At 35.3% G+C, this 233,333-nt stretch overlaps 2 protein-coding genes across 4 annotated transcripts; both read left to right on the top strand.

Annotated features, from left to right (window-relative positions):
- The first annotated feature begins 11,537 nt into the window (after positions 1-11,537).
- LOC123534258 (uncharacterized) lies at positions 11,538-51,680 on the top strand. 2 transcript variants are annotated; one of them, XM_053519967.1, is made up of 5 exons: positions 11,538-11,639; positions 30,024-30,077; positions 39,641-39,946; positions 42,826-42,858; positions 51,157-51,680. In XM_053519967.1, exons 2-4 carry the CDS (start codon positions 30,050-30,052, stop codon positions 42,837-42,839), a joined length of 348 nt encoding a protein of 115 aa, XP_053375942.1. In that variant the 5' UTR covers positions 11,538-11,639; positions 30,024-30,049; the 3' UTR covers positions 42,840-42,858; positions 51,157-51,680. The 2 variants fall into 2 exon arrangements, with proteins under 2 accessions (XP_053375942.1, XP_053375943.1); XM_053519968.1 differs by lacking the exon at positions 11,538-11,639 and adding an exon at positions 12,203-12,283.
- A 20,994-nt stretch (positions 51,681-72,674) lies between these two features.
- Positions 72,675-207,000, top strand: LOC123534174 (uncharacterized). 2 transcript variants are annotated; one of them, XM_053519965.1, is made up of 21 exons: positions 72,675-72,855; positions 111,824-112,372; positions 124,089-124,247; positions 124,647-124,724; positions 131,824-131,946; positions 132,325-132,378; positions 136,211-136,250; positions 146,131-146,299; positions 147,999-148,150; positions 150,201-150,317; positions 155,487-155,581; positions 159,934-160,004; positions 161,478-161,639; positions 171,947-172,149; positions 173,073-173,179; positions 177,293-177,412; positions 189,286-189,376; positions 194,148-194,282; positions 194,544-194,673; positions 199,554-200,284; positions 205,741-207,000. In XM_053519965.1, exons 2-21 carry the CDS (start codon positions 111,842-111,844, stop codon positions 205,881-205,883), a joined length of 3,411 nt encoding a protein of 1,136 aa, XP_053375940.1. In that variant the 5' UTR covers positions 72,675-72,855; positions 111,824-111,841; the 3' UTR covers positions 205,884-207,000. The 2 variants fall into 2 exon arrangements, with proteins under 2 accessions (XP_053375940.1, XP_053375941.1); XM_053519966.1 differs by lacking the exon at positions 161,478-161,639.
- Positions 207,001-233,333: the final 26,333 nt, after the last annotated feature.

Genomic DNA, 233,333 nt, shown 5'->3' with positions numbered 1-233,333 from the left:
ATAACTCTGTTAATGCACGCCCGATCACGGCCGGGCATACTGAAATGTATTCAAAATGTGCCACTGTGTACTGACGGATATGATGCGTAATTTATCCTTTCTCACTTGCCCCTCATCGATGTGGGTTCGAGCCTCACTCGGGGCGTTGAATTCTTCATGTGAGGAAGCCATCCAGCTGGCTTACGGAAGGTCGGTGGTTCTACCCAGGTGCCCGCTCGTGATGAAATCATGCACGGAGGGGCACCTGGGGTCTTCCTCCGCCAGTAAAGCTGGAAGTCGCCATATGACATATCATGTGTCGGTGCGACGTTAAATCCAACAAATAATAATAAATAAATAATAATTTATCCTTTCAATTTGCTATCTATTAAGGTATTTCTATATTATTTGGCACAGATGTTCCCCATAATGAGACAATTTGTTATGCGCAATACCCATACCCCTAGCTCAAAGATCAAGGTTACACATAAAGGTCAAAAGTAAATATTGATCTTTTTCTGTCCATTTTGTAAACTATTTTTAATATTTATAAGCTGTGTCATATAGACCCAATTGATGAATTTGTTGGTGTAATTTCTTAGAAGATTTTCCTTTTAATACGATGATTTCTTACAATTTTGCTTATACTATGTCACAAATTTAAAATGAAGTGTTATCGAAATAGAAATTTAATTTCTTTAATGTATAGATGTTATAAGTAATCAAAATTGTAATTTATATATGCAAATTCTGATCCAAAATATTTGTTATAACATATTGTGTATATACTGCAAAATTGTTGATACACCGGTGACAAATATCAGTTCTGTCATTATTTCATTCTGTTAAAAATTAGTTACCTTCCAATAAGGGACTTTGTATGGCAGGGCAATATTTGATTCACTTGTTTTATCTGTTTTATATACAAAAGTTAAAGCCTTATGACACTAAAACTGTGTGTCTCGTACTGGAATGTGTTTAGATTCAACCATGGAAATTATATATTGTTTCGGCCATGTTATTGACTATAAGATTGAATATATCTCATTGCACCATGTGTTTAACATTTTTGTGATTTGTCTGTGCAGTTTATATGCCTGAAAATTTGCCTAGTAAAGTTCAGTATGTATAAAGCTGTTCACAATATATTTTGTTTTCATATTTTCCAAATTTATCCAAAAGATATATATATAGTGATCTTGTGAATGAATGTTGCATTACTCCGGTAGATAGCAGGACTGTACTGAAGTAATATAGTAGATGTCAAATTGAAAGTCGATTTAAATGGTTCTAGGGGCCCCAGGGTCATCTGGTTAAGGTCGCTGACTTTGAATCACTTGCCCCTCACTAATGTGGGTTCTAGCCTCACTCGGCGTTGAATTGTGCAGAGGAAGCCAAGCCATCAAGCTTGCTTACGGAAGACCGGTGGTTCAATCAAGGTGCCCGCCCGTGATGAAATAATGCACGATGAGGCACCAGGGGTCTTCCACTGATATCAAAGCTGGAAAGTCGCCATATGATCTATGCTTGTGTCGGTGCGACGCTAAACCCACGCAACAAATTATGTCCCCCACTGGGGGAGACATTGTTTTTGCCCTGTCCGTCCTTCCGTCCGTCACACTTCATTTCCGGTCAATAACTGGAGAACCATTTGACCTACAACCTTCAAACTTCATAGGATAGCAGGGCTTATGGAGTAGACGGTCCCTATTGTTTTTGGGGTCACTTCATCAAAGGTCAAGGTCACAGTGGCCCGAACATGGAAAACTATTTCCGATCAATAACTTGAGAACTACTTGACCCAGAATGTTGAAACTTCATAGGATGATCAGTCATGCAGAGTTTCTGACCCCTATTGTTGTTTTTTTTTGGTCACTCTGTTAAAGGTGAAGGCCACAGGGGCCTAAACATGTAAAACCATATCCCACCAATAACTTAGAACCACGTGACCCAGATAGTTAAAACTTCTTAGGATAATTGGACACGCAGATGACCCCTATTTTGGGGTCACTCGTTTAAGGTCAAGGTCACAGGGCCTGAACATGGAAATCCATTTCCGGTCAATTGGATGAGAAACATTTGACCTAGAAACTTCAAATTTAATAGGGTGATAGGACTTACAGAGTAGATAATCCCGAATGGTTTTGGAACCACTCCTTCAAAGGTCAGTGTCACAGGGGCCTGAACATGGAAAACTCTTTCCAATCAATAACTTGAGAACCACTTGACCCAGAATGTTCAAACTTCATTCGATGATTGGACATGCAGAGTAGATGACCCCTATTGACTTTGGTGTCACTGTTAAAGGACAACGTCAGACCTGAACGTTGAAAACCATTTCCGATCAATAACTTGAGAACCATTTGACCCAGAATGTTGAAACTTCATAGGTCACAGCGGACAGGACATTGAAATCCATTTTTAGTCAATAACTTGAGAACCATTTGACCTAGAAACTTCAAACTTCATAGCGTGATAGGACTTACAGAGTAGATGACCCCTATTGTTTTTGAGATCACTCCATTGAATGTCAAAGCCACAGAGGGCTGAACGTAGAAACCATTTTCTAACCAATAACTTGAGAACAACTTGACCCAGAATGTTGAAACTTATAAAAATGATTGGACATGCTGAGTAGATCACCACTACTGATTTTGGGGTCACTCTGTTAAAGGTCAAGGTCACAGGGGCCAGAACATGAAAAACCTTTTGCCAATTCATAACTTGAGAACCAGTATGCTCAAAATGTTGAAAGTTAGTGGAATGTTCGGATATGCCAAGTAGATGATCCCTATTACAGCCAACCATCAGTGTCTCTTTGACCTTCGCTCCTGTCCCTATTGACTTATTGCGTAAACGACTATGCACGTGGGGAGACACGCGCTTTTCTACAGTAGTCTATACAGTATACTTCGGTCTTCAAAAGGAATCCCTACAGCGTAAACAATGCTTTTTTGTTACTTCATTTTAAAGACAGAGATCCAATAGGGAAAGCCACTTTCCAAGAAATCATGGGTATAATGCACGTTTTTTTGTTGTTTTTCTTTTTTCGTCTGGTTGGCAGACCGACCAACGTCATCTCATAATTCGTCTTATATCCTTAGGACGGCCAGGGAATTTTTATACCATATCGTAAGGCATACGTATATTTTTGACAACATAAAAAATGACGTCAGATGATCTTCAGCTTTTGCCGGAAGTAAAGAAAATGAAAGTACGCAGGCTAAACTTGAAAAACGAATGTCGCATTTGCATTCTTCAATAGCCGGGGTTCACGCGCTGGGATCATCCCGTCTAAATGTTTGTTGTTTTCTTTGCTAATGAGGAGTCAATTTTCAGCACTTTTTAACGATTTGAAAATAGCTGAGCTTTAGCATATGTCAGCCCACCCGCTTCTCCGTGACTATTTGATAAACGAAATTGTGTCTGAAATCATTAGTCCTCCACCTCTGATTCATGTGGGGAAGTTGCCAGTTACTTGCGGAGAACAGGTTTGTACTGGTACAGAATCCATGAACACTGGTTAGGTTAACTGCCCGCCGTTACATGACTGAAATACTGTTGAAAAACGGTGTTAAACCCAAAACAAACAAACAAATTTAACACATGTCAGATTTTCATCTTTGAAAAGATATTTGCACTCTAAATAAAGGCAAATCCCACAGAAGCACGTAACAGAGCAAGGGTATATGGAGATTTTTGAAACTTTGTCAAATCTTTCAAAAGGTCCTTAGATGTCGGATTATTCCGCATTTGAGATATGCAGACCTAGATTCTACGGAAGCATGAAAGGGCCATCAGACGCTAATGCGTTTAATTTTATGCTAAATGATGTAATACTGTGTTTTATCAGTGAGATATAATCCATATCACTCACTGTAAATGATGATCTACTTGTACATCGTGTATGAAGTTTAAATTATTTGCTTAAAACAGGATAAAAATTGTAGTCGCACTTTGTTCTTTATAGTATAAAAATTTCTCGATTCAAATTATTTTACTTAATGAAAATTTCATAACGTTATGCAGCAAAATGAAATAAAATGGAACTTTATCACATTAAATAATCAATTAGAGATAGTAAATGCTTTGAATGATCATTTCATAAAAATTGCAAATATTGTTTCTAAAGTACCTCTAAACCATCAGGTTTTAAAGCCGTTGGAAACTATGTTAAATAACAAATTAAAAGATTCTCAATTTACTATTGATTATATTACGCCATTTGAAGTGAAAAAGATAATCGATTCTCTGAACAGTAACAAAGCTACCGGCTCAGATGGTATTGGTCCCAGGATTATCAAACTTTGCTCCGATACTGTAACTCTTGCAATAGCTAACATCATAAATAACATTAAGTATGGGGTTTTCCCAGACAAACTTAAAGAAGCTGAAGTATTTCCAATTTTTAAATCTGGTCCTAAGGAGGAAATGAACAATTACGGACCCATATTCATATTATCGGCCATTTCCAAGGTAGTTGAAAGACATATTGCTACTCAGCTGCATAATTTCTTCAATAGAATGGACATACTACACACCACCCAGTCTGGCTTCAGAAAAATGCATTCTTGCCAAACGGCCCTTACTGTTTTAATTGATAAATGGGCTAAAGACATTCATTGACTCAGGAAAAATAGTCGGTAGTGTGTTCCTAGACCTCCGTAAGGCTTTTGACCTAGTGGATTATAACATTCTCCTATACAAAATGAAACAGTATCATTTTAGTGAAGTTTCATTGAGCTGGTTTGAGTCGTACCTGAAGAATCGAACACAATATGTCCAAATGAATGATATTAAATCTTCTTTATCGTATATAAAAACTGGCGTTCATCAAGGATCTATACTTGGCCCCTTGCTCTTTTTGATATATATAAACGATCTTCCATTGATTGTTGAAAACTCAAACACTGACATGTATGCCGATGATTCTACAATGCATGTAAGCGACCATAACGTATCTGATATCGAAAGAAAATTGCAAATTGATATTATCAAAGTTAATAATTGGTGCACGTCTAACAATATGGCTCTCCATCCAAATAAGACAACCAGTATGTTAATTGGTACCAACAAGAAATTAAATAAAGTAAGAAACATAAATCTAACTATAAATGACAACTGTATTCAAAATGTATCATGTCAAATATTGTTAGGTGTTTATATTGATAAAAATTTAAATTGGGATCAACATGTAAAAAAGGTGTGTGAAAACGTGCACTCTAAACTGTATCTTTTTTACAGAATATCTAAAAGCTGACATGAAGAATATGTTTTATAACTCGTACATTTTACCGATTTTTGACTATGCATCCACTATATGGGGAAACTGCTCTAAAGAAAATATAGAAAAAAATCTTTAAAATTCAAAAGAGGGCAGCTCGACATATATTGAAAGTACCCTTCCAGACATCATCCAGTACTCTCTTTTGTGAACTTTAATGGTTAACTTTTCCAAACAGGATTAAATACAATATTGGTGTTTTGGTTTGTAAAGCATTAAATAAACTTGCACTATCTTATATTTGTGACACTGTTGGAATTTGTGACAATACATACTATAGCCTTCGTTCTAATACGAAATTTGATCTACAGCACCTTCGACCTAAAACAAACTTTCTTAAACGTTCGTTTTCTTTTATGGGTGTAGAAATTTGGAAAGATATACCTCACTCAATAAGAACTGCTAGCTCAGTAAATTCATTTAAATATTTACTTAGAAACTTTCTTTTAATCAATACAGTGTAGAGTTATGTTATGTGACTGTTAACATGTGTTTTTCTTCTTTTCAAGTCTGCTCTATGGAATGACTGTGACATTTGTATGAGTAAATGGTTTTGTGTTTGTTAGAGGACCTCATTGAAAATAAGATCTGTATGCTATGTATGAAACTTAATGAGTCTAAATAAAGAATTTATTATTATTATTATTATTATTATGTTGTGTGCGTCTTTCTAACGTCACAACACGCCTGACTTCATGTCTGTTTACGCGCGTCTGTTTCCCGCGCTGAGATTAAAATTTGTTGCAAAATGCAAAATACATCTTAAACGTAATTAAGCATAAAATAAAAAGAAAATTTGTTTGTTTTTCGTGAATAAGGAATATATCTCACCTCGAAGAAAGAATATGATGTGATGGCGTTGGTCGTACTGTCAATTTACTTTTGAAGTAAAACAATATCTTGGGAAAAGCTATCGTATAATTTGTTTCCGCACTAAACAAGTAATATGAATTACTCCCTAAGTTTCCATTTCAATCCATTAATCAGTTCGCGTACTTATGGTTCAGATGTGACAAATAAAATGCTGGCGCTGTGATGCATTTAGACATGTACTAAGGAACTTTAAGAAAGATAGAACTTGATAAGGACCAATGAGACATGGACGTTTTTGAAAGACAGTTGCAAATGGGGCTGGACAAATTCAGGAAATCTAACCAATCCCTTTAATATTGAAATCTGTTTAAGGGAAAACATTCAACACATATAAGAAAATTGCATACTTACACAATAAACGTAACAGGAAATCATTACTCTAGTTTGATTAAAATTGGAAAAATCAATACAGATCACTTGTTGATACGGGTACTGGGGTTTTCTTAGTGCTTCGCCGAGTTTATTACATAGTAAATGTTGAAACTAAGTTACACAAGCAGTCAAAATAAACCATCGAGTTTTGAACGAAGACCGTTAAGAACTAGGGGTCAGTGTTATCCATAGATGACGAGATTGTTACAGACAGATCTAGAAGGTGTTCTCCTGCTAATGATCCTGGATTGGCGAAGATTAAACTGTGATAGACCTCTTATTGAAATTCGGCTTTAGTGAGCTCGGATTAAGATGATTTACCACAACACGTAGATCATCGATGTTTATATTTTCTGCACATGACATTATGATTACTTTGATCTTACTATAATTCCAATCTGTCATCCTAAAAGTGAAGGAGAAGGTGAAGATTGTTTAGGAAGAAAATGCCCAAACTATTGTCCACAAGGTAAGAAACAGCTGTAAATAACTTATACATGATAGAAACGTTGTGGTTTCTTCCAGTAATGAGAAAATATCAACTGATCTTTCGCTATTCCTTACCACACATACGTATACAAACTCTTGAATTGCCCGGAAGTAAACACAATATTGGAAGAAATTACAATGACAACAACACGGACGAAGTGACTATCCAGCTTATAAATAGTGACAGAAGAAAGTTCTAGACCACGCATATTTAATTTGCTTTGATTATGTTTTGACAAGTTCATTATGTTATTTGTTAATTGATGTTGATTAAAATTACTGAAACTGAGTAACTTTTTAAAAAGTTTTTTGGCGCATGTAACATAATGACTTTTAGAGGTTTTTAATGCGAGTATTTACTTCTGTGTTTTTCCTTTAATTGATCCAATTAATTAGTTTATTAAACACGTATCTTATTTCAGCCAAATTCACATGCCTAAATGGGCTCATATGGACTGTATCCGGGCAAATGTACCATATGGGACTTAAATTGTAAGTTATTTCCACATCGAACCCATATGGGACTCGTGTACAATGTGTCAGCGATACGATATGATATGCCAATGTGTTTGTTCATTGTATGTGTCAATCATGTCGCTACTTATTTTGTATTTATTACAAATGTTATAATGATGTGATAATGAAAGTTTTCAGTCGTTGTAAGGATTTCGTCTACACCTAATACTTTCAAATAATTTCTTTGTTTACTTTTCAAGCGGTGTGCGTCATAACTCCGAAAAAGGAACAAATTCAGTATTGTCTGTTGCTTTAGTTAATACAGATATTTTTCAGGAAACAAATATTGCCGATACAGTGTGATGTTATGACTGTAAACATGTTTTCTTGCAGTACTGTAAATTGCTTTGCGACTTTCGTAAACAAGACAGTGTTAGCAACTGACAATTTTATTAGATATCGGCTTTTCCCTTGCTCCTGTAGTATTTTTCATAATTATAACCCGCAAACGAAGTTTAAAGGACGGGGTACATGTATGCAGTCTGTCTTTCCGGTCTGTTTGTATGCGTGTCCTGATAAATTTGGTCCTGCAACTACTTGACACATAGGCAATATGTAGGTAATGCACGTCCTCTTCTTTGTCTTTAAATTCCTTTAAAGTTAATGTTACACTTGGCTCAAATTTATACCATCATGAGACAATGTGTCGTGCACAAGAAACAGTTCCCCAGCTTCAAGGTCAAGGTCACACTTGGGAGGTCAACTATCAAAAGTAGGGTTGTTTCATTGTTCGTGTCCGGTCTATAACGTCTTAATGCATGAAGGAATTCTGAAATAACTTGTTAAAATATTAACTACCATTAGTCGATGTGTAGCCCATAAGACACAGTTGCCCGTCTTATCAAAAATAGTACGAATAAAATTGGGCATAGGTCAAAATTGTGATATTTGTTTTCTTGGAATATGGACACATTATTTAGAAAGCACGCTACCTGCCCATAGGCCTACATATAAAATCTTTCAGAACACATGAAACTGGTAATATGTTTTGTTACTGGTATCAGAGTGTTCAGACAAAATGTTCGTCTATGCGTGTGAAGTTTAAGAGAGGTAGGGGAAATAGTTTTCAAAAAGCCTTGAGTGCATGGATCAGATCGGTAGGTCAAACGTCATTTCAAAAAGAGCAAATTAACTTGATATTGACTTGAAACTGTGCATAAAAGTTGATTGCCATCAGACAACGTACAAAGTTCATTCAAAAATTTATTCAAAGTATCGGCAATAAACTTGGAAATCAATTGCGTCCCATCAAACACACACATGCACACACATACACAAGCTCATACATTAAACCCCTACCCTACCCAACCCCTCCAACTTACCCCAAAGCCCATACAAAATGGAAAATAAATCATAATTTCACTTTTAGTATTTTTCGCCTTAGTATATATCATTACAACCACCATCCCCATGCGCATCTCCACCTACAACGTTCACACTAATAAATTATACTTCCTCCTCCACTAATTTAGGGCTTTGGATTTATATTGGAATGCTTTGTGAAGCTCTCGTTTGGTTTCTTTGCTTCTGTTATAAACAAAATATATAACATTGAACTACATGTATTTAGATATAAACTGTGTGTATTAAAATTCAGAGTGAACAAATTTTACTCAGAATCATGCGCCATGCTAATTGCCAAATGACAAAAATTTAATGCTAAATACCAAATACTTAATTGTTAAAATGCTGCATACCAAATCTATATGACATATACTAAATATGCTAAATGAAAATAAAAATACTAAACGTCAAACAGCTAGTGATAAATGCTAATCCTCAAATTCTTAATGCCGAAACATTTTTTCTCTAAACTGTTTAGAAAATTTTTTTTAGTAGAAATAAAGTAATGTAACAAAATCCAAAGACTATTTAAAGGATGAATTCATACAATGATAATTTAAGCTCTTGATCTGTATAAAAAAGACATATTAAGCGTTTTTCATTTCAGTAACACTAAATTGCGGGCTACGGGTTGCTATAATAATGGAAAAAATGTTCCATTGTAGTAACCCGTAGCCCGCAACCAGCAAAATATACGGACTTACATGCTTATTATTTTTCTATTAACCCGAGCTAAACGGTATCCAATACTGAAATATCAGTGGACAAAAAAAATCTAACACTAAATATAATATACATAATCACAAAATCAGTTACATGTAGATAATTGTTAAATTGTTTATAAAACAAGTTTGAATATCTTATATTTATCTGATTTGCATTTACATCAATTTAATACCTAAAGCAATACGAAAAAGATAATTTTGAATGATAACTGATAATGATAAATGATAAATTTATACATAACTTATACGATGATAACTATTATATTGACTTACCAGCACTTGGTACAGTCCTCACTTTTATTCTGCATGCAGCTTCTCTCTTACTCACGCACTAAATAATTTCATAAACATCAACACGTGGTATTGCGTGAGAATGTTATTTGGGAAAGGAATGCTAAATTGCTCTTCTTTATTCTAAACTAAATGCAGTTGAAATAATTCATGTAATAAAACAATAAACTTGTAAATTGATTTTGGTATTTAGAATGGGACATGTACATAATATATGTGGATAGCCACTTCTGGCGCTCAACGGACGATATATTTCACTTTTGCACCTACTGTTTTGCATTTAACAATTGGCAATTAGCTTAGCGCACCGGCCGTCCATAGACTATTTAAGGTAGAAGAGTACACTTGGATTCGAACATTTTCGGCACGGCCAAGCTTACACGAAGCGAATCGTAATATTGCACTTCCCTAATGTACAGAATCAGGATGGCCAGTTCATAATTTGTGATCATGTTTTGTGCTATTAATTAATGATAAAAACAGGACTCTCATACAAGAATATAGAAAGTTATCAAAACGAAAGTTGTACCCAACGCATAAAAATGCACTTTTTGTAGAACCTGCAATATGATCCCCTGGAAGGAATAATGTCCATTTTTGCACGTATCAGTTTAATAGGCCATACCGAACTACAGGATATGAATGGAATATAGGCCTAACCGAAAATGTACCTCTTCAATGATTTTTGAATTTCCCTCATCATCGATTCATACAAAGCTGGAAGCACTTAGTTTAACAACTGACAACATTTGAAGTCCGGCGGCTTGGATCAGAATTTTACATGTATTAGCTGTTAAAATTTCTAAAGAGTTAACGATAAATATCTCCCACTGTAATTTACGAACATCCAAAATCACTAAGTTATCAATATTACAAATATTTACGGGGCCAAAGTCGAAGTGTACCCTGCTACCTTCAGTCGTGTTTGGATTTGTCATATTAAGGTATTGGACCCCTCATAGTAATGTTTAAAAATGGCATTTGCTTAGTATATTCTTAAAGTTGACCATGTTTGACAATGTGTTGCAAATTTTAAATAACTTTTACCGTGCCGTTTTTTGTAAATTTTGTATAATTTATGGTATTTCCTCATGCTCAAGAAGAGACAAAATTCAGTGTGATGGCCACTATCTAAAACGTTTGCAGAGAATTCATTACAGCATTAATTTTAATAAAAGAAACATCAAAGTATTGTTAAACAATTATAAAACACAAAATAAAACTGTAAAAATCATTTTTTTCTAGGGTGCCTCAAGTAAACAGATTTAATGAGACAGAGTTCTAACTCCAACATTGAAAAATTAAAGTCGAATCCTGTGGGTCTGTTTTCAATTTTGCTCACTTCATTCAAAAATAACCTTGGGGCAATAGTAAAACCAACCTGCATTTCTTCCACATTATGTAATCTAAAGAATGAAGGCAAAATAGAGGACTTTTACCGCACGTAACTCAGTATTTTAAAAGATGTCAAACTCTACCCCTCCTGATTCAGAGGTAAATTCACATTGAACAGCAAAAATCTCTTATAAAACAAAAAATTTCCACTTTTATACAATACATTTATAAATAGTCTTGAAAGAAGTAAAAACTTACTAGAAAAAAAAAACATGGGGAAAAAAATTTGGTCCCAGTGGGGTTTGAACCTACGCCCCCTGAAAATTGCAGTCAAAGTAGGTTTTTTAGTAGGAATTGAATACTCTTCAAACAGGAGATACTCTATTACGGGTCCAATTCCTTAATTAAAATTTGTGATCAATTTAAATTGAGTGAGTATACTTTATTGTTAATTTGGAAAAGCCACGCTGTTATGTCTACATGTATTTACAAATTCTCGTGTAACTTTAGTTGTTCTACCAAATCAAAGTTGTATAGTATTTTGATATAATGGTTCAGTTTTTATATGTACATGTATTTGAAAACGAAAGTAGGATTTTAGCCTTAATTAAGATTTGCTTCCTTAGGCTTTGTTTCAAAATAACACACGCAGTTCCAGTATCTCTCGCTCATTACCAAAATGACTGACACTAATTTAAGCTGCCCATGTTAATGTACCAATCCTACTTTCATTTTCCTTTTTATGTTAACCTCAAAACTTTGGGTCATATTAGTAATATTGAGCGGTTCTTTGGTGTTTTTTGTTGCTTGTTAAATTTCAGTCATAAAAACCATATTTTTTTACCATTATGTGTGTTGGCAAGTGACAAAGTAACTGGTTTTCATACAAAATTATATAATATATATCTGCTTATTTCATCGGCTATAAAAGTCATGTACTAGAATATGATACGGAATGCAAGGTCATTCTGTACATAGAGCGTGACGTCACATATTCCGTCTGACCTCTATACTAGGAACTGATAACTAGCCGATTTTGGATAATTGTACACTAAAATACAGTCCCGCGGATGTGGTGAAATTTTCAGAATTATATTTTGCATGTTTTTACAAGAAATACGAGTACTTGTGATTACTTAAACTTTTTAAACCGTTATCGTTCCCCGACTCGTGTCATAGAATTATTTTTTTACACAAAGGAAAATCTACTTTCACTTTCCTATACTATAGTATTGACACGCAATAATTATGCCATATTAAATATGGATCGGAAGACTAAGAAATCATAAGATCAATGTCCTAAATGTTTGAAAGATGCAAAAATAGAGTGCTCAAGTCATGTCACCAAGAAGGAATACTGTGTGGCCTGATATACCAGCTGGCACCCCACGTTAATGTACATGTATATCATCTTCAGTTCAAAGTGTTAATAAACACATTCTTTCTGTATGTTTACATATTGCAATTCTTTGTTAAAGGTCTGGTAGTCTAGTCCTTCCCTTGGTGCACCACTGACAGTTAGACCAAAGAGAAAGTAATTTCTCTGCTACTTCTAACTGGAAATGCCAAAAAGTACCTGTTGTTTGTATGAATCAAAGAACAGGTGCTAGACACATAGAGTTTTTTTTATTAACTAACAGACCTACTAAACATGAGTAACATAATATTATAACTGGTACACACATAAAACATTTTATCAGGTCAGTTAGAGGTAAAAAAAGCAATACAGTCATAACTTAAATGAAAATAATAACTAGAATATTAAACAGTCAATAAAAGATGTTTAAAATGTTTCTAGATTCTGTTCAATGTTTTAATTTTATTGTATTGCACAGAAGAATTCTATTTCCCAGGTTAATTGCAAAATATTTGGCTCATTCTCCTCTCAAAAAGTACAAAATGTATGTTTAATCTCCAATATTTGATAAAAAATTCTCTCCATCTTTTTTACATTTTCCAACCAAAGCTTTTAGTAAATATTATGCCAACCATGCCATTTAAAACACAAAGCAATATGTTTTAAGTCCCTTTCTTCTGAAATGGAATTTCTTCATGATTTATTTTGATAAAAAAATAACAAACTCACTTAGTTTCAAAATATTCCATTTCACAATTATTTCACTACAATTTTTTGACAGATCATGCAGCAGATTGAGAAGTATAAAAGGATTATGTACTATAACCTTTACAAATATGTAATATACTGATGTCATCTTGGTAATCATTCATCTAAAGCAGATTATTGAGTTTGATTACTCTTAAAATTACAAAAGAAATGTTTGTACAAAAAGAACAAACATGTTCCAGTTTGTATTGCCTGTTGACCTGCAGTATAAAAACATAGGACATGACTGTTTCTGCATTGAAAAAAAAATCTAATTGTAACATAAGCATATACATACTGTTTCATATATTTAAACTGTAACATTTTATCAAAGTTTATAGGATACTGTGCTCAACGACAAAATTTAATATATTAATAAATAATCAAAGCTTTAATCTCATAATTTCTCCAGGGTAAAATGCTCGAAACACTTTCTAAATGTGCTGTGTTATGAAAAATATTATAAAATCAAAAGTACATGTAGAATTGAAGTTTTATGTGTTAAAATTTGGAAGTGTAAATTGACATAACTGGAGGTTATATGGGAGACAAGTGCCAGGTCAGGATTCGAATCTGAGACCTCCCCATGACATTGTACTTCCATGTCTGGGGTGTTCTAACCAACTGAGCTACCTGTCACTGACTGTCCTCACTGAGAAATAAGAAATTATGAGATTTCTTTTTAAATTTCGAAGCAAGCTGGGAAATATTTATGGAATATGATTTTTACTATTCTGATATCATATAAACTCATGTTGAATTATTAAACTGTTTATTCAAATTTGGATAGAAAAAATATCAATTAACAAAACAAGAAAATAATACCTATGGTATATTACTACCATAACTTTAACTTATAAACATCTCTATAAGACTAATGCTAGTCTAAATAATGAGACTTTTACATTCTGATATTTCACATTGTCAACCTCAGAGGGGGATATCAACCAGTGAAAAAAATGTAACGATATTCAACTCTTGAGTACAATCATTTGGACTACTCTGACACTGAAATGTTTTAGCTAGTAACAGCTAGCAACATGTCTAATTGTATTATTTAAAGAAAATAAAACTCGAGTACAATAGAGAACTATATTATACCAAACAGACCTGTCTATAAATCAGTGTGCATCTGGTATTCAACCATTTCTGACTACACTGTACATTTGACCTTACCAGACTACATTATACATGTATGTACATTGAGCTGGTACTTTGGAAATTAATCCTAAATCAAATTTAAAAAAATGTCTGACTGATATTATTTCAATTTATTGTTATACTGAAAATTGGTGTATTCAATACACTTGTACATTCGTCTAGTGAAATGATGTACATGTACAGTACAGGAAAATACCTGCAGAATTTTGCAGGTAAACAAGCTAAACGATATCGTTTTTCGTGTATAAATCGATTTGTACAACTGCAGGTAACTTACATTCATCATTTCAAATGATATTAGAATGGATACACTAGAATTAATCATACTCTGGAAACAACAATGGTGAATATTCAACTAAAATGCAAAGCACACTTTCACTTCCTTGTTTACGACAGTTCTAAATAGTTCTTACTCATAATGCCCCGAGCGAAAGCACACAGGTCAGTGCGACAGTATGAAAGCGCTACCGTAGTGTACACAATGAATGCAAGGATTTTTAGCTTTAAGCGGAAGGGGTTTCTTGACAATATTCAAACGAACAATTTCTACGCGCGGCAATAGCAAAATAGAAATTATGTTTCATTGAAAATCAAATCAATGTTTGGTATTTTCAAACAGTACACTGTGTCATTTGGATTAGATGATGATGATGTTGATCATGGTGTGCGTATGTGTGTGCGTGTGTTAAAGAGAGGTTGCGTTAGGGCGTTCAGGAGCCTGACAGCTCGCCCGCTTAGCGCATCTCTACCGATCTTGAGGTCGTGCGTTTGATCTCCGGGTGGTGATTTGTTGCCCTGGTCATGTTACTAGAAATAGTAACATGATATGGCAATCATGCACCTATGGGTGCCAGATCACCACCCAGGGAGCAAGATCACCATCAAGGGTACCATAATTATTTTTACCAGTTGAAAATAAGAAAAGGTACTTTCTTTCGTAAAAGAAATGGAGTGGCCCTGAAAAGGTAGCATCTCTACTCGGTGGTGCTATCAGCGGGGGCCTTTTGGATATAGGGGTGAACCTTAACAATCCTGACGAAGCGTCGGCCCATGTATCTCTCCTCCATTCTCTGCCCGTCTCCACTGTTCTGTCTCTTAAGGACCGGATGATCCTTAACGCCTCATTCGTTCTCCGTTGGGTCTCCCTCCATCTCTCTTTTTTCTCCTAAGCGTATTGAGAATGTTGTTTTGAAGAACAGCAGCTCATGCTTCGAGTTGTTGCAGCTCTTCAATTTGCTCGGCAATGGACTCTATTGTGAACGAATAATGGAACTGAGGTCAACGTACTTGCTTATATGGGGATCACGTGGACCGGATAGAGAATCAATATATTAGCCAATGAGATTTAATCTTACACGAAGGACCAACATCTACATGGCTAAGTTGAAAGAGATCAGGACTACTGGTCTTTTTGAGAGATGAGTTTATGGCACCTTTACTACTACCTCTAGTTAGGGAAAAATAACAAAACAAGAATATTGTGTGTACGCATTTTTTTTATTGAACAAGTAACTGCATTAACAAAGAACATCAAGGCTACAAATAATCATGGTCTAACACATACAATATAAACAAAGCTAAAGCAAGTTTATCAGACTGATCTGCTGTACAACACTGCCAATGTTTAGGTTTAGCTAGTGGTCTAGCTTTTGCATACAAGTGTCCATAGAATTGTTTAAACCAAGTTCCAACATCTTTAACGAGATTTGATAGTCAAAATAGCCTCTAAATCATATCCTCTGGCTAAAGCTTCCAGAACAAACATGCAGTAAACACCACACATGGCACTGCTTCCACTTTGAAGTCGTGTGTTGTTCCTACTCCAGCTTCTGCTGTTGTTGTCCAAGAAGGGTCGATTACCTTCCTCTAAGGGTGGTAATCCATAAGAGTCAAAGTAGATGGCTGTATTTTCTCTGAAGTAAATAACCACCCAATGTTCTCCAGGTTGATCTGAGTCATGTGTGTTCACTATGTAACCTTCAACATGACCGGGTTTCTGCTCAGGTAGATGATTCTTGGGACACACTTCTCCATTGAGTGTTCTCAATATAAACGATTTATCCAAGATGTATTGAAGTTCATGGGTATTCATGATTCCAGGCGTCTTTCACTCGATCTGCCCATATACTCCTCCAGCTTTCCCGTGGATCTGAATGATGACGGGCTAACTTCTGCCTTATATCTACCCACATATGCAGGGCTTGTACTTTCTTACTGCCATGCTTATCCATGAGCTCTAGTTTTGGATACCATTTTTTCCATGGCATTGTAGAGATTCAATTGATTAAAAGCTTTTTCAATGTACAACTCAACCCACTCGTCCGTAGATGTGAACAAACACAGTTGATGCTGTAATTGACTGGGATGATCCGCTTGACATCCATAGCAGTTCTTATGTACTTCATCAAAGATGAGTGTTTGAAGTTCTTCCACAACACAATCCTTTAAGGTGTCTCGCATATTCTTCAGTTTTCTTTTAAATATCGGTTCGTGATATTTCACTTTTTCAGCATCTTCTCTGAGTTTTCTGGCAAAGGCATGACCATCCATGTTTAATAATCCGTCACGACTTCTCACAATCCGTTGATTTCAATTTGATTGTCGAATTCTGCGTACACTATCACGTTCGCGACGGTAGGAAGTTGTTGTGCAAACTGATGATCTATTCTCAGGTTCTCCGTTTTTATAGGGTGAAGCTGACCGTCTTCGCAACCTTGATCTGCGGTGAGATCAAGTTCCAAGAGAGTGTACCCACATTTATATTCTGTCAGAGTCAATCCAATCGACCGGTTAAGTCCAAGAGCTCCTGTTGCCTGGTAGAGTGACATGTAGGATCGCGTACATTCTCCATTTTCAAAATCTGGTTTGAAGGCTTTGTTGTGAATGGTTTTCCCGTCGATACTGACTAGTTTAGACAAATGGAAATGTCTGAAATCAAACGGATTGGTGCGGTGGTCTCCATTCATATCTGCATTTCTCACCATACCAATGATGTGTCGTTTTGGAAGCTGTCCAAGAAACAAGTGATCATGCATTTTACATCTCTGTCCATCGGGGATCGTAAATGTTTTTACTACAGTGCGTCGTATCGGGATCTTTATGATATGCTATCTAATGGCCTGATTCAAATCGTTGGCCACCACAGGAAGTAATTCAACCGTTTTCACGTTGAATCCCACTTGCTGTATATCAACTTTTCATTCGTCAGTTCCTGAGACAGAAGTCGTTCGAGGCTCTGTTTAACTTGAGGCGTATTTCAATTCCATTGGGGAGGAATTTCTCTTGTAGGAATAAATCCTGATGTAGTCTTCCAATGACTTCACAGGGTTTGCTTTCGACAATAAGAGCTCTGTTCGTACATTATCCTGCATATGAGTAGCTGTATCTTTATCCCAGAGTTCAAGAGCTCGCAGTTGTATGTCTTTACATTCTTTTTTGTAGGGCAGGAGATTTTCAATGTAAGCTCTGTACGGACAGGTTGCTCGAAATCAGTTTATTGTTCAATACAAATCAATGCTACTGAACATACTGTGGAAAAAATTATTGACCACAGAAGTTTCAGTGGCAGCCTCTAGATCTGCATTCTCATTCATCAGATGTTCGACATTCTCATTCATCAGATGTTCGACATGGTACCCGAGACGAACCTCTGATTTATTTCTCGTATTTTCTTGGTGGGCATGCAATACCGGTCGCTAAAACCGGAAGTAAAATAAGCCAATCAAATTTCTCCTTACAAAAACAGCTGATTGACCCGGATTGACCCGCCATATTGGAAAACCCCGATACGGATGAACAAAAATAGCTTTAAAAAATGAATAATGACGTCAGAAAAAGACTGTGGTATGTGTAAAGCTGCAATAAATGTGAAATCCTCTAACCGGAAGTATAAAAAATTATTTCAGGAAACAAAAACATTCCTAATTAACTGTGGATATACGAACGTTGAGTATGTATGCTCCCGGTGCTTTTATCGCCCGACTCGCAAAACCAAGGCAAATTTCGAGACAGAACTGTCCCATTTTATTATTAAAAAACGGGAAACTCCATCGAAGAATAAGACTTCAGAAATAACTGTTTCATCCAGAACACCTAGTAAACCACGATTACTTTGTAAACGCAAAATTCTGTCGACCCCTCCCAGAAAGCTGAAAAAGTTTAAACCCGATACATGCAGGACAGAAGAGCGTGTTGTTGGCTTGGACGTTGGCTTGGACGTTCATGTAGAAAATAAATCGACAGCAAAGAAGCAAGAATGGTTGAAAAGGGGAGGACGTCTGCCCTTCACTTCAAAGATTTATCATGATGTTTTGGAGTAATTTCACCCACATGCAATTCCATCAACTCTCTGAGTTTGAGAGACAACACAGCTGCCTTGTTTGACATCATGTTTACGAATGATGCTTTTTCAGTTGTGTCACTAGTATTTACCAATGTCGATTGGCATGGTGATCTTATAACATAGTCAGAATGTTGACATTTATCAGCTCCATCCATCATTTTGGGTTCCGTCGTGATGTTACAGGAACAATACGAATTGGTTCCAAACTGAGTTCACACCACTCAAGTTCAGTGTCAGAATGATATTTACTCATGTTTTTCTCGGAGCATGTACACCCATGTAGAGAAATTCATATCCAAATATATCCTTATTTTTGTTATGTCCTTCTACTTTACGTAGAAACACCCTCTCGCTTTCAGAAAATCGCATAAAGCACACTCTTTATCTACCAAATAATTCTCGTTAGGCAAATTGGTCAACATGTAAGTATACGAATCACCAGTGTGGATGATGGAGAAGTCTACATTCAAATTCGACCTGTTTCTTATAAAGTTTGTGGATTATTCTACCCAAGTGTCTGCCGAAAAGCCAAGATGTATTTTACTGTACTGTGCTTCATACATCCATACTTTGTGATGTACTGGACATACTTCCTTGCGTTCAGCAGCGAAGGAATTCATCATATTCTCGAATACTCCCGGGCTATTGCCAGAATGATTGAGTCTGTTTTTGTCTTTAAATATAACATAACTTCTTCTGTTTGATAAATTTATTCAACACACATTATGTATGACTTGTTGGTTACAAGCTGAAGTCAGTTCTGATTCATATAAAAATTGTCCAACGTTTTTCCTGTGAAAAATTACCGCCCCTTCTCCAGTCGTCTATATGTAAACGGACTCTTTCACTATTAGTAACGAAAACTTTCCAGACTGTGCCGTTAATAGCTTCCAGGATAATGTTTGCTTCTCCTTGTTCTACTGCTTTTGTTACAATAGTTTTAAAACGTTAAAATGTGTCAAGTTCGTTCAACCATGCACGTATCTGACGGTTTGACCCAGACCTTTCTTCTTCTCTCAGTCCACTTTCCCAATCGACTATCTGTAATGGGAATGCTGTGTATTTTGATACGGTATATTTTGATACGGTATGGCTGAAAAGGATTCCCTGTTTTGGACAGCCTGTAACATACTGTTGAAATTGACGTTTTGGGTGGTGTTGTAATCCAGGGTAATGCCTTTGACCTTGCACACTGTGTGGCGTTCCCCATTGACAATGTTCTCATAACCGTAGTTTTTTAGGACACAGGGCAACATAATTGACAATTCTTCCATTTGGTACTTAATCAGTTCACCTTCCCAATCGACTATCTGTAATGGGAATGCTGTGTCTTTTGATACGGTATGGCTGAAAAGGATTCCCTGTTTTGGACAGCCTGTAACATACTGTTGAAATTGACGTTTTGGGTGGTATTGTAATCCAGGGTAATGCCTTTGACCTTGCACACTGTGTGGCGTTCCCCATTGACAATGTTCTCATAACCGTAGTTTTTAGGACACAGGGCAACATAATTGACAATTCTTCCATTTGGTACTTAATGAGTCCACTTTCCCAATCGACTATCTGTAATGGGAATGCTGTATTTATCAGGGTCGGAAATGTACATACAACTGTCTGTGTCGAAGTACAAGACACGATCCCCTAAACATTCTAACCTGAGTACAGTTCTAACCTAGCATAGGCAGTGACAAAAGCTGCAACCATCACATTGGCTGCAGCATGGGGTTCTGACATATCCGTGTAATCGGAATAATTGGTCAGAGAAAATTCGTCATGTACAAAGAAGTCAAAGTACTGGACTTTTATGTTAAGGTCAGCCATGATCTCATATAACCTGGCTGGCTTGTCAATATATTCCGATTTGGGCAAGACATTGTTTTGGGCATTCTTTCGCTCAGAGACAATTGAGCATTGTTTTGGCCACGGCCCTTTTGTCGGGATTATTCTCCACCTTTTCAAGGATGACACCTTCAGCCTCAAAATAGTCACTGTTGAACTTATCTTTATCTGCCTGAGTTTTGACACAGTTGGGATAACCACTGGCCTCCTGTATCCTTTTCAAGTACTTATTGATGTATTCCTTATAGACAGTGTCGCTCCATTCCTTGAAATGCCAGATTTGATGCACTTCAAGGACTAAGTAATCTAGATCTAAAGCCTTATTCAATTTCACTGAAGTCCAAACCCCAACCAAGACCCTTTCCTCCTCTGAATGAGCATAGGTCTGAAGGTCTTTCTCTGCACATGTACGGCACAAAGTGTACACAATTTTCTTGTTGCAATGCAATGGTAAGACGGGATACTCTTTGTATTTGTTCACATAGGGATATAGTGAACAAATATCAGAATACTTGATCTCTTGATTGGTACATTCATCTACTTCATGCTATATGGTGACTGCATTGGTACGTCCACCAAACAGAGCATCGGATCTATCCCCATATGGAACCGATCAATCAAACGCTTGTACTCAGGGTTTTCCTTGTAACTTTGGTCAGACTTACATTCCCAAATGTATGCAATGTGGTACCCTTGTTTTTGCAAAGCTTCAAATTTTGAAAAGGTATCTACATACAATGTATACATGGTCTTTAACGAGTAAAGATTCTTGACCTCACGCTTTGGATAGCATGTTTCACACCCATGAGTCCAGCACCCCAGAAACGCATACACATGGTCTCTGCATTGTACCCAACAGCAGAATAAGGACGTATACTGACTTCTCCATTGCTCAGTGCATCACGAATGGGGTTTTCTGTGATAGTTGGCTCGGCCTGTAATCATCGCCTTTCATGGAATAACGGATCTTGTTTGGATATCCTGCATCTGAAATGATATCCAGACTCTTTTCTGGCAATACATTTTTGCGATGGGCACAATAAAAGACTTGAGCCAAAGTAACACATTCGGTAAAAGGACTGATGCCGTCACTGGCCATTAACTGATGTTGAAATTCACCACAACCCCTCCTCAAAAGATTTACATCTGATCCGCAATGCTTTTTCATCTTCTTTTGAAAAGCAAAGATGAAACGTGTGTTGACCTTTTCCTGATGCCATTCTAAAAAGGTTTCAGGGCTTCGAGTTCCATGCCGTCAGGATGATAGTACTCCAAGTCTAGTCTAAGTAAAATCCCATATAGGTCTGGAATTCAGCTTTATTTGCCCTGTGTGGAAAATAGCCTTTAGCCATTTCGGTTAGACCAAACGTTTTGAGACAACGGCATATTGAGAATGCTGAAGGAATGAATCATTCTGAGTCCATGATATTTCAAGAAAATGAGTTTGCTTCCATTCATGATGACCTCGGGTTTGGTTGTGGTATAACTGACAATATACCACAATTTAAACTGACCATCATACCCTTGAAAATTGTGAGCTATGACCATGTCCTTTGTGGGCGGGATTAAATGAATAAGTACAAAATTCGGCCACGGTAGTATCACCCCAAACAGCATTTCCCTGTGTTCAGGTATCGTGTCGCAGTGATCGCACGGTTCCGTTATGTCTTTACGGATACATTCATTACAAAAGCGCTGAACACAACAAAAAATTTGTATGTGCTCGTATGTATTGAACCGACTCTCAAAATAAAAAGAAGATGTAATCTGAAGGACCTTCAGATTCAGGCGAAACATATTTTGGTATATGACATTTATGGTTTGGTTCAACAATTTCCTTACAATATCTACATTTCTTAGACCCTGAACAAACATGACTTTTCTTTGAACCTACAACAATACTGTGGCATGTTTGACATTGCCATACAGATTCACAAATACTTTTCTTTTTGTGACCTGTGATTTGCTTATGCTTTTGATAACATTCAACACTTTTAAAGGTAATCCTACAGTCACTTCAAATCACCTGTCTGCCAGGTTCACAAAGTTCCGTTGACAAATGTTTTCACACTTGTGCTGTTCTATATTGTTATAGCCAATGTCACAGTAATAACTATGTCCATAGAATCCCTTGATCGAAGTGATGGCGTCATAACGGCCTCCGTTGTGGTATACGTGTATCACTTTACTCCCTTTCCTCATGGTTAGTTGGGTAAACAAACGTTCAACTTTACCATGTTGGGTGGGAACCTTGATAGTGCAGTCTGGGTAAAGCTTGGTCTGGATTTTCTGGTACTCCTCTATTCCTCACGGCTGATCGTATCCGATTTCAACACTATCCAATAACGTTTGAGCCTCCTTCTTTTGTAAAGTTTTCTTGGATTGTCACATCAAATGCCATCGTTTTTACCATTCCTCGGTATTTGATTTTTTTTGCATGACATATACCTACATCAATGGATCGTGCCAAGCACATGCTGTAATTAGGATTGTCAATGTGTATGATACTTTGTTTGAGGTTTGTCATGTTATCTCTACTGACATGCGATCCATCATGCATATTTCTTCTGGCTTTGTCGGATCCTTTGAGCATGGAAATATGAGTAATTTCTACATGCAGTTGACCATCATGAATCTTGAAATCTTCATTGCTTTGCGTGACATATTTTTTCTATTTCTTGAAGCAAAGTTTCCCTTGCCACTGCTGACGCATTATCAAATGGGACGTGTATTCCAAGTTTCAAACCGGGATGGTCAATAGAGACAGGAACTTTATCTCTTGGCTTAGTCTGACACTCCTCTTTCATCTGGTCTACCATAGCATTGAATAGTTCTTAGGTAAAGTGATACGGCTTGTCATAGGGTTTGAATGTGACATCGTACAGTTAACTTTGCGTCTTGAATTTACTTGATCTTCGCTCCATTGTGGGTGTAATGTTAAAGTAGTTACTTGCCAGGTCGTGTCGTTTCTCATCATGTTGATCTTGCCTTGCTTGTATAAGCCTTTCTTCTAAACCCTCACGCCGGTCTTTTCTACTAGCTAATATTTGTTTCTTTTTAGTAAATGATAAACGATGCTTCCTTAGTTCTTCTTCATCATCTTCACTGCTTCTCGAAGTATCCGAGTAAGGTACTAATTTACACTGTGCTGCCATATTTGCCTAGGCAGAAATGATACAAATCCCTTGATGAATGTCCTTTTATACTGACAGAAATCAAGTCGGCATGATAACCTTGAAAAGGCCTATAAATACGGCGACCGCCAGCACATCGACATCAGTTGATCTCTGAAATCTGAAGAGACAAGATGGAAAAACTTATACACCTGTAGAGAAAGAAGATGGGGCTTATACCATGTACTTTCAACAACCAAGGGACATGTTGTTGGAGAATTTAAAGAAGCATATCAGGGCTATGAACTGGTTGATCTACAACAATGGAAAGGACGTTTGTTATAATTGCAAGGAGAAAGAACATTTTGCTAGTCAATGTCCCACAAAGAATATGATGTGCTTCAACTGTAAAGAAGGACATTTTGCTAACAAATGTCCTAACGAAAACAGCATGATGAAGAATGTGAGATGTTACAACTGTAACGAATAAGGGCATTTTGCTAATAAATGTCCTACTCGACATGCAGACGATAGCAAGGACACACCAGCGACTTCAGCCCGTAGACCATTATTTCCACCTGTCGGAGGATTCACTAACAGCATACAACCAGAACGCATGTACGAATGGTCAGATATTGCAGAGCCAAAGAAAAACGGCGTAAATTTGGTCTTTGGCTCTGTATCCTCTGTTGATCCGCGACAAGGTTTTGTTCCACAGAAGCCAACTGAAGGCATACAAGGTATTAAGAAAACAAAAACACCAAGAGCATATGGTTCGTTTGATCTGATCATACTAACAGTTACTGTACTCAGGAGAATACGGTAGAGAATCAGGATGCCCCACCACAAACCGAGGAACAGAAGGCTAAGAAGGATGCTAAGTAGCGTTTAATACCAAAACGAAAAGCTGATGGTAAGAAGAGCCAGGGAGTACCCAAGCAGAAACAGCCAAAGTTATATATCAGTGACATTGACATTTAACATATTTGTATGTGTTTTTTCTTTACAGTTTTATTTTTAATAAAATAGTTCAGAAAAAAGATAAGTGTTTGTTATTTTCAAATTGACAATATACAAGGTATTTGCTACTCTTAAATAGTTGGTTGGTTAAAAGGACCCTTTTTAAAAGTCAACATTGATAAAACTCAGACAAGTCTGGGTATAAATTATTAAGTTTGACGGGTTGAGTCTGAAACTCAGTCAAGTCCGGGTACAGGTTGTTGAGTTTAACTCTTGCGAAGAAGGCTTTCAGGCCTGCCTGTCTCTGTCACCTCTCCATCTTTTCGTACAACCAGTCAGGGGTCCGATCCTTCTTGATCCTTCTTGATAAATCGACGTGTCAAACTAAGAAGTTTTCGTAGGCCCATAATGAATGGTATACCATATACCTTGCCGTAGTAATGAGATACTCATTCCAAACCTGTCGTAGGCCCTCTCAATATATGCCAGTCTGTCCCCAAACTCCATCCTATAGGTTACTGCCAGAAAGTGCAGGTTACTGTCAGAAAGTGCAATGAAGCCTATGGAGCATTGCGCTATATAAATATAAGACACACGAACCTACTAGAGAGCACTATAAATGACGTCTCTGTACGACTAAATGTAACGTAAAAACAGCTTATTTGTGTTTCTTGACTCTACGTTTTTTCTTGACTGCTCATTGATTAGTCGTCCGATTTTAATGAATAGACCTTTGTTAGAAAGGTCTAGAACTAGGCTATACAATGCTAATATGTAATGATGGAAATGTTCACTACGAAAAATGACTGTAGGAGAAAATATAAAAAAGCACGAGGGTCTAAGCTTATTTCAACACTAACTCTTGATCAACCAATAAAAACATGTGTTACATTTGCATCATGGCTCTATGCAGGGTATATAAAGGCAGTGCGTCCTACGTCCACGTCACTTTTTGAAAGATGGAGGATATCTTACCTTTTAACAAATCTGTACTTGAAGAAGTCATGGAGGCAACAGATATCATTGAACCGTATACACAAACAGTACCACAGATGAATACCTTTATACCGAACAATCAACCGTGTATACATCGGTACCTCAAAACACCATGCAAAACGGGGTAGATTCATATTATACCTCACCACAGGCGAATTTCACACAACAGTATCAGCAGTTTCAACAAAGGCCATAGCAACAAGCTCAGCAACAACCATAGCAGCAACAGGTACATATGGCGTACCTCAGTAAAGTTGGAACATCCATACTTGGAGAGATCAAGACTGTCAATATTAATCTTGTCAAACTCAATTCTACTATCCAGGAGAGTCGGAGACATCGGACGGAATGTGATATGAAATTCAAAACAGGCCAACTTACGGTACCTATCAACAACGACAATAACGACTCAGCAGGAAAAAAGTAAGAGTTAGGAACAGGATGTCAGTACACAGACGAACAAAACACCTATATCGAACGACAATGATCAGGATGACAAGAGTCAAACAAACGAGTTGCACACATGAAATCTGTAAACAACTACAAGAAGGCCAAGAAGTAAACACACCTCACAAAACACAACAGCCCTTTGCAGGGCCACTCCATTTCTCATTTCTTTTACGAAAGAAAGTACCTTTTCTTATTGTCTGCTGGTAAAATATATGCCACCGTCCTGGATGGTAATCTGGCATTCTGGACGGTGATCTGGCACCCTAAATGGTGATATGGTAATTGGATGGTGATATGGTATCCTAGTTGGTGATATAGCATCCTGGATGGTGATCTGGCAGCCTGGATGGTAATCTGGCAGCCTGGATGGTGATCTGGCACCAATAGGTGCCAGATTGCCATATCATGTTACTATTTTTAGTAACATGACCAGGGTGCCAGATCACCACCCTATACTACTTCCGTGACGATTTAATAAAAGACATTGCATCTGAAATCGTTCGTCCTCCTCCTCTGAATCATGCGGGGAAGTTGCCATTTACTTGCGGAGAACAGGTTTGTACTGGTACAGAATCCAGGAACACCGGTTAGGTTAACTACCCGCCGTTACATAACTGAAAAACTGTTGACAAACGGCGTTAAGCCCAAAACAAACAAATCAGGAGCCTGACTGCATGCATATTTGCCTGTCTGTCTGTCTGTTGTTTTATTGGGTGTGTTTCTTTGATATTAAGAAGCTGAAATTGTTCTGACAAACCTCAATAAATATTTACATCACACAATCAAAGATAAAAATTTTCGCAGTTAAAAAAGTAAACAGTAGCCTATTTCATTTCAGCAAGAATTTACGTCTTTAACAATTGGCATGTTTTTTCCTGTCTTTGTTTGGTCCCTAGGTTTATATTGTTGGTGAATAAATTAAACTTTTGCATAAATGCGTTCTATTATCGCGTGCTCTCTTTGTAGTAAAAACACTAAATTATAAGGAAAAATATGCAACTACTTCTTTCTAAAAATATTGACAGTTAGAGTCGCTAAATGTGGCTTAACGAAAAAGCAGATAATTGACTACCGAGTTTTAAAAGAAAAAATGACTGAAACCATTTTATTACTATTCTTTATTTACTTTTCTCGTCATCAAGGAAGAACTTAGATTTGTAGACAGGTTGCCAGACGGATATTCTGGTCACATTTCGAGTAACAATTTTCTTAAGTTGGCTAAGTGAATTCACTTGTTTAATTTTTCCTTCAAATCATAGAGTAAGACCGGTCAGTTTCAACCTGAGGTGCTACAAATGTATTTGTTCACGTTATGTCTGACTACGATATCAGGGGTCCTGAGATCAATCCCCCGCTTTTGAAACTAAAACTATTATTTAACATTGCGATAAGAGTCCCGTGCATGGGCAGGGAAGCTTTTAGAATTAGAGTGTCATCTGTATCTTGCACTTTCCTCAATACGGGTTTAAATAAGCTTACGAACGAACCTTGTTTTCTTAAATTGATACAGTCTGATGCAGTACGCCTTCTGCAATATACAAAAAATTGCCATCTTTTGCTGTGATTTATTTCGACCCATCAAATATATACAGCTGGAAAATTACAATATTTATGTAGCAATGAAATACAGTAAACTTGGTTGAAATGAGCTCGTTTGGGTCACAAAAATGTTCACTATAACCGAGATACTCTTTATCCATATGAGATGTAACGAGAATTTTTTCTCACATTGCTGTATGTTAAAGATAAAGGCCGTCAAAAAAGATTGTAATTATTCAAAATATATATGACTTGATCATACAATGAACATTCATACTGAAGAGTGTAACAAATGACTTTACGGACTAAGTTTGTTATAAACGAGTGAAATGTAATGTTTAGACATTGATATATATTCTTTATAATCGGCATTTCTCTATAATTATATGCCTTTGTTTACATAAAATATAAAAGATATTATAAAATATACAAAATTCGGGCCAGAAAAATGAGTTCCTTATAAGCGAGATTTCTTTATAACCGATTTTGCTATAAGTGAGTTTTACAGTAATAAGCTTTTGACTGAAAAGGAAGAACACATAGCTTGCTTCGTTGTTATGCGATGTTGTCAGAGCAAGGATTCGCACTGTGTACTGTTCGATACGATGTCTGATTGTCAAAAAAAAAAAACCGACAAATATATGAAAATGTGTTGAGACTATTTTCAAAGTTAGTGAATTTCGCTAACTTAAGGCAAGCAAAGTTTGAATGGGAAAATAGCAGATTATATCTTTTCTCGGCCAGACAAAGAAAGTAGTTGTAAACATAGCCTATGAGAGTAGACCTATGTATGCTTTTCGATAATTATGGCTGACAATATTCTTCAAGAAAATGTAGGTTACAAACATTTAAAATGGGTCCTGATGTGTGCTGCGGTCATTGGAATTAGATCAGTTTTATATAGAATAAAGAACAACAACTATTTAGTGTGTTATAACCTATAAGATGACATTGGTAAAAATTGAAACCTGGCCAGATGATGGTGGAAATGGGCTACTTTGATTAGAATTTGATAGAAAATGACAAATTTATTGCAATTTCGTTGAAAATGAGGATAAAACCAAAAAATATCACATTTTCACTGTTTTGAGTGTATTTTTTTTTTCAAAAAACTGCATATTTATAGCCTACTGATTGCTATTTCTGGCCATCAGAGGTATAATTGAACATATTTAACAGTTTAAGTGTGTAATTTGCATGCAGATCAGAGCAGAAAATGTCAAAACAGGGCAAAACAAGGCTGCATTTAGGGTAACTGCTTCAAAATTATGTCACGACAGCTGTTTTTGACAAATTTTGACGCTTTGTCTTATGGTACTGAAAATGCCGTAAAAACTTGGAAACTGTTGATATTAAGCTAAAACCTTGTATTTTTTCATGCATTTGGGTTTCTTGTACATTTCAAATGAAACTGGCACAGTGTCAGAGAAAAAAGTTTTTCTTATAAGATGACATTGGTAAAAATTGAAACCTGGCCAGATGATGGTGGAAATTGGCTACTTTGATTAGAATTTGATAGAAAATGACAAATTTATTGCAATTTCGATGAAAATGAGGATAAAACCAAACAATATCATATTTTCACTGTTTTGAGTGTATTTTTTTCAAAAACCGCATATGTATAGCCTACTGATTGCTATTTCTGGCCATCAGAGGTATAAGTGAACATATTTAACAGTTTAAATGTGTAATTTGCATGCAGATCAGAGCAGAAAATGTCAAAACAGGGCAAAACAAGGCTGCATTTAGGGTAACTGCTTCAAAATGATGTCGCGACAGCTATTTTTCAGGGATTAAATTGCAACTTGTAAACTTACTTTTAGTCAAACACGCGTAATAATACAATGTAGTCGCATATTTCTCATTATTAGTTAGGCTGAAAAATATATTTTAATGAAAAGGCGGGTGAAAATATTTCATACGTCTCGGACTTTACAACTTCGGGGTTTATTATTTTTTAGATGCAACCGGAACATCACATTTGAAACGTTCACCACTGCGCGTGCTCACATATATTTTCTTATTTGCAACGTTTTCCCAAAGTCAGAAAAAAACAGTTTTATGCAAGAATGGAAAACTGTTGTTTTTATTTTTATTTTTCAAGTGGGTCTTGTCGCTTGAATGCGTGATTCACAACACTTTGCACTGCAACATATCATTTTTGTTTTTAATATCCGACATTTACATGTGGTTTTAGTATCCAGGAAAATTGTAAGAAATTAAGTCTATTACAAAGAAGCTACCGGTTTTTAATCATAGGTACAACCTACGCCAAATAGTTATTTTGAAGACTCTACTTATTTGTTTTCAGGACCAGCTGGCTTCATTTTTGACTATATGACAATGGCATCATACCATCCACAAGGTATTGTTTTATAAATATATATAATTTTAAATGGATTTAAGTTTGTATATGTATGCTGAAAAAAATATAGAAAGGAATTAAAGTTAACAATTTCCGAAATATTTACAACGCAATAAGCATAAAGAAATACCAGAAAAGGAGGATACTCTTTGATTTGATGCTTACATTCAAAGCAATATTGTTCATCTTCAGGTATGAAATAATGGGTAATTTTATATTTGGATTGGTAAATTTTTTATGGCAAACTACTCAATTCCAATGTTTCTCCTTAACTACTATTAAAATTAATATTTACAGAAGGATGATCCTAGAAGGGGACAGACATCTTTAGCAATTCCATAGGTCAAAGTCATTGTGTCAGATATTGTAAGCTTTATTTCAAGCTTCTAATTATTGCTCTGTCCTCGAAACTGATGCACTTAAACCCATCAAACCTCATATAAGGACTTGATTTGCTAAGTGGTAGACACAGTTTGGTTTAGAGTCGGGTAACCTTAAAGTCAAGGTGACTGGGGTCAAAATTTTTCGTAGTGTTTGTTTAAATTTTACGGTACACAACTTCTATAAAACTTAACAAACATATTTTCAAAAATATTGTTTCTAAGTATCCTTCATACAATGGTCCGTGGGCCAAGGCCAGAAAATTCGAAAGTCGTAACCCTGAAATTAGGCCAAGGTTAAGCTATACCATGATGTTATACTATCATTCAGGAAACTTTCAAGGGTGGATGTCGGTCTGAGCAACTGGTCAGTAAAATTAAATGATTTTAAAAACGTTGGTATTGGTAATGAATACAATTTAGCACTGTATAGGGATGATGCTGATTTAGATGGTGAAAAAGAAAATGCGATATTTTTTCTAATAAATCTTATCTTTTAATGCCTGAAATAATAATTTGTTTCGATTGTTAAATAATGCTACGCTATGTAGTATATACCTGATAAAATGTAAAACGTAGGGGCTGGTGTACCCCACCAACCTCAATAGTCCATAAACTTACGCGAGAAAACTTAAGAACTTCCAATCTAACCTTTAGCATCGTATCTGCCGTACGAGTAATGATAAAAAGTATTTTGTAATTAATATTTAAAGTAACGTATGTTTCAATCCATTTTAGGATGTAGCTTAATGATATTACTACGGAATAAAGCACTTAACCATAAGGAGTTTTTATAAATATGTCATAAAGACATCAATGCACCACTGGCGTCTTCTAAACAAATAGTGCAGACTCTATAAGTATGTACATGTTCTTTTATGCATGTATGATGAACTTATTCTGATACTGATACCAAAATGTGACCTGTCGCAACCTCTCACAACAAGTTTTAGAGTACTAGCATTTAGGAGTGACCTGTCGCTTTTATTTTTAGCTTTGGATTTTCCAGACTGCTCCATTTATTAAACAAGGGTCTGAAAGATATTTGACTTATTCAAAACTACAAATTTCAAATTATGAATACATCGAAATTGCCTCGGTAGTTCAGTTGGTAGACTTGAGGAATCTTGCTAGTCATTTAACTTTTGCGATTAGGAGGCTGTGGGTTCGCATCCCACACAGGGTGATTTGTTTTATGATTGACTTTGTTTTATTAGCTCATCTGTCACATAGTGACAAGATGAGCTTTTGTGATCTACCTTCGTCCACCGTCTGTCGTCGTCCGTCCGTGCGTGCGTCAACAATTTCTTGTCTGAACGATATTGGTTTCATTTATGATTTTATTTTAATCAAACTTGCACACAACTTGTATCACCATAAGATCTTGGTTCCTTTGTTGAACTGGCTAGATCCCATTATGGGTTCCAGACTTATGGCCTGTGAAAGGGCCAAAATTAGCTATTTTGACCTTGTCTGCACAATAGCAGCTTCATTTATGGTTTGATTTTTTTACCAAACTTGCACACAACTTGTGTCACCATAAGAGCTTGGTTCCTTTTTTGAACTGGCCAGATTCCGTTATGGGTTCCAGAGTGATAGCCCCTGAAAGGGCCAAAATTAGCTATTTTGACCTTGTCTGCATGATAGCAGCTTCATTTATGATTTGATTTTAACGAAACTTGCACAAAATTTGTATCACCATAAGATCTCGTTTCCTTTCTTGAACTGGCCAGATTCCATTATGGGTTCTAGAGTAATGGCCTCTGATAAGGCCAAAATTAGCTATTTGACCTTATCTGCACAATAGCAGCTTCAGTTATGATTTGAATTTAATCAAACTTGCACAAAACTTGTGTTACCATAAAATCCCGGTTCCTTTCTTGAACCGACCAGATCCCATAAAGGGTTCCAAGCCCCGTGTTCACAAAACATTTTTCGGTCTCGGCTGAGTTTGAGTTTAAAATTTGAATATCAATTTTACTAAACTTTCAAGGTTAAATTCCAACTGAGACCATCTTTACCGAATAGTCACTTGAAAATTGTGATTAACTTAAAGTTTAGTTTTGATCATGCCATTTAGGTATAAATGACATAATGTTTCATTTTCAAACTCAGCTGAGACTGAAAACGTTTTGTGAACATGGGGCCTGAGTTATGGCCACTGAAATGGCCAAAATTAGCTATTTTGACCTTGTCTGCACAATAGAAGCTTCATTTATGATTTGTTTTTAACAAAACGTGCATACAACCATAAGATCTCGATTCCTTTTTATATGCCCGAAGGGACGTATTATGTTATCGCCTCGGTGTCCGTCTGTTGGTTAGCGATTTCCCTTCCGCTCTGTAACTCTTGTAATAAAAAGGGATTTATCTCAGTTAGTATTTAAAGGACTCATTTGAAATTTCTTTATTGTCATAAGTGTGACTGAGACAATCAGGGCAGATATCTATGGACTGATTTTATGTCAAATTACCTCCCTTTGTTTCAGATTAAAATGGGTGTATCTCAGTAACCAATAAAGATACTGATTTGAAATGTCATTTATGCCACCAGATGGACTCGGGAAATCAGGATAGATAGCTTCTGACTGAATTTATGACAAATTATCTCCCTTTATTTAATGTAAATGAATATACCTCAGCAGTATATTTAATTGATTAAGAACAGTTATATAAGCAAAACACTAATATCTGAAAGGCAGTATTGAAACAATCTACTACAAATGCGTGTATAACCGAAATTCATTCCGCATTATTCATACACAAGGTTTACTCGAATGAATATAATTTTTGTTTGATATACGGTAGATAGCGACATCCGGTCTTAATCAATCCCGGAAGGAATGTATTAATAGCTGAAATGGATGAACCTTTTCCTAATTTCCGGGTTACGAAATCCAAAAACTAGAAGACTTACAGAAACTGGCCCACAGACAACTAACCGCCTAAACTTCTACCACTAATCTCCCGCCAACATTACACACCTCCCATCCTTCCATTTATTTTTATATTTCTGGCACTAACTTAATATAATATTGTTTCTAAGTACCCCACACATACACACACTCCAAAAATAAGCTGAAGATGTGTGTTCAAGCTTTGAAAGCGCTGCCATGTAAAATTAGAAAGTAATGGAGTTTGTGGTGTTACTTCGATGGCATAGAAAGGCAAATTTTATTTATTTAATGCAAGTAAAATATCAGCCAAAGTGCTTCTTGCATTCATGCTTTTTCAAAAATCGCGAAATGACCAAGTAACACACTATTCCGACGTCCGATGGACAAATACTCCAGATGGAAAAATATCCCGAATGTATGGTGGCATACGATGATAATATAATTTTCATGAACATTTTATGAACTTTCGCGAAAAACAATAGTTTAAGGGGAAAAATGAATAAACTTTCGTGAAATTAGGAGAACGTTATCTGCTTATCGATGTTATAAGTCAAAATAGTGCCCAGTACTGCATAAAGACAACTCTATAGTCCTCTCTACGTAACGAAGTGTGTTATACCCCCCTCAGTCCCCGACTACCACACCTAAGAGTGTCTTTTTATGCCCCCGAAGGGAGGCATATAGTTTTTGAACCGTCTGTCAGTCTGTCGGTCTGTCCGCAATTTTCGTTTCCGGTCCATATCTTTGTCATCCATGGATGGATTTTCAAATAACTTGGCATGAATGTGTACCACAGTAAGACGACGTGTCGCGCGCAAGACCCAGGTCCGTAGCTCAAAGGTCAAGGTCACACTTAGACATTAAAGTTAATTTTTCATGATAGTGCATTCGTGTCCGGTCCATATCTTTGTCATCCATGGATGGATTTTCAAATAACTTGGCATGAATGTGTACCACAGTAAGACGACGTGGGGCATGTGTCATCCTGTGGAGACAGCTCTTGTTAATTATTACATTCAGATGGGTCACTAAATCAACGTATTTTTTTAACTTTCTTATTATTTCTGTTCATTCCGTATCTGTAATCGTGTGCAGTAGTTGGCATTATCGTGATGAAGTATGAGATATAAGACTAGAATTCGGTCTGTATGTTCAAACATCTCCTGTCTTTCATTTGGAGAAAAAAATTAAAACGATCCGAGTCCACATTTTATTTGAGGAGCGCCTTTTAGCGACACATGTATTTGTCCAGGGAAATCGCAGCTTTCCTGTCATTATGGCATTAGATTTAATGGATGTTATAACATTTTTTTTCAAACTCAGGAATATAGCTAAATTCAGTTTTATTTTTTACATGTTGCGTTTTGTAAATTATTTCATTTGGAAAATGCTTAATTAAAGAGATATTCGTAGTAGGGGTAGGGAAAAACAACGAAAAACAATCAATGTATTTCATGGCCGGTTAGCCGATATAACAAATAAAACGGAATGGTCAAAGATCTTGATTTTCATATTTATTCTTCTTTAATCATTTCTGAACAAAAACTAAAAAAAAAGGGGGGTCTTCAAGGCAGATTTTTTTTTGTAAAATTCCATTTTATTTCTGTTGTTTAGCTAGATGTTGCAACGTTGATACGTCATTTTTGGTGTTAACGTCACATAAACGTTTTGTTCATTATGTCATTTTAATATAGATACATACTTTTATATGAGGACAATGAAAGTACACTAAAATGAAATCTTTTTACTAAAATAGATTCACATTATTTACAGTGTTAAGTAATTTACAATCTAAGTATATTTTCTAGAAATATACTTCAACGACAGTTAAACGATTTTATTAAAGACGCTAATTTTGTTTATATTAACATGTAAAATGGCATTAACTAATGATGACTAGCTACGCAGGGCGGATATAGGATTTGGTAGGGAGTGGTTGGGGGGGGGGGGGGGGGGGGGGGGGGGGAGGCGTAAAATATAAAATTTTCTGAGGATTTTTTTGTTGAAGGGTTATAAAGGGCTACTTAACATAGAAATGGTAAAGAGCGTTATAGGAGTTCGTGCAAAATTTGTCGGATTTTTAGTGTGCGAGCGTGGCGAGCGAGAAAAAAATCCAAATAATATATTTTCTCCCAGAACAAAATACAAATTGCGTATGCGAGCGTAGCGAGCGAGAAAAATGCATATTTTTCATTTCTTTCATCCAGAAACAAGAGACAAATTACGTATGCGAGCGTAGCGAGCGAGAAAAATGCATATTTTGCGCTTTTTTCGAGCGAGCAAGAAATAATGCATATTTAAAATTTCTCACCCAGAACAAAAGATAAATTACCTATGCGAGCGTAGCGAGCGAGAAAAATGCATATTTTTCATTTCTTTCATCCAGAAACAAGAGACAAATTACGTATGCGAGCGTAGCGAGCGAGAAAAATGCATATTTTGCGCTTTTTTCCTTCGGAACAAAAGAAAAACTACCTATGTTCCGGCGATTGGTTTTTTTTTTTTTTGGGGGGGGGGGGGGGGGGGGGGGGACGCCGGGGGCGTTCCCTGGATCCGCTAGTGCTATGGGCACCCTTGTCTTTTCTGTCAGGGTTTTAAAATTTCAGGTTGTCTCAAATTCTATTACACTATGTACAAGAATAGAGTGTACATTCGCATGGATTTCTAAATTCTGGCGTCATAATTAGCATTTTGTGAAACCAATATACATCTGCTATTTTTTTTCTCCAATTTTTGAAACACTTCTAAAGCTTAGTTATCACATGTAGCATTCAACTACCATACAGGTTTATCCCAAATGCCTTGGCTGTACTTCACTAATAACGCTGAACCGTCTATAAGCTGGAACTCTCCTACTTCCTCAGTAGATTACCAAACTTTTTGTCTCTGTCTCAGCTTTCTGATACTCAGCCTATATTTGTTATCGTCTATAGTATTCAACTTTCCTTAAGGTAAAACTCATATGCGCTGGACTTATAGCTCGAAACCTTGTTGAAATTCTGCCACTCTTCTTTAGTCTATGAACTTCAAATGTCTTCTTTTTAATTTATCCGCCCTGACAGGACAGTTGCAATAACTTCCTTATCAAGGTACTTGGATAAATTATCAGTTGAATCCTCGATGTGTCTTCTTCTATCGCTGGAAACTGAATAAAATCTCTGTCATCCATCTACCTATTTATACCTTAGCAGATGTGCTATTTATAGAACTTGTTTCTGATTGGTCCAAGTTTATACATAGTATTTTACAACGAGTACTTGCTCTAACAAAGATCTGGCTCCATTTAACTGTTGTATATGACACAGTGTGTGATGCTGGGATCCAGCTATCAACATAATGAACCCAAATCAGTCAGAAATTACCCAAACATATCTCTATAATTAAGCTTATCGCATAGTGCGGCAATTTTCCTTTGATCTTTGCAGTATGTTAAACATGGTAACACACATTAATACTACAAAATCTGTGCTGATATTTTACAAAACTGTTACGATATATATCAACACAGAAATCTCTATAAAGTTTCATTAGAAAAAAAAACTGTTGCGATATATATCAGCACAGTAAAACTGTTCCGATATATATCGCAACACTTTTTCTCTATTGAGGTCCTATCAAGGGAGTATAATTTTTTCCTTTCAAAGAAAAGATGATTTTAGCTCCAATTTACAGTTCACATAGAAAGAATTATCACAAACACCTACATTTATAAAGTAAAAGAATAAATAAACTAGAATATTTCAAAAACTCGATAGTTATCGCCAAATTCAGAAATACATGAAAGATAAATTTATGAAATTCTGAGATTTCTCAATTTGATTTTTTTTTTACAAACAAAACAACAAGTGATACAATATGTTTGGCCAATGAAATGCAAAGATTTAAAACCAGTGCAGAAATCTGTTGGATACTTTTATCTAGGGAAAACATTTTCTAAAACAGAAGTTTTAGTGTTTCAGTCAGCGAGGCGCAGAAAGGGAATCAAAAGAGTAAAAATAATAATAAACAAATTTAAATGAAAATAATATGTAAATTTTAGTGATAAAACTATGCGATAAAACAGTTATAATATGTAATGCTCGTGTGTTACGAGGATATATCAGAGCTAGGGGTACATCTCGGTATTTTTCTCTGCACATATCTGTCTCGGCCTACCGGCCTCGAAGATATGTGCAGAGAAAAATACCCTCGATGTACCCCTAGCTCTGATATATCCTGGTACCACACTCTCACACATACTATAACTATTACATTTTCAAAAATGAAATAATTTACAAAACGTAACATGTAAACAATAACATTGAATATAGCTATATTTTTGGGTTTGCAAAATTGCTCAAACTGTATTTTTAATGCGATTATTACAGAAAAGAGGCGACTTCCCTTGAAAAATACATATGCCGCCATGGGCCGCTCTCAAAGGAAATGTGTACTCGGAACGATTTCATTTTTTTTCTCCAACTGAAGACAGGAGATGTTAGTACATACAGACCTAATACATATCAGTCTTATATCTCATACTTTGAAAATTAGGTTGATTTTTCCATATTTTTCTATTGATACGAACCCAGTTTTTGCAAGTCAAATACGAGGACAGTGCAGAAATTTTGAGATTAACGCGCTTCTTTTGAAAATATTACAGCTGCAAACATGATTTTTCTGGACTTTTAAGAGGTTTCAATAGCCATGTACATTTAAAATTGCAACACAATTGGCTTTGATGTTACAACTGAGTAAAACGCGTTTTACCATACCACACTCGTATACACTGGCTCTTTTCATCGTAAGCCTAGAGACCCCAGGTAGGAAGGAAATTGCGTCGTACATAAAGTTTTTCTCTGAATAATCTCTAAACAAACCAGCTTAATTATTTTCTAATTTCACTTGTTAGCTTTTTCAAAGCTTGCAGACACATCATCAGCGTATATTGTAGATGTGTGGGTACTAAGAAACAATATCAGATAAAGTTAGTGAATTAGATATAAATTACGGGATTGGAGGAGTGTAATGATAGTGGAAAGTTTTCCATTTACATTAAGGTTATTTTTCCATCCGGGTTATTTCTCTAACTTGTCTATCGGGCGTCAGGATAGCCGGCTATCCAGTGTGTTGCAGCTACTACTCAAGTACGGAACAGTATTAACAACTTTGGTTGGTTTCACGACTTTTGTTTGAAAAATAATTCCTTATTGCCAACGCACGTCATTTTATATACTTTACTACAAGGGTCCTCCATGACCAAGTGGTTAAGGTCGCTGACTGTCGGGCATCGCTCGTTGAATTCTTCATGTGAGGAAGCCATCTATCTGGTTAACGGAAGGTCAGTGGCTCTAGTCAGCTGCCCGTCCGCTATAGAATAATACACTTATCATCAAAAACTTGAAAGTCCCCATATGACCTATACTTTTTTCGGTGAGACGTTAAACCCAACAAACAAACAAAAACACTTTACTGCAAAAAGTACACATACAATTGGAAGAACTGCCTATGTGCTCCATAATACTTTTTACTCTCGAAATTATTTTTAATAAAGTTAGCACAAATCGATGTGGATGACGCAATTTTCTGCTAAGTCATTTCAAGATCAAGGACATATGGAGGGATGTAGTTTTCCCTCAAAAGCAATTTCTAGCTTTTCAGGTTTCAAATATTGCTCAATGCAGACCCGGAGCGGTCTTCTGCTCATGTCCAGAAGTGATTATCAATTCGAGTGCATGGCATAATACGTAAATTATTGCATGTCCGCACACATTTAGTGCATAATCTGTATAATATACTGAGTAAAGGTTAGGGTTAGTATTACCATGGTTAAAAATATATACATTAAAGATAAGCCTAATTATCATTCAAATCGCTTGAACCCGGTATATACCGGAGTCTTATTTATCACAGGCGCTCCAGGTCTTCAGTGAGTCACAGTCTTCAGGTTTTACCTCGGACAACAACTTTGCCACCAGTCAGCGGGGTTTAAGAAAATTTGGATTATGATAGATGGCAATGACAGAAGAGACAGAGCGAATGAATCAAAACTGTGCCCACATATCCTGAATTATATAAAATTTATGACCCTTTTGTTTTTTTCTCTTAACCTTTACCTGCAACTATATACCTGAATTAGAGTACTCGAATTACAGAGCGAAAGAACTGTAACTTGCAATCCTCTTTCACCTAAGAAAATATGTGTATCTCTTAGACTGAAAATTAGTTTGCTTTAAACCATATTTCGATCGATCTTAGCAAATTCTCTGCTTTTGTTTTAGAAATATGTAGATGATGTTACTTTCAGATATTCTTGCCAAGGTTCCTGAAGACAGACAACTTACTGTTATCGCCAACAACATCGGAAGCAACTGGGAAATGCTGGCAGCTTACCTTTTTGTAGATGGTTCAACTGTTGTAGTAGACCAGTTAGTAGGAGAACATCAAAGAAGTTCAATGCGTGTATATTATTTACTTCTGAGATGGAGATCTGAAGCTGAAGATGCAACACTACGAGCATTGTTTGGTAAAATGCAGAAATGTGGGCCTTTGAATGTTACTTGGGTCAAAATAGCCAAAGAATTAGGTGTTTCAGTGGAAGACATTTTAGCATGTAAGTTCAATACTATTAACAGAACAAAATATATTAGCAATGTAAAAGGGCAGTTAAGGCTTAAATCATGCCTCAATAACTAAGTGGATCGTGGAGTCGAATCCCACTGGGGTCACAACCATGACTTCTCATATGACACCAGTATTGGTTTTCCAAGGAAGCGGACTCACGAGTGTTTCCAATAAGCTTAAAGGTTTCGTCATAATCGAGCTGGTACAAATTAGTATAATCAAACTTTAATATAAAGAAATAATAAATCATTACAGACTATGACAACCTTTCACTTTGAAATACGCTCGTCTGGGCAAGACATATTATGTGGAGTCCTCAAAAATTGCAGTTCTTATCAAACATGTTGAGTTTGATGTCAGCCAAGTGATATAATCAGATCGTCCGAGTCGATCTCGAACTATGGTTTTTGCAGAAAATTGACAGGGTTGGCTCAATTAATAAGAGTATTTTCCTTTTCAGGTCAACAATCTTTATATGCATGGATAAATAATCAAATATTTTTTCGCAAGCATTAATTTAATAATACTTAGATAATATCTAACCACTAGCCCAAAGGTTATGGTCAACCTAAAAGGTCAAGTAGTATTTTTGTCCTGTCTACAACACATTCAAAAACCTTAGCATAAACATTCACCATGACTAGTCTATATTCGAGTGTAAAATTCAGACTTCTTAGTCGAAAAGTCAAGATCACATTCTGAGGTCAATGATTTTATATAATTAATCTTGTCTGGTATATAGCTTTGACTTGATAGTCAAATCACTTCGCACAAATTTTAAAAACATCTACAATAACAAAGCGATACGCCACATGCAAGACCGATATCTCTAGCTCATACGTGAAGGTTACAATTTTGTTATTAGCTGACTTAACAAAGTGTATAGTGATCTATTCTTCGTCATACAATGTATGACAAAAAATCCGTAACTCTGAAACCAATCTTTTTTAAATTATGCGAAATTTTATACTTAGAATTTCAGGTTAAAATGGGATGCACGTGCGCTCCATTTCAGTAATTACTGATAAGATTTGGTGCAGACTTGAAATAGTTGTTCCAAATTATTATCCACATGATATGACACATGGTGCATAAGTCTTGCAGACATGTTCTATAAATTATGTCCCGTTTATGCTTAGTTAATGTTTTAATACACTTTCGTTCTATTTCTGCTATCATTACATACATGTGAACCCTTTTCCGATATGGCCATCTACACTGGGGTAATTAAACACTATAGTGACAGCTCCAGCTTCCTCAGATGTATCCTATTTTACTATCCAGCATTGAAATAGTCAGGGACGATGTCTACTGTGATAGCTTTTGTTCCCTCCATCCGTCAGGGGCCATGTCTTAGACATCAATGAAACATGAATAAATGGTACCTGCTGTAGGGAAATACGGCTAGGCAAATTTCAGATAGATTGCCTGACAAAGGCAAAAGGTATGGTCCTTAGTACTGATATATAGTACTGACACAGTATTTTACTTCTGTATGATTTTCTGTTCGTCTGCAGTCATACTGAAGAGGTTGATATAATATGGTAGATATGTTGGCTAAGATAGGAAAATGCGACATAAGTTTCATTGAGATTCTTAAGAAACACAAGAGTTATGGCCCTTAGTACTTATATAGTGTTTGTTATACAGGGTATTTCTTTGTAAAAGGCATAGGACGTGTATTGTTATGAGATATGTGTGACCAGTGTTAGTACATGTGTGGCTTTCTTTTGGAATGAGTTATGCCTTCAGGCCATAGTGGACAAGGTCAAAGTAGCTTTTACTGTCAGTTAGGAATATATAAATATGTCTTCCACAAAGACAAAAGCTCAGACGCATTATGCGATTAAAAATATATTCTGTTTGAAATGTGGTACTTCAAAAGAAATTATGAGACATTATCTCTAAACTGAGATCCATTTTGAAAAGAAATCTGCTTATAATAGGCAGATAATACGTTTTTTTTTTTTAAATATTTAACTACATTCTGTTTGGTTGGATATACAAATTCACTGAATGTGTTATTATTATTATAATTGTTGTCGTTGTTGTCCGTAAGTATTAACCTGTCTCTCATGAATATTCCTTATATTTCCGTAAATTAATTCTCAGTGTCCGAAGCTAAATAGAGATATAGCGATATAACTACTGCGTATATATTTCTTTATAATTTTCACAATGTCGCATGTGCAAATAGCTGTGCGGACAAAACGTTTAGTCTTCGATCACGGTATAGTTGGTTTGACTCCTGCGTAGGACCTGTTTTTCAAATTTTATCGGCAAACTTAACAGGTAGAAATATTGCCACACTTATCTGATCAGACTTTATGGTCTATTTCCCGAAAGAAATACACTTGTAGTCAAGTTAACCGTTAGAGAAAATGCTGAATAAAAATCTTTAAAAGTATATAAGATCAAAAGACAAAATACTTGTCACCAGCGTTTTAAGAAAATGAATACTACAAGAGAAAACAAGCAAAATTCGTAAATACATGTATGTTACGTAGATATTATGAGAATAGAAGCAGCATCGATAACAACATTACACTGAATTTAAAACATGATCTGATGCAATTTAGAACTCGTGGTTACGTGCGTGGCAATCAGACAGCTTACCATAATGCCACCATGCCAGTGGTTATTTATTTTGGTTATTTCAGTAATGTAGATATTTTTAGGATACAAATATTGCGTAAAATAACGGAAACCCCCAAAAATGTTGGCGAAGATTAATGAGTGCCAGGTCAATATTTAACGGACAATACAGCTTTTATCACACTCTTTTGTTACTTTACGCAAACGTCGTTAAGCGATGTAGATATTTTATCACATTAAGAATTTATCTAATGATGCCCATTATAATTTTAGGCAAAGAGATGTAGAAAGTTTCGTCCACTACAGGTAAGCTTATCAGATTTTAATTCTGAAAATAAGTTATCGAGCTCCTCTTGCATGTTTTAACTGTTTCCACATAAAAAAGTTCTTATCTGCTGTTACATAACTTCTTTACTATTATAGTTTAAAATACACTCTGATATTAAACTATTGATTTTTTATTTTCACAGTACATTTTTGCATTAATTTCAAATCCATTGGACAAAACCAGACATTGTATAATCACTTTCTTAGCTAAGGATTTAAAACCAAGCTTTCACAGAATATAAAATTATCTCCGTTCTAGTTTCAAAATTGAACACTTACAGAATAAATATTTAAACCAACAGCTAAAGCAAGGTTGGATTTAAAAGTAGCATGTTCGGCAATCATAGGCTGCTACTGTTGATCCACTTAATCCATAACACTCTTTTTCTCACGAATAGCAACGATCATGATCCAGATATAAACTTTAGTTATCCTAAATGTCTCTGTAATTGGTAATATGATCTTTTTAGTTCTTTAAAATATATTTTCAAAAATATCGGTTTTATGGAAAAAGTGTATATTTTCATTGTTAACATTGAGAAAAATCACAATTTCAAAAAATATCCTTTAGAAATTTAACTAAACGTTTGGATGTAGATGTTGCTATTATGCTTGTGCTATAACAATGCATCAACAAATAAACCCAAAACTTAAATTTCATGAGTTGTTTTGTTTGCAAAATAGTTAATTTACATTCGAAATTATTTTTTGATAACAGCTTCAAATTTATAAAGATATTCTGCAAATTTTGAAATTTTCTATTACCATCTTCGGAGTTTATCTCAATGGGAACTGTCAAACATTTAAAGAGAAATCCAGGAAAAACATACTAATTTTACGGAAAATGTGGATCAAAATTGACACTTAACTTATTTTAGAAGATTTTTTGACAGACCCGCTAGAAAATATTATCAGAGCAGTATTGATAAATGCTGAAACGGAGTGAACGAGAGAGAGAGAGAGTAAAAATAAAATGCTATAACTAGGTCTTTTTACTTGGGAGTTATTGTGATCACTCGATGTCTGTTGTCCGTCGTCTGTTCACACTTAGATTGTATATACAATAGAGGCTGCATATTTACTTGAATTTCATGAAATTTGACCGTAATGATTGCCTTGATGAAATGTCAAATTCGAATATTGGTCATCTGGGGTCAACAACTAGGTCACAATCTCAAATCAAAGAAAACCCTTGTGGGTGTAATAGGGCCTGCATTTATATTGGATCTTCATGAAATTTGATCACTCTAGATCATGTTTAAATATAGGTCATCTTGTATCAAAAACAAGGTCACCTGGCCATATCAAAGAAAAACATTGTGTATGCAATAGGGGCTGCATTTTTCACTGAGTATTCGTGGAATTTAATATAAATGTTTGTCTTGATCAAACCTAGGTCAAGTTTGAATATAGACCATCTGGTGTCAAAAACTAGGTCACTTTGCCGAATCAAAGAAGAAAATTTGTGTAAGCAATTAGAGCTGCATTTCTTCATCGAACATTTATGGAATTTGATCAGAATATTTGTCTTGAACAAATCTAGGTAAAGTTTGAATATGGGTCATTTGTAGTCAGGAACTAGGTCATCAGGTCGAATCAAAGAAAAACTGTGTGTGCAATAGAGGCTGTATTTTCACTGGATATTCTTGTAATTTGATTATATTTTTTTTGATGAAATCTAGGTCAAATTCAAATATGGATCATCTGGGGTTACAAACTAGGTCACAAAGTCAAATCAAAGAAAAACCTTTGTGTATGTAATAGGGGCTGCATTTTTCACTGGAATTTGATCAGAACATTTTGTCTTGATCAAGTCACTCGGTCAAATCAAATCACAACTTGGTGTGCGCTTCATTGTTCACTGGATATTCATGAAATTTAATCACGATAATTGCCACAATTAAGTTCGACTTAGAGTCAACTGAGGTAGCATTTTTCATTAGATATTCATGAAATTTGATCATAATGATTGTTTTGATGAAGTCTAGGTCAGGTTCGGTTAATATTAATCTGAGGTCAGAAACAAGGTCTTCCAGTCAATTCAAAGAAAAGATTTGTGTATGCAGTATAGGCTGCATTTTTACTGGGTATTCATTTATTTTGATCAGATTGTTTGCCTTGATAATATCTAGGTCAAGTTCTATTATGGGTCATCTGGAGTTAAGAACTAGGTCACTAGGTAAAATCAAAGACAATCTTGATCAAATTTAGGTCAAGTTTGAATGTCGGTCATCTGGGTTCTTGTGTATGGAAAATTAGAGGCTACATTTTTCACATGATCCTCATGGAATTTGATTAGGATGATTGCCACGATATAATCTAGATCAACTACGAATTTGGGTCATCTGGGGTCAAAATCTAGGTCTCCTAATTAAATCTAAGAAATGCTTTATGTATGGAAATTAGTTTCTTCAGTCACACGTTCAGCAAGATTATGTCAGATTTTCCTCAGGGGAGCGACATCGGTCAATTTGGTCCTCTTGTTTTGAATGTGTATTTACCAAACATTTTCCGATAAGTAAAGGCCCTGGAACCCCGGTAGAACCCGCACTAAGTCAGTCAGTTTGTGTAGGTTTACTATTGATATCTTCTTGTGCTGCAGCATTAAAAAAATCAACTATCAACAGAACATTATGTATAACATCATTTAATGGTATTTTATTTACTGTAAGAACTGCAGTGTGCATATTTAAACAATAACATACTATTATTTCCTTTAAGTCAGATATCGACCCGAGAGAAAAGTGATATTGACCGAGGATAAAGTCTGAGACTTAAACCTTTCTTCGCCATCTAAAAATTCTCATATATCAGTGTGGGGAATCACGTGACCCAAAATGGTACGGAACACGGAAATCAACATGGCGGATTTTTTTACTTTTTTACCAATTTTTAAAGGTAAGTAAAAACTACAGCATCTATTTTACTCTTATTATAGCGCAGTCTATGCGCATTTTAATGCTCTTTCCAGCAATGTATGTGTCTTGTCTACGTTTCTTCTAGTTTCTGAGTTACCTTCGAGGTTTTGACCGAACCGATGATAAATTTCTGTAAAAACGCAATGGTACGATACACGTAATTACTCTTTGCACACAAAAATCTATGTAATTTGCAGTTTTTCGTACTTGTTTCAATTTGTAACTGTTAGATCTTTATCATATAGTAACCATGCACAGTGTTTCTTTATGATTTTTCGTGAATTCTTGCAAAAAATAGACAAACTATTGAAATGGTACGCGACACGTGCTATGATACGCAACACGTACTAACTGTTGGCAGTCTGATACGCAACACGTGCATGTGTCACCAATGGCGATTTAGCTTCAAATTTGCGTCACAATTAATCTATTGTACTATTTCAAACGTGGTTTTCAGTTTTTAAGATCGTTCAGAAGAACTGCAATCTTTATTTATGTTTAAAGAGGTCAGCACGCTAAGACTTTCATGTTTCAAAATTACATAAAATCTATTAATCTTATTTCAAAAATGCGCAGTTGTTTAGTTTTCTAATCTTGTATACTTTTCTTTTACAGACATGGCAAAACCTAAGAAGAAACGGAGTCTGACACTTGGGAAAAAGAAGTGGATAAAGAAGCAAAACAAGAATATCAATATCAAAGTAACTTTCCAATTGCTGCAATGCGCCAGGAAATCACCAGCGAGAAAACAAACAAAAAGACTGCTTACGTCATCTGAATCCCCTCTACAACTTATATCCAGCAAACTGAAGAAAAAAGGCATTAAGGTTACCTGTCGCTTCCAAAAAAACAAACATACAATAACTCTCGATTAAAGTCTTCAAGATCATTTTTGGACCTGTAGAGGAAAACAGTGATATGTAAAGACAATGTAGAGCACTTCTTGAACACTGGATTGCAAGTGTGAAGAACTGCATAATACAGACAACGTAGTCCCCGTTAATGTGACTGATGAAGCAATTAATGAAAATTTATTGTCAGAAGTTTTCTCGGTATTATAAGAGGAAGATGGGCTTGATGAAGTAATGATAAAATTTCTAAAATTGGCTAAAGATAAAAATCCCAGTGAACAGTATAGCATTTTTTTTGTGGATGGAGGTTGTTTGTTGGTTTGGGTGCACTAATACAACACAAATGAGATACTCGAACAAAACTAAGATGTTTGGATACTTGGTTGGAGAATGTTTGGAGAACGGTTTATTCGTTTTATAAGCGGATACAAAAATAGGTTAGAGAACGTATTGGAAATGTCAGATCCAGCTATCTTTGATAAACTTTGCCGTACCAGATTTGCTAGTGTTCATAACATTTAGTAACAAATAACATCATCTAAAATTTAAACTAATTATTGAACTCTAAAAAAATGTTACTATATACCTTTCTGACGCATTTTTAGTTGATAGTTCCGATAGTTTCTTCATGGAAACATTTAACAGAAAACGTTGATTTGTTTTGCAGTATCATTGAAAAAAAATACTACACTACATTTTGTATATGGGGTCTGGTAAACCTATCCCCCTTGGCCAGGCCAACATTATCTGCTACCCCCTGTACAGTATATTTTAACGTTATGGTACATCCCGAGACAGAAAACAATCATACAAAATAAATAGTCTTCATCGGATCACGTTTTAAAAAGTTCACCCGCCATGTTTGCGAACTGGGTGAGCTTTTAATGTATTATGTACGATTGTTTTATGTCTCGGAATGTACAATACTGTATATGGGCGTAGCTAACATGGGGGTCTGGCCAAGGGGGTATGTTTTTCAGACTCCATGTGTCTGTGTGATATTTTGGAGCGAATAAATCGTCTTTGTATATTTGTAATTGTTTTATAATACTCTTCTCGAGATTTTAAGGATTTTGTGTTACTATGTTTATACTTGGCATTTTTTTATGTGACGGTATCACCATTTTGACATTGTTTCTAGTTTCAGTTTTGTATATCCGTATATATACGTACTTGCAATTTGCTCAAGTATTATTTATGTGTGAGTAAAGTGTTATTTAAACAGGAGTTCAAGTTAAATAAGTATTTTATATTTACGTACAAAAGATAAACAATTAATAAATAATTATAATAATTTAAACTGACGTTGTTTTTGGTGGCTATATTGTCCATTGAAACATTATTCCAGATACTTACGAGCGGAAAGAGGCTTTGGAAGAACCAACACAAGATCCTATCTAGTTTTCTTACATAAAGAGGCTGGTATTAGTGGGGCTATAACATAAACCTTCTATCTTTTCAATTTCACTGTGATTAGAAACTTGAATAACAGTTCGGTTATTATTAACTTTTACTTCCTCCAATATCAGAGAGTATATAATATTTACATCCATACAAAGATATACATACAAAATATTTACATACAAAGCAATACAAAGCAATATGCGCAAGCATAAAAAAGTCATGTGTAATATAGATATAACATTGAAAATCAAACATTGTCGTACAGCATTATCCAATGTCAGTTTTTTCAATTGACAAAAAATCTATCAAAGCTCATTTTCATTATCTATACAGAATCCATACAGCAAGCTTCCAACAATAAATTAAAACTTCTTAAAATTTCTTTTTCTAAATGTCATTGAGTCTTTCTATTCCCATTTAGTATGTCAATTTATATCACATAATGTCCTTTTGCATAAAATTTAGCCCCATGATTTTAATCACCCTGTTTTCACATTGTTTACTGAATATATCAAAATTTCCCTACCATTTACTATTAAATCGTCGGTTCTTTTTTCACTCAGTATCTATTTCACTTCCCGTATTTGTTCTCATTTAGTGTAGATTTATATCACATTCCCTTTCATATTAAGTACTCAAATAAGTTTTCTTTACTGCAATTGTATTTATATCATCTTCCTTTAATTTTCGGTACTGATATCGTAACTATTTCTTTTCTCGTTCTCAGTCCAGTTCCATCCTCTTCATCACTAGCATTTTATTTCATTCGTCCTAGCCTTCTCCCACCTTATACCCTTATACACAGAGCTCCTTTCTGAACTGCGTTCCTTGATGTACTAACAGTTCCCTGTTTTCTTTTCACAGGAAGTCTCTTTCTGCTTGCAGTATCGAACATGTGATTTCTTTCACATTTCTTCACACAGTAATTCAGTGTTTAAGAAGTGTTCTACATCGCCTCTGGTATCACTGTTTTCCTCTACATGTCCAAAAAGTGATCTTGAAGACCTTTATCAGGAATTATTGTAAATTGTTTTTTGGAAACGACAGGTGACCAAATTCACTTTATTTTTAATTTGCTGGAGATGAGTTGTACAGAGGGGATTTAGATGGCGTAAGCAGCCTTTTTGTTTGTTTTCTCGCTGGTGATTTCTTGACGGATTGCAGCAATTGGAAAGTTACTTTAATATTGACATTCTTGTTTATCCACTTCTTTTTCCCAAGTGTCAGACCCGGTTTCTTCTTAGGTTTGGCCATGTCTGTAAAAGAAAAGTATACAAGATTAGAAAACTACGCCGTTCTGAAATAAAATAAACATTTTATGTAATTTTGAAACATGAAAGTCTTAGCGTGCTGACCTCTTTAAACATAAATAATGATTGTAGTGCTTCCAAACGATCTTAAAAACTGAAAACCACGTTTGAAATAGTACGTAAATTAATTATGACACGAGTTTGAAGTTAAATCGCCGTTGGTGACACATGCACGTGTTGCGTATCAGACTGCCAACAGTTAGTACGTGTTGCGAATCATAGCAAGTATCGCGTACCATTTCAATAGTTTGTCCATTTTTCGCAAGAATTCGCGAAAAATCATTAACAAACACTGTGCATAGTTACTCTATGATAAAGATCTAACAGTTACAAATTGAAACAAGTACTAAAAACTGCAGATTACATAGATTTTTGTGTGCAAAGAGTAATTACGTGTATCGTACCATTGCGTTTTTAAAGAAAATTATCCTCGCTTCGGTCAAAACCTCGAAGGTAACTCAGAAACTAGAGAGAACGTAAACAAAACACATACATCGCTGGAAAGAGTATTAAAATGCGCATAGACTGCGCTATAAAACGAGCGAAATAGATGCTGTAGTTTTTACTAACCTTTGAAAATCGGTAAAAAAGTCAAAATCCGCCATGTTGATTTCCGTGTTCCGTACCATTTTGGGTCACGTGATTCCCCACACTGTATATACCGATTATGAAATCCAAATATTTGTCGAGTTTGGTAGAATTTGTTCCTTATAATTAAGCGTTATAAAAGTCACTCACTGTTTACACAAACAAAGTCCTTCCTGAGAATTTTCGCACGAGTATGCGTTTTATGCTCCGTCGTAGAGTCAGTATGTGTTTTTGTCACTAATGCTATGACATTCTTTGGACAAATGGAAATGACTGTCAATATAGGTTTAAAGATAATCTGTTTAATTTGCACTAAACACTTAAGATATTTAAAGGGATAAGTAATAGAAAGAGCATTGAAACTCGAGGGTAAATGATTTGTACGAGGGGGCGTAGCCACCGAGTATAAATCGTTTACCCGAGGGTTTTATTGTTCTTTCTGTTTTGTATCATAGCCATCCATATATGGTAGTTCAGTAGGCGTTCCACATGCCATATACAGCAGTTCAGTAATACTTAAAATCCTTGCTTTACAAATGTGTAAAGCTCGGGTAAAATAAACCAATGCGAGTGCAGAAAATCAATAAAATGCACTTCGCTATCTGCTGTTAGAGACACGCCCATACACGCTGGCATACTTTCCTATCCAACAGTGCGGTAACTAGCGTGCGGGTATTTAATACCTGCACACTTTTAGTTACCGCACCCTGCGCTCAGTGCATACAATTTACCTGCACCAAATTTGTTAAGAAAAAACACCGAGCTATGATACAATTAGGTGTTAAAAGAAATCCATGATTTATTTATTCTATATTACTCAGATATTAAAATATCTTTTATATTAATAACAGAAAATGTGACAGCCACATTTCAAATAAAGGCATAATGATTTTATCATTTCTTCCACAATCGATCTATGTATCCCTTTAAAATTCATTTTGTTATACATGCATTACTAACAGTGCTATGTTTTCTTTTATTTCTTGTATTTATGATAATTGTTTAATCATCAGTGTATGTTCTGCTACTTATTTATTTGATTTCGATAAGGAAACGTGTGAAATGTGTTATGCATTTTGCAGTCACGATTTGTGATGATTAGCAAATATCAATGTTTGCTGCATTTCTTTCTATATTATTTTGCTGAATTTTCGTTTCGTTTCTTCATATCACCTTGCAGTAACATCATTGTTTTTGCATTTTTAGGTACTGGTGCAGTAGATGGGAAAGTGTCTTCAAAAGAAAATATACATAAAAAACTCTGGGGCACATCTCGTTTGTTTTTTGTTTCAACAAATTGTAAATAAGTTTATACGTATCTGACAGTTTGCTCAGCATACCTCAGTGTTTTTGATCAATATTTCAATCGTACCTTTTAAGTATTCATCTACATATCTTTTTATATCTTGGGGAACAATTATATGTTCCTTTTGTTACTCTATGAAAATATGTGACAAAATCATTTATCTGCGATATCTTCAATTAATCTGATCAAGCTAATTCGTATTCATGCTCATAATCAATAATTAATGATAAATAATCATGTTCTGTCTTTCTTGTTCTATCAGTATCATGGACCACGGAAATACGGGATGTAACTTTTTGTCTTATTCTAGGTACATTGTAACATTATCTACAACTCATACTCATATTTTATATAATTTTATGCATCATAAGCGTCCAGGCATGTTACATATGATATACGTAAATAAATACGTAAATAAATATGTCCATTTCGTTCTATATTTGGTAATTTTTGCTCTCTCACGTGCATACATGGGGGCCTCTGTGACCGAGTAGTTAATATCGGTGACTTCGACTAACTTTCCGCGAAGCCTTGCTTGGGGTACAGAATTATTTCATGTGAGGAAGGCATTCAGCTGGTTTACGGAAGGTCGGTGGTACATGAATTAATGCACAGTTGACCTGCAATTCTGTCGGTATGACGTTAAATCCAACAAAAAGACAACAGTTTTAAATACATTAAAGTATTTGATATTGAGATCATTAAATGTATCAGCAAATGTTTAACTTTGGCGGCAAGTGATTCTGCCTTTACGACCAGTGCAGACCTGCACATTTGCACTGTTCGCTATCTAGTCTGTATTTGCTCAGTAACAACCCCTTCAAATAATTAAAGGTACTGCCAAAATTGAATGATAGACCAGTCCATTTTAGAGAATTTGCAGGGTAAAGGTTAATTTATCCGTGTAAGGTATCGTTGTGTCTGCAATTTTATATGGTTTCAAGGAATCGCACGAATATCGGGTTAGGTGGATAAATTGTGACGTCGTTTGGATTTATCATGTGATCAACCCCAGCTGGGTATCCATTTCACGTCATCTATATATCCTCTAGTTTCAAGGGTCATGTGAACATCCAAAATTTTCTACGATCTATGGCAATTTTATTATCTTTTCTAGAGACCCTTTCTCTATTTACAACGGCTCGTAGATCTCAACATAGAGACTGAGGTAGTATCCAGATATTTCATATTATATGATATATCTTAGTCTATAATATCAAGTGTGATATGTAGAATTGATGTGGATTATTGTGACATTAACTTTGAATAATGAGATATTTGAATAGACCACTGCTTCCTTGCGATATATGACCTAGCCTGATATCTTTCATTACCTACACTGAGAACCTATAAAAGTGAACAATTCTGAGAACAGTGTAGTTACTCATCAGTGAATGTAAATAGTTCCTGACGTCTGACAGGCTATCCCCGCCACCATGTCAATATTTTGTTTTGAAACAAAGACCCCTATTCTGCTTTCCACGGAAACAAAAACTAGATTGAATTATGGGGACTGTTTATAGACTCCTAAGGCCATACCAAATTGATTAATAGTTCTTCGGAAAATTTTCAAAAAAAAATTGGAGCGAGCGAGCGAATTTTTTTTTTTCTCAATTTTGATTTTTTTCAGAGGCGGGTAGATTTTACATGGAGCGAGCGGGTATTTTTTTTTCGACCCTCAAAGGAGGCATAACCAGTTATGATTATACATGAAGTTAACATTTCTTTAAGAATAACACAAAAGTCAAACATTTACAGTGTGACTAACACAGTAGTAGCTTTTCTATATGTTTTAAAGACTACATGAATGGTTTTGCAAATAAATTCTTGCCAAAACTCACTGAATCAGTTTGTTTTTATTTTGTATTTATAAGTACTAAGGGATGAGTGTCTTATTTTTAATTTTGATTGTTCTACATTAATCTGAAGGCGTGCCCATTTAATGGCAGAGGATGAGAAATATTTAAGACAAAACAGGCACCCAAGTGGAAATAACATATCTCCTGAAACCCAGTTAGATGGCTTCGACACATGAGCAACTTTGTGCCCCTAGTGAAACTCCAAACGGTAGAGGTGGGGGGAAAGTAATAAATCACTTGTAACCAATGAGACCAAACGGAGTTGGGCACACAAATGCTTCGACATTGCTCGAATCCCATTGGAATAATTTCTTAACAGATCAGGCTAGCTTAAGTTTTTGTGGTGGAGGTTCATTTCAGTCAAAAATGATAACAGACGGACAAAAAATGATCCCAATATGGGCACTCTTAAAAGTGTTATTTGTTGTGCTTTGATTGACCAAGAAATTTTGAGTTGGAAAGGTCTGTTTTTTCAGTTTCTTTCTTTCAATCAATTCACAGCCAATTAATATACAAACAGGGAAAATTGGGGTTACAATACAACAGAAATTATCTTTATATCTACACTACTTATTTGAAAAGCTAAACATTTTTTTAAATTAAATATACATGTATGCATTTTGATAGAATATCTGACTGTCATACTAAAGAAGTTACGTTCAAAATGATTTGGGCCCTGAGACAATTAAATTTAATGTGATGGATCAGTCGGGATCTGTGAACGAACTTTTTTTTTAAAGAAAACACTTTGCTTTGGCTCTAGATCTAACATATTGAACTAAACAACTGATAACAAATAGTTTGAAAACTTTATCTGAACAATATTTCTATGTTTAATCCAAATATTTTTAATTGAAACCTCGTGCATGTCTTACAGGTCGGGCTCTGTTCTTTTCACTGTATTCTGTATTGAACAATCGTAGAACGTGCCTACTTCATCACCTACCGGCACATCGAAGGCCAAGTGTGGCATTAGCACAGACACTCCAGATTTAAAACAAATGATGAACAACATCATAATGACTTTTTGAGTTTGAGTCATCAGTTTGCTACATGTATTACGGATCAATATCGCTTTGACGCATTAAAACAGCGATAAAACCTAATTTGCCGTTATAATTCCGGACCACGTAATCAGAAAAAAAAAAATTTTCGGAGATTTTTTTACATACGTGCGGGCGGGTGAACTTTTTTTTCTTTTTCTCGGGAATGAAATCATTGATGCGGTAGTTCCGACGAACCACAAATCAATTTGGTATGGCCTAAAGTGTGAATAATATTTTGGTGGGACGGTAGAGACCTGTATGAATTGTATGCTTTTTTACTGAAAGTAATACAAATCTGGTTGTTATGGAAAGAACAAGTGTGAAATATTTCGGTAATACACGGTGTGATGATTGTCAAACTTCCGGAAACGACCACCTAGCATGCAAGGATACATCGGAACCCATATGGGACCTATGATACGGGCTACCCATATGGGACCCAGATGGGTTTTGCAAACCATTTTGGTATGGGTCCCATATGGTATGTACTATATGGGACCAATATGGTCCCTTATCGGTTCCAAATTTTATAACCCCTTGCGGGACCTTTCGGGGCCCCATATCGTATGCAGTATGGACAGTTTAGGGGCGTTTTAGGATTGTGTGGGTCTTATGTTTAATTGATATTGTCAATAGGTTTCGTAACATTGAAGATGCTCATATAGTTGTTTGCGAATCACTATTGACTGTTTAATTCTCCTGATCTCTTGTACCTCCAAGACACTTCATCCCAGATTCTTTTTAAAGACATCATGTTAAGTGGAAAAAAGTAATATAAGTCTGATCACATGTCCATAAAAGTTATGACTATTAGCAAAATATCATAATATATTTGCAAGCATTTTTCATGTATCTACAATATTAATATTAAAATATCAATATATTAAAAAGACAGAGTAATGATCTGAGTAATTGTTTTGTACAGAACATGAAAAAGTGTTTGTAACTGCCACGAAGTGAAAAGAAATGCCTTTTTAGACTTTGAACATACGTGGGGTGCAACTGTCCAGATTAAGCCCAGTTATAGCCCTTAAGGCCTCACACAGGGACCATATGGGTCGTGAAAACACATGAAAAACAATTTTTCAGTGTATTTATCAAAGTTGTTTCCTACATTTTAAACAAAATCACTTCATTTAGCTATTTAGAATAATTAAAACTCTTACCTGTTAAAGAACTGTCAAAGGTTCTTGGTGAAATGATAAATCCATCAACAACCAAACTATATTGTCATTATGGACGTTATCCTATTCAAAATTGCGCCCAATTCAAATAAACGCGCCAGAATTTACTTATATTTTTTTAAAGTTCCATTTTTTGCTGAAATCAGTGTATGCAGTAACAAATTAGGATATCATTGTCAAATGTTTACAATAGTTTTGGCACTTAAATAAATAAATAATTAATTGTAGACATATACACTGCCTAACAAGAAATTTTGGATTCTGTTCGATATGAGCAAATACTTACAGTATGGGACTCAGTTGTGAACCAACTGGGAAACATTTTTCCTTTGAAACCAAAGAAATGTACAAACATTAGAAGAAAACATTCAAAATCGAATTTCTATACTAATGACAACATTTAAATAAACTTAAAATTAATAAATTTGTATATCACATCGCTGAGATATTGTATATGGGTCCCATATGTGTTCGATGTGGGCAAATGCTTACAGTATGGGTCCAATATCCTTTGCACACCTGGCCAATCCTTACAGCAATAGCCTGAAGCGTATTAAAACGGGTAAAAATTTCGTTGCCGCAAAACCTGGCCAGTCTTTTGACGATTGCTTGTAGCGTTATGAGACGGGTGCCCTTTTTGCAGGTTTAAAACCGGACGCGAGATTTGACGTATTTTCACAGAAAAAGTAAGTTGAACAACGTTGAAATGAACCTAAGTATGTTTTTTTTTCGGTTGTAGCTGTTTTTCAACACTGATTCATTGAATAAACCCCGTTACAGGTTTTGCATTCTGCGAAATATTTAAGCCGCATAAATGTGTAAAAATACGGTTCCTACCGTTACAGTGGTGTCTTAAGATATTGACCGAGTGCGGCTTACAGGGTTTACCCAACAAATGCAAAATGAGCGACAACGGGCTGTGACCCATGTACATACAATACTGTAACAAGCAGTTTATGTTTTTTCAATGTTTACATGCGTTTCAGACTGTCACATGCGTTTGAATAGATATAATCTATTTAACAAAATAAATAATCCTCGATTTGTGGACATAGTTGCTCAACTGAAGCGTATGAAATCGTATATTAAGTTATAATGCGCTATACAGAAAGCTCACGAACGTGTAACATAAAACTTGATTCACGAACAAAAATTTGACTGGCACCAATTCGGTACAATGGCCAGGCAAAGCCCACATTATACAAATACAAATATTTTCACTGCACGTCAACATGCCATAATGGCAGGTCAACATTATAATGATCATTCCGAATAGTCGGTAACAATTCATATATTATATATTTGTATCCCTGGAAGGAAATTCGGAAGTATTATATGCAAACGTATAATTACGGACAAAAATTTGATTTGCACCAATTCGGTACAATGGCCAGACAAAGCCCACATTAGGCAAATACATATATTTTGAAAGCACGCCAACATGACATGCCGGTCAACATTACAATGATCATTAAAAAAACCGGTTACAATTCATAATTAAACAGCAGCTGAGCTGTAACTGAGGCACGGCTACTAAACGCTAGCGCCACCAACAAATTGTGGTGATAAGGAAAAGAGCTATCGACATTTCCGTGATGCAGCTATCGCCCGTTTCTACATGTAAACACGTAAGTACAATTTATATTTTATCTTTTATTTTTATTGATAGAACTTCTTTCAAAAATCGGAGAATGTAGTTCCGTGTAACAACACTTTTACTACAGGTTGGCTGTGATTTCATTAAAATAATATGCAAATTGTGGTGTCAGGAGCTTTTCTCCTGAATCTGACAGTGGCACATTTTCATATCGGCCAGTATTCGAACACCATTCCGATGAATAGACACACTGTAAGAACATACCTGCGCATGCAAATGGTGTAGAAATGATAAATAACTATATACGCACACACCATGAATAATAGAATCTCGGGTTAGAAGAAATATACCAGGATTTTTAAAAGTGGTGGCGCTATAACTCTAGTGGTGGCGCTATACAGTAATGGTGGCGCTGTTACGGCCTTCAATAATACGAACTGCTGACGCATCGGGAACAAAACAAACACCAACATTCTCTAACTGATAATTTTCCTGCAAGGAATTATCTTATTAAAGAAAGAAAAACACGATCATAGTTTATTTACCTTTATTAAACATTCTCTATCCAAGAAAAAAAAAAGGACAAAATACTCACGGACCCTTGGGACTCTTGTAGTCAAAGTAAATATTTTCCTTTGTTTAAAATGTTAATGTAGAATTATTTCTAACCTTTAAATATTCTACTTAAATACAAACGTAAGTTTACTTTAAATTCAGATCAAGAAAAATAGTAGCAATACTTTTATTTCAAACAAAGACTTGTGTCCAGGAAATAATTTGAAGATAGTGTAGAATTTATTTGTTATATTAAGATTCTGAAAGTTACTTCCCTTTGTTTTTATACGTCGTTTGCATGTCATTGTAAACAAAAGACCTTACTTTCACAATTCTTTCTGAAAAGTGAGTACAGTACATTTTCAATTCCAATCGATTAAATATGATTAATCAATAGAGCTTAGATGTACAATCTGAATACATATACATGTAGAATATTTTGCGATAATGTAGAGGTTACTACATGTATTTTGTTGAGTAACGTAATTTGGGTGTAGTGTGGGATAGGTTGATAACATCGATTATCATAGAAATTTCCGTGGCTTGCAGACAGACATTTTCATATATTAAAATTGAATATATCAGCCACTAATCATATACAACAGCGCCACCACTACTGTATAGCGCCACCACTTGAGTGATAGCGCCACCACTTTAAAAATAGTCGTGTTTTAACTTTTTACTGTGTTTTTCATAATTCTTTGATGTATGGGAATACGTGTAATTCATTTCTACACCATTTGCATGCGCAGGTATGTTCTTACAGTGTGTCTAATCATCAGAATAGTGTTCGAATACTGGCCGATATGAAAATATGCCACTGTCAAATTCGGGAGAAAAGCTCCTGGCACCACAATTTGCATAATATTTTAATGAAATTACAGCCAACCTGTAGTAAAAGTGTTGTTACACGGAACTACATTCTCCGATTTTCGAAACAAATTCTATCAATGAAAATATAAGATAAAATATAAATTTTACTCACGTGTTTACAAGTAGAAATGGGCGAAAGCTGCACCACGGAAATGTCGATAGCTCTTTTCCTTATCACCACAATTTAGTGGTGGCGCTAGCGTTTAGTAGCCGTGTGAGGGTATCATAATAATGCAAACATATTTGGTACAATGGTCAGACATAAGCCCATTTGGCATTTGTTTATGATATTTATTCATTTAAATGTATAGATCTACATATTGTGCAACAAGCATAATGCGTCTAATTCTGATTTCGTTTATATATAATTACAGTAAATAAGTACAGGCAAACTGGCCAGTCAACAACAATTGGTCTGTTGCACATTAAGCTTCATAAAGCTATAAGATCAAATTTGCATATGATTAGTTATTAATATCATATTCTTAGAATAATTGTCTTTTATATTGAATACGTATATGTTTATGTGATGTATGATATTTTTAATATGATATTATATTCTTATGATCTTATAACCTGAATAAAATTGAAAAATTGAAAGCTCCAAACGATTTTAAACGGCTAAACGGCAAAAAATGCGATCACATGCCGATAATGTTGTCGTATGCATGTTTAAATATTTTAAAATCATGGCGCATTGAATAATGTAAGTTTCCAAAAATTATATTTATAAAAATGAAAGGCAATCATGGCTGAACACTTTCAATACTTTATCACAAAGAAATAACATTTATAGACACTCGTTAGACTTAAGAACTATTTCAATCACATGCCCCCCTCCCACCCCCACTACCACCACCAACTCGTTTGTTACTTATTAAGGATCCACTTGTCATTTCTAACAAAAAGATCGGAAACAAGATGTTCTAACATATATCGCTCTTGTTTCTCGTTAGTGTAGATATTTCATTGAAGACTATGAAAACAAAGCATTTTGGAATAAGAACTGCAATGAATAGGAAAATGCTGTATCAAAGAAGTCTAAAGAAAACGTTCGTGTTAATCATCATCTTTAATCAGAAACTATACACTGTAACGCACCATTTTCCAATTAATGTTTGTATAGTTTTGAGATGTTGTGTCAAAATATTGACAGACAAGTCTGTTTTTGCATGAAGTAAACATACATTAGCGACAACTTGATCAATACCTTTAAGAAATCTTTATTAATGAGCCGTGCCATGAGAAAACCAACATATTGGGTTTGCGACCAGCATGGATCCAGACCAGCCTGCGCATCCGCGCAGTTTGTTCAGGATCCATGTTGTTCGCTTTTAAAGCCTATTGAAATTGGAGAAACTGTTAGCGAACAGCACGGATCATTTTTAATATTTTAGATTATCAACTTCACCTGTAAAACATCACCAGCTTACTTTGAAAAGTTCTCGACTCACTCAAAATGTCGAGGGTAATCTAACAAACTATCAAAGCTACAATTTTGGGAGATATGCGTTCGGAAACAAATTTTTTATGGTGCATAGCCTGCGCTATGACTGGTAGAAACAGCTTGCGTATACGTATTAGTGTTGAGTATAGGGGTGTACTTATACTTCCTTGCTATTGAGCTAGCTTTTATAGCAACATGGTAGAGTGTACGCCTCAGGTGTGAGAGGTCCCGGGTTTGAGTCCAGGTCAGGGCTGAAGTATTTTCAGTCTGTTACATATAAATGTCGAACGGACATCAACATTTTGCTGAAAGTCGAAAAGGGGCCAGGTTTCGGGGTCGATAGGTCAAAGGTCAAGGTGACAGCTGGCCGTGACGGATATGGGTGCGAAAACATCGCACTGAAGAGACATCCAACTGGCCTACTGAAGTTCGGTCGTTCTACCCAGGTGCTCAACGTGCATGCAATATTGCATGGAAGGGCATCTGTTTTAGCCTTGGAAAGTCGCAACATGACCTATAACTCTTGCAATTATTTCAACATCTTCCGTTTTGCGGTATTCACAGATTTGCCACCTTCTCCATCAACCCCCTTCTGTTTTATCCTATGAAAACTGTCCGTGACTTGAAGAATGGCAAGAAACATAAACTTGTTTTTTAAAAAAAAGTTGATGTAGGATTTTGCTAATGCTATTTGATTTGTAAAAAGCTATACATGTTCAGGTGATATTCTCTTCATATTTCTTTAATAATTATTACTACTCTATATATTTGCAAGACACAGGATTTTTATTACTAAATTTTATTGATAGATATCGACGCGTACTGCGGACCACGGACTACGTACTTACCATAGGGGTTTTCTCAAACTGTATAATTATGAGAAGTTATGCATAAATGAACAGTTGCATATTTAGCATCCGGTTCTAATGCCGTAATACTGTTTTCATTTAAAATATCTGTGAAAAGACAGCTGTAAGATTTATCAATATCCGTTTTATTGTATACGAATTACCAATATATTTTCTTAACAGTGTGGGGGCATTTTTAAAATTTTTCACCCTTTTACCTTTTATATCGCTTTTTGATTAATGTATATTCAAATCTTTCGACTACCGTATTTATGAACAAGAAGCTAGAGGTTCTGTATCGCAAACTTCTTTTTTATTTTAAGTGCTGCAACTTATTTATATGCTTGCTGTCAATTTCATGAGGTTCTAGCTAGTATTCGCAAGCAGTGAAAACGGCTGTTGATTCAACGATCAACCTACCCTTTAAACCAGAATTGGAACCAATGACCTTCTGGTGAGGAGAAAGACACTCTTCCCCTGCGCCGCAAGAGGTTCACCGATCCTTACGGTAGGGGATCACAACAACATTTTTGGTATCAAAAGTGTATATAGTGTATATGGATCATGGGCTTTCGTATTATAGCACGCGCGACGCTGAAATGCTATTGTACGACGCTAAAATTTTGAATATGTACGGTACGATGCGTGACATTGTAATGCATCGCGGTAAAATATGCCGCGCGTGGTATTATTATATTCTTAACCATTTCAAACCCTACAAATTCAGTTTTATACTTCTTCCAGTATTCCCGGTCACCCTACCATGATATACGTGATGGCTACATAATGAATTTTTAAACCAATATAGACCTTGAGTTTTCATTAGTTTAAATCTTTGTTCAAGTTCCCTGAAGACAAGTACTACACATACCCCTTTTTTGCATGTGTTCGACTAAAAAGGCTTTGAAATAATAATAAAAGGCTAGTCTCGACTTCAAAGCTTGTTGTATCAAATGACCAAACAGAATTGCTCAAATGGCGTCATAGGAGTTGACGAATTCAAAAATATAATCTCGTTGACAATTCTATGCATTTACTGGCCATAAAACATTTTTGGAATATGATCGGAATTTTGACTTTGGACGCTTCTCAGGCCCTTTCTTCTCAAAACAATTTTCGGTCTCAGCTGGGTTTTAGACTGAAAAGATGACAGCTAGTTTTGATGGTACTTAAAGATTAGATTCCAGTTGAGACTGACAATCCATACTGAATAGCCACTTGAAAATAGTCATGAATTTAAATCTTAGATTTTAACATGCAATATTGATATCAATGACAATGTTTCATTATCAAACTCAACTGAGACCCAAAATGTTTTGAAAACAGAAGCCCAGGAATTCAGTCTTGGCGTGATCTCAGTAATCAAGATCGAGCCTGTCTTGATCATTTTTCAAAATCTGATATCAGATCATGTTAATATGAAGTGGATATTCTTTCTTTTTAATTTTCAAACATGCTGATACATAACTAATTCAGGATGTTGCCGCTTAGTTATGGTATTATATCGGATCTCGTTTCGACAGGGATGAAAGAAGCATGTATGAGAACTTCCCGTATGTTTTGACAAAGTGTTGAACTAAATCATTTAAGATATTTCATTAAACTTCTCATGATTTTATGTTACAATCTACAGTTATCAAAATTAATGAAAAACAATGACTTTTTCAGTACAGAAGTCTACGAGAACACGGTATTTATACTATGCAACAAAAATTAAACGGACGTTTGTTTTATTCAAAATATATCTTTTTTTTCACAATAATATTTTGTACTGCTTTTTTCTTATGTTGTTGCTAGGAAATACAAGTCTAGGAACCGTAAAGACGGACACAAATTAAACCCAAACTGTTGTTTTTTTTATAGGAATCGCCGTTATCTTCAAATCCACGTTTCAAGTTGACTTTTTTAATGCATGAACATATTAAGATGAAGTATTATCGTTGCACTGGGGGTTCGAAGTCGTTAGCGTCGCGCAGAAGAAATGTCTCCATATCAAAACAAAATGTTAAAGCATACGGATATTTGAAGAACATGCTAAAGGCAAGTATAATGCGACAGAGTACCGGTATTAAGCTGAATCTAGAGGCATCCTACATGTAGACATTTATGTAGCCGACTCGTTTAAATGTGACATGAACTAAAAATAATAGAGTATGACATCTGAAAATTGCGATTACGAGTGTTAAATGTAGCCTGTTTACTATCCATATATTTTCAAACGTATGTATTGTATTAGCAGATAATTATATCACAATACACTAATTGAGAAGGCAAAAGTAACTACACATATAGGTAAAAGAAACATATATACCATAGGTATCTTTTTTCTTGCGAACCTTTAAATATTTTGAGGAAACCCCTACTGTAAGTACGCAGTCCGCTGTCCGCAGTCCGCGTCGAAGTAAGTTGAAAATCTCTATTATCTCTATGATATCTTTCTTTGTTGTTTTTTCGAGGGTCATGGTTATATCCGTATAGCCATTCATGTTATTCTATTAAAATAAAGTTTTTATTAATTAGACCGATTTAGATTCAGACATCTGGAACCAACTTTCCTTCTTACATAAAAATAAACGCCCTTGAACGTACACTGATGACCGGTTCATGTAATGATACCTGGAAACATGATGTAACAGAACGGTTTTCGCAGAAGTACTTTAGATAGTTGTCCTCCTTCCATAACAAAGAGTGTCCTTGAATGAATGTATGAAATGCCTATTTATGTTTTGATACCTATAAACCTGATATACCGATACGAGCTTCCTAGAAGGAGTAAAAATTTTCCTCATTTGACAAAAGACGAACATCCTTGAAGATATTGCCTTACTTTCGTTGTAAGTATAAATAAACTGTTTATCTGTACGTTTTTGTGGTTTACCCGTGTACGACTAACCTGTTATCCAACTAAGACAGCATTTACATGCGTGATCAAATTAATTCGGTGATGATTCACCGAGTGTTTCAACAGCAAGGAGACAGGATTGGAATAGAAGTTTTTATAAACGGACACATGTCTGGTAAAGTGCTTGTTAATCTTATTTCTCAAACCATTTTAAAGGCATACTTCTTCTTTAGTAGCCGATCATTCGTTTTCGCTAATTCATAAAAAATATTTGATTTACAAACATTGTCATATACTCCGCACCTTGGGATCGAACTCGCGAACCAATGATTCATAGTCTTTGGTTTAATATCTATTGTATAGAGACAACTTCATAACTTGCAGTATACAACTATTACAGTGGTTGAATGGTTTTCACATTATTAACCCTTACCATGCTGGACACGATTGATTCTGCTTTTGCGACCAGTATAGATCATTTTCAACCTGTCCACACTTGCAGTCTGATCAAGATCTGCATTGTTCACCATTCAGTCAGTATCGTGTTGGTAAGCACCCCTTTTAACAGTTAATGATATTGTCCAAACTGAAAGATGGACAAGTTCATTATAGAAATTTAGCAGGGTAAACTATTAAAAGAAACAAATGAAATATTTAGGTAACTCTTAAGGTTATATATAATGTAATTTACTTCAATATTCACCTGTTTGGATATTATGAAATGTCGCGTGCGGACTTACCCTTTGCATTTGAGTGCCATGCTATTATTTATAACTTTTCTGTTATTTGTTTCTTCAAATTTTATAATCTATTAAATTAGTCTTTTATATATAAAACGCGGCGAGATATATAATGCAACCAGATACAAATACGGTATATTATTAGTATGTTACAACATTTGTCCTAGGCGTATCTTTATTTGGCTGATATACAAAGATCATGTCGCTAAACATCGAATTTGTCCTATCATACGGTATTTTGTATCAAGTTATTTTTTGCCTCTTTGTCTCAAATCTGTACAAATTTTCAGCAAGTTATGTCTGTCTCAGTTTACAACTCGGTGGGCTTAAAGTAGTCCAAACACGTGGTGAAGTTATTAACTAGATCTAGTACGCAAAATGCGGGGAAGTACCCAAAGTCACAAATTGGGACTAAGTATTTAATGAAACTCATATAGGACGACATTTAAGCTTACATCACATGAAGAGTCGAACTCCTCTCCTGTACATTACTTAAGAGTGGTGCGTACCAGGTAGCACAGTCACTATTTTGTGATATCTTCAAATCACTCTATGATATCTTAAATCTACTTTAATAATAATACGCATCTAAACGACAAAAAATGATTATATTCAGTGCATATAAACAATATCTTTAATCGCAGTATTTTCCAATGCATAATCCCAGAAAACCCTGTACGATACAAAATCGTCAACTGTTTCAGCCTGCGCTTTACCTACTAAGGCATGAGCCACCTTGTATGCAAAACTTACACAACTTTTACCGTGCCATTTTTTTTTTATTTTGTACAATTCATGATATTTCCTCAAACTCAAGTAGAGACAAATTTCAAAGTGATGGCGACTGTCCAAAACGTTTGCAGATAATTCATTTTACCACTGATTTTGATAAAAGAAACATTTCAGGGGCGTACCTGGATGATTTTGAACTGTACGCCAGATAGACGAGTAGCATGAGCCAAACAGCGATGCTGCGAGTATGGGGTAGGTAAGAGAGTCTCGAATGGATTGTGTACGGGTATTCCAGTGTTTGTTGTTATCGTTTTTGAAATTATTGTAATGTTTAAATTTCATGCATGACTTCTACATTCGCATTTTGTCAGGTTTTGATAAATGCGTCTACCCATATTGCGAATGTGTCAGGTTTTATCAAATAGGCATCATTGCCAAATTGTGTCGATGTGACGTAAAACCAACCGTAGAAAACAATAACACGAAAAGAAACAAATGTATCGCTGTTAAATGCATTTGATCAACATAAATTCTGAAGCTTCATTAGCTTCCGTATTATATTTAGCCTTGCCTACAATGAAAATCCATTTGGCATGTGACTTTTTTTCGGCGTATACATGACTGCACTGACATTCTGTGTACATTTTTGTTAGTTACAAGTTGTGGCAAGTGATAGTACCGTCATTTTTTGTCAGAGGATATTTTTTAATGAAATGGATGTATTTAATAAGCTAGTTATACACAGTTTGGAAAAGTTTCCGGCAATTACGAAATTTTCGACAGAGTATCTATGAAGTTTTAATTGCCACAAATTACTTTTTAACGGAAACACTGTTTTGTCGCTGTTAACGCGTGTTTGGTGGAAGTTTCAATGTAGCTATCTACTGTCTCCATCATACCCATCCTTTGTAATAGTACCAGAAGTAAATATATTTCGTATACCTACCTTTTGGCGGGGTAAAAAACACGTGTGTTTCATACCCTCGAAAATTCAAGTAACTGACACGCTTGAACATGCTACTTTTATCTTGAGCTGAAGAACAAAATACCCCATTCAAAAGGTCATATTTTTATTTCATCTATAGATCTAGCATGCCTATTAATAGCGCAAAAATGTTTTAACATACCGCCACCCTGCTTTGGACCGAGCATGAGAAATAAAGACGCGAGCATGGAATTGATAAAATAGATATTATGTTATTATAAAGAATAAAGGCAATTATTTATTTGTTTAACGTAGTCCCTTATATAGGCCGTTGTCTCAAATTACAAATATCGAGACCGTACATTTTAAATCATTGATTGCATTTAGGTAGATTTTTTTACCTAGAGCGGACGGTCACTAAAGTAGTGAGTAGGCCTACATATATAATAGAAAGCACATGTTAGTGCACAAACATGTATTCATACTAAAAACAGAGTGTTATTATCCAAACCTTTAATTAGATTGTTAACAACAATAACCCATAATGAAAATGAGTTAAATGGGTTGCGTGCATCTCTGCCGTCCCAACCTCTATTATCTGCGGCTGAAACAATGATACGCTCTTGACATGACTTGTATTTATTTTACATCACTGCTAACATCATTGCCTGCAAGTTTTGGACAAAGTTTGTTTTAATTTTCCAATAAATAGATCAGACGTCATCAACTGTGAGGAACCCCCAAATGACGTCTGTATGGATGCCGCCATCTTGAAATGGACGTCACTTCATTTTACAACGCAAGTCTATGGAAATACGCATGCAATCTTGATTTTAAGAATCATTTTACAGATTTTCAAAAAAGAAAAAGAACGAAAAGGGTTCCTACATATAATAATCTTCTGGTATTAACGATGCCAATTTTACATACGGTGTAAATAAATTATCGGAAGTCCAAAATTAGGTTGGACAGACTTTAGTAGTAGAGAATAGTGTGGGTCCAAATTTGTTAGGCCGGTTTTGGCTTGTGTATATAAAATTTAAGTTGGAAGAAGTCCGCCGAAATATTCAGAAATTATCTTGGATAAACACAAGGAAGTGTTCCAGGAAGGACTTGGCAAAATTGTTGGAGTTACAGTCAAAATGTATGCAGATAAAATGCCAAGTCAGAATATCATAAATATAGACCGGTCCCGTTGCTCTAAAATAGAGATTGAACGACACTTAAGATACTGCAAAATGAAGGGCCTACCACTCCAGTGCAATTTTCAGAGTGGAGTGCGCCGAATGTGCAAGTAGTTGAAGATGAAGAAAAACAGAATTCCTAGGGATAACAAATTGACAATGAATTGAGCTTGAAAGTTAGAAAATCAGCTAATTCAAATTACAGACCTATGCGATACGTCCAGTGGCAGAAAACAAACCTACCAAATGAGACATATCACAAGTGTATCAACAGCTAGAACTGGACGAAGATTCTGGGAAATTAGTGAATATCAATACACATAAATGTTTATATAATATGTACAATAGGTTACAACATGTAGTTTTAAGCCGTCCAGGAATTTTCCGAACATCATTAGAAAATCTACTGAAAGTAATACCTAATATGATTGTTTGAGTTGACGCCATAGTGTTTACTTGCAAAGTATGCAGGGAACATCTTCAATAGTGTTTACTTGCAAAGTATGCAGGGAACATCTTCAAAGTTTGTCAGTTAAGCCTGAACGTTTGCAAAGTGATTGCGTTTGAATAAAAGTAAATGCATATTTGGTGCAGATAAACTGATGTATTAAGGACACAGAGTGAATAAACATTGTATATCCTAATTGCCAAAATGTGTAAGGACTATGCTAGCTATGCCGCAATCACAGACCAAGAAACAACTATGGAATTATAAATTTCTGCCACATGTTTCTTAAGAATAATTCTAAATAGTTACTATCACTACATGCGCTGCTCGTGAATGGGGCATTGTGAATGTAGATCATATCAAAATACGACATTGTAAGGTCAGCGATTCAAACATACAACCACACCAGATGTCGACTAAGAAACCACTCTGCCGAGGGTGCCAAATAAACTACAACCAGATCAGTAGGATTGCTCTGTTTCATTGGAAGAAACAGGATAAACCTTTGGTATAAAACACAGACTATAAGGAAGTACCTCCACAGGAAATGCCTACGACGCCCGTTTATGACAGATCTATACTAGAAAAGACGCAATATGAAAATTGTATGTTTGTTAAATAGTTGTATTGTCGTGCAAAGGGCATAAATATGAATCTACAGAAATGATAGAAAGTCTGACAAGGCAAAAGTTTCTAAAACCTATGAAATGTTTTTATGTACAAGATTTAAAGACAATTTGAACAAAACTGTAACTTAATATTTGCCAAGTAACAAGATAAAGAGACAGGTCATTGAAGAGAATAACTAAAAGAAGAATTTCAGTCACTGAAATAAAGATAAATGAAGTAGAACAGGGGGAAAGGTATAGTAATATAATATGTTGAAACAGACTGTAAGAATGAGTCTATCTGGAAGTGATATGTCCAGTTGTATTCATATGTTTGCATAATAAAGACGTGAAAATTTTTCCTGAGGGTTTACACACATCCGACATTTCAAGTTAATTTCAATGTCGTATAGTGAGGTCGAATACTATGTAGTGTAAGTATTAGCTACAGTGAGACTGTAAGCAAAGTGCAAGTTTCGGTCATACATGTTCCTACTAGGAAGTTAAAGATCAAGTAAAAATGATGAAGGCCTACACATATTATTAAATATGTTTAGTATATTTACTGTGTTAGTATTGCCCTTGTAAACCTGAAATAATTCAGAGATACATGTCAGGCCGTAGATTTGTCCTCAGAAAATCTATAACAACGTACGTATCATACACAATTATAAAATACAAGTCAATTTGAATTGTATTAATGATTTATTTTATTTGTGTTTTCAGAAGACAACAACACGACCAGAGTCCGAATACAAAGAGATACCTATAGGGAAGATGATAGATTTGTAGATTGTGACACTCTGGAAAAGGTTATGTCGACCTGGGTTCATAGACAGCCGCTGACAGTGTCATTTGAAACCTTTCTGGTATAAAACCAGAAATATTAACGCAATTAAAACCGAAAAGTGTTCATTGTTCCTTAGTTTAGCTGTTGATGTGGTGATGTTTGTGTTGACCACATGGACATAAATCATATGCTGTGTTCCCATCTGTTCAGTAATTTATATCATTCGTTGTATTTTACAATACCAGTAACAGTAATACAAAATAAAAAAAAAAGTTTTGAAAAAGGGACAAATGGCACGTGTGTCTGTCCGTCCGACATAATTCGTATCCGGAGCATACTTTTATAACTATTTAAGGTATTGACTTTAAATAGAATATAGGCAAATGGCAATGAGACGATGTTCAGAGCCCTTGAACCGGCTTTGTATGTCAACGGTCAATGTCACAAATTGAGCTAAAATATCAAAACTGTCTGTCATATTTAGTGTCCAGAGCATAACTTATTTACTATTCAAGGTATTAACTTCAGATTTGAGATGTACATGTAGGTAAGATGATGTGCAGTCTGCATGAGCTAGAGTGTTGGATCAAAGGTCAAGATTACAGCAAGGCCAAATCTGCCAATCATATTTTGTGTCCGGAGCATAACTTCAAAATATTAAAGGTATTGATTGAAACTTGAAATAGAGGCAGGTTGTGATGAGACAAAAAAAAAGTTTCTTGACCTTTAGTATCGTACTACTGCATAAATGTATATTACATCCCCGCCTTTCCCCCAATCCCATCCATTAACCCTCCGCACCCTCTCCCTCTAAAAAAAAAAGAATCGTATAGTTTCATAACCTTTAGTATCTTGTCACCACCATCAATGTCCACAAACACCATTTTCCCCTATCCCTACACCCACAACCCAAAAGTTTATATATATATATACCAATCAAAATTTCAATCTCATCCAACTATGCCATTATATTCTTAATTGATTGAACAACCTCAAATATTTTAAAATTACAGACAAAAAAGTGTCTATACTTTACAAACAAGTCACTTTCATTTTAACGACAAAATATCTTTTGTGATCTCCATTCCTGTTTTCCCATATCAACAGCTATGCAGATTCGTAGTTAATTTGATGCTGAAGGACCTTAAATTTGATCTACCGCTCTACTTTCTGAATAGTTTAGCATCAGCTTGATATATGGACCATGTTCACAAAGATTTCAATACTTATATGTATTTCACCTTCTGACCTTCTTTCTTGTTATTAGTCTTCCGTCACGAGTGGTGGGAATTATAGCAATGGTCTCCGTCCGTCCGTCCTTCCGATCAAGACGATGTGCAGAACACATCAGTCAGCATGTCGATTCAAGGTCAAGGTCACAACTCAAGGTCAAACGTTTGAGCCTTCCATTATGTTTTCGCTCTGTATCTCTTAAACCCCTTAAAGGATTTTCAGGACGCTTGAATCAAATAATCACCTAATCAAGAAGATGTATAGAACTTAAGAGTCAGCTATATCTGCTCAATTTCAAGGTCACAACTTAAGGTCAAAACTTTGGCCCTTCCATTTTTTGTCTGCTCTGTATCTCCTAAACCTATTAAAGGATTTTCATGAAACTTGGGTCAAATGATAACGTGCATAACTTATAAGCCAGCCATGTTGCCTCAAGGTCAAGATCACAACTCAACATCAAAGGTTCGAGCCTTCCTTTTTGTGTCCGCTCTGTATCTCCTAAACCCCTTGAAGGATTTTGATACGAAATAAACGTTATATTCCCCTTATCAAGACGATGTGCAGAATTCAAAATTCACCCATGCCAACTCAAGGTCAAGGACACAACTCAAACGTTTGAGCCTTTCAATTTCCTGCTCCCTCCTTTTTCTTCTTTACCACTTGAAGTATTGTCTTGAAACTTTGGTCAAGTGTTTACCTTATTGAGATAGTTTGCAAAACCTACGAGTTAGCCGTGCAAGCTAAATGTCACTATAAAATATACTAAACAACGTCAATGCTTCCAATCAGTACCATCAACCCTTTCACTATCCGTAACAGCGGTGGGGGATATAGCTGTCTTTCTAACTGCCTTGTTGATGACTATATTACTCAGGTGAGCGATCTAGGGTCATCATGACCCTCTTGTTTTTACCTGCTTCTCTCTCCCCCTTCGACCCCTAGATCTTTGCAGTATTACAGTATTCAGTTCATAGACTTTACGCCACATGACTGCATTTCTTCTCTTCTCCAAACCGTTGATTTCTACTTAACTAAAATACCTCCTCCCCTTCTTCCAACTAAACTTAATCTCTGACTTATGCAAATAATGTCTCAGAATAACTTGTATGTTTGATATTTTGATTATGTTACACATAAGCACAGGTACTGCTTGACTCCCTTTTCATGCTATAATTGATATAATGATTGTTGAATTGCTGTTAATGATAGGATTTGGGTAATTTGTGGCTGATTTGGATTCATATTATGTTGACAACTGGATCGCAGCATCACACATTATGTCATATACAATAGTTAATGGGAACCAGCAATTTGTTAGAGCAGGTTCTTCTTGTATAATACTATATTCGATTTTGGACCAATCAGAAACAAGTTCTATAAATAGCACCAATCAAAGCTCGCGTCTGCTAAGGTATAAACAGGTAGATGGATGAGAGAGAGAGAGAGAGAGAGAGAGAGAGAGATCATTCGGTATCCAGCGATCGAAGAAGACACATCGAGGATTCAACTATTAATTTATCCCAGTACCTTGATAAGGAAGTTATTGCAACTACCCTGTCAGGACGGATAAATTATTAAAAAGAAGACATTTGAAGTACAGAGACTAAAGAAGAGTTGCAAAATTTCAGCAATGTTTCGAGCTATAGGGCCAGCGCATAGGAGTTTTACCTAAAGGGCAGCTTAATACTATAGACGATAGCAAATGTAGGCTGAGCATCGGAAAGCTGAGACAGAGACCCAGAGTTTGGTAATTTACTGAGATAGTAGGAGAGTTCAAGCGTATAGCATTATTAGCGAAGTACATCCAAGGCATCGGGGATATACCTATATGGTAGTTGAATGCTACATGTGATAGCATATAGGCGCTGAGCATCGAGGAGTCGGGGCAATTATACATAGATGCAACTTCAATTTAGAGGACAGAGGCCAAGCATCTATGCGATAGAACTCGTGTGTTGTTGATTCAAAGACATTGTCTGACGGGAACTTCAACAAAAAGACCAGTCAAGTGTAGAGTTTCCAGCCTATAGGAGTTTGAGCTAATTATTATTAACTGAAGATTGTTAGTTTGAAACATTAAGTGATTTGCCTGATACCTGAATTATTTAGCTCCTAACTGAAATCATTTACGAATCATTGATACACGAATTATTTATGCAAGGTAGCCAGAGGAAAATTTTATATACGAGATATTTGGTCTCATCAGCTATACGTTTAAACAAAGGGCATTTTACATCGTTTGTCAGCTAGTCTAAGACATAGACACCTTAGCGAGTTGACCCATTTATAGTTCAAGATACTTCCCTGGGTCATAAAACGCGTATCCTGACATAATGGTAATCTCAAAAAACTAGCAAAATAGGTAGAGCAATTTAATTGTTTAAATCCTTAATCTTTAAGTTACCAACCGCTAAAATTCAACGCTATGTTGGTTACAATGTTAGGTAGATGGCCACTAAATAAAAAGTCAGGTTGCCGAATATACTACATATCTTGCACAATAATGCAGTGGACCATCGCGAAACCCCGCCCCGCCAGGCAATTGAAATGCACACTAGATTAAGGTATATTTTAGTCATGTTGATCATTGGTCATTGTCAGTGGTGATGTGTGTTAGATGTAGGATGTTATTGAGACAATTACAATGCATGGAATAATCGTACAGTGCAAAAGCTGAACAAAGATCAAGTAAGTCACGTTTATGAGGAAGTCTAGAATAGTCAATCAAAGATATATTTTAGCAATTATTTGTGTCTTGATTGGTGAATAACAGAACAGAAAGATTGTTATAGTATAAACGATTGTCAGTACATAGATCATTCGTAGAAATGGTAAATTTAACTCGAAGTTATGGTAATAAAAATAATAAATAACATAATAAGAAATGATTTGATAGAAAACATTAAAGCCATATTTATGGTGTAGACATGAAATTAAATCAAATGCATACTCAAGGATGGATGATACCACAGTATGATTACTATATAGTACTACCTGTTTTTTGGGGGGTTTTTTTGACATTCTTTTGTTTTATGATCTAAGATCGTTCCCAAATCCCAGGTATGCCTAACAAAAACGTTCCTAGAAAAATCAGGTATATCTAACGGTACGTTGCGTAATGAATAGAATTTACGTTACTAAAATACTAGGTATAATATATATATAATAGACATAGGGTGGTTATAAGAAAATTTTCTGTACAATGAATAACCGTAGGAAGGGTGTCTGTACAATGAATAATCGTAGGAAGGGTTAATTAAATTCAAAAACCAAAATTGCCATAAATTTGGAATGGCAGTTACATGATTTTCATGGTATAATCGTAGAAAGGGTAATTCCAGCTCAAAATAGTAATAAAGATCATTTAGTCACGTTCATACGGTGGTATGTTTAGGACATGCATTTATTTTTTTAAGATTAAATTATCTCGTGCGCACAACATCTTATCTCGAGCGCACGACATCTTATCTTGAGCGATCAACATCTTATCTCGTGCGCACGACATCTTATCTTGAGCGATCAACATCTTATCTCGTGCACACGACATACACGGTATCACTTATTTAATTGCTTGCAGGCCAATAAAAACTATTGCCCAATAGTATACACTAATTGAATGACTAGACCGCGGGTAAGTAGTAAAAACTACTGAGGCCCGATATGGTGCACTGCATGTATACCGGTTAATAGTTAAAACTATTGCCCGGGATCGGATTAATGACATGACCAAAAGTTCTGACTATTTACCGGCAAACCATTCAGTAGTGTTACATTACACGACATCAGCAATTAATTTTCAAAGTTTCATTTTATATAGTATTTTTTACCTATTAGCCCAGTGAATATGTGATGAAGTATAGACAGGCATTATAGAAAAAAACTATGGCTCGGTGATATATAAATAATGTAAGAAACAAGCTAACGATTTGTAATAAATGCGTTTTCTACATGTTTCTAGAAATTCTGTGGGAACTTACTGTATAGTCAATAATATATATACATTAAAACTCATATACAACTGGATTTTTAAAGAGCATTCATTTTTTCACAAGAATACCTCCACCTTGGATGTTGATGGTAATGCTGGAGCTGATTATTTCAATGCTGGCTAAATCTGGTTTCAGTTACCCGTAGCCACTATGACTATGGCGCGTGAGTCAGACTGCTCTGTTATCGGTTTCACAGTAACAACAGTAATTACCACTTTACTTGTTGCCATTTCACTGACTTTTAAAAGGGGCATCCCGTGCCAGGTGGTTAAAGTCGCTGAATTTGAATCACTTGCCCCTCACTGGTGTAGATTCGAGCCTCACTCGGGCCGTTGAATTCTTCATGCGAGAAAGCCATCATGTTGCCTTACGTGAAGTCGGTGGAAAAATGCACGGATGGAGCACCTGGGGTATTCCTCCACCATCATAGCTGGAAAGTGGCTATATGACCTATAGTTATGTCAGTGTGACGTTAAACCCAACTTAAAGGCTTTTAAAAAGTAGGAACGCGAGGATGTTTTTAATTCTCTTACTGTACACGTACCGGAAACCAAGGTCTGTGCAGAGCACTTGTTTTGGATGGCTTGCATCAAAGCCAAGGTCACTCTTAGGGATCAAAGTTCATATGACTTTGTTACGTGATTATATTGATCTGCATTGTGGTTCTCTTATATTTATTCGACAGATCATTGTTTGCTTACTTACAATATTTTTTCATTACTTCCTTTTATGTTACTATAAACAGCTAACTTTGGTTTTTTTATTATTTGTCTTAGGGAAAACAGAGAACACTTTTCTTTGGTACAACATGGATTGTACCTCCAATTTTAGGTGTATTTTTACATGTACCTGGTAAGGTTTTTTCTGGACTTTTTGAGGAATTTCTTCTCATTTGTTGTTACTCTCCTTTGGGTTTCAACAGTTAAGTTGTTTAAAATTTGTCCCCTTCCTCCGATATAATTGTGGGCGTATATTGCCGCACTTGGCGGAGATCTTGTCTTTTGCATACCATATACATGTACTTGCAATGATAGAGGAAATAGAATAAATAACTACTTTTTATTGAATAAATTTATGAATTTACGTATTCATTCACTCATTGTTTTCTCCTTTTATTATTTTGATTGATTCGTCCTCAGACAATTGTCGGACATCCACAGGTGCCTTATTACGGCCCTCTACGCGTAATCATGGCGATTACGGTGAAAAGTACAGTATGTAACCGTTATAATTTTGGGGTTACGGAAGCCACTGGGATAAAACCTGCAGAATCCAAGGAACAAGTCTGTCATGTAACTGCATAAATGTGACTTTATTTTATTCAAAACAACAAGAATACAAAGTATAACAGTATTCAGTGAACTAGTATATGAAAAATATGAATGCTAAATGAAAGGTATTTATTTGTCATAAATTACCAATAAACATGGGGCAAACATATAAAATGCTGAATATATTATGAGCAAACAAGAAGTATGATAGTTATAAAATATAGATATCCTGTCTAATAATAAACAATCTATCATTACAATATTCTTTAAAAATGATTAGTAAGAAATTCATTACACTTAAACGAACTACCTTTCTTTTCGTGCAGATTACCCTAATATAACTTCAATTATAAATAAATGAATATTCAAAATACAGTGTCTGGAAAGAAATGACTGAATGTATGTGAATAAGAAATTATAGTCACAAAATACACGTAATACTTTTCTTTATAGCAACTGAACACTTCATTTACCGAATTATGAATAAGAATTATCATTACATTACAACGAATCATTCAAATACCTAACAATACTTAACCGCAATATACAAGATACTAAAGTATATAAAATGATAATAATTTTCTAAATAAATATAACAAAATATCTTACCTGCAGAATCCAAGGAACAAGTCTGTCATGTAACTGCATAAATGTGACTTATCTTTCAGTTCTGGGATTCTGCTTATATAGGCAAGATGCTGATGGGCAGATGTTGTTGTTTTAATAATGTATTTCTAGGTGGCAATAGAAATCTATAGTTGGACAGTGGAAGTTATGTCACCATTAGTACAATTTTGTGTAATCGTATCATTGTTACAAACAGTTTGATAAATTCTATTATCTATTTATAAGAGAAAATGTACAGTGTCAATAAATGTCAGCTAGAACAATCAACAATAGTTAAGTTATCTCTTGTTATTAGAAAAATTAACCTCACTATTGTAACCTGTCCAGGCAACATCTGCTATATTGATATTTATTAGTGTCCACTTATCAACAACAAAAACTGTTACTACAAGTAGTGTGATGACATGAAGAGTAGCGTAAACAGCTACTTATGGGATTACGATGATGTGCTCCTCAGGCCCGAAATAAAGGAAGTTAGCTAAGCTACTACTATCAAAACGTGAAAAAAATGGCAGCAATTGCGAACCTCTACGTGGAAGCATTTTCTGGAAAGTTTATATCCTGAAAGATATGTTCAGTGTCACATCAAGATGTAGTGAAAACCGGTAACGTGTTGAAACTAAAAGAAAACAAAACAAAAAGATAAAAATAAAAATAGAAGCATAATACTAAATTGTGCATGTGCAACCACTGCAAGGATGTATAGAAGTTGTCTTCCTCATAGAAAATACATGTATTATTGATAAAACTTGCAAAGCAACAGGCTTATAAATAAGCTTATATATATATATATACTTTTTTTTTATTTTTATCAAGGGCACATACTTGTATCTCGGATATAACACATGAACAGAATCAGTTTTAAAAAGATTGATAGGAAATACGTTAATTTACAACTAAGAAGTTTATCTATACATTTAAATCGAAACATGACAATAAAGTGACAGTATTTTTACACAGTCATTCATTGTAAAACAAACGCGCTTTTCCAGTTTTAATTACTCTCTACATAGAAAACTATATAATTAACCGGTCAAAACATGTTTCCTCTTTGACCTTTTGTAGAGTCATTTGATCAAACATTGTTTTCACTCAGATACTTGGGCTAGGTGTCCATTAAGTTTTAGATAGACATGCAGCACAATGTGTGATTTAATGCATATATTGCAGGGATGGTAAGAATATTTTACAGTTATGATATTTTCCGTATTCAAAAAACCGTTTTGAATTAACGAAATGTGTTTTCTTCTGTTTTAATTTCACAGAAAGACATGTTAATCTTATGCTGTGAGCCGGTTGCCCCAACCGTAACTCCAAATTGCGATAATAGTATTTATATAAGAGCGGGGAGGTAGGGAGAATCTGAGATTATGACCAGCAATAAGGGGTTTATTAATAAAACCCAGCCCGGCCGGGCACAAACAACGGGCATAACCAATTCCGATTATACGGAAACCACCGGAAACTTACGGACGGAAAGCTAATATAATTACGAATGGTTATACCGTCATCTTAGTCAATGCAAATGTGTAATTTACTTCATCATTACAGAACTACAAGAAAAGTATTTAATATTGATGAAACGTATGTTCAATGAGGTATATCACTTGACATAAGCAAATACCTAAAATAACGAGATAGTTTAGGTGTTTCAATTAAACTCAATGGAGCTCTGCAATCGACATGTCATTTTGTGTAACGGGCAGACATGAAATAGCACATGGCTGGACATTTTCAACAGAACTTGACAGCTAGTTAATGTTACGTCATTATGAACTACTTTCACAACTACTCTGCCAAACTGGCGAGGGGGAAAAGAAAATATAAATAAGAACTGTCCTGTAATTTTCAAGCAGGTGAAAATCGTTGATCTTAATAAATGCCAGTTAAATTAGAAATTTTGGCTATTGGTCTACAAGAGAACGTGACTATAAAGCTATGAATATAAAAATAAACAAATGACTTTAACTTCTAAATATATATGTGACAGAATGTAACTTGATATCGACACGATATCATTAATATCGTAATTATATTAGTTTCTGGTGGTTTCCGTAAAATCGAAATCGAAGCTATTTCCGTGGTTTGGGCCGGGCCGGGTTTTATTAATACAACCGTAACCGCAAAAAGCCTTTTTACCCCTGCTTTCCGAGTAAATACTGACATCTTATTAATGTTTCTACTAGATAAATTAAATGCACCAAATGGAATAAAAAATGAAAACAAACAATTCGGTTATGTCCACGACCTGTCATTCAATTACAAATCGATGAATTTCTTAAAGAAATATTTAAGTTAAATAATAGTCTACATAATGATTGACATTAAGACCATTTTCTCATATTTCTGTAAATATTATGCCAGGATTTGACGAATATGCGTGTAATTGCTTTGTGTGAATTAAAACCTGCGCTAAGTTAAGTGGCAGGGGCCTGTTTCCTATTATGGTCTAATACGATTTTGTTTACTACAACAGGTAGATGTACCGTAAAGGCATTTATATTCAAATGGTTATTAAAAATAATTTTAGAATGAAGGAGCGCGTACGAGTAATTACTGTGTAAAATAAACTAATGATTGAAGCTCCATGTAGATGGCCGGGTCTAAAATCTTACCTGAGATACCGGAACTCAGATAAAATGGAAATAGTCATCCATCCATCCAGAGCTCAAAATGTGGAAATAGTGCATGGTTACAAATATGGTCGCACGCTTTATAAATATACATATGTTTTAGGCCAGATATTTGCAGATAATAAGGTACAGGTCGCACAAGGAGTGTATTCTGGACCATTTTTGTCTCAAAATTTATAGTCATGAAACTGGTGTTTCACTCTTTTTATCATAGAAACAACAGAATCCGTTCGGCAGGCTAAAAATGTCAATTGTTGAAGCGCAACAACAAAATTTATTTCTTTATACGGTACGATAAACAATTGTTGCGCTATAGCATAAAACGGAAAAAAATATATTTAGTCTCTATCTTGGAATACTTATTGGTTTTTAGATTTGTATAAGAATTGAGAAAATACGCTGGAAATATGCTCCGGATATTCGGCGACGTAATGGGTGAAAAATTATTCCGAGAAATATGGAGTGCCCATTTCTAGATGCAATACAAATATTTTGTTACATTCACAAAAGTATATATATTATTTCTATAAGAATGGTACAAATTCCTGTTTATAGAAACTTTTAAACGCAATGGCATACATGAAACTGGTGTCACAAATGACGTCGCAGGCCCTATATGATATTTATTTGGACGTCAGCATTATATTAGAAAAATATTGACGCTTCAGATTTCATTGGAACTCATAATAATTTATAGATAAGTATCAAGTAATAGTATTTTATGGCTCATCCGTCAGTAAATTTATATTAATGCAGTTCAAAAAATCTTAGAAAAGAAGTATTTTAGCTTTAAAATGACCACAGTCATTCAAAATTGGAAAAAAGTCCCATCATTTAAGCTGGATATTTTCCAATTTTAAAAGCTGGAAAAAAAATCAAACTTTTAAAGCTGGAAAAATTTCCAACTTTAAAAGCTGGAAAAAATTCCAACTCCTAAAATTGAAAAAAAAAATCTAATTGGATTTAGATTTTTTTTAAACCATTTTAAACTGACTAAAAACATCGTTATTCGCTATTTATGTTTAAGGGTGTTCATTGATCCTGTTTATATGTGTGTACAATAAATCTGATTTTTCTTTCTGAAATTGTCCATTCGGATTTTTTTCCAGCTTTGTGACAGGAAAGGCCGTACCGGCGACAGTAACCATCAAAACAAATCAACACCCTTTACAATATTTACAAATTTATTTACATAAGATGATTATTAACAATGAATAGATATGAAAAGAAAAAAAAACTGATTATAAGAAAGAAAAAAAAAGAAAGTTCAGTATCTCTAGATACAAAAGTTCTTAAATTCCATTCTAATCTGACGTGACACAGTTCTTTAATTCAATTGTGAACTTTAAGTAGCACAAACAATATATAACAACATATCTTCTAGTCCCTTTAAACCGTGAATACGTTGATTCCGTATTGGCTCCCTATGGTGGTAGGTGACTGCATCCCTGAGCCGACTTCAGAGGATAACAAAAATCAGCGTCTTTGCGGTTTACGGCACAACCATGGGACGTAAGCTCTGCGCTGGGAATATCACATCCAGGCGAGTGAAGACAAGTGAACCTCGGGCATTGTACTTCCGGGTTATGACATCACCAGGTAAAATCGTCTGGCGGAAGAAGCTAAAATATATAACATATGGTAAGCACCATAGCAAAACAAATAAGTCAGGGCATAAAACTGCTCCTTTGGGTACACAATACCTCCGTAGGCTCCCATAAATAATACGTGCTACTTATACAAAACATATGTGCTACTAAGTTCAAACGTCACATGATTAAAATACGTCACTTATTACTTCCATTATTACAAAGATTACTTACTTAAAAGACTAAAGTTAAAGTATGAAAAAGATATGAAAAGTATATGATGAAACATTATAGTAATGGAAATGATAAACTGCAGCCATTATTTACAACTACAAATTAACAAAATTCAATATAAATCAAACGTTATATCATATTTGGCATCCATATAATATCTAATGCCGTACACTACAACGGACATTAATTAGATGTGCTATAGACTGGCACACAATTACAAATTACAATAATATATTACATGGTACTAGACTTGCCATATAGATTTATACATAACAATACAATGCAGTAATGGCGTTCCATAATAACGAAATGTTTGACATAAGTTTTTGAAACAAAGTACTTTATAAATATCATGTTACAAATTTCAGTATAAATTTAACATCTTATATAAATGAAACATTTTAGATTCCTCTTTCGAAATAATTTACAAAAGTCTGAAAAATTTAATAAATCATCCTGACATACCGAAACTAGCTAAAATCATATGCCGAAAAGTAAATGTTACAGAATTCTGTAGAATGAACAAAAATTTACCAAATAAAAATTGTAATGCAAAAATCATACAAAAATCTAACAAATAAATTTCTTACCTCGATCGAGCATAAATTTCTAGCAAGAAAATAATTCAGACATAGATTCGTCTATAAAGTCGTAAGGTGGTGTGCGCAAGGCATATCTAGTTCAGTCTATTTAAAGGATAATGTCCCGCCAAATACTAAATTTCATGGGATTCACGGCTAAGCCGTGGACTCCGACTATTGTCATTTTCACGGGATTCACGATATAGCCGGGGAATCTAACTACTTTGGCGCGAATTTAAATTGACAATTTGAGGCCCATTATAGTGGTTTTGGGGATAAAAACATAAATTACTGAAGTTTATAAAATATCAACTTTCTTATTACTGAACAGAATTTAATGAAATTTACATGGAAATTTAAGTTATGAAAAACAGAAAAACATGAGAGGTATTTCATGCGTGAAATCTGACATTTACCTCAATAACTCAAAAATTTACAAAAAGATGATGCAATACCTGCATTTACAATACATATAAAATAAGGCCCGTATGTCAATTTGTGACAAGCTTTTTAAATGGGATTTTTTTTTATTTACCATAGTATGGATCTCAAACCCAGACAATAAGACAGTAAAACTCAAAAGTAACACAAATATGCCTTTAAATTTGTTATAAAAATTTATAGTTTTCTGCCCGGAAAAAAACTCCAGCCCGCTAAAATATTGGAAAAATGTCCGATTGGATTTTCAAAAATTCCAATCGGACGCCATATATCCGATTGGAAATTGGAAAAATCCAATTGGACAATTTTTTTAATCAACTTTTTTTGTACATAACAAAATAAAAAAATAATGCAAAACTATATCATTTATTGCTCTTTGGCCCTTAAATTACCATCCAAGCTAAAACAAGTTTCTAAGTCACTTAGAAATGGTAATGAAGTTTGCCAAAATCCTAGTTTTGCAAAGATATCCTGGTGGCTGTTAACTGAAGAACAATTTGACCTAGAACCTTCAAATTCATAGGATGGTAGGGCTTATAGAGTAGACGACCCCTATTATTTTATGGGTCACTTCATCAAAGGTCAAGGTCACAGGGGCCTGAACATGGAAAACCATTTCCGATCATAACTTGAAAACCACTTTACCCAGAATGTTGAAACTTAATAGGATGATTGGAATGCAGAGTAGATGGCCCTTACTGATTACTCGATCAAAGGTCAAGGTAACAGGGGCCTGAACATGGAAAACAATTTCCGATCAATAAATCGAGAACCACTTAACTCAAAATGTTGAAACTTCGTAAGATAATTGGACATGCAGAGTAGATTACCCCTGTTGATTATGGGATCACTCTATTTAGTTCAAGGTCACAGTGGCCTGAACATGGAAAACCATTTCTGGTCAGTACCTTGAGAACCACTTGACCAAGACTGTTACAAGTTCATAGGATTATTGGACATGCAGAGTAGATGACCCTATTGATTTTGGGGCCACTCTATTAAAGGTCAAGTCGCGGTGGACAGAAAATTGAAATCCATTTCCGGTCAATAACTTGAGAACCATTTGACCTAGAACCTTCAAACATTATAAATTGATTGGACTTAAAGTGTAGATGATCCTTATTGTTTTTTTGGGTCACTTGAGCTAAGATGAAGGTCACAGGGGCCTGAGCATAGAAAGCACTTTCCAATCAATAACTTGAGAACCACTTGACCAAGAATGTTGAAACTTATTGGATGATTGGAAAAGCGGAGTAGATGACTCTTACTGATTACTCGATCAAAGATCAAGGTCACAGGGGCTTGAACATGGAAAACTGTTTCCAATTCACAACTTGAGAACCATTTGGTTAAGAATGCTGAAACTTAGTCGGATGGTTGGACATGCCAAGTAGATGATCCCTATCGCAGCCAACCATCAGTGTCCTTTTTACTTTCGCTCCTGTCCCCTAAAAACGTCTTACCTATACGGCTGTGCATTGGGAGAGACATACGCTTTCCTACAAAAGCATCTTCTAGTTTGAGTTTTAGTTTTCATAAAAGTGATAGCTGTCCACGAAATAAACAAACTTAATAAAGAGACGTTGCTATTTTTATCTATTTCAAAGAAATGCATTGAGATTATAATCTCTTTTCCATGAAAAGATCCACTGATTTTTTTTGGTACAGTTGTCGGTCTATATATGAAGAGGACAGAATTTTATATAAAATATATTTATCCTTGAAAACTTGATAAAGTACTTTCTAATTTAAGATTTCATCCGGGTGACAATCGTGATACAAACTGAACCCGAATAAATTCATGCTACAGTTTGCACGTAGGCTGCAACCCGATAATTGCAGTAACATTATATTTTGGTAAACAAGAAAGAAAAGAAAGAATCAAGTGTAAAGTATGTTAATTTTGCAAGGTTGAGTAACACTAAAGAATCAATTATATTTAACTTTCCTATTGAAATCAAATATACCAGACAGCCTATATGCATTTCTTATTTAAGTGTTAAAAAACTGTTTTGAAAAATCTATATAATATATAACTTCGGCAACGTACTTAAGATACACACATGTCAAGGGAAAATAATTACAAACACCATACTTTGTTTTTAAAGCGTTCGTATTGAGCGTAACAGCCTAAAAGTCCATAAGCGCATGTTAGTTAAAAATAGTAATCCGATTCAATTCGGTAAATGTTTGAATACAAACCTACGATCATGCATTGAAAGCGGATATTAAGCGTGTGATCCCCGGGTATGGAATATGTGCTCAGTGGACAGGTCATTCGCCACCAGCAATTGTCACTTACATACGGAGAACAAGTCAGTACTTTTTCCAGTTAGGATAACTTACCACCGTTATGAAGCGTTCTAGGGCTCCAAATGATCTTGTTATAATTTTTTATTATATTGCTGATAAAAAATTAGAAAATTACTTGCAAGTTATAACCAACGGATTCATTTTGCATTTAACATTTTATTGCGTATACCGCCGCAGCAAAAATAGAATGATAACAATGTTAATCAATAAATATTACTCGTTACTGTAGAATTGAATTTTAATAAATTAGTACGAAACGCAGTGTCCTTGATATGATGAATATTTTTTCCGGTTGATGAATGAATACAACTGCAATATTTCAGCTCTCCTGAGCATAAAGTGCTATAAATAATCGTAATCCCCATGTGTCCGTTGTCGTGTGTCGTCTTGCGACGTTAACTCTGTTAACACTTTAAAGGTCACAATTTTGTTCCAGTCTTCATGAAACTTGGTCAGAATATATGCCTTAACAATTAAACGAGGCTGAAACGGCCAGGTCTATTTGATCTATATAAAACTTTGGTCAGAACTTTAATTACTATAATTTCAAACCTGGTCATAGGAAATAAAACAATAGATCACTCGGGTACATAAAAATCCTTTTAACACTCTAGGGCCTTTATGCCATATTCAAAACCTGATCTATGTGACACCTGGTCAGAAAAAAATGTTCCTTTATGAAATCTATGTCAAACTTAAACATAAAATAGGCTATCTGAGGTCAAAGACTTGTATTACAATGAGTTTGAAGGTAACGCATCATGAACTGATGTGTTTCACTTTGTATTTTGACGGAATGAAGAAAAATAGGTAAAGATCCACTGATTGTCTTGTTTTTCTATATATTTTCTTGCGGAAAGGATTGCGAAGATTACGCATCATTGTTGTGTTTGTTTCTTATTGTATTTTGACGTGGCAAGGACAATGAAGGGAACACGTCGTGTATCGGTTTGTATTATGCAGGCATTTAACTGTTACCATAACTATTACAGAATCAGAATGAATAGCTCAGGTTATCTAGCCTCGCTGGGCAATTAAGACCTGTCATATCAACTTGTAAATACACTTTGCCACAGAGGCCCACCTGTCACGTGAGCTATCATGAAACAGTTCAATGTTTATCTTCTCTATCCCGCTTCAGTTTTACAGCACTTTGATTTAACATGTAGATCTAACTATAAAGTTGTTAAACGTTATGTATATTTTTTTTTCATTTTAAATTTCACGTATTTATATCAGAATAAAATATTCAGTATCCCGCTTACTGTTTGGTCATCTAAAGGATTAATACAAGCAACACAATTATTGTAAAGGAATAATAAAATTTATGGAGGTATTGTTTTTATATGCGATTCAAATGATTCACAATATCTTTATCGTTTCTTTTCAGGGAAGCTATATTGATAAAAAAGACTTATTGCATAAGGTTGATTATTTTCATGATTATTTCAAAGAAATCCCATGATATGTTTCCATGAATGGAGTTTTCACAGTTGTAGGACTGTATAGACAGAGGACAAATTACTCTAATATCGTAAAAGAGTGCATATTTGCCCTCGGCCAGTGGTTTATACTAAATAACTGTTTATTGCAGTTAATACAATTTAGCCCTAAGTATATCGTGTTTTAGAATTTATGATTTCGTTATATGTGAGTTAACTATTTTATAAGTAAACAGTCCTCTGTAAAAGGAGTAAACGCACAAGACTTAGTGCGTAAACAAAACAACGAACAAAAAGAACAGCTGACTAAATGAATAGAAAAGAAATGCTAATACAATGCCAGTCAAGAAGTTTTGATAAAGTTTATATTTAAAGATTGTTTTTTATTCCGACAAGGGGTAAACCCTGATACTTACTGAAACCGGATAAATTTTGAGAAGCATGTAACTCGATATATAGTAGAGAGAATTTATACGAACTAAATCACCAACACAATATACCAGACCAATTACGGCCACAGCAAGTCCACTAACCCAGTAAGATTAGTTTCGGTGCTGCTTTATATACGAGCCCGAATTGTACTACCCATTCGTACTGGTTCAACATTTGCATATATATACTCAAATCTCTGTTTTCATGTCTCACAAATCAGTAGCGACATTTTAGTCTTTTTAACTGATTTGGACCAGAGAAGCTATATTTTCTGTCTCTGAAAGTTAACTGGATCTCGAGGATACATTGAATATATAGAGATAGTTTGCATTAAGAGATATAAATATATTCAGAATATATATATAGCACTACATTTGATGCAGCAAGTATATGTAGAAGCTGTGCAAACGTTGCATGGATGAATAAACTGTTAAACTCTTTGTTGCTCTTGCCTGTATGCTATTTTAGGACATGTATTAATAACGGCAACTGTTAAAATCCATTGCTTGGACTGATCTGCTTTGATCTATGACTTTGAGCTGCGATTCACGTGGTGGGGGATAAACACTGCCCTGTGACTTTAGAACATGGCGGGGGTCAAGAGTGAAATTTGTTTAGTTAAAATTTCCCAGTAGTGTTTTTGCCATTGACAGTTCCAAGTAGGTGCCACACAAATTTGGCTTGTTTTTAATTTGCTTTTGATACAAAGGCTGTTTCGCAAGAATACATGTTCACTTCCTAGGTTGGTCATTAGATCAACAGTCTAATTTTAGCAGTCGACTGGGCTTCACTTATCACTGGTGTTTAGGGCGAGCGTTCTTAACCGTAAGAGGTGCCATTGACCTAAGTAGTCGGCCGTTTAACAGAAGTCCTAGAATAGACAACTATTCGGCCAATTGATAAGTGATGCGTCGAAAGTTGAAACAAAATGCAATGTACTTGTAGGTCAGCTATGTATTTATGAATATATTTGTGGATCACTTCGCTACAAACCTCTAACACCTAGGTCTGTTGAAACAGACATGATCCCTTGTTTCTTTCGTTGAGTGCGCAGGTTACTGCAGTCATTTGCTTGGATCGTTAAACATTGCGTAGCAAAAGTTGCCCGATCTAAGCCTAGCAACCAAGTCCGTTTTACAAATTTTACAATTAAGGATGAAACCATATAAAATACAAATATTAATTTTACAGACACAATTTTAGTGTTACATGTATGAAAATATATTCTACTGCACTTGAATTGGATTCATGTGTTGTTTGTCTTTTAAGACATCACATCATAACGCTGAAAATTCAATTCGTTGACACCCGCCCGCTTAGCTCAATAGGGAGAGCGCCGATCTATGATTGCGGGGTCATGAGTTCGATCGTCGGGTGGGCTTATGTTCTCCGTGACGATTTGATATAAGACACTGTGTCTGAAATAATTTCGTCCTTTACCTGTGATTCATGTAGGGAAGTTGGTGGTTACTTGTGGAGAAATGTTTGTACTGGTACAGAATCCAGGAACGCAGGTTAGGTTAACTTCCCGCCGTTACAGAACTGAAACTCTGTTGAAAAACGGCGTTAAACCCAAAACAAACAATCGATTCGGTGAGCATTTAGCCTCGGAATTTCTGTAGCTGGACTTGTCTAGCACTTTGTTTCTAGTGCATATGTGCTTATCATGATAGCTTAAGCATCACTGTGTTCTCTATTTGGTTCTATGCATTTTAGCTTGAAACTATCATTTCATACTTCATCACATGATACTTTTATTTCGTAAAATATGCCATGAAATTTTATTATTTTTATGCTCCTAAAACGGCGAGCATATAGTTGCCGCTTGTCCGTCCTTCCGTCCGTCTGTCCGTCCAATACTCACACTTTTGTCCGAAGTATAACTTGAAAAGTATTGATGGCATTTGATTGAAACTTCAAATAAGCATAGAGGCCATTTAGACAAGTGCAATGTTAAGGAACCATAACTGTACTTTACCTAGTTTTTGCATCATCTCCATTTATTATACAAATTAAGGCTTGTCCGGAGCATTACTTGAAAAGTGATAATGACATTTCATTGAAACTTCATACCATGATAGAGGCCATTGACGGAAAGTGCAATGTCAAAGAACAATAACTCTACTTTATCTAGTTTTTGAATTATCTCCCTTTATTAAATTTTCTTCTTTTTTCTATCTCCATTCTTTTTTTGGTTTCTGATACGTTATTCTTCATATTGGGACAAGGACATGCATCGGGGAGCATCATTAGGTTTTACCGATTCCTTGTTTGTAATGATATTACAATAATAAAGTCACAACCTTATCCCATTTCATCAGTATTTGTTATTTATTTCCAATAGTCAGAAACGACAGGTCTCTATTACTGAAATATGGTTAAAATCTAGGTCATTTCCCGTAAAGTTTAAAACAAGATGCCTTAAAGAGTAAGGGGGAGTATGTCGCTTCTTATATTCATGTCCTACTAATAAGATAACATCTAAAGTGATTATAACATCAGGCTGTCTAAAGAAAAGCCAGCAAGGATGAAAAATCACGAAACAGGGCAGTTACTGAAACAGGTTCACTTAGGACAATGGTTCCAATTAGAAAATACAAAATCAGGAAAGTTTTACACGAAGAAGAAAATTGTTCCTTTTTGTATTTTTTTAAAGAAATATCAATCATTAATGCCGCCAGGTCATAACTACTAACATTACTATTGCTGTATACTCTAAAGTTTAAACGGTTTTGTGTCATGCAGTTTTAATCGAAAAAAATGTACATGGATGAATAGCTGAATAACCAAAACTTGTATAAAAAATTGAATTAAATAGTTTGCGTAATCCCCGAATTTTACTATTTTGTCTCTATCGCGTCAACTAGGATTACAAATGTTTTAATATTATAAACATAACAAAACAACATCTTTGCTAACATTTTCTTCTCATTTAGGGTATCTTCTTCTTTTCGTTCGCGTTCATTTAGGGTATATATTGAACTTACATTTCAATTCGCCAGTTGTATTTATTTTGTTGGGTTTTAAGCCTCACCAACACCAAGTTATTTCATTTGGTGACTGTTCTGGCTTTTGTCGATAGAAGAAGACCTAAGACCCTCCAGGCATTGTTTAATGCATAGACGGGCACCTTGGTAGAACCACTTCTTTAAGCCAGCTGGATGGCGCTTTCACATGAAGAATTGTACCAGGTGAGGTTTCGAACACACATCAGTAAGGTTGTAAGCGATTCAAAGTCAGCGAACTTAACCGCTCGGCCAAGGAAGCCGCTGCAATCCGCCAGATAAGGAATTAGAAATTAAATTGGTGTGAGCACAATGCAAATACACAATGTGTGTCATACAAAATTCTTCATTTCATCAAAGTTATATGACAGTAACTACAAACAATATAATAAATATAGCAAGTAGAACACGTACGGAAACTTATATTCTGTTTCACTCAGAATTTTGTCATGAGTTTTAAACTCTTGGGTAGTTTTAGATTTTGAAATTATTAAAAGACATAAGAACGTTCAGTATATGCTCTTTCAAAGTGTTGAAACGAGACTAAATTTACTCTAAATCTATTGATTTATTTACCTGTGTAGACGTTATTAACTATAATTGGTGAAATCCCACAATCAATGAAAAACAATCAATACAGGAGTTCTCAATTTTGCTTTAGATATTTTTAGAGGTCACTTTTTAAATGTTTTTACATGGAAAGGGAGAAACACAAATATATGTTAGTAGTGAATTGATGCATTTAGTTATTATCTCACACTAAGAAAAACTGTGAAGAGTAATTTGACTTTTAGGTACCATCTCGAAGTCCGAAAACTAGAAATGTTGACAGACGGACTGGCTGACGAACGGACGGACGGACAATGGCATAACATGATACGTCCGTTGTTTGTTTGTTTTGTCTGGGTTTTGTCTGAATATTGAGACAATGTGACTGGTGCACGATGGAAGATAAATTATCGCTTGTTCAATATTCTAGGTACCCCTTCACCGAACTGCGCGTTTAAGTTGAGAAATGTACGATTGAAACGGGTTAGTACATTTTCCCGTTCATGACCATGGTTCTTATAGAATACCTAGGGGTAGGGTATAACAAATACGGAGGCATTTTCTTTCTGATCTGGTGCCAGTGGATACATCTTGTGTAAACAAAGCCTCTCAAACTATCCATGCGATGCATAGAACCTTCGATACTCAAATTCTTATTTTGTAATAAAACACTGGTATGTATTTTGCCAGTTTTATTATATTATGCTATCATTTAAGAATATAGAGAAATACTTCTATTAAATCTATAATATTTCAATATTTACTTGGTTGAGCAAACTTAACTTTTAGAATATTTACGAGAGTGTAGCGATTAATACGGCCAAATCCAACAAGTGTGAATATATTTCAAATAAGAAAACGTAAATAAACAAGAAAAGAAAGAAAAATGGGAAAATGTTCTTTTTTCCAACAAGGGCGTAATTATCGTTACGCACAATACGCACGTGCGTATGATATTTTTGCCTATTTCTTATGTCTGACTTTCGCTATTTCAACAAAAATATAGGATCTTTAGCGTTTCTATGATTTCAAAACTTTGTAGACCATCTTTTCAAAACCGAAAGCTACGTGTACGCATAAAGCTTGTGTTTTCGTATAAAACCATCTACAGTATCTTTATTGGTTGGTACCCTGTCCTTTCCACGCGTGTCTGGAAGGATTTTTCAGATTTTACGAATCATAAAAAAAACATGCACTTTTGTAACATGAAAAAAGTTTTACAAGTATAGACCATTTGTCCGAATTTGGAGATGTCTTAAATCAGCGCTTAATTTAAGCGGCTAGTGAAGTAGTGTACTGTTTGTCTTTTGTAAAATAGATACTGGTCATCATTCGTATCTGAATTATATCCAAGACGGAATGGAATTGGTCGTCTACGTTTCGTCATGGAATGAGAATCTTAAACTTTCTTTTTAACTGTACATGAGTTCGAACACGCGTAAACATCCTCGAGAATGAAAAAAAAGACAACAATAGTTTTACATCAGAATTTGTTTTTCGTTTCCTGTGGCGAAAATAAAAAATGAATTGCCGACCATCCGACTCACTCATTGCAGTTCTGGGTGGCAGTCATGATATTTTAAAGAAATAGGAGTGTCAGCATGTTTTATTTCCATCAAATTATCGACGTGTCTTCTATGAAATAAAACAAATAACAGGAAAATTATAACCCAAGTGTTATGTGTTGACGATTACGTTGGTGTATTTACTTTCAGGGTCTTGTTGTTGTTGTTGTTTTGTTCACCTCCTCCGTAGGACTGGTATGAATATGCAGCAATGAATATTGACTAAACAGTTCACTACTATAAAGACTATATACAACTGTATACAGTGCTTGTAATTTCTCGTGAACATTCGCCAACCAATCAAAATATTTCCTAAATCCATCAATTTCTAGTGGTGTAGCAAATACGTAAATATAGTACATAAAAATACCACATGAAAATAGCGTACACCTGGGAACTTGCACAAAATACAGCTTTACAAAACCGTAAGAGTAGATAACTCATTGTGTAACACAGCTTGAATGACTTTATCAATCGATTATACAATAACATATTGCCAGACTTTTCCCTAAAGTAGTAGTACATATTGGAATATAACACTGGCAGAGTTTCGTACTCGAAAAAAAATACAGTAAAAGCAGCTGTAGATAATAATACTATTATATAGTGAAACATTAGCGATTCTCTTTAAAAATCACCTCTGATATGATAACTATGCAGTGTTCCAGTAATAATTTTCGCTGAACTTCCAGCGCAAACTTTTCGGCGCTTATGCGCATGCACAAAAGGTACGTCACAGGATCAGAGGCAAAATAAAATGACAAAAGAGAAATATCCAAAGGTACATAACATATGTAAATACTCTTTAAAGGGGGCCTCCGTGGCCGAGTGGTTAAGGTCGCTGACTTCAAATCACTTGCCCCTCATCGATGTGGGTTCGAGCCTCACTCGGGGCGTTGAATTCTTCATGTGAGGAAGCCATCCAGCTGGCTTACGGAAGGTCGGTGGTTCTACTCAGGTGCCCGCTCGTGATGAAATAATGCACGGAGGGGCACCTGGGGTCTTCCTCCACCATTAAAGCTGGAAAGTCGCCATATGACCTATCACGTGCCGGTGCGACGATAAATCCAACAAAAGAAAAACAAACAAACAAACAAAAAAAAAAAAAAAAAAAAAAAAAACACAAGAAAATAGCGTACACCTGGAAACTTGCACAAAATACAGGCTTACAAAATCACAAAATACATAAATCTACTTCAATATGTACACTTTCATTTCTGCGATCATAAGGGTATGTCACCACATTTTTATGTTACTGGCAGGAATTCAGATATGAGAACCAAGAGCTGAGGAAAATTATGAATAAATTTCAAGACAAATTGGTTTAATTTTTTTTAATTTTCACTTCAGTACACAGAATCTTACATAATTGACACAAGTAATAATAGTACATAAGAATAACAAATTCTTCATGAAGGAAAAAAAAATTTCTTCTTTTGGTAAATTGTTTGGATTACTTAAAATATAACGAAACACATTTTTATATCCTTTTTGATGACGGGACGTATTATGGGAACGCCCTTGGCGGGCGGGAGGGCGGACGGCGTACACAAACTTGTCCGGAGCATTTTTTCTTCATGCATGGAGGGAGTTTGATGTAGCTCGGCACAAATGTACCATTATGAGTCGGAGTGTCATGCGCAAGAACCAGTTCCCTAGGTCTAAGGTCAAGGTCACACTTAGAGGTCAAAGGTCAAATTCAAGAATGACTTTGTCCGGAGCATTTCATCCTTATGCATGGAGGGATTTTGATGTAACTTGGCACAAATGTTCACCATCATCACACGGAGTGTCATACGTAAGAATCAGGTCCCTAGGTCTAAAGTCAAGGTCAAACTTAGAGGTCAAATGCCTGATACAAGAATGACAACTTTGTCCGGAGTATTTCTTCTTCGTGCATGGAGGGATTTTAATGTAACTTGGCACACATGTTCACCATCATAAGACGAAGTGTCATACGCAAGAACCAGTCCCTAGGTCTAAGGTCAAGATCACACTTAGAGGTCGAAGGCCTGCTACAAGAATGACAACTTTGTCCGGAGCATTTCTTCTTCGTGCATGGAGGGATTTAATGTAACTTGGCACAAATGTTCACCATAAGACGGAGCGTCATACGCAAACACCAGTCCCTAGGTCTAAGGTCAATGTCACACTTATGCAACTTTTGCTGAAAACTCACTTACTCTTTGACCTAGGACCTTAAGATTTGATGTTTGTGTAACTAGCATAGAGACCTACCAACTGCTTGGGTTTGGGGTCACTTTGGAGAAGGTCAATATCATAATTATCAAATAAAGTTTTTTCAACTTTTCCTATGCTTTGACCTACGATCTCAAGACCTGTTTTGAAGGTACCTGGACTAGAGACCTACTAAGACTAAAATTCTTAGCTATACATCCACTGACAAATATGCAATTCGGGCAGCGTCCATCGTTTTTAACGATAGCCCTTGTTTTCGTGTTTTAGAAGCTACTGTCGTGATATTTGAATAATATGTGCAGTTCAGTAACAAAAACTTTTCTTCTAACAAGCTCTCGACGGTCGTATTTTGTGACTAAGGCATCCTTGTTTTTAATGGACAACATTTTTTCTTTTTTTGCTGTATAAGAAGCTTATGTCATATACGTCGGAGAGAAACCATAAAAAAACATGGGTGTTCATGCTTTTTTCTACGATATTTTGATATTTCTCAAATGTTGGTTCAGTTTTGCCAGGTGCCATAACCGTACTAGCCATCTGCATTGTGCTTGATTAAGGGAAATTATCCTTTACATATGTTTCTTATGGAACACTGAAACAGGCTTGAACATGAATTAGCTGCAATCATGCCTACACTACCTAAAGCTACATTTACTTCACTTTCCATTCTGTTACTTGTAAAAAGACATCTCTTTCTCATTGCATCTGAGTTTTATCAGACAGAAACTGACCAGTTCGCTTTCTACCGGCTAAAAGATGTTCACAGCCAGTTTGTTTCAATTTTATGCAAAGTGTTAGATACCGTCAGAAAACAATTCAGCCTTCTATTAAACGAAAAACAGAATATATTAACAGACTTGCCGCTGCGAAATAGGTTGCACAGTAAGAACTGCTCGAATGTTCTTTAATAAGGGCAATTAGCCCGTCTTTGGCCAATAGAGTTAAAATTAGAAGTACCTTTAAACAACAGTTTTCTAAAATGTTTATAAAATGTTTATAAATTTGCCTCTTAAATAGAGAATATTAGGTAACTATCTTATAAATTTAAATGTATTAGGTAAGTCAAAGAAAAATCGAGGCTTTAGCTGAGACTTATTTTTTTCATAGACGAATCTAATAAATTAAAATGTACAAAGACAGTAACCTAATGTTCTATTTATCCTACAGTATGGTTTGAAATCATTTTAGCTCACCTGAGCACAAAGTGCTAGGGGTGATCTATTGTGATCGCTCACCGTCCGGCATCTGTCCGTCCACACTTTCCGTTTAAACAATATCTCCTCCTAAACCACCAGGCCAATTGTGATGAAACTTCAGACGGATATTCATTGGATTGTCTTTTTTAAAAATTGTTCAAAGAATTGAATACCATACAGAACTCTGGTTGCCATGGCAATCGAAAGGAAAAACTTTAAAAACCTTCTTGTCCAAAACAACAGATCCTAGAGCTTTGATATTTGGTTTGTAGCATCATCTAGTGGTCCTCTACCAAGATTGTTCAAATTATTCCCTAGGAAGAAATATGCCCCCTCTCCGGGGGTTACATGGTTAGACTTATATAGGGAAAAACTTTGAAAATCTTCTTGTCCAAAATCACATGGCCTAGGGCTTTGATATATGGTATGTAGCATCATCTAGTGGGCCTCTACGAAGTTTGTTCAAATTATATCACTAGGGTTAAATATTGTTTATATAGACTTATATTAGGGAAAAACTTTGAAAATCTTCTTGTCCAAAATCATATGGACTAGGGCTTTGATATTTTGTATGTAGCACTATCCAATGGTCCTACCAAGATTGTTCAAATTATCCCCCTAGGATTAAATATGGCCGTGCCCAGGGGGTCACATGGTTTACATAGACTTGTAATAGGGAAAAAAATGAAAATCTTCTTATCCAAAACCACAGGGCCTAGGGCTTTGATATTTTGTATGTTGCACCATCTAATGGTCGTCTACCAAAAGTGTTCAAATTATACCCCCTAGGAATAAATATCGCCCCGCCCTGGGGGTCACGTGATTTATAAAGACTTATTCATGGAAAACTATGAAAATATTCTTATACAAAACCACAGGGTCTAGGGCTTTGGTATTAGGTATATAATTTTGTGTAGTAGTCCTTTACCAAGATTGTTCAAATTATCTTTCTGGGGTTAAAACTGGCCCCGCCCCGGGGGGCACATGGTTTAAATAGACTTGTATAGGGAAACAACTTTAAAAAAGTCTTGTCTTAAAGCGACTATTATGGTGTGAGATTTTGAAAAATCAAACGTTTCCTATATTCACAACTATGTTGTATATTTGATGTTCTTATAATGTATTTTTCATCGAATTCTGTTAAAAATCGTGGTTTTCCTGATGAATTTAAAATAAAAATTCGTCTATTATTTCTGATAAGAGTTTTCCGGTTTATAAAAACGGAATTCTGTTCAGCGAGCACCTTGCAAACATCACGTGTCAGTGAGAGAAAATAACACCAAACATGATAATCAACAGAGCACACACGTATAGGTATCGCATAGTATTATGGCGTTTTGAAATGTAAAACAAACATAGCAATAACATAAAATGATGTCAGTATTGTCCGTAAGTATTGACCTGACACTCATGAATATTCCGTATATTTCCGTAAATTAATTCTTGGTGTCCGAAGCTAAATAGCGATATAGCGATATAACTATTGTGTGTATATTTCTTTATGATTTAAACAGTGTCACATGTGCAAGTAGCTGTGCGGACAAAACGTTTAGCTGCCAATCTCGGTGTTGTGGGTTTGAGTCTTGCGTGGGACCATTTTTTTTCCAAATTTTATCTACAAACTTAACGGGTAGAAATATTGCCACAATATAATAACTCGTGACCACGACTTATATCAGCCAATTGAAACTATAAACAGATGGATAGACGGACGGACAGATGAATAGATTGGATGGTACCTACGTACGTACCTACTTATTTATTTGTCTGTACTTCCATCCGTCTCTCTATCTTCCATTCCTGTATCACACTTTGCAGTGACGTAGACATTTACAAGGGTGTGAGAATAAGTAACTGGTATGTCGGGGATGGGGAGCGAAAAGACGATGATTAGCGCTGCTTAAACGCAGTGTTCTCGAACCGCGCCCCGACATTCCAGTTGCTAAATCTCACCCCGCGATCTTGCTAATTATCATGTTTCCGCTCCTCGCCTCGCTAAATAGCGAGTTACCGCCTCGAACCTCTGCCATTATAAGTTGTAAATTTCACGTGTTTTCGCTCGGCGGGGTCACCAGGCGAAAATCGGTATTAAACGTTTAAGCAGCGCTAATTATCGTGTTTTTGCCCCGCGCCTCCGACATACCAGTTACTAAATCTCCCTGGCGGGGTTTCTATCTGCTTTCTGGACATTTGATCTTGTTAATTCTCGTGTTTTCTCTCGACGGGGCCGCGGGACGAAAATATAACTTATTAGGGCTAAAACGCGGAATGACAGAATTAACCAATCGAAAAGACTGTGCAAAATAGGAGCGCACAAAAGTGTCTACGTACCAGCAAATGTTAAACAGGAATAAAAGATAGATAGATAGATGGATCGACGGAGGGACGAACTGATGGGCGGATGGATTGACGGACGAATGGATTGGATGGTACCTACCTATCTATCTATTTATTTGTCTTTCTGTCCGTCTATATATCTTCCATTTCTGTCTAACCCGTTGCAGGGACGTAGATACTTTTATGCACGTCCATTTTGTAAGGATGCTAAATTCTGCCAATTTGCGTTTATGTCCAATAAAATCATATAAAAATAATATATATTTCTACCAGGTCGAGCAAAAACACGAGAATTAACAAGTTAAAATGTCGAGAACGCAGACCGAAACCCAGCAAGGGCGATTTAGTAACTGGTATGTCTTGGGCGCGGGGCAAAAGTACGATAATTAGCACTTCTTAACCGTTTAATAACGAGTTTTCGCCTGGTGAACTCGCCGAGCGAAAACACGTGAAATTTGCAAGTTAAGATGATGGGGTTCGGGGTAATAACTCGCTATTTAGTGGGGGCAAGGAGTGGAAACATGATGATAAACAAGATCGCGGAAGCAATTTGGTAACTAGATGTCGGGGCGGAAACACTACGTTTAAGCAGCGCTAATTACCGAGTTTTCGCTCCCCACCCCTGATATACCAACTACTAATTCTCACCCCGTGACCCTGGTAATTATCGTGTTTTCGCTCCGCTTCCCCACTTAATAGGGGTTTTCAGCCTGCATCCCCGCATTTTAACTCGTTAATCTCGTGTTTTCGCTCAAAAGGGTCGCAAGGAGATAATGCAAAATAGCAGAAATCAGCAAAAATACGAAATGGACGCATAAAAATGTCTAGGTCACTGCAAAGGGTAAGACAGGAATGGAAGATAGATAGATAAACGGCCGGAAGTGCTGACAAGTAAATAAGTAGGTAGGTACGTAGGTACCATCCAATCTATTCATCTGTCCGTCCGTCTATCCATCTATCTATAGTTTTGATTGGCTGATATAAGTCGTGGTCACGAGTTATTATACTGTTGCCACAACTTATCAAATTGTGGCCACAATTTACTAACTTGTGGCCACGATTAACTAAGTTGTGGCCACGATTTACTAACTTGTTGCCACAAGTTACTAAATTGTGTCCACGAATTACTAAGTTGTGGCCACAAGTTACTAAGTTGTGGCCACGATTTACTAAGTTGTGACCACAATTTACTAAATTTTGGCCACAATATAAATAAAGTGTTGCGGATGTCACCTCTGTGCCACCGTAATTTAAAGCTGTACAGATTAGTTTTATAAATTTTAAAACAATCTTTCACTTCACTTTAAAAAAAAGCATTGCCCGGTCATAATTTCAGTATCGATTTATTTAAAGATACTACCGATTTTATACGAAAATAAGGGAAACAAAACAATGAATAAGATACCAGAGAAAAACAAACTTACACAAAGTATATAATGCAAAAATAATGTTGGCCGGATGAAAGGTTCGAACCGTCAAAATTATCACTGCATAATGAATATACATCCATCCACTCAACCTACGTACTGCGCTGTAGGTTTTGATTTTTCTCTGTAAATCTTTTATTTTAAACGAGACTGCTACTGATTATTTACATATACATTGTTCAATATTACTAAAAATAAACACGCCATAATACTGCGCGATACTTATACATACGTGTGCGTTCTATTATTTGTGTCGGAAGTAAAATATGCGCATGCGCAGTTTTGGTTTGCTTCCCACGTGATAATACTGTCTAAAAGTATGGTCGCTTCTCGTTCTATATTTATCAATGTTTACAAAAGTATACCGTTGCAACGGTTAATAAATGTGCATGAGAAAAACTGCGAAAACTTTAATGTTCCCGTAATTCTGGAAACTAGAAACTGATCAATCATTAAGTTTCATATAAATATATAAACAGTGGCGGCATTTTGCCTTTCGGTGAACAATTATTTTAAGAATCACAAATCACAATGTGTGGGTTAATCGCTTTAAACCATTTGGCCCACATATTTAGTATGTGGCATGCTCTAGTGGTACTCTACTAAGATTGTTCAAAGTATTACCCTGGGGTCAATAGTTACCACGTGCAGGAGGTCCCTTGTTTTATATTGACATATCCTGGAAAAATCGTTTAAAAATTATTGTCCAGAACTCTAAGGCCCAGACCTGAGATATCTGTTATTTAGTATTGTCGAGTGGTCAACTACCTAGATTGTTCAAACCATGACCCTAGCTCCAAGGTCAAGGTCACACTTAAAGATCAAAGGTTTAACAAGGTCTGTATCGTGTCCGGTCGGGATTTTAAATCAACTTGGCATAAATGTTTACCATAATGAGCCGACGTGTCACGCGCAATACCCAGACCCATACCCCTAGCTCCCAGGTCAAGTAAACACTTAGAAGTGAAATGGTGACAGATTCTGTTTCGTGTCCGGTCCATAACTCTGCCATTGATGAAGGGGTTTTGTAATTACTTGGCAAAAATGTTTCCCATAATGAGACAACGTGTCAAGCGCAAGATCCAGACCACTAGCTCTAAGGTCAAGGCCACACTTAGAGGTTAAAGGATAGCATGGTCTGTTTCTTGTCCGGTCCATAACTCTGCCATTAATGAAGGAATTTTAAAATTACATGGCATAATAATTCCCTATATTGAGATGATGTGTCATGTGCAAGACCCAGACCCCTTAGCTCCAAGGTCAAGGTCACACTTAGAAGTCAAATGTTTTTCTTGTCTGGTCCATAATTCTGCCATTTATCAAGGGATTTGAAAATAATTTGACACAAATGTTAACCATATTGAGAAAGTATGTCATGCTTTTGACTCGGGTCTCTCAGGTAAGGTCAAGGTCACAAAATGATGTGTGATTTTTTGCGCAGACAACTACCATTCTTGGGTACGCTTCGGGGGTATTTGTCACTAATAGTGACAGCTCTTGTTGTTAGATAAAAGAAAGCGATAATTCATGCTTTTGCTACGATTATCTCTTGTGAACAAATTATAAAAAAAGGATAGACTTTGAATTAACAAAAGAAAAATTCATCATGTGGAACGTTGTGTTGGTCTTAGTTCAGATTTGACCGCCTTTTTTCATTCAAATAATACGCGCGGCAAACCTAAGACGCCACAGAGCGGTGCAGTAAAGGAGAAAGGAAAAAGGAAATATTACTACTAATTTATTTCAAAAGTTAGTTTTAAAAAGATCGGAGATTTCTTGATATCAAATGTATTTTTTTCATTGTTATGAAATTTATTGAATTTTCTTCTTATGGGTTATCTATAGTTAGTTTCAATGAAATCAAACAAAACACTTAAGCTAAAGAAGGCCTTATGAGCGGGAATTTCAAAAACAAGTTGCATCCTTGATAACATGTTTAAATAATAGCAAAAACTGATCTCCATCCGATTTACAATTATCAAAAAGGTAAAATGCACTTTTTACGCAAATGGCGTCGAAAAATCACTTTTAGCCTTGCGCTAAATAGTTGTTACGTTGCCGTTTTTACGGCGATTATTTTAGTTTTGGGGCGTCCATTTAATTAAAAAAATTCTTTTAATATAACAAGCCCGTTGAAACCTATACGGTGATGTAATTTTCAAATATGTTCTCCGACTATTCGCCGACGGAAAGCTTACTTTATGCAAAATTCATGCCAAAATCTTACTACAAAATTATTGTTTTCGAGCGGAATGACTAAGTAGTGTCTGGAAACTGTCCGATAGATTTAAAAAAACAAGAGGGTCATGATTACCCTGGATCGCTCACCCGAGTAATATGAGCTACATGTTTCAAATGTCAAACTGATAATTTTTTTAAAAAAATTTGGAAGATTTTCCGATGTACAATCAAGTAACCCCTGGGGCGGGGCCAATTTTACCCCAGGAGTCATGATTTGAACAAAGTCTGTAGAAGTCTACTAGGCAATGTTACATATCAAATAACTAAGATCTAGGCCTTCTGGTTTATTTTTAGCAAATTTATGAAGATTTCCCTATATAAAATCAAGTGAACCCTGAGGTGGGGGCCAATTTTGACCCCGGGGGTCATGATTGAACAAATTTTGTAGAGGTCCACTAGGCAATGCTACATGTCAAATATCTAAGCTCTAGGCCTTCTGGTTTATTTTTAGACAATTTTTGAAGCTTTTCCTATATAAAATCAAGTGAACCCTGGGGTAGGGGTCAATTTTGACCCCGGGGGTCATGATTTTAACAAAGTTTCTAGAGGTCCACTAGGCAATGCTACATGTCAAATATCTAAGCTCTAGGCCTTCTTGTTTATTTTTAGAAAATTTTGAAGATTTTTCTATATACAATCAAGTAACCCCATGGGACGGGGTCAATTTGACCTCGGGGGTCATGAGTAAGTAAGTAAGTAAGTAAGTAAATTTTATTATAGTGACATTGTGTATAACATATATACAAAGTACAAAATCAATGGAAACATTTTACAACACCCGGCCACGTTGGGCCTATAAGTCACTCTAAAAATATAACTTTTTATACAACTTATTCTCGCAATATTCATACAATTAAACATATACGTGATAAAGAATATATTCTGAACATTTTTTGTTGGAAAAAAAAGAAGCACATAGATGTTTTGCACATAAAACTAATAATGCTGCCGACATACGAATGCTCGACAAAGTATACAAAAGCGTGATTAACTGTGATTAAATGTTCACTCTCTGTAAATTCCATAACTAGCGTAACGCGAAATATCACTTGCGAGCATTCAAGTTTGCAGTATTAGTTGAACAAGAGAGATTTTCGTCTACTCATACCATTTACAATAAATTTAGCAACAAGAACATAATGAGTATTTATCAAATATTTCAACTTTTCTTCACAAGACAGTGTTAGAAACATGCTATTACTTTCTAATGCTCTGTTCATCATATTTACTCTGATATCTGTATAAGTAGGACAGTTCAGTAAAAGATGCGTTTCATCTTCTATAGAACCATTGTTACAAAATTGACAAATTCTATCGTTTGGATTAAGACCAATATATCTACCTGTTTCAACTTTTAAGGGTAAAATTCCACAACGAAATTGAGCTAAATGTGACCTTTCAACTTTCGGTAAGTTACTCTGAAGATACTTTTCGGTAATGTACTCAGATTTAAACTGTACATAAGTTCTCAGTTTTGAAACAGTTCGCATCTTTTCAGACCATTCAGACTTATAACTTTCTAACAGACGATCTTCTAATTCTTTAAGATCCACGGTGGTTTGATTTACATAATGATCTAAAAGATTTGCCACATCTAAGACATGTTTGATTTCTGAACACCAAGTATTTCCTGTAGACTGAAAATCATGTTCAAAAACCTTACGAGTAAGCCTAGTACTTCCCATGGTTAGCAGTCTATTCCAAAGTCGGACCATATTGACCCAACGCCTGTGTCTTGAGATAATCCATCCCATATCACCAGTCATGGCTAAAATTGGTGTGAATTTGTGAACGCCCATGAAATAACGAACCGCTCTATTCTGAACCATGTCTATTTGATTAAAACTTTTAAACCCCCAAACTGAGGAACAGTAGTCTAATACAGGCACAATACCTGTATAAAACAGTTTGCTGTAAGTTTTGTAACTAACATCTTTATGATTATGGATATTTGAAATTACACCGCCCAAAGCTCTACTGCCAGCTTGAGCTAAAGTATCAGCAGTATGCGAAAAATCCAAGTGTTCGTGTAAATGTACGCCAAGATATCTATAAACATCCGTATACTCTATAGTTTGGTTACACATATGGAATTCGTAAGCACTGCGTGGTTTACCTTTTTTTCTAAAGTGCATCACATTTGATTTAGCATAATTAACTTTAAGACGCCATTTACAACACCAGTCATACAGAAAATCAAGCATAATTTGCATATCATATTCATTTTCTGACAACAATAGAATGTCGTCAGCATATAACAAGCAACATATCTGAGTGTCATTTATATGTATCCCCTTGTTAAGAGACTTAAGTCCTTCAACAAGATCATTTAAGAAGAAAGAAAAAATCGTAGGCGAACTGCTGTCGCCCTGACGCACGCCCGACAATGTAGGGAACCAGTCTGTCAGCATACCGTTTAGTTTAACAGCTGATTTTGTATCAGTCAAAATGGATTTTACTGAATTGTAAAACTTTCCGTTTATACCATTATTCAACATTTTATATAGTAAAACATCTCTGTTTACAAAGTCAAAAGCTTTTTGAAGATCAATGAAAGTCCCGAACGTATCCTGTTTTTTTGATAATCTGTTTCGTATGACTGAACAAGCTGTGAACACATGATCTTCACACGAGCGTTTTCGCCTAAAACCATTTTGCTCTTCCATCAGTTTATTATTATCTTCCAGATATGATATAAGGCGATTATTCAAGATTGACGAATAGAGTTTACTTACAACCGACAAAAGACTAATACCTCGGTAGTTTAATGGTATTCGTTTATCTTTGTTGCTGTCTTTAGGTAACGGAAAAATCATAGCCTTTCTCCATATGCTAGGAATTAAACCGGTGTCAAAACATAAATTAAATAAGGAATATAGTACATCAATAACTATTGGGAATTTTAATACTTCACTCGGAATTTTATCAAAACCTATACTTTTCCCTTTTTTGGCTTTATCTACCACTCCCTTAACTTCCGCTTTTGTAATAGGTGTATTAAGGAATCTGTTTTCCTCGAACAGGGGATCTAACATACTATCCTCTATAAACGACTTTTCTTGTAAAATACGTTCATAAAAAGTTTCGTCAAAATCGCCTTCACTTCCTGCCGCATTGTACAGGGTCTCAAATTCGTCCGCCCATTTCTTAAAGACCACTTGTTCATCCGAAATAATGTTTCCATCATCATCGTATACCTCCAAAGGAATAGTGGTTTTACGTTTTGGTCCTAGATTTTTTATATGATCCCAGAATACCTTCGGATTTTCAGTACACGACCTGTCTATGTCTATTGCCAGTGACCTTTTATACTGCCTCTCCGCGGTCATGATTTGAACAAATTTTGTAAAAGTCTACTTGGCAATGCTACATGTCAAATATCTAAGATCTAGGCCTTCTGCTTTATTTTTAAAAATTGTTTGAAGATTTTCCTATATAAAATCAAGTGACCCCTGGGGCGGGATCAATTTTGACCCCGGGGGTCATGTTTTGAATAAATTTTGTAGAGGTCTACTAGGCAATGCTACATGTCAAATATCTAAGCTCTAGGCCTTCTGGTTTAATTTTTATTTTTTTTTTGAAGATTTTCCTATAGAAATCTATGTAAAATCAAGTGACCCCTGGGGCGGGGTCAATTTTGATCCCGGCGTCATGATTTGAACAACTTTAGTAGAGGTCTACTAGACAATGCTACATGTCAAATATCTAAGCTCTAGAGTTTCTGGTTTTTGAGAAGAAGATTTTTTTAGATTTTCCTATGTAAAATCAAATGACCCCAGGGGCGGGGTCAATTTTGATCCCGGGATCATGATTTGAACAATTTGGTAGAGGTCTACTAGGCAATGCTTCGCACCAAATATCTAAGCTCTAGGGCTTCTGGTTTTTGAGAAGAAGATTTTTAAAGTTTTTCCTTTCGGTTGCCATGGCAACCAGAGTTCTGCATGGAATTCAATTCTTTGAATAAATTTTAAAGAAAACCATCCAAGGAACATTCCTGTGAAGTTTCATCAAAATTGGCATGTTGGTTTAGGAGGAGATGCTGTTTAAAAGAAAGTGTGGACGGACGGACGACGGACGGACGCCGGACGGTGAGCGATCACAATAGCTCACCGCGAGCACTTTGTGCTCAGGTGAGCTAAAAAGCAAACAAACTAAAATTATCATATAAATTTATTTTACTGTAAAATGAGCGATAAAAATATTGATGTCTCCGACTTCGTTTTCACAGTTTGTCTTAAAATTTTCCCTAGCCCCATTTTCACGCGCAGATTTTGTGCATCAAATTTCACAAAGAACTGTTTGTATTTTCCGGAAAAATAGTTAATCACAAAGGAGTTTACAACAACATAAATTTCAGCCATTTTCCGATTTTTTTCCCGATTTTTATTGTCACACTTGTATACATGAATGCATGTTATTACCCCAGTCAAACATGCGGCGCGGATAGCTACGTCTAGCTACGGACAGAAACGTAGTAATCCGTATCGAAACGTATCGATCGGTGCCTGAGCCGTACCTTAAAGTAGTAACCCGTATCAATCCGTACCAGTCCATACGGCTCGGGTACGTATCGATACGGATTACTACGTTTCTATCCGTAGCTTAACGTAGCTATCCGCGCCGTATGTGTGACTGTGGTATATACCCCAGTCACACATACGGCGCGGAAAGCTACGTCTAGCCACTGATAAAAACGTAGTAATCCGTATCTATTCGTATTGATACGTACCTGAGACGTACCTAAAAGTAGTAATCCGTATCAATTCGTACCAATCCTTACGGCATAGGTACGGATCGATACGGGTAACTACGTTTCTATCCGTAGCTAGACGTAGCTATTTGCGCCGTATGTGTGACTGTGGTATCAAACACAAAAAAAGCGTTATGAAAAAAATACACTTTTTATTAAACAATTTACTGCTCGTTCTCTCCTCCATAGATTTTTTTTTAATTGTTTGAAAATGTTCCTGAAATGTTTTTGAATAAAATAAGATTTTGACTACCGAGTTCATTTTCACGCTACGTTGCTATGAAAACTGGAAAGTTTAAGCACAGTTTAAATGTTACGTCTTTTCCCGCGTTTTTCAACCAAATTCACATTGTCTGTTTGTAGGATTTATCTGCAACTTTATTGAGCGGCTTGTTGCATTATCAATTGGTTTCAATCCGTTTCAACTGTTTCATAAATAGTTAAAAACAATTTTCCCCGGAAACCGGAGATATAAGTTCGAGCCCGACTAGCTGGGAAGTGGGAAAGTTGTCAATATTTTACAGAAAGTGCCTACTGGTTAGAAACTATAAAGAAAGGTTGTGTAAGCAGACCGCCGTGACATAATTGAAGGTTGTTGAGAAACGGCGTAAACCCAACACAATTAATGGCTATCAAATGCATAAGTGCAATAACTTATTTATTTCATGTCCGTACACTTTTAAAAATGAAGGATTTTCATCAAACTAGGTATGTAGCATCATGATAAGGCTTCTCCCAAATTTATTCAAATGGGCACATTTTACCCCATTTAGAGGCCGCTACAGTCAAAATTAGAAATACCTTTAAATTACATCTTTTCATGAACCGTTACAAAGATCTTAATCAAAGTTGGCCTGTCTGTCATTATAAGGTCCTCTTCCAATTTTATTCAAATGGGAACACTTTGTCCCTTTTAGGAGCCACTAGAACTAAAATAAAAATGTATTTAACTTCTCGAGAACCACAAAATGAATCTTCATCGAACTTGTTCTATAGCATTATTATAAGGTCTTCTCCGAAATTTGTTCAAATCGTGGCTCTTGGTCCCTTTTAGGGGCTGCTTGAGCCCAAATTAGAAATACCTTTAAATGACTTCTTCTCATGAACTGCTTGGAGGATTGTCATCAAACTTTGTATGTGACATTATTATAAGCTACTCTCCAAAGTCTATTTAGATGGGTGCATTTGGGTCATTTTAGGGGCCACTAAAACTAAAAAGAGAAATAGCTTTAAACGACTTCCCTTCATGAACCGCTTGATGGATTTTCACAAAACTTGGTATGTAGCATCATGTTGAGGTCCTCTATCAAATTTATACAAATGGGGTGGGGGGGGGGGGGCAGTCTCTATTCCGGGCCACTAGAACAAAAATTAGAAACTCCTTCAAAAGACTTCTCATGAACTGCTTGATGGATCTTCATCAAATTTGATTTGTAGCATTATTATAATGCTCTTTACTAAGAGTTTTCAATTGTGGTCACGTTTATAAGTAAAATACCTTTTAATGACTACTTATCATGAACCACTCAATGGATTTTTATCAAACCTGGTCTGTAGCATTAATATAAGGTCCTCTCATAAATTTGTTCAGTTTGGGGTGGTTAAGAGCCAGATGTTTAAGATCCTCTTCAGGTAAGCGACTTAGGCCCATTAGGCCTATGTTGTACCACAGAAAAGTGGCATTTTGTTTCTGTAAATAAGACGCACTGCATACTTAACACGCCGCGGAGCGATGTCTGTACACTGAAAGTAAATTGTTACAATAGTTAGTTTGAAAATATCGCCGCGGAGCGATGTCTGTACACTGAAAGTAAATTGTTACAATAGTTAGTTTGAAAATATCGGTTATTTTAGTTATATTCGCAAAATAAGTTTGAGGAATTGAAAAAATAAAATGTTATATATTTTTCGTAAAAAAATCTGGACTGGATACATTGAATCGTTCTCGCAGAAAGGTATTTTTTCATTATATTCTGAATTAACTTTTTATCGATTGTCATGAAAATCGGAGTATCTTTTCCATAATATTTTTATCAGCTGGTGTTCTGCTCAACCTCTAGAGGACTAGAGGGCGTGGCCTGCATTTCTGCTACCGTTCGTGAACATGCTTAATCAAACCGAGTCTGCAACATTTTTATTTTTGTCGTTTTAGGGGACCTGTGGGCTTCCACCTTTTTCACCTTTTCCTTTTTTCATGACAAAATAGAATGATTGATACTAATATATATTTAGAAGATTTTTATTTAAGTAATAACTGGAAGTCCGTTAATTGAATTGAATTTCAAAATCTGCAGAATAAATCTTTTACTTTCATTTTTTTTATTGTAAGTCTTATCATTACTGCCCACGAACAGACTCAATCAAACCGAGTCTGCAATTTTTACTGTTTGCCTTGTTCTCGAATAAGTCAACGTATATAATTTTTTAAAGATAATATGCAATTTAGTAAACGTGCGTGAATAAATAAACAAGAGCACAGCAATGCGGAGTAATATACGCCCGAAGGTATGGCCTTTGACCCCTAAGTGCTGAGGATGGGAGCAAATTTAAAGAACTTGACTGTTGAAGTGCAAATGTCAGGAACAACAAAGGAAGAGATTCAAAAAAGAAGTCCTAAAAAGTCCACATAAAAAACTAAATCCACAAAAAGCCCTTACCAGATACAGATATTGAAAAATACACGTAAAACATTGGAGGTACCATCCATGTTGTACCACAGAAAAGTGGTCTCGGATTTTCACTACGGCCAATAATAAAATGTTACAAAATAAGCTATTTATAGTAACATAAAAAGGAAGTAATTTAAGAAAATATTGTAAGTGAACAAAAATGGGATCTGCTAAATAAAACCGAGCGCATCGCAATGCAGAGCAACATACACATATAACAAAGTCATATGACCCCAAAGTGTGACCTTGAATTTGCAGCGAGCCATCCAAAATATGCGCTCTGTACGTTTTCCGATGTTTTGAACATTTGTGCCAAGTTTCTTTGAAATCCTTCAAGCAGTTCAGGAGTTTCAGAGTTTACACGAAACAAAGTCATAATAACTTTGACCCCTAAGTGTGACCTTGACCTTGGAGCAGGGATATCAAGTGTGTTAGGTATGTACCTAAGCATTCCAAGCCAGTGTTAAATGGAATAAAAGTCGCAACGATAACAAGAGGTTAAAAACGTTCTTCACCATCAACCAATCGTTGGTACTCAAATTAAAAGCCATCCAGGAGAAGGCAACCTTAACACTGTCCTAACTGACACATTTCTGAACAGAGTTAAGCCAAAAATATGTTCATCTCCGGGACGTACTTGACATCTCTTATTTCTAAAAGGTACATACCAATTTGCAGATTCACAGCTAAGCAGTTCAAAGATGTAAATACTATGAGGACCATGTTCATAGACAGACCGTCCTCGATAAATGTCAAATATGCCCCCACAATAGTACAATAAGATCACCCGCTCAAGTTATACTAATTATCTCTTGATGAATACTACAACAGGGCGACTAAACATGTACAAATGTAGAAGGAAAGGCTCTTTCAAAAATGTTAATTTATCAGGCAACGCCAAGGAAACCTAAAGCTACAAGTAGTTGAAAACTTCTTGCTGCTAAAGGATCACCTACCAAGTATGCAACAACTATAAACACACCATAACAAGCCAAAAAGTGAAAACATCCGAAAACAATCAGACTGTTCATTAAAAGGAAAAAGGGAGACGCATCGAGTGACTCTCAATAACGGAACAATGATAGTGTCATTCACAGCGATGCGCGGACGAACACAAACACCCAAACGGTCAATTCAAGGCAGTATTAATTGTAAACGGTCTGCATTCATTACCTAAAATAGGCACCAGTCCGCAGGCCCTTATGTAAGGTTTCATAATTACATAACCTCTACACAGGTCAAGGGAAATATTTAAAAAAAAACTTCAGCCAAAGGCCACTGGTCCTGACATCAAACCGGCACAACTCTTGAAGAAATAATCAAGAGAGATTTCTTTGCGACTCACCTCCTTGATTCATTGACCTCCACTGATAAATTGCCACTGAACGTTGTTCCTATATTCATGAAAGGTTTTAAACAAAAGTGCAGCAGCCAACTTTAGACCTGTCTCTCTAAATTCCATTCTCTCTGATGTGACGGAACATATCATTCATTCTTTCTTCATGGGACACATTGAAAAACTACACATCTGTATAGACAACCATTTGAAACACAGACAATAACCACAGTCCAAAACTTGGCAAGAAGACATCTGAAGACAAAAAACAAGCAGATGACGTTCTCTTCGACTTTGTCAATCTCTGTTGAATTATAAGCTAGATATAGTGCATCCAAGGCTACTACTGGTGAAGGATTTCACATCAAATGAGGTCTATGTGACATTAGTGGTTCCAAAAGAAACAGTCATGGGCCATCTCTCATTTTATCGAGTCTAAAATATTGTTTGATTTATATCATTTAATGTCACGTTTGTATCATTTAGCCTCATTTAGAGAAAATATATAATTTGCATTCCCCCAGCCTTCTTGTTTCAATTACTAGAATGCACACAAGAGGTAATAGGTAAGGGTAGATTCACCGGAAGCACAGAGCACCAAAAACACAGCCCAAGAGCCACGCATTTACATAGTAGGCCCACAACAAAAAGAAGCTGTAATAGAAAAATATTTCAGACGGGCTGCTTCAAACATCCAACAAGTACATATTAAATTATGCTAAATATTGATGGAGGGGAAGGAAACGGCAAGGGGCGAAAGATCAGGTCACAAAATGAATTCAAATATATTATGTTCATGTATTTTTCACTGGTATGTACATTCTAAACATTTTCGTTTACTATTGTGACTTCTCAAAAATGGTTGAATGTGGTAAAATAAATAAATTTTTATTATGGCATAGTTTAATTTGTTTCAATATTGAAAATAAATTGGTAAAAAATTTTGCTCAGAACACATGCCAAATTAAAAAAAAAAAGATAAAGAGTCAGATAATTTAAACATATTTGCAAAATAAGAAAAATAAAGTCAGGTTAGCCATAATGAAATGATGATGGTTACTGTGAAAAATGAGAAAATATAGATGATCGGCACAAAGTGGCTTTTTTGGCATTTTCATTCAAGATATAACGTAGGAGAACTTCATCTTTTTCAACGGATTGTTTCATCCATCAAAAGTGCAACTCTTCAGTAAACATTTTGTAATATGACTGTAAAGACAAGCACTAAACTGTTGATATTGTTATTTCGACAGAATGTACCCTAAATTACCCATGGTGTTAAAACTCGGGTATATATTTCACGTGTGTAGATGCTAAAAGTTAATGTTATATAAAGGTCATGTTGAAAACCTAACAAAAATGTGTAGTTTGAATTTCTTGTTCTTATCTAACACCTTTGTTTATGTTTAAGGGACCTCCGAGGCCGAGTGGTTAAGGTATCTGACTTCAAATTACTTGCCCCTCATCGTTGCGGATTCGAGCTCTACTCGGGGCATTAAATTCTTCATGTTTGGAACCCATCCAGCTGGTTTGCGGAAGTTCGGTGGTTCTACCCAGGTGCCCGCTAGTGATGAAATAATGCACGAGGGGGCACCTGGGGTCTTCCTTTGCTATCAAAGCTGGAACGTCTCCATATGACCTATAATTGTGTCGGTGCGATATTAAACCCAACAAAATAGATAAATTGCCTATGCTAAATGAGTTGTAGATACAAATCCAGAATTTTATCTTTTACCGACACTTATTTTTCCTGCCCGGTATATAGGTTTTCAAATGTGGTAAAGCCTAATACATATTGCATATATTACTAGTCTTTTCATACATTGGCAACATCAATGACAGTCTATGGTTTAATTACTGCGTCGATTCACGACCTGCCACAATATAATTACATACGTATAGGAAGTTATTTCTAACGATAACGATGTACATTCAACCTTCTTTCATCCGACACGTTACAAAATTAATAATAAAACATAAAACTGGTTAATTACATTTTCTGTATTTTCCGATGAGTCCGCCTTCGCCGGTTTGTCTAAAACAGACTGAGGATGATCGATGCTCATTTTCCTCCCGTTGAATTCGTATATATAATACTTTATTTCAAATTTAAAGATAATTTATAGATAAAATCACTTAAAGACTACCCTGGATCGGCATTTTGTAAATTGATATATTCAACAGTAACATATAAATATAATTATATTGTTCTGTATGTGATATAAATGAAGTAACATTCAGATATGAAATACAAGTAAAATTTAAAATATGGGACAATTTAAGAACGAACATTGTTCGGAGCAAATCCATATTGTGTTTTGTATTCAGAAGTTCTCGCTTACTTTAGGGCTCATGTATTTGACAAGGGCAGTTTTAAATTGTTAGAGTTATTCTCAGTGTAAAATCTTTAATTATCTATTCAAATAAACACAGATCTGTGCTTACAATGCTTATTGTTCTCAACAAATTCTCCGCACATTCTTATGGAATTTGCATGTTTATATTTGCAATCATGAGTGTTTAAAATATCCTCAATGAAAAGAGCGAGATTGAGTAACCGTTAAATCAATTAAAACCTACCTTCACGCTACTGAAGAAATCACACGTGGAAGAGACATTGCGCGACTTTTATATGGAAAAACCAGTGCATATTTCTCGATACAAACAAAAGCCTTTTTATTGCATACTCATGTATATATATATAAATTTTATGTTGTATATTTCTGGATAAATTGATTTTTACCGGAATGAAACACATTAAAATGACGTCACATACCAAAAGAGCTTAAAACGCTTCAGCATGCTAAGGCATTTTTCTTTGTATTTTCAGTTTTGAGACTTAAACACGATGCAGTATCAACCGAATGCAAAAAATATACAATGGACGAAGGCTGCAATTGGTTTGAAATATTTGCAAAAAGGGTTGGCACCTTTTTGTGACCACATCGTAAAGCAGCAGCATCTGGACATCTTAGATAACGTAAAAAAGAAATTTTTGACGACAGCTGTATGTAACCAGTGCAATCTGAGGACTCTCAAACCAGACCATACAAGACAAAAAAAGAAGAAATGTCCGTTAGGCGACCGTTATTGTAACTGCTGCCGTCGAGCTCGTACATTTTGCCCAAAAGTGGTTTGTGGTGCGATATATGACGAAATTGCAACATATCATACGTCCACCCCTTGCTGGAAATACACCAAAGCTGAGCAGTGGACTTCAGAGCCATGGAGTATAGCTCAATGTTTCTTCAATTTGAAATCCCAAACGTACCTGTCATATTCATCAGCCCGAGACACTGGTATTTCCGAGTTATTGGAATTGATTTTGAGCAACAAGTACTTTCATGAAAACATCACTAGAATGGATTTACTCTCAAAGGTAAATTTTATCAATTTATACACGTCTTTAAAAATTAGAAATCTTATATGAGTAGTGTCGCGTAGTTTTCAACAGTGTAGTGAGAATTCAAACTTCTACATTGTTTTTAAATTAAAAGGCAAACTAATGCTTTTGAGAGGTACTCTGTATATCGTACATGCACCATGAATGTTTTGATAATTTTATATCATAACATTTTTCTAGTAAATATTTTCTTCCGACTGCCCAGTTGTGTTCTTTCCTTATTTGTTTTGTCTTTGTTGTGTTCTTGTTATACTTTGTCTATGTTTTATTGTACTGCTTGCCTTCCGACAGTCGTTGGTGCACAAAGTGCCCGACAATATCCGAAACAGTGTCCAAAGGTGTTTGCCCTAACAATCAAAATCTGGAATAGTTGACATTTCACCTAAATTATGTTGATGTAAACCAGGGTTTTAGAAATATGCAAATCGTTTGGTAAACCATTGAGCTACCAGGGCTACCAAAATTTTTATCTGGCTGCCCGAGCATTAATACCTGTATGGTGCGCCGTTTTACTATTTTATAGACATTTTTTGATATCAAAAAATCATTTCATGATATCAAAAATTCGATTTCTTGATATCAAGAATTCCATTTCTTGATATCAGAAAATTATTTCTTGATAACAAAAAATGTGACTGATGATTATTACTTCATCATGTGCATTTCCCAATATATTCGGTACATATTATAATCTTTCTTGTAGATAAAACAGTTTGTTATGTACATTTACTAGTTTGTCCGTTACATTCCTTAGTTTGTGTTGTGCACTCACCAGTTTGTGCTGTACAATTGATAGTTCCGCCCGCTTAGCTCAGTAGGTAAGAGCGTTGGTCTACGGATCGCTGGGTCGCGAGTACGATCCTCGGGCGGGGCGCATGTTCTCCGTGACAATTTGATAAATGACATTGTGTCTGAAATCATTAGTCCTCCATCTCTGATTTATGTGTGGGAGTTGGCAGTTACTTGCGGAGAACAGGTTAGTACTGGTACAGAATCCAGGAACACTGGTTAGGTTAACTGCCCGCCGTTACATGACTGAAATACTGTTGAAAAACGGCGTTAAACCCAAAACAAACAAACAAACATCGTCATGTGCATTTTCCAATATATTCGGTACAAATTATAATTTGTCTTGTAGATTAACAATTTGTTATGTACATTTACTAGTTTGTCCGGTAAGTTTCTTATTTTGTGTTGTGCATTCACTAGTTTGTACTGTCCAACAGATAGTTCGTCATGTGCTTTTCTTAATATGTTCGGTACTAATCATAATTTGTTGTGTAGATAAAACAATTTGTTATGTACATTAACTAGTTTGTCCGGTACAATTCTTAGTTTGTGTTGTGCATTTACTGGTTTGTGCTGTCCAATTAATAGTTCGTTATGTGCTTTTCCCAATATGTTCGGTACAAATCATAACTTGTCTTGTAGATTAAGCAGTTTGTTATGTTTTTTACAGATATGTATTAATTATCTTTTCAGAAGTTTCCGAAAATAGATAATTACCGAAAAGAACTTATTTAACATAAGTAGTATATTTGTTGTATGTATGAGAATTCACTTGTAAAGACAAAAATTGTAAGGGTACACGTTGTGTAATTTAACATGAAATCGGATATTTTAAGCAATGGCAGCACAAACTGGCCAATGCACAACACAAATCAATAAATGTACCGGACAAACTAGTAAATGTACATAACAAACTGTTTTATCTACATAACAAATTATGATTTGTACCGAACATACTGGGAAAAGCACATAACGAACTATTAATTTGACAGCACAAACTAATGTATGGACATCACAAACTAATAAATGTACCGGACAAACTAGTAACTGTACATAACAAACAGTTTTGTCTACAAGACAAAATATAATTTCTACCAAATATATTGGAAAATGCATACGACGAACTATCAATTGTACAGCACAAACTAGTGAATGCACAACATAAACTAAAAAATGTACCGGACAAACTAGTAAATCTACATAACAAACTGCTTTATTTACAAGAAAGATAATGATTTGTACCGAATATATTGAAAAAAGCACATGGCAAACTGATAACCATTAAGTCAAGACAGTCTAGGCGTTCCATACCCCGCACTGAATGAATAAATAAGGGGTTATCCCTAACTGCATGTCTATTTTTAGAATAGCCAGAATTTTTGATATCAAGAAATACTGGCCATTTTTTTATATCAAGAAATCGAATTCTTGATATCAAAAAATGATTTCTTGACATCCAGAAATCGAATTATTGATATCAAAAATTAGTCCGTATTTTCTTGATATCAAGAATTCGATTTCCTGATATCAAAATATATAACTATATTTTGATATCAAGAAATGACTTTCTGATATCAAGAAATCGAATTCCTGATATCAAGAAATCAATTTTTTGATATAAAAATTCATTTCCTGATATCAAAAATTCGATTTCCTGATATCAAAAAATATAACTAATTTTTTGATATCAAGAAATGACTTTCTGATATCAAGAAATCGAATTCCTGATATCAAGAAATCATTTTTTTTGATATCAAAAATTCGACTTTTTGATATCAAAATATAAACAGCATTTCTTGATATGAAAAAATGAATTCCTGATATCAAACAATTTTTTTTTTATATCAAGAAATGATTTCTTGATATCAGAAATTCGATTTCTTGAAATCAAAAATTCGATTTCTTGATATCAAAAAATAATTCTTGATATCAAAAAATCATTTCTTGATATCAAAAAATGCCTATAAAATAGTGAAACGGTGCCCCATATAAATAAGCATTGGGTTTCATAATTTAGTCATACACATATCGAGGGCTGAGTCCGGGAAACTGTTGTATCTGCATTTTTTTTAAATTTTAGAGGAGATAGAAAAAATCTGTCTATTTTCTTAAATGCTTAATTAGTATTACCATTCTCAGTAAATCATTACAAATTGAAATAAGAAATAATGTATTAGCTTTTAAAATTCATTCAAATAATCCTTTTTTAAGATTAAGCGAAATATGTCAGATACAATAGTTTTACGCTCAAAATAGCTGAATTAAAAAGTTACCGGTCAATTATTGCATCTGCAAAGTTCATTAAGAATTACTTATGAACTTCAAATTGCTTTAAGCATAGAAATATTGGTTTACTTGTAAATAACCAGGAAATAGAGTTAGATACATAGAGAATATTAGGTTACTGTCTTTCTTAACTTAAGTTTATCCACCGAGTTGGAGAAAGGTGTACCCAGCCGAGGCTGGCCCTGTGGTCTAAGGCAAGAAGACTTTTAAAGTTGTTCCCTATATAAGTCTATATAAACCATGTGACCCTCAAGGCGGGGCCATATATGACCCTTGGTGATAATATGGACAATCTTGGTAGAGGACCTCTTGATGATGCTACATACCATATATCAAAGCCCTAGGCCTCCGCACTCATGTCCGGACCTTCTCAAAAGTAAAGGACAGGAAAAAGCAACAAGATAGGCAATTTGTCACATAACAGAATGACACATGGCTGCATCCATCTTCCATATTTATTCTATAAAAATACAAACAAAATTAAGTCCATAGACATTGAAGTGTAAGGCATGATTGGGGTTTGGCAGACCATGTGTTGCGAAAAGGTTTGCAGACACAACATTTTATTTTATAACCAGTATCTTTGAAGTTATTGTATCCGCATCACATTATGTGAATATGTTAATACAGACTGTTATTTTTAGCTCACCTGTCACATAGTGACAGGGTGAGCTTTTGTGATCACCCTTCGTCCGTCGTCCGTCCGTCCGTCCACAATTTCTTGTGAACAAGATAGAGACCACATTTTGCAAGCCATTTTGATCAAACTTGTACAAAACTTGTATTGGCATGATATCTCAGCTCCTTTCGAAAACTGGCCAGATCCCATCATGGGTTCTAGAGTTATTGCCCCTTAAAGGGCCAGAATTTGCTATTTTTGTGCATCAACAATTTCTTGTCTGCAAGATAGTGGTTTCATTTATGATTTTATTTTAACCAAACTTGCACACAACTTGTATCACCATAAGATCTTGGTTCCTTTCTTGAACTGGCCAGATCCCATAATGGGTTTCAGAGTTGTGTCCCCTGAAGGGCCAAAATTAGCTATTTTGACCTTGTCTGCACAATAGCAGCTTCATTTATGACTTGATTTTTACCAAACTTGCACACAACTTGTATCACCGTAAGATCTTGGTTCCTTTATTGAACTGGCCAAATTCCATCATGGGTTCCAGAGTTAAGGCCCCTGAAAGGGCCAAAATTAGCTATTTTGACCTTGTCTGCACAATAGCAGCTTCATTTATGATTTGAATTTAACCAAACTTGCAGACAACTTGTATCACCATTAGATCTTGGTTCCTTTCTTGAACTGGCCAGATCCCATTATGCGTTCCAGAGTTATGGCCCCTGAAAGGGCCAAAATTAGCTATTTTGACCTTGTCTGCACAATAGCAGCTTCATTTATGATTTGAATTTAAATAAACTTGCAGACAACTTGTATCACCATAAGATCTTTGTTCTTTTCTTGAACTGGCCAGATCCCATTATGCGTTCCAGAGTTATGGCCCCTGAAAGGGTCAAAATTAGCTATTTTGACCTTGTCTGCACAATAGCAGCTTCATTTATGATTTGAATTTAAATAAACTTGCAGAAAACTTGTGTCACCGTAAGATCTCGGTTCCTTTCTTGAACTGACCAGGTCCCATCATTGGTTCTAGAGTTATGGCCCCTGAAAGAGGCAAAATTAGCTTTTTTGTCCTTTTCTGCACAATAGCAATTTTTATTTATGATTTGATTTTAATTAAACTTGCACAAAACTTGTGTCACCATAAGATCTTGGTTCCTTTCTTGAACTGACCAGATCCCATAACGGGTTCCAGAGTTACGGTCCCTGAAAGGGCCAAACTTAGCTTTTTTGACCTTGTCTGCACAATAGCAGCTTCATTTATGATTTGATTTTAACCAAACTTGCACACAACCTGTATTACCATAAGATCTCAATTCCTTTTTACGAAGGGACATATTATGTTATCGCCTTGGTGTCCGTCTGTCTGTATGTCTGTTGGTTAGCAATTTCCCTTCCACTGTGTAACTCTTGAACCTCGTGAAGGATTTCAAAGAAACCTGGCACAAATGTTCACCTCATCGAAACGACGTGCAGAGCGCATATTTCGGATGGCTCACTTCAAGGTCAAGGTCACACTTAGGGGTCAAAGGTCATATGACTTTGTTTTGTGTGTATATTGCTCTGCATTTGCGTCAATTGCAGTGCCCTTGTTTTTATTTGGCAGATCCTTCTTTTGTTGACTTACAATATTCTTTTCAATTACTTCCCTTTTATGTTACTATAAATAGCTTATTTAGTAACTTTTTTATTATTGGCCATATGGAAAAACCGAGACCACTTTTCTATGGTACAACATGGATGGTACCTCCAATTGATAGGTGTTTTTTGACATATCTGTACCTTGTAAGAATTTTTTTTTCTTTTTGGTTAAATTCCCCTTGTTGTTCCTGTCCTTCGGACTTAGATATTTTTTCTGAGGACTTAGATTTATTTTTAATTTCTTCCCTTTGTTGTTCCTGTCCTTTGGGCTTCATCAGTCAAAATTTTGCTCCTATCCTCCTCTGATGTAATCCTTCGGGCATTAAACTACTGGCCTGATTTGAAAATAATTTTATTTGAAGTAACTTTAAGAAAATTTCAACTATATTTTCTCATAATTCTTTTGATCTTGATTATTATTTTTTGACCTTCTTGTACTTAAATGCAATGATAACAGGTGAGCGATATAGGGCCATGTTGGCCCTCTTGTTTATCTTATATCTTCACATAAAACCTAAATAAGAATAACAAGTTTTCTCCTTGTTTTGTGTTTTACAGACCATAATGTGACATACATTTTTTTTTTCAAATTGAGACTGTAACTATTGTATGTGCTACAATAGTTTCCCGGTCAACAAAGGTGGTGGTTGCGGATACAATATTTTCACATTATTTATAAAAGAACATGAAATTGTTCAAAAAGTTTTAATAATAATTTTGCAGTAGATGGATGACATTAAAAGGCTTAAGAAAATGCAATAAAACCATTTTGGTCGGAATGTCAGATACAATGATTTCCCAGTCAGCCCTTGATATGTTGTTACAGATTTTGTTACATAAAAGATTAGATTTTGGTACGTAAAAGAGCAATGATTATTACTTATTTTTTCTCCTTAATTTGTTCATGTGAGCTAATAGTTTAGATTAGTTAAATTGTGAGATTTTCTCCCTATAATTACTGCAAAATGACAATATCATAAAAAGAATTGTGAGTCAATTGCTATAAACTGCAAGTCCCTTACAGTATCAATTGCAACTTGTGATTAAATGATTCTTACATCTTTTTAATAGTAGTTTCAATGTTTTTAGATGTGTTTTCTTTAATAAATCTGTTAGAGGTAAAGGTAAATTTTATTTGCCGTCGCTTTGTGAAAACAATGAAGATAGGCTCTGTAGAGCTTTTAAGCGACCCTATTTTAAAAACAGTTAAAAGTGGGTTTAAGTAAACCTAACAACATAAAACAAAAACAGCAAAAAATTGTTTTTTACATAACTGATCCATATACACACTAATATAAGATTACTTTTTAAGGGCACTTTTATTCATGAAATATATGGTTATCCCTATTCGTTATTAACGAGAATATATTTACATTAGTACAGAGCATCCATTGCATTTATGCCTATAATGAATGGTTGTGCCAATGTTAAAAGAAAGATAAATAGACAACAACGCTAAATTATTTAAAGTTGCTGCTGTATTTTGCAGTGTAACAAACTCAAATACAATATTTATTACCAACACAGTTCTGTAAAAGCACAATTATGCTACAAATGTCACAAGAAAGATGTCGACACTGTACGACACACGTCCCTTGAAAATACTTGATTTAATAACTAAAAGGGACATACCCAGAGAAGTTAGATATGAAACCTGAGACGAAATGCGCATGCTTACTTGATAATGATGATGTTTCCCAAGTTTCACTGGATTTGGGAGAAACTGCAGGAGAAGTTTAATACACAAATTACAGATGTAGTTGCCACTTTTCCGAAAAATGGCCATAGCTCCAACATAAATGTTCCGACAATATGTGCATGTCCACATTATGTTTATGATGTATGCTATGCTGTCATTTGGGATGAAAGGAAACAGTAAAAAGATTGAGTACACAATGTTCTTATTTAGCTGAAATTTATGTTCCTTTTGGTGAAGAGTGTATTGTTTGCTCTTGTCTACCTGTCTGTCTGTCACGTTCGTTTGGTAGATCATCTAGGGCCCGATCAATAACTAGAGAATACTTAGTCTCACAATAGTCTATGATGATTTTCTGTGTTCAGTAGATGATCCCTATTATGTTAGGGGCTGTAGGTTTAAACCAAGGTCACAGTGACGTCTAGACAAAATGACCACAAATCACTTGCCCCTTACCGATGTGGGTTCTAGCCTTACTCAGAAGTTACTCAGGGCTTAGGATTCTCCTTCTGGCCCAGAACCGATCTTAACTGATCTATTATGTATACACATTCTTCCTAAATGTTATGCTGATTTCAGCTTCGGACACAATATATTATGTTAAAGAAAATGGACTTTGTTGAAACAAACACCAAAAAACTATAAAATCAGTTCATTTATTATCCGTTTTTAGTTTAATTCTAATAGACATTTGCGAATTAAGTCTACCTGGACTGTTAAAACCTAAGACGATAGATTTTTCAAGGGGACCGTCTCAACATATTTTGATTATAGTATGCGCAGTAGGAAAAAGAGTTTTTAACGGCAATAGGGTTTGGGTTATTATATCATCACTATGCGGTAGGTGATATAAATTCAGGTGAGCCTGTTTTTAGCTCGACTTTTCGAAGAAAGAGTAGAGCTATTGCAATCGCTCCGGTTGGCGTCGGCGTCGGCGTCGGCGTCACCGTTTGTTAAAGTTTTGATAAAGTCAAATATCTCTGTTATTATCAAAGCTATTGACATGAAACTTAAAATGGTTATTTACTATCGAAGTCTTCACCAGGAAAAACAATCCCCATAACTCTGATTTGAATTTTGACAAAATTATGTCCCTTTTTAACTTAGAATTTTCAGTGAAAATCTTTGATAGGGTCAAATATCTCTGTTATTATCAAAGCTGTTGACTTGAAACTTAAAATACTTATTTACTCTCAAAGGCTTCACCAGGAGAAACAATCCCCATAACTCTAATTTGACTTTTGATAGAATTATGCCGCTTTTTAACTTAGAATTTTTGTTTTAAGTTCTTGATAAAATCAAATATCTCTGTTACTACCAAAGCTATAGACTTGAAACTTAAAATAGTTATTTACTATCGAAATCTACACCAGGAAAAACAATCCCCATAACTCTGATTTGGATTTTTACTGCATTATGCCCCCTTTTTACTTAGATTTTTTGTTAAAATTTTTGATAAAGTAAAATATCTCTATTACTATTAAAACTTTTGCCTTGAAACTTAGAATACTTATTTACTATCAAAGTCTACAGGCGGAAAAACAATCCCGATTACTCTGATTTGAATTTTGACAGAGTTATGTCCCGTTTAAACTTTTTATTGGCAAAGTTCTAATTCAGAGTCAAGCACTGAGAAAAGTCGAGCCTGTGTTACGGACAGCTCTTGTTCCGTTTTTCTGTTCATCAGAGAGAAGTTATGCTACACATACCGCCAAAAGTATCAAAGCGAGCCATGCGCTCTGCACGTCAACATAATGTGGTGACCATTTGTGCCATATTTCTTTCAAATCCTTCAAGCAGTTCAAGAGTTACACATTGCACTCGAATAAAAGTTATATGACCTTTGACCCCTAAGTGTGACATTTACCTTGTAGCTAGCCATCAAAAACATGCGTTCTGCACGTCGTCTCGATGTGGTGGACATTGTGCAATTTTTCTTTAAAATCTTTCAAACAGATCAAGAGTTACAGAGCGGACTGGAAACAAAGTCATATGACCCTGACACCTAAGTGTGACCTTGACCTTAAAGCGAGCCACCTGATACAGGTGCTCTGCTCGTCGTCTTGATGTGGGGAACATTTGTCAAGTTTGTTTAAAGTCCTTTAAGGGGTTCACGATTTACAGAGTGGAGTCGACACGAAATTGCTAACAGACCGACGGACAGAGAGACAGACAGACAGACGGCCAGATGAACACCTGTTGTATCCCAAAATACGTCCCCTCGGGCGTATAATAACAACAAAGGAATGTAGACGCATGCTATTACATTTTCTACAGTTTTCACAATGATTTACCTGCTGACCTACAGTTTGATCCCAGCTGTCCCAGTTTAGATTTTTTCATGTCGGTCGACGACGAAGATAGAATACGGATACATTTCGATCAGACTAGCTCATCTTTTCAACATTGACGCTGATGCGCAACTTACAATATTAAAGAACATTTCAGGAAAGTGTTATGACGCTAGATCAAATACGTTTTGCGATATGTATAACAAAACATTTCTCTGGTGAACAGACGGACGGAAAGACAAATCCAGATCTTATCCTGTTCGGTGAGATAATAAGTCGGACCTTACCATCGTTATAGGAATGTTTTCCTACCAAACATAAATTAAAACTATCATGTCGAGACGGTCCCATCGAAAAAACGATCGTCTTAGGTGTTCACAGTCCACGTAGACGTAATTCGCAAATTTTTGTCTAATAAGAAGTTGATGGACCTATGTGGTGTATCTTGAATGGCCCAACTTAGTCTATTGTGAAAGTTAGCCTTGATGAAGAAAGGCAGTCCCCATCCGTGTTTTTATTTTATTTTTTTTATTATGACGTCGACGTCAGAACTAGCTGCTGCTTCGTAAGGGTCAGGGTGTGGAAGTTTCAAGTAACATGTGTGCCACGAACATTTAATTGCGCAAAATTTATGGCAATTGTGTTTGTTTGTTTGTTTTGGGTTTAACGCCGTTTTTCACCAGTATTTCAGTCGTGTAACGGCGGGCAGTTAACCTAACCAGTGTTCCTTGATTCTGTACCAGTACAAACCTGTTCTCCGCAAGTAACTGCCAACTTCCCCACATGAATCAGAGGTGGAGGACTAATGATTTCAGACACAATGTCGTTTATAAAATAGTCACGGAGAACATACGCCGCGCCCGAAGATCGAACTCACGACCTCGTGATCCGTAGACCAACACTCTACCTACTGAGCTAAGCGGGCTGGCAATTGTGTAGTTTTAAGGTATTTTGTTATTATTAACATTATGGTATATAATAACATATATAGTTTTTACACCAGTTCCATCCAAAATTCTACTTTAAGTCCATATTTTATGTTGTATGACTTCTTTTATCCCGGGCTTATAGCGATTGTACTGTCCATCTGTTTATCCGTTTTAACCGTTTTGCATATATGCAACATTACTTAATTCAAACTCACACTCAGCAATACTTTTGACAAAAGCTACAAACTGACCTCTATATAAATGACATTGACACTCTTATGACCTTTACCTTAATAAGAAGTTTTGGTCCTACAGCCTACATTAATTATCAGATTTAGTTATTATTCACACTTAACAAGCCTTGTGGCAAGGCCTACAAACTGACTTATAATCTGACCTATATGACCCAATTTAGTTAATATTCACACTTAATAAACCTTGTGGCAAGGCCCACAAACTGACCTAATATAGATGACTTTGAACTTCATTTGACCATCACCTTCAAGCGTTAAACCTCAAAACCAACATTTTGATTAACCGGATTGTATCGTTTTGCCTACAGTCTACATTAATCACCAAATTTAGTGAATACACTCACACTCATTTTCCTTTTGCCTGCTGGCGGCAAGTGATTCTGCTTTTGCGACCAACGCAGACCATGCAGGCTGATCATGGTCTACACTGTGCGCTATTCAGTCGTTAAATTTTCAGTGAACACCCTTTCGAATGATAAATGGTACTGTCCAAGACGGATGGACTAGTCCAGTTTAGAAATGTGAAGGTTAAACCTTGAGGCAAGACCTACAAACTGACCTATATATAGGTGACCTCGACTTACATATGATCTTCACTTTTAAACTTAAAACCTCAATAGGACATTTTTTTATTATACACCTTAGGGACATGTATTTTTCGTTTTTGTTCTAAACATATTCTATTATCTCAACTTGTAACTTATCTAACAAGCAATAGTTCTAAATGACGTAATTGTGTAACGTAAGTTATTACATTACAGAAATTTCGTGGATCGAACGTTAGAAAGGTTAAATGCACCCGAGACAATTGTGTAATACTTTTGGAATTTTGTTAGATTGTTTAGACTATAGAATTTTCAGCGAATTTCTAAATATATAGCGGTCGGTTTCAGACCAGAAGTTGTAAATATAAGCAAAGTCCATTCCTTAACAAAACTATCAAATGGTATTGCAAAGATTGGTTTCGTATTGATAGAAATAAATAAAACCTATATCTACCAATTTACAGCGTTTTGTTTTGTCCAGCAGGCGCCAGGATAGCCGGTTATCCAGTGTGTTGACTCTAAGTTCTCTAAGTTTCAAAAACTGAAAGCCATTATAGCTTATTTCCAATTTCAGGAAATAAAGCACTCTTTTTCAAATTTTAAAAAATAACGAATGTAGGTGTGTATATTAAACAGGTAACACAGCACAAAATGTCCATATACAACTCCTGTAATATGCAGTTAGACAAGTCAGAAGTAGACATGTACATAGATGATATGATTGCTCTCCTGCAAGATGACAAGAAACTGAAACACCAAACAGATGCTCAGACAGCTGTAAGGAATCTGCAAGCGGTAATACAATATCTGTTTTAACGATTTTTTCCTAGGAGGTCACGTATATATATTAGATTAATAATGCTGAAAGCACAGTGTGTATTGGATGCAATTTCTAAGTGTTAATTTGTCGGACTAAGACCCAAATGTATATAATTATATCTAGTTTTATTATACACACAATTGAAAAACCAACGTACGTGTTTATTAGTATTGGTCTGTCCCGGTGCCGAATATATTGATTAAATATCTGTTTCAGTGTAAATTTCAAATGGTATTTACTTGACTGTAAGTTATGCAAATAATTCATCGACATAGTAATTGTATTACCATAAAATATAACAGTTTCTTGATTACAGAAACCTTCCTCTGATATCAAATATTCATTTTACTTATTTGCATCACATTCCTTATCAGCTCAAGGAGAGCAAAGGCTTAGCTGAGGATAAACTTTCTGAGGATGATTGTAACAAGCGTTCCATCGCACAGCAGCAGGTATGTTTTATAGCATTCAAATCTTGGCCTGTGGCATCGAAGTGATTAGTGATTTAAATAGGTTCGTCAGAGTGACTATAAGACTAAAATATCAGTCAGCAATTTATAGTTCACGTTATTTTATACAATAAAATGAAAAATTGAGAATTCTGATATGAATGAAATTTTGTTTATATTGTCGTGACATTACATATTAATGGCGCCAAACAGGAGACGCGAAAGAGTGCTACCATATTCATCTATTTTGCTTTTATATATTAAATGACATTTCAGAACTATGTTATTCTCAAATTACACACTTTGATTCGATTTTAAGGCGAGCACAATTATTTATTAGACGTCTACGTACTCCAGATTTTATCCCACGGGACGTGTACGCCCTCACCGTGCCTTAAGGAGGTCGGTTACCTTAATATTCGTATGTGCGCATGTCCAACCGGAAGCTAACGTGACGTTTTATAACGACGTTTACAATAAACTAAATGTGTTTGTATATAAATTCTTCTGAAAAAAAGAAACAACCATTAAGCTGCCTCCGATCTGATGTTTGATGGTTTAATAATGCAGAAATAATGAATAAATTGCCACAGAAATGCTTCAAAACATTGTTGCCTCAAAATGACGTCATTAACGTTATGGCGTAACGTGTCAGTTACCGCGCAATATTAATTAGTTTTATTTTAAAAGTACGTAATTCTGTACATTTTCTTTATTTGAACAATTTTTAAACAGCCATTGTTTTGCGTAAATATTTTTGATGAGTCTTTCACTCAATATTTTGCTTCTTTTATGTAGTTATATTGAAATGTTATGCGGAATGTAAGAAAAATGGATGATTGTCACTGATGTTATTGGGATTATAGCTGGGTGGAAGGTTAATCATTACGGTCATTTTCAAATAATAAAGTGGGCAGTTTGATTTGTGATAACTATTTTTATAGTTTCCGTTGAAAATGTGTTACTTATATACTAAAACTAAGCACTAAATTTGTTTTAGTTTTTGTAGAAAATTGTGGTTTCTTGAATTATATTGATGTTACCATGGAAACAAAGCCCGTGACCTATATATCTAAATTTAAAATTCAAAAGCGTTGACACTTGTCTATCAAAGGAACACAGCTTCGGCTTTTTATTTGTATTTCAACAATATCCATGAGAATAAAAGCAGCATGCAGAACGATATTTCCATACAGAATGTCAGACGACGGGTACTGCTGTAAGTATTTTAAGCTGTAAAATTAGTTTAAATAAACATAAATAACACGAACATATTACTTACGTTAGAAATAAGATGTTTTAAAACTCCATTAACAAGAAAAATGCTTTTATTCAATATTGTTTCTAAGAAATTACAATAATAAGCAAGATATATGCTATTCTAAATATATCTGTTGCCATGGTTACTTTAAAAAATAAGAAAAATAGGGTACCACATAAAGTGCTTGGTATTTTGCAAATTATATTACCCAAGTACTCCATGTTGATCATTAACAGAATGGCACCGAACCCCCGTTTTCATACATAGTTGTTACATATTTTTTTAAAAGATGAGAGAAAATGCGTTACTATAGAAACACCAGCCCCGCGACATATACAGTCTACACTTATACTAGACAGCTAACGCGCATACTAGTAGGGTTATCAATTATGCAGACTTCTACGGATATCATTGAAACCAAAATACACTGAAAAGTGTCAAATATCCGTATTTTACTTCTTCTTCCAATATAATATACCTTTGGAGGGTCATGTACGTTAAACCTAGATAAAACTTGCTCTAGAAAGGACAGAGATAAACGGAATTGTGATTGTAGCAGTTAAAACATTAAATTACACGAAATAAAAAAAAACAATGCTGCGGTTCAACCTATTTGAATTACCCTGGTAACCAGGTAACCTATCCCCGTAAATGTGTTATTAAAACACAGCCACGTTAACGTCACGTCCACCTACTATTTGGCACTTTACTTGCACCAATAAATACTGCTTACATTTCGTCCACTTTTTACATATAAGCATGTTAGATTCAAAATAATTTATAGCAGAACCATTTTTCAACATATTTAATTATACTCCGTTTACAATATTTCACTTTTACCACGCCCTCGCGTAATTATTCCACAGGCGTATAACCTCTTCGACGTGTTAAAATGTATTTAAACATGGTTCATATTAAAAACTTATTTTCTATATTTTCACTGGTTTCCTGGAACTATTTGGGTATCATTCGTCTGTGACTTCAGCATCATTTGAACAAAAAATGCTTAGACCCGCCCGCTTAGCTCAATAGGTAAAGAGCGTTGGCCTACGGATCGCGGGGTCGTGAGTTCGATCCTCGGGCGGGGCGTATGTTCTCCGTGACTATTTTATAAACGACATTGTGTCTGAAATCATTAGTCCTCCACCTCTGATTCATGTGGGGAAGTTGGCAGTTACTTGCAGAGAACAGGTGTGTACTGCTAAAGAATCCAGGACCACTGGTTAGGTTAACTGCCCGCCGTTACATGACTGAAATACTGTTAAAAACAAAACGGCGTTAAACTCAAAACAAACAAACAAACAAAAATGCTTATTAATAGAGAAGTAATTTAATATATTTCTCTCTGTCTAGCAAAGTCTAAATATTACACATACTTTTACCGCAACGTGCCTATATAGTACATTTCATCCAGTATGTGCACGGCATTTAACCTCGCAAAGGGACACTGCCACATTCGAGGCTATATACCGATCAAAGAAATTGTTGTTTTTTTTGTTTCTAATAAAATTCAACTACTTCATATATCAATTTTGATACAGTTTTAGATTTCCACTCCGCCAAAGATCTAATTTCTTCAAATAAGCCAATCAAGTGCTTTAAGAAAACAAAAATAAAAGGGTGTTGAATTGAAGAAAGGTACCCTCATATTGCCGCATTGCAGGAAGCGGTGCGCAAAGTAAGCACACTACTTTCGTGTCTAGTAAACAACTCCAAAACATCCGAATATGAAAAATGTCTTATTTTATGCAAGATAAATTCCACTAGTGAAATAATGCCCATTTGTCCCCTGGTTTACGCAGCAAATGCGCTAGAACTGTGAAAGTTAGAATCTATTTATTTGGGACGTTTTTCAACTAAAACACGAAAGCACATTTTTGGCTGAATTCCTACTAGATAGCCTATAAAGGGATCTATTTTTTTATTTTCAGATTTTTTTTTTACATTTTTTTTTATCTCAGAACACCTTCAGTCTGACAATCGGCGCTGTTTTATTTGGAAGTCATATAAAAAGTCGAGAAATTCGCGTTTTGCTGAAGCCACCTCAATATCTCCTCATGTTTTCGCATTTTCGAGTGTTTTACAAGAGTTTAAGACTTAATATATATGCCCAGAAGGTAAAACAAGCATTGTTTAATCTAAAATGCCAAGGATATTAAAGATCTAAATCATACAAATACGAGATTTGATCGGCACCAAATGTGGCAAAATTACAACTTCATGTGCGAAAATTTGGTCCAGAATATAAAAATCTAAAATTTAGTCTCTTTGTTGTGCCCAAATGTCGTTTTACGTGATTAAGAATATTATTATTTTTATATTCCAGTATGTCTGCTTCTACTGTGTTAAAACTACATGATTTGCCTCTTCTGTGGTAGGTTGCATTTCCCTAGAAATATGGTTATTCTTTTCCGAAAATTATTAAAGAGAATATATCCAAGTACTCCAAGTACTAGTATAGAGCATCCACTGCATTTACGAGTATGCCTACTAAAGAAATTGGACATGAAAAACATGACTAAATGCACATGTCTGTTTGATGTTGTCGACATCAAGTTTCGTTCAATTGGGGAGAAACTGCAGATGTTCAAATATTTCGAAGTCTGAAAAAGGGCCACACCTCCAATAACAAAACCGGACATAAACATACCAACAATATGTGCATGTCAAAAGCTATTAATTGTAATTTAAGTTGAATGGAACCCGAAATAATGAGTACACAATGTTCTGATGTAGGATCTAGTGATAATATTTATGATCCCTTTGAAGAAGATGGGGTATATTGTTTTACTCTTTGTCTGCCTGTCTGTCTGTCTCTTAAGGAGGTAGTATACCTTGTTACCAGGGAAACTTCAAATTTAAAGAACTTTAGCAATTTATTGTGTTTCTTGTAATTGAATGTTTGAGCTAGCTACTACAATCTCATTGACAAGTTCGTTTATCTCTGTCTCTTCAAGTACAATTTTTATCCAGGTTTAAGTACATGGACCTCCAAAGGTATTTCATATTGAAAGAAGAAGGAAAATACGGATATTTAACACTTTCCAGTGTATTTTGGTTTCACTTTTATCCGTAGAAGTCTGCGCAGTTGATAATTTGATAATTCTACTAGTTTGCGCATCACCTTTCTAATACAAGCTTAAAATATATATGTCGCGGGGCTCGTGTTCCCATGGTAACGCATCTGGTCTAATTTTCAAGCAACTATGTATGATAACGGGTTTTTTGACGACTTCAATGCCATTCTGTTAATGACTAACATGGGACATTAGGGTAATATTATTAGCAAAATACCAAACACTTTACATGGTACCCTTATATCTGAACCTTTAAAGTAACCTAGTCAACAGAAATGTTCAAAAGGTCTTATATCCTGCTTTTTATCGTAATTTCTAAAAAAGTATTAAATAAAATTATCTTTCTTGTTTAATGTAGCTTAAGATAGTTTTATTTCTAAAAAAAGGTAATATGTTCGTGTTCAATGACTAAAATACTTACAGCAGTATCCCTGACACTTTGAATGGAAAAATCATTGCGTATGCATAAATAGGCCAGTGCCAATGCCTTTGAATTTTATATTTAGATATATAGGTTACGGGTTTCGTTTCCACGGTAATATTGATTTTATTCAAGAAATCACTATTTTCTTCTGAAATTTGAACAATTTTAAAGCATACTTTTAGTATATAAATACCAAATTTTCAGTGGAAACGAAATAAAAACAAGACAAACTACCCATTTTTTATTTTAAAATGGCCGTGATCATAAGTAACCTTTCACCCAACTATATTCCCAATAACATCAGTAACAATCATCCATTTTCTTACATTCCGCATAACATTTCAATATAACTACATTAAAGCTGCAAAACATTGATCATTATTCAGAGCGTAAAAATATTTCGGCAAATAATGGTTGTTTTAAAATAGTTCAAATAAGAAAGAATGCTCAGAATAACGTACTTTCAAGATAAAAGCTATTAATTTTTGCATGGTGACTAACACGTTACGTCATAACGTTGATAACGTCATTTTAAAGCAACAATGTTTTGTAACGTTTGTGCGGTAATTAATTCATTATTTCAGCATTATTAAACCATTAATCATCAGAACAGAGACATATTAATGAAGATTTAAAGAAGAATAAAAATAGAAACACATTCAGTTTGTCGTAAACGTTGTCGTAAATTGTCACGTTAGCTTCTGGTGTGGCACGCGCACATACAGATGTTAAAGTATACTACCTCATTTATCGTTTAGTAAACTATTTGGTTTCCAAAATAACTCGACAATACTTTGAAGGGATCATTGTCTGTGGTCAGTAGATTACCCCTATTGTTTAAGAATTCAGTAGGTTAATGTCAAGGTTACAATGACCTGTGGGCAAAAGGTGTCCGCTCAATAAGTAAAGAACGCTTAGGCAAACAGCCTTCAAACTTCAGAACCTAATAATCCGATCTGGTACAAAACCGAACCTGACTGAGATCTGTGTGTATACACGCTCTTTCTAAGTATGATGCGTTCTGCTTCTGACGTAATGTATTATGTAAAAGAAAACGGAAACAGATTCCTTAATTTTGTTGAAAAACTACAATAAAATCGATGCACTTATTATCCGTTCATAGTTTAGTACAATAATGGCCCGTGTGTATTGTCCTAAAGCCCTTGAGCTATTTTAAAATCAGGTTTTTGTGAAAATGGCACACAGAAACCGTTTGTTGACCTTTTCTTGATATACATAACATTTCATTGACATATTATTTTCATATGTGGCAATAACCCTTGAGCAATTTGAATGGTATTTGTGTAGTTGTAAGGTATATTTGTTACAATTCTTAGTAAAATTGATAATAATATATTTATAATTCCATATGGTTGTATTAATGTATATAGTAAAACAGTCACAATTGGGTAGAACTGTTGCAAACGTTGCAAATATGTACGATATTCTGATGTGTTTCATATTATTTGTTACCATTACAAGCTAATATAAAACGTACATGTGACACATAATGCAGTCATGTTATAAAATATTCTAAAGGAGACAGAATGAAGTTGTACGTATTGTAAAAAATAACGGAAAACCGTTGACGTCATTACGTCATAAACGACGTCATCAAAACAAGTCATAGTTTCATAGCGTTGTCCGTAGAAAAGTGCACATAAGTTTTTAAGCTGTATTATGAGAGTTATGCACCGGTCACAGACATTAGATCAATGCCAAAACAGTATCATGAGAATGAGAGACTTAGCAAGACGCAAGTGCACAGGATAGTTAAATGCTTTGAACAGTCAGGGTCAGTTATTGATAGACGACATTGTAATAACGGCCGACCGAAAGCAGTCAGGCCTTCAGAGAGGACGTCAAATTGAGCACATGTTGTAAAGCTTGACTTTTTCTATAAAGGGACATTAAGCTGAGCATTTTAAGTAAACCTACTGATGTTATGTATCAAATAAAACTTTATTATATATCCTATCGCTTAGTGACTTTTGTTTAAAAGTACATTCCATATTTTGAAAAAATTAAAACAGCGAAATGATAACAGATATTATGAAACACCTGTGTGTTATAAAATAGACAGCATTCGTTTCTACCATGAATTCGCTCGTCATTTTGGATTTTTTTTTCTGGACCTATATTTCTAGCTAAAATTCTGTCAAAATGATTTCCCTTTAAATTCAGAACCTTTAGTAAAAGCTCAAAAAGTTAATAAAAAATCAAAGTATACCGGATTTAAGTTTTAAAGAAAAAACTAAAAGCCACGGCATATTTTCAATTTCAGGAAAGGAAGCGCTATTATTTTTTCAAAATCATAATGTATGTGTGTTTATGAACCAGGTTAGGCAGCAGAAAATGTACATATTAAAGAGGATTGGTACGTTAGATGAATTAGATGAGACAGATGAAAACAAGTATCGAGATGTTGTGACTGATATCTGGCAAGATGCCGAGAAAGCTCAGGTAACGTATGTATAACTTTATATTAAGATATTAAGCTGAAAGCACTGCGTGTAGTTGATTAAATTCATAAAGATAATTTGCCGAATAAAGCATGATGAAAGAAAAATCATCAAAGTACAAAAAGTATATTAAACTGTATATAATGTATATATAACACTTTGATTACATAAACAATCAAGATATCAACGTACATTATTGCTTCGGTGTCAAAATATTGATTAAATATGCATTTCGGTGCTAATAAATAGCGGTATTAAGTGCTCTCTGTCTTACCCATTTGCTAAATGCCGTTCATCTACATAGTAGATATTTGTATTTCATCAACAAATATAAATGTATTTTTTATTTCCATAAAATATAACTATTCATTGTTTTTAGAATCGTCCCTTTAACACATGGAAGGGGAAAAGGAAGCGGAAGAAGAAGGATCAGGTATATTTTATAGTATTCCATTCATGGCGCTCGGCATCGAAATAATTAGTAATTTGAACATTTCCCACGAGTAACTAAAGGATTAAATTTAAAGATATTGTCTTAAATCATATTTTATTACATACTTTTAATAGAAGGGAATATATAAATATGAAAACCATCTAGTTTATATTGACGCAAGTCAAATATCATTTAGTGCCAAATAGGCGACGCGAAAGAGTGCTTCCATATTTCATCTACTATTTTACATATATAACGGAAATATGCCTCACTAAATTGACACGCTTTAAATCGAATATTAGACAGGCAAAAATTATCATTAGACGTTTTCGTACTCGTAAATTATTCTGCGGTGCATGTATCCGTTCGGTGGGCTTTAACTGGATTATTATAACATGGTTACGTTAATGTCCACCTACCATTTGGCACCTAACATGCTCTAATAAGTAAAGATGCCTCATTTCTTCTACTTTGGTCACATAAAAGTTAAATTAGATTCAAAATGATTTATAGCAGAAACAGGTTTTAATATATATATAAACACTCCGAATCGGTTATACTCCGCGCAAAATAATTCACATAGGGGATGTACTCATGAAATTATTCCGCAGGCGTATAACCTTTCTGTCGTGTTTAAATATACTAGGGGCCTCCGTGGCCGAGTGGTTAAGGTCGCTGACTTAATATCACTTGCCCTCATCAATGTGGGTTCGAGCCTCACTCGGGGCGTTGAATTCTTCATATGAGGAAGCCATTCAGCTGGCTTACGGAAGGTCGGTGGTTCTACACAGGTACCCGCTCATGATGAAATAATGCATGAAGGGGCACCTGGGGTCTTCCTCCACCATCAAAGCTGGAAAGTCGCCATATGACCTATAATTGTGTCGGTGCGACGTTAAACCCAACAAAATAAATAAATTATTTAAATATACTACTATGTAACGATACATTATTTCTTAAATATATACAGCATAGCAAGTTTTTTTATCACGAAAACAGCATTGTATTGTCATCGAAAGGTATGAAATATGACTTTTCTTCATGTCACCAGATGGAAATTAGAATGTTTCTAGTAAATATGAAATATAATGCAATGTTTACTATTTATTTATTAAAACTGATTTTCTTTATCTATTTTAACTGCATTTTCTATATTTCACTTGTCAACTGCCACGAAAATATGTATGGCCCGCCCGCTTAGCTCAGTAGGTAGAGCGTCGGTCTACGGATCGCGGGGTCGTGAGTTCGATCCTCGGGCGGGGCGTATGTTCTCCGTGACTATTTGATAAACGACATTGTGTCTGAAATCATTAGTCCTCCACCTCTGATTCATGTGGGGAAGTTGGCAGTTACTTGCGGAGAACAGGTTTGTACTGGTACAGAATCCAGGAACACTGGTTAGGTTAACTGCCCGCCGTTACATGACTGAAATACTGTTGAAAAACGGCGTTAAACCCAAAAACAAAACAAAAAAAACGAAAATATTTAAGTATCTTTTGGCAGTGATTCCGGTATCATTAACACACAAATGTGCATATATGGTACATTTTATCCGGTATGTGAACGTGTGCATGGCATTTAACCTTTGCAAAGGGACACTACTCAAAAACCCGTTTCCCTTTCGATTCCTTGTATGTTCTATATAAACTGTACTATGCTAACAGTGATGTTTCACATAACCAGGCTCATTTAAGTTTACAAATTCTCACATTATTTTGTAGAATTACATAAAACTGACACAAAATGTACACAGGAGTAGGTGTCTTATGTCTTCTTAGCGAGATTTTGTCTGTCCAGTTGCTTTTTGTTAAATCTTATTAAAATTACACTGCTGTAACTTTTAAATTGAGTTTCACGAAATACTACATCTTCTTTTGTCTGTTTCTACCAAAATGTCCAAAATAAATCCACAATGAAATTTAAGCAAAACACTGAGTTCTATAACCTGTCCTCTATTGCGCGACTCAACCACATGGCTCCCATGCTGGTTTCTTAAATGTTTTTAGTTTTAATCAAGTAAAGCTTTTATTGAAAATGTCGAGTATAATTTGTCCTAGTGATCGATGGATTTAAAGTAGTTCCCTCTGACTGGGTTGTTTCCCTTAAAAAATTACTGTAGATTTATGGTAAAAAAATCAAGATTTCAACCTCAAAGAATTGGCATTTGCTTTGGTTTTTGATTTGGACAATACAGTGAGATAAAGCTTGCATATTATCCCATAGAACATTTGTGAACACCCTTCAGCTTTTGTGTTTGTCGACTGGCCGTTTTCATGATGAATCATGTTGCTTTATAAATTCATATAGAGTGCATTTGATCCAGTTTAACGTCTTTTCAACAATTGTCAGTTAGTAAATAAATGGCGATGTAAACTTGTAGTAGTGAGCACAACCAACGACTTTATAGTGTGGTTCATTTGGATATCATGCCATAGATACGTGAAATGATATCCCATCTGGACAAATTATATAGACACCGGGCTGATCAGTCCTGTCGTCCTTATAGGCATTTGCGAATTAAGATGAAGTGAACTGTGGACACACAGGACGGTCGATATTTCAAGGCGACTATCTCGATATCATTTATTTTTATCCGGTGTAGCAGGCGAGACATGCATAATGGTGATAAAGTCTTGCTTGTTATGTCACCACTTTGTGGTTGGGATATATATTTGACTTTGTCTGTCCGTCCATTTATCTTTCCATCAGAAAAATATTGTATTATCCATGTCGCCAGAAGCAACTAACTTACTGTTAATTTACTGATTTGTATTTTTTTTCAACATTACAAGTTAAGCAAAGTTGTAAATGTGAGCAAGTGTGATCGTCCTGTCCGTCTTTCGTCGTCCGACGTAAACAATTTAGCTTTGAACATTCCAGAAATTAATATTTGGACCGAATCGTATTCCGACTTAGTCAGAATGGTTGTCTTAACAAAATCTCGGGCGATTTTGAAACTGGTCAAAAGTAGGCCACTAGATAGTTAACAGTGGTTTCGTTGATCCCAGATGACGCAATATTGAAATTGATCTAGATTTTCACGAAGACGAATATTTTGACTAACTTTCACATAGATCAAACAGAAAAAGCCCCTGTAGTGCTAATAAGGTTTTTGTATGATTAAATAATCGATCTAGTAATTGACCCAAATATATATATAAAATGTATTATTGCTGAACAATACGGATAATATAGCGGGAAAAAGATTGGAGGAAATGCCTTTTTTGATATTACATAGTTTAATTTAGTAAAATTACAAGTTAAAATTCTCAACCGGTTTCACCATAAATATGGATCTATATATATATTAATATCGATCTATATAGAGAGATCTAGGTCACCTGTTCAAATCAAAGTAAAAACTTGTGTATGCAATATTGGCTGCTTTTATACTGGATATTCGTGGAAATCGATCAGATTGTTTGTCTTGGGTCAAAAACTACGTTACTCGGTCAAAACAAAGAAAACCCTTGTGCATGCAATAGGGGCTGCAATTTTCACTGGAAATTCATGTAACTTCAAGATTGTTTTGATGAAATCTAAGTCAGGTTCGATTAGTATTCATCTCAGATTAAGAACAAGGCCATCCAGTAAATTCAAAGAAATATTTTGTGTATGTAGGGCTGCAGTTTTTCACTGGGTGTTGGTTTCTTGTTTTATATATTTATATATATATTTTTTAATGGAAGTCGTTGAATATCACTCCCGTAATTCTTGCAAGTAAGAATTCGGCTTGGCGGTAAGAAAATTTTATTTCAGAAATTGTTTCACTTCAATTGCATCGACCTGAAATCATTACGCAAAAACTAACATTTACTTTTTTTGTTTTAAGGCGAAAACCAAGAAAAGCGGTCCGTCTCAAAAGGAACCAGGTAATAATGAAGTGTCTAAATCAAGTAAAATTCATATTTTCACTAGGATTTCTTTTACAGAGGTAATTAAAGCAATTTATTTTGAACAATAATTTATCATTATCTTGCCACTAAAGGAATGTCAAATTGATATGTAGTTTTTCGGAAGCACCTCATCATAAGGTAAGGTATGAATGAAAATGTAAAAAAAGTTCAAAACTATGATCGTATTATCTTGTATCTAGTCCCACTTGTATATAGTCTACTCTCCTATCCAGTGCGAACCAAAGGAACACCATCACAATTAAATGATCAGTCCTCAACATAGGAAGTGTAGACCGTATAATTAATAAAAAAAAGTTTACTGTGCCCTTTGTGATATTCATCTAGGAAATATGTGTCTCCATGAACTGGATATTTAATCACTCTTATTGAACACTGTTTGATTTAATATACACTCTTCACTTGGCTGAGGTATGTTAAATCTACAAATACATGTTCAAGACTTAAACTCTATCTTTGTTATTTACCATCACTGCTTATTTCCTATTCCCTTACATACTTGACACCTAAATAACTGAAAACTTCTGTATTTACACTTCTTGAAAATTCACATAACCTAAACTTGACTTATAAGCGGGTAGTACTTTCCTAAAAGAGATTGAAGGTCTTGTCATTCTCAAGTGTCAGTCTGGTCATATGCCTCAACTTCTATTAGTTCTGTCACGGTATTCTGTACTACTCCCATCCTGTGGCCCAAGCATCCCTAGACCTGGCATCTGGGTATGTCAAGAAAGTTTGTCTACAGAAACGTGTGCTCATTGTCCTTTGAAGTGTTTTGAATGGATCGCCTGAATGCCTTAGACACAACGCCAAGTATAAAGTAACAGCATGACTTCGCCAGTCAGCATGCCGTCTGAATGTTTTAGCAAATGTAATGCAACCGGAGCTTATCAGCGGTTTCGCAGTATTCATCGCATGACCAACACTTGAAAACCGTCTTAAAACACAGCATTAGTTGAACATTAGCATACGGGAAAAATACCATTCCAACGCCTGTACCAAGGGACAGTAAGTAGCATTAAATGTTTTGTTGCATGTTATCAAAGTAATTTACATCCTATTACGAAAATCTCATATGTACATCTATTGCTTGACCCGTCACTTAAATGCAGCTGACCGAGCAAACTCCCAGGTAAACCCCCGGTCAAATCATTATCGTTCATCATACATTGAATGACTGTTTATCACTAAGACACGAACACCACTTTCCACTCGTACAGGTAGGAGATAGTTTGGTCCGAGAAGTAAGACTCTATTAGACTTGAAAATCTAGGGCCCTAAGCCATTCGAAAAGACTTCCTTAGTCTTTCCTAACCGTAGACCCTTTTGGTCTTGGAATAGAAACCCAATAGTCTCTAGTTTGATGACGACATTGGTCTCCTTCCTTGACAACCTCCGACAACAACAAAAATCATCATATAGGTACGGTTTATCTGCAGTATCTAGAAGATATGAGAAATTCATAATATCATGTTAATGGAATTAACTTCATGCATATAAAATCTGTTTTGTCCAACATCCCTTTCGTCCAATCAGCGCTTTATCCAAGCCATACATCTTGGCAAATGATCGCCCCTATATAGCAAAAGTCTGTCAATGCAAACTGACCGTTCAAACCTTTCTTGTTGGGTCATGCATCCACACTGGCTTCATGTTTTCTAGGAAACGACTTCTTGTCATAACTTCGTAGTACTGCTTTCTTTTTCAAGTTTTACCTGGTAATGACATGCAATTGAGAGAGTTTTTCTTGTCAGCCCAATCCTCCCAATGTAGAATCCATGTCAATGACACTTTCACTTTCGACTACAGGCAGACTAATGACAGCCTTGCTGGGTAGTAGAATATCATGCCCAAATACCATCTTATTAAAAGATAGATTGGCTGTCAAATGTTCAGTTTCTCTGCTTGCCACCAGCGAACCTAATATATCCATTGAAACCTTTTCCCTAGGGCCTCCGACTATCATTGTCTGCAAAACTGTCGCATTGATTGCAAAACCTCTTAAGATCAGCTTTCAGGCCGGACCAATTATAATCCTTCCGGATTCAGCCAAGCATACTTTTTCGTCCAAAATTAGCAGCTGTCGGAATGTCATGGTTTATAGACATCAGTTTCCGTCTGTTTTTCTCTGGTCCAATTAAATGAAGAGAGTCCTTTCCGTTTTCAATCCAGGTACGGTATAACATGCCTGCACGTATAACAAGTCTGCGCCACTGTCCCTGAAGCATTTTATATGAGATGACATCATCGAGACCTCCTTCTGTTCTTGTATTTGTTGTTTCTCGTCTATCAGGCTAAAACCCGGGACAACGTTATCATCATTCATCTGGTGTTTCCGCACTTTAATTGGATCCTAGGTAGGATATGCTTTATCTTTATTTGTGAATGTGTTACAACTCTGACTTGATCACCATCTGTTGTCTGCATATGCTTCAGCCTGACAATCCTTTTAATCTGCTGTCGCTGGTATGTCGTCGGCTGATATGCGTACCTCCAGCACACGGGACACGCGATAAGGAGTCTGCATTAAAGCGTTTCTTACCCATACGATGAACCACAGTCAGTCAAGTCGTATGTACTAAGTTCTTGTAACCACCCAGCCACTTGTCGATTAGAAAGTTTCAAGTTCTTCATCCTTTGCAGAAGTCCTCTCTTTCCATATTAATAAGCGTGAAAATTCTTCAAAGCTACCACTTCTGCCAGGAGCTCCTTTCTTTTCTTGTTTCACAATATGACCTCTCATGCACGTTGAGGCTCTTACTCATATAGGTAATTACCCTCTTGGTACTATGATATTTCAATTAATAAGATTTCGTCTGTTGCAAATTATCAAGAAGGTGTGTCAAGTATAACGGACTTGCCAAGCTGAGGGTATGCTAACTTAAGAGTCGTAGTAAGTGCCATTTCAGTTTCTCAAAAGCTAATTGGGCTTCTTCCAACCAAAGATACCGCTGTGTTTTCGGACATAAATTGTATAATAGCCTAGAGATTGCTGCTAATTCAGTCGCAAAAGGACTGTTGTACGAGCGAAGTCCAAGGAAGCTTCTAATTTAATTTTAATTCTTGTAGGGTGCCCACTCAAGCTCTTCTTCAAAGTATGCAGCTGACACTATAATGTCATCCATACACACCATGCATTCTTTCCAGTGTCCACCTTCAAGATATTCTCCATAAGGAGCTCAAACGTTGCTGTAGAGTTGGCTAAACCAAATGGTAAAACTGTAAACTGATATAAACAAACACTCGTTGAAAAGCTGCTTTGTGTTTACCTCCTGGACGGAGTGCAACCTGTCAGAAACTACAGTTCAGATCAATACAGGAACACCATTAAAAACCAAAGCAGCCAGACATTCTTCTACGCTTGTTACTGGATTAGCATCTTTAATTGTTACATAGGTTTGACACCTGTAACCAACGTAGAAACGTGTAGAGCCATCCTTCTTTGTGACTAGCACTATGAGAGATAACCAACTGCAATAGATTATTCGATAACGCCCTTCTGGAGCATTTTTCTAATTTCCTCCTCCGTTATTCGTTTACCAATTGGTTTTATCTCATGCTGGACGGAACCATTTTGGCCCTTATCATCTGATATTTTGAAATGACTTCTTGGTATTTCACAAGTTTCGAGGCTTAATTCCTTAAGGTACATGTAAACTTATTGTCCCTAATCCATTGCCTTTATGCTAGCAGGCCGTACAGGGTTAACTGGAAAATGATGTTTTGACTCGTTGTTAACTCCGATTGTTACCATGGGTGGAGTGAAAACACCTTTGTCACAAATTTCAACATTTTTAATCTTTACAGGTATACGAATAAGAGCCATAGATGATATGGTAACCTTTCTCACCGACACTATAACTGTATTTTCTCTCTTTGCCAATCCAATATCTGTCAGAATATATATTTTTTCTACTGTAGTCTATCTTTGAAGCATTAATAAAGAATCTTGATCTAAAATGCAATCTGGAACAATGTAACACACATTAAAACAACGTCAAAGGAAGTGTTCCCAATTTTCATTGTTATCCTTACTTATTCCTTGTCCACTTGAACCGTGTAATGTATTGCTTGGTTTCTGAAGCTTGGGCCTGATGTTGGGTGGAATCTTGTTGAATACTCTTTGTAATAGAAGGGTAGCTGATAATCCATTATCAATTAAATCTTTATCATTTTGTCTTAATATGCTGCTAGTAGTATACATACACTGTCTATGTCCACTTCTCAGGACAGTTGCAGGCATGTGGTCTGTAGATTTACAGACATAACACCACGTGTACCTCCTAGGTTTGTCATAAATGTTGCTTCCTGTCTGGGATTTGTTTTGGTTTTTTTTTTCATTTTGGGTCTTTATATCATCTTGTCTTCTTATAATTGCTTGCATCTGTTCCTATCCTTTGGGGCCTGTCTGATCATAACTGAAATGACAAATTTATCATGTTTTCAGTATTTGAACGCCTGAAACTGCTTCATTCCTGTACCTACTTCTGCCCCTGCCTTTATCTTCAGAACTTTGTCTTCCGTTGTCTCCACTGTCAGTTACTGCCACTCGTCGTTCGGCTACAGTGACAGCCTGATAATCATCCGGCAGCCACCTGCATTGCAAATCCACTGCTCTCCATCTACGGTGTCATGACCTTTTATGTCCAGTGTTGAGGCAGACTTGATATCCCACCCTCTAGCATCTGAGTAGCTATTGGGTAGTCATCATCCACATCACTCCTTTAAAGAATCCTTATACGTCCTCTCGAGCACTACTCTGTAAGTTGAACTGCACCTCACTATCAGAGTCTGTCATTTTCGACTAACGTTTTACTCCTGAATATACAGATACAAAGAATTACGGGTCTGCTTTAAGTCCTTTACGCATAGAGTATATCCATGAACCATAACCAAGGATTGAAGTTGCATCGCTCAAAATCGGAAGTTATCGTTCCTCTATCTCCATGTTCCGAGTCCTGACATAAGACTGCTACAAGAATGTTCATGTATCCACACATCTTCCAGGATTTGTCTGTATCCGAAGAAGAACATCCTACTCCTGACACCTAAGTTGTAAAGTACCTCACATCTTATGTCCAGGCGCATCTATCGAGGGATTTCTTATTGTCGAGGATGCTGGTGTCTAAGGTCTAACGGTTATGTAACGGCGACCCATTTGCATGCAGACTCGCCTCCTGTGGCCTACATGCAAACGTATGGATGTCCAACGGTAACTTACCGAGAGAGAGAGAGAGAGAGTGAAAAACATGCAAACATATACATTTCACACCACCTGACTTGCATACAATTACATTGAGACGTCTTGAGTTGTCTCAGAGCCAAACAGAACAAACGCCGAAGTGAATAATAATCGTTTACTGTAGTTATATATGGAAGTCAAACTATTGAAGTTAGCCATGCATCCAGGACGTAGAATATACAGTACTCCACAAAGTTGAAACTTATTTATAAATGAAAAACAGCTTTGATGTAGTTACTCCCAAACCAACACAACATCTAGGTTCGGCGACCACAGGATACCTTATGGGTGTAGTCAAATAATAACTTATCTGTGTCTTGTTATTATGCATTTTCTGGTTATCAATGTTAATTGACTTTTAAATGTTAACAGAACATTCAAATATTCAAAGATTCAAGGTTTTATACTTTGCAAGTAGAATCCAAACGTAGATAATTATGTTTATTTAGTGACACTTTGTAGCAGATTTTTTGTAAATATTTTAGAGTATTTTCTGTTGTTATTGTTCAGAAAACATTTTTCTAAAAATCCCCAGAAATAAGTTGCTAGATTTAAAAACTATATCACACAAATATTTTTAGGTGACATTTACCACATTCCTTCGAGCCATGTTGGTTTCTTGGTGTTTTTGCCACTGACCGTTCCAAGGCGGTGCCCCAGTGTGTTCCTTTGTTTGTTCGTTTTGTCCTAATGTGTTGGCTTTGTGTGTGTGTGCGCGCGCGTGTGTGTGTGTGTGGTGTGCACGTCTGCGTGCTGTAGGTTTCGTTTTGGGGAGCCTGCGTTTTTGGTGCTTGGCATTCCCTGTTTGATATTTGTCTTTGTTTTTTTTTTCTTAAATTCGGTTTGGCTGTCTATATGGAATATTTTTCTGAAACGACCCTTAAAAATTCCTTCCAGTCATTCTGTTCGTCAACAACATAGTCGCTAGGGAGCGGAGCTGGTTTTCTCAATATGATTATGAAAAACGTTGAAACTTCCCTTTGAATCAACAACATTGTATTCAAGGTGATTTCATCAAATAATTCTTGGTCGACCTTCTAAATGATTCCGTTTAGCCGTGTTATTTCGTTCAAAAAGGTAGTGGTCACTTTTTAGCTCAAACACTTAAATAACGTCAACACTTTTCTTCAAACGACAGTTGATGAAACGTTACCTAGATGTTCCTTTGATGGTGTTCTTCCAAAGGTGTTTAAACCGTTCCACTTGGTTCCACACAGAGAGGACAAATCTCTGTATGCAGAAAACGGAATTATGCAATTGGTTCATTTATGTATTTGTTCTCGATTGTAAAATTCCAGAAATGGCTTTATTTCATGTAGTTCCAATTGCTGTATATTTCTGCCCATGTCAACTCTTGACTGACCTGAAGGTGCCCTCAGACTGACTCACAAATATCTTATTACTGATGTGTAATAGGTCAAACAGGTGTCTTCAGGGAGGTCTGGAGTGGACTGGAATTGCGTTTATCGATACTTTTTAAGGATTATAATGACGGATGCCCATCTGATTGTTAAAATGAAAAATCTCTTTTTATTTTACATTGTGATTTAGGACGTACAAGACTAAGTATAAATTCTATCTTGTCTAATTTGAATCTGATTTTTGCTGCATTATTTTCATGCTACATGTAATTGAAATCTGTGATAAGAGTGTTTCTTGACACATTTTTAAGGTCAAATCTTTAATTTCAAGGTCACAGAGCTTATAAGTTATTGTTTCTCGGTTTGGTCATATCTTTGTGCATTTCAGCATTTATTATTTTCATATTAAACGTAATTGTTACCATCCGTGATACAGTTGGTCATGCATATATTCAAGGTCAAATAGTCAAGATCAGGTGAGCCTTTAGGGCCACTATGACCCTCTTGTATTTATTTCGTATAGCCTAATATCTCCAGACAAAGTTTTCCCGACACATAACTTTATTAACTGAACTGCCTTACCGCCCGCCCGCTTAGCTCAATAGGTAAGAGAGTTGGTCTACGGATTTGGGGGTCGCGAGTTCGATCCTCGGGCGGGGCGTATGTTCTCCGTGACTATTTGATAAACGACATTGTGTCTGAAATCATTAGTCCTCCACCTCTGATTCATGTGGGGAAGTTGGCAGTTACTTGCGGAGAACAGGTTTGTACTGGTACAGAATCCAGGAACGCTGGTTAGGTTAACTGCCCGCCGTTACATGACTGAAATACTGTTGAAAAACGGCGTTAAACCCAAAACAAAACAAATGAACTGCCTTACCAGGACCGGTCATATATATTTTTGTGATTTAATAAAACTTTTTATGAGTGAAAAAATAAGATAGTATTACATAGGTCATGAATAGCCTGTTTTAATTCACAAAAACGTGTGTAATATTTTAACTTGCTTATTTATCTTTGATTAAACATGTCAGGGTACTATTAAAATACTTTTTCTTTCTTTTTTATGGTTACAAGCTCATTATCGGTGCATTGGACGTTTTAGTTAAGGTGAGCTATTGCGATCACCCTTTGTCCGTCATCGTGCGTCGTTAACATTGTAACTGTTAAACCTCTAGTTGTCACAATATTGAATATCATGAATGTTTGTCTATACATGAAACTAGGTCACAATGACAAAAGATGAAATACTTTTGTTAACAGCGTAGATGCATAAGTTTTTAACTATATGGAACTTGCTCGGACCATTAAATCAAAGTCAAGTACGAAACTACCCAACTTCATGTAAACACTTCATACCATATTCTTCTACCTGATCTGTATGAAACCTCGTCAGAATCTTTATCTTCAGAATATCTAGGTCAGATATGAGACTGGGTTATCTGTGATAAATAAAACTAGGTCACTAGGTGAAATGATAGAAATATCTCATAGTAATATTATAGAGGCCATGTTTTTACTTGATCTATTTAAAACCTTGCCTGAATGTCTGTCTTTATCAATCTATGTCAGGCTTGAAACTGGGTCACCATGAGACAAAACTATGTTACTAGGTTAAATCATAGAAAAGTTTTGTAAGCATTCTAGAGGTATTTATGCCGACCTGATCTAAATGAAACCTGGTCAGAATGTATGTCAGTATGCAGTCGAGGCAATATGTGCAATCAATATCTAGGTTAATAAGGCAAATCATACGAAAAAACTCTATAGGCCATATTTTCTACTGATCCATATAAAACCTTGCCAGGATCTTTAACCAAGTTTTCAAAAAAGCCTGCATATTAGAATTGGGGTTTCTTCATTGGCCAGACGAGCTGCATCAAACAGTTCCTGCTAACTAACTTTAGTTTGGACTGAGCTATATTCACCAAACTTGGTGAATAGGTAGATGTTTTCAAGACAAATATTGAGATAATATTTGGGTCACTCTAGTTAAAGTCAATGTTACTGTTACTAAAATAAGAAACAAAAATCTGCTCTGTACCTGTAATAAGGAATGAGATACGTTGGCGTATCTTGGTGTGTTGGTAGCTTAGATTGAGTTAGGAATGCATTTTTGGCAGCTTGATTCCATGTCAAGGTCATTGTTACTTGAAATATAAAAATTGTTTCTGTACAATAATTTTAGTGTTGGTACATCTGTTGTCACAAGATATGTTGTTTTGGTAACTTTTATCGAGACAAAGTTTGGGATTTTATTTAGGATCCCTTGCATCAAAGTCAAAGTCACTGTTACTAAAAATAGAAAAACAGTTGCCGCTCGATATCTTTAGTCTGGTACATTTATTATCAACAAAGTTTGGTTTTGAATAGCTTTTATCGAGATAAGAGTTTGGAATATATTTGGGACTATATAAAAGATTGTCAGAGTATTTGTTTTATTATGTCAAGTCCTTGTTCAGGACGTGGTCAACTTGATTCACAAACAAAGTTAGCGGTTCGAATCATAAAAACCTCCGGATGCCACATTTTCTACCTAATCTACATGGAGTCTAGCCTGAATGTTGTCCTTTTTTACGGTTTAAAAGCTGGATAATTTTGTGGTCTATAACTAGGTCACTAGGTCAAACCCTCTAAAATTCTTTTAAATACTCAAACGGTCACATTTTCTACTTGATCAATATGAACATTGTCAGACCGTTTGTCTGTAGGAATCTACAGCAATATCAACAACTGTGTAGAATGGTATTAAAACTAGGTAATAAGGTGAAATGATAACAAATCCTTGTTTACACATCAGTCTCGAGGTTGCATTTTCTACCTTTGTCTTAATGAAACCAATGACAGTTGTGAAACTAGGTCACATTGGCAAATAATCTAGGCCACTAGGTCAAATAGGAAAAAAAATAACGTTAAGAATTACAATTTTGACTCGGATCTTCATGAAACTTTCCTTGTCTATTCAATTACCTACAAGAAACAATTGTGACAATTGTCTTTATGGATATTCCCAAATATTTCCGAAGCATTCTTGCATGAATTGTTTTAAGGCGGTTCTGAGGTTCTGCTTGACATCACTTAGGGACTACCAGACTCTAACGTAGAAAACTAAACAATTACAAGCTTCTTGTAATGAATTTTGTATGGATAAGTACTAAACTTGGTGAGAAAGATTATGCTTATATTTTTGCGGGTCAGGTGAACGACTAAGTGCTCTGTTTGTGTTGCTTTTCAGATGTATTCAAGGTGGTTATAAAAATTACCAATTTACAATTCACGGAGGAGATCCGAGCTGCTGGAAAGGATATTGGACAACTTGACGTCACACTACAGCTGCAGACAGCCTTACAAGATCTCTTCAGATCATTACCTGGTGATATTGGAATAAAAATTGTAGATTTACAGTAGGTACAACGGGGTAGTATTTTCAAAGGGCTTTTCAGCAAGATGCACTCCAATGGTGAAACGTTCAATGAAAACTATATGAAAGAAGAGGGTTTAATAGGGGAGAGACTTTAAGTCTTAAAATGAAACAAATGATTCAATATGATGAACTTCACACTATCACTCTAGGGATCATGAGTTTGAAGTAAAGTCTGTGTTAGGCAGAATGGTTTGAGTGGTACGAAATAACAAGGTTAAATCTGCTACAGCGGTTAGGTGTTTGATCCCCGATGATTCAGAAAGTTACTTTTGATTGTTAGGAATCTAGACACACTTTTTTATTTGCAGGAATTTAAATTATTCAAGAGAATACCATTGTGTAGTGCACTAAATAAATAAATTAACAACATCAGTTAGGAATGAAAATGAAATTTTCCTATAAAATCTTCTTACTTAGATATCTTATAAAGAGACCAAAGGTCAGTTGCATTTTGCTTTGTTTGGGTCAAGGTCGTTGTTGCATATGTATGTCTAAAATGTGCTTTACTGTATGAGTTCTGTTAGAAATGAGGTACCTTGTTGTGTAACACCCACTCTTTGTTGGATACGGGCACTTAGAATTGCCGTTGTCCGTTCGTCCAAATCTGTATTGTGTATATTTCAAAAAATATTTTACCCAGAATCACAAAACCATACAGGAGTGTCATTTATCATGTGCAATTGTGTACCTTTTAACTGGGGTTTTACACATTCAGACTAGACAAACGGCCCTTTACTTTGTCAAAATATGCATAATAGGGGCCTTTAAGATGCAAGTATCTCTGAAAGATTTTGATCTAGGATTATGAAACATTATAGAAATACTATTGATCATGTGAAGTCGTGCATGTTGGATTTTGTCTTTGATTTTATACAGACAGACCAGAAGTATTTTCTTTGACTTAGTAAACCATATGCATAAAACGGTATAAAAAGTCTGTCGTACGAATCTTAAAACGTATTTAACCTTGGGTCATGAAACATAATGGATATATCATTCAGCGTGTGAAATTGTACACCTGGGGTTTTGTTTGAGATTGGTCAGCTCAGAGTTATGGCCCTTCATTTAGTCAAAATACATACAGCTTTGTATCGCCTGTTGCTCAAAACATTTTTGAATTTTGCACCTTAGTTTTGTTTTGTATTTCACTCTGCAAGACCATTCTTGATTTAGTCAAAAATATAAGTTAAGGGCATAAAAGTGCCCTATGTATCTCAAAAAGTATTTTCAAGTTGTTAACCTGGTGTTCTATTTATTATATGACTCAGCCAGGTCAGAGTCATTGCCCTTGACTAAGTGAAAAATTCACAAATAGTGCTTAAACGTTTGTTAACAATTTACAATCACAGGAAGTGGGGGAACCAGTATGCAATGCATATCTGGTACAAACATGTAAGCATTTTCAGCTAAATATTTGGAAATATTGGGATCAAACTGACAATCCGTTTTAAATAAGTGCTTTTCAAGGGCATCGAGTACTTTTCAAGAATGAAACCTTGATACAATTTAGCGGGAGACCGTAACCAATTCAATTCACTAAATTTGTTTGTTTATACAATACTATTTCTATAAAACTTGATTTCCAAGATTGCATTTGTACATCTTATGTTTACCTTGTGAAAAATAAGTTGTAATCGTATTTTGAAACTGCACTCAGTGATGTTTCTCGTACATCTTAGGCCTGGGTCCTTGATTGTCAAATTTGAAATCATATCAAATGGTCGGAACACAGACGAGGAGATTGAACAGACATTGCAAAAAATGTTAAATAAAGGATCATTTAGCATCTATACTGTCAGTCGAGATGAATATGATTGCCGTAAAATAACAGGTATGGTATTAATTAACATATTTTGTCGTCAAATACATAATAGTCAAACGCAGAACGTTTAATGACGAGTTTTACAAACTGTGACTGTTACAATGTGCTAGATGTGAGCAGTTGTTTTCGGTCATCCATCGTCGTCGTAGATGTGAGCAGTTGTTTTCGGTCATCCATCGTCGTCGCTAAATTTTACTGTCAGCACTGTGGAGGTCACCGTTTTGGCCCAGTTTTAACGATACTGAGAATGAGTGTGATCTGTTAGAAATCTAGGTCACTAGGTCGCATATTTTTATTCTTTATAAGTTACATAGTGGTGAAATATAATGTTACTGGAATGTGGATCAGGTTTGAGTTTGGTCATCCGGGTCAAAAATAGGGTCCTCCTTCAAATCACAGAAAAACATTGTTAACTCTTCAGATGCCGCATTTTTTGCCTGATATACATTCCCCATGATAACCCTTCTTCTTAAAATATTTTTTTGTATATTTCAGTATAATGATTTCCTCATTTTTGTATCTTACATTATTTGAAACTCAACTCATACTCCATAATACACACGCACACGCATTCTCACAGGCACACATGCATAACCTGCTCCCAGCCAATATTTGCTGTTGTTTATTTTTGTTTCGGCTACTAATGTCCACCTACCCACTTGTCCTTCACCACTGTATATTTAAAACATGCATTGCCAAATTTCTCTTTCTTTCCTGTCCCCGCCTTCAAATATTACACGTTATGAAATACCCCAGTCCCTATCAGAGAGTGTTATTTTTCGTTGTCTGCTGACACCTGTTGTTGGTAAACATTGTTTACCCATTCTGAATTTAGGTTAATATTGCTAATCCACTCTGATTTTACTTAAACATAGTTAACCCATTTTTATATTAAACACTGGTACAAAGTAATTCTTATTATATGTTAATAACGCATTCTCATTAAGGAAAACATGGTTAATCCATCCAGGACTAAAGTAAATATAATTATTCATATATTCTGAATATAAGGTAAACAAGTTATAAGACTCAAGTTTAAAAAGCTCAGCAGTAAGTACCCTGATACAGGCTTAAAACTGGTTACATTCAATTTGTATTGGAAACATATAACTAGTTAAAACATGGCGTCTGTAGACTTACAGAGAAATCGAAAACTTGTTGAAGTTGGGTAGGGGTATAATTAATTAAGCGAAACTGTCATTATGATGATATTTATTTTATATTTCAATAAAACCTGTCTTTGTATAGTCAAAACTGACATCTAGAACACTTCATTCAATAAGCGTTTTTGCTACTTAAACAAATGTTTTGGAAGATATATTATACCAAACTCATTATTTTAATAAAAAACAATAAACACTTATTAAACAGTATCTGTGTAAACATAAAATACATATGATTGTGTATAGACATTATATCGTGTTTCTATGAAATAATGCACTTTTCATCAATGTGTAACTAGCCAAGGTATGACATTGTACTATCACTAAAAGACTGAATAGTTTCTAAAGAAATGACCGTAACTAAATGAATATTTAATTGTGAAGTAAGCTCTAATTAAACAGTTAATTTTGTATATGTAGCCAAGTTAGTTAATTTGATGAATATTTTCTATATTGAAAGTTAATATCTAATGATAAAATGGTTAAATGAAAAATGACCATTTGACATCCTTACGTATCGTCAGTGTGAATATACGGTTTTTTTGTGTTTAATTATGTTGTCATGCCATGGTATCTTTTTAGGTCTGGTTAGAAACATACATTAAAATGAAAGTAGCTTGGAGTAAGTTTGTCTCAAATAAAAAAATTGGAAAACCACGCGAATCGTAATCCTTATTAAGAATTTAACAATTTAATTGTTGTCATTTATTTAGTATTTTTCCACAAACTTTACAGCATATTCTAATCTAACATATGAACAGACTCAATCAAACCGAGTCTGCAATTTTCACTGTTTGCCTTGTTCTCGGTGCTTCCGAGGGATCTACTTTTCAGATTTTAAGTAATTTACTTAGGTGTCAAAATAAATATAATGATCAGTTTCCACTCTGTTTCAGGGACAAAAAAACGTTTTGATGGGCGATTGATAAAGCTTGAGGAGAAAGACATTAAAATATTAAAACAAAAATACACAAAACTGATCGGGGGAGGAAGCTTTGGAAAAGTTTATTCTAGTAAGTACCGATTAAACTAACTACTGTCATCCTACATCATAAATTATTTGCATTCGTCTTTCATTTGTTAAGAAATATCGCTTTTTTGCAAATTGCGGGTTTTTTTATGTTACCTTTTGTGTTGCTGCTGTCCGGTCCTAAATTTGGCTACCCACCTACAAATAGTCCTGTGAGACCCTCCACATAAAAGTCGCACATGGCCGAGTGGTTAAGGTCGCTGACTTAACATCACTTGTCCCTCATCGATGTGGGTTCGAGCCTCACTCGGGGCGTTCTTCATGTGAGGAAGCCATCCAGCTGGCTTACGGAAGGTCAGTGGTTCTACCAAGGTGCCCGCTCGTGATGAAATAATGCACGTATTGGCACCTGGGGTCTTCCTCCACCATTAAAGCTGGAAAGTCGCCATATGACCTATCATGTGTCGGTGCGACGTTATATCCAACAACAAAATAAATGTCGCACACCTCACTGTGAATATATACAGGCCTTATGCCGAGTAGCGACCTTCCTATTATGTAGGCCCTAATTTCAAACACATGTTTAGCTCTTTTCCCAGTCATTTTGTGTAAAGTGTAATAAATGTGCTATGAAGCAATGTACTCTGTATCTAGGTTTGTGAACGTGTGAGCGAGATATTTACCTATGTTACGATTTAGTGACCATTCTATCGACACGAGGTGGTTTTGTGTACACATAGCATGATTTCCGAGAAATAAAACACAAATGACATTATTTTTGGAACAACCCTCGTATTTGAACTGTATTTACTTATTTTTGTAAGTAGTTTCTCTCCTTTTTCCAGCTATAATGAAAGAAAATACCATGTTTTACATCTTCAAGAAACATATGGCTCGGTGATTAGCCGTTTTCTTAAATTTCAAACTGCCATATCATTTTCAATTGGGGTCTGATTTTAAAAATTCTTTCAGCGTTATAAAAGGCTTGAGGATGGCTTTTATATTAAATTAATTTGTTTTCAGCATTCTTTGCACTTTAACAAATTGATAAGGATATGAAATGTACTCGAAAGTCAGCTGAACGAATGACAACAGACAAATTGATAAAAATATATATGAGATGAAATTAAAATTTTGAATTATTTCAAATACCTGCAAATGATAGCTTTGACGCTTTGCCTTATTTCATAATAACGTCTTATTAGCTATCATCTGCATGTTTTGAAAAAGTATTTTTCAATGTTTTCACAACGTTGTATGAGAAAACTTGCAATGAAATTGTCAACTAAAAAAGTTTCAGAAAAGTCTGCTAATGTCTACATTGACATTTTATCCACTTTTGTATTTACATGGTTCGAACATACGTCTTCTAATAGCTGAAGAGTGTACGTTATAAGCCGAAAGATGAAGCACTTTGTAGAAGAGGTTTTGTTTTGTACGATTTTTGCGTATTATATCATAATATTACAAATCTGACGTAGAACCTATCGCTGCTTGAAGTAAGCCGATTTTGACGAAACTTTACCAGTGAAGATTTCCATTGTACTTGGCATAACTTTTTTATTTTTTTGTTTTATTCTAAAAATATTTTGTACAAATATTTATCTTTAAAATACCGATGCGATACATATATTTGTTTGTTGCAAAATTACTGGAGCGTGTCGAACTGTCATGATTTAAGCTATTCTGCATATAATAGATGTACCCATTGACCTATTTTGTAAAAATGCATGTAAAGAACAAGGATAAGGCCGTGCCAAGTAGAATTGATACAAAAGTGGATAAAATGTCAATGTAGACATTAGCAGACTTTTCTGAAACTTTTTTAGTTGACAATTTCATTGCAGTTTTCTCATACAACGTTGTGAAAACATTGAAAAATACTTTTTCAAAACATGCAGATGATAGCTAATAAGACGTTATTATGAAATAAGGCAAAGCGTCAAAGCGAGCTTGACGACTTTGTTACAACAAAATTATTTAGTACTCAAAAGAAAGTGGAGATTCATGAAAAAGTATTCAAATAAGGAACAAAGGTACCGTAGTAATTGGCCGATTATGCCTCTGTGGTCACACCGAAAGTAGTCCATATCAGTATATAGTGCTATTTTCCCGCCTAGTAAAGGTCATTTCCATGCTAGATATAAGCTGAATTAAGGTATTGGACCCGTAATAGAGTATCTCCTTTTTGAAGAGTATTCAATTCCTACTATAAACCTACTTTGACTGCAATTTTCAGGGGGGCGTAGGTTCAAACCCCATTGGGACCAAATTTTTTTCCCCATGTTTTCCTTTTTTTCTAGTAAGTTTTTACTTCTTTCAAGACTTATTATGGATGAATTGTATAAAAGTGGAAAATTTTCATTTTATAAGCGATTTTTTGCTGTTCAATGTGAATTTACCTCTGAATCAGGAGGGGTAGAGTTAGACATCTTTAAAAATACTGAGTTACGTGCGGTAAAAGTTCTCTATTTTGCCTTCATTCTTTAGATTACATATTGTGGAAGAAATGCAGGTAGGTTTTACTATTGCCCCAAGGTTATTTTTGAATGAAGTGAGCAAAATTCAAAACAGACCCACCGGATTCGACCTTAATTTTTCAATGTTGGGGTTAGAATTCTGTCTCATTAAATCTGTTTACTTGAGGCACCCTAGACAAAAAAGATTTTTAAAGTTTTATTTTGTGTTTTATAATTGTTTAGCAATAGTTTGATGTTTCTTTTACCAAAATTAATGCTGTAATGAATTCTCTGCAAACGTTTTAGATAGTGGCCATCACATTGAATTTTGTCCCTTCCTGAGCGTGAGGAAATACCATAAATTATATAAAATTTACAAAAAACGGCAAGGTAAAAGTTGTTTAAAATTTGCAACACAGTGTGAAACATGGTCAACTTTAAGAATATACCAAGCAAATGCCATTTTTAAAACATTACTATTAGGGGTCCAATACCTTAATACTTAATTGTAAAAGAGAATGTCTGTAGATGATTTAAAGCTTCGTAACGCTATATTCTTTCATGTTTGTGTAGAACCTGCTGGGTAGAATGAAAGTGAATGTAGGTACCTGCTTATGTCTTCCTACGCAATTTGATCGTTTTTATGATGTATCTCAGTCACGTGACCATGGTTTCATTGCATTATGGTAAACCCCATATTTTGTTACTTATTGATTGTCTATAGACAGACCTTCAAGATAATGACTATCTCGCAAGAAGTGAAAGGCTGGAAATGCTGACAAGAATATGCTTTGCATTGCCATTTTACATTGAAAATAATAGCGGAGACATTCAGTCCATTCTAACCTATAAACATGATAAAGAAAAAACTCGCATTTCGTGAAATGGCTTCTACCCAGGTAAAACCAGAATTTTATTGTGAGCACCATTTTAAGAAAAACATGGTATGTCATTTTCACATTTAATGCAAAATTAATCCTTTTTTCCAGAAATTAGGCTAAACCCTGATTTTTAATCATAAGGTGTTCCCCACACATTGTTTTTGCATCTGGGACATTATTACAGAAATTGACGGCTTTTCCGGTACTTACAGCTGTCCCTTGGAAAGTAATAGAAATAAGAAAAGTAAGATAATAACCGTTCTATCAAACCTTTGCAAAACTGGAGACAATCGACTTATGTACACTAATTTATTGTAATTAACATTTTAATTGTTTTTAAACCTTTGACATTTCTTACAGGTACGAAGGTAGTTATTCGCTACATATGCCTCTGGAGAGCCAATTGCATCGTGACGTTATTTGCCATTCGTCGCGTTTAAAACGAATTTCTTTCGATACGAACACATTTCCTAGGTCCCGAAGAGTTCGTATAAAGCGAGTTTGACTGTAATGTCAAGGGACATAAGTCTGACCCTTATAATTTACCATAAAAAGAGTGGGTGAAGGTGGGTTCTACATCTAAAATGTTTCGTCATAGATAATAGTAATGTATCAAATAAAGATTCAAACTCTTCTAAAAAGTTCACAATTCGAGCCTATGTTCAGTCTTATAACCTCCGATGGAATGCTCAAAGAAGATCTAAATACCTGACTTGCAGCATGAATCATTGCTAGTAGTTATTAGTTCCGTGAACATAGATTTAAAGTGAATTCTAATATGAACACCAAAATATCATTTAATGTGAAGATTACAGATACTAAACAAGATCCAGAGATATGCCAGTCTTTACACACAATATCTGATTGGCTATGTCCGAGCATAGCTTTTTATTGACCAAAGGCAATCTTGCATTTAGACTGGTAGCAAAAGTCAGACTTTTGACCTTTGAGTAAGGTATCAGCGATAAATTACCTAAGGGTCGACGTTTAGACCAATAACATTTGATTTGTTTATCAACTTATGCTTGCTTGTAAGATTATATTCACTTTTCTGCTTATGTTTAGCATTCTGACAAATATTATTCATGTCAGATTAATTTAAATATTTTTTAAGTATTGACATACGGTACTACAAAAAAAATGCTATTTAAACCTGGTGAATATGACGAATATGACGTTTGGCTAAACAAGAATGCATTTTACTGATACGCATTTACTGTCGTCAAAAAGGCCTACTTATATTTTTGCTTCATGCACAAGAGTGTATTTTCTCAAAATCGTTCATCTAGTATTTAAAGATTATCTTCGTTTTATCATACCTGTGATTTAATGTCATTATATCCTACAACAGAAACAGAAACTGAATTTAGATTAATGGAAATCTATGAAATAAGAATAATTTAAGTAAGGAACGCGTCACAATATATAAAGCGAAATCTAAAACGGTGACCACCATTATTCTTGAGGAAATAGATAGCAATTGATTTTTTACGCTTGTTCAAATTATACTTCCTTCAAGAGAAAATTTTAGACTGAAAAAAAAGAAGATTTTTGTCGTGTTTTTTTGTTATATATAAAAACTAAAATAGTTAAAAGTCCTGCCAGGCACGTCATTTTGCGCTTTGCTAAAAACGACGTTAGTGGTCATGTTTGAAGATTAGAAATTCTTTGAGAACTCAAAAAATACAAGACTGTCGAAAATATTGTCAAATTTAGTTTGTGAAAATTTCATAACAGTCCGTTGAAAATTGTTAGGTGGCGCATTTTAGCTTAAGGATATTTACCTTGTGATTGCTCGGACAAAAATGAAAATTAAACGGTGAAGTTCATTATAGTAAAATGATTAAGATTAATTTAAATACTCTTTCTTAGCTTCAGATGATACTGTTCCCGCTGATTTTGGAATACGTATTGCTCGAAAGAAAATAGATATACAATCAAAGGCAAGAGAAGGATCAGTTAGGAGGGTAAAAGTTTTAAAGTTTTGTTTACAGTAGACGTTTTTCCAATATCAGAGTGTCGAAGTATTTCCTACCAATTTCTTTTCATTTTAATTAGCATATTCGAAACCCTGTTTAAGATAATTACTAGCTATTGCTTGTCCTTTGGATAATGTAGTTCATCCAAATTTTAAGTCGATGCTGGGTTGCACTATTCATTAATTTCATCAAAGACTTTTTCCTGTCTATAAAGAATCTCTTGATATACTAGATTATGGGCAAGATGTAGCATATAAAATTGAGGATTTTTTTCTCAATTTCATTAGTCTACAAGAATTGTCTTGATGATTGTTATTCGAAGCACTTGGTCTTCGTTATCTGTCCCCCATTTTGTTGATACATGCAAACATAGTTTGTGTAAGGTGACCTTATATGTGTAACTTGTGTTTCGATACTTCCCGACATTCCACATATACCTCACCGGATTTAAGTATTGTCGGCTGATACAGTGTAATAGTCCGTCTTCTAATATTTACATTTTTATTTTCTGAATCTGCTGGTCAGATGTAAATTCATCATATTAAGAGGGTTAGAGTGAAGATAAAATCATGATTGCTTTATCTACGAATAAAATCTGCTATACCTTAATCACATTTCAAGAGTAAACATACCAGTCATTACGCTTAAACATGTCGACAAATGTAAAAACCTTATTAAAAATTTACACATGTGATAATTCCCACCAAATTTCAGATAGAGAAATCATGCAGTTATTAATGTAGCCTAAAGATATTTAAGAAAGATATCAATTATCTAGGTTGTAAATTCATTTTTTAGCAGCACACATAAGACGAACTTTCTGACCAGCACATATCCGGACTGAGTTAGAAATTAACCCGGTCAAAAATGAACTTCAAGGAACAAATGTTGTTTAAAGAACACTTATGCCAAATTGTGCAAATGTTACAAAAAGTGTGTGATGTTGTTCTGATGTTGTTAGTTAAAATTGTGGTACAACTCTGGTTATTTTCTTGCTTTGATCCCTTTTAAACTTTTTCCTTGCCTTTAACTGGTATATAGCATTGTTGTAAGGACCTCTCTTACATGTGTTCAAATTGTTCAGTTTGACTCATCTAAGGGGTTGGGTTGCCAGAGCTTAAATTGGAAAATCCTATGAATCCATTGATGGATCTCCATTAAACTTGGCTTGTAACTTTTTTGTATAGCCGTATCGCAAATTTGTTCAGAAGGGCCAGTGTGGTAACTTTAAGAGCTACCACAGTTGAAAATGAGACACAATAATTCACGACTTCTCTTGAGCAGTTTAATGGATCTTCATAGCACTGTGTCCGTTCTATTCATGCATGGACTTCCCTCAAGTTTGTTTTATGTGTTTCAGCTTGACCTTTTAAGGGGCTGCTAGAGCTCACAGTAGGGACCACTAGATATCTTTTCATGAAACATATTGTATCTTTACCAAATCCGGCCTGTAACGTTTCTGTAAAGATATTTTTCAATTTTCTCCAAATGGTTCTGCTTTACAAATTTTAGGAGCAACCACAACTAAAAGGAGAAGGAGAAGAAAGCCATTGACCATTCCCTCTTTTTTTAAAGAAATCAAAAGCTCACATTTTACGAAAATACGTTTGAGATATATACTAATATTTGATCAAACTTACTAAATATATAAATTAATTGTCTATGTAGAAATACATTCATAACGTTTATATTTAAATGTCTAGATGTCTAGCAATAGCAGTAGATTTAGTAGAAACAGTCCCGTAGAGGTAGTAGACATTTATACTTTGCTGAGCGATACATGTATTGAGTACTTTTGAAACTGAATGCATAATATTGCTTATGCACATGGATATGTTAATTATATGTTAACATAAACTGTATGCAATAATTGCTCATATTTTCATATATGACAAATGGATTATGTTCTTTTAAACATATTATGGATTTTCATTAAACTTGGAAAGTAGCATCATTGTATAAATCTATGTCTCAAAATTTGTTATATATATATACTTGACAATCAAAAAACTCGGCACAAGATGGAAGTCTATAAATCAAATAAATAAAATGACTTCACATGCCTTTCCAACAGAATTTAATTTAATGTCACGTTACATTTTATGTACACTAATGAGCCGATAGGCAGAACTAGTTTGTATTTTTATAATTAAATACTGTAAGAAAGGCATGTTAAGGCATTTTATTTATTTAATTATATATATATATATATTGGTCCCAATCAGTTATAAAGACTAAAAAGTCACTACTGATTTGTGAGACATGAAAACAGAGATTTGAGTATATATATGCAAATGTTGAACCAGTACGAATGTGTAGTACAATTCGGGCTCGTATATAAAGCAGTATCGAAACTAATCTTATTGGGTTAGTGGACTTGCTGTGGCATGTGCGTGTTCGTTTGTACTGCTAGGCGCTTTGCCGTAATTGGTCTGGTATATTGTGGTGGTGATTTAGTTCGTATTAATTAATTCTCTCTACTATATAATAATATATAATGCGAACTTGTATCCTAGCGGATCTCACGTATGGGAAAGTCAACTGTTCTGAATATAATTATATCCCTTAACACAAATTATCTATATATATTCAATGTATCCTCGAGATCCAGTTAACTTTCAGAGAGAGAAAATATAGCTTCTCTGGTCCCAATCAGTTATAAAGACTAAAAAGTCACTACTGATTTGTGAGACATGAAAACAGAGATTTGAGTATATATATGCAAATGTTGAACCAGTACGAATGTGTAGTACAATTCGGGCTCGTATATAAAGCAGTATCGAAACTAATCTTATTGGGTTAGTGGACTTGCTGTGGCATGTGCGTGTTCGTTTGTACTGCTAGGCGCTTTGCCGTAATTGGTCTGGTATATTGTGGTGGTGATTTAGTTCGTATTAATTAATTCTCTCTACTATATAATAATATATAATGCGAACTTGTATCCTAGCGGATCTCACGTATGGGAAAGTCAACTGTTCTGAATATAATTATATCCCTTAACACAAATTATCTATATATATTCAATGTATCCTCGAGATCCAGTTAACTTTCAGAGAGAGAAAATATAGCTTCTCTGGTCCCAATCAGTTATAAAGACTAAAAAGTCACTACTGATTTGTGAGACATGAAAACAGAGATTTGAGTATATATATGCAAATGTTGAACCAGTACGAATGTGTAGTACAATTCGGGCTCGTATATAAAGCAGTATCGAAACTAATCTTATTGGGTTAGTGGACTTGCTGTGTCATGTGCGTGTTCGTTTGTACTGCTAGGCGCTTTGCCGTAATTGGTCTGGTATATTGTGGTGGTGATTTAGTTCGTATTAATTAATTCTCTCTACTATATAATAATATATAATGCGAACTTGTATCCTAGCGGATCTCACGTATGGGAAAGTCAACTGTTCTGAATATAATTATATCCCTTAACACAAATTATCTATATATATTCAATGTATCCTCGAGATCCAGTTAACTTTCAGAGAGAGAAAATATAGCTTCTCTGGTCCCAATCAGTTATAAAGACTAAAAAGTCACTACTGATTTGTGAGACATGAAAACAGAGATTTGAGTATATATATGCAAATGTTGAACCAGTACGAATGTGTAGTACAATTCGGGCTCGTATATAAAGCAGTATCGAAACTAATCTTATTGGGTTAGTGGACTTGCTGTGGCATGTGCGTGTTCGTTTGTACTGCTAGGCGCTTTGCCGTAATTGGTCTGGTATATTGTGGTGGTGATTTAGTTCGTATTAATTAATTCTCTCTACTATATATATATATATATATATATATATAAAAGAAAAACATCCAATGGGTTTCCTCTATCTGTATTTCTGTCTACCTGTCTAAGGTAGACAGAAATACAGATAGAGGAAACCCATTGGATGTTTTTCTTTCTTATTTATTATATACTTGTCCAGGAGTAACTTTTAATATTTTCTATTATACACATGTATATATATATAGAGAGAGAGAGAGAGAGAGAGAGAGAGAGAGAGAGTAGCTGGAAAATCACCATATGACCTACTTGTCGGTGTGTGAAAACACACAAGTCGTCCAACACGACAAAAATGGAACTAAAAGTCTCGTTTTTTGATATCGACTTCATAATCTTCTTGTTTTATTTTGGGAAACGTTCTCGTTCAATGTAGAAATAATTGTACCTTCTTAGCAGTACAGATGCGTAAGACATGACATGCGATTATATGTTGTTATTTTTTCAGAATTGTTACAATACGTTATTGTATATCATGCTAAATCAGAGTCGAGTCGAGTCCATCTAGATGATGGTAAAACGGACAGAATAAAAAGAAAACTAAAAACTTTTTTTCAGGAGATGATGGCATCTAGAATTTTGCACCCATTTATTCTTCCTTTGTTAGCAGTAGCTTATCGTCCTTTTGAGTGAGTTTTATTTTTACACTCTCCATTAATGAAATGGCATAAAAAAGATTATTCTGTGTTGTAATCTTTAACCATGCGCCATATAAGACATGTTGAAATGCTTGCTGTTTATGGCGCTATCACTCATGTGTAATTACATCAATTTCATGCATACAATACAACTATGAGATTAGTAAAAGTCAGACTCTTCTCCATGCCCGACCCCTTTTATTTCCTTTCAGACACCATAATATAAATTCTGTTTATATATGAAATTATAGATAGTTGACGATATTACTTGAGATTAATAGTGTGATGTCTAAAGGATTGCTAAAATGCATTTGGACAGCACTAGGGCATTTTGTGTTTGAACTTTTTTTAGTCCTTTAGTTTTAGATTGACGACATTCGTAGTAAAGAATAGAACGGTACGGCAACATTGTTCCTTAAAAATTTGTTTCGAGAGCATATCCAGATCGATACTTATACAGGGGTATCTTTGCCTGACGAAAACATACCTTATCTAGAAATAACCATGAAGGGCCTGAAACGTCAAAGAATGTAGTAGAAAGGCTAGTTTTGCATGCTGTCTGTTGAATCTCTTTGCATGAAAAAGAAAACAAATCGGTAATAAGTTGCATATGGTCAATCGATGACATATTGTTTTGGGGTAGGAAGTCAAGGTCATAGAGAAAATGATACTAAAATATTTAATCTCCATAACTAAATAACCATAGGGCTTACAACGGCCAAACTTTATAGGTTGATTGCTTCAGTCTGTAGCTGACGGTTTTAGGATTTGGGCAGACCTGAGGTCAAGATCGCAGAGACCTTGAGAGTAAAAGGAGTGTCAGTTCTATAATAAAAAAAAACATACAAGACAGTAGTTAACCTTATTGATATGGGGGAGGGGGAGGTCAATGGAATATCTGTTTTGTGGAAGGGGTCAGTACATCAAGGTAAGATTCCAGTAACCATGAGACAGACCTTTTTCTGTTAATAACTAATGCGTGCTTGTTTACATATTACATTTATATGCAGTGTAATTCTTACATTATAATACATACATACAGCAAACATGTTATGTATATTGTTTTAAATAAGTATTTTTTGTGAACTTGACCTTGCATTAAGAGCAATTATTTATATGAGCGGTAAAGGGCAACCAGTGCCTACTGATTTTGCCTTTGTTGACAAGGTATAATTGTATTAAATATAAAGCTTTCATCTACTGATTTCCTTTTTTTCTCCTTCCAAACCCTAATTGTTTATATCATTGTTCCGCTTACCTGTTTTTGTTTTCACTGAATACATATTTGTATGCTATGCGCATATATCGATTCATCTTGCCATTTTGATATAGTGGTATGCGGAGGTATGCACGTTTCAAATGCAGTATCTAGTTTTTATACGGATTAGACAATCTGAATAAATTGTAAATAATAGTTCTGCAGTCAGATACTTTCCTTTTTATATACCATATATTTCCATTTAGATTGCAAGAAGTCTGGTTTGTTTCTCCATTGTGCGAAAACGGTGATCTCTATACTGCTATAGAAAAAGGACAAATGGAAATGGATCGACGGACAAGATTTAAGATTCTTCTTCAAGTTGCATTAGCGATCCGGTATTTACACACAGAAGTACCAAATGTCAGGTGACTTTTAATTCATGTTTCGGAATTTTAAAAACAATACCCATTAGTATTAACTTTGCAAAGTAGAAGTTTTCTAAAATATAATTTTCTGATAATTGCATTGTTCACAAGTGCAATTAGTAAGTCTGTTTATGTAATTTCTTTGCCATATTACTGATGTATTTAGATGATAATACCTACTAAAAATTGTCTTCAAAATATACGATGCCACGACAATTCACGAATGAATTACTCATCATTTCGAGTATCATGATTACAATACTATATTTTTATCTGCATTCTGAAATCAATTGTTATAGTGTTTAACTATGCACATGTATTGCAAAAAAATACCGGCGAAAGAACACGACCATGGTCTTGAAATATCACTCAGATTGCTCAGTTTCTAACCCAGATGTAAGGTGCTGTACATGTTTTGAACTTACAAATTCAGTAATATGATAAAACTTGTATAGATACATTGATCGATCAATGTATAATTGGTGTAAATGTTGTTTTTTTTTCTTTTTTGGCAGAATGAATATTATTTATATCGTAAGTCAATGATGTGTTTTCTACTGCTTATAAGCTCACCTGTTGTTGTGATCGCTCGATGTCCGGCGTCCGTCTGTCTATCGTCTGTGTGCTTTCATCTGTCAACATTTAGCTTGTGTATGCGATAGAAACTGTATTTATCAATTGATCTTCATGAATTATGGTCAGAATGATTGCCTTGATGATATCTAGGTCGAGTTTGAATATGGGTCATTTCAGATCAAAAAGTAGGTCACTAAGTCAAGTCAAAGAGAAACCTTGTGTACGCGATTGAGGCTGTAATTTTCAAATTATCTTCATGAAATTTTGTCACAATAATTGCCTTGATGGAAATTGAAACTGGTTTTTAGCTCGACTTTTCGAAGAAAATGTAGAGCTATTGCACTCGCCCCGGCGTCGGCATTGGTTAAAGTTTTTGATAAAGTCAAATATCTCTGTTACTATCAAAGCTATTAACTTGAAACTTAAAATAGTTATTTACTATCAAAGTCTACACCAGGAGAAACAATCCCCATAACTCTGATTTGAATTTTGACAGAATTATGCCCCCTTTTAACTTAGAATTTTTGGTTAAAGTTTTTGATAAAATCAAATATCTCTGTTACTATCAAAGCTATTGACTTGAAACTTAAAATAGTTATTTTCTATCAAAGTCTACACCAGGAGAAACAATCCCCATAACTCTGATTTGAATTTTGACAGAATTATGCCCCTTTTTAACTTAGTATTTTTGGTTAAAGTTTTTGATAAAGTCAAATATCTCTGTTACTATCAAAGCTAACGACTTGAAACTTAAAATACTTATTTACTATTAAAGTCTACACCAGGAGAAACAATCCACATAACACTGAATTGAATTTTGACAGAATTATGCACCTTTTTAACTTTTGTTAAAATTTTTGATAAAGTCAAATATCTCTGTTTCTATTAAAGCTTTTGACTTGAAACTCAAAATTAATATTTGATATCAAAATCTACACCAGGAGACACATTTCCTATAACTCTGGTTTGATTTTTGACAGAATTATGCACCTCTTTAACTTGAAATTTTTAGTTAAAGTTTTTGATAAAGTCAAATATCTCTGTTACTATCAAAGCTTTTGACTTGAAACTTAAAACACTTATTTACCATCAAAGTCTACACCAGGAGAAACAATCCCCATAACTCTGATTTGAATTTTGCGGTGGTGCATGTTTGATTCATATACTACTATTCAGATGATAAAGCAGTTGTGGGAGACATGCGCTTTTTCAAAAGCAGCTCTAGTTATTAGTGAGTCTTGAATCATGCATTACTTTGATATTTAAGCTCACATAAGCACAGAGTGCTGAGGTTTAGCTATTGTGATCGCTCACTGTCCGGCATCCGTCCGTCCACACTTTCACTTTAAACAATATCTCCAAAAGCTGTTTAATTTGTTCCGCTTGGTTGCTCACAGAGCCGTTAGAGCTGAAATAGAAAAAGCTTTAAACGACATCTCCTCCTAAACGGCTGGCCCAATTTTGATTAATTTCATGTAAATGGTCCTTATGTAACCCTCTACCAAGATTACTCAAATTATTCTGATTCGTCAAAGCACATGACTGCCAAGAGATGTGACATTTTTTCCTATATGTGTATGTTGGGAATTTCATAAATATTTTTATATGAAACTGCTGGTCGAATTTAAAAAAAAACAATTCACACAAGTGGTCCTTATGTAACCCTCTTCCAAACTTGTTCAATTATTTACGATTCGTAAAAACACGTGGCTGCAAGGGAGGCATGGCATCTTTTCGCTATATGTATATATTCTTGTATACAACTGCTGGCCTGATTTTAAATAAATTAACACAAATGGTCCCTGTGTGATCATTTACAAAGATTGTTCAAATTATTCTGATTACTCAAAAACATGGCCAAAAAAGGGCGCGGTTACTTTTCCCTATATGTATGTAGTGGAAATTTTGAAATTATTCTTGTATGAAACTGCTGGCCGGATTTTAAATAATAATTTCATACAAATGGTATTTGTATGGTCCTCTACCAAGTTTGTTAAGATTATTCGGATTCCTTAAATCAACAAAACCCGCAGAAGTCCTGGTCACTTTTCTTTATATGTATGGAAATTTTAAAAACCCTTTGTACGAAACTGCTAGACCGAAGATAGTTCAAATCATTTTGATTCGTCAAAGAAACATGGTCACAAGGAGGGTGTGGTCATTTATTCCTTTACGTATATATTATTTTTTTTTTTAAATTCTTGTTAGTTCACCCATTATTTTCGTATACGAGGGCTGTTAAAAAATAACGTAGACTTTTGCTGTCAAATGTTTCATATTGTGTAAATAATAATGTGACATATATATACCCCACCCCCCTTTTTATTATTTTTTTTCAAATCTTCCATAAATATTTTATCAACATTCGAAGTTGTACCGTTCCCCCACCTCACTCTCTATTCAGTCATGCCCACCACTCCGATCATGCATTCCCAACCCCACCCCAATTTTTCTTTTTTTTCCATTTTTAATTTCCATCAATATTTATAATCAACATATGACGTTTTGTACCCTCGCCCCGTCACCCACGCTTCCACCCCTTCCCCCTCCCCCCCCCCCCCCTCCCCCACCCCCAAAAAAAGCATTCAATTTCTGTTAAAATGAGTATGACTAAAACTTTTTCCGGGTATATTTTTTTGCCATTCCTCACCACAAACCCTTTCGGCGGGGGATACCAATTCATAGAATTTGCTTATTTCAAAATGGCGAACAAGATGACCACCAAAGGTAAGTATATTCAAAAGTATGCATATAGATGAGCGTTTACATATATTTTAATGTAATTTATTGCAGTATTGGATGTGTGCATGTTCGGGTTTAACGTCTTTTCCAACAATTTTTTTAGTCATATAAACGACGGTGTCTACTTGTAGTAGTGAGCACAATGTCCAACTTGAATATCTCGCCATAAACACGTGGCATGATACGCCACCCACCACCCAGTCACATTATACTGACACCGAGCTGACCAGTACTAGCACTATCCCCTTAATGCTGAGCGCCAAGCGAGGAAGCTGCTAGTACCAACTTTCTACGTCTTTGGTATGACGCGGTCGGGGATCGAACCCACGACCTCCAGCACTCGAAGCGGCTGCTCTACCACAAGGCTACCGAGGCGGTTGCAGTATTAAGACTGAGATTGATAGATATAATGATAATAAGACCATAAGCCATGTAGTAATCCTCAGATAACCAATACCAATATGGGGCTCATATTTTCAAAATGGCTGCCAAAAGTCAATATGTTAAGTTTTCTTTGCATAAATTATAGTGTTTACATTGTTTTATGTAATTTATTAAAGTACATGTATTATGATTGAAAAAATATCACTATTTTAAATCAGGTTGACACCATCTTAGACAACTAATAAGACAGCCACCTTTCATAATGGCCATCAAAAAGACATTTGTTCAGTTTTTCTAATATACTGGATAATGTACAAAAGGTTTTATGTAAGGTTTTGCAGTATTTTGACGAATAATTAAACGCTTTACTATTTAAAACATATATTGGGTTTACAGACAGGATAGCCTAAATTGGTATCAATGGTATACTCGGTATAACGACTGGGCACTCAATGTATCTGCAGGTATAGAGAAGGCAACTATGGATATCTTAGGTATATCGGCAAGCAATCTTGGCTTTTCATACAGGCCACTATAGATATTCTCTGGATACAGACAGATAAACTGTGTATCAGTGATATAAAGGCAGGCCATTTTTAGTATTATTTGTAAACAGGCAGGCCATCCGGGCTAAATATTTATGCCACTATCGGAATTGAGGGTACACAGACAACATGACACACTGGGCATTCTGTGTATACAGACTGGCCCTTCTTGCTATACATAGAGACATCTAGGGAAAACCTAGCTATACACACAAGGCAACAACAGAAAGCCTGGATACATTGACAGATAACATGGGTATCTAGTTATATAGGAAAATAATACTGGGTATACATAAATGTACACTCCACTATGGGTATCTTACTTATACAATCATTCACTCTGCATGTTTTATGCATAATGAACGGCCACCGTGGCTATACATACAGATCACTATGGTTACCTGGCTATACATACAGATCACTACGGGTATCAAGGGTATCAAGATCTGGGTATCCTGTACATACAGGTCATATTGGCTACCCCTGTATACATACTGTACATACTGGCAAATGGTGGTATACTGAATATACAGATTCTGGGTATTCTGGACATATAGAAGGACCAACCGAGTTTCCTTGCTTTAAAGACAGATAACTCTGAATATTCTGGGTATACAGGCATGTCATCCGGGCTACACAGTTGTATATATAGGCTACTAAGGGTATCTTCGATTTACATACACACCATTCTGAGTATATTTGGTACATAGACATGCCATCATTGCTATACATTCAGGTCACTTTGGATGGCATTGGTATACAGACAGGTTAACTATGTATCCAAGCTATAGGTCCAGACCACTCTGTGTAGGCTAGATATACAAACATGTCATTGTGGTCATATATACTAGCCATTATGGATATCCCGTTCTGGGTCAAAAACCCGGGTATACAGTCAGACCATCGTTGCTATACACTAGGCTAGTATATGCGTTGAGTATGCTTGGTATATAGACAGGTCACCTGAGGGCATCTTAGGTAGGTTGCCTTGAGTATCAAGGGTATACAAACAGGTCATCCTGACTGTTTACTTAATGTCACCACTATGAATATCCTGGGTATAAATGCATGCCGGTGGTGATTCCAAGGTATAGAGGTAGGTCTATATGGGTATCCTTGGTATACTGTCAGGACTTCTTGGCTACAATAACAGGCCACCATTGGATATTGTGTACCGCTATTATTAAACTTGCTATACATAAAGACCACTCTGGGTATACTGGGTATAAATACAGGTCATCCTGGTTATATATGCGGAAAACTGGGGGTATCCTAGGTGTAGAAACATGCCTCTCGTGGTATCCATTGTATACATACAGCTGTCAGGGCTGAATGCCAATGCGGATATGCTTGGTATACAGAAAGGAAGACAATTTATCCAAGGTATACACGTCATTCTGGGTATCATGGTTATCTTGCAGGTCAGGTTAGCTATACATAAAGATACACTATGAGTGTCCTTGGCATACAAAGAGGCAACTATAGGTACCTTAGGTCATTATGGGTATCAGGGTTATAAAGACTGACCACATGTGTATCCTGTGTATACAGACAGGCTATTCTAGCTATACATATATGTAAGTTTGGACATATACTAATTCGCCTCACAACTTTACATCGATAGCGTAAAGTAATAGATCTAAATTTGCATGTATACAAAGGATACCATGAGTGACATGTATGATTATGTTCCTATAATGCCCAAAGTAACATATCAAATACAAATGTGGATTGCAAGACGAAATGTGGCACTTCAAGGTGTAAATGCTACCGATCTTACCAGGTTTGAATGTTTGAATGTGCATGCGAGTCTTTTATATACCAACTGAAGAAATGTAAAGTCGACATTTTTAAAACAATATATTCTGGTACTGTGTATAGAGGAAAGACTATGAGCAAGATTGAACTGTGTGAACTACGTTGTGCAGCACAAACATGTATCTAAATAAGTGTTACATACTAATAATATTCTCAATGCATGAAATATTACAAAGCTTTACTTGGACATTTATAAACAGATACGATTCTTATCAATGGTAAAGAACAGATATTATATGTGTATCAAATGAACGTTTTAAATGCATATTTGATATTTTTTAATTAAAATCCATGAGTATGCAAATGAGCTGAATAGCAATTAACAATTATCAAGAACATTATTCCAAAACATCATACTATCTCAAAATATGGTTTATATGTAACAATATGTAAATTCTGTCAGTTTTATTATTTCCTTTTTAATGATTAATGTAGCCCCGTCCTCTTTTAACAGTATTTACTCATGCAAAAAAAAAATACAAACAGATATACATTTGTAAACAGTTATGTTTCAAATGTAATTCTACTCATTTTTGTCCACTTATTTTTGTCTATTTATAAACACAAATAGTAAAGATTTGATCTCTGTTTTATTTGAAAATTCCATTTTAACGAATCTGCCCATTTTTCATGAATATTCATATGTATGTAAATGAGAACATTTGATTATTGTTTGTAAATCACAAATTACAAAGCCCTGACTTCATTTTGATACCACTGTTGTTCTTCTACACCAATAAAGGACTAAGAAACAAGGTATTTTATGTGACACACGTGAAAATATGCAGCGAATGAACTTTGACATCGTTTATTTCACTATAAAGGGCCTCTGAAGGGCGCCTATCTGCCAAGTCTTTCTTGTGAAACCTAATACATAACGTTTAACATGGTAGTCGTCCATCCTCAAAGAATGCCTACGCAAGTTAAAATTTTGAAATCTCTAGGCATACTTATACACATTACCTGCCTGTATTTATTTAGAAAAAAAACTTTTAATAGTTTAAGCAATCAACTAAATTCAGGTGAGCGGTAAAGGGTCATCATGGCCGATGATGGCCCACTTGATCTTGTCTTTTTTTCACTCATATTTCTTGCTATACGTAAGTCATAATCCACCCCAAAATAAATGTACATCAATCTTTTTTTTGTTCTTTACCAGACATCATCCCCAAAACTCCATCAAGCCACCCCTACCAGCACACAAAAGACAATAATAATACATTTTTTCATACTAACTTATATCTATATCACATATTAGTTCCTAGTATACCCCTAGCTTGTAATAAACAACAACTCGCGGACGTGCTTATGACACCTGTAAGACATTAAATAAGAGACGAATTACGGACATCAAGAGCACACCAGACACTTTCCCTTTACATCTTTCAATATGATCTGATTATATTTCTTATGTAAGTTTCCATTTAATGTGTATAATTCTGTTTAGATGAAATTAAGACTTAGAGCAGAAGATGTAAATTACATACAAAATTGCTGGTTTAGCAATTTTAAGTACAGCCGTAAGTGAATAAGTGTTGCGTTTTATCAAATTTTTTTTTTTATTATTACAAACCTTCAAAGTATCCCCCCTTAACCGAAACATATTTTTGACACCTTTCTTCCTAGTAGTCTTCTTTTGGTATCTGTTGGAGACGCTGATAAATGGCTCTGACAAGATTTTTTAACTTATATTATAATTATATTATATTATAACTCAACTTATATTTCCTTCCAGAAAGCATTTCCCTCAGTCTTGCAAATAAAAAGGTCACAGGGACTCAGATCAGCTAAACAAGTCGGATGGTTTACAATGTTTTCACCTTTTACCTTTTCAAAAAAAAAAAAGAGACAACATTCTTGCACTTGTAAGAGTGTCTCTTTCTCGTTTTTCCCTGGTGTCCTTAACAAATTCTTTATAATACATTTTGAAACAAAAGTCTTACATATTACTGTTAACATCAGATTACTGAGTACATCTCTAATGTCATGATAGTTACATTTTATAAAAAGGAACTGTATTTTAAGTGAGAAAATATCAAAGTACTAATTTCAAAATACGTTAAAGACCTAAACTTGACCTGTTAAAAGTAATTGTAAAATGTTTTAGTATGGAAAAAGACAATGAACTATTGATGAGTGCTGGGACCGTATTCATCACCGTTTTAAAGTTTGAACTTATACTTTAAATGATAAATTTTTGTTTTGCTCTGGTGTCGTAGAATATCCATACATTGCAAGGAAACTTTGCAGGAATCCTTAGGCTAATAGTCTGATTGTTGATGCCCAATTCCAAGTTCTCTATCAAAGTTGTCGAGAAAACTACTTCCATGTTGGATTCAAATTATACTTCATACGGTTGATCATCATGAAGTATAGATGTGTTTGGCATATTTGTTATAGACAAAGCAGCTATCGGGATTTCTTTCCTGAAAGATTGTTTCTTTGTTTGAATCTTTACATATACATAATCAGGATGAAGTGAAGGCATATGCATTGTTTCGGCCCGCACCATCTCTTAAGTATTACCGTGACAGTTAATACACATGAGCATCACGAAGTGTAGATTTGAATGTCATGTATTTTTCATGGAAGAACGAACGTTAAGGGGGCACTTACTTTCGTACATATGACCATTATGAAATGTAGCCGTTTTCAATGAGAATGTACCACGCCTGGGGACACCCAGTTCCCATCATTCCTCTCAAGTATGTTGTGCACACTAATTCTGGTGTTATGAATGAATTACAGTGACACTTTAAGTACATAATCACCATAAATTGTAGATGTAGAGGATTTATATTTTTTGGAAAGCAGAGGATACGCTGCTGCATAAGTATTTTCAATCCCGACAACAGTAAAACAATATATTCCAAAGCTTTACTTTCTCCAGAATGTCATATACGAGTACGTTAAACATAAATTGTTCGATTTATGAACAGCGATTAATACAAAATAGTAAGGAAGTGAAGATGTGCTGAAGGTTAGCGCCAAAACACCATTAGTCCCATCTAGACTAATCTGCCTCAAGTGTTTTGCGCAAATTACGTTTACGTATTCTTTGGAGTGGATGAATGGAAATTAATTGCTACTAAACCAAAACTTATTTTCTCTGTCAAAAAGGTATACTGGTCCAGTGCCTAAATCCGGACACTTTTGGTGGGTTTTTGACAGTAACTTTGCATTATGAAACCACACGTGCATAAAATTTTAACTGTATAATTTTAGGTTCTTTATAAATCTCTTTGCAAAACAACAAAATCGTATATTGCTGATTTCATCATAAAAATGTCATCCGAATTGGGCCAGTAAAAGCTGTCAAAATCGACCTTCAGAGTGCTTAAATATTCGGACACTATTTGGGTATAAAATGCAACGAATATATGCACCCAAAAAATAAAAATAAACATGACTTCGTTTAAAATAAAGCAGTCAAATACAGTCCTGTAAATATATACAAAAATCTCCGTCCGAATAAAATTTTATTACCTGTTCATCACGTGATCATATGGACTAGTTTCTAACTTACAATAATATAATAAAATTTATATGAGCAAAAATTAATGTTTAAAATTATTCTTTCTTACTTTTAGATTCTGTCGCTGTCGTTATACATTTTGACACAACTACGGGGATCATTATAATGACATTGCGCCGATTTTATCTAATGAATAGCTTCCCTTGTCTGCAAAATGCTGGCATTTTTTCTCTATTGTATTAATTGATATGTAACAGAAATTGGTTAAATCTTTTAAATAAATACTGAGGGTAGTACAGAATTCTAAAACATGTTTTTACATCAGTTTCGATCAGCAAACAAAAAGAGTCGTCTGCAATAGGCAGAATATTTTTCTTATTTAATCAGTACCTCGTCGCACCTCAAATAACTGGCGCGCGCTGTATGACGTCATCCCCCAACACACACACAATGTTAACTTTATGCGATGCGGATATTTGAAGGTAGTTTTCTCTGGAAAAGCTTACATTCGTACACTGTTGTTGACAGCTGGTCATCAAAGTTTTCGTTTGCGACGATCCTGTTCATTTCAGTAAAAAATCATGATCATAAAGCATTTTTAAACGGTGTCCGAATAATTAAGCACTGTCCGGATTTAGGCACTGAACCAGTATGGGGATATTAATGACATTTAGTTACGACATTGATGTTTGATTTTTGAATGCTAATGTATCTTATTAATATTTTAGTATTATTCCATCCCGCATAACCTGTGAGTGGTTTTTTAGGAAGGCCATTCTTCATAAGGATATTGCTTCTAGAAATGTTGTGCTTGATGCTAAATATAATGCTCGCCTTATTGATTTTGGATTGGCAAGAGAAATAGACGACCAGACAGCAACTGCAACAAGAAGAGAGGAATATTGGCATCCTGATGCTGTTGAAAGGAAAACTGCTACACAGAGCTGGGATTACTATAGTTTTGGAGTCAGTGAGTGTCTTTTTTATGCCCCCGAAGGGAGGCATATTAGTTTTCAACTGTCCGTCCGTTCGTTCGTTCGTTAGTTCGTTCGTCACAACGTTAACTTTTTGCATGAAAAGGCACTTTACTAGCAAACCACTGCACCCAGGACCTTCAAACTTCACTTGCTGATAGTACTTATTGAGTACACGACCCCTACTGACTTTGGCGTCACCAGGTCAAAGGTCAAGAGCACAGGGGCCAATGTTAACTTTTTGCACGAAGGCACTTTACTCGCGAACCACTGCACCCAGGACCTTCAAACTTCACATGCTAATAGTACTTATTGAGTACACGATCCCTATTGACTTTGGGGTCACCAGGTCAAAGGTCAAGGCGCTTAGTGATAGCTCTTGTTAATGTTATGAAAGTTATGCAAGTACAAGATACTTTCTGTATTAAAAATAAACCTTTTCAATCGTTCCATCAGTTAGCTGAATATATTAAAAGAAATTTACAACAATGGTATAATCGGTCTCAGCCATGTCATAACAAGGGAAACAATAACAAAGTCTACTGTTAAATAAATATGATCATAAAAATGTGTCTTCCGTTATGAGACATAAAATAATTTCCTTGGAATAGAACCCCTTCATGGTAACTTCTGCACACATTTTATTGATATCTCTGAAAAACGTACGATTAAAATTACTCATTTTCTTTTTGTAAATTATTCTTGAAATTGATTTCCACAGAAATAGAACTATTTATCTACAAAAAAGACATAGTGAATAGTGACATAAATTCACGTCTCTCGTACCTTTGAAACATCCTGGCAGTGATCACCAATATTGAACAGTGACGTTTTAGATAGTATATTAATTGTTTTTGTGTGTCCACTTTTATTACATTTCATATTTCTATAATAATTTAATATTTGCATTCACATTCAGTTATCCGTGAAATGTTGACAAGTCTTAAACCTGAAGGAGATGAAAATAATGGCAAAAAATTGTACTTGAAGAACATGGAACCTGAAGAAGTTCTCAAAAACCTCAGTGTAAGATATTGCTTATTTCTGATTATATGTTCCTACAATATTCTTTCTACAACTACGAGGCCAGAACTTTTTTTTCAAAGGAAGGTAAGTTTTGCGTGTACTGGTGCTAGGTAACGAGCACGTTAAAGATCCTGACTGTCGCAAAGAGCTAGGCCATCTGTCAAGATTTCTTGAATGGTCCATCTTTTGCTAAATCCCTCTGGTAAGATTGCACTGTGTCTTTTCTCGAGAATGAATTTGCAACCCTGAATTAATGCATTTGTATTTTAAAGCACTTTTGAACGGTTTTGTCCTGAAAAGTGCTATATAGATACGTTATAATGTTTCCAAGCTGTATATAGAAATTGTTGTCTGGTTACGGTTTTATCTTTTGTTGTGGTTAACGTCACAACGACATTATCATAGGCCAGGTGCCCTCTGTGCATATCTCTTAGGCCATATTATCCGATATATATTTCTCGATTAATTCAGTTTTCAAGAGCGTTTATTCGTGTTCAGGGTTTTAATGAACGTAATCAAAAAATTCAAACTAACCACTTCAGGAAGCCTACCGTTAATATACATTACGTAGTTTGCTAAATTTTACAATCGTAATTCTAATTTGATTCAAAAACACGGCTGCGACAAAGTTTATCAAACCCTATATTTTAATTTAGGATGTTGTTTGAAAACATCGTAAGAGTTTGGGTCACTGTAACTTTCCAGTCGTATTTAGTAAAGTTATAAAACGTTTTATTAAAAGGCTTTAGCCCAGTTATGTTTGGTGTTCATCCATTGCTTTTACATTTGGACACTATTCTTTCCTAATTGATCGTGTGGACGATTCCATGATAGACAGTGTTTAAGGCCTAAAATTTGAGCTGCTTTGATATTTGTCTTCTGGCCAATTTGCCTAGGCCCTTAATGATGTTTTTCTTGGTTCTCGTCTTCTGCAAAGGCATTGAGTACATGGATTTATAGTTCTTTTGAGCTTGTTTTTATATAAATTTTTAATAGTATTTGGGGCACATAGATGTGCTTTTCTCCGGAAGTCTGTCCTTACATACTGTAGGATAGATAACTGACTAAAAGAACAAGAGACAACAGTTATTCTGTTCATTCTGTTTCTTTATATGTGGACAAAAGTTGATAAAAGAACAACAGAGGGAACAAAGGAGCAGCCACATAACTACCATATAAGCGTCTGTCATCAAACCTCATAAGTTTATTGTGCGGCATTTGAAGCTGTGCACCCGGTCTTTTAATTTGGATTTCACACAGCCATACCAGAGTTATGACCTTTGACTTAGAAAATAAAATCATAAAAAGGGCCTAAAAGTTTGTGTTTCGTGTATCTCAAAAAAGTATTTGACCTAAGATTATAAAACAATACAAGAATTATTCATGATGTTAAAGTTGTGCACCTGGAATTTGTTTGAAATTTCAATTATTCCGTCCAGATTGATGACCTTTTACATAGTAAAAGTATACATAAAATGGCGTAAAAATATATGTTGGTCAACTAGGGTCTGTGATTTTGTTTTGAAATTTCTTTACTTAAGACTAGTTTCATGGGCCTTGATTTTGTGAAAATATGCACAAAGGACATAGTTACAAGATTTTGTCGCATGGATCTCAATAAGTTTTTGCCTTAAGAGTCATAAAATATTAGAGCATTGTTACATAGCATATGGAGTTGTGCACCTGATTTTTCGTTTAGAATTTCGTTGAGGCCAAAAAAGTCTTGTTTCTTGTCACCCAACCGATCGTATTTGTTTACCCACGACCGTATTTTTTTCGGCCCAAAACGATCAATCTAAGAAACAAAACATAGTGCCGCGACAATTGAGGAGAACTCATATTTGACCAGCACAAAAAAAAATGCCCCGTGCTTCGGCTTGACCCGCGGAAATTTTCTGTGATGCGTCTCGAGTTTGAAAGTTCTGGCTCTTTGTCAAACAAAATTCTGATGATTTTCAATATTGTTCACCGCCACAAACCGAAGTATGGCGGAGCGTCGTATATTAATTGACATATGCGACGCGCCGACTTACACGTGGTCGTCTCGGTTTATATTTAGTACAATAATAAAGTCCGTCATTATCAAAGGTGTCAATTGTCCAATGTGTAAATTGTTTAGAAAACAATACCAAACTTATTGGGGGATCTTTTAACAATATTTTGTTCAGACCGTCCGCGGAATCAATTTTCATCCACAGCACCCAGGCAATTCATTTATTGAAATTGGCCGTATTTGAAATAAATTTTGAGTAGTTTATAATACAATCGAGAAATAACTTATGATTGATGCATAAGATCATGCTGAAAGTTAAGTTTTACATGCCGATTGAAAATTTTCAAAATGGCGGCGACTTACAACAGCGCGACATGTGCTTGAGTTAAGTCTTTTTTGTACCGTTTTGAATTTAAAACACTGGATTAATTAAATATGTACATGATTGTACTATCTAACGGACAGATTTCCTACAGAATTGGCTGAGCTTTGGGCAATCGTAACAGGATCATTTTTTGAAGTACAATCCAATCATAACCACAGGCGTAAAGGCATACAGTCCGGTGTTTGTGCATTTTTTCAGTTCATATGTTTTCTTATTTGCTTTTTTATGCTGTGGTTTACTAAAAAGATCCTTACCTGCCAACCAGTTTGTTTTTAAACCCGTGACAAGAAACAAGACATTTTAAGGCCTAAGCAAGATCTGAGTTATGGTGTAACAAATACAAATAATGTGCTTAAATATTTGTTTTGCGTGTATCTTGAAAATACCTTAGCGTCATAAAACAGTGTTGCAACATTATTTAGCATGTGACTTTATGTACATGAGTTTTATTTCCACTCTGCAGGACCAGAGTTATGATCTTTGACTTAGTGAAAAATAATTCTCATGAAGTGCTGAAAACGTTGTGTTGCATGTCTTAAAAAGATATTTAACAAAGAGGTATGAAACTATGTACAGTGATAAGAAGTTGGGGCACCAGTGGCCTATGGACGTTCATCTAGTTGTGTTTTAAATACCATGCCCTAATTTACATTGCTTACTTAGATATTCATATATGGGGCCTTTATCTATGCTGTCCTGATACTTTGGAACATGCACAAACACCGGACTGTTTAGGTAAGGATTGACCTATTTTCGCCATATCCTGCATGTTCGTCACGTCATGAATGCCAGTAAACGAAATTTCCGGATAGTTTGAAATAGCATTGAAGCAAATGAGGTCTTCAGTGACATTTAGCACTATGCCCCAAAGGTGTAAGTGGTTACTTCTAACGAAAATCTTGTATGAAATCAAAATCCTTAGCTAGTGACCAATGGTTCCTAAATTCAGTAATTAAAACATGGCTCCTATTCTGCTCAAAGAGATCAAATATTAATCAGTCGAGATTTAAATACCAATATTAAATCTGAAGCATTTGTTAGTGGTGTCTCGCCAGCATCTGTAAATTTAGCATTTTGATGCTAACCGCTATTGCTATACAGAACATTTATGCATGTGGGAGGTCCTCTAAGAAGCCAACACCGCCTCGGTAGCCTAGTGGTAGAGCGTCCGCTTCGAGTGCGGGAGGTCTTGGGTTCGATCCCCGGCCGCGTCATACCAAAGACGTAAAACTAGCAGCTTCCTCGCTTGGCGCTCAGCATTAAGGGGATAGTGCTAGGACTGGTCAGCCCGGTGTCAGTATAATGTGACTGGGTAGGGTATTATGCCACGTGTCTACGGCGTGATATTCCAGTGAGGCAGTATTATAAAGTTGGGCATTGTGCTCACTGCTACAAGTAGACACCGTCGTTTATATGACTGAAAGATTGTTGAAAAAGACGTTAAACCCGAACACACACACACGCACTCTCTAAGAAGCCAACGGTTTTACGGAATAGAGCAATACTGGTTAGGTTAAAAAATGGTGAAATACAGAGTAAAATCTATATTAGACAAACAAGTAAAGTTCCTCTGTGTACTAAGAGTTTCTTAGATGTTAAAGATACCTATGTCCGTTTGCATATTCGTAACAAAATCATGTTATTCGTTTCAAAATTTGAAATGTTGTGTTCCTTACTTTCATCAGGCATACAAAGTGTGAAAGGAAGTTTACCTTTATTATACATTTTATTACAGACAGCCATTTGGGTGTACAAGGATAAAGCAAAAGATCTAGCTAATATTGCCGAAGAGTGTTTGAAAACACGTGATTTGAGTTTGAAAGAGTTCAACACAAAGGTGGTTGAAAAAATAAAAGTAAATCTTTTTGTATTATTTATAAAGTTTTCATTCAGTATACACACCGTTACACTAACATACGGATATCACAGATCATATGCACAAAATAGAACACTAGAATGTGCAAGAAAATGGCGGAAATCGCCGCTTCAGGAACACACGGTGAGTAAACTGGCCAATATCTTTGTAAAAAGCAGAGTGGAAACAACTGAATAAATGCATACGGCTGCGAAGTCATTGTGTTTCAATCGACAATAAGTAAAATGTTCTAAAAAATATCAAGTTCTTCGTTGAAATGACGACATAAGAACCGTTTAGGAGGCGGATTTTGAGTTTTGTCGGTACTCATTTATACAGTAATGCATGTTCTACCTTATATTACTGATAAATAGGTGGCTAATTACATGATTGAACAACATGTGACATTTGATAGTAAAAAGGAATAGATAAAATACAGCGAGATATGTGCATGAAGGATCAGCGTAACACCAAAAAATGTGATTTTGAGTATTACATCTTCACGGGTTATTTGCATCATAAATCGATATAATAATGGCTTTAAATTGAGTAAACTTTTACTTGATGTACCTTTATTCATATAACATACGATTGCAATATTTTAGATGCCATTTGGGATGGTGTAATTTATTACACTTGCTGTCTCATTCTATGACGTCGTTCAAATAAGGCGTATGGGAAAGACCTTAACAGGATATATTATTGCAGTCTTTCCTGCTCACAAATACACTGGCAAAGACTTTCTTTGTATAACAGTGGCTTTAACTTTAGAAAACACCAGACTTGATGTACCTTTCTTCATATAAAGTACGATCGCAACTTTTATGGATGCGATTTGTAACGGTGTACAAAAGTAATTTAATACTATTGCTGTGTCAGGCTATGACGTCGTTCTAAAGCGACGTATGGCAAAGATCTATATTGTATACATTACTGCAGTCTTTCCTGTCACACTGACAAAGCCTTTTTGATTACATTCATGCAGCTGCTGACACCAAAAATGTGACGTTTTGGTATTATAACATTGAATCTTTACTGGCGTCTAAATTTTATTTAGTAGAAGAAAAAAGGACTGTGAAAAGTGTGTCTGCTACGCTTAATACAGTTGCAGCATAAAACTTGTAAACATAAAATAAACAAGCAAATTCGATGAATTGGTATCCCCCGCCGAAGGGTTTGTGTTGAGGAATGGCAAAAAAATATAACCGGCAAAAAGTTAAGGATGCTAGTAACACACTATGTACCCGGATAATCCTAACTCTGATCAACGACCCTAACTTGGTGCCAACATGGCTGAAAGAAAGACAATGTATGTTACAGTAGTTAATTTCCCTGTGTTTTTTCATGTTTTTTATGTTGGTATTCAATGTTAGCGTAAAACTTTTGATAGCCATAATATCCTGTATTGATAACATTTTTGTGTACTAAATATTTCAATCGACAAGTCAAATTATGTGGCTTGAATTCATTAATATGTACTCAAAGAAGTCTTCAAAATGAACATGTTTTATATTTCTAACTGTTTTAAAGTACCAGAAATTGCAATAAGACCTTACTTATCAACTGTATTTGTTCAATAAACATCTCTTCTGGGTTTAGATTTGCAGATAATTCCTAACTGGTATAGGAAACAGTACTGGATAAATATGAACTTAGAATGGATAAACACCTAACCAAACGAAAACATAGCTGTTCGTCTGTGCTTTATGTATGAATTATAGATGCTCGAAGTGCTTTGACCCACAAACCCCTGCAGGGATGTGGGATTCCTCTATCCAACTTGTCCAACTCGTGATTTTTGCCGGCAGACAAGTGCATTTTTCATTCTGTGTGTCTGCGGACAAGCAGAATTGTTCATGTATAAAACGAGAAAACAAAAAATATCATTTAGATTGTGTGTTGCTTCAAGTGTATGGAGGTGATAAAGATAATTTTCTGTATGAAATCCGTGATGTACTTGCTGAGAGTCCCTCGATTGCTGCAGTTTTAGAAAAAAACATGCATCTGTGTCTTTAAGCATCAATTTCCATGATCTGATTTGTTCTTCGGCTAGGTCTTGCGCACACTGTAACTCGGTGACAGGATAAAACATCAGAACCGTAAACAACTTAAAAAAGTATTTCGAAAAGTTTGCTAGTAGAATTCCAACTGTAGAGGCAATAAGTCACTGTCAAAGGAAATATGGGAGCCAGTAGGCAGCCAAATGAAAATCAAAAGCACACAGAGTTCGCAAGTATGACTAAAAACAAGTTGGAATGTTTTAAGAGTCTTTCTCTGAATTCATCTGGCTTTGTACCATTGCGTGGACAGTGTTTTAGGATTAGCATCAAAAGATCCCGAATCCTACTTGCGCGATTTCAGACATTTATAAACTTTAAAAGGCAAATATTTTAACAGCTTATTTTTTACCACAGTTACTGTGATATGCTTTTCTTATCATTGTCCTAAATAAAGAACTTCCCAGTCTATTTACAGTTTCTTGAAGGTTTAATATTACAAATCCAAGCGAGTGAAATTTGACTGTGGACAAGCTGATTTTTAAGTGTCCGTGGACAAGTGAAACATGTGTGGATTTCGAAACCCCTGCCCTGTCAGTCCATGATCATCCCACACCCCACCCTCCCACACACACATTTTTCTTCCCTTTTTACCGTCTGAAAAAATATCATACGGGTATTTAATAATTAATCATAAATCTAATCCCATTTAAACAATATCAACATATTCCATTAGCACCTCTATACAATCTCTTACACTGTAAGATATACAAGATTTGAAACAAACGCAATTCTTCTGAAACAGTGTATGTGAGAGAGAGATGGAGGGAGAGAAGGTTGGGGGTTACAGAACTTCGAACATCGGTGGTATTAAATAATTTCTTATATAATTATATAATAATTTTGACTTTTATATTGAATTACTTTCGAGGGTTTATCCAGATTTTTGCAAACACTGCTATATGCATAATACTAAAATTATGAAAAAATTTTTGACTGTAGTGGGCATACATATAACATTTTGTAAAATTAATGACAAAGTTTGAAGACAATACCGCTTATAAAAGAAATTAATGTTTACAATAATCAGACCATTTGCGGTTAATTCCTAACTGGTATAGGAAACAGTACTGGATAAATATGAACTTAGAATGGATAAACACCTAACCAAACGAAAACGTAGCTGTTCGTCTGTGCTTTATGTATGAATTATAGATGCTCGAAGTGCTTTGACCCACCCACCCCTGCAGGGATGTGGGATCCCTCTATCCAACTTGTCCAACTCGTGATTTTTTGCCGGCAGACAAGTGCATTTTTCATTCTGTGTGTCTGCGGACAAGCAGAATTGTTCAGGTATAAAATGAGAAAACAAAAAATATCATTTAGATTGTGTGTTGCTTCAAGTGTATGGAGGTGATAAAGATAATTTACTGTATGAAATCCGTGATGTACTTGCTGAGAGTCCCTCGATTGCTGCAGTTTTAGAAAAAACATGCATCTGTGTCTTTAAGCATCACTTTCCATGATCTGATTTGTTCTTTGGCTAGGTCTTGCGCACACTGTAACTCGGTGACTAGGATAAAAAATCAGAAACGTAAACAACTTAAAAAAAATATTTCGACAAGTTTGTTAGTAGAATTCAATCTGCTGAGACAATAAGTCACTGGCAAAGGAAATATGGGAGCCAGTAGGCAGCCAAATGAAAATCAAAAGCACACATAGTTCGCAAGTATGACTAAAAACAAGTTGGAATGTTTTAAGAGTCTTTCTCTGAATTCATCTGGCTTTGTACCATTGCGTGGACAGTGTTTTGGGCATGGCATCAAAAGATCCCGAACCCTACTTGCGCGATTTCAGACTTTTATAAACTTTAAAAGGCAAATATTTTAACAGCTTATTTTTTACCACAGTTACTGTGATATGCTTTTCTTATCATTGTCCTAAATAAAGAACTTTCCAGTCTATTTACAGTTTCTTGAAGGTTTAATATTACAAATCCGAGCGAGTGAAATTTGACTGTGGACAAGCTGATTTTTAAGTGTCCGTGGACAAGTGAAACATGTGTGGATTTCGAAACCCCTGCCCTGTCAGTCCATGATCATCCCCCCAGCCCACCCTCCCCCACACACATTTTTCTTTCCTTCTTACCGTCTGAAAAAATATCATACGGGTATTTAATAATTATTCTTAAATCTAATCCCATTTAAACAATATCAGCTTATTCCATTAGCACCTCTATAAAATCTCTTACACTATAAGATATACAAGATTTGAAACAAACGCAATTCTTCTGAAACAGTGTGTGTGAGAGAGAGATGGAGGGAGAGAAGGTTGGGGGTTACAGAACTTCGAACATCGGTGGTATTAAATAATTTCTTATATAATTATATAATAATTTTGACTTTTATATTGAATTATTTTCGAGGGTTTATCCAGATTTTTGCAAACACTGCTATATGCATAATACTAAAATTATGAAAAAATATTTGACTGTAGTGGGCATACATATAACATTTTGATAAATTAATGACAAAGTTTGAAGACAATACCGCTAATAAAATAAAGTAATGTTTACAATAATCAGACCATGTACATGTCAACTCGTTTATTTCTATAAAATACTAGTCAGTTAGGTGTTTATCCTTCGAAAGTTAGGTTTTTATCCATTCCTCATGTAAACTGAGTTCGGTTTTTATCAGTTCGAAGTTAGGTTTTTATCCCTTTTCTCGCTGTCAGTACATTTGAACATGTATTGTTTCAACATATAGTGGGTTAACAATATAGTGTAAACGGGTCTATAAAGCAGTATATTTTTGCTTTCAAACAACAAATTAGTAGAGGCATCAATAGCATATATGCATCTTTTAAGATTTTTAGTAAAATTTTTCATTGAAAAGTTTGCCTCGTTCGTCGGTATTCCACCTGAAAACACAAGGGTTGATATATTAAACATGATACATTTTGAAATAAATATACACTTGATCAATGAAGACAGATATAACAACCGAAATATTCCTTTATACATCGAAATTACATAGAAAACAAAGCTGTATTGGCTTTACATCCGCCATGTTGGCACTGAGTTAGGGTCGCTAAACAGAGTTAAGATTATCTGGGTACATAGTGTGAGTAAGAAGGAAATAATTTCATTAGTCAAACTCAATTTAAGAGAAAATGATTTTTTTTTGCTTTTTTTTAGGGGGGGGGGGGAGGGGGAAGGCAGCGGTGGTGACCGATTGAGGGTACTAAACTTTACATGTTGATTATAAATATTGATGGAAAATTAAAAATGAAAAAAATGGGTAGGGGGATGCATGATGCATGATTTGGGTGGTGGGCATGACTGGCTGGAGGAGTGACGTGTGGGAACGGTACAATTTTGCATGTGACCAAGGCAATTGACAAGGTGTGGTACACAACTTCACATGTTTATAATAAATTTCATGGAAAAGAATGAAAGAAGTTTAATGAAATTCTACCAATTGGTTGGTTTGTTATGTACAAATCTGTGGATTTTAAACAATTAAAGGGCAATAACTTACCAGTTTAAAAAAAAATGACGGGTATTATCAAAGTATGTTGGTTCATATTTATTTCAAGTTTCATGAAATTCTACCTGCTTGTTACTGAGAAATGGCTGCAGACGTAGATTTTTCATTAACTCAATGGCAATAACTCTAAGGGAAATTGACCAATCAAAAAAAAAGAAGTTTAATGAAATTCTACCAATTGGTAGTTACTGAGAAATGGCTGCGGACGGACGGACGGACAACGCCAATTTGACCCATTCTAGATACAGAGAAGGGCAAGATCGGTGACTATTTTACTAATCTTGGGTATAGCAAATCAGTTCAGATTTAAAAGGAACGTGATAATATATATGTAGAGAAACATCAACGCAGAAAAGTTACTTAAAATAAAATACACTGAGAAATTACATAAATATTCTTCACCAATAAGTTTTGTCCATCTTTCAATCCTCAGTTTCATTTCATTTGATTTGATGGAGAATGTATCATGCTGTTTGAAGTTGTTTCGAGACAAAATGTACTGCAGAAAGGCTTTTTATTGATCCAGTCAGATATCATCTGGATTCTAAAGTGTTACACAGAAGCTCATTTAAATATCAATATGATAAACATTACCGGTAAAACTTAAATTAAGCGGAACATTTCTTTCGGGGTATCACACTATTGGTTTATGTGTCCTTTATCTTGGTGATATATACTTGTGTTTAAATTCAACTGTCAACTAGTTTTGTTTCAGTTAACTACGTACTGGAGTATTGACACCCACCGCGTTGTCCAGTATCATGTAGATTATCCGACCGTTTGTAATAACATTAAGCACCCAAATTCAATAAAATAGACCAAACCCGAAATTCCAAGACATAAAAATGTTGAAAAATTAAGTTACGATTTTCGTAATAGGCCTTGCATGGTCCATTTGTGGTAACATTTCTGCACATGTTCCTGAAACCCGGACCTTTCTACTCTTAGGATAAATCATTCATTCCGGTGATTAAAAGTAGTTACTCTCGCGCGGGATAAATGGTATATTTGTTAGAAATATAAATTGACAGGGTTATATAAAACGGTTATATCTGGTTAATTTAGAACAATCTATATATGTATGGATATTTTTTATCAAATATATAGATGAACAAAACAAATCATTAACATTTTTATTATGCTAATATAACATCTTTAGCGTAAAAGAGCTTTTAGAACTAGTGTAATTTTTAAAATGCATAAAACTTAAAACAAAACTCTAAACACCGAATGCAAACTTTTAAGTTCAAAGAAAACTCGTACAGTCAATTAACTAGTTTCTGTGAAAAAATGTAGCCGTGGTACACTCTTTCCAATCTAGTACAGATGACGTTAAGCAATATTGGAGAAAAGACGTGCACAATCGTTAGATAAGAGCAAACAATCAGTAACGTAAATATCGCAGATAAGAAGACATGCATTTCGCCTGTAAATCATCATCGGTTTTTAACCTGCTTAAGTTTATAAGTCCACCTTAGTACATATAATAAGTTAAGCATGTGTTAACGTGCACAATGCATATTATGACGAACCAAGATATACAATGAATGCCTAGAAAGGGTGATAAACCAGACAAAGCTAGGTTTGACGGAAAATTAACCAAATTATTCTTTGCCTAATAAACCCAAATCTTTAAAACTACAACCGGCACGCTTAACTCTTTTATTACCAAGCTATAAAGGTCAGTGCATAAGAAAAAATGACTAACTGTCATCACACGAAAACGTCTAGTAACGTAAATATCGAAAACGATTTTTTTCTATATACGATTTCCACTCCTTGTGAATTTTAACTGGACAGTAAATTCTCCAAATAAAGGAAGTTCCAAACTTTCTGCAGTCGTTATTCCGTAACATTTCTGCAGTTTTAACTGTATGTCATATTTTAACATCACGTAAATATTACCAAACAAATGTTAACCGACCGCAACTGCTGACGTTTTGATGCACTTTGCTTAACGTCATAAACATGTTTAAGTAAACCTTGAGGAAAGTGCTTCAATCATGTTGCGATCCTCTTCAGCAAGTTTAAAAAATCTCTTTGATTTTGCAGAAGGAACTGGCTCATTTATTTTGCAAATAACATTCGATTTGAGAACCCATATTTTGTCAGCTGGAGACGGCCATTTAAACAGATTCCTGGATGAAGACATAAAGTTCACATGGATATCGTCTGCATGGACTTCACTAACTTGACCGATGTACCATTGGCCCTCGTACATACATGCTATAAAATCATTCGTTTGAACATCAGCAGCAGGTGAACATTTATCAACGGAGTTACTTTCTGCGGCGTTATTACTTCTTGTCTGATCGGTACTGCTGTTGTCAGCATTCCGTACATCAGAAGGTTGTTGCAGTTCGGTGTTTGCTTTCAGAAAATGCTTTGTCCAGGAGTCACATTTCTGACCCGTTAAACATTTGTCACAATAGCAAGATGTATCTCTAGTAAGGAGGACTTCGCTGGTCTTGGCACGCACGGCATGGATTTTCATAGTGCCTTTGATGGCCTGAACTTCCAGGGCGGCTACATGTGCATGTTTTATCTTTGTAGTTTCTTTGTCGAGCCACAGAAACTTTACGCTTTACATGCTTGATGATATGGCCCATGCATAAAACTCTTGTGCATCTTGAATTGATGTAGATCCACTTCGAACCGCAGCGTCCGCCATGCGCTTGGTAGTACCTCCGAGGCCGTCGCAAGGCCCCTTGCCATGCCCGGCCTCGAAGTAATTCCAAATCATGCTTACACCATTCTGCACCTCCGACGTGGCAACAACGTGAAACATGTGCTTATTGCGATATTGGCTGGTGGGACTGTCCGTCCAAATGTGCACACGTGCAAGCTCGGGATCTAGGGACTTAAGCTCAGGTAAGATGATATCAAGTATGGACCAAACAGTTCCAGTAGAATGTGCCAGTTCATCAGAAACGACGACGTAACTTCTGTGCTGCAGAATGCCAGAATCGTCCCGATAATACGCCACTATTGGATGCAATGTCACAGCTGTTTGATGCCAATATGCACTCTGTATTTCATCTACGGATCGGCACATGTAGTTCTCGGCAAAATCCATTTGCATTATGACGTCATGTTCAGGTAGGTTCTCTTTCAAACAAAAGATTTGCTTATATTGCTCTCGCAGACGCGCAACATGCGACCGGAACTCCGTCATTTCAGACACATTAAGCTTTTCAAATTCTGATTTTGGCAGTGTTGTTTCGATGACCCTCATTCTTTTGACGCCTTTATCATCCGCAACACGTTTCCACACTTTGAACTTTATCTCATCAGGCATTGACTCCGATCTTACTAGTGAGGCGATATCAATCGCAAGTGACTCCTCTGGGTTCGCGCTGATCTTAACACCAACATTGCGAATTGCTTGTATCTTCAGTGCCATATTTTGATGACGGATGCACAAACATGCCTGCCTTCCAAGAAACCGTGCAGTCAGGACATGACTGGGTCGCATTCTTCCAAATGAAGTTACAGATATCTTACATCCGGGGTTTTCTGATGCAAACTTTCTATGCAGGTTTTCTATATAGTCTGTTAGAACTTTAATCTGTTTCTTTTCACCGTCAGAAGACAATTTAGCATCTTTCTTACCCGGCTGAGTTCTACAATTATCTTCACGTTCATAGAAGGACTGAACATTTGCTCGCATTTTCTGAACAGCTGTGTCACGCCTGCCTTTTCTCTTTTGCTTTGCCGCACGTTCAATTACCCTCCGGTTTATTCCTGTAGCTTTACTAAGATAATTCATGCACTTGTACTTAAGTGCTATTTTCGTAGCAATTTCTGTCAGTAAACCGTGTTTCTTCTTTGGATCTTTATTATCTTTGGATTGATTTGACAATTCTGCTGCAATCGCGTGGCCAAGCAGTAACGGTTTTCGTACTTTCTCAGCCCTTTTTGGAGTAAGCTGTAATTCGGACAGTCTAAGCTTTGTTTGACTTCTCGGTGTCATTGGACCTTCTTCAGCCTGAGGTGAGCTTTTCATCTTTTTTGAGAGTCTTTCAATAACTTTCTGCTTTGCTTTACACTTCTTCTTAAGCTCTTTTCTCTCTTTTTCAAGTTCTGCAAGTCGTTGCTGTACTTTCTGCTGTGCACGTTTTTTCCGTATTGCGCGTTGAGCTTCCTTTCTGTCGCGGAATGGGAGTTTCACAATCATTGGTGTACTCTGTTCTCCAACCATACTATCATATCCGCTCGTAGACTCCAATGTATTTTCTTCTGTACCGCGAGCAGTTTTCAGCTTCTGTCGATGTTTTCTGTTTCTTTCTGCAGCTACAGCATTTCGTTTCCTAAGCTTGTCTTTATTCAGCGAACTGCTAGGCACGTAGTACTTCAATACTCTTTTGCTCTCATTTCTTTTGTAGGTATCACCCTCTGCTTGTTCTTTCTCTCTCTGTATGCTTTTTGAATTTCTGCCCTGCTCTTTCCCATGCTGAAAAGAACAAAGATATTTACGTTACCATACGGATACTTACGTTACCGACCTCTGCAGCTCTCCGGATAGTACAATTTACTCTTATTTTAATGTATTTTGTCATTTTTCTCAATATAATGTATTATAGGTTACTTTTAAACACAAGAACTAATACTTTTAACGTGACGTCTGCAATAAAACCAACAAGTTCTAGTCAGCATATCAATATACACAAAACTTGCATCCACTGTTTAATGTGTTGCCCAAATGAAACTTAAAAACATTGAAAATATTTTCTGTGGTGATTAATCAAGAAATAGACATCATTTAGTATTATTTAAATCGGACACATTCGAACAGACAGGTGAAATTTTATTGCGATATTCACGTTACCAGCGGTAACGTAAATATCCGAATAGCGTGCACCTTACATATTAGCTAATGCAAAGATATTCTAGTACGGACGTAATCAGGCATCCAGTTGGCAACGTTTTATCTAAATTCAAACAACAAATCATCAAACGGCTAATGCCAAATACCTGATGACTTTTTCAAGATACTCCTATGCGATTGTGTTGTATTTTTTGAATATGCACGCGCCTTTAGACTTAAAAATGGCAGACGGAAGTAGGCAATATAGTAAATGGCGGAGTATTAACAAAGGGGAAAGACTCCTGCAGGCTTGTACGTAATGTACTGGCGTTGACCAAATAACAGTAACGTAAATAATGGTAACGTAAATATCATTTCATTACATACTTGGGAAGGAGAAAAGCTTGTTGTCGAATTATTTACAATGGGCACTTACATTTTAATGTACCAACATCACTGTGTCGGAGTATTGTAGTAGTGTTCGAATGCAGTGCTTACTTGCTGAAGAAAGTGTAGTCACGTAAATATCGCTAGAAAAATCACTTTTGCGATGACACTAATAATGAAGCATGTAAAGAAGAATAGCGGGAGTTGCTGGTAACAAACCTATATCTTCCTGCTAGGCATGACCCTTACCTTTGTATTCGGCACGTTTTCAAGCACGACTGAACTTCAACATGTTCTGGAAGCAAGGTACGTATTGATGTGTCAACAAATTTTGATAAAAATCAAATTCTGGCGACACGCATTCACAGCATATTTTTAGCAGCCATATTAAAGCAACATTGACGAAATTCCGAACAGTATATCTCGAATCATGTCTAACAAGATGTAGCTCGCTGTCTATATAGACAGAAGCCTGAGTTTTGCATTAGACATGCTTGAAATTTACAATTGGAGCGAGCGACATCACGTAAATATCGTTTTTTTTCCGAAAATCGAACTTTTCGACCACCCTGTGCGAACACTTAGGCAATTTGACCCATTTTTTTTTACTGACCAGACGTCAACGTAATTATTTGTAACTGGAAAGGCTACTGGCAAGCAGTACGAAGGTCTTTTGTGGCTAAAATACATGATCGACATGGGGTTGGTCCATTTTATTGAATTTGGGTGTAAGAGGACATGTTGGACTTGATCAAATCATAATAATCACATATTAGCTTTAAAGTACTAGTATATGATATATGTACCGAACCCAGACCAAAAATGTAATGTAAAATGATACTAAGTCAAATGTTTTAGTTGAGGTATTCTTGTCGCATGGAGCCTTTTATTTTTCATTGGACATTCATCCCCTATTGTCTATATCGTCTATAAGTCGTAGTCCTTACGGTTTTTAATAAGACAGCATAGCACCTTTATTGAATCACATCGATTTTGTTGAATAGCCATAGTATTCTTTCTGATACATTGTTCTGGTATCTGTCTGTCCCGTTTGAACTACTGCGGCAACAAACAGAAAGTGTGTGAATCCCAATTTGATGTGTGTTATGATATTTGATTCTATTTAATTAGAAAATCTGGTGGAGAGACCTTAATCAGAACAGACTGTTAGATGTTCCAGATGGGCACGCTAAATGTCATATATGCATGATAAATCCGAAGGGTAAGTTTAAGTATTGAACTGAATATATGTTGTTGCTTTTTGTTGTTGTTTTTTTTTCAAGATAATTGAAAGTGAAATCCTAATGACAAAAGTTCTACTTTCTCACTGTAAGTGTGGAATATGATAATACAGAAGTTACTTTAATATATATCAAACGGTATATATATCATACAGGATATTCACAATCTGGGTCTTGGTTTAAATCCATATTTTGATTCTGTGCTTGCTTGTCTCTTTAGGGTTTTCTTTAGATTGCAAATATTTATTTTTGAAAAGGTAAATAATATGTACCTTAAGCTCATGGTGCGGTTTCGTTATTGTTGGATATTCGTTGTCTATCCGTTCACATCACCATTTCTACAAAGAGAATCTTAAGGACCCCCCCCCCCCCCCTCACCTCCCCCCTCTTAACCATCAAGTTACATTCTAAGTTCTATCTTTTAACTTACGTCATCCATTCATAATTTTGAGTGCCACCGCAAACGAAAGGAAAAGCTTCAGGAAACTTATACTATGAACCGCTTGCTTTATTTCAAAATAATTTGAAACAAAGTTATAGGTTGATCCTCTACCAAATTACATCAAGTCATGTTAATTCAACTGACTACCAAGACAAAACTACAATCTGAACCCAGGCTATTGTAAATAAAGTTCACAGTGACGTGTGGGCTTAAAGTAGTTGTTTACCAGGCTCAGGCTATCAGCTGTCAGACTTGAGTAAATAGTTCCAGTTGTATGACCAGTTTATGTGCTTGTTTAATGTTGATGTTTATGTTAAAGATCATTTTTATGGACTTTGTGATACCAGTCGTTTTTCTACCAATCTAATCTTGACAAAATTTGAACCTATAGCCATCAGATAACATATAAAATGATGGTTGTAGTTTGTGAATGATACTTCCTATAATGGTACAGTAGTTAAAGGTTCAAAACAACAATGAAATTTACCATTTAAGGAGAATCCGGACCTTACATCAAACACTGAAAATTAAGTTACATCATTGAAATTTCGTCTGACGACTACTTTTGCGGACAAATATAGTTTTTGTGCACTAATTCCGTCTTTTATTTTAATAAAGATCGCTCCCTTGTGGTACATGCAAATCTAACGGAAATGTTAGTTTTCCGCGATAATTTATGAGGAAATGTTGGTTTTTTTCTGCATGCATATAGATTAATCATGTGGAAATTGTCTAATATTGCATAACCGCTGTTCAAACTATATTTAAACATTAGTTTAAGACATTTGTAGCCGTCAAATAAAAGCTAAAACGTATAGGTTAATACACTTATTTTGTCTGATATCAAATTCATGCGGAGCTGTAAAGTTTTTTTAAGCATATTTTTCACTTGTTCTCTAAAATAAATGAAATAAAATACATGTGTTCATAGTATAGTTTTCTTAATCATCATACAACGCCTGGGGGATAGTGAACGCTATGTTATGACATAACTGCGAATTACCTTTCACATTTAACAGTCTATTTATTATATATATTGAAAATTACGTTTATCTTCTCGGTGAAGATATTGATTTTTCTGCTAGTGTCTAGTTTTTGATGATGAAAACATTTCAGTTATCGTCCCTCCTGGGGCAGTTAACACAACTTACATATACCACGAATAAAAAGCAAAAGCAAGCGTTTTATTAGCCCATACTGGTAAAGAAATCAATTTCGGGGACTATAGGAATGCGCTTTTCCGTCATTCCGTCCGTCTATCAGCAATTTCGTTGCCGGTCCATAACTATGTCATCAATGAAGAGATTTTAATATTTCTTGGCATAAATATTTCCCATGATGAGACAAAGTGTCATGCGCAAAACACGGACTCCTAGCTTAAAGGTCAAGGTCACAATTGGAGATCAAAAGTCTCCCGTCCATAACTCTCCCACCCATAAAGAGATTTTAATATTACTTGGTACAAATGCATCACATAATAAGACAATATGTTATGCACAACTTTCAGACCCCTAGCTTAAAGATCAAGGTCACACTTAGCAGTCCGATGTTAACATTGCATAAACAGGGTCTGTTACGTGTCCGGTCCATAATTCTGTCATTCATTAAGAGATTCTAACATCACTTGGCATAACTGTTTCCCTTGATGAGAGGACGTGTCATGCGCAAAACACGGACACCTTGCTTAAAGGTCAAGGTCACAATTGGGGGTCAAATGTCAACAGGGCTTTTTTCCCTGTCCGGTCCATAACTCGGCCATACATGAAGGGATTTTAATATTACTTGACACAAATGTTTCCCATGCTGAGGCAACGTGTCATGTGCATACCCGGATCTCTAACTTAAAGGTCAAGGTCACAGTTGGAGGTCAAACTTCAATATTTGTTCCTGTCCGGTCCAGAACTCTGTCATCCATCAAGGGATCACAATATTACTTGGCATAAATGTTCCCTATAATGAGACGACATGTCATGCGCAACACCCAGAACCCAAGCTTAAAGGTCAAGGTTACACTTTGAGATCAAACGTTTATAGGATTTTTTCCTGTCCGGTCTATAACTTTGTCATGCAAGACAGGATTCAAATATCAGTTGGCACAGATATTCCCCTGGATAAGACAAGATGTCATGCGCAAAACCTGAGCCCTAGGTCCAAGGTCAAGAAAACGCTTAGAGGCTAAATGTCAAATACAAAAATGACTTTGTCCGGAGCTTTTCTTCTTCATGCATGGTAGGATTTTGATGTAACTTGGCACAAATGTTCACCACTATGAGGCACCCTTGTTTCAGAATTACGTCCCATTGTTTTACTACAAATAGATTATATTGTGTTTTTTAATTACTGGCCGTAGGGAAAAATCTAGACCACCATTCTATGGTACAATATGCATGTTACATTCAATTTTTAGGTGTATTTTGTCCTATTCCTTCCTGGTAAATACTTTTCTGTGGACATTTTTTTATCAATTTCTCTTTATTGTTTCTATAAGTAACTTATATATAGAGATGGTACCTAAGGCTACGTATTCAAAGACAAAAACAACAAGTCAAGTGCAAAACTGAAGCGCATATCGCTTTTCTCACACTAGCAATATTTATTTAAACATAGCACCGCGCAGTAAATACGGGAACTTTTGACAGCGACATCGGCTTCGTTGTTTTTGTTGATTAGCTAAAGAAAGGTGATTCTCATTTCTTTTTAACTAACACAATCATTTTATTTATACTAAAGAACGTCTGCATTATATTAACAGAAGTTTCTGTAACGGTAGATTCCACAAGGTAAATGCTGTTCCGCACGCCTCGGTCAATATGCAAATTAGGTACATTTGTAAACACAAGGTGCGTGTCATAAAAAGTGAAATAACTTCTTTCGGCATAGGTTTTTGGTGTGACCATCAGATAGAAAATACATTTTTATATCGCTCTGTTTTAGCTCGTACATTTTAAGGCCTTGGTTATTCTTGGCAAACGAATTTTGTAAAATGTTAAGGGATTCGATGTGTAAAATTCATATAGTATGTTTATATTTTTTTCTCACGAATAATGCTTTCTTTCATATGATCATACCACACCTGTAAATAAAATAAACTGTCTTTGAATAAATTCGTTTGAAAAGATAAGGCTCAATTTTTTCTGTTTGAATGAGTGTTCATAGATCTTGAAGTAAACTATATTTTTTTAGAAACACAGGACCAAATTTTTCGGATTAAATATTGCATTTCAGCATGAAAAATGAAGTATGAAAGTGAAACCATTATATAATTGAAGCACTCCGGTATTAAGTTTTCAACAGAAAGTAATATCAGATGCAGTTTTATATTTTAGGTACCATCTCTATTATATACATGTAATAACATTTTTTTTTTATATAATTGGCTAAAACAATCCATATGAAAACAACTGTAGGTTTTTTATATATACACATTGTAACCCAAGTGTTTTGTTATAACATATTGTATATATAATGCAATATTGTTTATATATCATTGGCAGATATCAGTTCATTATAATATACTGCCGTAGAGAAAACTAGGTGCCTTCCAGTAGGGGACTTTGGAATTGCATGACAAAACTTCTTTCTCTTTTTTTCCAATTTTGCACTAACTGCTTAAAAGCAGGGCGGGCAATATAATGGTATACGAAATGAATTAAATTTTCATTACGTTTATAAAAGTCAATAATATGTTAATTTCCCTATAATAAAGCGAAAATTGTATTGTAACTCCATGTTTTTAATACTTGTATACCAATTATTTCATGATTTTCTGAAGTCCGTATATGAAGCAGACACCCATTTAGGAAAAAAAGAGTTCATTCAAATAAATAATGAAAATGCTCTCACAGTCAGTAAATCAATTTTGTTTGAGCTACCAAATCCATGATAAGGTTTTGTTTTTCGTGAAACGATTTCTTTTTGCGATAACAAGATATATATTATTGTACAGTCCAAGAGATTGGTAGGAAGAACAATTTAATTTTTGGTGATATTTTGAAACATTTTAATGGACAAAAATATCTAATATTCAAAGTAAAATACGAATATACCTGGGGAGTATTCAAGCTTATTAATGTCAATCTATCCAGGAGGATGGGTTGAGGTCTGTATATGAAATGTAGCGATTTTGTGTCAGTAGGTCATAATGATTGTGATTGTGCAACGCTTGTGCACCAACTGCGTAGTAAGTGATGACGTCTGATCATACGCATGTGAATATGCCATTGACTTTGAGATTAAAACTGCAGAAACTAGAGTCCTTCGTAGAGTGACATAAATTACCAATGCATGTTATTCTGAAAACTTGTTTTAAGCCACCGAAACATCGATGAGACAGGACCATGAACGAAATTGTAGACAGAAAATAGAAGCCTGCATAGCTTGCGAGAAGAATAGTTTCTTGAATCCAGTAAGATGTTATTGTGACAAAGATTTGAAACCCACCATAGGTAAACTTTTACAAATTTTAAATGCATAATTCAAAAAACGTTTAATAGTAGTATTTAGCAACCATGTAAACTTAAAGCATTTAAGCTTAACGGTACGAAAACTCGAACATATGTAGTTGTTTGTAGGTAAGTTGATTAGAAGTGTTTATAATCAAAATCATCTGCAATTATTTGATATTTATAATTCAATATTTTAATAATGTACGATACTTGAAAATTGTATTTTTGCACTATAAGGTTAGAGGTTTTCTTAATATTAAGGGTCTAGATGTGGTGCCTTGCTAGTAGCAGGAAATGATGAAAAGAAAACGATGGCCGAAGCCCTGAAGAAAGATATAAACGAGCTGAAGAAAGTAATTACGTCACTCGCCCCTCGTATAATGGGAATAAGGTGCTTAACTTTTATTACTTTTTATATATACAGAAAGCGGATATTTGTTTGTTTAAGTGCTAGATCGAAATATATTTCACCTAGTGAACACTACAATGCAATATTTTCACAAATGGCTCAGCCACGTGTGAAAATGTAAATTATAGTGTTCAGGCGTGAAATATATTTAGAAGTTACACTGAATTTTAAATGTATTTTAATGGTTGTAACAAAATTATATCCAGTTTGTCCGAGCAACGTCACGTGCATCGCATCATGACATCATATGCCGTGACGTCACGATATCTTTGTAGAAAAACTGTAAATAGTTCTAATAACGTTTCCTGATTTTATTATGATAGAATGTATATATTTATGATCCTGTTAGTATTTCTTTACATCTATATCTTTGCTAAAATATATTTTGCAAGGAATGTTCTATTATTAATAATTAATATTCTTTCGCATTCAAGTGTAGTTCCATACTAGAAAAGTAACAATGATATTTTCATAGTTTTGAAACAGTGAAAATATCTTTTTTTTTCACTGATGAATTTCACTATTTTACTATAGAGCATAAAATAAATAATTTCACTTAGTTATTTATTGGACCACGTGTACTATGTGTTGAAATCATTCAAATCACTGTGCAGTATTGATTTGTACAACATACTGTCTGATGGTTGAATATACGAATGTTTTTGTTAACAAAAATGAAATGATACTCATTTAATTGAGTATGGTTTCTAAAACGAATACTTCATAATGTACCATTTTAGTCAACACTACCTCTTTTAGCAATTCATTCCCACTCTTTTATCATTAATGCCTTGCTAAAAATTATTTGTATTTTACCTATAGAATATGTAATTTTTAAACGTTTTTTTTTTCATATGTTTATAACATCTGCTGATTTCATGTTGATTTCGAAAAATACTGCATAGTATATAAAGAGTTAATCACTAAATACAAATGCTTACTAAAATATCTTTAATAATAAATTCGCAGGAACATAAACGTACGCCACACCACTAGAGTGTACTGTCTTGTACTGTCTTTTTATGTAGTTACCAAGCGAATCACTTGTACTTACGATATCTATTTAACATCAAATTAAACCTAAGATTAAGACCTTTCATTCATATAATATGAATCATGTAAATTGTACGAATATCTTTCTGACTTACTATGTAATGTACGTAACTTATGGAACACTCCCGTGTCTACATTTCAAAATATCGCTTAGTTTTGACTCGTTATTGCACTTGAAATGATGCTTCTTAAACACATTATGTAACTGATCACGGATTGATGATATAATCATTGTTTCGGTAAATCTGTTACCGTTAAATAACGGTTCACAAGAAGTGGATGTTTTCATACTTTTTATGTAATATGTATCTGCTTATTATAAGAAGTACTGTAACAGTTGTTGTATTTTTTATAGATAGTTTGTGTCTTTTCACATTTATTTAAGTTGATTTACATATGTATGAAATATACAACTGCTAAAATTTATCACTTGAGATGTTTGGGCGGCACAGTATGTAAGGAAGAGGGAAATAAAGATGTCGCATGTTCTGTCCGTTCAACTCAGTCTGTAGCTTCCAATGCCCAAACATACAGAAATATATAATTACAAAGTTAACTTGTGCATAGTGTTGTTAAGTTTAATGTCGCACCGACACAATCATAGGTCATATGACAATTCAGTAAAGTTGTACTATACCCAGTTTAAGGGTTACGGCCTGTCGGGGTTTTACAAAGCACTGTACATACTTCGAAATAATAATAATAAAATATTTGTACTTATAACTTCACAGTCATCTGGAAATATTGTCCACACAAAGAGAAATGCATCAGTAGTGTTTATAGTATGTACATGTAGTGAATAAGGAAACGTCTCAATATCTTCAAAGGATGTAGCACTTACTTAAAAACCTGCGCATGTTATGTTATTTATATTCTTCTTTGCAATGCTAAGCCTTGAACTATAGATTGAAGGCAATGAAATGAAGTGTAAATAGTACTTTCTCAGATCCTTATTGATTAATCTCCTCCTTGTGCCATGAAATGCGTTATGGGGAAATGTAACTCTTGTGTGCCATAGTTGATCGGATTTCAAATTACTATTACAAGTCAACGTGTCGCGTGCAAGACTCAGATAACTTAGTAATACCTAAAGGTCAATATCACGCTAAGGGGTAAGTGAATTTAGGTCAGTTTTTAGTCTGCGCTTTGTTGTTTATTCATAGACGGATATTCAAATAACTAAAAAAAGGCATTCAACATAACTTCACGATCTGTTTTTTGCAATATTTAGATCCTTAACCCGAAGGTCAAGCTAGCACTAAAATCTACGTCCCGATATATAACGTTTATGAATAAATGTTAATTAATGTTTAACAAACACTTTCCGTAACTAAACAATGACACTGACCCACGGCTAAAAGGACAATGTAACGCTTAGAGGACAAATGTTTTACTTTTCCTTTTTTCTTATCTAGTCTTAAACATTTGTATATCAAATAGTTGGATATTCAACAGCTTTGCACAAATAATCACCGTAAGAAGGCGATATGTAACGTATGCTCAAAGTTAAGGTCACTCTAAGATATCAAATATTTTATGTCATTTTACTTGACGTTCTTTAACTTTTGTATGCATCGGTTGGTCTGTCCTTAACTTCTTTATAAATACACTGATGAATATTCAAATAGCATGGCATGGCATTCTGTAACAAGAATATAACACGGCAACATGTTCCTTGAGAGACGTAAACCACTTTCTCAAAGCTCAAGGTCACACTTACGGTTCGGTCTTAATAGTCTATTGTGAAAGTGCCATTACTGGATACATTACTGTTCAAACATAACGTGTAGCTGGTAATCGTGTCATATTTTCTGTTACATCTGTGATTGCCACTTTTAACACTTTTCCGACACCGTTGGTTTCGAAATACTTCAGAAACTCGCACAAGATACCCACTGTTTAAAACAAAGGCTATTGTATGTATTTAAAATATTTGTCCAACAATGGAACAAGAACTATGAAATTCTTTTGATTGTAAAATCTGTCCTTCCCTTAAAAGTATGGTTAGACGTATGGACAAATTAAACCCATCGAATTTTCGTACAAGTGAAAATATTTTATACAGCGCTAAGAAGGGGTCCTTTACTTTATTTACTTTTATGAGAAAAGTGTTTTAGATATTTTAAATTTATAAAGAGCATGACAATATTCAATATATTCAATATATTTTCTTTCTTACGAATAAGTTTTAAGATGAAATGTTGTTTATGCGTATACTTTATGTCTGTGTATTAACTTGAAGTATAGTAAAATGTGGATAATTTGTTGATATAACTTCTATTTGACAAGGATTAAATAGTTTATTACTAACCACAAAGATCATTGCAAACGGATTAACGATTTTCATTCATTTAGATTTTGTTTCATACTCAGCTATTGTTACATTTTTTTTACAGTTTTCTAACTGGAGAAAATCGTCTCTTTTCAAGCGTTATTTAAATAATTACATTGTATAGATATTATAATATATAGAATAAAAGAAGAGTATTATCGTATATCTACGTGAGCTCTTGCGGAGTTTAAGTTTCTTAACGGTAAAGACTTATTTTGTCTTACTCGCTAAATTGCGCAGCTGTACGTGTTTAGAAATTAGTGGAATCTGATTTTGTATAAAGGCAATAGCCGATTTTCACCGGCTTGAGAATTGAAATTCCAATTTTCTAAAGTCAGATTTTCACGTTGCATTACATATTGATCTAGCTCGAAAATCGAGACTCAAAGTTTCAGTGTAAAATTCGAAACAGCGTTGACTTAAAGCCAGGTCGACAATCGAAGACTAAAATGAAAATTGAATTGAGTTTGAACTAAATTTCGAATCTGTTAGAAGAACTAAATTCAAAATTTCATAAAACCTGTATGTAGAGTGGGCCAGTTGGAGGATCAAAATTCACGTTTTCAATAGGAATTGAACTGAAAAGACTCGGATATCGAAATTCTATTTAAAAGAAAAAACACCAAATTTCGAGCCGGAATTAAAATAAGATTATCAAAATTCAAAATTCTGCATTGTTGAATTTCCAGCTAGCATGAATTTTGAGTCATTGTCAGCTCTGTGAACGGTTATTTGAAAATTTAAATTTTGATGTCACTTAAATGGAAACGCGAAATTCAGCTTCTTAAAAATTTGAAATTTGATATTCGACATAGCACTAAATGGATCACTGGATCAATTTTCATCAAAATTTAGCTCCATCGAAATCTGAATTTCATTTTCCATGTTTGCTCAAAATTCAAATGAAGATTGAAATTCAACTTTTCACACTTTGAATTTCGAGCTTGCTTGAAATTCAATGTGTGCTCGAACTTCTTGAAACTTGAATTTCGATATTCGTTCTGGATCAAGAACTGTTACTTGATCGACATCCAGCGTTTCCGAAATCTGAAATTTGATAATTGAGCAGGTACAATTAAATGCTAGATCAAAATTTATCTCTTTCAAAATTTGCTTTACGAGCTAGGTCGACATTCGATGCAAGAAGTTGGTTCTGAAAATTAGAATTTCGACTTTCAAGCTGGCTCTAAATTCTATACAAGCTTAATATTCAACTTTGTGAAAGTTAGAAATTTGATATTTGAGCGTGCTCGAAATGCAGAAGTAGATCTTCACAATTTCGAGCAGGCTCGATATTTAATTCAATATAATATTGCAATCCAGCTATTTCAAAACAAGAAACTTGACATTCAATGCCGGCTTAATATTGCCAGTTTGATTGGTTGCAAACTTAGCTTCGAACGAATCTTCAGAAATATATTGTGTTTCAGTGTAGCAAATGTAGCAACAGTAAATATTCAATCATTGTTTTTTACAGCGAAGATCTGGTTCGCGTCGTAGTACCAAACAAACCAGGCACACTGGAAGCAAGAGAAAAACTATGGCCTGAAGTGAAAAAACATATTGAAGTCTTCAGTAAAGAATCAGAAATCGATACATTGCTTATCTATTATTCTTGTCATGGTGAAAACCTCATGGACGAGAGCCAGAGCAATGTCTTCAAACTTGGATCAGCTTCAGACAACATTAGATTGGACGAGTTTGAGGAAGAGTTGGACTGTTTGGGTAATATTGATAAACTGATTATAGTTCTAGATCGGTGCTATCCTCCAAAGATAAAGACAAAGAAAAGAAAACAAATCATTCAGATAAATGCATGCCATGAGGAACAAGAGGCGAAGATGACCGACGAAGGCAGCATTTTCACAAAGTATTTTATCCAAGGGTTAAAAGCTAAGTCAGACAAAAAAAAATGCCTTAGCGGTTGTGAGCACTGCGTTACCTATTGGTCAAACATATCTGATTTCATCTCTGCCACTCCTCTGTTTGATTATGTCCGCGATCACATGAGCGAATATGACGACTCGCAACCGGTCGGGGTTACGCCGCTAGAATGGAGAAACATTGCCTTCTACACACACGAAAAAGTCGAAATAGATTTCACTTGGCAACGAGATGATCAATCTGACAAAGTACAAAGAGAAATACCACTTGAGTATCTTCAAACATTGAATCAGCTTGAAGAAAAACTTTGCAAGGTGTTCAGAAGTAAGTACATATCACATAGTACACTAATTCAATAGTACATATCCGGTTTCAGACAAAGACAAATGTTGAAGATGTTCAAAATATACAATTTGTATTTCCTTTCAGTTCTCTTTTAATCAGAAACCAATTGCGTCTTTTCATAATCTTAGGTACTCTTCACAAGTAAGACAGATTGGAAAACGTATAAAAGTGTTTTTCTTTAAAAGACCGGGATGCTTTACGCTAGCATAAGCTCGTGGTCTCCATTGTTTATATCAAAATAGAAAACATGGAAACCCACAGGTCACCTAACATGTCAAAAATGAAAATGTTTTATACTTGCATACATGCCACCCTCTACACCCGGGTTGATTGAACAGAACTCAACATTTGCATAAAATTTAGAGACATCAACAGATGAGTTCATACGGCGGTATACAATGAGCTTTTAATCATCCTCTACAGTCCAATACCACTCGGTTTGATTAAGCCTGTTCATGTACGGTAGTTGAAATGCATGCTACCGCCCATGCCCTTCTCTAGCCCCGGGTGAGCAGAACTTAACATTTGCACATGTTACAAGTACCAGAATACAAATCTATATGCTACTTTAGTCAGAGTTGCTTAGGGTTACGTAAGGATAAATTCTAAAAAGTATTTTCTTCAAATATGCCGATCACAAAACATTAAACTAGCTATTGGTAGCATGCATTTCCACTCAATCAAACCCAGCCTGCAACTCTTTCATTTTTGTCGTGTTGGGCGACCTGTCAAGTTTCCACTTTTTATTCTATAAAATTAAAACCTTGAATAATAGATGGACGATGTCGTTGGTCATGCGGGCTGATGAATTCGTATAGTCAAACCTCATCATCATGTCTTTTTGAGTGGTAGCGTTAATAGTCAAAACTCATCGCCATGTCTTTTGAGTGATAACTGAAATTTGGGTTGAGAATCGCCTCGGTAGCCTAGTGGTAGAGCGCCCTCTTCAGATGCAGGTGATCGTGGGTTCGATCCCCGGCCGCGTCATACCAAAGACGTAAGAAATGTTACTAGCAGCTTCCTCGCTTGGCGGTCAGCGTTAAGATGATAGTGCTAGGACTGGTCAGTCCGGTGTCAGTGACTGGGCGGGGTATCGCGTGCTTACGGCGTGATATTCTAGTGAGGCAGCATTATAAAGTTGGACATTGTGCTCAATGCTACAAGTAGATACCGTCGTTTATATGAATGAAAAAAAAATGTTGAAAAAGACGTTAAACCCGAATACACACACAAACACACACAAATTTTGGTTTGAGATATATATTGATAAATCTTGACTTATCGGTAGCTCATAGAAAAGTGTTTGGACTGCAAATTGGGTCAATGTCAGGTTTTGTTTCTAAATTTTGCGCTGTATACTTCCAAAATATTCTACAATGGCTCTGTGCTCTAAGGCTTTAACCTAAGAAATAACTGACCAGTCGCCGCCTTCCAATCAAACGTATTTATGATCCAATCAGATATCGATTTTAACACACACGTGTGTACCGCTTATCGCCGCCATTTTCCTTCGACAAGCTGATTGTCGAGATTAGCAGATTAATAAGCATCCCGAGGACTCAGCGCGAAACTACTGCAACTGTATATAGATAAACAACAAAAGACAATAACACGAAAAATTTAATTTAATCTCTTTATATTAACGCTAAACTGTTGAAGTGAAATTAGAGTTGTGCAAGTATTTACTTTCTCTCAGCCATAAGAAGTACATTGTTTTCTTCTGTTTTTTTCCTTAATTATTAAGAACTCGAGACCTTAAAACTTTCATCAAACTAAAAGGTTAATAAAAATGTAGCGCCATATTTAATAAGCAAACTTTGTAACTCTTAAGTAACCGCTACGTGGCAAAGGCAGAAAGATATTAGTGCAGAGAGATGCCAAAATACATGTTATAAACATAGCTGAAAATTCAAATAAACAAAGGTATACATATACTGATTCTTTCAAGAAAAAAATATTGTTCAAATAGTATGGTTATGTGGTCAAATCAGTGAATGGGCCGGCAGCAGTTTTTTTCTCATCCGAAATGTACTAATGATATCCGTTCTACCTATACAGGAAAAAAACGGAACTTTTAGCGCCCGTGTCATTTTAAAACTTACGTTGATGTAATAAATACCAAATAGATTTTCAAATATGGATGTTGAAGAATTCAAAAAGAATTGACTTGATAATTAAATCGCACAGAATCTCAAAACAGGACCCATGTGAATCCTGCTGAAATACCAATGACTGGTGGGATGTCCATACCCAAGCCCTAAAAATAAAACTGACCAAGTTCATTAAAAAATTGGTATGCCAGATGTAAGTTGGAAGTTGTAAATTGCAATTTGATAGCTATCAAATAGAAACGGTTTTAATACCGAATGAATTGACATGAGTAAATTTAAAATGAAGAAATTAATGATATGAAGAATTAAGAAGAATGTACAAAATGTAAATGAAGTGACAAAAATGTATATCAACCCGAACGTAAATTTGTTCAATATGTATATATTGAGTTAAATATGTAACGCTTTCAAAGTATTTTCTACGAGCGGGTTATATTTGAAAATGTCCTTTTTTTAACAACTATATACTTCAGTATAGTAGAAATACAGTATGGAATTTTAGAAACATACAAACATATGGTACAGAATTTGAGAAACATACGAGAGTGAAGAAAACTACAAGTCTTATCTCAACGCGGAACCTTAGCGAAACATTTTGATATTCAAACCACCTGCTTATGTCAGTTACCCACAGCCTCTTTAACCTCAATCCTAAAACATTTCATAATGTTGATAAACGACTCATTAGCAAACTCATTAGTCACAATGATGTTAGCATCTTAAGGGAAATTATTCCGTCATTTTGGAGCTTGTTTGTGGAAAGTTTAGCATTTCCAGACCACGTGATCCAAGAGGCGGAGCGAATTGGACATTTGGCGACTGGTCAGTTTGAATATACACATTTTAAGGATAGCTGTTCAAAGCCGCAGCTTTCTTTTCTTTTCTTTTTCGTGTAACAGGAAAGTAAAATCATTTGAACAATTCAAGGTCATAGTTTATATATTTTTCCAACCTATTTCAAAATTCAACCTTGACTGAGTGGTGTTTGGGCGTTAATCTATGGAACCTTATTAATGTACAAATTTGTAATGGTTCAGTTTACCTGTGCTGTCTGTTATGCTGTTCTGCGAAACACCTTCAGAAATGATCAAGGTCATCGTTTCTGTTTGAAATGGTTTGAGATTTGAATTACCTGTTTTTCTTGTAATGTTTTCCTTTCTTGTTTATATGTAGCACTTGGTAGTTATATCTGTAATTATTCAACGTGGACCCCTAGAAATAAACTTGGGAAACGCCACATGTGTCTTTTTATGCTTACATGGGATACATTTAGAATTCTTTATAAGATGAAGGTCAAGACAAGAGATATATGCATGTCGTCACCTCGGCGCGAAACTATTTCTTCATGTACAGATAATGTAGTCTTGCTCTGAGGGGATTATATAGCATTATAATATTTGTTAATAAAATCTGGAAAGTAGATCCCTCGGAAGCACCGAAAACAAGGCAAACAGTGAAAATTGCAGACTCGGTTTGAATGAGTCTGTTCATGAGCAGTAATGGAAAATGCTACACTGCCCACGCCCCCTAGCACCGGCTTAAGCAGTATTCAATCTTCTAATCTAAATGAGTTGAAATCAATGATCCCGAAGGACCAGAAAATATAACAACACTGAGATGAAGTCGGGGCGACTTTTTACGGCCGCCACACAGCACTTAACACCCGCTGTTGTGAAGTAAATAAAATCTGGAAAGTAGATACTTGTTTTATATTAATGTCCCTTTGGTCAAATTGAGGGACATCCATTCCCATCCCGTTTAATGTCTTGTAAACTGCTTCGATATATTTTTGCTACAATGAGACAATGTGAAGAATGCAACTGCCAGCCAAGCAAAAACATATTCAGAGGTGAAAACAAGAAATATCTTTAAAAAAGATGGTCGGCGAATTGTATTAAGACAAGACGTTTATGAGGTTTTCATATCATTTGTGTTATTCTATCATCTATCTAACAGGTTGAAAATATCAAAACTAAACACAACACTTAAACAATTTAAATGGTTCTCTTTTAATTTTTCATGTAACGGTGCAATATTGATTCGTTTTTTTACTATGTCGAAAGATTACAGCAGTGGTCTTGAAGTCACTTCTCTACCTAGACGACATTAATTGATCGGCTAATCACACCCTCATCCATGCGATACGCAGACCGTCTTCAGCTCTCCCTGTAAATTGATACATATTGGTATTTGAACAGGTTTCTATTATATTTATTAAACTTATTTATCATTTTAGATATATCAATATTCTTGCTAAATATACTGAGCAAAGCGTAGCTTTAAAACTATAAACAGCGTCATTAAATACTCCTTGTCTGACATTTCACTTAGCGTTGCACAATCAGGACAGTGAAAAACAAGAACAATCTTTAAAAAAGATTGACGGCTAATTGTAGTAAGACAAGAAGTATATGAGGTTTACAAAGCGTGTCATTCTATCATCTATCTAACATTTTGCAAATAGCAAAACCAAACACCACACTTAACAACAATTTAAATGGTTCTCTTTGAAATGTTCACATAGGTTTCCTAGATGTGCAATTTTGTTCCGTTTATTCTACGACAAATAATTACAGCAGCGGTCTGGAAGGCACTTTTCTAAATAGAAGACTCTAATCACACTCTTATTCATGTGATACGCAGACCGTATTCAGCTCTTTCTGTAAATTGATATATGTTGGTATTTGAACAGGTTTTTATCATATTTATATAACTTACTTATCATTTTTTAGATATATCAATATTCTTGCTAAATATACTGAGCGAAACTAAGCTTTAAAATTGTGAACAGCGTCATTTAGCATAAATGCTTTGTCTACATTTCACCCAGCGTAGCACAATCAGCAGAGTGAAACAAATAGACACTCTCGTCCAATCAGGCAGAGTGTTGCATAAATCGTTCATTTTGATAAATTATCCATAATACGTTATCGAGTAGTCTGACTTGCAAACTGAAATCACGTGGCATGGTCACGAATTCGTTCTTAATACGGCATTCGCCGAAAAAAATCAGATAAGTATTGGATTCAAAGTCATAAGAATTGATCGAGGTATCTAATTGTACTTAAAAGGCCTTAACTTAAAGGCGTACACTAGAGTCTCTGTATATGAGATGGGCGAAATTTTTCCCAGTAATAGAATTACATCAAACTTTGGATATCGAAGGCCAACCATCTAAGAAACAAATATATGCAATAAAAGTCATAGGTCACCAGTATTGAAAAAGAGTTATCTGCCCATGGAAATGGCATTATTGAGAAATAGATCTCGTTATTACGCCATTTTGCATATCATATATATAACATATTTTATTTTTGCTTTTAGGGGACACGAGTACGACCAAAGTCAAAATACAAAAGGATACATTTAGAAATAAGGAGAGGTTTCAAGACTGTGACACGCTAGAAAAGGTTATGTCAGCGTGGGTCAACAGGCAGCCACTAACAGTGAAGTTTGAAAATTCGTGACATAAAACTGTATATATTTACGTCAGTCGGAGCCTGCAGTTTAGCGGCTGATAGTATTGATATATTTGTGTTGATTCAAGTTATATAAAACCTCTTTTAACCCGTCTCTGTTCTGATTTATGATATCAACAACAGATTTCAACAACAAAGGATGCCATTCAGATAGTGGACATGTAATGGATTTGTTTGAAGCTTGACGATTTATCACTAACACGTATTTATATTTACTGACGACTTATTACATATGTTGTATGAGCTTTCCGCTTAATGTGAGAAATATAAGAACATTTACAAACCTATTCAGAGATTTACATCGACAATTATGTTTTCGGTAAAATTTCATTTCAAGTGCGTGTTTGCAAAATTGTTTAGATCGTTGTAATATACTAATGTCAATGGAAATGTAAAAATGGTAAAAATATAGTTTTTTTTTCACATTTTTATTCACATTAAAGGGTAATTTTCAAAAAGTAGAAAATATTGCTTAAATGAGTTTGACCATCTATAATGGTAAATAAGTAGAATCCGTTTAACACAAAATATCTTCAAGTTAATAAATGTATATAAAAATGTGCGTTTTATGGAGTTAAGTATTACATATTGACAATTTAGTTTTAGGAAGCAGACGTGCTTACGTTTTATTATACATGTATATACTTTTTTCCTCGGTACAATGTCCGATGTGTTAAGTATTACATATTGACAATTTAGTTTTAGGAAGCAGACGTGCTTACGTTTTATTATACATGTATATACCTTTTTCCTCGGTGTTTTTGATGTATTATTCAAAAAGGCCCAAAATGCCTTTGTTTTCAAAGTGTCGGCCATATGTTTTGTTATGAACATAAAACGTATTAATTTCTTGTTTAACACTATATCCTCCTATATTCATCAAAGGTTTGAATATAGCTAACCAAGAAGAAATTTTTACTGATACCATTGTTTTTGATTACCACACATTATAGTTCTGACTATAAAAGTTCATGTGCAGTTTTAACCGTAATGCTTTTCTAGCCGTGTAATTATGCATACTATTTATATGGACAGCTGTGTCATCTGTTTTAACATCAAGTTCAAAGCCTTATGGAACTTTAACAAAAAGGAATTATAAACGTTTATTATTATTATATATATATATATATATATATATATATATATATATATATATATATATATATATATATATATATATAAACTTGACAATGAAAAGACTCGGCACAAGATGGAAGTCTATAAATTAAATAAATAAAATGACCTCACATACTTATATTTGGTTAAATAATGGGTCCCTATAAATTTTATATAAAATTTTGACCCACCAATCAGTTATAATCAAAGTGACCCACTTACCGGTTCCTAACACATTAGGCTAGTTTCATAGGGGTAATCCGCCCTAGACCATTAGTGAATTGGTAAAAAACAGTTGGGTGCCAAAAGACCCACTTTTCCACTTCGCGGCCCGACAATCGACTTCGGACACAACTGTTGACTTTCATATTTAAATTAGACCCTATAATTAACGAAGTTTAAAACTATATATATATATATATATATATATATATATATATATATACTTGACAATGAAAAGACTCGGCACAAGATGGAAGATTATAAATCAAATCAATAAAATGACTTCACATGCCTTTCCAACAGTATTTAATTATAAAAATACAAACTAGTTTCGCCTATCTGACGTATTGATAATTTTGAAACCGATGTGTTCAATATCACTTCGTCGAACAAGATATAATTTTGATTAAATCATTATTCAGTTTTCAAAGGTTTAAAACTATTAGGATATCTGCCAGTTACGCTCAGTTTTAACATAATGTCAATATGTATGCATAGGTATTTACAACCTGACTAAAGTACTTGTTCTTCTAAACGAAGATCTGAGGATGACTCATTCACATTCATCTTTCTGTATATTTGGATTTCCGATATTGCTATCTTTATTTTCGCAAATCTATTTTTTATTTAAACTAGTCAGACGACTCATTTCAACAAGTATTTGGCTGAATCATCAAAATAGCGTCGAATGTCACAAGATGAGAAAAATGTGCAGTCAGTCCGGGGCTCGAACCAGGGACTTCTTACAGGGCGAATGCTCTACCGACTGAGCTAACTGGCTGCGTGACATATTGTCTCCCCTTACGTGACCAAATCCGTACCGTGACCTATGATACCACTCAAAACACGAGGGAGCAGTCATGATGTGGTCGTCATAAGAATTGTAAACAGGAAAAACCCAGGCTAGACTTTTTTAAACTTCTACTTTCACTTTCAAAATGTTGAAAGCAAGGCTCTGATTGGTTAGCGGAAGGGTCATCTGAACGCGTCTATCAATAGCACGTCTTCAGATCCAATGCGTTAATTGGAGATGTACTTTAGTCAGATTGAGGTATTTAATATAACCTGAAAAGTAGACTTAAAGACAAAAGACTTAAACATATGTTGTCATAAAGATCAGCCATGTAAATCCTAAGCTGTATGTATCTTTTAAAAGCATGACTCTTTAATACAATGAGCTGTTTTCTAATTAAGCATTGTTTTTTTTTTTATTTTGACATCGTCTGTGCAATTCTCGTGCATGAAAAAGCACATTGTTCGTTTTGTCTAATTTTAAATGATTTTATGTCCGATCCCAATTTTTTTAGGGGGAGCGGGGTATGCGGGATCTTCAGATTTGCCTTTGTTCGTCCGTTCTACAAAGTTTACGTCTCGCATGTTTCAAAAAGAGTTTGCCTTAACGTCAGAATATGAAGATATGCACCTTGTGTTCTTTATGGGATTTCACTCAGCAGAACTACAGTTATGAGTCCGGACTTAGAAGGACCTACAAGGTTTTTTTGCACGTATCTCAAAAAGTGTTTTATCTAGAGTCATGAAACATATCCTCCTGATGTTGTATTTGGGATTAAAACCCTTCCCAAAAACAAACACTCTCCATACCTTCTCCCCCGTCGGCACCCACGACCAAAGTATTTTTACTTTCAGTTTCACGGTAATATCATCGTCTAGACAAATAAGATCTTATTACATAAATGAATCTGTAAGAAGATCCTTGGGAAGCATAGAACGCAACCAAAAACAAAAATAATAATATCAGACTCGGTTTTATTGAGTCTGTTCATTAGAGGTAATGAAATGCGCAACATCCATCATATCCCTTATCACCGGCTTAAAATGAATTCTATTAATTTAAAAGTTAAAGTGAATGGACTCCATGATCACAGAGGAACAGAAAATATAACAACACTGAATCCAAGTATGGTGAGATAACATGACTCCTTACATAAACTGTGCTATATGACCGGTTTATATTAACTTCATGTTTACTGGGCTAATATGTAAAAAACAATCTGTGAAAATTATTGTCAGGTGTCATGTCATTAAACATTTATTGAATGACTTGTCGTTCAATAGTCACAATAAAGGTCCTTAGGACCTCTGGTAAATGTTATGACTATTGACTGGCAGGCCGTTCAGTAAGTGTTTAACATATACTACCTTTACATTTGTATTATCAATAAGTAAGAAATGACCATACAGTGACAGTAAGTAGGGGTTAGTGTGTGCCTATGTACTAACATCTATTTTATATACCCTCACCAAACTGTTGTTCAGAAAAGATTGTACAGATCATAACGCAAGTTTTCACACCAGATCCCATATATTTATTATTTTGGCATCTTTTATTTCCTGTTTGTACTTGGAAAAAATGTCCCAGAAATGCAGTTTCCTTCAATTATTGGATTAAAAACTTCACAATTCTGTGCCAGTTTTATTTTGGCATAATCAGATATATTTATATTCCCCTTTTAGACTTGAAAGGTGAATATGGACAAAATGACTGTTTTCCTAAAAAGCTCTGTAACCAATTAAGGTATTTCATTGTAACTTTACATAAACTTGTGGGCTTATAACCAAGTTAACAAAACAAGTCCATAACTCTTACTTCCCTTTTATAATCATTGTCTCTCTATTTGTTCTTAACTTTTCTGATTTCAATATTATAAGAGAATGCCATTAAATCCACTGATGGGAATTCAATGTTACTTGGTATGACACATGTCTATCAGAGGAACTAAAAGGGGCATTCTGTCCTGAATAGTGACAAGACTGACTCTCTTTTGTTACTTTATTTTAAATCTTTAACATTTAAAGCAATAACTTTGAATCCACTAAAGGAAATTTTAAAAGTTACTTTACTCAGTGAAAAAAATGAACATATTAACAAGTCCCGTAAATCTGACTGATTTTCATACATTATTGCTCCCTTTCTAACTGTTCCAAATTTTTCACTTTTAATGATATTTAGGAGAATAATAACATTAAAGGCAATGAAGGATTTTAATGCAACTAGGCTTTTAGTGAGTGTATGAATCAAATTCAGTTATTACTTCTTTCGATAAGGCTGATTGCATCGTATAATATTATTTAAACAATGTGAAGAATGCTGTAAATGTAGTCTGTTTTAAACAATGATTAATATTCTTTTAATTGTTTGTATTTTTATCGTTTTTCATTTGTGTGCACAGAAATGTATCTAATACATTTAATTCCATATATATACGGATTTATACAAGGAAATGGTGTTTGTTGTTTGTTTTTGGTTTATTGCTGTCTTTTAACAGTATATTATATTTTTTCACTGCGGGGCGTTAAAATAACCTGTTCTCCGCAAATAACTGTCAATATCTCCACATCTATTAGAGGTGGAATACGAATGATCACAAAATATTTGATCATATCAACACGGATAACATACGCCTCGGAAGGCGAGCTTTCTAACAACCCCGCGATCTCTAGATCTGTGGTCTCCCTATTGGTATATGATAATGGTCCATAGAAGATTTTAGATACTGAAGACACATTTTCTGAATAGAATTCATTGTTTGAAAAGAGATTATAAAAATCGATTGTTTTTATACGCCCGTCTCTGAAAGAGCGGAAGTCTCTGAAGTTGAGCATCAGTGGCGGGCGGGCGGGTGGTCGGCGTCCAAAAGCATGTCCGCTGTCTAAGTCAAACAGCTTTTATTCGATCCTCACCAAACTTGTTAACAATGTTCGTTGCCATAATATCTCGGCCAAGTTATATAAACACCCAAATCGCCCTAGGCACACTTTTATTATGGCTCTTGGATTACTTTAAATAATGCTAATCTAGACTTGTCCACTGTCTAAGTCAAACAGTTTTTATCCGATTTTCACCAAACTTACTTACAATGTTTGTTGGCATAATATCTCGCCCAAGTTCGATAACCACCCATATCGCTTCAGGCACTCTAGGATTATGGCCCTTGAATTACTCGAAAATCTGCGAAATCAGCCTTGTCCATTTAAACAATTTTAATCCGACTGTCAATTTCGGATTTATTCTGTAAAAAGTTATTGCCCTTTAATTGTATAAAAAAATCCACATATTTATACATAACAAACTTACCATTTGGTAGAATTTCATTAAATTTCTTTCATTCTTTTCCATGAACATTTATTGTAAACATGTGAAGCTGTGTACCCACACCTGGCCACACCCTTACCTTGATCACACCCTCCCCCTCCCTTCCCCCCCCCCCCCCCCCTCAACCCCCGCAAAAAAAATAATAATAATTCCTTATTTTAGATTTTTTTTTCAAACAAACTTCATATACATGTTCATCACTATGAGGTTATAGAGCCCATCAAGTTTCAGTCAGATTGCCCAAGTAACACTAGAGTTATGGCCCTTAGAAATTTCTAGTGTAAACTATATAGGGTACTATAGATCTATAGATATGGCAATTTCTGCATCATAACTTTTGATATATTTGACCTTGAACTTTGAAACTTGAACAGAATTTAGAGCACTATAATGTGGTTGTGCACACACAATTTCATACGGATTTCTCTTGTAACTTCAGAGTTATTGCCCTTTAATTGTCTAAAAATCCACATATTGTACATAACAAACTTAACTTTTCGCAGAATTTCATTAAATTTATTTCATTCTTTTCTATGGACATTTATTATAAACATGTGAAGTTGCGCATCCACACCTGGTCACCCACTTGCCTTGGTCACACCCCCTTCCCCTCTCCCCCCCCCCCCCCCCCACCCCCGCAAAAAAAATTCATTCCTTATTTTAGATATTTTTCAAACGTTCCATGAATATTTACATATATATAATTATATATAGATATATGTATATATTTATTTTTTAGGGGGTGGGGTGGGGCTGCGGGGGAACGGGTGAGGAAACAAAATTTCACATGTTGATTATAAATATTGATGGAAAATTAAAAGTGAAAAAAAAAAGTGGGGGCAGAGGATGCATGATCAGTTGTGGGCATGACTGGGTGGAGGAGCGGGGTAGGGGAATGGTACAACTTGCATGTTATATTTCCATTCCTTTTCTTTTTTTAAAAAAAATGTTCAAACCTTCGATATGTTAAGTTGTCACTGCACAAACCTTGCCCTCAGCCATGTTCAAGATATCTTACTTGATTGTGTTCTCGTAAGGACATCTGTTCTTTTAAGTTCAAATGTACATGTTAAACAGCAACACCTGGTGCCAAACCTCTCAAAGACAATCTTTCATTCCAGTTAAACTTCAAGCTCACATTTCAATTAACTGCATTTAATTTTAAAAGCTAAGCTTATTACAGTAAGCATATCCCATTCAAAAAAAATTCTTTAGTCAGGATCAAAGTATCATACATTTATTATGTACTCTTTAATTAAACATTTGTTTTCTTTTAAATTGATTTTGACTAAAGAAATTATTTGCTTCTTATTAACATCCTAAACTTTTTGCCGGATATACTTTTTTGCCATTCCTCACCACAAACCCTTTCGGCGGGGGATACCAATTCATCGAATTTGCTTGTTACATTCACAGTACCACATCCTTATCCACAAAGTACTGAATATTACAGGTATCCATGAGTGTTTTATTGATCGAGGCCGCGATCATATTGTATAGGACAAGTATATGCGCGCTGGGGAAAATATTTCATGATGGACCTGTGAATTCTTTACTTGTGGGTGAAACAGGTCTCATAAGCGTAAATACGACTAGCTTCTACTGATTATAAAACATACGGTACGATTTGTTGTGAATTAACTGTTGTTGTACTTTTAGTAGTTCAACCGCCACCCTTGTTTAAGAGCAACATTTAATAAACACGTTTTTTTTCATCCTCAAGTAATAAGTAAGTAGACTCGCCCAGTTTAATCAATCTAGACGCATAATCTAACTCAATACATAGAGCGCTTACTTCACCCGATTTACATTCGGAACATTTTCACGCGTTTCGGGCTTTATCGTATGTTTAACATGGGATTTTTGAACCGTCCAAAGATGTTGGAAATGTTTGTCTCATTGTTTATTTTTTTAATAAAATTGTTACTGCTTTCATTGTCTACTACTTTTTTTCCACCCTTGCCTGAAAAAAACAGTAATGAGTTTGTACACTGTTCAGACAATTGTGCTCTGTTGAAATTTAACCAAACACAAGTTTACCTGCATAAACAGAAAGCATGATATGTCACCATGCGCGGATCCAGGGGGGGGGGACCGAGGGTCCGGACCCCCTCTGGAAAAATCTTTAAAAAAGGAAAGAAAATGTTTTTCGAAAAAGGCAACATTAGGACTGCATGTAAAGTATATGCGGCTGCTGCTACATACGACCTCGACATAATTCATATTATTTATCTAAAAGAAACTAAGATTTTTACCTTCAAGAAAGCTTGATTTTATCATTTTCCCAAATTTAACATGTTAGTCCATAAAACTGTCCCAGAATGCAAAAAAATGAAGTGCTAAATTTCAAAATTTCCAGGGTGGAGGGGGGGGGGGGGGGGGGGCGGGGTGCAGGGGATCGGACCCCTTCTGAGAAAATTGGCTGTGTCCTTGCATGGTCACTACACCTGTCCAGTACTGGACATTATGGTAAACGCTTCTTTCCTGCACAAATGACAATTTCGCAACTTCTGTCCGGTTTATATAAATTTCTGGCCGCGATAAACCATTTGACTTGTCAATTTAGGAATAGGTTTTCAGCTCACGTGTGCACAAAGTGCTCTTGCTGAGCTATTGTGATCACGCTGTGTCCGTCGTACATGCATCCGTTCGTCATAATGTTTAAACGATATCTCTTCCAAAACTGGAGAATGAATTTTGAGGAAACTTAGTCATGATGTCCCTTGGTAGTCCTCTTCCAAAGTAATTCAAATGGTTCCGCTTGCTTGCAAATAGGGGCTGCCAGACTTAAAAATAAGAAAAAAAACTTTAAACGACATCTCCTCCTAAACCGATGGTCCGATTTTGAACTGTACATATTATACCTATTCGTCAAAAAAGAAGAAGAAGAAAAGCATAGCCGCCGGCGAGCGTAGTCATTTTTCTCTTTATGTATATAGTGGAAACTTTAAAAAAATCTTCTTGTGTGAAGCTGCTAGCCCGATGTTTGAAATATTTTAAACACAAATAATCTTTGTGCGGTCCTCTACCAAAATCGTTCAAATTATACCGATACGTCAATAAACATGGCCGCCAGAGGGCGTGCTCACATTTCCCTATATGTATATAGTGGAAAAATCTTCTTGTGTGAAACTGCTGGTCCGATTAAAAAAAATATACAAATGGTTCTTGTGTGACCTTTTATTATATAATATCAAGATTGTTCAAATTGTTCTGATTTGATAAAAAAAACATGGCTGACAGGGGGCATGGTCACTCCGTATACAGTCTCAGAGCTGAGTTATCCCAATCCAATAGCTACGTCTTCCCCAAAGGTATGCTCACCAACTAGGAAGGATTTTCCACTTGACAGGAGTTATTGTTGTGAACTGCTAGTCCATTAAGACACCTTGGAAAGCAGCGGAATTGCATATCCTGATAAATTCAGCAAATGCTGAATCAGATGTTGTGATCGGGACAGAATCTTGGCTGCTTACTGGTATTGCATTAGCCGAAGTTTTTCCACCAAGTTCCCAAGCCTATCGTAAGGACAGGAAGAGTGGAAAAGGAGGAGGAGTATTCCTCCTTGTCTCCAGCTCTCTTCACAGTGAAGCACCTGAAGAACTCCAGCAGGATGGTGAATGTGAGATGGTCTGGGCTAAGATAAAAGTTCAGGGAAGTAAGGATTTGTATATTTCATCACTTTATAGGCCACCAGCATTCATGACCTAGGGTACCTTGAAACGATTCAGAGCTACGTTTTAAGAGTCCGAACGAGTGTGGAGTATATCTGTGGATTGGCGGAGATTTTAACCTACCAAGCATTAACTGGAAGAAGATGCTGTTGGTCAATACCCATTACATGGTATACAAAGTCATCAGCTGCTGAAAATTGTTAAGTACTCCTATCTGTAATAGGTAGTTCGAGAACCAACACGTACAACAGAACTTAGTTCTAATATCCTGGATCTGGTTTTTACAAATAATGAGACTTTAGTTAACCACGTTCATATTATTCCAGGTATTTCAGACCATGACACAGTTTTTTTTTTTTATTGAATCTAGTCTCAGATCATTTCCCTGGAAAGTGGTATAACAAAAGAATTACAAATACGGGCAAGCTGACTTTGATGCTATAAAAAAGGAGTTAAGACCAGACACGTATTCCAGCTCGAGGGCAAACGATTCCGGGCTATGCCAGATATACAAATAACGGTCGAAGGTGTCACCAAGTTGCTCAGGAAAATCAACCCAAACAAAGCATGTGGGCCAGACAAGATCCCTGCCAGGATTTTGAAACAAGCTATATGACAACGTGGCACCAATCCTGACTACTTTCTTCACCAAAACTTTATCAAGTGGCGTTGTACCAGTAAAACTGGAGACGAGCCAACGTGACAGCCATTTTTAAGAATGGGGAGCGCTTCAAGGCTCTGCTGCAAGTTACAAGAACACATTTTGACAAATCATGAATCATCTAGACAAGTATATAGTACTTACAGACTGTCAGCATTGTTTCTGAACAAGGCGAAGATGTGAAACACAACTGTTAACACTTAAACATGAACTAGCGGACAGCCTAGACAAGAAAAAGAAAGTTGACAAAAGCATTTGATCGAATTCAAAACAAACGCCTGCTAACTAAGCTGAATCATTATGGCATTAAAGTGCAGACCTTGCCTTGGATAGAATCATTTCTTTACAATAGACAATAAAAGGGTTATTGTTGAGAGTGCCGTATCAGAAGAAGCGCCAGTTGTAAGTGGTGTGCCTCAGGGGACAGTACTTGGTCCTCTATTGTTCCTTGTCTGCATCAACGACCAGAATGTGTTCAGTCAAGGACAAGGCTGTCTGCTGATGATCCTACAGCCTACATAGAGATTAGGTCTGGTGATGATGCATCCAAATTACAACACGATTTGAACCACCTATCAGTCTGAGAGACAAATTCGGGTATGTCCTTCCACCTGGATAAATGTAACACTCCGCATCACTAGATCCAGAAATCCTATCAAGTCAGAGTATACACTTAAAGGCCATATTCTGCAAGAGGTTGACACAGTCAGATATTTTTGGGGTGGAGATCCGATCTGATATCTCGTGGAGTACCCATATTGAAAAGGATCGTTAAAAAGGAAATAATTTGCTGGGCTTTTTACAACGGAACCTCCGCATAAATAGTCAGGAGACCAAAACATCAGTATACCAAGCCCTAGTTAGGTCCAACCTTGAATACTTTTCTAGTGTCTGGAGCCCTTTTACTGCATCCGCCATTAAGAAAGTAGAAATGGTACAGCGCCATGCTGCCAGATATGCCACCAATCGATACCGGAACACAAGCAGTGTTGCCGACATGATCACTCAGTAAGGATGGGGGACACTTGAGACCCGGAGGGCTTAACAGCAATTATTGATGCTGTACAAGATTATGAATGGCCATGTTGACATAAGAGCCAGTACTTACCTCACATTTGCACCGATGCGAATCAGGAGGAAACACAGTAAGCCGTACAAATTATTCAGGCTTCTACAGACATTTTCAAGTACATTTTTTTTCACGTACCATCAAAGTTTGGAACTCCTTACCGGCAGCAGTAGTCGAGGCCCCTGCTCTGGTTTCCTTCCTTCAGTCATGGGCTTTAAACCTTGACCTTCTAAGAAGAAAGACTGTTAGTGCAGGTACCAATGACGGATAGAGTTATGTCGGTTGGGTGAATTCCCAAGAGCCGCTGCGGTAACCGAATTGGTCTACTCCGAGGGATGGAAAGCAGTCAAGTCAATCTGTACTATTTATTTCTGTGGTCTGTCTGTTTGTAACTTTTCTTTCATATTTCTATTTTTCTTTTATGCCGCTGTAGCGCCGAAACATAATGGTCAGTTATTGACAGAAGTTTCGTACCGATGTAGATGTATTCGCAACCTGTGTTCAAGACCACCTCTGAACAGAGACCACCTGGCTCTTAAGACCACATGTTTTGTTTCCAATTTTAACATTTACTGTGTATTTTAACCTGTCAATAAAAACCACTTCCCAGTATTGACCACCCACAGTTTGGGTTTCCCTGAAGTGATCTTTAGAGATAGGTTTGGTTGTATGTACATAATAGAAGTTTAGAAAATCTTCCCGTATAAAACTATTAGTCCGATTTTAATAATTTTACACAAATTGTCCTTGTGTGACCTTGTACAAATAATGTTCATTTTTTTTTCATTCGTCATAAAACATGGCCTCCAAAGGATTTGGTCACTTTTCACCAACATTTTCTTTAAACAGCATATTCTCTAAAACTTCAGAATGGATTTTGATGAAACTTAACTCAAATGATCTCTGGGTAGCCCTCTTTTAAAGGCTTTCACATGGTTCCGTTTCATTGAACATATGGGTCTTTTTTACTAAAATACGTTTTCAGCTATTAGACTTTAAAAATCTTTTTCTCTAGAGCTTTGATATTTTGCATGTGATGTAAGACTTTGACTCTCTACCATAAATGTCCAAATTAATGCCCTAAGGTCAAAAGTAGCTACTTCCCTATGTGAAATGTACTTACTATAGGCTTATAAATAACAAACTTCTCTGAATCAACGATAACTAGAGCCTTGAAATTTGGCATGTGATATCAGGGTTGTACTGTCTACCGTAATTGTACAAATTATTGCCCTATGTTAAAATATTGTGTGTGACATGTATATAACATAGGTTTACATAGAAGAAACCTAACTCTGTACTTGTACCATTACGTTATACAAACACACTTTTGAAGCTTAGTTGAGCACTTTAATAAGGGCCAATGACCCTCTTGAACATTTTATCTTCCCATCATCTATTTTTTTTAAAATCCACTTCTTCCTAATTTCTGCATGAAGTGTGAAAGAAGCAATACGCGTTTCCTTAAATACTTGGGCCATTTGAAACAACTGCTATAATGCTTTTCTGACAATTGCCTCATTGGTTGTTTCAAAAATGGCGTTACTAGTTTTTCGGAATTTATTTAATCGTTCTAGTTATCTTCATATATTATAAATCGAGAATAGATATTTTTGACTGTTCATGTTGAATCAGTGGTTGTTGTGGTAGTAACACTGGAAATGTAAATGTTGTATTTGGCTACCATCAGCATTGATACAGTTAAATAACAGATATAAGAAACACTGTCTGGCATGATGAAGTTTAACTTTATATGATAAACAGTACATATTATACGGTTGGTACATAAAAATCAAAATTGCATCCGGTATGCTTTCTGTTGAAGGTCTGATACCGGAGTATCTCAATTTTATAATGATTCAGCTTTCATACCTGATTTTTCATACTGAAATGCAATATTTTATTCAAACAATTTGGCCATTCTTGGAAAATTGAAGCTAGTTTAAAAAAGTATCTTCGGACAGTTTTTTTATTTGAACAAAATATGCATAGATTTGGATGTGTTTCCCAAAAGTACATTCTACTTCAAGATCTTGTGGCTATTTTTCAAACAAAAAAAAGCAAAACATAAATTATAAACACATTAATTCAAGGAGAAAAAATAGTGTTTATTACTGGCGATGATTTACAAGAATGTCATCATCGCAGGGAAGAAAATATCATTCATAAGGAAAAAAATACAATATAAAGCCATATATTCAATATATGGATTTTACAACATAGAATCCCTCTACATTTTTATAAAACTTGTTTTCTAAGAATAGACAAGTGTTCTAAATGCAAGAAAAAACTCATAGAGATGAAACAAAAATGCATGTCCTATCTGGTTATCACAACAAAATCCTACCAAACCCTGTGTTGTTCATTTCTTTTATAATACCTGTACACATCTTATAGCTACAAATCTACTTTATTTGTATACTGATCGATGGGTTATATATCACATTTATAGTGGACGCAACTTGACCCCGATGGTTGACCTTTGCATTATAATACATGATAAGGCACAACCTATTATTGAAAAGGAGTGTACGTAAAACACGAGCTGCACGAGAAAAACGAAATAAAAATTTGCGTAAATATAAATTAGTGTATTGGAAAGTTTTAACTGATAAAATGTAAGTAAATATACTTTGATACTGCACTGTATACAAACTAATTCCATATAAATATACACGGCTACCCTAAGCACCCTCTACAATGAAATAATCGATATGAATAATCAGTCTAAGGTCAACTATCGCGGTCAAGTTGCGACTACTATACTTTGTGGAACTGCAGTTACAGAACATCTGTAAAAGCAATGCATATTGAATAGTATAATTATTAAAAATGGAATGTTCATTTTAGTTTTAAAAAAGATCAGTTAATTAAAGTCGCCTGGGGGAAAAACCATAAAGAAAGGTTTGATGACGACAATCTGCAGCCGTTGTATGTCGTGTTTCATGGGCACGTCTGTCTGTCTTGGAACAATATAAAAATTTAAAAGAGACAATAACATTTTCCTTATTTACATAAAAAGGTTTGCATTTTAACTTCATTTTTTTTTGTTAAAGTTTTTGATTAAGTGAAGTATATCTGTTTCTTTCAAATTTACTGTCCCCCTAATACCAGTTCGCTCACGCAAATATTTTAGCAAATATGTGGAATATCGTTCTAACACACAGCAGGATGGTGTCACTCAGTTATAAATTTTCAGTAAATTTGAAAATTCCACAAATCTGCGCTGATACCAGTGCAAAAAACAATCATAAAAAATCCAATTTTGAAAAACTCCTGGGAAGTGTTGAGTGGATGTATTGCATATACTCAGCATTTCATCATGTGACATTTTCAGCCTGCCGATTCCGTTGTTTCTATTTTTAGAAAAAGTTAAACGCCGGTTACAGGGCACTAAATTTTCAGGCAAAAATGGCCAAAAATGCACATCTTGCGCGACCTGTACCTTATTAGACGCAAATAATGGTGGGAAGAAAAGAGTGTCGTGACCATTTACTTTTTCCGCAAATTTGAGGTGAATCTGGATGGATAGAAGAATGACCGTTCCTATTTCGTCTGACTTCCGTTACCTCAGGTAAGATTTTAGACCCGGCCGTTTACACGGAGCTCGGAAAATCGATACAAGTATGTATTCCTTTTACACAATAATTACTCGTACGCAGGAATCCTTAGTTCTATAAACATAATAAATAACCAATTGAATATAAAAATGCATTTAAAGTACATCTGTCGATTTTATTTTGAAAACGTACCAGGACCAAATACATAGCTGGCCCCTGCCACTTTACTAGATATCATAGAGACTTACCTTAAGCCCTCTTTACACAAGAAAAACCAAAATCTTCATAGAGTGAAATTATTGAGTTAACACCGTTTGTCAATTCTAATTATACGGTGTTCCGTTAGGGCCAGCGCTTGCTCCCTGTGAACACGAAGCGCGAAGGTAAGACGGTACGATGGCGAAGCGCGACAATACGATGGTGACAACACGACAGTGCGATGGCGAAGCCCGACAGTACGATGGCGAAGCGCGACAGTACGATGTTGACAGTCCACCGTACTGTCGCGCTTCGCCATCGTACTGTCGCGCTTCACCATCAGTATGTCGCGCGTCGCCATCGCACTGTCGCACTAAACCATTGTAGTGTCACCATCGTACTGTCGCGCTTCGCCATCGTACTGTCGCGCTTTGCCATCGCACTGTCGCGCTTCACCATTGTAGTGTCACCATCGTACTGTCGCGCTTCGCCATCGTACTGTCACGCTTCACCATCGTAGTCACACTGGTCATTCGGGTACCTACTCGTGTGAGCGATACTGCCCTCGTGTGATTTATATACATGTAGGTTGTTTAGGGTATATAAAAACAATGCCAGCGTATGACACATATTTAAGAATGTTGAACATTTTAAAGACAGATTCGTCCGAGGCAACGCATTAATTCGCACTGGTGAAAATATCAGTCCCCAATAATGCTGATATGACAATAAAATTTGAAGAAATGTAACGAAATTTATGTATTTTGATGTTTTGAGACGTATATTACTTTGTTCAAAGTTGAGAAAACTGAATTTTCTACTCTCCTTGGTAGAACTATACATGTACATGCTCAACTACAAAACATATAGATCATGTACCTGCAAGTTATTTTTGTTGATAAAACTTCAATTATATTCATCCTGTCGCTGTTTTTGATGGTACCTCTGACGATGGATGAAAATAAACAAAGATACCTACCCGTTTGCACATGGGTACCGTCCTCGTTATGTAAATTAACATTTATGAAACTCCCCGCAGTGATTGCTTCCGCATACGGTACACTAAATGAATGCAACTGAAGGTAATCGGTTTCAGGATCTTGAAATAAGAACTTGAAATGTGAAACCCGATCTTTAGTGGATCTATATGATTAGAATGTTAACTTTAAAGATGTTAAGAAATGAGAGTGGACCCTGTTAGCTGTATTTCACCAATATTAAATCTTCCCTCTATTGTATACAATCTATCATCCTGCCTTCTTGGAGTTTTTTCTTTTTCTCCTTCAGTCTCATTATGAAAACGACCAAACTTGTCGACGCACCGTGCAAAAGTGCTTACTAGTATGTTAAGACCTTCTTTTTCTTCCTGGAAGGGAAATCGGACCCTCTCTCTGGGCATGTATTCGTATAGGGAGAGGCTGTGGCTTCATAAATCTGCCTTTTATCTTATCTTGTAATATTCTCTTCTGTTTACAGGCTCACCCTCCATTAAGGTAGTGCGAATTATACGTCTTATTTACAAGTGCATACAAAATACGCATACTGTATAAGTGTCTTACAGACTAACTGAAGAAACAGAAGCAGATATGGAAGTCTGTTATCATAATGCTATCTTTTTTAGTGTTTGTTCACACACTCCTCACAGCGGTTGCAAGCGCTAAATGTACTGATCTGGTACAAATATTTCGTAAGCTAAACAGTAGAAGACGGTGTACATTTAGAATTAACCAGGTTTAAAAACAGTGTTTTACCTGACCAGTAAATAATTGCCAGCAACAGAAACCTATCCCTACCTAACAATCTGAAGTGTTTTCTGTACAAACAATGCTTAAAAAGAAAAGTACTATCATTAATTTGAAATAAACGTTGAAATGACATTTCATTTGACATTTCGTATATACTTTACTCTGTTAAAGTTAAAGTAAAACTAAAATGTAATGAAATTCATCTCCTAAAGTTGTATTATTTCACAGATAACAAGTCCCGTTATTGCGTTCAATATTAAAAATATCCCTTTTTCAATCGGTATATCAAATTGTTCCTACATCGGAAATCACACAATGATATTGCGAGATTTGTTGCTAAAACTTGATTTAAATATTCTTTAACACAAACATTTTCTGGAAAATTGCAAAGTTTCATTCCAAGATTGAATAAACTGGTCCTTCAACCTCTGTTTTACAATATTTCGGAAATACACTGGTGAAAGTACTGACTTGTTCAACCAGTATTCAGCAAAGCCAAGTTGTTCTAAATATTCTTTTACATATGAAATGCAAGAACAATAATTTATATTTTGCTGATGGAGTCTATACATGAAACTGTAAAGTATACAGGTTATCTTTTCTTGTTTACCATAAATAATTGAACACCAGAAAGTTAAATATTCTATTTCGAATTATAACAGCTTTTGGTAATACACCAAGCTCACCAAAATACCATCACATTAGGTGTTGACTTTTTAAACTTCAGTAATATTTTTTAAAATTTTAAGCTGAAAACTTTTAACAATGCTAATCTCAACACTACTCCATGCCTCTGACCCATATAATAATATTGGTTGAACCACAGACTCAAATAGATGTAACTGTAAATCAATACTAAGCTGCAACTACATTTTTTCAACAGAGCATACATAGCTTTTCTAGCTTCGTCAACCAAATACATTTTGGTTTTATTTAAGTTCCCATTGTAGTTAAATTTAATTCAGTCATCTAATACTTCAAGTGCCACATTATTATAATAAAAGGTAGGCTTATTTCGCATTTTTCCACGTGAATAAAAATAACAACCTTAGTTTTATTGGAATTAACTGTAAGTTTCCAAATATCACGATATTCTGACATAACATTTAATGCAGTTTGTAAATCATTTTGAGATTCTGCAAATAACACTGTATCATCTGCATAAAGTAACAAAAATAACTTGAAAAACATTTCTGAAATATCATTACTTAGCATGTCCTTTACATTGTTTGATAATTCCATTAGTCCTGAACAAAAATTAGATATACATTAGACTAAATCATTCAAGAAAACAGAAAATAAGATAGGTGATAAATTTTTACCTTGTCGTACACCAGTTGAGCTGGAAACTGGATAGACCTTGGCTACACTTTACAAAATGTTTGGCTTTATCATATATTGAATATATAGTCTTAAAGATTTTCCCATCAATGTTATGCTGTAGCAATTTATTCCATAAACACATACGATCGACAAAACCAAACGCTTTCTTGTAATCTACAAATGCACAATATAAGAGCATATTGGTTTGTTTATACTTTAACTTACTTCCCTTAGATTCATAATCACAATTTGCAATACAGAATTAGCAACAGACGATAAGATGTTAAAGATTAAATATCAGACGAGCTGTAATAACTTTGAAATAATGTACAAATAGTTACCCAGAACAAGCATAGGGTGGACCCAATTCACCAAAATTTCTCGTGTTTTTTTTTTCTTTTTCATTTCCCACCATTTTAGCCCTGATTTTCTTCATTTTGATGATAAGTAAATTTCTTGAGGCTTGAATTGTTCGGCAGACATGCAAGCCTACTAAACTTCATGTCCTCTTTATCTGTCTTTATAGAACATCACTTTTTCCAACACCTATTTTTCATGAAAGTTCTATCATAACGATGTCGATAAAATAGGGAGTGAAATAGTTCCTGGTAAATTGCCAGTCAGTTGTGGTCTGTTACCCTAAAATGGCACATATATGCTCCTCTCCGCACAATAAACTCCTACTTTTGGTTTAGATCCGCAAAACGTGCAATGCGGAGTGTATGAAAATAAATCTTATTTCATGCATAATGTATGCTAGCAGTAAAAGGTGCGATTAAAGCACTTATTCTATAGAATTTTCGCAGAAGAAAATGGGGGAATAAGGATCTGTTTACTACTGACTTCTTTCGACTACTCAAACGAAGCACATTTTGGAACAAATTACTGGCTTTTTTTACTCAAAACGAAGGTAAACATTGGTCGATCGCAATAAAATATTTGACAAAAATCATAGAATTTCTGAACAAATTTTATTTTGTTTTTGTTGTAAACATTCTATACCCCATAACAACATAAATAACCAGACAAAACGAACGAAAATCGCAGTGTTCAATAGAAAATACAGATAAGAATGTGATTATAAATGTAGATGGATCCTGATAGCAAATTTGAAGAAGTTATGTAAGAAGTTTTTCTTCGGATTGGCTGCTTACAATAGCTGGAGGGTATAAAAGACCAAACGTTTGTCTTTATCTTGGCTGGTCATTGCATATTATCGCTAAATTTTAGAAAAGGAGTCTGCGTCAATGTAATACTCATTTCAGTAACGAGGACGGTATCTGTTGGATTGACAGAAACAACGAGGATGGTACCATGGTACATCATCAGAGGTATCTTTTTTCTACACACTGTTTTCGAAAAAAATCTATATAATTTCACTGTGCTTCCAGTTTTTGTGAAATGAAAGCTTTTGGCAATATACAGAATGACTGTTTTTTTCATTTTCCTAGCAAAAATTTACTAATATAATCGAAAATACTACCATTTATCGTGAAAATATTTACCATCGCCTTAAAATATCTTCCATTTTCGCGACAAAAAGACGTATTTTTTACACGTAATCAGATCATATTAGATAGATATTTGACATGGATATAGCTAAGGTATGATCTTACACATTCAATACTAAAACTTTTCGAATCTTCAGTAAAATACGGAATAATTACATGTTTTAGGTGTGAATTTTCTGTTCACCAACATGTACATAAATCACACGAGGGCGGTATTGCTCACACGAGTAGGTACCCGAATAACAATAACCAGTGTGGTAGTGTCACCATCGTACTGTCGCTCTTCGCAATCGTACTGTTGTGTTTCACTATCATTTCTCTATTAACTCAAGGGCCGATTTTAATAAAACTCTGTATTGTATAGTATTATCAACTCTGTCCAAATCAAATAATTGAAACGCTTTTCGGCACCGGTATTATTGAAATGAATATCACCAGACCTGATGTTATTCAAATGAAAGTTCCCCGACAGAGTGTCACTCAAATGAATATCATATGGCATGATGATATTAAAAAAAAATATCATACCAGTCCTAAATTTTGACTGGAAATGTATTATCCGTTGGTCTATGACTATTTTACATTGTTTACTTGAGGGATAATAAAATCGAATATCACCCAACCGAGTGTTATTTATGAACAAAATAACATTATATTCAAAATTAACCTCTCTGTGGAAAAATAAATGATAAATTAATGTATTTACATGAAATTAATTGTTTTGTGGGAAACTATTGTTTCATCAGCTATATTTCAAGCCATGAAACGTTCAGTATATATTGTCATCTAAAAATAATAAGAATACACTGTTATATAAGAATACACTGTTGTATAATTTTTGCTTATAAAGCTTTTGTGTAAAGTTTATGCAAAAGTGTTAGTTAGGTCTAGAATACAGTAGTTCCAGCTTACCCGACCAACCCTGTCTTTGTACCACTGACCCTAAAGTTTTAATTAAAGAAACATATTGGATAGAAATGAAGATTTATGTTAAACAAAATTATTAGTAACTACATCCAAAGCACGTCCCTCCGTCTAACCGTACATTAAATTCGGCCCTTAAGTAAACAGAGAAAAGTCGGTGAAGCGCGACAGTACGATGGTGACACTAAGATGGCGAAGCACGACAGTGCGATGTCGAAGCGCGACAGTACAATGGCGAAGCGCGACAGTACGATGTTGACACTACGATGGTGAAGTGCGACAGTGCGATTGCGAAGCGCGACAGTAAGATGGCGAAGCGCGACAATACGATGGTGACATTACGATGGTCAAGCGCGACAGTGCGATGGCGAAGCGCGACACTACAATGGTGAAGTGCGACAGTACGATGGTGAAGCGCGACAGTACGATGACGAAGCGCGACAGTACGATGGTGACACTACGATGGTGAAGTGCGACAGTGCTATTGCTAAGCGAGACAGTACGTTGGCGAAGCGTGACAATACGACGGTGGCATTACGATGGTGAAACGCGACAGTTCGATGGCGAAGCGAGACACTACAATGGTGAAGTGCATCAGTACGATGGCGAAGCGCGATAGTACGACGGACTGTCACCATCGTACTGTCGCGCTTCGCCATCGCACTATCGTGTTGTCACCATCGTACTGTCGCGCTTCGCCATCTTACTGTCGTACCTTCGAGCTTCGCGTTCACAGGGAACAGGCGCTTGCCCTAACGGAACCGTATAATTATGTCCATGTTGAATCAGTGCAATGGAAAAGTAATCTTTCTATGTTATCTGTTACCAGGATAACACAGTTGTACACCTACTACTGTTTGCAGATCAAATAGTCCCTTCAACTTTTTTTGCACGTTTACGTCACAAAAACTGTGAAGCTGAAGCCATTGTTTGGAGTAACCCTGACAGGTTAACCCCGCCTCATCCACAATAAATTATTCATTCACCTTGTCGTAAAACTTTTTGTCTTTATCTTGACGTCACACAAAGCGCGCGCTCTGACTCTAACTTTGAAGTATCGCTGTACTTGCATACATTGTAAAGTGCAATAAGGTGATAATGGATTTGTTTTAAAAGTAGAATATAGAACATTTCAACTACGTTCAAATGAAAACAACGTTTTTTGCTTGTTATGACAATTATTATCGACGGAATTTCCAACCACGCAAGGTATACAAGGTTCCATCACTCCCGCTTTGATAGCCTTAAGTATTGTATAATCACCCACAGGTGCTAGGTCGTTAAAACACTATTTCCGTTATTTACATACAGCAGTTGATAAGCCTTGTCTTTGTTCATGGAAAGAACCAGTTATAGACTCACATAAGTCAAAATAATTCGATGTTTATTTTGTTTTATATTTGTGACAGTCACTCTAAAATGACCAAAAAATTGAGGATAAATAACACACGGCTACTAAACGCTAGCGCCACCACCAAATTGTGGTGATAAGGAAAAAAGCTATCGACATTTCCATGATGCAGCTATCGCCCGTTTCTACTTGTAAACATGTGAGTAAAATCTATATTTTATCTTATATTTTTATTGATAGAACTTTTTTCGAAAATGGGAGAATGTAATTCCGTGTAACAACACTTTTACTACAGGTTGGCTGTAATTTCATTAAAATATTATGCAAATTGTGGTGCCAGGAGCTTTTCTCCCGAATTTGACAGTGGCATATTTTCATATCGGCCAGTATTCGAACACCATTACGATGATTAGACACACTGTAAGAACATACCTGAGCATGCAAATTGTGTAGAAATGAATTACATGTATTCCCATACACCAAAGAATTACGAAAAACACAGTAAAAAGTTAAAACACGACTATTTTTGAAAGTGGTGGCGCTATCACTCAAGTGGTGGCGCTATACAGTAGTGGTGGCGCTGTTGTATATGATTAGTGGCTGATATATTCAATTTTAATATATGAAAATGTCTGTCTGTAAGCCACGGAAATTTCTACAATAATCGATGTTATCAACCTATCCCACACTACACCCAAATTACGTTACTCAACAAAATACATGTAGTAACCTCTACATGATCGCAAAATAATCTACATGTATATGGATTCAGATTGTACATCTAAGCTCTATTGATAAATCATATTTAATCGATTGGAATTGAAAATGTACTGTAGTCACTTTTCAGAAAGAATTCTGAAAGTAAGGTCTTTTGTTTACAATGACATGCAAACGACGTATAAAAACAAAGGGAAGTGACTTTCAGAATCTTGATATAACAAATAAATTCTACAATATCTTCAAATTATTTCCTGGACACAAATCTTTGTTTGAAATAAAAGTATTGCTACTATTTTTCTTGACCTGAATTTAAAGTACACTTACGTTTGTATTTAAGTAGAATATTTAAAGGTTAGAAATAATTCTACATTAACATTTTAAACAAAGGAAAATATTTACTTTGACTACAAGAGTCCCAAGGGTCTGTGAGTATTTTGTTCTTTTTATTTTCTTAGATAGAGAATATTTCATAAAGTAAATAAACTATGATCGTGTTTTTCTTTCTTTAATAACATAATTCCTTGCAGGAAAATTATCAATTAGAGAATGTTGGTGTTTGTTTTGTACCGAATGCGTCAGCAGTTCGTATTATTGAATGCCGTAACAGTGCCACCACTACTGTATAGCGCCATCACTAGAGTTTTAGCGCCACCACTTTTAAAAATCCTGGTATATTTCTTCTAACTCGAGATTCTATTATTCATGGTGTGTGCGTATATAGTTATTTATCATTTCTACACCAGTTGCATGCGCAGGTATGTTCTTACAGTGTGTCTATTAATCGGAATGGTGTTCGAATACTGGCAGATATGAAAATGTGCCACTGTCAGATTCGGAAAAAATGCTCCTGACACCACAATTTGCATATTATTTTAATGAAATCACAGTTAACCTGTAGTAAAAGTGTTGTTACACGGAACTACTTTCTCCCATTTTCGAGAAAAGTTCTATCAATAAAAATATAAGATAAAATTTTACTCACGTGTTTACAAGTAGAAACGGAAATGTCAATAGCTCTTTTCCTTATCACCACAATTTGGTGGTGGTGGCGCTAGCGTTTAGTAGCTGTGTAACAGCAAACCGTCATGTAAAGTTATTGGTTTTATCGCTTGCACTTTATGTGTAACGTTAATCGTGTTAAGAGGAATTATGATACTTTTACATAAATTTATGAGGAACTGAATCCCCCTTTTGATTAGTCTAAATAATGAGATCTCGGGAAGACTGATTTTACATTTTGATATTTTACGTTGTCTACCTAAAGGGGATATCGACCAGTAAAAAAATAAACGATATTCAACTCTTCAGTACAATTATTTGGACTACCTTTTGATACATGTAAGTTTATTTGAATTTATCTCATATTCGCAACAAAATCAGCATTTAAACCCAATTCTAGCGATGACAATTTATTTCGAGCGGAGAAAACAACTCGTAACTGTTTCCTAAAATCGCGTCAAATTAGTTAGACTAAGACTCACATATTCCATAAGAAATTGCCGAATTTTTTCAACTATAAAGGCAAGGTCGGTTCCGGGATTCGAACTTATGCCCTTCAATCTATAATGAGCGAATCCAACAACTCGAGTCAGGCACTTTTATAATTATAGTGAAAGCTAAACACGAGATACATTATTTAAAAGAAAATTCTGCAGCAAAAGGTACTGAAATGTAGGCAGAAAAAGGCCTGTTATGTATAAGAGAGTGTCTTTATTTCACATCCACGCTACCTAAATGTAGTGTGCATTGTGGCAAGATTCATTTAAATTTTAAATGAATATTAGCTTTGGTACATCTGTTACAATCCGGTTAAACACCCGTTTCAACAGTAGGTTACACACCCGTTCCAACTATATTTATTAGTATTTAAATTATCATTTCTCGGTGATGCAGCCAATGTAAACAAGTTCATTCAGTATGTTTTGACGGGATCCAAAATAGCTTCAGCATCGCTTCTTTTGTGACGTAAATGTACAAGTCTATCGATTTAACAAAAGGCGAAAAGGGCAATTCGATCTGCAAACAGTAGTAACAGTCGTAAAATTATTTTCATTCATTGTTTTCTATTTCTAGACATTTTACCATACATTTTGGTAGCAGGGATTGTTCTTTTTTCAACAGTAGTTTTCGCAATACATTTACCTTTTCAAATATGTGGGTTTTAAGTTCTAAAAATCGTCTGTTCTTTGACAAAATATGCCACACTTAACCAGTATATTTCTTGATTTGATATTTGCATACTTCTTTCTTTTCTTTATAAAGTACTGTCCACTACAGTGATTATGTATGCATTTTTAATGACTAGTGATAAAAAGTGCATAGTTTGCAGGAGATAAAATGTACCTAGTCATCTAAGAATACAATAAAGTTTTAGCGAAGTTATTTCCATCTTTTTTTTCAAATATTTTTCCCAGGATCTTTTTTTTTTTCAGCTTAAATAACTCCAACTTGATATTTGGCAGAATGGGCCTTAGGCAAGTTTTCTTGTAGTGGCCGTCTTTGTGAAAATCGCAGTTTTCCTGATTAAGTTGTGAGTGAAACCTACAAGTAATTTTTTATAAAACTCCTCACAGTATTGAACTTAACTATTTTGTATGATACGATCTTGTACTGGTCTGTTCACTTAGTTTTTAGATATTTCCCGATGACTAAAGAGAACTCATATGTTAATCTAACTTTCTGGCATAACTCAAAATTATTTTACGTGCATTTTTGTATGATATTTTAAAATAATGTCGTTGCTAGTTGTCCTCCAAAGAAAATGGAGCAGACAACTATCGGTCGACCGTATGACCATGGAAAGCGTTCCAATAAAAAAAACTATGACTGTGTATCTAGCGGTCTAACGCTCTAGAGATAAAGATAGTTTTGATAAGGTCTATCTGGAAGCAGTAGGTCGAATCCACAATACCAGTTTTCACAATCCAGTTTTACACGTAATGTAAGTTTGTCAAATTGGCGAGATATTAGCCAAAATTTTGAGTTAGTAAGTCAAAATTTCGAGATATTTTTAGATATCGAGCTAGTGAGTCAATATTACGAGAAAGGTATATCACAATTTTCGAGTTTTAGATATAAAGGTAGGTAGGTCAATATTGTAAGTTATAAATGGCGTGTATTGTACGGTACAAGGTACGGGATTGCATCGACTAAAATCGTGTATTATTTACCGAAATGGCCGGAACGGTAAAATACCAAAAGCAGAAAATAGCAGTAAAAACCCTTAAACGTATAACTTTTAATTGATATTGAAATGGGAAGATATATTTATAAATTATGTTGAAACAAAACAACTTGTGAATTGTTACTTGTATCTATGATCGAATGTAGACTCTTCTGACTGACGGTTTTATCAACTTACGAATTCCATAACGGAAATCGTATATAATCAGTCTACTTGTAAACAGTACTGTTTATTGTATAAATTTATATACTGTTATCATCTGACGGATTTTAACCACCTATGGATTCCGTGACTTACGGAAAATGTAACCTTGCGTATCAAACGAAACCATATGTCCGTTCTCACGGATGTAAAGCCACCAACTAAAGACAAACGCTATATTTATAAACTTTACAGCATAACTTTCAGTAAATTGTAGACGGTCTTATCGAGACCATCCAATGAATGCGACTTACGAATTTTCTCGACCAATGAAAATGTTTGGTAAGTCTCAGCACTCTGATATTCAAGTTCCGTACAAAACGTAGATCCGTCAGTTTAAACTCGGGAACTGTTGTAGTTGTTTGTCCCTTACCAATAGAAAAGATACATTTCGGTACTTTGCTCTGATAATGGCATTCCAAATTCTTGTGTTACTTAAGAATGACTTTGGTTAAATCAGTTGTCTGTTGTTACTTGCGGAAACAAGATCTGTGTATCGACTGCACAAGTTAAATTCAAGCTCCTTAGGTAAACAAAAAGACATTTACGTGAAGTTTAAAAGAAAACAAATTAATTTGTTTTTAGATTTTCGTAGGTTGCATGACAGCATCTCATAATGATTTAAGAGACACGATAAACTCGTTTGTCACCGGTTTCCGCGATATGGAAACACTTCCCCATAGATTATATTTCGTCCAGCTATTTATCTAAATACTCTCAAATGTTTTCAGCTCTCAGTAGAACAAAAATGAGTTTTAGTTCTCACAAACAGTAACAGTTCATTCATATAACTGTATTTGTGACAAGTTGGTCTCTGTAAGTGTACAATTGATAACAATATTTTAAGTTAGGCACCGCGAAATTTCGAGTAATTTATTCTATAAAATAACAAGAAGTTTGCACTTATGATTTTTTTTTTTTTTTTCATATAGCGTTTTTCGATATTACTAAAATACTGTAGTAAATAAAAACGTTTATTATTAAGACTATGTTTAAAACTTTCTATCTTATCTTTATTGGACAGCCAGGTGAAAATCTTTTTAATTATGAATTACTGCTATTACTGTTCCATCGCCCATTCACAGTCATATCGTTGCGTCTTCGCAACGTATTATTGCAATTTGCCCTACGTTAAACCTAATTTTAACTTTCAGTCAGTATTCTCGATATCGACATTATAGGATAAATCCCGTTTTCCGGTATTAGCCACCAATAAACGCCCGTTTCCGGTTTTACGTGAGGGGTATCGGCCATTACGGCTATATAGCGTAGAGATTAAGATTATCCCTTTTTTCAAGGTTTTATGAATAAAAAAAGTATTACGGTTATCATGAACTATTGTAATTAAAATGTGACAAAAATATCCTCAAAGTTTACTTTAGTTTTGAAATTTTATCTTTTATTCTACACTGTCGCTTCCCTGGCTCAATACCGATGGTGTGAAAATATTCGCATTTTTCAAGGTAAACAATTTTTTTTTGCAAAAAGTTTGTTGAAGAGGTCGTAAAATATGTGAGAAAGTAAGAACTTTCCTTAATCCTTATCTTCTGGCAAAAATAATCGCTAATATTGTACACGGTCTTTATATCGGTTAATCCCGCCAGCCCCGGCCCCACCATTTACGGAAATACCGGAAGACGGGATTTATCCTATAATGTCGATATGGTCAATATGGTTCACTCAATACGTGCGTACATTTAATAGGGTCGATTTTATCGATTGCCCTAACGGAACGCTGTAAAATCAGATTTTAAGGCTGATCACTACCAAATAGAATGTAAGCCTCCGCAGGTCTAGTCACAAGTAGTCCAAATATAAATAGTACTAATCTTTTTTCCTTTCCTAGTGCATTTTCTCGGCAGCAA

The sequence above is a fragment of the Mercenaria mercenaria genome, chromosome 12 (genome assembly GCF_021730395.1).
Source record: "Mercenaria mercenaria strain notata chromosome 12, MADL_Memer_1, whole genome shotgun sequence".
NCBI classification, from domain to species: domain Eukaryota; kingdom Metazoa; phylum Mollusca; class Bivalvia; order Venerida; family Veneridae; genus Mercenaria; species Mercenaria mercenaria.
The sequence above is the reverse complement of the archived record's forward strand: the minus strand, read 5'-3'. Positions and strand labels throughout refer to the sequence as shown.

Coding starts and splice junctions, on each gene's coding strand:
- LOC123534174 (XM_053519965.1), top strand. CDS start 111,842: ATGCAGTATCAACCGAATGCAAAAAATATACAATGGACGAAGGCTGCA. Junction 148,151..150,200: donor TGATTGCCGTAAAATAACAG/GTATGGTATTAA, acceptor ACTCTGTTTCAG/GGACAAAAAAACGTTTTGAT. Junction 161,640..171,946: donor ACAGAAGTACCAAATGTCAG/GTGACTTTTAAT, acceptor GTGGTTTTTTAG/GAAGGCCATTCTTCATAAGG.
- LOC123534258 (XM_053519967.1), top strand. CDS start 30,050: ATGACAATGGCATCATACCATCCACAAG. Junction 30,078..39,640: donor GGCATCATACCATCCACAAG/GTATTGTTTTAT, acceptor TGTTACTTTCAG/ATATTCTTGCCAAGGTTCCT.